The 286,439-nt window shown below is 39.7% G+C and overlaps 19 protein-coding genes across 30 annotated transcripts; 13 read left to right on the top strand and 6 right to left on the bottom strand.

The window, feature by feature from the left end:
• Positions 1-24,645: 24,645 nt before the first annotated feature.
• Positions 24,646-31,729, bottom strand: si:dkey-24p1.6 (protein sel-1 homolog 3). 3 transcript variants are annotated; one of them, XM_029517600.1, is made up of 23 exons: positions 31,599-31,729; positions 31,008-31,482; positions 30,711-30,837; positions 30,512-30,633; positions 30,314-30,429; positions 30,161-30,222; positions 29,936-30,068; positions 29,724-29,859; positions 29,498-29,635; positions 28,795-29,000; positions 28,535-28,714; positions 27,988-28,107; positions 27,012-27,152; positions 26,872-26,934; positions 26,619-26,792; positions 26,397-26,524; positions 26,230-26,313; positions 26,037-26,132; positions 25,873-25,952; positions 25,681-25,790; positions 25,460-25,587; positions 25,262-25,364; positions 24,646-24,954 (listed from the first exon to the last, which is right to left on the bottom strand). In XM_029517600.1, the coding sequence occupies exons 1-23, from the start codon at positions 31,653-31,655 to the stop codon at positions 24,865-24,867; spliced, it is 3,069 nt and encodes a 1,022-aa protein (XP_029373460.1). In that variant the 5' UTR covers positions 31,656-31,729; the 3' UTR covers positions 24,646-24,864. The 3 variants fall into 3 exon arrangements, with proteins under 3 accessions (XP_029373460.1, XP_029373461.1, XP_029373459.1); XM_029517601.1 differs by having other exon boundaries at positions 24,647-24,954; positions 25,873-25,960; positions 26,042-26,132; positions 30,314-30,455; positions 30,583-30,633; XM_029517599.1 differs by having other exon boundaries at positions 24,649-24,954; positions 25,873-25,960; positions 26,042-26,132.
• Positions 31,730-34,347: 2,618 nt separating this feature from the next.
• Positions 34,348-55,726, bottom strand: stim1a (stromal interaction molecule 1a). Of its 2 annotated transcripts, none has more exons than XM_029517232.1 (13): positions 55,570-55,726; positions 54,763-54,907; positions 51,731-51,861; positions 49,680-49,794; positions 48,247-48,358; positions 47,743-47,858; positions 45,020-45,197; positions 39,473-39,650; positions 38,656-38,823; positions 37,524-37,624; positions 37,155-37,384; positions 35,271-35,685; positions 34,348-34,858 (listed from the first exon to the last, which is right to left on the bottom strand). In XM_029517232.1, the coding sequence occupies exons 2-13, from the start codon at positions 54,881-54,883 to the stop codon at positions 34,348-34,350; spliced, it is 2,376 nt and encodes a 791-aa protein (XP_029373092.1). In that variant the 5' UTR covers positions 54,884-54,907; positions 55,570-55,726. The 2 variants fall into 2 exon arrangements, with proteins under 2 accessions (XP_029373092.1, XP_029373093.1); XM_029517233.1 differs by having other exon boundaries at positions 35,622-35,685.
• A 345-nt stretch (positions 55,727-56,071) lies between these two features.
• On the bottom strand, positions 56,072-59,336 carry LOC115053200 (post-GPI attachment to proteins factor 2-like). Of its 4 annotated transcripts, none has more exons than XM_029517769.1 (6): positions 59,209-59,336; positions 58,418-58,631; positions 57,900-58,149; positions 57,708-57,814; positions 57,509-57,617; positions 56,072-57,376 (listed from the first exon to the last, which is right to left on the bottom strand). In XM_029517769.1, exons 2-6 carry the CDS (start codon positions 58,583-58,585, stop codon positions 57,246-57,248), a joined length of 765 nt encoding a protein of 254 aa, XP_029373629.1. In that variant the 5' UTR covers positions 58,586-58,631; positions 59,209-59,336; the 3' UTR covers positions 56,072-57,245. The 4 variants fall into 4 exon arrangements, with proteins under 4 accessions (XP_029373629.1, XP_029373626.1, XP_029373627.1 ...); XM_029517766.1 differs by lacking the exon at positions 59,209-59,336 and adding an exon at positions 58,948-59,069; XM_029517767.1 differs by lacking the exon at positions 59,209-59,336 and adding an exon at positions 58,959-59,026.
• Positions 59,337-59,613: 277 nt separating this feature from the next.
• On the top strand, positions 59,614-63,364 carry chrna10a (cholinergic receptor, nicotinic, alpha 10a). The gene is made up of 5 exons (XM_029517644.1): positions 59,614-59,674; positions 60,612-60,757; positions 61,233-61,387; positions 62,046-62,578; positions 62,673-63,364. The coding sequence occupies exons 1-5, from the start codon at positions 59,614-59,616 to the stop codon at positions 63,362-63,364; spliced, it is 1,587 nt and encodes a 528-aa protein (XP_029373504.1).
• A 2,023-nt stretch (positions 63,365-65,387) lies between these two features.
• LOC115052817 (olfactory receptor 52N4-like) lies at positions 65,388-66,323 on the bottom strand. The gene has a single exon (XM_029517174.1). The coding sequence runs from the start codon at positions 66,321-66,323 to the stop codon at positions 65,388-65,390; it is 936 nt and encodes a 311-aa protein (XP_029373034.1).
• A 2,615-nt stretch (positions 66,324-68,938) lies between these two features.
• LOC115053078 (olfactory receptor 146-like) lies at positions 68,939-69,874 on the top strand. Its single transcript, XM_029517643.1, has one exon. The coding sequence runs from the start codon at positions 68,939-68,941 to the stop codon at positions 69,872-69,874; it is 936 nt and encodes a 311-aa protein (XP_029373503.1).
• A 2,860-nt stretch (positions 69,875-72,734) lies between these two features.
• Positions 72,735-73,676, top strand: LOC115053269 (olfactory receptor 24-like). The gene has a single exon (XM_029517854.1). The coding sequence runs from the start codon at positions 72,735-72,737 to the stop codon at positions 73,674-73,676; it is 942 nt and encodes a 313-aa protein (XP_029373714.1).
• Positions 73,677-76,666: 2,990 nt separating this feature from the next.
• Positions 76,667-89,056, top strand: LOC115053076 (uncharacterized). The gene is made up of 3 exons (XM_029517642.1): positions 76,667-77,593; positions 86,468-86,711; positions 88,065-89,056. Exons 1-3 carry the CDS (start codon positions 76,667-76,669, stop codon positions 89,054-89,056), a joined length of 2,163 nt encoding a protein of 720 aa, XP_029373502.1.
• On the bottom strand, positions 84,693-85,619 carry LOC115052585 (olfactory receptor 10G4-like). The gene has a single exon (XM_029516781.1). The coding sequence runs from the start codon at positions 85,617-85,619 to the stop codon at positions 84,693-84,695; it is 927 nt and encodes a 308-aa protein (XP_029372641.1).
• A 2,223-nt stretch (positions 89,057-91,279) lies between the features above and the next one.
• Positions 91,280-92,248, top strand: LOC115053449 (olfactory receptor 52N5-like). Its single transcript, XM_029518165.1, has one exon. The coding sequence runs from the start codon at positions 91,280-91,282 to the stop codon at positions 92,246-92,248; it is 969 nt and encodes a 322-aa protein (XP_029374025.1).
• Positions 92,249-95,131: 2,883 nt separating this feature from the next.
• LOC115053362 (olfactory receptor 2AT4-like) lies at positions 95,132-96,424 on the top strand. Its single transcript, XM_029517998.1, has 2 exons — positions 95,132-96,042; positions 96,394-96,424. The coding sequence occupies exons 1-2, from the start codon at positions 95,132-95,134 to the stop codon at positions 96,422-96,424; spliced, it is 942 nt and encodes a 313-aa protein (XP_029373858.1).
• Positions 96,425-97,466: 1,042 nt separating this feature from the next.
• LOC115053324 (olfactory receptor 51E2-like) lies at positions 97,467-98,718 on the top strand (the record flags this gene model as incomplete). The annotated part of the gene is made up of 2 exons (XM_029517938.1): positions 97,467-97,508; positions 97,867-98,718. Coding segments are annotated over 2 exons (894 nt in total), but the record flags the coding sequence as incomplete, so codon positions are not given.
• A 2,281-nt stretch (positions 98,719-100,999) lies between these two features.
• On the top strand, positions 101,000-101,974 carry LOC115053075 (olfactory receptor 2AT4-like). The gene has a single exon (XM_029517641.1). The coding sequence runs from the start codon at positions 101,000-101,002 to the stop codon at positions 101,972-101,974; it is 975 nt and encodes a 324-aa protein (XP_029373501.1).
• A 1,245-nt stretch (positions 101,975-103,219) lies between these two features.
• On the top strand, positions 103,220-105,479 carry LOC115053074 (olfactory receptor 2AT4-like). Its single transcript, XM_029517640.1, has 2 exons — positions 103,220-103,264; positions 104,502-105,479. The coding sequence occupies exons 1-2, from the start codon at positions 103,220-103,222 to the stop codon at positions 105,477-105,479; spliced, it is 1,023 nt and encodes a 340-aa protein (XP_029373500.1).
• A 17,680-nt stretch (positions 105,480-123,159) lies between these two features.
• LOC115052669 (high mobility group protein B1-like) lies at positions 123,160-126,660 on the bottom strand. Its single transcript, XM_029516928.1, has 5 exons — positions 126,483-126,660; positions 125,223-125,378; positions 124,926-125,071; positions 124,656-124,830; positions 123,160-124,570 (listed from the first exon to the last, which is right to left on the bottom strand). Exons 2-5 carry the CDS (start codon positions 125,367-125,369, stop codon positions 124,436-124,438), a joined length of 603 nt encoding a protein of 200 aa, XP_029372788.1. The 5' UTR covers positions 125,370-125,378; positions 126,483-126,660; the 3' UTR covers positions 123,160-124,435.
• A 2,463-nt stretch (positions 126,661-129,123) lies between these two features.
• Positions 129,124-146,191, top strand: LOC115053073 (WD repeat-containing protein on Y chromosome-like). Its single transcript, XM_029517639.1, has 27 exons — positions 129,124-129,235; positions 131,395-131,633; positions 133,715-133,945; positions 134,511-134,596; positions 134,736-134,828; positions 134,909-134,954; positions 135,043-135,089; positions 136,021-136,138; positions 136,306-136,375; positions 136,825-137,044; positions 137,140-137,245; positions 137,500-137,651; positions 137,893-137,995; positions 138,157-138,263; positions 138,338-138,417; positions 138,522-138,576; positions 138,662-138,707; positions 139,080-139,139; positions 143,321-143,483; positions 143,574-143,669; positions 143,769-143,827; positions 144,600-144,741; positions 144,890-144,929; positions 145,295-145,383; positions 145,532-145,654; positions 145,822-146,006; positions 146,132-146,191. The coding sequence occupies exons 1-27, from the start codon at positions 129,124-129,126 to the stop codon at positions 146,189-146,191; spliced, it is 2,928 nt and encodes a 975-aa protein (XP_029373499.1).
• A 4,961-nt stretch (positions 146,192-151,152) lies between these two features.
• Positions 151,153-207,023, top strand: LOC115053566 (beta-1,3-glucosyltransferase-like). Its single transcript, XM_029518384.1, has 15 exons — positions 151,153-151,351; positions 160,804-160,847; positions 170,952-170,991; positions 180,003-180,112; positions 185,939-186,015; positions 186,759-186,870; positions 188,522-188,658; positions 188,804-188,867; positions 190,050-190,181; positions 193,122-193,191; positions 195,475-195,588; positions 202,316-202,415; positions 203,014-203,133; positions 203,932-204,076; positions 205,794-207,023. The coding sequence occupies exons 1-15, from the start codon at positions 151,288-151,290 to the stop codon at positions 205,959-205,961; spliced, it is 1,497 nt and encodes a 498-aa protein (XP_029374244.1). The 5' UTR covers positions 151,153-151,287; the 3' UTR covers positions 205,962-207,023.
• Positions 207,024-222,040: 15,017 nt separating this feature from the next.
• Positions 222,041-269,002, top strand: LOC115052648 (protein furry homolog). Of its 6 annotated transcripts, none has more exons than XM_029516897.1 (62): positions 222,041-222,146; positions 235,860-236,059; positions 239,354-239,407; positions 240,151-240,290; positions 240,414-240,504; positions 240,687-240,766; positions 240,862-240,942; positions 241,900-242,068; positions 242,389-242,481; positions 242,587-242,685; positions 243,335-243,436; positions 243,709-243,812; positions 244,244-244,352; positions 244,501-244,587; positions 245,010-245,181; positions 245,271-245,403; positions 245,530-245,637; positions 246,061-246,316; positions 246,553-246,735; positions 246,833-246,919; positions 247,460-247,719; positions 247,913-248,102; positions 248,368-248,492; positions 248,951-249,008; positions 249,170-249,261; positions 249,426-249,598; positions 250,012-250,172; positions 250,747-250,857; positions 251,372-251,526; positions 251,902-252,004; positions 252,097-252,268; positions 252,608-252,864; positions 252,963-253,109; positions 253,212-253,380; positions 253,610-253,700; positions 253,791-253,873; positions 254,354-254,504; positions 254,789-254,892; positions 255,231-255,416; positions 256,238-256,436; positions 256,838-256,959; positions 257,066-257,253; positions 257,821-257,915; positions 257,997-258,577; positions 258,786-258,883; positions 258,970-259,140; positions 259,269-259,409; positions 259,955-260,134; positions 260,878-261,042; positions 261,232-261,306; positions 261,407-261,577; positions 261,797-261,805; positions 263,156-263,356; positions 263,795-263,938; positions 264,798-264,952; positions 265,034-265,241; positions 265,578-265,727; positions 265,821-265,919; positions 266,019-266,102; positions 267,068-267,178; positions 267,282-267,487; positions 267,571-269,002. In XM_029516897.1, exons 2-62 carry the CDS (start codon positions 235,940-235,942, stop codon positions 267,827-267,829), a joined length of 8,868 nt encoding a protein of 2,955 aa, XP_029372757.1. In that variant the 5' UTR covers positions 222,041-222,146; positions 235,860-235,939; the 3' UTR covers positions 267,830-269,002. The 6 variants fall into 6 exon arrangements, with proteins under 6 accessions (XP_029372757.1, XP_029372753.1, XP_029372751.1 ...); XM_029516893.1 differs by lacking the exon at positions 222,041-222,146 and adding an exon at positions 226,676-227,116 and having other exon boundaries at positions 251,905-252,004; XM_029516891.1 differs by lacking the exon at positions 222,041-222,146 and adding an exon at positions 226,676-227,116.
• Positions 269,003-269,198: 196 nt separating this feature from the next.
• Positions 269,199-285,988, top strand: n4bp2l2 (NEDD4 binding protein 2-like 2). The gene is made up of 32 exons (XM_029517638.1): positions 269,199-269,325; positions 269,626-269,724; positions 269,924-270,157; positions 270,366-270,429; positions 270,654-270,706; positions 270,801-270,829; positions 270,962-271,073; positions 271,152-271,207; positions 271,377-271,467; positions 271,610-272,275; positions 272,366-276,535; positions 276,773-276,871; positions 276,956-277,025; positions 277,103-277,590; positions 277,680-277,861; positions 277,968-278,155; positions 278,238-278,408; positions 278,719-279,091; positions 279,170-279,325; positions 279,410-279,557; positions 279,626-279,738; positions 279,832-280,027; positions 280,120-280,286; positions 280,411-280,549; positions 280,640-280,896; positions 281,140-281,277; positions 281,384-281,737; positions 282,991-284,030; positions 284,154-284,278; positions 285,279-285,367; positions 285,463-285,539; positions 285,633-285,988. The coding sequence occupies exons 2-32, from the start codon at positions 269,670-269,672 to the stop codon at positions 285,799-285,801; spliced, it is 10,269 nt and encodes a 3,422-aa protein (XP_029373498.1). The 5' UTR covers positions 269,199-269,325; positions 269,626-269,669; the 3' UTR covers positions 285,802-285,988.
• The last annotated feature ends 451 nt before the right edge of the window (positions 285,989-286,439 follow it).

Raw genomic sequence — 286,439 nt, 5'->3', positions numbered from 1 at the left:
TGACAGTTTTTGAGGCATATATACCAAGATTAACCCAGTTCCCTTTCCAGTGGATCAGTTCTGGACATCTGTGTTTTCTACTCTTTCTTTCAGATTGTGCTATCACCTAATAGGTTGGACGAAAAAGAAAATCTGAGTTACTATGCTGCTGAGTTACTGGACTGCTCCTGCTCTCAATGCTACAAGATTATATAGTGGGTTTGGGAGCAATGAGGGAAAGGTGTCATATGGGAAATAAGCTGCAAAAGTGAGCTTTGCCTGAAGTCAACTTCACAAGGAGCTGTTTTTTCTCAACAAATTTATGAGCACGACAGACGGGATCTTGTATTACTACCCAGAATCTGACCTCTCAAACAGAAGTGTTTTAAGTGAAGTCCGTGACAGATTTGGAGGAATCACCTGCTTAGACAGCTTTAATAATTTTTTTGAAATATGATAAAACAACCCTTACATCCATAATAATATATAATTATTAGGGCAGCCTTGTTATTGTTGTTGTCTTCTGTGCCTTGTACTGCACTGGAGGACACAGACTAAACATGCATTTTTAACCCTGTCACTAACTGGAAGGCTGTTCAGGATAAGCAATTTCCCAGTGGAATATCCTTGTCCTTTATGAACCACAGTGGCTCCTGCAGGCCAAAATCATCATTTAGTGACACAGATAGACAGCCAGTATTTACAGTGTCATTGCATATGTTAACATACATAAACTCACAGAACTATAGTTACAAAAAAATTTTTTTATGTTTGACCAGGCAGCTCAACAAAGATTAATGATGTGCCAATGTGCCATCATAACAAAAGCAAAGTAAATGTTACAAACAAAAAGCACACAACAGCAAACACCCTTTCAAATTCCTGCTTTCACTCCGTGAAGAACCAACAGGCATACATGGTTGGAGAGGCTCTCAGGGCATCGAAACTGCAGCCCCAGAAATGGCACTATAATCAATAGCTTCCCAGGCCACTTGTTAAAAATGCCATTTCCATCCCCAAGTCGCTGAGAGGGCCCTTTACCAGGCAAGAGTCACATATCATTCTCTCCAGACAACTAGCTGGATGAAAAATAGGGGACCACTGTCACTGACCAATATTGATTATGAGTGAAAATGTGATCATTTGGTATTAACTCGCCCCTAGGAGCCCTGTTCTGGCAGGTTTGCTGGAGAAAATTAATGATCTCATATCAGGCTTAACAAAAATATGGGTCCCTGTTCATTTCAGCCTCCAGACAAAGAGCTATATGCCAAACAGGAAATTTAATAGCCTCCACAAGAGAACATTATGATGTGAGTTAGATTCAAGCCATTTAACATATTTGTTCATACTTTAAATATATTTATTATTGCCCCTGACACCACTTTAATGAAGGTACAGAGTTGGCATTTAAAATATCAATTTTGGTAAATTAGAGTTGTCATTGTTAAAAAGAGGAAGTGTAGATGGGGTTTTGCTGTCCAACTGAATTTCTTTCCCTATAAGGTTTCAATGAGTATAATGATGCATTTCTGAAATAACCTGCAAATTCAAGCTCGGCAATCACTTTAAAGCAACGGCACAGAGACTTTCTGGTTCAGAACTAGCAAAATATCAGACTACAATTATTTTACCAGTTACTTTGACTGCAAAGTTTGTGCATTTCAATCAGACTGGTTCCATTCTTTTAGGGTTGTGTGAACACTGTCATTTGTCTGCATGTCTGGACTAAACCACCTGTGGAACAGACAAGGCACAGGATCTTACAAAATCTACTATTTACTACTATTTGTACTCATATAAACTACTATTATAAATATTGGTTTGTGATATCATATAATTAAGATATGAATTAAACATGACAAGTTTTCCATGACATAAGCATGTCACCTGTTGTGATGACACAGGTCCAAGATGAATTGAGATGATTTATTAAAATAGCCCCAGTCAATGAGTTGGTTCGCTTGTCTTGAGCTTTTGTGAAGGGACTGTGTTTTTTTCTTGACTAAATCGTGACCAAATGAACCGAAGCACTGGCATGAAAGCAAATTTAAACTAAGTCAAATTTTTAAAGACAATCAATGACATTTACATTCTGTGCATGCTCATAAGCACTGCCACTGCTGCAGATGAAGCACAACACATATACACCAAAGGAACTTCATTCCTTTGTTTCATTTCATTGTTTTCTTTCTAAAGTGCAGCACAAGAAAATAAGACTGCAATAAAGGAAAGCAAATTAAAAGACAGACAGAATATAACTGTGTCAGCATGACAGGAGAATAAAGGCAGCTCCAAAGTCATTTTGGATGCAGTGTGACTGGCTCTCTCAGCCCCTTTTTACCAGGGTGGTAGGGGTTCATAATTACAACATAGCCTACAGACAAAAGCACAAACCTGTGCCACTCTTATTATTGTTCTTATTGAGAGCACATTTCCACAAAAGGAAAAAAAAAAAGACATAAATATTTCCCTATAGGAAAATAGCCCATGGTGTTTTTATTAGTTTGTGTTTTTTTTTTTTTTTCTCAATTTCCTATTGAAAATTCAATATATCTGTATAAAAATGACTCACACCATCGCACTCAAACTGCTTCATGCAGCTTATCCTTGCAGGCATTTGTCCCAATCTTAGCACTGGCAAGTCATGCCAGTGATATTACACTCTGATTATCACCGACCTTATCAGGCCTCATAAGCACTTGTATTCAATAAGTAATGCATTATATATGGAAGAAAAAAAACTACATAAAAGTAATATATTTTGTTTGTTTCTTTAAAGAAACCCATATGAGAAATTGAATTTGAAGCCTGTCTTGAGAACAGAAATACTGTGTATCAGAATCAACAAATGCACAAATCAATGAAAATAAAAGCTGAGGTTTAATTTCCTTAAATTCTTTTTTCCAGTATGCACATTTGCTGACTTCATAGAGAAGTAGTGTGAAATGATGGACAATTGTAATAGATGATGAAGGCTGAAGTAAGGAAGAACATGAGAAGGCCTTTATCATTGAGAGTTTAAGCATTCTTCAGCCTAGTATGGCTTGGTGAAATTGTGTTAACGTGTGCGTAGGTGGATGTGCCCGCTCTGACAATAGTCAGGTACATCAACGATGCAGTCCTAATCCCTCTCAGGCTGCTGGGACCCACTGCAGTTATGAAGGTGCTGCTCTATACAAATAGACAAGATTACCCAGAGTGCCCAGCAACAACAAACAGATGTCACAGAACACAATACTGTCACTTTCTCCCGACAGCTGGGAATCGCTCATCAATCAGAGGTACTGTAAACCAGGCTTACTCATGGATTAGAGTACACTGAGACAATACAGTGGGGAATATCTACCATCTTTTCGTGCAGTAATGTTTGGTACAGGGATGGGAGTCATGTCTGGCCAGAGTCAGATTGAAATACATGAATTGGTTCAAAAGTTCAAGTCTGCGCATCAAAAAGTCCAACTTGCTTCAGTGCATGTACAGTTCCAAACCATATGGCACAACAACATCTACGAACCTACCTTTAACCTTACTGTAGAGGGTTTAGTTGGACAGGTCCCTGTGCTCTTCCAGAAGGGGGAAAAAATAAATACACATTGCGAGTCTATACACCTCTTCTTCTTCATTGCAGAAAGATAAGAACTACAGCAACTGACATCAGCAAAACATTCAGCCAATAGTGAAGCATATTTTTGAGACATCTCCCAGAATTATCGTAGTAGCCATGAGCTCACTGACTTCTCTAAATGATAACAAGCTTAAATGTTCTCTAGATAATCTTCTTGAGCATAGAAAACAATGGACTTTTCTTTATTAAAGGAAAGGAGAAAATGCCAACCCACAATTTTTAACAAAATTTGAAGCAATGTAGGTCACGGGTAGGTTTGCTGTGGCTTATTAATGGCAACAATGCCAAAGTAGGACCTTACAACTGAAACCTTAGTTTTCACTCTTCACTTTCTAATTGGTCAAGTCAATCAATATCATACATATATCACTGAACTATGTACATTATTTCTCAGGTTGGTCACCTTGGTCCATGTCTGAAAGATGTTCAAGCTTTTTTTTTTTTTTACTTTGACATCTTTCAGATCCAGTCAGAGCTTCCAGTCAGGCCTCAAGCTTTATTGGTCTGATAGTTTAAATTGAGCAGAGTCTAGTTCACAGGGTCTAACTCTCTCCAGCTGGTGTAATATGAGCAGCATCCATTGATGAACTGAGATGAACTTATAAAGCAAAGAATTTGCTGTATAACTGTATAACATAACTGGAAGAGAAGCATAATAAAATACAGCCTTTGAAACATTCAATGTCACATTGCTACACTCTGCTAGAAGGTTTAAAATAAATAACAATAAAGTTAAATTGAAAATTTGTCATTTGTGTGCATAGTCTTGGCTTTGAACAAAAGTGCAAACTCCACAATGACAACACTATCAGCAACTCACCAGAATCTCAAGAGTCCATCACAATGTGTGACAGGGAGTTTTGGCCAAGAATGTGGGTCCCCCCCCCCCCCAAACCCTTTTTCCTCTTTTTTTCATTTGGCTTGGCATGCCATGAAGTAAAGTCTAATTAAACAATCAAGTCCATGCAGTCTCATTCCCGCCTCTGTCCTATTGACTTTGTCACAGCACTCATCCTCTCCCCAGTATAAAGTCCCATGTCTAATGCCAGCCAGGGAGAAGGGCTGTTGTCACACACTGTTTGTTCCCCTATCTCTCTTCGTCTCTATGAGCACAGAGTCAGCATCAAAGCAGCAGTCGTTAAGCTTCGAGAGAGCAAACTAAAGCTTTGAGTGTTGAGTTTAAGCTAAACTGCTGAGCACAAATATGACTGAAGTTATAATGCACACTTGAATCTCTAGAAGTGCCTTTTAATGACTTTCTCTTTCTGGGGATGATGCCATAAATTAACCATTTGACAGTGCTCAATCTAAACAAGGTACAGGGATGCACAAGCAATTCCATAGAAATAACTTAAGTATTAAACTAAGTTATATAATATTAACAAAAAATTATCTGAGTTCATTATATGAGATTTCAATTGATCACAATCGACATTTATAAAGGGAAACTTGGGGGTGTTCAGACCTTGAACTTATCCAATCAGAAACTATAGTGCTTATACTCATCATGTACATTCCCAGTCAGACTGTTTTCTTCCTCACAAAAAGAGGAGCCACATTTGAAACTAGCTGAAAAAGTTTTTACCAAAAGTGATTTTATTTATTTATTTTAGGTTAAAAAAAAAGAAATATGTACTTTTCTATCAGATGTACACTACTAGTCAAAAGTTTGGACACACTTTCTCATTGAAATCAATAGGAATGTGTGTCCAAACTTTTGATTGGTAGTGTATTTTCGGATACTGTCCTGATATCAAATGTCTAGAAACCCAAACAAGTATTACACAGTCCCTGTGCTGTAGGCTAAAAATATAAAAGAAGGTGTCAAGCTGGCAGTGAGGCTAGTTTTCATGAGGTGAAAACACAACTGGTCACACTGGGAAAGTTATCAGGCCTTGTTAAAACCAACTAGTCGATGACTTTCATTCTAATTCTTTCTCTTTCACTCTAAAAACATAGATCATTAACATCAACAGAAACCAGTAATTCTTTCTGTTGTATCGCTGGCTCACCAAATATCACACCATAGCTTTAAGAGCTAATCTTTTACTCTACCAAATGCTTGACATCTTCATAGGAGGATTTTTCTAACTTTGGTGCACAATAATTCTGTCACATCAAACAAGAGAGGCAGTAACTGAGATAAATGCTGATAAATTCTCGCTGTCAGCTCTTATTCATTATTATTAAAAAAAAGAATAAGGGCAATGTTAGATAAATAAAACTAATTAAAATGTGCTGATGTATAAGGCCTTCATCAACTACATTAAATGTGAAGTTAATGATGGTCAGTTGCATGCCAATGTCAGTGGAAACATGTTTTTAAAGCATGCAAAATATCCGAAAAAGGAAGAAAAAGTGACGATTCCCACTTCCTTTGCTGGAGAGAGCTTTGGATTTAACAAAACATATGGCAATATTCACAATAATGTCAATGATAAACTTTTTTAAAGTCAGAACATTTGATTAATTATGTGTATTTTAGACATGTCACAACCATCTCTGGCATGTGTTGCAGCTGGGACAGTTTTGGAATCAATTTTGCAACCTGTACATATTTCATAAAAACCACTGAAATACATTGTTTCAGTAGCTGACATATTGAAGTTTCTAACGCAGCAAATTCGCTGTTTCAAAACAACATTGTTACAACTGTCCCCATCTTCCCCTATTATTTAAAATCCACTTCTACCCTTTAAAGCACTTTTTTTTTTCCTTTTAAAATGTTTTTCATTGAATTGACATCTATTTTTAACTGAACCTAAAGTCTAATGGATTTGTGATGTAGTTAGAAAAGTTTGAAGGTGTAAAAGTTACAAAGAGTATGTTAGTTATCTCACGTACAGGAAATTCATTGTTACAGCAGCAACTATAAGTATAGAAAAAAATGCAATAGAAACAAAATGTAAACAAAAATATAAAGTGGCAGTGATAAAGATAAGGTGACAGAGAGGAGGGGAAAAAAACAAAAAAAAACTTTCCAGCAGTGCAAAAAAATGTGATGTAAATGTAATTAGTCCAGAGTGTAGATTTTATTGCAGCAACAGAGAGGTGTTATATAGTCTGATAGCTGCTGGGATGAATGACCTGCAGCAGCACTCCTTCTTGCACCGTGGGTGCAACAGTCTGCTGCTGAAGGAGCTGCTTAGTTCTCCCACAGTGTCATGAAGGGGGTGGGAGGGGTTGTACGAGATGGATGTCAGTTTGGCCAACATCCTTCTCTCAACCACCTCCTCAATGCAGTCCAGAGAGCAGTCCAGTTCAGGTGACTTGCCTCACCACATGTCACATGAGCATCCAGCTCAGGCTGCACCCAAGCCGTAATGATGTCCTCTGTCCTCACCTTGTAGCATTTTCATGGAGCTCACCACCATTACACCCATTTTTAACTTAATCCTAACCACATTTAACCTGCTCATATTGGTGGAAAACCTTTACTTTGTAATGTATGCACAAAGCTCCATGCTGCAATAAGACATTACATATTGGACTGTTCTGAAGTACAACAAGCATTAACAGAGTTTAATCCATAAAGTCTGACAGTACATTTCCCACCTGAATTTTAAGTTTCTTTTGAAAAATAGAAATTGCGAAAAGGAGAAATTGAGAAAAGTGGCACTGAAGTGATTTGAGTTAAAATATTAGAATGCATTTGAATGTTTCATATGTATCCATTGACTCTGCTGAGAAGTATCAAGAATATCGGTGTTATCACATTTGAAGGTGTCCAAGATCATTATCCCATTGAGAACTCAAACCAGTCAGTCATGTAACTAGTCATGGCATGTACTTCCCATGGGAAAGCATCACGCAACCTGAGTCAACAGAGGACAGAAAGAGGTGCTCCTCTCTAGGTTGATAATTTTGTCAAGCTCTAAACACATTTACTGACAAGTCACCTGCCCCAGGTAATCAGTCCAATGGTATTTTGGAAAAATATAGAGTTGGTGTCTATTGTAAATTCAGCAGTTGTAAAATAGTGTCCCTGGTGGCAGTGTACAAAGAGTAGATAAGCTGATGAGCATGTAACTTTGTAATGCATTTTCACTGCAATTGAACAAACATCAAAGGTTTATAGCTTGGTTTAAAAATGTTGTTTTATGTCTTTTATACAAAGATTTAAAAGCAGATGGAAAGATAATCATGATCATTTTGCTGCGCTTTGTGGTGACTGTGTTAGAAACTCATGCGGTGAATGCACCACTGTCTCTGTGTCACTGTGTGTAAAGATATGTTCTTTCAGGGGAAATTTTGGTAAAATTGACAGGAAGCTGATTGAAACAGCTAATGTTGAAGTTGTAAAGTAGGCATTGCGAAAACATGCTGAAGAAAATCTAAGTCGTCATAGAGTTATTGTTCAGATTTATCATGTTATTTGACAGTTGATATCTTTTCTGATCTGAGGGTTAATTTAAATATTTTATCTTTTATCTACTGCAATTTACACTTGTTTGTGTCGACAAATCATTGGACATTGAAGCACAGATGAAAAGTGCTAACTGCTCAGATCACTACATCTGATGTGTTACAGTTGACAAATAACAAGCCGGTTCAAGTCCATTGAACACAACACAATTTTTTTTTTCTTTAAGTGATATTCATAATATCTTGGTCTATTTCAAATCTTCCAAGCTTACATTTAAATTTAAAATCACTACTGATGTCTATGTTATTTGTGTTGTCTATGTAACACTGTCGGCGAATACTTTGTTTCCCTGTGAGCTGTCTCAGTTCCTGCTACAGTGCGCAGCGGCTGCAGACCACACCCTGTCTCTCTCAGCAGTGGCATTGAGTACACGTGCCAGCCCTGGGCATCAGCAGAGAGATAGGGTAGAAGGTTGAGAACACTCAGTCGTACTACACAGGATGGATGTTTCCCATCATGCAGCTCAATCAGCCGCCCAATGATTCATTTCACAGACACTTGGGTAATTATAGGAGTCGGCTCTTCACCTCTAGGGATGAAACTGCATGAGCGCAGCCAGGGTGGGGGTGGGTGGTGGTTGGCGGAAGAAGCAAAGAGAGCGTGAGAAGAGAGCGATTGAAAACAAAGAAACAGGAATGATGATAGTGAAGATGGGGTGGGAGATTATTAATTAATTTAAATAATGTCAGTGGTCTTGCTTGGGAAAAACAATATTTTCATCAACTCCACATCAAAGCAAACTAATCACTTCTGAGTCAGCCCTCAAACCATTTACAACTAGTGTGACAGAACAAACAAAAGCAATGAAAACATACAGCACATGACCTTTTAATGTGGGAAGTAAAACAAAGCCTGTAAAAGGGCTGTATGGCAGGGCATGAATAAAGATGTATGACAACAGACTAAAGGAGCTTATGAACACAGGTGATGGCAAGTGTGCAAGCTCCCCCTATTGATGAAACTGAGAAAACATTTTTACCCAACATACACAGAGTACACATTTTAGCATTTTTAGTTTAAAATTAGGGTGGTGTTTCTGAATCAAGTAGTGACTCAGAGTAAGACTTTCCTCAACTCAATAGTCTTTAGTAAGTTCAATGGAGTGTACATAATATTGATTTCAATGACAATAATTGCAAAGAAAAGGTGCAGGGAGAATTGTTTAAAAAAAATAATAAATAAAAAAATAAGGTTGCCGGAGCTTTTTCAATCATTACACAGTGCTAAGGATGCAAGGGAGTCCATTGATTCTTTTGTGTTTGTTTCCAAATGTGAGATATTTACAATGAATGTGTATTTAAGCTTATCAGATTGACTTGGCTGGCTAATTCTGCTCAGTGGACTGCTGATAGCTGTTAATGGACCAGTATGCTACAACCAAAGTGAATGATTTGAGGCAACTGGAGTCGCAAAGCCTGTTGTATTTTTAAAAAGTGTAACAATTGATATATATATATATATATATATATATATATATATATATATATATATATATATATATATATATATACACACATATATATACAAAATGTATTTTTAATTCTTCTTTGAGGGGCATGAGTTTGCATGATGTGTGTCATAAATTTAAAGCAACAACTCTTCCAGTCTTCCTGCCTGTACCGCCGTGCCCATCTTCCTCAAGCATTTTCTATCCATGTTGTGACTATTTTTTTTATAGCCTCGAGTGCTATTTTCAGAAATGTGATGCTTTGTTGAAATTCCAAGGCTATGGAGAGCAGGTGCAGGGCCATTGTGACAAGCACAATTTATCGGCTGCTCCCAAGCAAGGGAACACATTCAATAATGTGCTGGGAAGATTAATCCATCCCCCACACAGGGCTGGGCTCACAGGGTGCAGCAACAGAGGTAATTTACACATGCAGGTAAGCCCAACTCAGCAGTTGAGGCCTTTAGAGTTGTAAAATACCTGTATATTAGGAGTTCCAATCAATTTAATTACACCTTAAACTTTCCATTCTGACACATCATAACACTGACATCATAAATTAAAACTATAAGGCTATCACATTCTGTATACATTATTACCTCTTCCACATGGTTAAGTATATTGTTTGTTCTAGAAAATTCTGTATATGTCTATAGTCTGCCAATTCTGCAGTGTCTCAGTGTAGTTGACTAACATTAGATATATTTATTAACAAAGGCCAGGAAGGAGAAAAAATGGCTTTACAAGTAACTATACTAATCTGGATAAAGTACAAGTTTGGATAAACATCCCCACTATCCTCAGAAAAATGGCAAACTACTCATCCACATCATATTTCCTAAGTCTGCCTTTCCTAAGTCCACAGGAGTCCTCCTTGCTGAAGGCAACAGTGCCAGTTTCTGCTTTCTTCAGGTAAAGGAGGGTAGATCATTGACAGGCAGGGAGAGCAGCAGGCATTTAGACAGACATGATGTACAGCTCTGCATAATCAGCTCTCAGCCCCATTAATCTGGGCAGACTGCAACACTTGATGAGACTGTGATACATTTGGTGAAAGGTCCCTCCCTCAGATGTCATTTTGAAGAACAGTGTCACTGCTACCACCAAAGCAAGAGCCCAGTGGAGCGGCCACACCCCTTACAACAACACCATCACATTCAGAGGACAAATGCTCCAACACTCCAAGGAAATCTGGAGCAGCACAGCAAAATGTATAATCACATTGGTGAAAAAAGAGACTTATATGCATTGTCAGCACAAGCACAGGGTCTCATTTCAGAAATCAAATAGATCTCCTAATGATTGTCTCTCCAAGGGCATGCAGTGATCTACCTAAATCCTGAGTAAACAGCTCTTATAGCCAACGGATCACAATATGACAATGCAGTTTGGGCTCCTCTCAGTGGAAAAAATTGCATTACACAAATGTACACAACACAGGACTCACAGTACATAATGGCAAGGTTAAGTGGACATTTTCCTCTGTAGCTTAAGGCAAGTTGGCCCACATTAACATGTCCCATTGAAGGTGTTAAAGTGTTAATTTCTGTTAATCAAATGAAATCTTGAAAGCTGCAGAGCATTCATCTAATTATCTTTACCAAGGGGTGGACGGCTGACCTTAATTTGTACTTTGGCATTTTACTGGTCAAAAACATATAAAATATTAAAGAATTTGGTCAAAAGAATAAACTTATTTGCTGAGGAAGATCAAGTTAATAGTAGTTATTTAATGGGCTTTTTAGTGAGAGCTATTTGTGAAAATAAGAAAAAAAAAAACGTGAGGAATGAGGGGAAGAAAAAAAAAAACGTACATCTTTCATACTTCTCATACTGCAACGCAATTTATTTTGTGGTCTTTCCTTGTAGTAATTGCCTCATTTCTCATCTTGCAATGTTAGTAACAGAGGCTTTCTTTTCTTTTCTTTGAAAAGTCCCCCTGTGCTATAGAAGCAATGTATATCGGTGATGTGCCAAATAGGCCAAGTTAAATTTAATCTACTGTCTGTTTAATTTTTTTATTGACTGGAGGAACTCCATCTTGAAATTGGTCATTACACTCAAAAAGTTCAGAGGAGCGACTGGAAGGACCTCATGGTGAGAAAGTTTTGTCAATTAACTTGTGCTTTTGGCAGATGGAGCCATTAAAATTTAAACCTAAGCTTACACTGCTGTGTCCAGTTTCAATAGAATATCAATTTACTTGGTATTGAACACCAGACAACTATTTGCTAGAGAATGCAATGAGCGTGTAACTTGAAGCTTTTTGTCTATTAATCTCTGGAAAACATCAGCCAATTTTGCCCGTAAACTGACAGAAATGAATTTAAATGTAATTTCTTTGACACTTTCCAGGAAAGACAATGCAAAGGGCACAAGCTTGCAATACAAAGGAGCAGCGCCTCACATTTATGTCATTTTCCTGATGTAAAATGGAATAAAAATTATTATGACAGCAATTTTAGCTGGAAAAGAGGTGCCGCTAAAGGGAAACATAAAGCCAGACAGTTAGACTTAATGGGCCTTGGTGTGCGTAGGGAGTCACAGGCGGTGACTATGACTTACTCCATTGGGACTTCCTTCCCCTTGTTCTGTGCTGGGCAATAGATGTGCCATGACTATTATGGCTATAATATTTCTCTGTAATATTTCACAGCCCTATACATTGGTAAATGCAAGCTAAGATGATGAAAAACACACAGCTTCAGTCCTCCAAAAGAAACATTGCAACAAAAACCCCTCCAGCATGATGTCTTTTGGCTCAGTGACATTAAGGTCATCAAAATAAGCAAGTGCAACCAGCCATCCTTAATGAACTCCCTAAATGGTGGTTTTCAAAAGATGGCTTTTGAAGTCATTTGTGTTGTAATGGAGAAAACACCCTGCTGTGTTGTGGGCTTTCTTCATTGACTACAACAACCATGTTTAGACTAACGAATCTTTGAAAAAAGGAGATGCGGAGGCCCACAGGCCTAGAGAATACAAAAATCAGCCCACTGTGAACCATTATGATGTTTCAACTTAATATAAATTTTCTGTAAAAATTAAATAAATAAAAAAATCAGGGCAGCACGGCGGCATAGTAGTTAGCACTGTCACCCACAATAAGAAGGTCAGGGGTTCGGTTCCTGGCCTTGAGGCCTTTCTGTTTGCATGCTCTCTGTGGGTTTCCTCCCACTGTCCAAAGACATCATGTTTCTGTTAATTGGTGACTGTCCGTAGGTGTGAGTGTGAGTGGTTGTTTGTCTCTGTCTGTCTCTCTGTGTTGGCCCTGTCAAGGGTGAGCTGGGATTGGCTCCAGCATCCCGCGACCCGAACAGATAAAGCAGTTGAAGATAGATGAATTAATGAAATAAATAAATAACTTTCCTTAAATTTAAGTGTAAAACAAAGTCCCCTATGACTCAGATATAAATTATAACTAAAAGAACAAACAAAAACAAAAAAATATGAGATGACTAAGACAGATCTAATCAGTGAAAGAATATTGTAGAATGCATCACGTCATTGTAGTCAAATAATAATAATTAAAGCCTTTGCCCTTCTTAGTGGTTCCAATTGGTGGAATGAATTATTGCCTCCAAACAAAACAATACTGCCATCTAGTGTACAAAGATATAATGGACATATCCTTATTGGCACAGCAAGTACCCAGGAAAATACTTTGTAAAGCAGAGCCATACTTTTGTAAGACAGAAAGGGCTATAATATTAAATAATAAAATGTTTAATATCAAGTTTCCTTAAACTAAATAATTTCAATACTATGTTGTGCAACAGTCCCAAAAAGACTATTAGAAAGAAGACTGAAAAGAAACAAAATACTAGCTAATCAGTACAAGTTTGTCTGAAAGCAATGCAACTGAAACATTCTAAAAGTTTCAAAAACAAAAACTAACCCTAACCCTAACCTCAATGCCTGTAGCTTGTACTAAATAAACAAGGACTCCTACTCTGATATTCTTTCAGCAAATACGCAGTTGTGCTTTCTCTGTGCCACCGAACATCCACTTTGAATGCCTACTACGCTCCATAAGTTTTGAACATCAGCTCAGGTGTCAGAATCAACTAAATGCCTTCGGTGACAAATGGCACGACAGTCATATCCTGCCTCGGTCTGCGCCCCACAGCATGTTTGCTGAATATCAGCATAGCATTACTTGAAGTGAGCTGTCAGGAGTCTGTTATCACAAGCCATCACCATATTCTTTATCTGTTATATTTACAGAAAGTACCATGATAGCTAGAATACTTGTAATACAAAATGGTTACTGTCATTGTCAGTAAGAACTTACAGATTGTATAACAACCTAATAAATTAAAATAAGATCTTATGATGCTTTATGGCAATAAAGCTTGTGGGTTTCATACATCGTGATACAGTTTAGTAGTATGTGATATCTAACTTAAAAATATAGAATTTAAAATAAAGTACTTAAAGGGTTGAAGAAATAATCTTTGCCAGCATAATGAGTCTCTCAGTGCCACAGGTTTGGGCACTTATTGTGTCAATGTAAAAAAAACACCCCTGATCAAACTGTACTCTCCCCACACTAGGCTTAAACACATTAGTGTCTTCATTGCGAGGTCACTCTGGTACTCACAGACTCAATATCCATTTATTCTTGGAAATTAAAAAAAAAAAAAATCAATCTGGCAGGTGGTTGGCAGACTTCCACAGCTGCTGATAAGGCAGAGTTGGCTTTTGGCACATTACAAGCAGCCAAAGTGCCTTCAGTCATGTACCCAGCATTGTCCAGTGAATCTGAGAAATCACTTGTATATCATTCACATTGATTGTTTAATCAGAGATCGTGTGTTGACAGGATTACCATAAACAGATGCATTAGAGCTGTGTGACAGCTTGATGGCCCAAAAACAGCATCAACAGCACACTTTCTATATTAGGTATTTAGATGATGCTCTTGACCACACCAATTACGAATAAGTGCAGCAATATGATGCACTCAGATTCCCAGCTCATATCAAACAAATTTATATCTACCCAAAGTATGAAGGGCAAAGCAAGGGGTTTCAATATGCAGGTAATAGATTCTCAATCCACAGAAATATACTTGAACTAGAAACCTAGCAGTTCAAACTGACTTCTAAGTAAACATTATTTATAAGGTCTATTGATATCAACTTAAGTTGCATCTCCTCATAATATGAGACCACAACTGTATACTATAGCTAAAATGCCCAATCATGGACATCCTCCCTTTAGGTCACCAGTGTTGCGCCAACCCCCTTTTCAAGCAACAGCTTTGTTGAACTCATACACTCGGCATAAATTGCATCTTTACTCACTTTGCTTTAACCAGGCAAGGATTTTCACACAAATGTCAGGTCAAGCACCACACAGTCTTGCATATCTAAACATATCAGGGTCTCCCTGTTAGATAAATGCTTTATCTTATGGTAGCCAGCTTAATAATTCTGAAAATAAAATAAAATAAATGAATGGATGAATAGCTGATATCACTGGGACAGGATCTACAAAAGACTGCAGATTTTCAAGATACCTACACACCCTACTATAACCCTATTTTAGCCAGATCAAATAATACTGTACTGTAGTACAGCAAAATACAGATTAAAAATGAATTAGAGTCTCTGTATGTTATGGAGGAATTTCTGATGTCAGCAGTGTTTGATCAAAGATATCATTAATAAAGTCAGAGCTGCTAAAACAGTAAATAGTGTGATGAATCGCCTCATATGTTTTCCCCACAGTTAACAAAATAGGAACTCAGTGTTTATTCACTTAAAAGAAAGAATGTTGTGTTGTCCCTGCCAGACAAACCCTTTGAAAAATGTCCAACATTAATCTCTCAAAAGCCTCTTAATGTGTTTTGGATGACGGTGTTGCGTTTTCACCGGTGTTTACTCAGCAGTTTAACTCAGTAATTTTATCTTGAGGAGAAGGAGAGTGTCTAATGGCCATACCTGTGCAATTTTCTTGATGAATACTGTTACAGCTTGGACAGATGCACAACAAAAAGAACAAAATATCAGTTTGACTGCTTGTATGAACCCATTATTTAGTTTTGCAAAACCAAATAAATATAAAATAAGGTTCATAAAAATTTTCTTCTTAAGCTACTTTTGGCATGATGTCCTTTTAGAGTTATCTCTGCCACTAATTTGATTAATCATTGTTCACATCTGGTATAGCAAACTAAACTTACATGAGAAGCTAACTCTCCTGACTGCACCACTGCAATTTCTCAATTTCTCAGCAGAAAGCACAGGAGCATGGGAGGCAGAAAAGATAAAAGCTAGATGTAAACCACAAGGAAAACTGTGTTAAAAGTTCAACCTTACCATTTATTTTTTTATTTTTTTATTTTTTTTACAGATTTGTAGTATGTAACAAGGTCACTTGTTGTTCAGCGTTTTTCTTTTTTTTTGGCGGGGGGGGGGTCACATCAGAATCACCAAAAAATATTTATGTATAAAGAAACAGCTGCAGGTTGAAGTAAGATGCATGACAATCAAAATTTTGATCGGCCACATTGATCTTTAACAAGCAAAATAGATACACTAAATAATGAAATGATTGGCAGTCCACTGTCATCCATCGGAAAATAGAAGCCGGCCGACAGATTCACACTCACTAAGCACTTCATTGGAAACATCTATACACCTGCACACCCAACTACTCATAAACATACAATAAACCAATCTATAATTGCAGATTTCCTGGAAACTTCACACACAAAAACATTAAGTAAGCAGCAAGACAACCACTTTTTACTACAGTGGTGAGAGAAAAAATGATCTCAGATCAAACAGCACATTCAACTTTAAAACCTGCGTCCTATAACAGTACAAAAACCACATGAGGTCCCAAAACAGAAATCTGTGGCTGCAGTGGCTCACCAAAACTGAACATCTGAAGGCTGGAAAAGCATAGCCTGGTCTGATTAATCTCCCAGATGGTAAAGTCAGAATTTGGCATCAACAGCATAAAACCATGGACCCAACCTGCCTTGTGTCAATCGTCCAGGCTGGTGGCTTTGGCAGTGTAATGGCGAGGGGAATGTTTTCTTGGCACACTAATACCGGTAAATTATTATTTAAATGTTAGCATCTATCTGAGACATTGTTGCTGACCATATATGCCACTTTATAGCCACAATCTACCATATTTTACTGGGTACTTCCAAAATGAAACTAGACTATGTCACAAAGAAAAGGTCTACTGCAACTATGATCAAGAACATGATTGGGTGTAGAAAAACAGGATCTTAGCAGCATCTAATATAATGCATCATGTCATGGACTAGAAGAAACGCTATAAATAAAATAACAGAAATTTTTTAACTATAAAGATTGTCCCACAGGCATGCATAGTTTGTGGAAGTAAAAATAACTCCACCCACTTCTTAATTCCTCATAGAAATTTCCTGTCAAATAAGTTCAGAAACCAACTCTTCAATTAATCTCATGCTGGTATTTGCAACATTGCAACAGTCTTTAAAAATTTCATGTTAAGCTTGTCGTTTGCAGTGTGAGACAATTAAACCAAACAAATATCTGAATGTAAAAGCTTTTTTCGACCTGAAGTAAATAACTTCATACAATTGAGAGTGGTTCACAATTCTAATACATAAAGAATAGTTTTGTATTCGAAAATGGTGACTCATTATTGTAAGTGTCAGGTAAATGTTTGATATTTGCAAATTTGGATAGCTCTAATCTTCTGCCTTGGCACTATCCCCTCCTCCTACTCCATTCACCCTGGCATATGCCAGTGCTGAGGCCCATTAATCAGAGCCCATTTCATACAGGCTAAAGACACAACTCCCTGTTCTCATGCATTAACCTTGTTGCTGCCCCTTACCACCCCTGAAAGCTGGCACTAGTGTGCTGCACGTGTGTCCTTGTGTGTGTGTGTGTGTGTGTGTGTGTGTGTGTGTGTGTGTGTGTGTGTTGAGCCCTTGTCACTTGTTAGTGCAGTTCCTGCCATGCTATAAATAACACTAGTCACAGGGAGGGACAGAAGCCAGTGGAGTGCTTTGACAGCAGAGGGCATATTGGCCTTGTCTCCCCAGGATGTGAGGATTAAATCTGGTCTTAAAACTGATAGCTTACTGCATGTTTGATATACTGCACTTAACTCGTGTGATCACACAAGCATTATACTCGTGAATTTCTTTATATGTATGAAATACTTATTTCATTCAGTTGCATTTCCCTCCTCTCTGGTTGTCACGTATTCACATTCTGGATTTTAGGATGTTCATGGTGTGTGCCATTAATTAATGTAGTCAATTCCAAAAACAACAGTTTCAAAAATTAAGTATGGAATGCATTGGATTTTTCCAGCAACTGAGCCTGCTCTGTGACTATAAAATGTTTGAAAATAGCACAAAGTTGCCCATCACCATTCTAAGTGCTCAAAGGGATCAAACTGTATTTTTTTTTTTTTGTTGGACTAATTGAATGCAGTTGACAACCTAAATTTACAAAGATAAAACAAACAAAAGCTGTAAATGTCACAGCCCTGGAACTAGCAAACAGTTGGTATTTGAACGTCATAGGTCAATCAGGTTACCAGAACAAGTCAAATAACACACTGTGACTCACCAGTACCACAAGAAGAGCAAAATCAGTGCCAAACTATGAAATGAGAGGTATGTGCCACTGTGGCCACTAGCTCTGAGAAAAAAATCTAACAATGGCCATACCCATGCTTTCATTTCTACAAGCAGGACTAAAGAGAGGAGAAAACCTTACCTTGACCCTGGGCATTCAGTAAGAAACCACAGAGAATCAGAAGGCGCCTGAACGTGGAGGAGAAGACACCCACCGGAGGCACACTGCACCCTACACTACTCTGGATCCTTATACCCATGGCACCATGGGATACTGTGGGGAATGAGATATATAGTGGAAAAACAAGCTATTAAGATGTTGGCAAGCATTTTCATTTTACTGGCACACTTCTTAATATAGTTAAGAGTCAAAGGCCTATTAAGCACATGATTTGAAAATTGTGCAAGACAAGTTCGTTAGGCTGCGTGGGTTTAATCTGGGTACTCCTGTTTGTGTGTGTGTGTGTTACTTTTAATAATCTGGAATTAGAAACGCTTCAATATAATTCAAAATAAATAATCAGTTGTCTTTTAACTGACGAACACAAAATTTTGACCAAAATGAGCACAAGTATAGTTCCCAGAAGAAACAAAATCATATTATTCTTTTCTTTGGAACTGGCTGTGTAACTTTGAATGTCAAGAATGTACAGCCACAACACAAGCCTCTGCCCAGCTACACCTTGTAATTTTATTAACTGGCAGGGATAAAGGAGTTTGTCACTGTGCTCTCAAATGAAACAAATTCCAAATGTTACAAACTGGAAATGAGCCATCTTCTTGCAGGTTCCCGAAACTGCCCAAACACCTTGATTTTCCAATTTTTTTGTGATGAAAACAGGTTGGCAGGACAGATGCTGAACCGTTAAGAGCTTCCAGCTTGTCACTACTGCTGAATTAATAAAATAAAAAAATCATGACCAATACGAAATGTAGGCAAAGCTCAATCTTGTCAATCTAATAACTGTAATAACTCTAATAACCTACACTTTTTACACTTATCTATAATTTCAGTTTGACTCAGGAGATAAATTATTTGCACGTATAATAAAACTTATTTGCTGTGCTCCCAAATACTAAGCCACACTATGAAAACAACAGGCATTAGGTTCAATCACCAGCCATTACATCTCATCCACAGCAAAAGCAGCAAGAAGCTTTTCCACCGCTCAATAACTGCAAACAAATGACTATTAAATGGCTTTAAATTCTATCTGTACCCGTGATTTTGTCTGGGTAAGTAAAAGTTCTTCCATTGCACTTAATTTTAAGACCATGGAGTAAATCAAGAAAGCAGTACACAAATACACAAATGCCCAAGTAGCCATCCTTAAAATTTTAGCTTCCTAAAACATAAAAATTTTAAATTTGAGCAGTAACATCTCAAATTTGCCTGAGGACATATTCATTCAGAGGTATCACAGGTAACTTGACTGGCTCGACTTTCTAGCCATGCTGTCAAACCAAGATGTAGATGATGTTTGCAATAAGTAGTCACCTAACTCCGCAGCTCCAATTGCTAGCAATTACGTGTATGATGCATGAAATGCCGCCTGTCTACTTGAAGCCTAGGAACAGAGATGCACAATAATTATTACTCCCTGTGACAACAAAAGTTCAAGACTGATTTCTTGAGTACAAGGAGCTAGTATTACTGGACGTGCACATAATTTTGAGTTAAATGTCTCTGGCTGGAATGGAAGTAGCATTGTTGCTCTTCCCTTTGCATGAAAAATGGAAGCGAGGCGGAAGAGTTATTGGAATAGGACCAGTAGCATCGGTGTATACCAGCTCATTTTATAGGGGTGGTATTCACTCTCAAATAGAGAAGTTTCTCTAAGCTTTAGTGAAAACTTCAAGGTTTTAAATCTCACTCTGTCACAACCCTGGTGAGGAAGATAGGGACACTAACTTCACTGTGGTCCTTACAGAACAGTTCATACCATGAAGACAGCTGATGAGCAGTTTGTTTACATACATTCATATAGAGTCTGGAAGTTACTTTTGAAATAGGTGGTTAAAATGTTAAGATGTCAATATATTTTCATAGTCTTTAGTGGAGGACTGAGAGACAAAATCATAAATCAGTGATACAAATGACTGCATTGCCACCCCATCCCAAAAACCCACACACACACAAATTACCTGAAGTGTCTCTGCACCTCTGTGTTGTTCCTGATGTATATTCCACAAATGAGTCCAGTTCCCTCTGATGCTTGAGTGAGTTTCTTCTCTTTCCCTCCGCTGTACACTCACCACTGGCACAGCTCTCTTCCTGCTCACTGGCCAAATAGCCCATCTGCGAAGACAGAGGGAGGGAAAAGATGGAAGGAGAAAATAAAAGAACGGGATACCCAATAGATGAAAATGGGAAGAAAAGAAAAGAGAGACAGATTGCTTTGATAACATAAATTGTCAGGAGCTGCATCCTTGGTAAACCAATGTGCACAAAGTGAAATTCACAGAGTTAAAGTAATTTGATTTTACATTCCCTCAGTGCTGCAGTTTCCTTTTCTATTCATTTGTGTGCATTTCAGCTTCTGAGCTCCAAATAACAAGCCTGGCTGCTGTGCACTTAAATCAAAAACTATGCAGGATCTTACTGAAGCACAAGAAAGCGTAAAATTTGAAATTCAGGAAATATATTGTGGGGGAAAAAATTCATCTTTATATCACTGGATGAGAGCTCCATTGTTGATACATGATGCTGCCTTAAAAAATTAATAAAAAACAAGAAACAAAAAGAAACTAACAAACCAAAAAAGTGGTAATAAGATGGTACCTATATATATATATATATATATATATATATATATATATATATACATATATAGATAGTAGCCAATAGACAACAACATACAGCTGCACAGAAATTTGAACATGGTTAAGATAGACATTTTCTAATCCTCTGAATTTTCAAACAGTCAAATTGTTGCTTTTTGAACTATTGGTTGGATGATATAAAAAAACCTGTTGCTTAAAATACCTATAGCAGTAATAATAATAATAAATGTGTTGAATGCTGAAGTATAAAGCATTTGCACTGACAGATAAGAAGACATTGGGAGTCAAACTGTTTCAGCTAAGTCTATACCCTGCTCCTCTGAAAGTGCAGTAGTCATATTCATTGGTGCTTTTGAATTCACAAATCCTCCCATTACAATAGAAAACCCAGTGTAGGAAGTTAGTTGATGAAATAGTCACATGATCATATGTAAAACAATATTGCTGAGTGACATAGCGCAGCCCATATTTTGAATAAATATCTCATAGAAAACTGCTGCTGTGCCCGGTACAAAGTCATTATCCATATGAATGAACCCTTAAATAGATTTATCAAAAAATCTATATAAAATTTTTTTATATAGGGCCGAATCATTTACATGTAGAGCAGGTCTAGGCCAAACTCTTTATGGAGTTGTTACAGAGATCCAAGTACAAGCACTTGGCCACAGTGGCAAGGAAAAACTCCCTCTAAGGGGCAGAAACGTCAGACAGAACCAGACTGTGGGGGCAGCAACTGCCTCGACAGGTTGGACTGAGAGAGAGAGAGAGAGATGGAGGGGGGGGGAGTGATAGAGAGAAAACAAGAGCAGGACGACAAAAGATGCAGCAAAACGTAAGAAGTGAGCGAAGCCTGGTGAACGTTTACCAGCAGTGGCTAACACTGACCAACATACTGTACCTGGCTAAGGTTTGGGGCTTAGTAGATTACTTTCAATGTGTTTGGCTGCTCACCAACTCCTGTACCACATAGCAATATATTATAGGAGTTAGTTTTATACAAGGAAAAATGTCAATTTCATAAACATTCTAACTGTTTCTGTTCCGGCACGAAATGATACACCAACATATTAACTTGAAACATGAAAACTTAAAGTTGACTCACTTTACTGTGTGTTCGGTGTCTTTCCTTCACTTTTCCAGCCGGTCCAATATTATTAGTTTATCAACACGTGACCGACACCTGCGCAGCTCCTCTGCGTTGATGGCCTACGTCATAGCACGGACGTAAACTGTCGGCGGATGTCGTGAATCAACCCCCCCCCCCCACGAAAATTTTGACCTGACGCCAAAATGTCCGAAAATAATGTTTTTTACATGATTAACAGCTGTCGACTTATGATGGTTAAAGAGATAAACCTGATTTGTTTCTTCACATTCACAATTAATGTTGGAACTGGGCGATCTTCAAATTGTTAGAAAACTAAAAAAGGAGGACGCTCCCATGGAGTCAACTTAATAAATTAGCGTATGATGTGACTATAGAGTGCCTTGTCCTGGAGGTCATCCTTTTTCTCTTCTATCTGTGGCCAGTTTTCTTCATTTGGGAAGGTTGGCCACCATCCCATGGACTTTAAGTTTCTTAATAACGTTGGCAACTTCATTCACAGTAAATCAAGTTGAATGGAGGTGTTGTAGCCTTTACCTTGGCTTTAGCTAACTATTATTTCATTCCTTATCTCCTCGGACAGCTTTTTCCATCCTTCTTTCTTTGTTCCATGTTCAGTGCAGAGCTGATACCTAATAATTACCTTTTGCCATTTACTGAGGTACCTGTGGGCAAGGCTCTAATTTGTATGCAGTGTTGTAATTCTGTGAGCAGGTATGCATCATTTCAAAGGCTAGTCATTATATTTTGATGTGTCAGTGCAAGCTTCCAATTTACCCAAATATCCAAACATTCAAAATTGTATCCTCACATTAGGTTTGATATTGAAAGTAGGTTATACTTTGATCAGAAATATATTGCACATTAACCGGAAAGAGAAAGATAAAAACTTTTTTGTTACTCTTCATAACACAGAAATTTGCATAATTAAAGAGATATAAAAATCTGGGACACACTGATCTACCTGGACATCCTGTTAATTACCTAATACGAAGGAGTGACATTCAATGGTCAAACCAGAAAAAAAAACAGGGCAAAGATAAAGATATAGTTTAAAAAGACTCCTACATTTAGAATATATAAAAATAGAAAGGAAACATGATTTGAACTAACATCATGAAACTGATAGCCATTATGGCCACAGGGATGAGGACAGTGTGTACTTCACTGACAAGCTTTCTTGGAGAGTACCTAACAGAACACAGAGGTATTGAGTATCACAAAGGAGATGCACAAAAGCATTTCTTCGATAGACACTCTGGATACAGACAGAATATAAACGGGCTCCGCTCCCTCGCTTTATCACCAGGTCTTACTTTCAGCACCAGTGAGCAAAACATTGCAAACTGTGCAGACTTTGTCATCTAGAGGAACAAAGGAGCTCAGCACTCACACGAAAGAGTGCTTCCCCTTTTTTCGATGGCTCAACATGCTAGTCTTCTTCTGCCTGGTGTTAGAAAATCATTCTTCTTCTTGATGGAAGCCATTATTAGCAACTGCTGGTTTAAAAAAAAAAAACAATTACAGTCCCTCATTACTGCATTTAAGATGATTATGAATGCAAAGTCAGGAAGGGTAAGCAATTGAATTTAAATATACCCTATATAAAACTGCCAAAATTTTTATATAGCTATATTTCTGGCTCATACAGGAGAAATATATCTCAAGAGCAAGACAACATGTGCAATTATTATTATTTACAGTGAAAAAAAAAAACACTGGCCTGATTTTCTGTGCACTGCTCTGTGCATTTCCGTAGATCTGTTTCATGTCGAATGTCAAATCTAAGTATTTAATGTCCAATACTTGAGTTAATTAATTAAGAAGTTTATGTTGACCTTGAAAGCACAAACCTGATAGCAGGCCTTAATGTGCCTACTGGAAAAAAACTGAAGTAGTTACTTACAGCAGTCAATTACATTTAAAAGTGTGACAATCCAAATATGACTAGAAGACTAAAGAGACAGTAACATGCATGTTTTTCAAAGTGTTGGATCAAAGAATTACAAAAATGCTGAAAAATTACTGTGACTTAATTCTCGCCGTCAAAGTCAGATTTCGTAACACCGACAGAAATCCTAATACTCTTTTGTAGACCTCAATTTACTAAAGTCAACTATGCATACTACAGCGTTTTCACAGGTAACTGCAGTCACTGCATGTCAGGGAGCACATCTGCGATCTGTCACAAATCAGGACCATAAGTATGGTCAGGACTGACAGGGTGAAAATATGGAACTGCATTACTATGGAATATTATATTTAAATCGGTCACATTTATGCATGAAGCCATTTTGAAAATATCAGTGGCAGTTCAATGGCAGTAAAACCATGTCTATGTTTTCTAAAAGCTTTTCTACCTCATCATGAGCACTATTCAGCCCAAACTAATTCAGAATCGTTCCTACAAACAGAGGCAAAGTAATTAAACTTGTCTGCTGGTGATAATGAGATGTTGAATATTGGATGGATTTGGTCTCAAGGGAAGTGTCTGCGATTGTTTGGTCGATTAGAGGAATATGAGTTGCTGGAAATTCTTTAGCATACTTTTTTTTTATTTGTGCATAGCAGTATTTTATGTGGAGCTAATGTGCAACATAAAACTGAATTTAGTTTTGATACATCTGCAACCCTTATATTCAAAGAATAACATCTCTGATGCACCAACGGTATCTTCAAACTGACAGCAGGTTTCATTCAGACGCTGTATTATTTAGTTAAGTTTATTGTAAACTCAATACAAAACTTATAAAACAGAAACATTTCACATTTATTCATTTATAGTAGACATACAGTATGTAAACTGACTGAATACTGCTGAGCTCAAGGCCAACTTTTCTGTGCAGTCGTTCAGATTGTGCTGCTCCTGATCCTGATGAAGATCTTGGCTCTAGCTGAGAGACGGGACACGTCTCCTCCTGACACCATGGAGGATTAAGAATATTGTTGGAGCTGAAACCAAGGCAACAGCAGCAAAAATCTGTGGGAAATAGTGCAAGCAAAATGTCAAACTACCAGTAAAAAGTCTTCATTGTTGTATCTGCTGACTGGCTGCTTTATTTCCAGTGTTGAAGAAAAATAACTGAGCACATTATTGTTGTGCATACTTCTGTAGTTTTCTTGACTAAAGTTTTGAATGAGGGATCTTTTGTTGCATTTTTCACATTATACTTATCTGACAGGTTTTACTTTAATGAATAGTTTTTGTCCCTTGCTCCTCCATATTGTTTTCAGTAAAACTTTATTTAGACATGTACTAGGATTATAGATGTGCATTTCCCACCGACCTTCAAAGCAGCGCTGTAGTCTTTTTGGAACGACTGAAAATACACACTGAAGAGGGCAAGGCTGCAAGGCAAGTAGGATTCTGTGTCTCCTGAGTCTCTGCATCTTTTGGAAGAAAATATAGAATAATTATTCACTATGCTGTTGTGTTTTATAGTTTCACACACAATGGGTGCATGCACACGTACGATTCCACACACCTTTTGTACAAAGCACTCAGTAGCGCACTCTTGTTGGCCTGGTAGAGCTCTGACAGGCCCAGTTCAGTCAGTATTGACAGCGGCAGCCTGAAGCCTTCTTCAGCCAGGAGGCCAAGGTTGTACCATCCCTGGAGAATAACATTACAGTATGACTGATACTGATACACATATGACTAAAGATCTATACACACTGCAAGAAAATTCCTTTAAATTAAGCAGACCTGTGGTTGGTTCCTTCGTGCTGCCAGTTTGTACATCTCTGCTGCAGAAAATGAGTTCTTTTGGCCGTCAACCTGCCCATCGTACAACAGGTCACCCATCCTAATAAAGGCTGGAGAGAGCGTAGAGTTAAACGTCAAATAAAGTGCAGCACGTTTGAGTCGGCACATACTTGGGTTTCACCTGAGTTTTACCATAAGTGTTAGGATTTTGACTTTGGATCGTCAGGTTGTAATATCTCAACATGCAGTGTGACGCAAAAACAGGGTCCAGAAAACGTCCCTATTGACATAAAGAAATAGAACAAGTTCTTACAGTGACGGTAGAGTGAGAGAAATTAAAATGTGCATTTCAAGGACTTACCATGTTCTGCTCACAGAGATATGCCACATTGAACTGTGCAGCTGCGTAGCCCGACTCAGCCGCCATCATGTAATATAAGAGAGAGCTGAACCTGTTGAAATGATTGGACACATTTCACAGTAACTGCAGTTAGCTGGCCTGATAGCAACAGGGCTTGTGGTGTGCGTGAATAAAGAGAGAAAGATTACATGTCATTCTTCAGATATGAATCCAGGCCTTTTCGTAAGACACTGCCCAGGTATCCGTTGTGTTCAGCTGCCCACTTTGCCCACCTGCACATGAAGGACATATCAGTTATGACATAAGTAAAGAGCTTAAATGTGAAGTGACATAAATAAAAGGATAAGTAACTAACAAGACAGCATCTGATGGATGTCTGTTGACGTGGCCCGGTAACCCAGTGGACCAAGTTTCTGCGATGTGAGTCGCCCCTCTGATGCTCCCTCTTTCTGCTGACTTCAGATAATACTTATAGGCCATATACTGCGGGTGAGACCATTTTTTTGCATCTTCATTAAATAATTCAACACTAACTAATGTTAGTGTAATAGTACATTTATTTTATAGCTGAATTCACCTTGTCCGCAGCTTTTCCGGGATACAGACCCTCTGAGTACATGACACCAAGATTCAAAGCAGCCTCTGGACTCTCAAGGAGATCAGCTTGCTCCCACAGCTGGACTGCCTGCCTGTAATCCTGTTCAAAGCGCTCATAGTACCATGCCAGGGCACTGATTGCAGGAACAAATCCCTGTGGGATGGAATATTCTTGAGAACTGATGCCAGGAGTGCAGACACAGAAACCGGGATGATTTTTATTCAAACACAACCTTGTCCATTGCTTTCTTGAGGAAAGCGACTGCTTTGGGAACGTCCTTTTTAACCCCGTGCCCCTAAAGAGACACATTTGGATGAGAAATTGTGAAAAAAGGAGGATGAAATGTCGCTTTATAAGACTTGTAACTCTGACCTGCAGTAAGACTATGCCATAGTCATACATTGACACTGGGTCCTCCCGCTCCACAGCTCCTCTTTCATAGTGTCTCACAGCCTTCTGGAGGTTTCGAGACACTCCCTGCTGACCCCAGAACAGCATGCGAGCAATGGTTTGCTGCAAGACAGTAACAAGATAGTTTTTAAAAGAGCTGCATGATAAAACAGCCCAACCTTGTTCATATGTCGTTTTCTTTTTCAAATTAAGATGTATTGCCAAGTAAGTTTTATATACAAGGAATTCTACTCTTTGGCCTTGTTGATGAGGGCAACTGCATTCAAGAAAAGAGACTTTGCATGTGAGGTGGGAGGGGTCGGCCGCAATTGTTCATGCTCGCCTCAGGGCCCTGCAAGTGCACAGATCCTGGAGAGAAGGCAGATTGCAAACAGTCACCTTCTTAGCAGAGCAAATGATTTGCTGCACGCTCTCGTCCTTGACAGTGGCAGAGCGGTGCACCAGGCGGTGATGGAGGAGGTGAGGATGGACTCAGTGATGAGGACGTAGTGCATTATTTTTTGCAGGGTGAACTTCAGGAAATACAGCCTCTGCTGGGCTTATGCTCAGCTTCCACTTAAGGTCATGTGTGCTGATGATGCCCAGGAAGGGGAAGTACTCCACACGATCCACAGGGGAGTCACAAAAGAAGCGTGGTGGCGGGTGGGCCCAGGCTCTTTTACAATCAAGTCCACAATCATCTCCCCCTGTCCTCAGAGTGTTGGGATTGGAGTTTTTCTGCCTGTACCAGGTCACAAGGTGGTCAGTCTCTCAGCCGTTAGTGTACAGATAGAGGAGCATCCGACACCTGATTCCCCAGGTTCACATGTTGAAGGAATTTCTATTCCACTATTTTTCCTCCCTAATATGACAGATTTCTTAAAATCTCTCATATATATTTTTTTTTTTTATTGTCACACCTTCCTGTTCTTTAGCACATTCAGAGATGACAGGGTACCTCAGCGTCAGCTGCTCCCCTGCGTGCCTGCAGCTTCAGCCACTGGAAGATGTGATGGTCTTCGTTGGTCTGGCGATTTAACTCCTCATCATTGTTCAGATAAATTGCCTCAACATATGTCTGAAAAAGGACAGAAAACATGAATGAATGTCAATGAATTTCATTTTCTTTTGTCTCAGAAATGCTGCTCTGTGTATTGAATGAAACATGGGACATCTTTTGAGCAGCGTAATAACACCATGTTTATCACACTGTTATCTTTTATTTGTATGAAAAGCAAAAGTAAACTTATTGATGATAGGAATCTGCCCGCAATAAGAATAGCAGGAAATATATTACCATATCACATATTAGTTCATATATTGTAAAATGAAATAGTACCATAATCACAAAAATAATATGAAAACAATATGTGTGGATCAGATATGAGGTTTTTTTCAGTGTTTGCAGAACAGAACTACTGTGTGTCTGTCAATGGGTATATATAACATTACCTAACATAGTGTAAAAGCATTTCATAGATTCCACTTATAAATGCATAGGTTACCTGCTCTGGAGAGGGATGAAGGCGATCTAAAGTTGTCTGTTTAGCAATGTTTGAGTAATATGCATAAGACAGGTCCAGGTCTGTGGGGAGACCGTGAAGCCCCTGGTGGTGCAGGTGCCCCAGACGCAGAAGTGCTAATCGGTCATCCTTCTGAGCTGCCAGCAGGGCAAGCAGCCACGCCTGCACAAGACAGTGGTCGCAAATGGGTTACATTTACCCTGGGTGTAATCTTTATATGATCCTAATGCTGAGACGCACACCTTTTTTGGCTGTTTCTGGACTCCCAGGCCGGTGCTGTAGAGCACTGATGACATGTGCAGGGCTCTGCTATCAGCCAGGCACCCAGCTTGGAGCAGCAGTGGTAACACTCTGCTGAGCGCTCCAGTGCTGCTCCCTCTGTCCAGCTTAAGAAGTGATAAGGAGTGCAGTGCTCTGCCCACAGCTGGCAGGCTAACCCTTCTTCCTCCTGCAAGTCAGTGGTTACACACATCAGTGATAAATGAAGAGAGTGGCACATCACAAACAAGTGAGTCTGTGACGACAAACTTTTGCTGTACCGACCTTTTTCATTTCAGAGGAGATCTCTGAATAAGGTATGTGAACTGGATAAAAACATCTACTGAATGATGTTTCCATTTGATGGAATCTGGTGGATTTGACTATTTAATATTGTATAAACATTGCTCACGTTGCTTGAGGGAAAATGAAGGTAATAAACCTGGATCTTCTGAAGTGTAGAAAGTATTAAACATTTGTGAGTATAACTATGGAAAGGGATCAACATTTTTCTGTAGTCTGCTTTTGCGCGGTGCAGATGGTGCATGTATCTCATATACTGAGATCAAGGGCACTGAACTTCCCGATCTATGTAGGGGGTTTAAATATTTTTCTCCTCAAGCTCAGTACTAGTTATAGGTGGTTATATCGCACTCATCTAATTTTTCTGCGCATTTGATCTATTACCATGTTTGGAGGTGAATAATTTGGTGAGTTTAGCAGCTTGTCTTCTGTGCGGTGCAACAGCCTCCCACTGCTCACACTGTGGATATGAAGGGACTCTGTCCTTTATCAACCACTCATGGAAAGCATCAAAACAGATCTCTGGGGGAAAAAAAGCACAGCAGTTACTTTTTTAGTTTATTTCAGACAGTAATGTCAGCACCACCTAGTGGATGTATGATCCCACTACCAGAGTCTCTCCTCTGTTTGGCCTTGAGAGCGTAACCTCTGAGTTTCATGTCCAGCTCAAGATGAAACAGTTGACAGTTGTGTAGCCATCCGGTGAGGTTCACACCCTTAACAACATCTGGAACTACAGCTTCTGACTGGGGAAGAAAGAAATTATCACTCGAATGCGGCAAAGAGCTGGCAAACTAAGCGTGAGCAGCTGTAGTGTGTTACCATGCTGTTAGGGGATATTCTGTTGCGGTAGTAAACCACCGGTCCAAAATAGCCCTCCACCCCTCGAATGTATTTTCCTCCTCCGATCACAAAGTATCCCTCTGTGTCATCCAGGATGACAGAGTGCCCCACCCTACAAGACATGGTGGAAACAGACATGAACAAATGCAGCTTGGTTTATCCCATTGATACAGTTCCATCACTTTGTCGTGTTGAGACACTCACTCATATTGTGAAGATTGAACCATTTTCTGCTCCTTATTAACACACACCATGAAGAGACTCACCTGAGACACAGTGACAATGACAACTTCATTTTTACTGTACTATTATTTACACACTGCAATGACATCCCACATCAGCCGTCAGAGTACTCACTGTTCTACCCTGCAGCGTCAGGCTGAGCTGGCACCACTCACTCAAAGGCACCTTGAATGGAGAGAGGAACGCAGAGGACTCCTTGGACTCTCCATTCAACTGGATGTGCAGCTTGCCTGCACACAAGACGCCAGTGTGAGTGCTGGGTAGTAACACAAAGAGAGAATATCTAAGCAGAGAGAAAAATCCTAACTATACCTGAATTTTTGAGAAGCAAAGTTGGTGTGGCGTAGTTATTTTGAGAGTCTATATGATGAAACACTCCGCACAAGTTTTCCTGGCAGTGCCTGGTCACAAATATCCAGATGGAGAACAGACACCTGGCAACAATAGCAGTACACTTCGTTAACAGAAGTCTCTTCCCAATAGGCCAAACATGCTGTGGCTCTCGTCTTACCATGGGAAAGATACGGCTTTGATACGCAGATACTCCAGAACGTCACTGCTGTAAGGATTCAGGGTCTTTGTGATCCCAAAGTTTTCTCCATTTGAGGCATAAATTGATGACAGCAGATGAACTGTTTCTGCATGAAAAACAGCTTTTAGTTGAGATTACAGGCGAAGATTTTTCTGGTGTCACTATCTGATAACAGTACAAAAGCACGGTTGTGTTGTTCTTAAAAAAAAAAAAAGAAGCCTTTAAAGGTTTTCAGTCTTGTTTTGATTTTATCAACTCCACTCGATTCAACCTCACCTTGCTCCAAAGGGCATTCTTTCGTTAAAAACTGCTGAGTTAATCGTAGCATTTGTTTGCTCCAGTCAAAGCAGAGTTGGTGCTGTTTGACAGGTCGACTGAAGAAGGGCTTAGGCTGCAGACTTGCCACATCCTGAGCAGCAACAGACCCCTCGGTGTCATCAAATCCACTGTACCTGAGCGAAGCTCGAAGGATACAGCTCAGCACCCACTGAGAGTCTGGAACAATCCCATCAGCTTGATAAACCAGCCAGTCTGGGAGGTTGAGCTCCACAGTCCTTACTCGAGGGTCCCCAGGTATACAGCTCCACCGTCGGAGTGGGAGGCTGGAAATGGTGCCAGTGTCAAAAGAAACAATACAGTCCAGCTGTACAGCAGCAGGTGCATCACATGAGTACAGTATTTCCAGATGATGATCTGGCAGAGGCTCCTCTGGAGGATTCAGGAGCGTGACCTCGTCTAAACACCAGACTACCTGTTTATGGCAGAACACCAATAAGGATAGTTTCACATTCTCATACACAGCTTATGATCTATTAAAGGTAGAGGGGACCGATGTGCCAGAGACCAGGAGGTGAAACATACTCCTACCTGCATGCTGAGACAAAACAGATGACAGAGGTTTTTGAACAGTGAATGGAAATCCATGGTTCGCACACAGTTGGCATTTAAAGATGAAAGATTTTCAGCCTGAAAGGAACAAGAAGCCTCAAGATCCGGACCTCATCCTGCTCCGCCTCAGTAACGTTGAAGCTTAGGTAAATATTTAACAGCACATTGCTCCACCCAATCACTATACACACAGTGCAGTCAGGGTGGAGCTTTGAGAATCAGGCTACAATGCTTAACATAAAGCTAAATGTCAAGTGTGTTCATTAGGTGGATATCTCAATTTGTAGCACACTTATCACAGTCCTGTGACTGAAGGGAAACAGTGTGGTGCAGCATCTATGAAAAATCAGCTCAATTTTCATTCAAAATAGTTTATTGCTATCATGCAAGAGTGCCATAAAAGTCTAGTCCATCACAGAAGATGCAAAATTATTTTCTCTGTACAAATATACCATCATATGTATTCATAAATAGAAGCTCAAAGTAAAGAGGAAGGAAACAAACAAAAACAAAACAAAAAACAGGAAGGGCAGGGAGTCAAGAGCTCAAGCTGATCCCCTCTAACCCAGTACAGGTTTTGATACTAGTTGACATGCATCAACATTACAGTCCATTATACTGCAAGCAGACACTCACTCACACACTCAGACACACACACTCAGATGGCATAATCCATGTGTAGCTCCGTCGTGCAAAAAGTTACAAATGACACTTAAAAAAAAAAAAAAAAAATTACCAGTAGGAATTATATATATATATATTTTAGCTGGTTTCTACAATAACATATTTCAGCACATCTTAAATGTTTGAGCCACCTGTTACATTATGAGGCTGGGGGAGTCTGACTGTCTTTAGCGGCACTTTTTGGTTGTTCTTCGATCAGGAGCACCTTCACTCTACTGTGTCCATACTAGTTCAGTTTGGATCATCTAAAACTACTGATGCATAGTTCTGTGCTCAGACAAAGCTGTCAGTATGAAAACTGGCACAATGCTCTTGATCTGAGGATGGGAATTGTCTGCAGCAACTGTAAACATATCGCACTGCTGATACTGTTACAGAAAGAATACCCTTAGACATTCAGAGGTTGAAGTCAGAATTAACAGTATACATCATGGTGTTTTGGGTTCAGTGTAAAAGGGGCTCAATGGGCCTAACACACTACAGACAAAAAGGCCACCAACGAAAACAGGGATTTGGCACTTTTGACACTTTTGATTGATCTTCTGCCTCCGTAACTTGTTGAACTTCCATAAAAAGTACATTACAACTTGAAAATTTCTATTTCACACACAGCAAAAGTAGTTTAGCCCTTACCAGCGCCCACCCCTCACAAGTAAACTGCTGTGAAGTTTGTTTTATTGTCCACCTGAATAATCTTTAAAAGAGAACCAATATGACAGAGACGACCAGGAGCAAATCAAAGTTACACTCCAACTATCTTCAAATTAACATTCTGATGAAAATACTGGATGCCATTTATCTTTCTGGGGAGTCTGAAAAATTAAGACGTTACTTTTTAAAACAGGCCTAAAATGCACTTGAAGCATTTGCTTGATGAATATCTTGTTTTTCATGGTATGTACTGTAGTTATACAAAGATAGCACTTCACTGACTTTCTCAAAGTGTTTTAATTTTCAAATTCAATAATAGAAAATATAATAATAATAATAATAATATATTCTATAATAGTATTTTATTTTGTTTCTTATTTTGGTGGATTCAGTTTTTGGTGAGATTTTTGCCAAAGGATGAAAGGAGACCTACACCCTCCACTCCTGGTCCAGTGAGGTGACATTTTAGCCCAAAGCTTTATCAGTGCTGAAACTTGGCATAATTTAAAGCTCAACATGTCTACCTCTCTCATGCACTACCTAAATATCAAAACTTTTAAACAGAAGGCTGCAATCGGATGGTCCATTTGCAGCTTTGTAGGGATATTCACCTCTTGTCCAACTGCTCTTTGTAGACAAGTTAATGTCACTCAGATGCTCTTGGTAAGATCCCAGGCTGCAAATTATTTTTATGGTGCCATTTTTAATCCAAACAGCACCCAATTTATTTTTTGACAGTCAAAAGTGAAATCTGAATCGCTAATACACCAGCCCAAGCTTTCTATTAATACACTTCTGTTTGAGGATCTTGCTAATGTGTTATTTGCTCTGCCAAGAAGAAAACAAAGCACAGAAAAAGTACCATCGATAAAAACAAGAGTACTTGGTGAAAATAAAGGAGTGTCCTTTCACTTTGGATTTGTAGGCTAGGAGTTTAGGTAGCAATAAAAGAAACATCAAGTGTTTTCTAAGCAGGTTAACGACAAGAACCAAGCAAACACTAATAGCATTCGAGTACCAGTCAAACAAAAGTGAAGACATGCAAAATGTTATAGATCGTAGAACAAGAAAGAAAAACCACCAGGGAGACACGTTTCCCTTTGAGACTGGCACAATTTCCTGCAGAATAAATACTTTACATTCCAATATACAAACCTACCCATTCCCCCGCATATTCAACATTGACCAAATAAGCAGATAAAATTGCAGAGCTGGTTGCTGACACAGACCAGTTTCTCTCAGTAGGTGTCGTACCTACAGAAAGATGCAGTAGCAAACAAATTGTGCCATCATTTCACCTTTAATGAACCCCCCGAAATTGGACACTTTTTCCCCAAAACAGACCACAGGAACACAGTCAGACAGCTTCGAAAGCCTGTAGTTCATATAGCCCTTACTTCTTCTGTTTCTTGAAGATCTTGAAGGTGTGTTTCTTGCGGCTGGCAGTGGAATCTGTATCTTCTCCCGTTGAACCACTGTCCTCCTCCAGAGGACTCTTCTTGGAGGAGAGCTGTGGGATACGAGTGCTGCCCTTTGGCCCCACAAGCCCTAGCTGCCCGCCTGTAGGTGACGGGGTGTCAGTTTCAGTGGAGTTGGGGCTGAGGGAGCGGGATGACTCTGACAGACTGTTGATCTCTCCCAGGCTGGGGGACTTCTCCATGCCGTACAGCCTCTTCATCACTATAGGGCTGTCAGGGACATGCTCGGCAGGACCGCCCTCATGAATGCGGTTCCCTCCGTTGTGGGTGTGAGCGTGCAGTGAGAAGGCATCCTCTGTGCGGCTGGACAAGCCGTGCATGAGTGAGGTGGGCTTGATTAAGTGGCCTTTGGAGCTGTAGGCAGATAGTCGATCACCAACTTGAGAAAGGGACAAGGAGGAGTCAGAATCAGACCGATTTAGGTCTCTGTGGGGAAAAAACACATAGGTTAGAGGAAATGGGAAAAAAAAAAAAACAAAAAACAAAGCCATACAGTTCAAAGTTCAAGCCTTGCATGCTGGCGTTTATCTACACTATGCCTGCAAAGCAAAGGACACACTGGGCACAGCCTGGACACTGGAACTCCATACTTGTTAGCTGTGCAGGCAAAGAACACCTGGGGGGAGCACTTGGAGAGGTTGAAAAACAGTGAAGGTACAGATTCTGAAATTCTTCATCAGGTGCAAAGTAAACAAAGAAAGCGTGACAAAATGGTCTTACAAAGGATCAAGAGCTTGCCCAGGTTACCACACGTGTTAAAAAAACGACAGCAGGTGGTGACAAAGGAAAGAGAAACCACGCACATGCTGTGTGTGGAGAATTAGAAAGAGGCGGGTACCCAAAGCTGTCGCTGCAAGAAGAGGGCATTTTGGAGACGCCTGAGAAGGTGAAATCAGGAATGGGGTCCGTGGGCTGGAAAGAACTGTGATGTAAATGGGAGGAAGGATGGGCAACACTGCAACCCACAGAGCTGGGTAAGCAAGACGAAGAGGTGGACAGGGGCTGAGCGTTTGGGCTGGAGGTACAGATGATAGAGGGATGAGACACAGCTGAGGAAAGGGGGGGCAGAGGGAGACAGTCAAGCTGCCCAAACGACTGGCTGCGCGACTGTCTGAAAGTAGGCCTAGCTCTGGATGGGTATGGGGTTCCCTCTCCTTGCGGGCCTGCCACCAGGCAACTCTCTACCAACCTCTGGGAGCCCATGGCCAGCTGGGGGTCAATGTGGCGTTGACGTAGGGACATCATACTGGGAGCTGTGGGCACAAAACAACAACATTATCAACAACAACAAACTGAAATACTAAAACACGGTCTGACGGACAAGGGGGGCTGAGAGAGGAATCAGTTGAAAGGGCCACTTCCTTTTTTTGAAAGAGAAAATTATTGTTATTATTATTATTTTTTTAATTTAATGAAGTTATATTAGCTAGTGACACAAAAACAATTACTAGATTTTTCATAGAGAGAAAGTGTCCGTCTACAATTGAGGTAAGTGAGAAATCTGCAAAGGGGAAAAGGTAGGTGCACTGGGTGGTGATAAGGGCAGGGAGTAAATGTGACTTGCAAGCAACTGAGGCAAGGTCAGGGGTATTTACAGACACACAGCAGAGAGAAGAAGATTTTCTCTTTCAGCTGCATCTATCTGCCAGTTATCAAGTATTTTAGCTTATTGTAGCTTTAGGTTATGGGGAAAGAGGGATGTCTGACTGAGAACTGAACTGGGACACAAATAAACGGCCAACCGGGATATTTCCACAGGGGCTGACAGTCTGAACTGATGGACCACAGGTCACTGGCTCTCCTTTCCGACAGTCTGGTGACATCTGTAGTTAGGCCAATGACAAACAGTGGGAGCCAAATGGCAGAAAGGTGTTGGAGGAGAAGAAGGTGAGACAGGGAGTGCAATTAATGGTAAAAGACTTACTCACTATTGCAGCCGCAAAGGGACATTGCAGTACAACTTTCACCTGTAGTTAGTAAAATCAAACCTAATACATGGTAAGTCTAACATTAAAAAATAATAAATATTAATAATGATAAGTCAAATACGCAAAGAAAGCTACAATTCATGATGGTAATCAGAAATTTGTTGGGTTCCCTGATTTGATAATGATATGAGATGTGCATTTTGTGCAATAAAAGATTTTTGTACATAAGAATTTGATGAGCAGATTCAGTGTATTTTTTTGTCTTCCAGTTAACCCTAATAAGGATTCAAATTGGGAACTGGCTGATACATATTCCCTTTAACCAAAAGCAGACTTAAATAGTTTGCAGCACATTTTATGGGAAACATCCACTACATATGGGTCAGCATGGAAACTCATTAAGAATATATTTTTCTTAACAGTTCGATTTCCAGATGAAAGTCACAGGAGTTTTCAGTCTCCGTAAGTGACAGTCAAGTTAACATATTTATCCAAAACATTCAACAGAAGGAGTTCAACTGGAATGGTGGGTACAAGAAAAAGACAATTAAGTGAATTTACATGGTACACATCATACAAACATAAAACAACACTCATTGAATCATAGACATGTGTGGCCCTCACTACCTCCGTCACCAGGGAGGCCACAAGGACAAATTTGTGTAATTGAAGCATAATAGGTCCAAATTTTCATATGGGCTGATTTTTGGATTTTCCCAGCAAGGTCTTGGATTGCTTAGGGGTTCGTTTGCAACTTCCCACCGAATGGCCAACAGATTCAGGTGAACTCTTACATTGGAGAGTTCCGGGAATGATGTCCTCATCCAAGTCATCCATGTCATCTGACATGATGAAGTGCTGAGGTGTAGCTCTGCCCCCCATGAAGCTGGGGTCGAGGTTGAGGGCTGAGGCCAGCGAAGGAAGGCCTGGGTTGTTGACAATAGAAAAACCTGTCAGGATCTCTATCTGCTGCCAGCGGTGAAGCCTCTCACGCAAAGCAGCAGTCACCTCGCCCAGGGCTTGTCTAAGAAACATGAGAAGGGATTGGATACAGATATAACTGAAGAGAAAAAACACCAACTAATTACCACAGTACTATTTGCTCTTTTTTTCTTTTTAAACAAATGAAGATGCAGTTTTGAACAGCTTTGAGGCCGACTTACTTTGCTGCCAGTATCTTGTGGTCCACATCATCAAGGGAGGAGCTGTGGGCTACATGGAAAGTCCCAAAGAGAGTGTTCCTCTTTTTCTTTATCTTCTCTGCCTGTGAAAATATGTGAAACACTTATCTGAACATGATACGCACTACATTAAAGGAGAATCTTGGTCCCACATAAAACCCTGTAGTGAGTAACCAAGAACATCACAACAGACTCACAGTTGCCATTAGAGCACGCTGAAGTTTTCTGCCAGAGGGCCAGTGAATCATTGTAGCAAACACAACATCAGAGAGGGATAGTGGAAAACAGTGGCAGAAAGATGGACAGGGTTGCATTGTGGCGATCAATCACTGCGACGCCAGTTGGATTGGCCCAATTGAGCTGTCATCTCCCTCCACAGCCAACTAGGTTTGGATTTGTCAAGCAACTAATGAATATGTGCGTGTTCTTATCATTATTGTTCAATAAGATAGCCAGCGGTGGACTGTTGGTGTATCGCAACAACAACAATGAAAAAAAGTTGTGGAATGAAAGCCTCAGAGAAAAGAAGTTGTCCAAAATAACAGGAAACTCTTGTGAGTTTTTCAGGCCTAATGATGTTAAAGATCTGTTTTATTCCCTCTAATTCACTAATTAAAATCCTGAAAGTCTGTGTGATCAGCTCCGGTCCAAAGAATGTTATTACAGAGAATCAAGCCAAGGCACTGATATTAAAATGTGTTCGGTAATACATTTACGTCTGTTCTATCTAAGGAAAGTTGAAAATATTATTTTATATAATGCAAACGCTACCTAAACCTACCTCCTAATGTTCAGTTTGACGCATTAGGTTTTCTTTAAACAGTAATAAAGAGACATCTATGACAGAGAGTGATTGGATTGTGTAAGAAATTGTGACATCATGCACCCAAATAAATAAATTTCATGATGTTTCTATTTCATGTGTGCAACAAATCACCCCAGTTCATTATTATTATAATTATTTTTGCAGAATTGAACAAAGAATTGAAATATACAACGAAATTCTTCCAGTCAGCTCAGTCTCAACTCTTGGGTCTCCTGAGAGTTTGTGGAGTAGCTGCAACATATTTTTAATAGAAAGCCTTGTGTTTAAGACAATAGTTTTATGGCTTACCCCTTCTTTGGCTACCAGGAGCTGCCGTTCAGCATTTTGCTTCTTGATGTTGTAGTACTGCACTTCCACCTCATGGGTGAGCTGCAGCCATTTCTGGAGGGTCTCTGGGGGTGACCAGCTACTGTGGGACTCCAACTCTTTCTCAGCTTTCTTTAACGCCATGCGAACCTGCAACAAATGATGAATATTAGTAGACATATTAACCTATAAAAATAAAATAACCATAGACTTATTATTAGTGACCAAAGCATTATTGGCAATGATAATTATTCTATTTTTGGCCTTTTTTGATTTTGACTTAATTTTTTATTAAAATTGACAGCTATGACACGGTGAATAAAAAGGAAGAAAAAAAACAAAAAAAAACAAAAGGTTTAAGTCAACGGAGAATGAGTCTTGCCACAGAAACACAAACATTAAAATCGAAGTGTTGCATAACAACTCTCAATCTGAAAGCCTTGCACTTTTCCAATTTATCACCGTGAGAAAAAACACAAACCTGTGACACAGGTGTCAGAACTGGATCACCATGATAGTCCTTCAAGTAAATACTTGTGTTTTGCCTACTTGTGTGGGCTGTGCTGTTCTGTTCCTGCCAAATTCCTAATGGACAAAGGCTTCAGTGGGTGTATTTATTTTATAGCCAGTGTGAATTTGATAGACCTAAACATACTGTGCAGTTGCCACCTTTCAAGTTTATAAAACATCATTACTCACTTTCACCGCTTCTCCTTTGTGCTGAAATTAAAACAGATTTCTCTAAAATTAAAAACTACAACCTCCACGTTTCAATTTAAATATATCACTTTGCAAGTACCTGTTCGAGCTCTTCTTCTGCATACTTCTGGCGACTTAGTTCATTCTCTGTGCCCTCACGCAGCTCTCGCAGTCGCTGGGCCTCCTGCTTTGCTGCATTGATCTCATCCCTCAGCTTCTGCTCCAGATTCACCTTCTCCACCTCCACAGTACTCCGCTCCTCCTGGGCAATCTGTAGCCTGAAGACACCAAGAAGAAGAATGATTTCTGACTTGAGTATTTTCTTTTCCTTTTCTTAATGCAAGAAATGCAGTATCTGCTTTCTAAGATCAAACAAAGAAACATTTAGTAGGAGGAGCCGGTGTCTCTCTGGAGACATCTGGGCATGTGAGTGCCACGCGTAGAATTCAAGACTTGCATCAGTCATGCATCACCGGAAACAATAGCTAACACGTAGAAAGCATGGCCAGTCACGGTCAGCTGCTGGTCAGCTCACAATGAACTGGCATCAGGGTGAGCAGAGCCTCGAATGGGAACAGCTGTCGTTGTGTAACTATAGAACAGTCCAGTTCTCCTGTAGTGTCCAGATATGTATTGGTTTGTGTGTAGGACAATTTTAGACCGGCCCCTTAAAATAGTCGATTTTTCTAAGGAGCTTGTCACATATGACATAATGTGCTTAGAAACACATCATTTAAATTTAATGTGCTAGAAAGACTATTTCTTTTGATCTTTAACTCTGTGATAACGCAGAAGACGGAAATCAGGGCTTTTACCCAAACAGTCTCTGATCTGGTTAATATATCAAAGAAGATCATAAGTCTTGTAATAACACTGGGTGTAAATCCCAAGTCTCAGAATTACAATATAGCACAGTGAAACCAAATTCCATTTACAGAGTCTAATGTTACAGGGCAGAAGGTAATGCCAATTTCAGTCAGAGAGCAGCAGTCTCCTCCTGTCAGATCAAACAACAGCAGAGGGAGCACAGAAGGGTAGAGAAATGAAAGTTGATCCAGACAGCTAGCTATGGAAAATGTAGCAGAGGGCAGCTCTGCTAATGTTTTCGACCCCGACTTCTGCCATTCTGTAGCTTCAAAAGCACTGGCAGAGCTAAAAGGTCCAAAAAGAAGACACCAAAAGCTTTTTCGTCTGCCTGCATTTCAGGGCTAAATGAACCCAGACAAACTGTCTCTGAAGATTATTGAGTAGCTCTTCAAAAGAGCAGATACATTTTTATATTCATTAATATAAATTCACTTGTTTGTCTTATTTTATTTTCTATTATTTTTGTGTAGAAAGTGAGCTAACCTATTAATACCTATAATATGCAATGCTTTCGTCCTTGTCACTAGTCCCTTTTCGAGATGTCTTTCTGCACGCCACACCCCACTCCAAATGGGGGTGAATTAGCACTTAAGCAGTCATGCTCTCTATCTCCACCAGTGTGGCAAGAGGAGGGTCAAACAGTGTTTTAAAAGGCACCCAGGAAATCCAGCTCTAGTCAAAGCCTCCACCCACTGTGTCCCAAAAGGGAAGCCATGATTCGGTCAGGCTACTTGATACCACAACAGGAATTGCTTGAAGGTATGGAAAGAGAGCAGCTGGCAACAGGGATCAGGAAGAAAGGCAGGACAACAGACAGAGGACATACCTCTCTCGCTCCTAAAACACGAACTGTAAGAGAAGCAAGTCTCTTCTTGCTTGTCACACTGACCTACAATACAGCATAACATAATATACCTCCCACTGCCACAATACTTGAGTGTCTAGGCAGCACCAAATACAGAGGAATCTGATTTAGAAAAGTTAAATGCACAACACCAAATGCCTGACAACCACCATCTGCTTTTGGCAGCAGATAAAAGGGCTGGCTCGAAGGTTTCTGCACAGCCCTACCTTCTTATGACTACAACACCTATTGCAATTCCATTATTATGAATATGCATTTCAAATCATCATGCTTTATGAGACAAGACATTTGGTTAGTTTGTTCTTTCTGAGTTCAGACTGATGTACTACTATTGCTGTATTGAATTTCTGCAGCTGAATTATGCTGTAAAGTTGAGCTGATAGCCCTTTCACATTGTAATATGGAATATTGGTAGTGTATGCAATAGAATAGCACTAGCCAATACAACTAATAATGATTTCGGTATTATTGGCAAAATTGGTATATTTCTATGGGAGAAGAGCATGATGAACAATGTCAAGACTTGTATTTACTATTTATTAAAGGTTGTGTGGTTGGCAACAGCAGGTGTATTTTCAGAACTGATCAAAGTATGAAGCCAGAAAGGTAACACACAGGCTGGTTTGGCTTCATATCAGAGGGACAGAGTTTGACCTCACTGGAGCAGTCAATGGCTCTTTTGGAAAGTATTCCACCAGCAAATCCCACGAAAGCACTTTCCACTCTCTTATTTGACTGCTACAACAAATAGATGTACCTTATTTATGAAATAAAATGCACCCATAGATACCAGTATGTAGATACTACAATGGAGTGAGGGGTTACTGTCCTTGACTGACACAACAACTTCTTCAAAGCAGTCTTTTCACTCTTCTCTTTTCATTCAGTCTAATGTTTCGAAAATCTGTTTGCTAAACAGTCAAATGACACAAGGCGCAATTGATGTGGGTAATAGGTGGAGTACATAGTGGAGTTTTGATGCCTACAGTTTCTTTATCCCTATTTAGGTTTCCCCAGGTCTTGAGCCAGGAATGCTGACAAGTGGCAAAGCCTGCCTCTGCTTAGTTTGAGAGAATGGGACTGAGCCACCACCTGATATTGTATTTAAAATGCCAAAAACTAAGGGAAAGATAATTCTTTCAATTACCAACAAGTTCCCACAAAGAGGTCAGATTTACCACAGAGGATCATTTTGCAAACTATATCTGCAACTGAACATTTCAAAATGCATGTTGTGTCCAAGCATTTGCAGCTTCAGACAATGCAGCTAAAGTGAATGCAGGTGACTCCTGAACAGTACATTTCAATGTTATATTCCAAAACCAGTTTTAGTGAGAAATAACCCAAACAAAAAACATCACCAGCTACAAAACAAAATCTCATTTCATCCTCACGCTCTCCTTTGAATAGCTTAAAAGACTATCCTGAATGTGTAGTGAAGCTGTGTCAGAGTATCCTTTTAAAGGAGTAAGAGGAGAGGGTGCATGCCTAAAAGCCTGTTCTCAGCATTCCTTAAGGTATGAAAAGTACCAAAATAATTCTTTATTGTGCAGACAAAGACTTTTATGCATTTGGTTCTATTTTGGGGACTTATTTCAAACAATTCATTTTTAACATTCAATCATTATAGCAGCCTGGCCAGATGCCAGAAAACACCAGGTGTAAGTATGCAGTGCTGCATGTCAGAGCAGAATGGCTGCTGCACTGCAGACACACACATTTTAAGAGTTTTATCAAAAGATTATCCCAAAGCTTTGGTTAATAATGCTTCAAGGTTAAGGGAGGACAAAACATTCAGCCATTTTTTGGACATCATTTACAGAGCAGAGGATTCAGTTGTCAGTTTGAAGTTCAGCAAACACACAAGTGGAGAAGGCCAAACACTTTTTAACAAGGAGGCTGCTTCACTACTACTACACAAACTACTCACCAAATGTTCTCAGATGTTATCCCTCAGAGCCACCCTAGTCAAAGGAAACACCTTCAATCCCAGATAAGAAAGAACCTAATCTTTACTTGTTTTTAATAATTTCCAAGAGCCTACTCAGTGAGGGCTGAGAGGACAACTGGCAGCTAATCTTAGATCCAAGATTTCATCCAAGTAGTTTGCAATACTAGAGCCAGTGCAACCAATGTTGGATGCCACTGTATACAATTGATTTAAGACGACCAAGTCCATCTAGTGATCATACGTGTGTGCAGCCTCACAGCAAAAGCAATAGCCACCCTGTCATGTGATTTTGTGGTCATATCTGCGAGGCAGTCAGCCCAGTCTCTCTACTCAATTAAACTGTCACATGCAGCAGCATTTGTTAGAGCCTCTCTACTATTGTTCAGTTAATAATTGTCTGATGAATGGAAAAGCTCTTGTGATCAAAGCCATTGATATGGATATGATGTGACTGCTCAAAGAGAAGCTTGCTGCATTTATTCCAACAGTTTAGAAACTGTAACAGATTATTCATTTACTAAAACTGCATTTGTCCTTTTGTGTTGTTAAGCTTTTAAGCAGTCTATATGGAAATGCAGTTTAAAATGCAAAATGTCTGTAGTAAACAGTAAAAACATGTTTGGATAAAGCTTGCTGTGTTGTTGTCACCTCTTGGGTTGGGTATGTACGAGTTGTCACACTGCATGTCTTTTCCTTGAGGATATCAATGTGACAAGGGTTGTCCACTACTGTAATCATGAAATGCAGTTAACTGTGACAAATAAGTCAGTTAGTCTGATCTTCCTCAAGTTCTTTGAAATTACTCAATGTATATTCTTTTAGTCATTACTCAACCATCTTTTGCCAAGCATTCTAGACCAGGACTTTTAATTGTTAAATCTAGTGAAATTTCCGACTGATGTATGACTTTGGAAATATATATCAGATTGAGAACCACTATAGACAAATTCTAAATTATTAAGCAAAACCTTTTTTGCATAATGAAATCACTGAGGCTGGCAGAGGCTGCAGAAAAAGATTAGGGCATGATTTCACACTAAAAAATGTGTTAATTACGTTGACAGTGATTAATTTGATTTTAAATGTTTTTAGAGGTTCACTTGATCAGCAACATGCTGCAGTATCTGAAAACAATGTTTTAAATATTAGTTAAAATAACTTAATAATAAGTCAATTGAGCTAGAGATAGTGAAATGTAATCCTCTGCACATGCACATGCACATGGACATGTAAGCAGTGCTACCAACACCTGCTGATGTTATTATAAGTTGAACAGTGAATAATAATCAAAATAATCAAGGTAGTGCAACAAAATGAGGGTATATTTGGGTACAAATATACAGGGTGTCCATAAAGTCTCTTTACAATGGGATATATATATGCAATTGATGAGCTATCTTAATCAGATTTGTTGTATGTACCTTTTAGGTACTGGTACATGCCCTAACCCTAAACCTGGGAAGGGATGGCCCAATTCCCTGGCCACCTCATTCACCAGATATCATTCCCCTGGACTTCTTTCTGTGGATAAGATAAAAGATACAGGATATCACTGACCTAAAGCAAAACATCACTGATGCCATGGCAACCATTGATGAGGCGATGCTACAGTGAACATGGCAAGAAATCGAGTGCTGTCTTGATGTGCTTCGTGCAACTAATGGCGCCCATGTAGGTTGTCGGTGCATTAAATGAGGCAAAAAAACTTCAATATCTACTCTTCATTTTGGAATAATTTCCACATATTTGTCTGTTCATTTGCTTTTGTAATACATTTTTTAAGTTGTAAAGAGACTTTATGGACACCCTGTACTTTGCTTCATGTTCAGAAGTCTTAATGTGACAACAACAAATGCTTTGCCATATTCAATAAAATTCATGTGGAAATGGAAAACTTGTGAAAACGTGTATGCGTATGTGTGAATGTAACAGTTTATTGTGTGGGCAGTGGGAAAAACCCTCACTTCTGTTGTAGGTCATGCAGACTCTGCTCAGCTCTCTGCAGGCCCTCCAGGTCTTTCATCATCTTCTTCATGTGGTCCTTAGAGTAGCGATTCTGGATGTAGGCAAACCAGCAGCCACCCATTCCAATGACTATTGACACGACAAGCATGAAGTCCTTCAAATGGTTATGTCTGTTCACTGTGAAAAAAGAAGGAAAAAAGAAGGAAAAAAAGACAAAGCACAAAAAAGTAATAAACACCAAAATGAAAAGTATATCCATAGAAGCGGAAGAGAGGGTTGTATGGCGGACATGAGATAACACTGCCAAACAATGAGCAAGCTTACTAAGGATGTGGTTTGAACGCAGCCCAGGTTGCATTGAGAGCAACATAGAGCAAAAGCCCATAATAAAGACAGCTTTACTCTTTCCAGTAGTATATGGTAATAAAGAGCACAAACAGAAAAACCAAACAATGGTAACTTGAAGCTTTGAACCAACCCTGCAGTTGTTATTCCTCTGAACAGCAAGGAATGAGGTGCATGTCCATCATTTCAATGTGAAGAATTTACAGAAATTGAAACTCAGAGTCTATTGATAGGTCAGTAGAACATTGCAATGCAGCATATGGCAGAAAAACTACACTAGTTCTGCAAACTACACAATGATGCAAGTTTTTCTTGCAAAACCTGCCAAGGGGTGTGTGGGAAATAGACAAAAAAACATGTACTTCCTTTAGTGAGATAAAAGGAAGACAAATTCAGTTGAAGGCAATATGATATACTGTCTAACAACATTTCTTCAGAGATATCACCCTGCACCACTGGCTGTTGCTGACAAAGAGCAATGTGAAATAACACGATACATTAATCTAAATGTCTTCCCAAAACCACCATCTTTCTTTATATGAACCCTCTGTATTATGGGGGGGAAGCACATGGGTAACTATCAAACTGGTGCTTCATGATCTCTCAGGAGGGTTGTGTACATTTCCACAGACCTGCCAACAACGTCCAGAATAAACACAGGTTCATCAGAGTCAAGGATCTTAGAGCGTGTTTTGCCTGCTGTTGGGTTCAACTAACAAACCAGAACTATGAAACATAAAACCACTGCCTCTGTCTCTTCTTTACTGTACAGAATAAGTAAAATTAGCACAATAATTGCACTTAATTTACATCTGGTTAGCCAGTATAAGCAGATGACAACATCTTAACCACCAAAAGCATAACCCCCCAAAATGAGGTCACAATATTTTGCTGAAATTAATGTGTTCTATATTTGTCTCGGCTCAGGATTGTAGTTGAGCATAGTTGCTAAAGAGAAGTAATGAGCATCCTTGTGTTGAACTGTTCTCATGGCTCGATTTACCATGTTTAAAAATCTTGCCTAATGTAAATGTCACAAACACACAGGAAAGACTACATTCACTTCCTTTTAGGAAAAACTCTAAGACACCATAAAGTGACAGTTAATTAACAAAAGAACTGAAATTAACTGCACACAAATGTGCTTGTCTTGATTATTACAAAACTGTCCGGCACATGAAGATCAACCTTTTGTGAGACGTGTCTTAAAATTCTGCTGCTCCATACAGTCAGTCATGCTAACCAGTAGTGGGACCCACTTATGTTGGGAGGATGTCAAAGCCAGACAGCCCTCACTAATACCATCCCCTTCAGGTTTGACTCCAACAAAAACATCCACAACAACACATGTCAAGCGCAGACTACTACATACTGTCCCCCTGTGCAGTTTCTTTACAATGTAAATGTCTGCTTTCTGTGAAGGTTCAATCAAATTGCTCTCCCTGCTTCTTTAATGATTATATAAATCAGCTATAACCAGCCTCCTCTTCCAAATATGCACCCTTTTACTGTAATGTATATCTCGCTCACAAACAAACAAACAAACAAAAAACAAAGCTAGGCTTCAAGGGTGGGGATGTCTCTGCCTACTGTTAATATCCTGTAGAGTTTATTAATTCATTTAATGGTTATTTTCACACTTCATGTCAGGACACATGCATAAGAGAGGGAAGAAAACAGGAAAAAATATTAAGAGGGAAGACAGATGAGACGCATTCTTTGTCACAAGTGACATGAGAGGAGAGTCAGACGACTCAAGTGGTAAAGTTTGTCTATGCCAACAAAGAGAGGTGTGTCTGTAATACACAAGTGTGTAATTCAACCCTCAACTCAATCTCTCAAACTTTTAAAGATGATCTAGGTTTTAACAATAATTTATTCAACAGAAAAATGCAGACTGAAGTCAGCCTGCAAATAACATAAATACAGCAAACAAAAGATGACCACAATATATCACAGGGACCCTGGTGTGAAAAGAAAAGAGTAGCAAACAAGAATAGTCAGGATGTTGGTGAGGTTGATGGTTTAAGCTGACCTAAATGTACTTCCTGCAGTTATTTCTAAATAACCAGTCATTTCAAAGATATGCTATGCCTCTCTCCAATGAGAAGTAACAATTTCTGATTGAAACTACCAAGCATTTTGGGTGCACACAAGTGCCAAAGCTAAAAAATTCTTCCAAATTAGTTTAAATCAACTGAAAAGATAATTGTATCACCTGCATTTATACATGGACTTTTAGAATTGTCCTGGAAGTGAAACTGCATTAACTTTCTCAGCCCTGCTCAGGGATTTTAAGTATTTGGAACAAATATTTCACATTGTATGAGTGATTATTAAACAGAGCTACAACTGGAATTAAAAGTGTGTCACATACTTAAGGGTGCTCCAAACAGTACAGTGTCCAAAGATTTGAGCTGTAACTTTTGCACATGGCTGCGATCCAATATCTTCAGAATGGAGACTGTCAGAGTGGTGTTCTTCACAGCAAGCCTGAGAGAAAACAGACAATTATTTTGTGTGTAAAAGAAGGCAAAGAGAAACAAAGCATGGAATTCATTTTCAATAATGTGTAACAAACTACCACAACCACAAATAATTCAGAAATTGAACTTAGAGTCAAGACACTATTAGATATGTTAAAAGTCAAGCAAATATAATTTGACAAATTTACACATTGCATTCTTTAAGAAAAACTGAGCAGAAAAAGGGAATGCCACAATGTATAAAGAGGGTAATATAATCGGTTTTTAAAGGAATGGAGCTTTCATTGTGTGCTTTGATGACTGGCATGAACAGAAAAGCTCTATATAAGGGCCGCCCATTTGCCAATTAAAAGAAAAACAACAACAACAAACAACTGATACAAATAATTTCTCACCTTGGCATGACACTTCCATTAAAATTCATTTTGCGAAATCCATCCACATATTGTGGCAGCTCCACATAGGTGATAAGCCACTCCACCACCTCATCTACCGTCCAGTTGTACACTAGGGAAAAGGGGAAAAACAAAATCTACAGTTAAAATTGCATTGATTCCCTAAACCTTACAGAACTCTGAGCTGATAAGTTCACATGGAAATAAAGCATTAATAATAATTTATTCATCATGTTGCTCTCTTCCCATAAATTAATTTCAAAATGATGAGGCTGTGGTTAGAGAGCTAGCTTTCAGCGTTATTAATGGTTGAAGTTGCACATGTTTATTTTAAGTGAGCAGTCTTGTGAACATGTAACCTTTTGTTAGCACACCAAAATAAAGTTTTTCGAGGGGCCAGGCAGTCTATCATATGGCCTTTAGTCTAGGGCCATATGATAGACTTTATCTGTCACTTTATTAAAAACTGACAGATAAAATTAAGAAATTGGCCAAAATCAACAAGGGCCGTCAGTTTCGAAATACTAGTGATGTCTGCATTATAACTGTTCAGCAGTAAGTGATTATAAAAAAAAAAAGAAATAAATAAAAACGTCAAATGTCCTATTTCTACATAGACCTTTGAGATGAGAACACATTTGTATTAAAGCTGAATCAGTTCTAACCCCACAGTGACTTAATGTACAAGGACAAAAAAAAAAAAAAAAAAAAAAAAAGCGATATTATATGGCATGATATATAGATCAGTGGTTTTCAAATTGGGGTACATGTACCCCTGAGGGCACTCCAGAGGGTCTGTGAGAGTTTCACAAAATATATGTTAAAAATAGAAATCAATTCAAAGGCCCTTAAAAATTGTTTAGGGTTTTTAAGCTGAGTAACCCCTAACCGTTAGGGGGTACTCAGCTGAAAAATTTATTTACACGGAGGAAATCCACTCCTCAGCCACTGACTCAGAAGCCTTGAGATGGGTAGGTCAGTACTAAAGGCAAAAAGGGGGAAAAGCAGACAATCCCCCCAAAAAAAACAAAGCGTGACAAACCTAGGCACCAGAACAGCTCATGAAAAGTGCTCTCAAGGCATACACAATAGCCCAGGCAAACAGTAAAAAGGAGGTGACAGTATGCATGCAAATATTGTGCTGACAGATTCGATGATGTCTACTTTGCCACTGGTTCTAGCTGATAAGAAGGCAGCACTTTGTTTGACAAGGTGTCTGATCAGCTGCCTTGCTCCTTTGTTTGTTCGAGTGAGAGGATAAAGCAGGCATTTTATCTCACCAAACTGATTTTCAGGCTATTTGAAATGCTGAAGATGGATTCACAATCCACAATCAGAAGCAAATGCAGAGAAGCTTTCAACAAAAGGCCTGTTTGTTTGTCTGATTACTGCAGGCCCTCAGACTCAAACAAAATAAGCCTTTAAAACAGTACCTTCAGATCCCTTCCATGCATTCCACAAGTCCTCAACGCTGATGAACTGGTCATCCCCATGGAAGCTGTTATGCTTGGCCTTAGGGTCATGGTAGTTTAGATCTTCTCTCAGGAACTGCAGGATGACAAGGACGAATGTAGTGGTTACAAAAACAGTCTTGTTCATGTGTAGCAATAGAAGAGTTCAAATCTCTAAAATATTTATTTAATTTTAAAGACACCTACATGTTTGCTTAGTATATAGAACTTTATTTAGCTTAGTCCAGCCTATGTACCAATGAAATGTTTTTTTTGGTAATGCAGGGATTTAATGTTTTCATTTGACAAATGCTTAAATGTTAAATCACATATAAAATATAAAAACTTCTGAATTGGTTGTGAACAGAGTTATGGAAATCTGCTGTTCAGGGGTTTGCATTAATTGTGAGCATTGTGACCAGTTTCACTACTGTAGGCTTGATGACTGCCATAAAATAAGAAAACACATCTCTTGAGGTTTATGAGTGTATTTGTTTAACTCAGTGTGAGAGAAGCATAAAACACAGTAAATATTACGACCACACATGACCTGAAAAATTACCAAGACTTATCTAATGGACTGGAATTGAAGTTCCTCCTCACTTGCATTCATAGTTATTATACATTGCAATATGTTTATCGGCCACACTGCGACATTATTAAGGTTTTGTGATCCCTAAGCACTTAGTTTTTATGTAAGACCCCCCCCCCCCTTCCCACCAAAAAAAAAAAAAAGAATCCCATCAATCTCAACTTCAGAGTGTATTGTGATGCGCTGCTTATACAAATCCAACCACCCAATACCACCTTAAATCAAATCTTTGTTGAATCATATGGTGAAACAACAATATTAATGAAATTTCCAAATAAGGATATTAATAGCTTTCTCAATTGTTCAGTGTACTCAATATAAAAACCTCTGGAGTACATTTGGTATCTTCATTTGAAAATGAGAGCTGCACACGGCACATAAGAGACCATTACACATAGTAAATGGCAGAGTGTAGCAAAATTTATGGCTCTCTGGATTCCATTCTCGCCCCCATTGAAGTGGTAGTAGTCAACTACTTGCCGAAGGAGTCACAAACCTTGTTGCCCACTACATCGTAGGCCAAGTCAGTCAGTGTTTTTAAAAACCAACCCTACACAAAATCTTGCACTCCCACAAAAACCATTTCATGGGTGGAAGACAGTATACGTCATGATGCCTTTCTTTCTTGATAGATTTGTGTGGGAGGATTTCACGACAGGGTAGAGAGATGGTCTGTACTGCAGGTTAAATATCACATTCCTGAAAAAATTAGCAAGGCCTGCAGCAGAGATTACTGTTAGATGGCAGGTGCAGACTTAGATTTTGATTATAAAGACATGAACCATTGTCTTTATTTAAATCACTATATAATAACAGAAAACAGGGCTACTGTGCCTTGAAGTGGTTTTAATACTTTTGAAATTTATATTTCTTGGCTAAAAACCACTAAAGCTATAGGTGCTGACTGTGCTGCACTTGACTCTTTGCCTTAGGGGTATTTGCATGTCAAGTGCCTCTTCTAAAAGCAGAAATGGTTGCAGTGACGACAGCGCTTGCTTGGGTCTGGCGTAAACTACATGCCACAGACAAATTGAAATGAGTCTCCAGAGGAGGCCTACTGAAGGCCACAAACTGTAGCTTACACTATAGTATAAACTCAGTGTACTAGAGGCAGTGTTTTTCAGGCACCACTGATGTGTGAGAAGCAACAGACCAGGCCTCTGATGACCATTATAGAAGTATGAATGAACACTGAAAGTAGATTTTTATGCCATGCTTTCATTCTAGTTCACTGCATTCAAAAAGAAAAATACAATCCCCACAGTCTGAGTAATCCATGAGTAAGTCAGATGACAGAGTATTACATTAATGACAATTGTAAGCCTCTTAAGACTGAATGAAAACTATCTCTGTTATTGTGTAATTCAAAATATCCCTCTTTAATAGGGTCCGTTGACAACATCAGCTCTTGTCAATGCTGAATTTTTAGACTGCTACTTACGCCGTCTGTCTCCACCACATCTACATTGCCATTTGCGTCATCATCCATCTGCTTGTGGATACTACGGATAGCCTCGAAACTGAGAAGGGCATTCTCATCCTTGCACAGTGGCTCATCGATGCGACAAAAATCTGGTGAGGAAACAGTCATATCAAAAAGGTGTTAAGGCTCTGAAACTCACGGGCAAACAGAATTCTCAGCATAACTCACATTTATTTAGCTCCATAGTCCTTTTATACACAAGTCTTATTTTGCTCATCTAATCACAAAATGCTGTTACTACATCAACTAATGCTTCTTATCTTATGTGAAGTATGACTGATACAACTACATTACTTCTTAAGAGATAACTAAACTGTAAGCCTCTATAAGTGAGAAATATGTACAATTATCTGCACCTAAATATGAGTTTACCATATAACTTTTCTGAATGTATTTCTTTTTTTCTTACTGCCTGAAAGAATTAATTGTGGCTAAATCAGACACAAAAATCTTTGTTTTTACAATATATGATATAATTAAGCTGTCTGTAATTTGCAGAGTGCAACATGTCTGCCCTCTGTGCTGCATCTCCTTCCTGAGGGATTAGAAGATCTCAGCCATAGATCAGAGATAATTTCCCTCTCCCACCGAGAGGAAACCTTGTTTGGCATGTAGTACAGAAACTGTCAGGAGCTGTGGGAAAGGGCATGATAAGGCTACCTGTTACTACGGTTAACATTTTAAATCAAAGCAGTGCAACTGAAGTGAGCTCATTATGGTGAATAACGCCACTGAATCCTTCAGAAGAAAAATTAAATACATTGCAAGTGTTACATAACCTCTATCTTTCATGTGCTGCTACTATCTAGGCCAAGACACCGGCACGACGCTTCCCTAATGAAATAGTTATATAAGAAGCATGTCAAACATGGTATGCTTTATTGTGTATTTCATTACATTATAACCACAAAAGGAGAAGGTGAGGGTGTTGGTTAAGGGGGAGGTCTGGCTTCGCACTTCAACATGAGAAAATGGTTGGCACTTCTTAACCGGATGCAAGTTTATTTTACAAACAATGACATGCTACAAAAAATATTGGCCAAAACTTTGATAGACACAACAAAGTTTCATTGCATCTCATTTTTTGTTTCATTTTGCTAATAGATGAACATTTTGTGGTTTGACACAGCAGACTGCAATCAAATTGCATCAAATGCAACACATTGCAGCAGCAGCAGGAAAAATGCAAACTTACTCTCCCGTTAATAAATGGCTGAACTTCATCATTAATTACTGTTAACCACATGATATCTTATAATCCAATTCAAGCATAAGACCCCACCCCCACTAATTTTAATCCTTGTTTTTTTTCCCCTTCCCAGAACTACATGTTATGACAGGTAGGTTTAGTCATGAGAGAGACAAAGCAGAAATCGAAACATGCCTCATGTTAAGCTCTGTAACATTAACTCTGTATCTACGAATGGCTTTGTCAGTATGTCTAAATGAAACCATTAAACCAGAACTAGGAAGGATGGATGCACAATCTGAACTTCCGCACTGTTAAAAGTTAATTTTTGAGCCACACTGTGTAAGCATTTCAGCTTCAGAGAACCTGCATGGCTGCATACCAAGCACACAATTCTCTCAAACACTCACTTGTTCACAATCACCATGTTAAACAAAGAATGACAGTTATCTAAGGAAAGTCTACCACCTGCAACACTCTCATACTCTCAACCTGGCCCTCTCGCTCATTTGCCTTGCAAACCTCCGGAGACACAAGATAAGATATTTACATACCAGTCACCCTTCCTTATTTAAGAGCGAAAGTTATGCAAGTCATTCTGTGTCCCAGCATGTAGATGCAGAACACGCTCCTAAACTTTACCACTTCGTAACTGTAGTAGTAAAAATGTACTATTGCCGTTCAAAATACCTGTGAAGCTTTGAAAATCACTGCTAATACCTTCTGTACCACACTGGGGCCTCATGATAGTCTTGTAAAACGCCTTAGTAAAACTGCTTAAAGTACAAAGTGTGTATGAGCAACTTGGACAACATCGCAGCAGTTCCTGTTTAACCACACTGCTCAGCAATACTAACAACTGATCACAATGGAGCCAGTTCAAATTACTGGGGCTTTGCCCAGTGGCAGCAGAAGAGTGTCGAGTCAATAAAGCGAAGTGAAATTATTTAAACATTTGAACTAAACCGAATTATCTTGTAAATACACATTTTACTCATTCTTATTAGTATAGAAATTTACAAAATTGTGTGTGCCATGTCTTAGCTGGGACAACATAGGATTATACAATTAAGGTTTGTAGACAATTCAGTGCCTCTAGACATACTGGACCGATACAACTACTGTCATTATTTCATTTTGAAATCAAGGCAAGCGATTATCACAATGGCAATATCTTTATACTATTAAATTCACTCAAAATGGTTCTATTTTAAAGTAAGCCTTTATTTAAAAGACACAACAATGGTGTGTATTGTAGTGGAGATGTGGAGGGGAAACTCTGTTAGGAGAGGCTGGCTTTAACAAGACATTATTAGGCCGCAAAATTTTGATGATACATGCATGATAAGTGCAAATCCAAGATGTCGGCGTCTACACAACTTTTATCACAATATATATTTTATCTGTAACACTACTGTGCATTCTTCAGAGATTTGGGCCTCCTTCATTAGCTCTCCCTCCACAAACAAAACCAATGAAGAATAACGTTGCGCCCAGCCAGATCGGAACATCTTGACCATTAACTCTGATTCAGAAACTATTTACGTCCCTGCTCACGAGCCTCACAAACCATTTGCTCAATTATCTTCCATTTGAGTGGGTGACTTGATCCAAGTTGGGGGACAGGGCATAATGTTGAATGCCAGCCGTACTATTCTCAGCCTGGCTACATATCGTGTCTGCACAAGCACAAAGATGTGGCACCAACAGTCACACTCCAACTGCAAATCTACAGCCAGTCAGTTTGACAGGTGGGTAAAAACACATTTTAAATGCAAAGACAAAAACTGATTTTACTCACCTGACACCCCGTTTTCAACAGCCTGGCCGTCCGATGTGAGTGAACTGGTTTTGTCAGTCCAGCTTTCTCCCACAAGGCACAAGCAAAATATCCACAAGGTCAGAGATTTGCTGAACTCCATGACTGTTGTTGTTGTTGTTGTTTGCTGGAGAGATGAGAGCAGAGTACCATGACATTCTCGCCATTTTTACCAGAACTAAAGGATAATTGATTAAACAAAACAAAACACGACAACTGTGTAAAATGGGGCGTGTTATGATGGAGAGGATCACATCCAGAAAGGCGGCTGGTTACATAAAGACGCCCTGCAGCAGCCGCAGACTTGGCTGTCACTTCTCAATGAATCAACGTTAGCCTGCTAACCTGGGTCTGGGTCGGGGAGCAGAACCGGGCTTTGGGGGGGGGGGGGGGGGTTTGGGGGGGAATATCATGAGACGATGAAAAGTAACAGGAGCCGGGTTCATCTGCGGCTGCTGGTCTGACGAGCACCGGCTAAGCTAGCTAAGCATGTCGGCTAACCGAGGAAGGAAGTAAAATATCCAAACAAAGAAAGAGATAGAGGGGGAGGGCATTAAAGAGCCCCCTCTTAGAAAACATCCACATTAACACTTTGGCGTATTTTTCTTTCTTACTGATGATCGCTGCCGACTTGTATTTCCAGCAGAGGCGCCTTAGCCGCCGTTGACGTTTAGCTAAAGGCGGGCGGGACGTTAATAAAACAGCGAGTGTAGTTTCAGCTCGGATGCGACACGATGTCGGCAAATAACTCCGGATAAAAGCACCGAATGAGGGGAAAATAAAGTTTACCTGTCATGTATCAAAGGCAGCAGGTGTGTAGCCTCAGCTCAGCGTTAACATCGCCGGAGTTGAAGCGCAGCGGACTCCGCCTCCTGACGAAGAGGATGTGTCCGTCTCTTTCCCGGAGACCGACACACTGAGCCGCAGAGCCGCAGAACGTGGACAGACACTGGGCCCGTCTTCTTCGGCGGGCCCGGTCTCTGCCGGCAGTCAGCCAGTACCGCTCCCTACCGCCCGGACTGACCACGGGGACGATCCGGGCCACTCCGTGCCGCCATCTGCTGGACGATTCCCGGTCTCACAGCAGAACATTTGCACCGTTTCAGAGACTCCGACCACCCTGCAGCTCATAAAGAATGAAATTATAAAGAGAAAGTCTAAACATGTTCTTTTTGAAAACATAACGCAAAACAACTTCTTTTGTGATGTGACACAAAAATAAAATTTGCCATGAAATCTTGTTGTTTCCATTTTTTATTCAGTCTCAACATATAATTAATTTAATGCACAGATGAGATGGCTTTTGTTGCAAATTAGTACAATTTATCATGCTTTTCAAATTAGACTTATTGCTTGAATTTGCATCATCAGGATTAGATGGGGGGGCAGTGAAGCGTGTTATGGTCTCTGAATGGGATTACTACACAGTGATGTTTAAATATAACAGTAATGTAATAATATATCATAAGATGAAGACATGAACATGACACAGTGTTTGTTCATTCGGTGGGGTGACGTGGGGGGAAACTGGAATACCTGGAGGAAACCCACGCAGGCGCGTCGAGAACATGCAAACTCCCCTCAGAAAGGCCCCAGGCCCGGGAATCAAACTTGCGACCTTCTTATTGTAGGGCATAACAATTATGCTGCAGTGCTGCCTGATTTGTGTTTGTTCCACTTAGTAGTGCGACATATGTGATTTCACTAAAGAGATGTCTGTGCGAGCCTGGACGAGCGTATGTGCGTGTGTGTGATCACACCTACTCAGTTGAATTTTGTGGTATTTTATCTTTCACTGAAATGGAAAGGGATGTCAGTATTCAGCATCCCTGGAAAAGCATTTATCTGGATGCGTGGGTTTTCATCCTGTAGCATTAGCATTTGGGTCACAGTTAAGTAAGCAGCGTGTGATCATAATATCTACTGCAGATTAACAACAAGGCCTTGAGGTCGCATGTAGTACAGAATATTCACATTTGGATTAGAATTTTAGGCAAATCTGAAATACGGATGAAAATTTAATTCCAAGAATGACCAAGGTCTGGTCTCAGAAGTGGTCCTAATCAATCCATTTGAGGTATTATGGGATTTGTGGACACAAAGACACAACTGTCAAAGTTCAGAAAGCTTGAAGCAAGCAAAGCACAATTTTCAGAATGTTGATTTTACTTCAGCACATCTACAGTATAACCAAGTATGCTGTACATTATACAAAAGTTAAAAGAGCACATTAAATAACAGAATATTGGTGAAGGCATCTATGAATGAGACACATACACCAAAAGGTATACGTGCAAATCCTGCTCATACTTGTCTGACACCTTCACATTCAAAGGGCTTGAGTGCCATTATCATTGAAAGATATGGAAAAGACCTTCATCCAACTCTTCCTCTTGAGCGAGATTAAGGTTGTTGTCAGGTGGGTGAGGAGTTGTATATTCAGTTCTTTGTCGGCCAGTTTCTAGTCAGAAGTTTTTATCTTCAGAGGATGATATCACCATGACTTCCTGGCTCTTGAAGTCCCATGCAGCTGTGAGATGGAAGGCCATGTTGGCGAAGACGACGAGATACTCAAATAGAGCAAAAAGTGTATAACCTAAGGGATGAAGAAAGAGTGAGATATGGCATGTATTTGTATATATTTGTATGTAGCTGGATTTCACATTCTTGAAAAAAATCATCAATGTTTACAATTCCACAGCCTTTTCCAAACAAATTCAATACTTACTCCCTGATTGACAGTACACGTTGTGTTTCCAATAAAAGAATCCAGCAAAAGCAAGAAAAGCAATTTCAAAAAGTAAAATTCGCACTTTCCAGTGATGAGACTTGGCGATCTAAAAACCAACATTACAGAGTTAGATTGTTATACCGCAAATGAAGCAGACGGTTGTTGCATCTGTCCATTTCAGTTTCAGTTACTTCACCTCAGGGCTCAGTGAATATTTCTTAATGGACTTCCACAAACGGCAGGTTATCAGCATGTAGATGACGGAGCTGATGATGAACAGGGCAAAGCCTTCCTTGTGGACAACTAGGAGCAAAAAAAAAAAAAAAATTATGAATCACCTAAAAATGACCAGTAAAATGTAACTGAAATTGTCTCACAGTTTACTCACAATATGTTTCACTGGATGAAACGTAGGTGAGGAGCAATAGGCCAAGATTTTCAAAAACTGAAAAGGCCAGGTTCAAGCAGCTGAGCGGATTCTCAGGAAACTTTGAAGAAAAACGCGCCTTGTAAAACTTGAAATAGGTGAATGCAACCAGGAACCTCGGGGCTGAGTGCAGTCCAATGCAGAACCGCCATATGTGGCATTCAGGACTTAGGCTTATTGAGGCACTGATGGACGGCAGGTAATTAGGAACCTGGATATACGCAAATGATGATAGTTTTGGTACCATAAAAGAGGCAAACCAAGACCGTGTGGAACGCAAGAAGAAAAAAGAGACAAACAAAAACGACTAAAAGCCAACGGACAAAAAAAAGAAAAAGAAAAAGAAAAAAAACCCAAAACAAACATAAAACAATGCTATTACAGCACTAACGACACTACATGTACAGGATTTGTACTATGTTGTTAACATTGAGGTGAGAAAAACATGGTTGGCTACATTTTCCAAACAAAAGCATTACCTGGCAATGTGTACCAGTAGAGTCCTCAAAATGAAAAACGGAGGATATGAGGACACAAGTTATCAGGCCAAGCAGCGGGAGGCACACAGTAGACAGAACACAGGCTGGGAATGATATCCTGATGACCGGGGGCCTGTCATGACCCAGGATGCTTGAGCCTTGCAGCATCTCTGTCTGAAACGGTGACGATAGCCTGATCTAAAACATCTGCGTCCTGCGTGGAGAGATAAAAACGATAGGTTACTGGAGATAGAATTGCTCATCAGTGAACATGTCATGAATCACACAGCTAGCATGTGAACTATTTGTCTGTCATACATTTGCATTGATACATCTATAGCGGCTGCTGGACATCTGAGGTCTGAAAAATGAACAAAGTAAAACAGCTGCCGAAACTACACGCATCAGGCTCTGTAGGTTCTAAAGCTAACATCCACTTTATCAGGCTGCAGGATGGATCTCATTATTCCAGAAACCATCGACAGGGAGGGCTCATTTAAAGCGAGCTGGGGATCACCGCGGAACCTCACATTTCTCTGACATTTCTCTGTCCGCTAGCGCTCAGATCTCCGCAGTAGGTGTTGCCGGGCCTGCAGACGTGACTTCACCATATGCAACAGAAAGTGGAAGGAAACGCAGTGCAGAGCGGCAGCATCCGGAAGAGATGGAGAGAGGATGACGACTGCAAGCGACGTCTGTGCGTCGCACTGACGTTGACCTGATGACGTTGGGGCAAAACGCAAAATGAAAATGTGTGTTTTAACGTAAAAAGCTCAAACAGCTGAGTTTACCGTCGGACGAGGCTGAGAGCTCTCCGTGGTGCTGAAGCAGAGAAACAAATAAGGAGCCGTTTCATTTTTCACGTTTTTCTTTTCCATAAAATGACAAACGACTGCATTTTACAGCTGTTTGTGAGCACGGTGTGTGCTTGGGGTTAAAATGTCGTGGTTGTATCAGGTCATGTTCATTCTGTCAATCCGCTGCCCCGCCTCTCTCTTTCCTCTTCCAGATTCATCTGTGTATTCGCGCAGGACGAGATCACTGACGCATGACTGATTCTTGCCATCGGCCAACTTTCTGTATTTTTTTTTTTACTTTTATGTTCTTGATTACATTTTTTTGTGAATTAAATTTGTTTGGCACAGAGCAGCTCAAATGGTCTTTCGATAATAACTTGGAAATTTTGTTTCAGCAGGATGAAACGACGGAGAATCCAAACTTTATTTTGGTTGCTTCTGTTTGTCGGTATTTTGACACGTAAGTTTCTTTTTAGTTTATCTTGAGTTAAAATGTCTGTTTGAAATAGGGTATTTTCTGTGCCGGCAAAGACGACTAGACGATTTAGAAAATACTTGCGTAAACATTTTCTTGCATTTTATTAAATGCAAAAGATTTTCATAGGGTCATCTATAATTTCTTTTTCTTTTCGTTTCCCTGTCATGTTATCCAGAATCTGCAGGGTTAGGGTCAATCTGCAGCCAGTTGATTTTACCATCATCATAATCCCATAGACCTTCTTTGTATCCAGCTCAGGGTTAACATCTGGCTAGCCCAAATCCAATGCTGACAAAGGAAGAAAGCCCCAGTAAAAAAACAAAAAAAACAAACAAAACAACACTTTTTCTATTTTTAAAAATAATTCTCACATTTTATCCAAAGTTTCCTGTTAATTTGAACTTGGATACAGAATTTAACTGCATTATTTAAAAAAATGTAACGCTCTGCTAAAATTCAATTTATTGTGTCCTTTTAAAAAAAATAAAAAAATAAAAAAATAACTTCTCACTTTACTGTTCTCACAGTACACCAATGTTTAATATCCCTATATAGGCTCATTTTGATTCACATGCTCTGTGTCCAGTGGATTAAGAGTTCAGTCGACACGTGCTGCACTTCATATACAAAGGCTGAACAGAACCAATTGTTGGTGGTATATCACATCAGATTTGCTTGATCTCTTTCTCGCGCTTTTGAGAAGGGCAATCTAACCTGGCATCAACCTTTGCCCCTTTCCACCATCTGTCATACAACAGATGTTCTCCCTTTCTTCCCACCTCTGCACTGAATTTGCTTTGAAAGTTACTAAGATCAGCCTAAAAACATTTAAATAAAGAAATGATAATGACTAGATTGAGAAAAAGATTTATGTCGGGTGAAATGTGTAGTGACAAGGCTGTTTCTCTCCCCATCTTAGCCTGTCGGTGTGCTCATGGGAAATATGCACAGAAGCTCCTGAATGATTTATTTACGAACTACACCAGTGCGCTGAGGCCAGTGGAGGACACAAACACCATCCTGAATGTGACCCTGCAAGTTACACTGTCACAAATTATCGACATGGTAAAATACCACAGTGTGCACAAGATTTTAAATTAAGATTAACTGGTTGGTTAGGAACTGAAACAACTGGTCAATTTATTGATTAATCACTCTGCCAAGCTGCCATTGGTTATAATGCATGATAGTGAAAATCAAAAAATGTGAAAACATTTATCCCCTAACTTGCCAAGTCAGATAGATAGTCAGCTAAGGTCAGCTTGTCTTCTGGTTCAACAAAACAAGGTATTCAAAGCTGTCACTTAGAAGACTTTATCTGTAGTGTTTCGCTTCACAAATTTGGACATATCATGGACTGAACAATAAATTCTTAGCTCAAAAAAATTCTGAACAGATTTACCAATGATATTAGTTTCAGTCCTCGTGCTGACACCCGCAGAAGAGCGTTGGTTAAGGGATGCTATTTTGATGTTTCACATTTCTGCCGTCCCCTTACACGTGTTTCTGTTTACTTTGTATACATTTAAATGTTTTACAGGATGAGCGAAACCAAATTTTGACCGCGTATTTATGGATACGGCAAGTGTGGGTTGACGCACACCTCAAATGGAATAAGGATGATTATGATGGACTCGATACCATCCGTATACCTAGTAGTTATGTATGGAGACCCGATATAGTCCTATATAACAAGTAGGTCGGACTGGTGTTGGGTTAATCATTCAATTGTTATCCTACTGTGGCTGTGGTTGACCAGTGTACAAGGCACAGGCTGAACAGTCTTTGAAGTCATTATTCATGGGAGTGTCCAGGCCTCTGTCTGCTTTTTAAACACCTGTGATATGACTAAAGCCTTAGTCCAGCACACAACAAAACAATATTCATAAATGCACACATAGGAAACCATAAGTACATATATCAAAGTGCAGCATCACAGGAGGCTGGCAGTGCTGCCTGATTAGGTGAATATAATTGGGGGGTAAGAAGTCCCAGAGAGGCCTTTGATGACATTAGAGGGGTTAGAAAAACCATAAAAACAATTAACATGTTGGCTCAGCACACACTGACACACAGTCAGATTGAATTTTCATATCTGAAAGGTGTAAAATGCAGACACAACACTGAGGATTGAGTACAACTCTCCAACATGTGTTGACTCTCCCCTCAGTTGGTGTACTTGTGCCTTAGTACACTGATCAAGTTTCCCACTAAAATCATCCGCTCATTCCAAACTTCTCCAGGAAACAGCTGCAGTTGTTATAAGTATCAATATCCTAATCACCTTTTGGCATGAACGTGAATAAATCTCTGCTAATTTTTTTTGTCTAGACGAGTTTTCTTTGTGTTTCAGTGCAGACGATCATTTCACTGGCCCAATGGACACCAATGTGGTGATTCGACAGGATGGCCAGATAATGTGGGATTCCCCAGCAATCACCAAGAGCTCTTGCAAAGTGGATGTGTCGTACTTCCCCTTTGATGCTCAGCAATGCAGGTTCACCTATGGCTCCTGGACCTACAATGGAAACCAGCTGGATATCCTGAATGCCATGGAAAGCGCTGACCTTGCTGACCTGGTGGAAAATGTGGAGTGGGAAGTGTTGGGCATGCCGGCTAAGAGGAACATTATTCTGTACGGTTGCTGTGCTGACCCTTACCCAGATGTGACCTACACACTGAAACTCAAGAGAAGAGCTTCCTTTTATGTCTTTAACTTGCTCATACCATGTGTGATGATCTCTTTTCTGGCTCCACTGGGCTTCTACCTGCCTGCCGACTCTGGAGAGAAGGTGTCTTTGGGAGTCACTGTGATGTTGGCCCTCACTGTGTTTCAGTTGTTGGTTGCAGAGATAATGCCACCGTCTGAGAACGTTCCCCTTATTGGTAGGAACAATATATAAGGGTCAAAGCTTCAACTGTGTCATAACTTTAAGTTACAATTCAATGTTGATTTTTTTTACCTTATTATCTTCCACAGGAAAATATTACATTGCAACCATGACAATGATCACAGCCTCCACTGCCTTGACCATCTTCATCATGAACATACACCACTGTGGTCCGGACGCTAAGCCTGTTCCCAAGTGGGCCAAGATAGTCATTTTGCAGTACATGGCCAGAATGTGCTTTGTTTATGAAGTTGGGGAAAACTGCATGTCGCCGCAGCTGGACAAACAGGAGCCTAAACTTGTAAAGGACGCCAACTGCACCATGAATGGTCAAGCAGGACCGGGCCGAGAGGACTGTGTCTTCAAAATGGACAGAGGACAGGAGACGATGACAGCAGAGGAGAGGGAGGACATGGATCAGATGATGAGTCCAATAGGCTCAATGGGGAAGAATCCTACTAACAACTACGCCACTTGGAAAAATGGCATTTTCCTGAGCATGGACTGCGGCGATTCGGGGGGTCAGGGGCGATGCAGGAAGGGAGGTGTGAGCGATGGAGAAAGAAAAGACAGAGAGGTGTCCTGCATCAGTCCAAGCAGTGAGTGGCAGCTGCTGCGTAACATTGAGTATATAGCCAACTGTTACAGAGATCAGAGGGCAACACAAAAAAGGACTGGGGAGTGGAAGAAGGTAGCCAAAGTTTTAGATCGCTTCTTCATGTGGATATTTTTCATCATGGTGTTTTTCATGAGTCTGCTCATAATGGGCAAAGCCATCTAACTTCACAACTGTTGGAAAGGTCGACAGTGTTAATTGGTGAAAGACAAAGTTCGTTACAGGGTAGTGTTGATTCATTAACCACTGTATCTTACCAGTGAAGATTTAGATTTCCAAACCTCGTAGGAGTAGTTGAATCTGAAGACTGCGTCATCATCCACCCTACCATAGTAGAATTGCATATTTCATTGTTTATTTGTTTATAGGTTTTGTCGCTGGCAATTTGCATTCCCCTACTTTTGTTCTGATGTTATGTGAAAATGATTTATCTCAGAAAAGAAATAGCAAATCTGTTGTCAAATCAACACAAACACTTTGGCAGAGTTAAAAGCGAATGTCCACCATTTACGAATGAATTATTTTAAAAGGTGTAGTACAAAAAGACGGTAATGAAACAAATAACGCCAAGCATACACTTTTGTTATCGATGATGTCCTGAAGAGTGAAACTGAGGTCTCTCAGGGGGACAATATTTTTTTCAAATGTTCTGCTATAAAGAGCAATTTTTCACCTACTGTATCGCAACACACGCAAATGCATCTGGGTATCTGAAGGTATATATTTATAACATATATCAACTATACAATAAAGTTTGTATATGTACAGCATATTAAAAATGTCTCCGGTGATTTCTTTAACACTAACAAGTTGGAGGTTTGCATGTTAACAAAAACACATGTATATATAAAAGTTTATTACATGTATAACAATTACATTTGAAATTCTATATGCTTACTGTACATAAGGTTTTTAAAATTTGAACCGTGCCTGTCTCTCTGTTGTGTAATTATTCCAGGTTTTGTACAGGTTTCGTATTAAATTTAGTATTTAATCATATGCCTTTTCAACATATGTGCTTGGATATATGATGTTCATATACATATATGAAATTCAGCAGGTACATATATTAGTATGAGTGTGAGGTAATAATTGTAACTGTAAAATGTAATTTTACTATTAAAACAAAAAGTAAAAGTGACAATGATGCAAATTTTCCCAATACTTAATACAAAATACAAGCAGGAAAGGTTCTGCGTGTGAGCTCAGATTATGAGAAAACCAGTGTCAGTGTAACTCACAAGGATTATCTGTTAAATCCCCTGGATTACAACCATTTGCTTCTCTCTTAATGTGTATTATCCTTGGTCTTCATGATGCAAAATGGGCCGCACCTCTTTAATCTGAAACAGATTGAATGCTTAATCAGCAGAACTGGGTTTTCAATCACTGTTGAATTGAAAATAAAAGACATGAATAGAACCTCTTTTCAGATGGACATGATGCCAGGGACTTAATCTGGGATCTGCAGACTATCTAATAGAAAAGTTTCCTCACTGCAGCAACCACAAGTATAATTTAATTTCAGTACATTCATTTAACTGTCATTTAGGCCCATTAGTAAAAATGGAGTCACTACAATAAAGGAGAACTGAGCTAACAATTCTGTGATTAATTATATAACTTGAGTCAGAGCTAATAGTAAATGATGCTCCACTATTAAGTGAACTGTTACTGGTGACCTTTTTTTTTTTTTTTTTTTTTTTTATTGAAGTCACAGATCTTATAAATATTCAGACAGGAACACAATGACAAACTTAAATCTCTATGTCTTTAACAATAAAGGCTACTAGTCAAAGGCTACTAGTTTGGGGTATTTTAAAACAGTGTACAATATAACTGAATGCATTGTATTATAGTAACAGCAAATACAGTTATACATATACATAATGAAACAGCATTGACAGCTTCATCCAAATACACCAATGCTGGTGTGATTTTAGCTCAGAAATAAAGATGGATTCTGTAATAATTAAAAGTATTAAAAGAATCCATAGCATCACTGATGCTGCTCTGGCATTGAGACAGAAGAAGTTAGTGGACAGCCTGTAGTGGACTTCTAGCATCGGACAATGAAGAAACAAGCTTTGACACTCACTACTCTCTGTCACTCTCCTGTGCTTATTTTAGAAATTTGACTTGCAAGTCAGAAAACAGCGTCATTTAATTTATCTATAAACAAGAGGCATTAAGTTGGAGTCACTTTTCTTTGCAATATCTGGATAATTTTATCCCTTAATGATCTTGTTTGCATTCCGTAAATGATTGGATTTAAATTAGCAGGGATAACATGAAATAAAATATATGCAATCTTCCTTAAATCTGGGTAACTTGGGAAACGATGCAATATGATGGTTAAAAACCCTGACCAAAGCATGATGAGATAAAGCACAAGGTGGCTGGCACAGGTCTGCAGTGCTCTGTTATTCAGCTCTTTGCTTTTTTTGATCCAGCAGATTAGAGCTATTCTCAGGTAGGTGACCGTCATGCCTCCAACTGAGCAACTAAACAGAAGCACGGTGAAAAAGAGTCCGTAGATGTTGTTGATGGACACATCTTCACAAGAAAGTTTGAACAGAGATGCATTGTCACAATAAGCATTTTGTACAACTGATCTACAACGAGACAATCTCACTGTAAGACCGATCAAAACAGACACAAGCACTATTGACACTCCCCATGCAGATGCTGACAGCCCAATCACAGCTTTAGTAGTCATAATGGAGCTGTATCGTAAAGGGTGACATATGGCCACATATCTGTCAATGGCCATAATGATGAGAATCATGTGCGAAGCCGAGCCGAACGTGTGGCTGTGAAAGGCTTGAATTACACACTGATTGTAGGTGATGAAACGTTCAGTTGAAATGATGTGAGTCATCAGCTGAGGCAGCAGGACTGTATTCCCTATCAGATCATTGACAGACAGGTTACAAAAGAGGATGTACATTGGCTGGTGCAAGCTCTTCTCAGTGATGATCAGCAGGAGAACAGCGATGTTAGAAAACAGCAGGGAAACGTAAACAAACAGCAATAAGAAAAACAGCGGGTACGTGGACTCTGGAGATAAGTCAAAACCCTGGATCTCCAACATATCACTTGAAATTGTTACGTTTCTTTCCATCGTGTTTAACGTGATGGACAACCTGAAAGAGAAAATATTATAAGATGCTTCACTGGTCATACTGGTGGGGGAAAAAAAAATCTAGTGAATTAATATTATGTGTATGTGTAAAGACAATGCTTACTTTGAAACGATTAATTCAAGCCTTTTACCCCTTTAGCGATACAACTAAACATCAGAGCAGCAACGTATTCTGCTGCAGGATAGATGATTACATGATAAACATAAAATGCACCATAAACATGCAGAGTACTGGGGATATGCACATTAAAGAGACGTTAAAAGGGATTAACCTGTAAATACACAATATCCAGCAATGTTCACAAAACTCAAAAAGTCAGTGTTGTATGCTGGAACTACTGAACAAAGAATTTGCTCCAACAGGAGATACTCCATTGCCTGTGGAGGAGGAAATCTGGACCTTCTGCACCCTGATCTCTTTTATCTCCTGCCTGAATAACATGACATCAGCTCGCTCGCACTCTCATTGGAGCAAAAGTGTTTTATTAAACAAAGGTTAAGCTTCTGGACTCGTATTTTGTTATGTCACCTTCAGACACGCGTTTCACAGACAAGAGCTTTAGCTTTTAGCTCCACTGTAAAAATTGGAGTTCCTGTAGCTTGTTTTTCTCTGACTTCTCTCATCAACAGGACAATTCTATCTGGATGACTTAACTGTATGAATAAACAAGAGTGCAGGTATTCAGAACAAAATGCTTGTGAGTGCAAACATGCCAGTCAAACGAGGTTAGAATGAAACTCAAATAATTACCTCAGAGGCAAAGCATTCAAATACAATTTAACCTTTTTATTTTAGTTTCTATTAAATTGCAAGACTAAAATCACTAAAACGCAAAAATTCTTAAGTGTTATACAGTAATGTTGAACAGTTTTATGTACAGAAATATATGTACATAAAATGTCAGCGGCTCATCCAATGCCCGTGACTGCAAACTGTATGTTATCTGGTGTGATGGAATGGGCACTAATAACTGAATCACTGAATCAGATTATTTGAATTGAGATTGCTGTTGTGAGGTGTTTCACAGAGAGACCACAGAAAACAATTAGAAGAACAAATCAATTAACAAACCACTCAAGGGTCCGGCATGTCCATTTCTCAAGGGTGAGGTGATGAACTGCCCTTTTGTGTTTGTTCATAATTTAATGGCCTTGATCCCAAAGGCCTGACGTGACCACTTTGGTTAAACAATTAGTATTTTTCTTCTCTCTCTCTCTTTACATATATACATATATAGACGGACACACGTGTGCGTATGTGCTGGACATATACACAGATAATGTATGTATAAAGTTACACTTACTGTGGAAAACAGCAGAACAAACAACAATACAATATTATAACAATGATTAGTTAAAAGGTATCTCTCAATTTGGATAGTTTTTTTTTTTTTTTAAATAATGCAGATGACTGAAGGACAAAGATGTAGTACTGTAAAATGAAGTGTGAACGTAAGCTGGCTAAACATTTTAAAGAGTAATGTGCTTGATTAAAGTGAAGGAATCAAATGCTTACAAGTTGTTATGTCAAACACAAGCACACTGGCCACAGTGGTGGCCCACTCCCATGGGTGTTATTTATGTCACATTCTCATTAGCAAGTCACAAATATTCTCATCTTTATCTGGAGGTTCACTAATTGTCCGGGGATTAATTGCATTGTGAGACAGTTAATAACACATCATTCAGTAAGTCTCAGCGGGGCTCATTAATAATTTAGCTTTGGCAAAATAAAGCTGATGTAATTCTGCCAACTTGAAGTCTGTCCCGTGATATAATATTATCATCGTGGCCCTTTATTCAGAAAGTTCCAGGAAAAGATTACTTTTTGTATTCCTGCTGTTATGCAATATCACTGGAGGCTTAATGCAATAGAGTGGAAATGCATGAAAGGAAAATCTGATTTTTCTAAATGAAGTCTGATCTCAGAAGCCAGGATGAGGTTGAGGATTTTAAATTAGTTTTAAAGCCCTTCCACCATCATAAAAGTCCTGGTATTATAAAACAGAAAGGAAAAGCTTTACGAAAAGCTCAGCCTCTTTTCATTGATCGATTGTTTGATTGCCTCAGTGAGACCATGATACGTGTCAGAAAGTTGCTGATGCAGAAAATCCTTCTACCTAAAACATTACAGCATAGTTGTAATCTGAATCTGGTTGGTATGAAATTATCTTCTGTATAATACAAAAGTGATCATCATTAGCTCATTCAATAAAAAAAAAAGAAAAACAAAAGTGAAAGATGTGTCGTTTTAATGGTTGATATCATTGAATAGGATCTCAATATGTGAATAAACATTGTGTGACTCCAATTCCAGCAGGGCACTATAATTTAGTTTTTTTAATAAAAGGTGAGGGCAAGGAACTCAAATATTTCTTTTACTTTAAGTCCTCCCGATGTCATTCATCTTTGCTAAGGTATTGACAATCCCAGGGGCAAAAAGTGACGCAAACAGGTTATAGTGACATTAAATAAAGCAGGGTGGCCGAGGCAGATGTCAATCCTTCAGCGTGCTCTGCTGTAGTGAATGACATGTGACTGTCTGCCTGAGAAACTAATTATGACTCTTTCTCTGCTTACTGATCAAAGTGAAAATGGAAAACACATCTTTTGGGTTCCTCTCTGAGTTGACCCTGGATCCATTTATTATTCCACCAGGAGGAAAGTATCTGATATTTTTTCTTGGTGTCACAGTTTATTTTTTTGCCATCTTTTGCAACCTGACTTTGCTCCTGCTGATTGTTCTGAAGGAGAACCTTCACAAACCAGTGTATTTCATCCTCCTCAGTCTTCCACTCAATGATCTGGTTGGTATCACTGCAATGTTACCAAAAGTACTTTTAGACATCATTACAGAGACGAATAAGGTCTATTATCCTCTCTGTGTTTTACAAGCCTTCTTGCTCCACATGTATGGTGGTGGGATTCTGTTTATTCTTGCAGCCATGTCTTTTGATCGTTATGTTGCCATCTGCATGCCTCTACGCTATAACTCTGTTATGACTCCCAAGTTTGTTATTTCTGTTATTGCTCTAGTTTGGGGTCTTGACTTTGTCTTGATTGCATCACTGTTCTCTTTGCAGACAAGGCTCCCAAGGTGCAAATCTGTTATTATGAATGTGTTTTGTGATAACCCCTCTCTACTGAAGCTCACATGTGCAAACACAATGGTCAACAATGTAATAGGACTGTTTAACACTGCAGTTATGCAAACTCTGAGTGTGTCTGTTCAGGCATTTTCCTATGTGAAGATTATTATCGCGTGTGTGGCTACAAGGGGATATCATGCAAAGACAAAAGCTGTCAACACATGCGTCGCACAGCTGCTGATATTAATCATATTTGAGATTGCTGGAACTTTCACCATTTTATCTCACAGATTCAAAAATGTTTCAGTCGACTTGCAAAAGATAATGGGCATGCTAATATTCCTTTTACCGCCACTTCTAAATCCAATTGTATACGGGCTGTATACAAGAGAAGTAAGACACACACTGCTGAGAGTCCTAAAAAATAGTGGATCTATTTAGGACCTTCATCTCTTTGATTTACACTGGCAAGAATAAGCATGATCTTTTTCAGGAGTACTGTGACAGTGTAATCATTATTTTGGAAATAACATTCACAGTGTTTGGAATCATAATAACGGCCTGAACTTAAACATGAACTGAAATAACTTCATACTGTTTTGTTTATTGCAGAAAATCGAACTTTGAAAATCTAAAAAAAAAAAGAGAAAAGACCCAGGCTGTTTAGCTTCAGTTCCCGGCCTGGGTCTTTTCTGTGTGGAGTTTGCATGTTCTCCCCGTGTCTACGTAGGTTTCCTCCCACCATCCAAAGACATCATGTTTGGGTTAACTGGTGACTCTAAATTGACAGTAGGTGTGAATGCGAGTGTGAGTGGTTGTGTGTTGGCCCTGTGATGGACTGGTGACGTGTCCAGGGTGTACCCCACCCCTCGCCAGTGTGAGCTGGGATTGGCTCCAGCAGCCCAGCCACCCGGAAATGGAAAAGCGGTAGAAGTTAGTTAGATGAAAGTAGTTGCATCTCACCAGAGTCATAAAATCTGTTATTTGATTATTTATGCTTGTGCCTACTCTGTGTTTCTCTTCCTGTCTCTTTGTGTTTACACTGTCGATAATTGTTTAAATATAATATTCGAATAACATTTAAACGTTTTTGGAAACTGTTTGAATTCTTGCCTTTGTTTCTCCACACATGACTGCAGAAATATTGTTTGCAGTGAGGTTCACTAATAAAATCTGAAATCTAAAGATACAGACTGTTCAATCATTTAATGAAAGTAAATGAAAAAAGCCTAGTCACAAAATTCATTGTATCATGAATGAAATTCTGTCATCTGAAAACTAAATATTTTTTACAATGCCTGGTTTAATTTTTATATGGATTATGAAGCTAGAAGAAAACGACAAAGACATTTCTTTTTCAACATGAAGCAGTCAAATGCAGTTTGATACTTGTATATTAAAATGTGCTTTCATCAGGACATAAACAGCCATTACTCAACATACTGGCAAGCTTCCTAATGAGGCCTTCCCGATTAGCTCTCAAACAGCAGCAAAACAAATGACCATCTAATAACTCATTCATTAAAAATAATTACTTTTTTGGACTCCCTTGAGTAAAGTCGCACAAGAAATGCAGTAGTATCTCATTACCATGTGATTTCTTTAACATTATGCCCCCTCTTTTGTTTACTTCAACTTACAAACTGATATGTCCCAACTGACATTTCATTGTCTGATTAAATAAATAAATACAACTACCACAGCCTATATGAAAAACCCATCCCATTCACAACAAATGAGTGACAAATAAGTGAATTGAGTATTTATATCTTTACTAAACTTAATCAACATTTAATTGAATAAAGTAAAAATATGGCCACTCTGATGACAGTCTATGACTATGTTTTCATGGTCTCCAGTAAATGAAATCTAGTCTACAGAAATGAACACTTGTTTCACTTGTGTTTGACGCCACTAATGTGAGACTCTTGGAGATTTTCCATACATTTCATTGCAAAATATCATGATGCACATCATCATAATACTTTGCTTTACACTGGTGTAGAATAAACATCAAGAACCGGTTTGATTTCTTCTCTTTTGGTAACAGAGAGGCATCCATCCTATGCCTGACTGTATTGTGTGGTGGATAAGCAGTGAAGAATTGGTTGAGAACCTGTTTAAACATTTCACTCTGTCTCTGAATGTTAAAACAAGATGTACGTATTTAAAAAAAAAAAATGTCATTATTATTATCATTTCACTTCACGTCATGCCATTTTCAACTGTCTTTTTTTTTTACACCACAGTTTAACTGCTGTAGAGATTGTAAGCAGGTGATTGCCCACCCAGCATGTGTGCTGATTCATTTTAATGATACAGGAAACTTGCTGTGCCTTGGCTTATGACAAATGCATTGCTATATACTATCCTTCAATCATTTAATTTGAACTGTTGTTTCAATATGGCTTTTATTTAGCTGGCTGTGCTTTTTGAAAGAATAAGCTCTTCATCTTAATATATTAAACCAAGGTTTACTTGATCTAAATCAGTCCTGCTTCAGATTGGCAATGAATAAGATGAAAAGTATTTTCCAGTGGACTTCAATACAATTAGTGGAGTTGCCCCTGATGGTTCTTTTTTGAGACCGAGTCCACGTTCACTTTCACAGGTTTTGGTGCTGTGTGACTGAATATATGGTGCAACCGACTTTTTTAAAATCACTTCTTATCTTTGACTGCTGAGTTTTCTTTAAAAAACTCGGGTTTAAAATGCTCTGATCGTTCAGAGTCAACAATAACACGATAAATCTAGAGCTGTAGCACAAGAGTCTTGTGTTAACTTCAAATAAGAGCACAAGGAATGGCTCAAGATCATTTTTTTTTACAGCAGAAGCCAAAAGTAGACACAGTTTGACTGCTATTTCATATGTTTGTATATAAATCCAGGGGCTAGGCAGCTATAATACAGGCAAATAAATTATAAATATTTTAAAAAAGCTGTTACTACCATTCTCTTTTTTTAAATTCTCCACGTTGGAAATGTGCCTCATGCATTGGGCTAAGGTTAGGGTCTCGTTACTGCAGCTTTGTTTGCCATCATGTAATCTGCTCTGTTGTCACATGGGCTCTGTTTTTGTTCAGGCCCAACGCCCATAAAAGGGTAACGTTTGGCTCTTCCACACTGTACAGATGAGGATTAACTAACATACTGCGACAGGTAAGGAACTGGAGGCACATTTGAATCAATGCACAGCACTTTATCTGAAATTGGGAACAATAACATCTCTTTCAGGTGACGCTACACCAGTTTCAGTAACTTTTTTCCAATATTAGCGGGAAAGATATAAGACTGCATAATTATGAATACAAATGCATCATCGGAAATCCTACTATCTCTGACAACATTGGACTTAAGCTCCTCACAAGTTTATCCTGCCTTTGTACTTGGAACCCTTGCCTACATCATTATTGCATTTTGTAATTTGCTTTTATTAACAGTGATTGTTACGGTTAAAAAGCTTCGTAAACCCATGCATTTCCTGCTGCTCAACTTGCCCATCAGTGACACGATTGGGGCTACAGCTTTTTATCCTCAGCTTTTATCCTTCATTGTGACAGGGAACAAAATGATTTCCTACCCTGCATGTGTAACCCAAGCTTTTTTTATTCATTTTTATGGCACAGGAAACTTGCTGATCCTGAGTGCCATGTCTTACGACAGATACATTGCTATATGTTGTCCTTTGAGATACAATGCTATCATGAATCCAAATAATGTAATCATCATAATTACTTTGATCTGGCTCATAAATGTGTCATTGATTCTCATCCTGATTTTGTTGTTGGTACGATTTAAAATGTGCAGGACAAATATTGTGGATCTGTACTGTAACAATCCATCGCTATTGAAACTGGTGTGTGAGGACACTGCCGTGAACAACTATTATGGAGTAGCTGCTATAATCTTTTGTCAAGGTGGTTCACTGTTAATAATAATGTACACATACGCACAGATTTTGCGTACATGTGTTATGACAAATCAGACAGACGGCCGGAAAAAGGCCATTCAGACCTGTGGCACACATCTGGTTGTTTACTTAATCTTACAGATCAGTACTGCGGTTACACTTACTGCTCATCGGATTGAGAGTATATCCTCAACCACGAGAAAAGCTCTTGGTGTGTTAATTTTAGTATTTCCTCCTTTTTTGGATCCGATTATATATGGACTGAAAACTGCAGAAGTCAAGCACAGCATAATGATGCTCCTAAAAAGAAAGCTCTCTTTAACAGAGCAGTAATTTTGTTCACAATTTGTTCACAATAAACTGTCTATATGTGGATGTGATTTAAATCTTTGGGTACTTTACCCAATCAGAGTTCAGACCTTAACCCAGTACAGATGCTGTGGAATATCTCACACAGCCAAAGTTCTGACTGATCACTGAGCAGACCAGGAGCTACTGAAGGAGTTTAAGGTTAATAATACTACTTATTTGTGTTGTTATAGAGTGGATGAGTTTTATCTTTTCACTGTACATTGTAATAATAATAATAATAATAATTCAGATTTCAGTTTTCTGTGTCACTGAAAGCTCAGAGAAGAATACAGGAGCTATTACACATCTCAGTGTTTGTCGGTTACAGTGTATGTCCTGTGAACAAGCTGCATATCTTTAGCTAATGTTCATTTGTGTTTATCCTCACATGATCACTGGAAGTCTTTTTAATGAAGGAACGGGACTATAAACATCTTCTAGGTGCAGCTGGATGGAGTGAATGACTGTATTGCTCAGTAGTAATTCAGCATGAACTGTATTCTTTATGTGAATGTTTAAACACTAATTTGATCATTTCAAATGTGTGGACTGTAAAATAAACTACAAAACATAAAGCAAACCCTTTCTTTGATTTCCTTGAGACAACAGCATTAATGAAATCGAGATTTCCATAACTGTATGTGAGATGCTGCCAAGGGAAATCAGACTGAATTATTTTCTTGTGGCCAAACCACAGTTATTCAGACCATGGAGAAGGGATTGCAATGCTGTGGTGTTTCAAAGAGTGCCTCTGATTTCATGTTAACTTTCAAAGATCTGTCTAGCTTTCAAAACTTCTTGTGTCTGGCCTTTTATATACTATTTCCATTGAGTCATTCTAGATGCTAAACTATCTGTCGCATCAGGTTAGCTGTGAGCCACAACATAAAAATCACAAATGAATGACTACACAACTCTTTCTAAAATTATACAGTGATTCTTTTGGTTCATTGCACTTTCCACGGACACCATGCACACCTGGCTCTGCAGTCAAAAAAAAAAAAACAAAACAAAACCAAAAACCAAAAACAGTACACTTAAAAAATCATTATCATATAAAATCAAATCATAGAAAGAGTGTGGTTTGTGTAGAAATTCAGAAATATACTGTGAAGCCTGACAGAAGTGAGCACTAAACCTTTAACATGGATTTCAAAATCTACATTATATGTGACAGTCTGTCAGATAATGCTAAAAGCCCAGCAGCAGCATTTGGAGTTTGATGGGTTATTGGGATACATTGCTGCCCTCTGATGCTGGCACTAGAGACGGATAAAAATGGCATTGCTTCATTGTGGAAAATCAGCGGGATAGTGTGTCAATCACTGTGTGTGCACTGTGGACCAAGGTCACTTTGTCCAAGAAGAGAACACAAACAGAGTCAAAATATTCAAATAATTAACATAACAAATGTTAAAACCTTTCTAAAAACATTATTTGGGAAATCAAATTTTTTTTTTTTTTTTTTACAGTGGATCAGTGCAATGTTTATACGTTAGTAATAAATAGTGGGACCAACACCCAACCCAGCTATCACGTTTATGAGGAACAACATTTATCTACCTCACCCCAGGCTTCAGGGTGCAGATAGATGACTTACAAAGTTCTGGACTTCCACTTGTGAAACTGGTGAGCCCATCCTTGGTCCCCAGTATTTAGTTTGTATACATGTGCGGACGTCTTTACAGGATTTAGCTACAAGCTAATTTCTAAACAAATTCTTTCATTTGACATTGTTAGGTTTAGGCAACAACAGTGTTTTGGTTCAGCAAAGCTTTTGGTTTTGAGTACACATCAATATTTGCATCTTAATTATATATTTAGTAATACAAGTAAGTTTGAACTCTTTTTGCATTAAACTGGACCATCATCTCTTAACAGAGTGGCTGAACACAATGATAAAAGGTGAATAATGCTTTAGTAAGTAGCAGACGATAGAAGTTTTAAAAAAACACATTTTCATAAAAAACAAATAAAACAAACTGATACTATCGTGATTTTACAGTTTTCCAGATGTTAAATAACAGCTTTTCCTCACTGCGTTAATAGATAATATAGTTCACATGAAACATAACTGATGATGCAAATTAGTTTTGAATAGATGTCATTTCCTGCAGAAAGTAAAGTGGGAAGTAATACCATTCTTATGTAGTCTCTTCGTATGATGTGCTTTAGAGGTGTTCCTATATATTTTCAAAACTACTGCACAATGTTAGGTTAGAAACATGGAGGGCGGGGGGCCAAAAAATAAACTAAAACCTCTGTGTGTGTGTGTGTGTGTGTGTGTGTGTGTGTGTGTGTGTGTGTGCCATCAGATAACATACAAGAAATGATCCGCTTGAATTACTTATTTTAACAATAAAAATACTTATAAATACTCCACGTATTATAAATAAATACTAATAATTAGTTTCAAATAAAAATTCTGTGTCAAAGTTAACATCTTGGCTTAGTTTATGTAAGAATTAGGATAGTGGTGAAACAAGCGTAAAATGTATTTTTCCAAAGCTGCTTGTGAGTCACTGCCATGACAATCAAAAGATAAACTTTAGGATAGCTAGGCGGCTCCAGGGAGCTGCCAACAGAAATCATGTCTATATAACTGGTAATCCACCTGAAGCTCTTACCGTACCAGTTGGCCATTTCCGGCATCACAAGTGCAAGGTAGTAATGACATAGTGAGTTTGCAAGTGGCTGGATCGTGAAATCTGTAAATTCAGTGTATCTTACTATTGCATGCTATTTATGTAGATTTGATATAATGTATGAAATGTATCTTTGAATGCACACCACATCCTAACATTGTTGATTTGTTTACTTCTTGCTTTAGTAGTAACACTATATGCTCATTTAAACTCTAATCCAATGGTACTTCTTCGCTAATAATCACTCACCTCATTCTGTGAAATGACGCTTTCAATTTAATAATGAAATGACAAATAATTTTTTATATTCTAGGGAGGAGCAGAAATATGGACAACCTCTACAACACATCATCTACTTTACTGCTCAGTGGCTTTAATCTCCCTCCTGAAAGCGTTGCTCCTGCATTTCTTTTTGCAACTCTGAGCTACATGATCATAGTTTTTTGCAACATTATTTTAATACTCACCATTGTACTGAACAAATCTTTGCATCAACCCATGTATTTAATTTTGCTCAACCTCCCGATTAATGATCTTATGGGCTCCACAGCCCTTTTCCCACAGGTCATCAAAGAAATACTGACCAACAGCAGGACAATGCAATACTCAGCATGTGTTGTCCAAGCCTTTTTTATCCACATCTATGCAGGAGGTACAGTGTTTATTCTAACTGTGATGGCATATGATAGATACATTGCCATATGCTGCCCTTTGAAATACAACACTGTTATGACGAATGCTCGAATAATGAAAATGATCACAGCTGTGTGGATGTGTTCTTTTGTTTTAATATCTGTGCTTTTTACTCTGCTTTTACGTTTGCCCCGCTGTAGATCAGAAATAAGTCATCCCTACTGCGACAATCCAACTTTGCTGACACTGGTCTGTGCCAATACAACCATCAATAACATTTATGGACTTTTTATGGTTGCTCTTTCACAAATCATAGCGAATGGAATGATTCTATATACATATCTCCAGATTCTTGTCGAATGCTTCAGATCCAGACGATCAGATACAAAAACCAAGGCTTTGCAGACATGCGCTACACACCTAATAGTTTTCCTCCTGTTGGAGTGCCTGGGCCTTTTCACCATCATATCATACAGAATTACTAACATGTCACCACATTTGAGAAGATTCTTTGGAGTGTCGACATTAATATTCCCCCCAACACTGAATCCAATCATCTATGGACTGAAAACAAAAGAAATTAAAGAAAAAGTAGTGCACTTCTTCAGGAATAAAATCCTTGCTTCTTGACGACCCAGCAGTGATTATTGTGGAGTGATCTAAAACTTGCACAAGTGATATTACGATTACATTAAATTCATCTTGCAAAACATTTGCAACAAAATCCCTTTAAGTGACAAAGCTTAAGAATGTTTATGATATACATTAATGTTGAAATCATTAATTTGAAAACTACAGTACAAAATAAAAACAGAAATTGTCTTTTTTATTCTAAATGTAGTATGTAGTAGGTTGTGCTAAATAATTACAGCATTATCTTCAGGACTTAACTCATATTTGCTTTACCAGTGTTTTACTATGCTTGCAAAGCAAATGCAAGTTAGTGCAATGGCGACTGTACAGAAGTTGCATCCAATTTAAATATTTTTGTGGATAAAAGAAAAATTTTTGAATGTTTGCAGTTAGTTAATCTGTACTTAAATTTGAGTTTTGTTTTGTATAACTTGAGAAAAGTTATGTTTTTTCTTATAACTGTTCGGTTATTTAGTTTCTTGTAGTCACAATATAAATGCAGCAGAGGGTGCCATTGGTCCACACTGAACACGATCTTATGGCTGTTGGGATGAGTTGCTTTTAGTTTGATTTACCGCCCTATCATGTCTTTTCAGGGCACTAGAGGATACAGGAGGCTGGCTTTCAGCTTTAAGGGTTTAAGGTGCCAGATGTATATTCATTGTTAAGTCAGAGATACACTGAACTCAGAGCAGTAATAAAGAGTAATATTTTATGGAAATTCAAAGAAAATGCTACTAAATAAATGAATAACTGAAATCCTTCATTCATTCATTCATCTTCTACCACTTACCACGCTTTGCCTTGTTTGTATCACTGTGTTTGTTCCTGTAGGATACATTGATAATGTGCATGATTATTACAGGAAATTGAATTCTAACTTTAAACAAACTTGGACAGTAAAAACTACCCAGTTTGCTATTGGGGAAAAAAAAGAAATAAAAAGTATAAAAGAAAAGTGACTGTTGTAGTTACTGTTGTCGAAATAAAAGCTGACCCCCCCCCCGAAAAAAAAATAAAAAATACCACTGCTTAAAATAAATAATAATAATAGTGATTATGATAATAATAATAATAGCTGACAATGTTGATAGTTCCACATTAACTCACATTAAGTAATCTGTAACAACACAGTGAAAAGATATGTTTAGGTTTTCTTTAGCAAATGTATTATCCTTCAGATGAGATAAACAGTGTTGTTATTGGTGCAATACGGGTTACTGGGTGCGGATTGAGCGACAAACTCTTAATCTTATCCATTTGAAATTAACAATACAATGCAGTAAATGTGAAAAAATTTACTCTAGAAACATTTTGCTTTTATCATTATTATATGATTACACTTCTGGAATGATATTTTTTATTTTATTTAGTTGGTTTGAAGACAAGTCAATGATTAGACACAATAAAATGTGAAATGTGGTCCTCAGTGTTGCCTTGGGGTGTTGGATGGAGCGACAGAGGCAGATGTTGTTGTCAGGGAGTCTTCACAAAGCAGAGATGTCTGTGTTGTGGCATGAAGTGGAGGTATCAAAAGTGAACTATGGGTCCTGCAATATTTTTGTGAAGGTTAAGGGAAAATAACTTGCATTTTTTGATGAATCACATTAAACATTCACAGCCTGTGAAAAAGTCCTCATGTAGCAGTTCTGCTTCTGTTCATGTCAATGAAATACATGGTTGGAAATATGAAATCTTTGAAGTTTGCTACTACTTATTTACTACTTGAAAAATTGACCATCACCTTTTCAAGAAGCTTTGAGAGAAAAGTCTTCATTCTATGGTTAAACCAATTATTACAGCACAAATTTTGTGATCTCACAAATGACTGACACAGTATCAATGTGTCCAAGTTAAAGAACATTTAACAGTCTCTATGAGGCTTTACTGATACAACATTGAAATTTAATGCCTGGACTACATTGACATCTTCTGCAACATTTTTTGTTATTTTCAAAAATCTCTTATCTGGTGTGATGGTTGTGTTTTACTTTCAGTTTTTATGTTTTTCTGTGCCACTTGAATAATTAGCCCTCAGTATAGCTGTTTCCCTGTCTTCAATTTTGGGTGATGAGTGAGTGATGGCCAAACTAACTTTTCTGCAGCAGTGAGGTTCATTACTGAAAACTTCAATGAGCAGCATCTTCTTCTATTACCACTGTGGTTTTAATTGTGTATTTTGGTTCTTAATTTTTCTTGAAAATTTGCAATCTTTTCATGTCACAGAAATGCTTAGATAACACTGGTGTGTTGGGAATCAGTACAATGATACTGCAGTGCACTATGTCAAGAAAGTATTTTCAGTTCAGATGGACACATGATATAATTTCAATAATTAGAGCAAATATAATGTTTAAGTTACTTTGGGTAGTCTGTGGGGGGTCTGTTGACTAGCGCTGCATTCTCCTGTATGCTAAGCAATGACATGATGTTATTGCTGTACACAGGCTCTATCTGTCAGGAGGAACTCATGTTACAATATTTTTGTTATTATAAAAATGGCAAGAAGAAAATATTCCTCTCAGTCACACACACACAAACTTTCCTGGTAGAAGACAACTAAAGGGTTTCCTCTTTACAAGCTCCATTCCTCACCCTCGACCTATCATTACCTGTACTCCTATTACAGTTTCTGCCTTTAGTACAGATGAAATGCTAATGCAAGACCTTGCTTGTTAAAGGTCACTAACCATTGTCCATGGTTCGTGCTAACAAACTAATGGATTACTGAGGATGACCAGCTGGTCTGCCTGAGATTCTCTGCTCCCCTGCTCTGCAGGCAGGTCATCTGGTCCAATTCCTCTGCTTGGTCCTGTTTGCCGTCGACCTTTAGCCGTCAGCCTGGGAATAATAAACTAAACACTTGCCACTGTAATCATCATAGCTGACTTGACTGGCTTGAAAATGGCCATCTGCAGTGTTTTAACTTGTACAATTGCAATTTTGATTCATATAATCATAAAATGTCAAAGATGAAAGAATTAATCATGTTGTGTTAATTTACTCTTTCCTTCTCTGTTCTCCAACTAAGTCTGTTAATTGGTGAGGCACAGCTAGCCACTGCGTCATACCAACATGCAGTTACTGTTTCTTCTTTTGTCTTTGCTCATTAGGTTAATGACTATTTTGTTTATGAACTGTCCGGAAAGATGTGTCACACTCAGCCCTCTGGAGTTTGGTATCCTCCTGATAATGACACTCAGAGGGTTTGGTGACAAACTGCAGTAAACAGCTACTGTTTTGTTTTCTGTGTTGTAACTAAGAGACACACACCACTGTAGAAGTTAAAGAGTGATTTTACTTTACAATGTCTTTTAGAAACAAATATTGTTAAAAGAATGCTAAATAAGATAAACTAGCTTTCAGGAAGGGCTGGTGATGGTCACACACATACACTGAAATAATAAAATATTTAGGTCCAAGACTAAAAGTGCATTAATATCTCATCAATCTAAAAAGTTTACACACCCTGTGGTTATAAACTATGAGGACAAATTGCAGACCAAAAAAAAAAAAAAAGAGAGCGAGAGAGAGAGAGAGAGAGAAACTTCCTATAGTACCTATAGTACTCACTTCCTATTTACAATGTGAACTGTTTGAATTTGGGGATAAATGAATAAAAGTGAAATACCCTATTAAATGTCAAAGTCTTCTGTCTATGAACACCTTAGACCATTTGAAGTAAATCTTTTGGTTGAGTAGAGGGTACCCCTAAAATTCACTATAATCTATCGATATGGATAAAAAAGCATCAATAAGACCATTTGTGTGGGCTAATGGCCAGATGATAATTGAATGGTTTTCCCTCAGGGTTAGGGGCTATATATTAAGTTATAATCATTAATATTAAAACTAGTAATGGTGTTTGATTCATATTTCATTTTACCTTTCAATTTCCTGCATATAACCAGTTCTTATAAACATATTGGGGGAATAATGCAGGTTACCGACCCTGTTGAATCAATGTTTAGAAAAATAATATAGAAACTATTTTTTCTTCAAAATATATTGGTAAATACATTAATTAGGCTTCTGGAGTCGTTTTTGTGAGAAAATTTTACTTCCGCATCCAACAAAGCAAAGGCGGAAGTGACGTAGGCAGAACTTGAACAATAGGATAACAATGGATCCCAATCTCAGTTTTGACACAAGAGAAAGGTTAAATGTGTACCATTACAACTCAGCCCGATAATCTTGAGCCTGTTATACGCCACAGAGAGCAGGGAGAGACCAGGAGGAGAGCAGGGGCAGATTAGATGGTCAGAGGAGAGAGATAGAGCTGTTAGTGGAGAGCTGGGCAGGTGGTGTTAGCTTATGTAATATTGCGTTCACCTGCGATGGACTGCCTGTACCTCGCCGCCCCCCCCCCTCGCCCAATGTGAGCTGGGATTGGCTCCAGCAGCCCTGCGACCCGGATATGGATAAAGCGAATGAAGATGAGTGAGTGAGTGAGTGAGTGAATATTGTGTTCACGTCAGAATATTGCACAGATTACCATCATATGTCAGGCCAGAACAAAATTATTAATGGTCATCTATTACAGGCAGGAGTATTGACACTCACAAATAATCAAAATTAATGATCTTGATGAAGTGTCTCATACTCGTAATAGCTCTCAACACTACGAGGTATTGTGCTGTGCTACTGCAGAGGGAGAGAAACTCTTTGGTGATCCACCTTTTGTGTGGGAAATGCAATTCCATGACCACAGCCGAGGAGAGCATGTGCTGCAGGGAGGTAGATGCCTCCTGGGCCTTAGAGAAGAATGTCTGCCCCAGGCTCCAAGTGCAGGGCTTCACACAGCATCTGAGATTTGATGCTTGCTGTCTGAATCCCTCTGTGCTTCAGATAGCCTACATGCACTGCAGGCTGGAGCATGGACCTCGCCAGGCCAGCAGACGCAATCATGTTATATTTAGGGCAAAAATAATAATAATAATTAACTCCTCTATTTAGTTATTTTACTCTCTTTATTACTTACATGCTTTATTTTCCATATTTGAACTAGGATAATAAAGTACATAATAATGCTGAATGTTCAGCAGATTTGTAAAACACTACATTTCTCCGGCACAACAGCAGCCTGCTTTGGACAAGCTGAGGAGGCTGCCTGCACCAAACGCACTGCACCCGGAGTCAGTCGCACCTGGGTTCTGCTTCGTCATCCCATACTGAACTCCATCAAAGTGCTGGAGTATTAACCCTCCGATCTAAAGGGTTGTTTGTCGTAGCTGATGCAGCCGTTATTAGCCATTGTTATGAAAATATATATTTCTATATCGTACCCTGAACTGATGTACTGTATTTGAGTTTCATATTCAGGGTAGCGGTTGGCTTCTGCACGTCACCTGAGGAAAGAACTAAGGCACATGACTGAAAGTGGCATTTTCTGTTTGCCCTTATTAACATTATATTATGTTATGATTTTACAATCAATCAAAAAGGCCTGCATTAGTTGAAAAAGTATAATTGCCAGTGTCTTTTGTTTCTTTCAGAATTCAAAATAATTTGATGTTTGCTGTTAATAAATGGAAAATAAAAAAATCTGTCATTTTCTGTTCATACTTTATTTCATAAAGGAAACACTCTCTCGTAAAGTATAAGTAAAAGAAATTACATGCAATACTTTGAATTTAGTGGTCAAATAGGTTTTGTGGCTCCAAGCGGGTTTTAATTTGGTGGGAATGGGCCCAAATGGCTATTTTAGTGCTAAAGGTTGCAGACCCCTGACCTGGTAGAAGAACACATAAGCTCATCACCTCAACAATTTTTGGGTTTATGTTAAACACTCTCAATGCAAGCCTAACTGACGCAGTGGTTTGGACGATTTATGATAATATAAATCAAAACAGCAGTCTATTTTTGCAACAGTTTTTAGTTAATTTAAATGAGTAGATTAGAACTTCAAAAACAATACGTTACATATAACTTTTCAAATGCAATTTCTATATTACTTTGGGTCTTAACAGAAGGGAAAAACAATTGTTTTATTTTGATGTAAAACAAGTGCTTTCTAATGAACATAATTATATTATTATTATTTTGATTATTATTAAAACAATTGTAATAACTTATTTACGTTGATTTTGTGCTACTTCGATGATCTACATAGAAATTATTATAGACAATTACTTCACCAGCAGCTGGCAGTAGTGACAGCTTTTAATATGAAATGCACAAAATAATATAGTGACTAATCTACACTTCATGTGAGTCTAAAACATGCCCAATTAAAAAACTGCATCCATAAATGTATTGATTAATAATGTTTCAAATAGTCTTCAATAGTTCTTCAGTTATGGCTTACTAAAACTAAATTAGCTGTTTAAATACTGAACACGTTTTCTGAACTATGAATTACAATCCTTAAGTTGAAAATGAGAAACCTTTGTTAAACAGCTCTCATAAAAATGATGACGATGACACTGAGTTGTTTGGTTTGCTCTTTTGCTTTCTCTTCCTTTAATAGTTTTTTTACTGATCATCATTTGGTTTGTCCAACTGCAACAAGTGCTGATTTTCAGAATACCACAGACATTTTAAACCATCACATTTGAGAGGTCACGTGTGCTTCTTTGTCTGTAATTCCTGTGAAGTTGTGTGGGTTTTTCCCTTAAAAAAATGCAGTGGCATTCCACTTTTGGGTCAGTTCTGTGTGCTCTTTGGGGATGAGTAAAGACCAAATAGGAAGCTGCATTCTACAGAGTATGCAAAAGGCCTCAAATAGTGACTGGTCTCTACACACTCCTTAGCGACAGCTATAAACCCCTGGTTTAGTTATGCATTCAATATACACAACAAATCACTAGAAAGCAACATCAATTTCATTCAGGAAGATATCAGGTTGATTCAGCACTTGAGCAAAAATGGGGTTTCATCAGAACAATAAAATAAATGTTCTTCTTTACATTGTTGGAGTATCTATCCATCATTTAACAATCAGTAATTTAAAGCGCTGAGGTCCTGTCATGAGCAGAAATCTGTTTCAAAATATATTCCACCATTTTAGCCTCATACATTGACCAAGAGAGAATGCAGCTCTCTATAGAAAGCAAGTTCACAGGCCACCTTAATTTACTGAGATATGTCAAATTTTCTGGAATATTTTTAATATCCTACATTTAATTTCTTTTGTTCTGAGACAATATACAAAAGGATTTACAAGAGATGGGCCGAGGATGGTCCCGATCATTAAGGCATGGCGTTCCTCAAGAGTTAACACCACACCTATCCTTGTCAAGACAGACGTAACAAATATTGGTAAGTAGTAACATGAAACCACAATTAGATGACTCAAACAAGTGCTGCCTATTTTCTTTCTCTCATTGTTTGATGATAATTTTAAAAAATATATGATGCCAAGGTAGGACAGACATATAAAAGTGAAAGTGAAAAATAAGAGAAAAAATAATATGATGGTAACCATACCAAAATAGTAACTGGGGTCAACACAAGTAGTTCGCATGATGGCAGGGTAGTCACAAAACGTATACTTTAGTATTAAGTGGCAGTGAGGGAGAGGAATAACAGTTGCAGGTAAAATCGCCACAAAACAACAGGCAAGAATCCAAAGAGCACATGCAAGGACAAGAGTACGAGCGTTTGTCAAATAACTGTGGTACTGAAATGGAAAACTTATAGCAACAAGCCGATCAAATGCCATGACGGATAAAGCAAACATCTCCATCACCCCTCCCAGATGGAAAGCAAACATTTGAATATAGCATGGTACATAGGATATGGTCTTAATACCAGAAACTAGAGTCCCAATCATTGTTGGACTGGCACTGGATGTGTACAGTATATCAACTACAGCAAGGTTGCAAATCAGAAGATACATTGGTTTGCGTAATCTATTGTCATAAATAATGAAGACGATGTTTGCCATGTTGGCTACAAGAGCTAGAACATAGATAACCAATATAACCACACCAACTAACACAGGCCTTTTGGTTTCATCAAAACCACCAATAATAAATTCTGTCACTGTAATTGAAGCATTCTGAAGAAGCATTTTATGCAAAGATCAAAACTTAAAAATGCAAAAAATTATCTAACGATTCTTCAACATGTTGCAGCTTATGTATACATGCAAAAATAAGAACAATCTTACAGAAATGTCTCTGACTTAGCTTCCACAAAGAACTTTCTCAATAATGAAGTTTATCAGACAATTTCAGGTTTTTAAGGGTGAGCACAATACTAACCACTCATTGGACAGGACTTTCATCCAATTACCATGGACGCTGATTCAACCATGCCAACCATGCCATGATTATGTGTTTGTGTAACATAAATATTGACTTTTTTAGAAACAATTGATGATTTAATGGTGTGATAATTTTAGAAGGATTGTGTGTGTGTGCCAGTGTCAGAAAAGTCTACTCTAAGGTACTGGAAAGGAGAGCCTGTCCAATTGTTGAACCCCAGATTGAAGAGGAACATTGTGAATTTCGTCTTGGTCGTGAAACAACGGACCAGCCCTTTACTCTAAGCAGGGATCCTGGTGGGGCCTGGGAATACAATTTTCCAGTCCAAATGTGCTTTGTGGATCTGGAGAAGGCGTATGACCGGTGCTGTGACAGTGTGGGGTGAGGGGGTCACTTTTGAGGACCATCTAGTCCGAATATGCCCAAAGCTAGAACTGTGTGTAGATCTTCGGCAGTAAGTTGGGTTCGTTTCTAGTGGATGTTGGTCTCCACTACGGCTGTGCCTTTTCTCTGATTCTGTTTGTGATATTCATGGACAGGATTTTGGGGTACAGCCGTGGTGAGGAGGGGTTGCAGGTCGGTAGCCGGAGAATTGCATCGTTGCTTTTTGCGTATCATGTGGTTCTTGGCACCATCGGCCTTGGATCTACAGCGCTCACTGGATCGCTTCGCAGCTGAGTATGAAGCAGCAGGGATGAGGATCAGTACGTCTAAATCTCAGGGCATGGTTCTTAGGACACTGATGGATTGCCCACTCCAACTGAGGAATGAGTCTTTCTCCCAAGTGGAAGAGAACGTGATTCTCGTGGTCTTGTTCATGAATGAGGGAACTTTGGAGTGTGAGATTGACCGGAGAATTTGGGCAGCTGGTGTGGTGCTGCATTCGCTGCACCGCGGTGGGCCATGACTGAAAGAGCAAGATCGCAGACCAAAGCAGCCGAAGGGTTTTGTCTGCAGGGTGGCTGGGGTGTCACGTTCAACGCAACTTACCATCAAAAACGTTTTGTTTCAGAAGTTGAGTGATGTGGGTTTTTTCTTGTTGTTTTATTGTCATGTTTTTAGGTTGATGATAGTCAACAGACAACAACACAAGTAGGCTCTAACAGTGTGTTTGTGAGTGTCTCATGAACAGTCTCCTGTGCATGATTAAAGTGTGCATGCAAGTGTTGCCCTAAGTGTCTTCATACCTCAGTGAATACTCATCTCAGTAGACCTCTCTATTTTTCTGGGCATCAACTTGTTGGTTAACGCACAATCTGACATCTTAGTGAAGTTCCATAGAGTTGGAAAAGTTTGAATGCTGTAAAGAAGGCATTGTACAATAGAATGCAAGAAGTGACAAATGATTACATAAGCTTCAAGATTGATTTAGTGGATTTTTTTCCCATGAAATGAAACCCTAACCCTACTCAGGTTTGGAAGCGTACAATAATCTATAAAATGATCTTAAATTATTAGTTCTATACTTTTACTGCAGTGTGTATTTGTTCTTTCTGAAAACCAAAAGGCAGCGACTCACCCACTCAGATTACAATTTATACCATATTTATACCATATGCTGCAAGACCACAATTAAACACTTGGGATATTAATCATCCTTCAGTGCCAATTTAGGTATACACAGGGGTTTTATCAGAGATGCTATTTACCCTTGTGGACTTATAATCCACTTTTATTAAGAAATCACTATTTGCTCCAGTTAGCCAACATGAGTCTTCCTTTCAAAGGAATATAACGTTTCTCCCATGTGGCTAATTTAATAATAACTATAATAACCTTTAAAGTGGGACATTAATGCCCATTGACAAATAATAAAATTATAGTATTCATTAGAATGATACACAAACAGTGATTCTAGTGGTTTAACCTTCTCTTCAATGATCTAAAAATTCACAAATGTACATTTTTCTACTTCAAATAAAACTTCTATTACTGATAGCAGTGAAAGAGGTTAGTTGGAAGATTGTTAACAAGTCAAGGGAATAAAAGAACAGGGTGGATGCTCTTGGTTTGATCACGTGGTAGGCAGCAGAACTTTTTCTAAAGAGGTGAACCAGCAGCTGAGTACGTGGAGCATAAACCCGACTGTTTGAAAAAGGTATGTGTACTCAGACTGCTGCTACACGTCATTCAGGATTCAAGAATTCAAAGGTTTATTTTGGCAAGCACACGAAGAACAGATTTTATGAAATGCAATGTGTTGTATACAAATTCCTTGTGCTTCTATCTTCCCTTTTCACTGTATTTAGGAAAGTTCAGCTCCATCATGCTAAACGGAAATCACAGCAATGTGACAGAATTCATCCTGACAGGATTCCCTGGACTTCATCAAGAGTACCAAGGTCTTGCCTCAGCTGTATTGTTCTTGGTTTATTTCTTAACTTTGATAGGCAATGGAACGGTTTTCTGTTTATTTGCAACTGACCGTAATCTTCACAAGCCGATGTATTATATAATTCTGAATCTCAGTACTTGTGATATTCTCTTTAGCACAACCACTTTACCCAAAATCATTAGTAAATATTGGTTTCAATCAGGGACCATCTCATTCACGGCTTGCTTTGTCCAAATGTACTTTGTTCACTATCTTGGTTCAGTGAACTCCTTTATTCTCTTCCTCATGGCTTTAGATAGGTATTTGGCAATCTGCTATCCTCTCAGATATACGCTTATTCTTAAAAATTCCACTATCTACATTCTCAGTATTACTTTCTGGGTTGTGGCCAATGGAGCCCCTTTAATGATAGTTATTAGGGCATACCCTCTGCCCTACTGTGCCTCAAACATAATCAATCACTGTTACTGTGATCATATTGGTATAACAATGCTGGCTTGTACTGACAGAGCCCCTTATGGCTTTCCTGCTTTTGTGTTTGCAATGATTACACTACTAGGGCCTCTAGCATTTATAATTTTTTCTTATTGCAGCATAATTATAGCAGTACTTAAGATAGCAGATTCACAGGGTCGCCGCAAGTCTCTATCCACCTGCAGTACTCAACTAATTGTAATTGCACTGTATTACTTACCCAGATGTTTTGTATATTTAGCCAGCAATGTTGGAATTAAGTTTAGTACTGATATACGAGTTGTAATTGTCATGTTGTATAGTCTTAGCCCCCCAATGATAAATCCCCTTATATATTGCTTAAGAGCTAAAGACATGAAAGACAGCTTTTGCAAGCGATTCACAAGGATAGCTCGACAAAAAACACAAAAAGTGTCAGCTGTTACTGTCTAAAAAGCAAATAACTTTTTTTCTCTCAATTATCATCTAAAAGACTAAAACTTTTCCTTAAAATCTAATTGATCAAATTAGTAGTGTGTATTCAAACAGGAAATTGTCTACTGTGACTTCTGTGGAGTTTGGGAAATATTCATATGTTATGTGATCATTTCAGAAAATAAATAAGATGAATGAATCAAGAAAGGTTGTTGTATATGTCGTGATATATGAACACAGAAGCAGGGTGAGTATAGATGTTTGGATCTTTTATAGGGAGGCCTCCAAAGCTATTTTTTCTCTTCCTAACACTGATTCTGACAGCTGCACTTGTACATGGGCAGATTCCGAGTCGCTATTCAATACCATTTTAACCCTTACCCAATAATAATGTTTATGGATTTAATTGCTATCATTGTTAAAGGTGTGATGCCATACATGGTTGTGAAATCAATTAAACCACTGGAGAACAAGGAAGTGTATAATACAGCTCTTAGCACATTCTACAGTAAAGGTCAGCAGTAAACCAGTTGGGTAAGAATCATTATTCTACAAATGTAGTTTTTGGTTATCACAATCATGGTCCACTCACAATCTACATTATGTATATCTATATTTTGAAGTGACTTTCTGATGGAAAATAATGTGCAATTAAGACATAGCTTCCCCTTAATATGAAAAATTTAATATTTTAATTCCACTTTAGACAAGTTGCTAATTACTTTGACTTGTCTAATGAGCTCTTTTCCAGTCCATTTTTTTCTTTTGAAATAAAAATGAACATCAGAAACTAATCATCATTCACCTCCATGACATATGCAGCGTCAGGAAACAGGAAGATGCTGAGGGCATTAACTGCAGCCTTTTAATCGATTGCAATTACATGTTCACACAGACATCGATCCATCTTGTCTGTGCACATTCTCATTCATCCAGGTCATAGTCTTATCCAGCCAACAATTGAATCGAATGCAAATGAATTTAGGTTTGTCAAAGACGTTTCGCCTGCTTATCTCAGGGGCTTCATCAGTTTACTTGCGTTCAATTCAATTGTTGGACAGATATCCATCCATCTTCTACCGCTTTTCCGTTTCCAAGTAGCAGGGGTGCTGGAACTAATCCCAGCCAACATTCCGGACGAGGGGCACGATACACCCTGGACAGGTCGCCAGTCCATCACAGGGCCAACACAGAAGACACACAACCACTCACACTCACATTCAGACCTACGGACAATTTAAAGACACCAGTTAACCCAAAACATGTTGTCTTTGGATGGTGGGAGGATACCAGAATTCCCAGAGGAAACCCACACGGACACAGGCAGAACATGCACACCCACAAAGAAAGGACCCAGGCCGGGAACTGAACCCGGAACCTTCTTATTGTGGAGCGACAGCGCTAGACACTATGTAGCCGTGCTGCCCACTTTCACACAAACAACCATAGAAAAAACATAAACCAGTGATAGTACAACACAGAAAAATATGAAACAATATTTGGAGAATTCAATGATTTTGAATATAATGAGGATGGTGGTACCCCCCCCCCCCAACCTTATGAAAAAAGATTTCTTTAAATGATTAATTGCTAAAAGAAAAAACTGATTTGGTATGCTTTTTTGTGTGATTTAGTTTATTTTCATAATATTTTCATGAATTGGTCCATTTGTTTTCATCTGTTTCCTTCTTCAGTACTGATTTGAAAATCTATTCTTTTTAAATATAAAGTGTTGTGATGTCTAGATTCTTTTCATGCTGTTTAGAAAAGTATTTCTGCCTCAAGTTAAACCCATTGCTGCAAACAACAACTAGCAAAAACAAAAATTACTCTATGATTAATGTTAAGCTCCTGTGAGGATATATCAAGCCGTATCAGGTCAAACTTGATAAAGGGTTGGTAATGCCTGCCATCCAGACATTGTGTTTGGTTTTAAATACTGATACTGAGCTCCACTCAGCAATAGCCTTCTTCAGACTTTTGAAGAGTAATTTTGCATGAGTGGATTTTAGATAGCACAACATTTTGGGCTTTTGGTATCTCACTTCAATTATATGCTATGTTAGTTGTGCATTTTCCTTGTAAAACCTTACAAAATCTGGGAATACTTTTCACAGGTCTGCACAAGTCGTGGTTGTGAGAAATTTGTATTGGAAACGAATTGGAAATATGATGCATTGAAATTTGACTTTTACATAAGATTTGTTTTCTTTGTCTTTGTGCTGTATGAAATAGGTGATTATGATTTACACAAATTTTACAGGGATGAGAAGCTTTTTCATCCTTGGTTTTCCTGGCCTTTCACCACAGTATTATGGACCTGTTTCAGCTCTGCTTTTTGTCATTTATCTAGCTATTGCAACAGGCAACATTTTCATTTTAGCATTTGTTGTCTCTGTGAAGTCTTTGCAAAAACCAACATATTTGGTGTTTTGTCACCTGGCAATAAATGACTTAACATTTGGCACTGTGACTCTGCCAAAGGTCATATCAAAATACTGGTTTGGAGATGCCACCATTTCATTTTATGCCTGTTTTACACAAATGTTCTTTGTTCACTATTTAGGATCAGTAACTTCTTTCATTTTGTTGGTAATGGCTCTAGATCGTTTTATTGCTATATGTATTCCATTGCGTTATGCTGTCCTAATCACAAACAACATCATATCTGTGCTCTGTGGGTTTGCTTGGCTCATACCTCTGCCTTTAATGGTAGCTGTTGTGCTCTATGTCCTTACTTTGCCATTCTGTAAATCAAATATCATTGCTCAGTGTTATTGTGACCACATTTCTATAACAAGTCAGGCATGTGGTGATGATGTTCAAGTAGTTGCAGTCACTTCTCTTTGCATAGCTATGTTCTGTCTTCTGCTTCCTCTTGCATTCATCTTATTTTCCTACAGTTCCATCATAGTGGTCATTTTGAAAATGTCTAATGCTGCCGGCCGCAAAAAGACCTTATCAACTTGCACCCCACAAATATTTATCACATGTCTTTTCTATCTGCCCAGATGTTTTGTTTATGTAGCAAACACTGTTGGATTTTCTTTCAGTATAGATGTTCGCATTTTCCTGATATTGTTGTACAGTCTTATTCCTGCTACTGTAAATCCAATCATATATTGTTTCAAAACCAAGGATATCAAGCAGACTTTGATTAAGAAGGTGAAAACTGCTAAAATTGGAATAGAGATAAAACTCTCACATTAATGTGAATGTGAGGATAGGCAAAAAGCATATTATAACTAAAAGCATGATTTATTTTACCTCAACAGGTTTGTGACATTAAAGACAACTCCAACTTTACAATTTACGAATAACTTTGATTGTAGCTTAGCTCAAGTCATAGTGTTTAATTGTTGAAATTAGTTTTAGTAAATGTCTGCATTTTCCCTGAACCATGAACAGCTATGCCTATCAAATGTCAAATTAAATACCTAACATCTTATGAAGGCATGACAGACAAAATGTGTGTTGTATAAATAATCTTTAATAATCTAAATATTTGGTCCATAGCCACTGTTGACTGAGGAATTTCCATGTGTGTACTGATCACATTTTACATTTAAACATGGTCGTGTGTGTGTGTGTGTGGTTTTTTTTTTTATTACTATAAATTTTTGTATTTTAATTTCCATCTAGAAAGCCTCCATGTGTTTTTGTATTTGTATGCTGTAACACAAGAAAAGGGAGAAACACTCTGGGCAAATACTGTTTGTCATGGAAACTTAAAACACTCAACACGGCATTAATTCTGCATTTGGAAATTTTACAGCAATCAAGCATAAGGCTCATCTTTTTTCAGGTGTCTTATAAGTCTTGAAGTAAGAAAAAACAATAGCTTGTGTTTTAGCTAGATGTTCCCAATAAATTATGAACCCGGTGTATTTTAGTAATCCACAGTTGGACGCACAGATTGCAGAGGGACAGGAGGCTACAATATATGTTTCTTTTTAGCTATACAAGTTATTTTATTGGTTGTCAGTTTAAAAGACAATCACTTCTGATAATCAAAGAAATTTTGAGAATTGCATTGAGTAATTGGAAAGCTAAACAGTTGATTCCCAATCTTTTCACTTAATATCTTTATGCGACTTGTACTTTCCCAGCTTGTTCAACGATCAAACATCAAAGACAGTTTATAAATCTCTGGAAAAAGAATAGTGTTACAGATGCAATGTAATATTTGATTGATTGATAATAATAATTGATTAATCATTTTTAAAATGAGGCCGACTATTTGGCTGACTAGGCTGGCTTTACATTTCAATCTAAGGGCTTCACGGCGTGTGATAATCAGGATGTAATAATCACTCGATTCCATAGATTTATATACCGTCTTTGTACAGATTAACATGATGAAAGAAGGGGTTACACCAGACGAGTTGACAAGCTGACTTTGCTACTTGACTTTACAAATCCTAGATAACGTTGGCTAGTCTGTTGCTACTCACTGATCATGTGATTTTTTATGCAGGAAATGCGATTCTAGTCCAAATGTAAACATACTGATTAAAAAATATCAATATCTAATAAAGAGCTATCTCACAATGCTATTGTACAATGTGCTGTGAAGGTATAATAGTTACCATTAAATAATAATGGTATACTCCAGCCCCACTGCAGAATTGTGAATTTCTGTTGTTCAGTCTGGACTGATACAGTTTTTGGATACGGAGAAATTCAGGTCTTGAGGGGTTGCAGAATTTACTGAATTGGATAAACATACCTTGTGTACTTCCCATCCCTGAGTCTAAATGAATGTTGCATGCTCAATGTAAAGAAATTTGCTTAAGGTGTTTCAGACACACATAGAGTTGAGAAGCTGGTGGCCTGGGAGCACCTCAGGATCCTCAAGTCAGAGTTAGCCGAGGCAAATTAAGTCTGGGGCTCTTTTCTAAAGCTGTTACCCCCACAGCAACACAAATAGGCTCTAACAGTGTGCTAGTGAGTGTCTCATGAACAGTCTCCTGATTAAAGTGTGCATGTAAGTGTTGCCCTAAGTGTCTTCATACCTCAGTGAATACTCATCTCAGTAGACCTCTCTATTTTTCTGAGCATCAACTTGTTGGTTAACGCACAATCTGACATCTTTGTGAAGTTCCATAGAGTTGGAAAAGTTTGAATGCTGTAAAGAAGGCATTGTACAATAGAATGCAAGAAGTGACAAATGATTACATAAGCTTCAAGATTGATTTAGTGGATTTTTTCCCATGAAATGAAACCCTAACCCTACTCAGGTTTGGAAGCGTACAATAATCTATAAAATTATCTTTAATTATTAGTTCTATACTTTTACTGCAGTGTGTATTTGTTCTTTCTGAAAACCAAAAGGCAGCGACTCACCCACTCAGATTACAATTTATACCATATTTATACCATATGCTGCAAGACCACAATTAAACACTTGGGATATTAATCATCCTTCAGTGCCAATTTAGGTATACACAGGGGTTTTATCAGAGATGCTATTTACCCTTGTGGACTTATAATCCACTTTTATTAAGAAATCACTATTTGCTCCAGTTAGCCAACATGAGTCTTCCTTTCAAAGGAATATAATGTTTCTCCCATGTGGCTAATTTAATAATAACTATAATAACCTTTAAAGTGGGACATTAATGCCCATTGACAAATAATAAAATTATAGTATTCGTTAGAATGATACACAAACAGTGATTCTAGTGGTTTAACCTTCTCTTCAATGATCTAAAAATTCACAAATGTACATTTTTCTACTTCAAATAAAACTTCTATTACTGATAGCAGTGAAAGAGGTTAGTTGGAAGATTGTTAACAAGTCAAGGGAATAAAAGAACAGGGTGGATGCTCTTGGTTTGATCACGTGGTAGGCAGCAGAACTTTTTCTAAAGAGGTGAACCAGCAGCTGAGTACGTGGAGCATAAACCCGACTGTTTGAAAAAGGTATGTGTACTCAGACTGCTGCTACACGTCATTCAGGATTCAAGAATTCAAAGGTTTATTTTGGCAAGCACACGAAGAACAGATTTTATGAAATGCAATGTGTTGTATACAAATTCCTTGTGCTTCTATCTTCCCTTTTCACTGTATTTAGGAAAGTTCAGCTCCATCATGCTAAACGGAAATCACAGCAATGTGACAGAATTCATCCTGACAGGATTCCCTGGACTTCATCAAGAGTACCAAGGTCTTGCCTCAGCTGTATTGTTCTTGGTTTATTTCTTAACTTTGATAGGCAATGGAACAGTTTTCTGTTTATTTGCAACTGACCGTAATCTTCACAAGCCGATGTATTATATAATTCTGAATCTCAGTACTTGTGATATTCTCTTTAGCACAACCACTTTACCTAAAATCATTAGTAAATATTGGTTTCAATCAGGGACCATCTCATTCACGGCTTGCTTTGTCCAAATGTACTTTGTTCACTATCTTGGTTCAGTGAACTCCTTTATTCTCTTCCTCATGGCTTTAGATAGGTATTTGGCAATCTGCTATCCTCTCAGATATACGCTTATTCTTAAAAATTCCACTATCTACATTCTCAGTATTACTTTCTGGGTTGTGGCCAATGGAGCCCCTTTAATGATAGTTATTAGGGCATACCCTCTGCCCTACTGTGCCTCAAACATAATCAATCACTGTTACTGTGATCATATTGGTATAACAATGCTGGCTTGTACTGACAGAGCCCCTTATGGCTTTCCTGCTTTTGTGTTTGCAATGATTACACTACTAGGGCCTCTAGCATTTATAATTTTTTCTTATTGCAGCATAATTATAGCAGTACTTAAGATAGCAGATTCACAGGGTCGCCGCAAGTCTCTATCCACCTGCAGTACTCAACTAATTGTAATTGCACTGTATTACTTACCCAGATGTTTTGTATATTTAGCCAGCATTGTTGGAATTAAGTTTAGTACTGATATACGAGTTGTAATTGTCATGTTGTATAGTCTTAGCCCCCCAATGATAAATCCCCTTATATATTGCTTAAGAGCTAAAGACATGAAAGACAGCTTGTGCAAGCGATTCACAAGGATAGCTCGACAAAAAACACAAAAAGTGTCATCTGTTACTGCCTAAAAAGCAAATAACGTTTTTTCTCTCAATTATCATCTAAAAGACTAAAACTTTTCCTTAAAATCTAATTGATCAAATTAGTAGTGTGTATTCAAACAGGAAATTGTCTACTGTGACTTCTGTGGAGTTTGGGAAATATTCATATGTTATGTGATCATTTCAGAAAATAAATAAGATGAATGAATCAAGAAAGGTTGTTGTATATGTAGTAATATATGAACACAGAAGCAGGGCTGAGTAGAGATGTAACTTTTTTTCTGATTACAAACTGATATGTTGAGTAAAAATAGGCAAAAGGTCAGCAGTAAACCAGTTGGGTAAGAATCATTCGTCTACAAATGTAGTTTTTGGTTATCACAATCATGGTCTGCTTACAATCTACATAATGTATATATATATTTTGAAGTTGTCTTTTACATTTGTTTCACATCAATAAAAGTGTAATATGCCTGATGGAACATAATGTCTAAGACATATAGCTTCCCCTTAATACGAAATTCCACTTCAGACAAGTTGCTAATTACTATGACTTCTCTAATGAGCTCTTTTGGAGGGATTTTCTTTCAGTCTTTTTTTTTCCAAGCAAAAATGAACATCGGAAACTATGTCACCTCCATGACATGTGCAGCGTCAGGAAACAGGAAGATGCTGAGGGCATTAACAGCAGCCTTTTAATTAATTGTGATTAACACATTCACACAGACAATCCCAGAAAAAACATAAACCAGTGATAGTATAACAGAAAAATATGAAACAATATTTGGAGTATTCATTGATTTTGAATATAACGAGGATGGTTTTCATAAGGCTTTCATCATTTTCATAAGGTTGGGGGTTAGGTTTCCGCGCTGTTCATGGAGTATTTGTCTGTATTATCTGTATATATCTGGTCTCTGGGGGGGGGGTTGTCAGGTGTCTGGTCTGATCTGGTCTAGTCTCTACTTTCTGCAGGGGCCCAGTCTCTGGTCTGGTCTAGTCTCTGGGGAGGTCCTGTCTCTGGTCTAGTCTGGTTTACCAATTAACCTAGACATGTTCAGGTGCCCCCATCAGGAATCGAACCACGCCACAACGCTCAAGCCGCCTCATTCATACATTCATGGGTATGGGGGCGTGCATTATCAGTGACCCCTGCGGAGGAAAAAAATGTATGTAAAATGTCAGCCAGTTTTGTAATTCCGTGTTCCTCATGAATTCTGTTTTTAATGTCTAATTCCGTGATTGCAGATTTTATAGTGCCCTATTTACCGAATGCCTGGGAAGACCGAGCTTCACATGAGCTTCACAGTGTGCAAGGTTTGCAAAATGAGGAACCCATGTTTAACTGCGTTATTTTTTTTTTTTTTTATATAAAAAGATGCTTTTATTTTTGTTACTTAAGCAATATGTGAGATTGCTTTTAGGCAACAATTCCATCTAAGCTGGGATAAATGTTAAAAAAAACCTAAAAAACCTAATAAATGTGAAAAAGACACTTTCATGTCTCCATTTGTCATTCTGTCTTGCAAAGCAGACTGGAGTAGACCATTAGGATCTTTTGCACACCTATAGATTGAAGTAGAAATCATTATGAATCAAATTGTTTTGAATCGAATCAAATCATGAGTAGATCAAGATAGTAAAAGATTCCCACACCGAATTTTTATGCTCAATGTGAAGAAATTTGCTTAAAGTATTTCAGACACGCTACATCCATGGTAATGGGATTAATAAACAAATAGACAGCTAAATTTACACCCCCCCGGCTTTTGCAGAGGGGGGAAAAAATTTTTTGTATGTCTGTATTTTGTATGTTTGTTGTCTCTGTGAAGTCTTTGCAAAAACCAACATATTTGGTGTTTTGTCACCTGGCAATAAATGACTTAACATTTGGCACTGTGACTCTGCCAAAGGTCATATCAAAATACTGGTTTGGAGATGCCACCATTTCATTTTATGCCTGTTTTACACAAATGTTCTTTTTTCACGATTTAGGATCAGTAACTTCTTTCATTTTGTTGGTAATGGCTCTAGATCGTTTTATTGCTATATGTATTCCATTGCGTTATGCTGTCCTAATCACAAACAACATCATATCTGTGCTCTGTGGGTTTGCTTGGCTCATACCTCTGCCTTTAATGGTAGCTGTTGTGCTCTATGTCCTTACTTTGCCATTCTGTAAATCAAATATCATTGCTCAGTGTTATTGTGACCACATTTCTATAACAAGTCAGGCATGTGGTGATGATGTTCAAGTAGTTGCAGTCACTTCTCTTTGCATAGCTATGTTCTGTCTTCTGCTTCCTCTTGCATTCATCTTATTTTCCTACAGTTCCATCATAGTGGTCATTTTGAAAATGTGTAATGCTGCCGGCCGCAGAAAGACCTTATCAACTTGCACCCCACAAATATTTATCACATGTCTTTTCTATCTGCCCAGATGTTTTGTTTATGTAGCAAACACTGTTGGATTTTCTTTCAGTATAGATGTTCGCATTTTCCTGATATTGTTGTACAGTCTTATTCCTGCTACTGTAAATCCAATCATATATTGTTTCAAAACCAAGGATATCAAGCAGACTTTGATTAAGAAGGTGAAAACTGCTAAAATTGGAATAGAGATAAAACTCTCACATTAATGTGAATGTGAGGATAGGCAAAAAGCATATTATAACTAAAAGCATGATTTATTTTACCTCAACAGGTTTGTGACATTAAAGACAACTCCAACTTTACAATTTACGAATAACTTTGATTGTAGCTTAGCTCAAGTCATAGTGTTTAATTGTTGAAATTAGTTTTAGTAAATGTCTGCATTTTCCCTGAACCATGAACAGCTATGCCTATCAAATGTCAAATTAAATACCAAACATCTTATGAAGGCATGACAGACAAAATGTGTGTTGTATAAATAATCTTTAATAATCTAAATATTTGGTCCATAGCGACTGTTGACTGAGGACTTTCCATGTGTGTACTGATCACATTTTACATTTAAACATGGTCGTGTGTGTTTTTTTTTTTTTTTTTTTATTACTATAAATTTTATAGCTAAATGAATGTTGCATGCTCAATGTAAAGAAATTTGCTTAAGGTGTTTCAGACACACATAGAGTTGAGAAGCTGGATGTAATAATCACTCGATTCCATAGATTTATATACCGTCTTTGTACAGATTAACATGATGAAAGAAGGGGTTACACCAGACGAGTTGACAAGCTGACTTTGCTACTTGACTTTACAAATCCTAGATAACGTTGGCTAGTCTGTTGCTACTCACTGATCATGTGATTTTTTTATGCAGGAAATGCGATTCTAGTCCAAATGTAAACATACTGATTAAAAAATATCAATATCTAATAAAGAGCTATCTCACAATGCTATTGTACAATGTGCTGTGAAGGTATAATAGTTACCATTAAATAATAATGGTATACTCCAGCCCCACTGCAGAATTGTGAATTTCTGTTGTTCAGTCTGGACTGATACAGTTTTTGGATATGGACAAATTCAGGTCTTGAGGGGTTGCAGAATTTACTGAATTGGATAAACATACCTTGTGTACTTCCCATCCCTGAGTCTAAATGAATGTTGTATGCTCAATGTAAAGAAATTTGCTTAAGGTGTTTCAGACATACATAGAGTTGAGAAGCTGGTGGCCTGGGAGCACCTCAGGATCCTCAAGTCAGAGTTAGCCGAGGCAAATTAAGTCTGGGGCTCTTTTCTAAAGCTGTTACCCCCACAGCAACACAAATAGGCTCTAACAGTGTGCTAGTGAGTGTCTCATGAACAGTCTCCTGATTAAAGTGTGCATGTAAGTGTTGCCCTAAGTGTCTTCATACCTCAGTGAATACTCATCTCAGTAGACCTCTCTATTTTTCTGAGCATCAACTTGTTGGTTAACGCACAATCTGACATCTTTGTGAAGTTCCATAGAGTTGGAAAAGTTTGAATGCTGTAAAGAAGGCATTGTACAATAGAATGCAAGAAGTGACAAATGATTACATAAGCTTCAAGATTGATTTAGTGGATTTTTTCCCATGAAATGAAACCCTAACCCTACTCAGGTTTGGAAGCGTACAATAATCTATAAAATGATCTTAAATTATTAGTTCTATACTTTTACTGCAGTGTGTATTTGTTCTTTCTGAAAACCAAAAGGCAGCGACTCACCCACTCAGATTACAATTTATACCATATTTATACCATATGCTGCAAGACCACAATTAAACACTTGGGATATTAATCATCCTTCAGTGCCAATTTAGGTATACACAGGGGTTTTATCAGAGATGCTATTTACCCTTGTGGACTTATAATCCACTTTTATTAAGAAATCACTATTTGCTCCAGTTAGCCAACATGAGTCTTCCTTTCAAAGGAATATAACGTTTCTCCCATGTGGCTAATTTAATAATAACTATAATAACCTTTAAAGTGGGACATTAATGCCCATTGACAAATAATACAATTATAGTATTCATTAGAATGATACACAAACAGTGATTCTAGTGGTTTAACCTTCTCTTCAATGATCTAAAAATTCACAAATGTACATTTTTCTACTTCAAATAAAACTTCTATTACTGATAGCAGTGAAAGAGGTTAGTTGGAAGATTGTTAACAAGTCAAGGGAATAAAAGAACAGGGTGGATGCTCTTGGTTTGATCACGTGGTAGGCAGCAGAACTTTTTCTAAAGAGGTGAACCAGCAGCTGAGTACGTGGAGCATAAACCCGACTGTTTGAAAAAGGTATGTGTACTCAGACTGCTGCTACACGTCATTCAGGATTCAAGAATTCAAAGGTTTATTTTGGCAAGCACACGAAGAACAGATTTTATGAAATGCAATGTGTTGTATACAAATTCCTTGTGCTTCTATCTTCCCTTTTCACTGTATTTAGGAAAGTTCAGCTCCATCATGCTAAACGGAAATCACAGCAATGTGACCGAATTCATCCTGACAGGATTCCCTGGACTTCATCAAGAGTACCAAGGTCTTGCCTCAGCTGTATTGTTCTTGGTTTATTTCTTAACTTTGATAGGCAATGGAACAGTTTTCTATTTATTTGCAACTGACCGTAATCTTCACAAGCCGATGTATTATATAATTCTGAATCTCAGTACTTGTGATATTCTCTTTAGCACAACCACTTTACCTAAAATCATTAGTAAATATTGGTTTCAATCAGGGACCATCTCATTCACGGCTTGCTTTGTCCAAATGTACTTTGTTCACTATCTTGGTTCAGTGAACTCCTTTATTCTCTTCCTCATGGCTTTAGATAGGTATTTGGCAATCTGCTATCCTCTCAGATATACGCTTATTCTTAAAAATTCCACTATCTACATTCTCAGTATTACTTTCTGGGTTGTGGCCAATGGAGCCCCTTTAATGATGGTTATTAGGGCATACCCTCTGCCCTACTGTGCCTCAAACATAATCAATCACTGTTACTGTGATCATATTGGTATAACAATGCTGGCTTGTACTGACAGAGCCCCTTATGGTTTTCCTGCCTTTATGTCTGCAATGATTACACTACTAGGGCCTCTAGCATTTATAATTTTTTCTTATTGCAGCATAATTATAGCAGTACTTAAGATAGCAGATTCACAGGGTCGCCGCAAGTCTCTATCCACTTGCAGTACTCAACTAATTGTAATTGCACTGTATTACTTACCCAGATGTTTTGTATATTTAGCCAGCAATGTTGGAATTAAGTTTAGTACTGATATACGAGTTGTAATTGTCATGTTGTATAGTCTTAGCCCCCCAATGATAAATCCCCTTATATATTGCTTAAGAGCTAAAGACATGAAAGACAGCTTTTGCAAGCGATTCACAAGGATAGCTCGACAAAAAACACAAAAAGTGTCAGCTGTTACTGTCTAAAAAGCAAATAACGTTTTTTCTCTCAATTATCATCTAAAAGACTAAAACTTTTCCTTAAAATCTAATTGATCAAATTAGTAGTGTGTATTCAAACAGGAAATTGTCTACTGTGACTTCTGTGGAGTTTGGGAAATATTCATATGTTATGTGATCATTTCAGAAAATAAATAAGATGAATGAATCAAGAAAGGTTGTTGTATATGTAGTAATATATGAACACAGAAGCAGGGCTGAGTAGAGATGTAACTTTTTTTCTGATTACAAACTGATATGTTGAGTAAAAATAGGCAAAAGGTCAGCAGTAAACCAGTTGGGTAAGAATCATTCGTCTACAAATGTAGTTTTTGGTTATCACAATCATGGTCTGCTTACAATCTACATAATGTATATATATATTTTGAAGTTGTCTTTTACATTTGTTTCACATCAATAAAAGTGTAATATGCCTGATGGAACATAATGTCTAAGACATATAGCTTCCCCTTAATACGAAATTCCACTTCAGACAAGTTGCTAATTACTATGACTTCTCTAATGAGCTCTTTTGGAGGGATTTTCTTTCAGTCTTTTTTTTTTCAAGCAAAAATGAACATCGGAAACTATGTCACCTCCATGACATGTGCAGCGTCAGGAAACAGGAAGATGCTGAGGGCATTAACAGCAGCCTTTTAATTAATTGTGATTAACACATTCACACAGACAATCCCAGAAAAAACATAAACCAGTGATAGTATAACAGAAAAATATGAAACAATATTTGGAGTATTCATTGATTTTGAATATAACGAGGATGGTTTTCATAAGGCTTTCATCATTTTCATAAGGTTGGGGGTTAGGTTTCCGCGCTGTTCATGGAGTATTTGTCTGTATTATCTGTATATATCTGGTCTCTGGGGGGGGGGTTGTCAGGTGTCTGGTCTGATCTGGTCTAGTCTCTACTTTCTGCAGGGGCCCAGTCTCTGGTCTGGTCTAGTCTCTGGGGAGGTCCTGTCTCTGGTCTAGTCTGGTTTACCAATTAACCTAGACATGTTCAGGTGCCCCCATCAGGAATCGAACCACGCCACAACGCTCAAGCCGCCTCATTCATACATTCATGGGTATGGGGGCGTGCATTATCAGTGACCCCTGCGGAGGAAAAAAATGTATGTAAAATGTCAGCCAGTTTTGTAATTCCGTGTTCCTCATGAATTCTGTTTTTAATGTCTAATTCCGTGATTGCAGATTTTATAGTGCCCTGTTTACCGAATGCCTGGGAAGACCGAGCTTCACATGAGCTTCACAGTGTGCAAGGTTTGCAAAATGAGGAACCCATGTTTAACTGCGTTATTTTTTTTTTTTTTTTTATATAAAAAGATGCTTTTATTTTTGTTACTTAAGCAATATGTGAGATTGCTTTTAGGCAACAATTCCATCTAAGCTGGGATAAATGTTAAAAAAACCTAAAAAACCTAATAAATGTGAAAAAGACACTTTCATGTCTCCATTTGTCATTCTGTCTTGCAAAGCAGACTGGAGTACACCATGAGGATCTTTTGCACACCTATAGATTGAAGTAGAAATCATTATGAATCAAATTGTTTTGAATTGAATCAAATCATGAGTAGATCAAGATAGTAAAAGACGCTACATCCATGGTAATGGGATTAATAAACAAATAGACAGCTAAATTTACACCCCCCCGGCTTTTGCAGAGGGGGGAAAATTTTTTTAGTATGTATGCATGTTTTCAGCTAATTCTTACATGAATGAAAATATGGTGATGCTTCTCAGACGTCATTTGAGAGTAAGATCCTGTGAGGATTACGCATGGTCAAATGTTGAGGAGTAGATATTAGCTGTCCCCACAACGCGGCTCCATGGTTTAGTTGTTAGCCTACAATCTGAAAGGTAAGACTCTTACATAGATTCTAAATAGAGAACACTGAAAGTGCAATGAATTTGTATATTTTGGTTTCTTACTCCTGTTCATATATTATATTCTTCTTAGATTGTTCAAATTAAAGAAATATTTGTATGCATTTGTCAAAATTGGTGGGAAAAGTTGTCTGCGACTTTATCAGTTCATGACAAATGCTTTTTCTGGCCAGTCTTCTTTCTAATAGATTCTAATCAAGTAGAAAAAGGAGTGAAAATGTGTCATATTTCATGACCTATTGGGCTGTAAGTAATGCCTTAATAGCATTTATAATCAACATTTATATATATTATATATAAGTAAGCATTTTTTTTTCCCAACAAATGACAAAAATTAAGGAAAACTGTCACAAATTACAAGAGGCCAACGATATGTCAAAAGTCCTGATTATGTCAGATAAAAAAAAAAAAAAAGAGACATATACGAAATTATAATCCTATGAAAGACAGTGCAAATTAGAGACGCTACAACTGGCAAATGTTTTGTGTTTAGTAAAATGAATAATAATTATGGATGCATTTTTTGATAAGTTTAAACATCTCTTCTTTGTTGCACTGAAATTTGACATTTACATAACATTTGTTTTCTTTGTCTTTGTGCTGTATGAAATAGGTGATTATGATTTACACCAATGTGACAAGGATGAGAAGCTTTTTCATCCTTGGTTTTCCTGGCCTTTCACCACAGTATTATGGACCTGTTTCAGCTCTGCTTTTTGTCATTTATCTAGCTATTGCAACAGGCAACATTTTCATTTTAGCATTTGTTGTCTCTGTGAAGTCTTTGCAAAAACCAACATATTTGGTGTTTTGTCACCTGGCAATAAATGACTTAACATTTGGCACTGTGACTCTGCCAAAGGTCATATCAAAATACTGGTTTGGAGATGCCACCATTTCATTTTATGCCTGTTTTACACAAATGTTCTTTGTTCACTATTTAGGATCAGTAACTTCTTTCATTTTGTTGGTAATGGCTCTAGATCGTTTTATTGCTATATGTATTCCATTGCGTTATCCTGTCCTAATCACAAACAACATCATATCTGTGCTCTGTGGGTTTGCTTGGCTCATACCTATGTCTTTGATGCTGACTATTGTTCTGCAAGCTCTCACTTTACATTACTGTAAATCAAATATCATTGCTCAGTGTTATTGTGACCACATTTCTATAACAAGTCAGGCATGTGGTGATGATGTTCAAGTAGTACAGGTCACAACTCTCTGCATGGCCATGTTTGCTCTTTTGCTTCCTCTTGCATTCATCTTATTTTCCTACAGTTCCATCATAGTGGTCATTTTGAAAATGTCTAATGCTGCCGGCCGCAAAAAGACCTTATCAACTTGCACCCCACAAATATTTATCACATGTCTTTTCTATCTGCCCAGATGTTTTGTTTATGTAGCAAACACTGTTGGATTTTCTTTCAGTATAGATGTTCGCATTTTCCTGATATTGTTGTACAGTCTTATTCCTGCTACTGTAAATCCAATCATATATTGTTTCAAAACCAAGGATATCAAGCAGACTTTGATTAAGAAGGTGAAAACAGCTAAAATTGGAGTAGAAGTAAAACTCTCAGTGCAATAACATTGAAGACAGCCAAAAAGGTTGCCTTACATTGCAGAAAAGTGACCACAGAGCACAGACTTTAAAAAAGTCTAATTTTAGAAGTAAATGTCTGCAATTCAGATGATAGTAATATGTCGTTAGTCCTGACTGGTAATGACAGAAATAGTTTGACAATAACAGGGACTTTGTATCATACAATGGAAGCAGTAAACACTTATTGTTGTACACTAGGCACCAGAATTGTGACTTGACTGAAGTAATTAAGCCTTTTTTTCCTTGCATATGATGTATTTTATATACACTTACTTGGCAGTTACACTTAGAAGAAATTATAATTTTACAAGGCAATTTTTGTTGTTTTTCACATGTCACTATAGTCCTCCCCAAATGCAGCTTGTTTTATGAGACAGCATTCATGGGGCTTACTAGAACAAGAAATTCCAATAATGTAAAAAAGGGAAAAGAAACTGTAATAGATTATGAACCAAATTACCAGGCATGTGTTGTATTTTGTCATTGTTAACAGGATGAGTAATAAGACCCAAGTCCTGTTCCTGTGTCAGTATAGGAACAGGCTGATTTACTGTGCACACACAGGGTACATTAGATGAAGCTCCACCTCTAATGCTAAGTAGCTAATCATCACTTCTCAGAAATGTCAGTGTTGTCAAAATGAGTGTGGGCACATTCTGGCACAATCAATAAACACGTCATATAAAATTAAGGCATAATTTGCCAACTTGACATCAATGCAGTTTAGTCACTTGTACATCTGTTTCATACTGTGCCTGATTTTTGCTCAAAACGCATTGTCATTGAATTTGAACACATCGCTGTGAGAAGTAACCTCTTACTAGAAGAGCTGTAATTTTACCTATTTCCTTTGGTGAACTTGATTCACAGAATCCCCTGGTACCCCAACTCCATGGCCTCAGTTGTGCATCTTGGTAAAACCTGCCTGAACAAAACACAACGAAGCACACAAAATAAATAAATAAATAAAATAAAGGGCGATAATTGACAGATTAAAGTCTTGGTACTGCCAACTCTAAAGTGGTAACTCCTTCATTTCCCTCCGGATAAATAAATGACCTATCTAACATTCACACTCAACTGCGCTAGCTAGCAGTGATAATATGTTGCTAACGTTAGCACAAATTTTAACCACTGCAATTCAAAGATAAACAAACTCAGCTATTTTCCTACAGTTCCTCTTCCTGCTAACGTGTTGTACGTGGCTTTAATCAGGGACATTAAACTCTAACCAAACCTTACCTGTACTTCCTCAGCCCGGCTTCCAGCCGCTCTCACTCATCATCGTCTCCGCCATATTGAAAACCGCCATCATAAAAGGTACGTAACTAAGCCCCGCCCCCTTACGTCCAGCGCGAAATATGAAAGATGAAATTTAATATCATCTGCATCTTAACTAGCAATGATGATATGAAAAGTATGATTCAGGCTATAGCCCTACACTTAATCAGTGTTGAGTTCTTTTATTGGTAACACAGAACAATTTCCAGACATCATTATCATCATCATCATTGAATTTTTGGTGGTCATTGGTGATCATTGAAGGTCACCTGAGAGACTGAAACTCACCTGTTTGTGGATGTTGATCATCATCTGTTTTTTTACAGTAGAGTTGCTCCAGGAAGAGCTACCTAGGCTTATGGTATTTGTTCCAATCAAGAAGTGTACTGCCGTACTGGAGCTAATTTCAGCTGGCATTGGGCCATGACTGGACACACCCCAGACGGGTCAGAAGTCCATCATAATGACCATTCACACCCTTTAACCTGTGGGTAATTTAGAGTCACCGGAGTAGAGTAACCTTAACATCCATGTTTTTGGACTGTGGGAGGAAGCCAAGTAATACTAAAGAACCTAGGCAGGTTCAGAGAGAACATCCACATTGAATCGAGACCAGAAACCTTCTTACTGGGAGGCAGCAATGCTGGTCACCACTCCAGCATGCTGCCCAATATTGCATATTAATATGTACTAGTGTGGTAGGGAGAAGTGATAATACACATTAGTCCAGCTCAGAGGGCTATATGCCATGGTGCTTTGTTTACCTGGCCAATAATGTAGGATTTACCTTCAGTCCAGTCTGCATTGTTCTTGTAATGTTGTACAGTCTTTTAACTGCTGCTCTCAACCCAATAATCTACTGTTTCCAAACCAAGGACATTAAAGAATGCTTGAAAAAAAAGTTCATATTAACATGACAACATTATAAAATAGAAGACAGCAATGTTAAAATATATAGAATGGAAAAACAATGAGATGAAGTAACTTATGTTGAATTTTTGTGTCAAATGTGCACACATTATCCATTAACCGAATTGTTCACTAGAGTTAGTGAGATTTTTTTTATGTATAAAAAAAAATATCAACACAAACTGTGGAATTCAGTAAATTAGTGAATGGGATCATGTCAGGGAAGAGATAAAAATTTGAGCAGATGTGATGTCCTACATTTCAGACAAGCCATAGTCTTTTTGTGGCAAACACGGGGAAACCCAGGAGTAAGCACAAATACACATGCTTGAATGAATAAATGAAGGCTTTATTTTGAATATATATATACAAGACAATAAAAGGCAGAAATAATTAAATCCAACAAATACTCAGTAGTCAACAATCCTTCCCCTTCTCTCTCGTAGAGGTGGTTTCCAGCTTCAAACATCTGGGAGTCCACATCACCAACTGTCTCACCTGGAGCAAAAACACTTGCTGCCTGGTGAAGAAGGCCCACCAATGCCTCTGATTCATTTAGAGGCGGATGCAGGCAGGTGTAAATAAGTCAGTAATGGCACCCTTCCAAAGGTCTATGAGTGTTTACAATTTGTGCAATATTGCTTATGGTGCAAAAATCAATCCCCGTAGTATGGCAATTTTGGATCTATATTCCTTACTTTTTAAACTTTTGTACTGTAACTTTAATTTTGTTAACTTTGTTTATCTATAATGTATCATTATTTTCACTTTACATTTTTATTCTATTTTTTCTTCCTAATCTCCCCCTCAACATACTTTTTTTTTTTGACGAAATTGAAAATGATTTTTAATTTTGTAAAAACCTGTGAGAATAATCAGAATAAGTTACAGGGCTTGCCCTGATGTTTAAATTTTAATTGTTAACTCAAAAATAGAAACAAACAAACAAACAAACAAACAACAACAACAACAATAGCAAAAACCCATAACAAAACAAAACACCTGACTGTAACCTTGAATTTGTCCACTAGATGGAGCCAAAGAGCCATGAACCGAAGCCTATGACAGCAGGTTCACCCGGAATTAATATTACTCACATATACCTTTAAATTTAAATCCTGCGGTGACAGGTTTGGATTTTATTATATACGTTGTATTTCAGGTTGAAATTTATTTCCAGAACACCAGAAACCCCTTGGCAGATATCTTTGCACAATGCTCTTTGACAAGTCTCATCAGACCACTAATTCACAAATTTGACATTTTGTACTATTATAATAGTTTTCTCCCCTCTTTATGGTCTTACAACAAGGTATTTCATCGCCTACTGTTTTATGTACAGCTGGAGACCACGCAGTATAAGCATTTAAGCACCATCCTAAGGTCTTTCACAGAAAGCCAGCATAAAGTCAGCAGGTAAAGCAGTGTTTGTCAGTGCGTGCTCAGAATTTGGTTGGAATCCAGGCTAAAATGTTATCCATGGGTTTTGCTATATTACAGCAACACCTATGCAATAGTCATTAGATAATTTGTTCTGTGTCACTTTGCACATCATAGCTATGACTAGGTTCCATCAGTAGACATGCAATATCTTCAAACACAGGCAGATAGCTGGTAAAAGGTAAATGCACATTCAGAATGTTATCCCATTGCTCAAAAACACAGGAAGAAGCAGTGTCATGGTTTTGGGGCAGAGCGGTGGAAGTTAGGATGTTTTGTCTGAAGTTGTACACGTTGCGTCTTAACTGGTCATGTCCATGTTTTGTGGTGCTGATGGCAGAATTCTGGTCACACTCAGACTCAGAGCATGTGAATGTGTCGTTTGTTTCACTGTGTGATGAGCCATCTCTAATTGTGGGAGACTTGGTGGGTTTGGTGTCCAGATGCGACATTGCTTGCTCCAGTGGAGCATTGAGTTTCCTAATTTCCTCAAAAGTGAGGCGTTGCACAGGTTCCAGGAACTCCCACTGTGGGATCTTCTTTATGTAACATGGCGGTGTATTCTGAGACTGCTCCACATTGATCATAGCCAACAACTGATTATTAGTGACAGACACATTTTGTGGTTTTGCTGAAGACTTTCCTGTCTCTGTGCTGGAGCATTGCTTTGTAAATCCTGCAAACAACGTCTTGAAATCTCCCCAACGTTTGGGATCAGCTTCTGTACACTTTGTGCTGTAGAAATGCTTTTGACAGCTAAGCTTGAGGGATGGAGTGTCCGTAGTAAATGTGCTGCAGAGGCTGCCAATTTCATAATACTCCAGCTCACTGTTGGGGTCCAGCTGAATGCCTGAAAGACTGGCATCACAGTAAAACTGCACGCTGGACCTCTGCTGATCGGTTGTCATTGGCTGATGAGTTTCTTCTTGTTCTGCAGATGCAGCATCACTGAGCATTTTGCTGTGATCACAATAGAAACTTAGATTATCTGCCCCTCGCTCTGTTTTCTGTGGCAAACTATTTGCCTGACAAACTGCGTTCTGCCGCCTCACTCTGTAAAGGCCAGCAAACATTCCTATAATAACCATGATGGAGATTAGAGGAAGAATCACAGCGATGAGCCACAGAGGCTCGCTGGCCTGTGCCTCAGAGCACGTCTCTGTCATAGAGCTGCAGATATCACAGCTGTGACCAGAGACATTATGAACACAGATGCAGGTCCTGTTCTGCACAGCCAGTGCACACTTCCTCCAGTTTGGACACTGCCCAGAGAGACATGACCTCCTGACAGTGTCCTCTTTGGAACAAGGTGAGGGCAGACAGACACCTGGAGAGATGCAGCTGGGCCGAAGAAGAGTTGAGCTTGGCCGGATGTCCACCATGACACTGTGTCCACTGATGGGCATCGTGTATCCAGTTACATTGAAATACTGCAAACATCCAGTGAACCCTGTCAGAGAGAGCAAGAGGATAGTGAGATAGTGTTCGTGCTGAAAATGCAAAGTAGTCACATAATGTAGAAAAGTCATCTGCTTAAACAGTAAGGAACTTGTTCCTCATTTCAATAATTCTACTAGTTTATTACAGCAAAAAGACAATGATGATCTTTTCCAGTACCAAACAATTAGACAACCTAAGCTGTAATAAAACAATACTCTGCCATGTTAGATTGTTGATAAAAACATTTGCCCATTCACAACACAGATTCTCTTTTCTTTTAGATTTCTTAATCTGTAAAATGATGATTAGCAGAGCGTCTAAAGATCTTATGTGTCCAAATTCAATTCATTGCTGGTCAAAAAAAGTATTTAACTATGAGCATTATGACTTTGTAAATGTAAAAAAAAACTAAACAAAACAAAGAACAACAACTCCAGAAAAGCGATAATTGGATGGCAATAATTCTTGTAAATCTCACCAGAATGTGGGAGCTTTGTGTCACCTGTCAGAGCTGCACCAATAATAATCTTATCCACACTAACGGGGGTGAGATCTATAATTCTGACAGTGATATTCAAGACTCCTTTTCCATCTAGAGCCAGAAAAGAGATGTGTCCACTGCTGAACAAGGACAGGACATGCCACATCCCATCAGCCACTGTTGAGTCCACTGGGAACTCTGACAGGCGTCCTGACAGCGTGTCTTTAGACAGGAACACTGGCTTTCTGTCTTTTATCTGGATGACATAGAAAAAAACATTTTACACTACAAATATGATTACAAGATGAGAAAATATTGAAAAGATAGTCATACCTACATTCAGCAAAACATATCCTGTCTGCCCGGCAACAAACATTAAAACTCCATCTTTTTTTGTCTTAAACTTGATATGAAGCACTGTTTGACCATTGTTGTTTCCCCCTTTTCCATCATCCAGCAAGTCTTTCAGCAGATAGTCTCTCTTGAATCCCTCCTTGATGATATACTCAATGTAGCCATTCCCATTCAATCTCAATACAACTTCTTCTGATGTTTCTGTTCAGAAAGGGGAAACTCTAATAAGAACCAAATGATTTAAAATACTTCTATATTTACAGTCTGTTTTTGTTGTAACTCTCATCGATGGCACAAGACTGTCACCCTAAACAAACAGCCCCGTTGATACAGAGCCATGTACAAGAAGAGCAAGGAGTCATACTGATGTTACAGTGATCACAAAGCCCTGCTCTCAGCCAGAGTCAGGGATCACATGAAGAGACAGAGGACAAAGCTACCGAGAATCAGTGTTTAAAATGATCCTCCCTTTTTTTTCTTACATATACATAAACCTTCTGTTTTACATACTGTATACTTTGTTTTGCTTCTTACCTTTTGCACAGTTGCCTCCAATAAAAGGGCTCTTACACTCACATAGATGGTCAGACCAGAGGTCATGGCACACGCCACCATTCTTACAGGGCTGGCTTTGACATGGGGACACTGTTCCTCTAGGGCACCTTCAATCATGAAATATAAGATAGAGGACATAGCGCTGAAAATTTACGCACAGAAAATCAAAAGAGATATTAATATTTTCCATGTTTATACGCATAATTGAGCTGCTTGTATAGCCGGAGCATCTACATATTTAAGGCTTGTGAGCTTACTTGTCAAGAATGTTATATGCTGCATAGGCCATTGAGGGTCTCAGATGGATGCCATTAATGTGTATGTTTCTAATACATCCAACAAAGTCATGGGTTTTTATCTGACCAGGATGTAGTTGAATAAATTCAACATTCCTCAATCCTCCAAATGTCACGTTACTGTTGCCAACATCTAATGTCCTGAATACATGAAAATACATGCAGAGTTCATGAAGAAATGCTTAACAGGAGCTAAAAGCAGAAATTGTGAATTATAGGTAAATAATAATAATATTCTCCTTGCTACCTCTCCAAGCTATGGCCATCACTCTGTGAAAAACAAAATTCATTGTTCTCAACATCTGTGCAGTTGTCCACATGTAAAGACCCCATCTGTTAAAGGCAAGTAGTATTACATCAGTCTTCAGATTCACTTTTCTTTTTACCAGTTTAAAAATAAGTTGTCATTAGTGTTTGTGCAGACACATGAAGAACTCACATTGCCAATCCTCCTAGCAGTTACAGTGTGAAAATATCCATCAGCCACATGTTTGTTTGTCTGCAGCCTCACAGGTCCTGAGCCCAGGTCATAGGAGAGCTGTATGGACCCATTCAGAATCTCCACTGCAAAAAACTCCCTGCCAGATGATCCTCCAGGGTTGTAGAGGAGCAAGGCATTTCTCTGCACTGTGGCAAACTCTAGAGAGATTAAATTGGTTCTGCGATCCAGAGGGGGAAACTCCATGAAGGAAAGCTCCTCAAAGCCGTAACTGTGCTCTTCACAGTGGACTCCACTGACTCCTAACATAGAGACAACGCTGTCAATACAATGAAGTTATTTTAAGTTGCATGAATGGGATAAATAGATTAATTTGCTTTCTCACGATCTAGATCAATTAAATATTCTGTAAATTAAATAGAGTTGTTAAGCAGTTGTGGATAAGGCTAGTTATAGGCCCCTTTTTACATTGATTAACAAACTATTGTAGTTTTTTATTAATGAGCCTTTGAAGGAGTCATAGGAATACATTTTTCATTGCCAGTGGCAAGTATTTATGCTAAGCTAAGCTATCCAAATGCTTGTTCTTGCTTTGTTTTTAATGGATAAATATCTTTGTCTGTACTTTTTGCAAGAAAGAAAATTAATGAATTCCCCAAAAATGAAAAACTGAAATTTTAATGCAACATCCTCACCAAATGGACAAAGACAAGAGAATCCAGTCTGTGAATTGATACAGCTGCCTTGGACACAGGGCATCGATCTACAGTGGTCTATGAACCGTTCACACGTTTCCCCTGGACAAAAGTAAAGTTCAGACTTTAAAGAGAGCCTTGCCCTTAATTAAACTGAAATGACTGCAAAAATTCACCAATCTACCTTCAAATCCAGGCACACAGTGGCAGTAATGTCCAGCCTGTGTGGGAAGGCATATTCCCCCATTTTGGCACCTGACCTCCAGGCATCCGTCTATATCAGTAGAGCAGATAGAGCCAGAAAGGCTGCTCTGACAGAGACAGTAGAAACTTCCTGCAGTATTGAAACATGTGCTGTTCTTCTCGCAGGGATTCCCCTGACATTCATTAATGTCATCTTCACACAGTGTCCCGGTAAAGCCAGATGGACAGCTACAATTAAAAACCTGTTTCTGTGGTGACACAAAGATGACAAGCAAGCTTTCCAGAACACTCACATCCTGGCTGATGTAGATGTTTTTGTTGCACATTGCCCCGTTCTGACATGGGCTGGGGAGACATGGATCGCTGGTGATGTGAGATATTGTTATATTGCTCTGAGACTCCAATAATTTCTTATGTCCGACAGAAATGCCACTTGCGACCTCTCTGCTAAGATATTCACCGTTGTAATTTTTGACTGCGGCCAGCAGAACCAGTTTACTGCTTATATGTTTGATTCCAAATACATGAGTCTTAGAGGCCTGTAGGTTAAACAGACTGTCCAGAGCTTTCACAAACCTCAGATACTTATTAGTCAAGAACTCTTCCATCGAGGATGATGACACATAGAATAATATGCAACTGTCTATAGAAGCGTTAGTAAAACCTTTGTAGTTCACATAGATGCTGTTGTTGACAGGGAAGTGAAGCTGGTCTGTAGCTTCGATGGTAATGTTTAATGTAGCCTCGCCTTGGAAAGGAGATGACCAAAGCTCACATGTGCCATTAGGTATTGTAAACATGCTCAGTGGCCCGCTTTTGATACCACAGATAAATGTATCAGACTCATCCTGATCATCAGGATGGACTTTACCAATCATGCCGCCTTGGAAAGAACTGCCAAAATATTTTACCTCAATGACAATGTTTCTGGACAGAGAAGGGTTATCGTTTTCATCCACAATCCTGATGTGGAACATTGTTGTTGATGTCAAGGCAGGAGCCCCTGCATCACTGACAGCCAACAGAAGCTGATACACAGAGATTTGTTCCCGATCTGTGGGTCTTGTGGTGAATAAAATACCATCAGGGGTCACTGAAAAAGCACAATCTGTCGAAGCATTTTCCAGCCAGTAATTAAAAGGACCCTGGTTTGGTGGCAAATCAGAATCAGATGCATTAAGCCTGGCTACTATGGTGCCTTCAGGCTGATTTTCCTTCACCTCAGCCTCAGTTAATGTGAGTTTAGGGGCGTTGTCATTCACATCGCCAATAGTCACAATGACATAGGTCGTCCCAGTAGCTGGTGGAAGGCCATTATCAGTAGCTGTAACAGTCAGGTTATAAACAGCCCACAGCTCTCTGTCAAGTGGAGAATTTACTGAAATAACACCACTGGATGGATCAACAGCAAAAGAGAAGTTTGTGTTTCCACTTTCAATGCTGAAAGAGAAATGATCCCAGTCCAAGAGGGAATCTTGATCGAAGGCTGTCACTGTCATTAAGGATGTCCCAGTCAAACTGTCCTCTGTGACATTTGCCAGATAAAGTGCAGAGGTGAACATGGGTGCATCGTTTGTGTCGATGATTCTTATGTGAACCAAGGTTTCATCTTCGTCCCTTCCCGTAAGGACACCAGAGTTCTTTGCAAGGACATTTATAACTATGTGACTGTTTCCATGTTTCCTCAAACTGCCAGTTGTGTATATTTCTCCAGAAATTTGGTTGATTTCAAAACCCACATGTTTATTTTGGCCAAACAGTAGGTAAAACACCTGACCTTCAGAGCCTTGGTCATAATCTATGGCTGTTACCTTGCCAACGAAAGTTCCAACAGGTGCATTTTTATAGACTGAAAAGTTAAACTGTATTTTCTCAAAAGAGGGTGCAAACTCGTTGACATCAAAGATTTGGATAACAACATGAGCCAGAGAAAATAAATTATAAGCGTTGTTTGAAGCTTTGATTGTTACATCAAAGATCTGCTCTCGCTCATAATCAAATACTTTCAAAGTGGTTATAGTGCCATTTCTTGAGTTAATAGCAAATTTGTCGACATGACCAGCAACAATAGAGTAGGATATTTGCGCATTTGGACCTGAATCAGCATCAGCAGCTGTCACTTCTAAGATATTTGTTCCAATTTCAGAGTTTTCATTGACTGAAGTGTGATATTCTGAGGATGAAAGGACTGGAGGATTGTCATTCACGTCCATAACCAACACTGTAATATTTAACAGGCCTGTTTTAGGGACCCAGCCACCATCCGTGGCTTTGATTTGAAACTGATGATTGACGTCTTCTTCAAAGTCAAGCTCTCTGATTAGGGTCAGCAGCCCAGAGGCTCCTCCTACAGAAAATGGTAAGTTTGGATTTTCTGGGATAATGCAGTACAGGATGACACCATTGGGACCATAATCCCCATCTTCTGCTTGAATTCTCCCAATTATGGATCCTACAGGCAAATCCTCTGAGACAGAGAAAGTGACATCTGGCTCTCCAAAGCTTGGTGAAAATTGATTCCTTCCAGTAATTTCAAAAGTGATTTCAATCTGTGACGCTAAAGGTGGAGTACCCCGATCTTCTGCCTCAACTATTAAAGTGAGAAAGAAATCTTCCCTTTCTGTTAAACTTATATTTAACCTAACTTTTCCATTGTCAGCTTGAATGAAGAAAAAGTCTGATCCATTACCTCCGTTTAAACTATACTCAATATTTGCGCTGCTATTATTGACATCCAGATCTATTGCTGTGAATTGGACCACCTCAGTTCCCACAGCCATGTGGTGTGGGATCGCAATCAGAGGCTGTGAAGGCAGAAACATTGGTGGGTAGTGGTTATAAGGATCCAATCTCACTGTGACAGTGACATTACTGCGCAGTGAAATGCTGCCACAATCAAAAGCAATGACGGTGAATTGGTAGATTTCAAACACAGGACTATGCAATGTCAATGACTGCTTTGTATAGATTTCACCAGTGGTAGCATTCACCCAAAATTCCTCATTTGGGGGTTCAATAACATACAATATCTCACTGTTCTGCCCACTGTCTAGATCTTCAGCCTGCACCTGCACTACAAAAACATCTTTGTCTTTTGTTTCAGGGAGGACAATATTGTAGAAATTATCAGAAAAGACCGGCCTATTGTCATTAACATCTGTAATAAGTAGAGCGACGTCCGTGGCTATGCTCCATGCTGAATCATTTGCAATGACTTTTAGTACATAATTATCCTGCATCTCCCTGTCCAGAGGTCTTTTTACTGTGATGTAGCCTGTAGTAAAGTCTATGTTAAATGGCAAATTGTCACTTTGGTCAAATTTGGAGTAATTAATGAATGAATTGGGACTAGCATCATCATCAGTTGCAGTGACATGTATAACTGTATATCCAACAGGGGCATCCTCAGCTACTTCAGTGAAAAAAATTTGTGAAAAACGAGGTACGTTGTCATTCCTGTCTAAAACAACAATGGTAACAGTTTTTCCATCCTTATGAAGAGGATTGAGAAGCTCCACAGCTTCAACAAACAAAATGAATTCAGGGCTATTTTCTCTGTCTAAACTTGTAGTGGTGCTCAAAACACCATTTTCAGGGTCAATGGTGAAGAAATGATCAGCATTTCCTCCTGTTATGTTGTACTGCACTGTGCCATAGCTGGCAGAGTCAGCATCAATGGCAAGAACATCACAAACCCAGGATGGCGGGGAGTTCTCAAAAATCTCACACCTGTACTCAACTTGAGTGAACCGCGGGATGTTATCGTTAACGTCACTGATATTTATGTGAATTTCTGCAAATGATGAAAAAGGAGGCAAGCCGGAATCTCTGGCTTCTACCAGCAAAGTAAATTCCTTTTTGCTCTCATAATCCAGAGTGTTCTCCACCGTCAGTGCTCCAGTTAATTGCTCCACATGAAACATTTCTTCAAAGTTTCCCGAAGCGAGATAAAAAGAGACGGGCTCAGCTCTGACACTCACAGAAGAAACCACAGCCACTAATGTTCCAACTAGCTCATCCTCAGGGAGAGAATAACTTAGAACATCCACATTCATCTCTGGAAAGTTAGAGACATTCTGAAACCTGATACTCATGGTAGTGATGTCAAATTTAGGATTTTCTCCAGCATCTTCCACACGTATATTGATGATGATGTCTTCTGTTCTCCAGAGCGCTCCTGACGTGATCACAGTGCCACTGTATGGATTTATGGAAAATAGGTCTGAATTTTGTCCATATAGTAAATAATGTAGCTCTGCGTTCATCTCGCTGTCTTCATCTGTTGCTCTCACTGCACAAACAACTGAACCTGAAGTTGATAAAAAGGAAAGACATCTTCTCTCACTCTTATCAAGACAATGTTACAAAATATAATACTGCCAAATGACTGTAAAATCTCTCACCTGGATCCATTTTTGTGGGCACATAGGCCACATAAGGGCTATTCATAAACTGAGGCCAATGGTCGTTAACATCTCCAATGAGCACAGTGACAAGCACCGAGCTTGACAGAGGCTCAATCGGATGCTTATCGCTGCCAATCACTGTCAACCTGTACATGGCTGTTGTTTCCCTGTCCAGGACATCAGTTGTAAACAGCTCTCCAGATGTTTCATCAATGGCAAAGGGGATATCGGGGTTTTCCATGAAATACCTAAAGGGACAAAAAAATGGATTCCCCATTAAATATAAGTAAACATACTGCATACAACATCCTGGAGGCTTCTGTCCCCGAGACATATAGAACAATAGGGAGTGAAATCAAAGACCAACAAGGTTTAGCTTAAGCAAGACGAGAGGTACTTAATTCCCAAGGCACAAATTTCAAATTTTGAGTGCTTCTTACCTTATTTCTCCACTCACACCCTCATCAATATCAGATGCTGTTATCACCGCAAATGCGGTGCCTGTGGGACTGTCCTCCGAGACCATGGTGTTGTAGTCTTCCTGAGTAAAAGCTGGTGGGTTATCGTTAATGTCATCCACCACGACATGTACAGTCAAAGTACCTGTTAAAGGTGGCAGGCCTTCAAATGACAAAGTGAGCTTCGTTATTAAACTGACCGTTTTACATAAATGATCTGCGCTGTTAACTTTCAGTATTTAAAAAGGATCCTGAAATTTAATTTACCTGAATCTATAGCAATAATGTTGACTACATATAGGGATTCCCTCTCCCTGTCCAGGGTGTGTAAAATCTGAAAAGTGCCATTGTGAGTGATGGAGAACAAACCATCACTATTTCCGTGTTGTATGAAATAAGTAAGTTGACTGTTGATCCCTAAATCTTCATCCAAAGCTGAGAACTGGTTAAAAAAGACACAAACAATCAATAAATGAATATCAAGACCTTCTGTAATCAATATTCAGTCAACTGTACCGGAAGTGAGACTCAGGAGCACCTGATGTGTTAGGGGGTTCTGCTCGTTCTCCACAACATGTACGATCAGTGTTTCTGGAGAAAACCGGGGTGCAAAGTCATTTATATCCAACACCGTGACGATAATTGCTGCAGTGGCAGATCTGGGTGTGTTCCCCTGATCTAATACAATTATCTTTAAGTTGTGCATTGATTGCCTCTCTCTGTCCAGTTTATCCATGACAGTAATGACCCCTCGAACTGAGTCCATCGTAAATGGACTCGCCTGGGTTAGGAAGTACCGCACTTGTCCATTTGGCCCGATGTCTTGATCATGAGCCTGGACCAGAAGCAAGCTGGTTCCTCTTGGGATATCCTCTCTTACTGTGAGACTGTAGGTGCTTTGTGAAAACTCGGGGTCATGGTCATTTGCATCTTCAACATGCACTGTGAGATTCATAGTGGTTTCCATCCTGGGTGAGCCTTTATCAGTGGCTGTAATAGAGATAGTCAGAGTATCTACCTCCTCTCTGTTTAATGTCTTCTCCAGGTAGATTATTCCACTTCTGGGATTGATGCTGAATGTGCCACCAGATGTGCTTTTTAAATCATACAACACTTCCCCATTGGAGCCAGTGTCTCCATCCTCAGCATGTACAGTCATTACAGCAGAATGAAGCACAGTGTCCTCTGGTATACTGACACTTCTGGCTGATACAAACAGTGGGGCGTTGTCATTGGCATCGATAAGTATCACATTAACATGTGCTGTGCTGGTGAGCTGGGAAGAAGCGGGCTGGACACAGTCATTGGCTGTGACAGTCAGACTGTAGGAGGACTGTCTCTCTCTGTCTAACTCTTTATTCAGGCATAAACTGCCAACCGAGTTTATGAAGAACTCTGTCCCTTCATCTCCAGCCACCACTTGCAGCTCTGCATTGTCCCCTGGCAGAGAGAAAAAGATGAATGCCCCTATTATGTTCAGAAAAAGTGATACATGCTTGATTTTAAATTACTATTGCCAAAACATACTTTAATCCAAGAATTCATTTGCAGTTCAGAAAAGAAGCCAAAAACAGAACTTCACTGGCCGTAAAATTACACATGCACGCTCACTAAAGCCTCTCTACAAACTCTTTGAGCAACATTTTCAGCCAGCCTCAATCAAATAAATAACTAGCAAGCACAAATAAAAATAAGATTCACATATTAGTTTGCCAAATGTTACATGAGTGACCAATAAAACGTGAGAATAATATTTCTGCCTTTTCGAAAAGGCTGGACGTGCAGAATGAAGTTGCCATGTACGGATCTATCCAATTATTGCGGCCAACACTTTTCATTGCAAACATTTCTATTGCAGTGATAAAGTTGAAGCTGTGGGTGAAGCTGATAGTGTGTGTATATAAATATGTATATAGTTATGTATGGCATGCGGATGTAGCATCTTATTCGCTGAATGAACTGTTGAACTGTGAAATGTTGACCTCCATTAATTGGATAGACCCATAAATCCTTTTATGGAGGAGCAGGACAAAGGGGAAAAAAAGAATAAATCCAATATTGGTAGGTGTGAAAAAAGTATATGAATATGGTATGAATAGACTTCTTCAAGCCATTTGTGCTAGGTAAAAAATAATAGGTTTATTTACAGCTTCTACTTGGTGAGCTCAGAAAACAATACCCAGTGTTTCACCATCAAATGCAACAAAACAGTGAAAACTAAACAGTTTTATGTCTTACCCTCATCTTTATCTGACACATTCAAGAACAGGAAGCAGGTGCCCACCCGTGCGTCTTCCAGCAGCGATACAGAAAAGGTATCCTGACTGAAAACTGGGGGGTTGTCATTCACATTCAACACACTAAAGTACATCCTGACACTAGATAGCAGCAAATCCCCCTGTTGCACCGCCACTGTGAGAATGTAGAATCTTTGTTCTTCAAAATCCAGGCTGCGGGATAATAGGAACTCCCCTGATAGGGGGCTGAGGAGGAACAGGTTCTCTCCATCATCCTCCTGCACTGAATATGTGATAGGCGTGAGACTCTCAAACACTGTTTCCACTTTTCCCACTATTGTTCCTGTCAACAAATTGGATTATTAACATCATCAGGATGATGCGCTGACTGGACAGACAGAAAAGCATTTGGCAGCTTGAACCAGCAGGGAAAGACTTTCACCATCATAGAAATAGCAGAAACAAAGATGCTAATGCTGAATTACAAGCAATATCTCAAAATCTATCATGCAATACTCAGTTTAACTCTTGTCAGCAAATATGGCTTATTTACATGACGAGGGCCTGTGAGTGCAGATGACTAACCCGGTGCTGTGTTTTCTTTCACTTCAAACGAATAAACAGTTTTGGAGGAAGCCATCTGTGTTTGCCATCTGTTGAGAGACTGTGAGCTGACTGTGCCATCCTTGTGCACAGCATCAACAGATGTATAGTACCAGGAGGGAAGCGTATGCTGCCCTGAGACAATATCTGCAAACTGCCGCTCACTGCTCACAGGCACAGCATTTCCAGATGAGGATTCATGACAGGATGCAATATTAAACACCTGAGGAAACACGTCCATCAGAAAGGCATGACTTTAAGTTTCTTTTCTGGCTAAAATGTGCACAAAGAGGCCACTTCTGAAGCATCTTAATAACTTAAGCAGCCTTAACAATGCCATTAAATTACACAGGAATATATCTGAGCATCAATTGTAATTCACTTGCTGCTGCAACACATGAGCTACTGGGCCAACTTACCAAAAAATTAAACATAGAAAGTTTATATATCCTCCTTTGTCCAGTGGAGTCCATCTTAAATTTACTTCCACAGTGCTACAGATATGATTTAGACATTCAGACATTCATATAAAACAACCAACATCCAATGCAAAAAAAAATTAGGCGGCAAAAAAGCAAAAAAACAAAAAACAAACAAAAAACCAAAACCAGAAGTGCTGGAAACGGTGCAGCATTACCTCCACACAAGACCAACAAATGGAAAACTATAAAAGCTGTATCCATAGTGATTACTCGACCTCCTCAGCTTGTAATCCTGACTGGAACGCCTCTTTGACATCACTCCATGCAAATTTCAGGGGGAGAAAAAAGTGCTTTTCAGGCTCCAAAATCCAGCAGATTGAAATTTATATGTCAAAATAAAAGAGGTTAAGAAACCTTTAAGTATTATTCCACATATCCTTGTTCTCTTTTAAAAATTGGTCCTATTTTTAGGAGGTAAAAAAAAGCAAAAATAATAACACACCTTTTTATGTATTGGATAATTAGTCTGTTTTATATTCCCTTCATGGATATTTGCTATCGAGGTTCCTCAACGTCAGGATGAAATGGTCTCTTTGAACAGTTGCCTGCAATTTGGTAGCCTGGAGGGAGACTTTCAATGACTGAAAGGGGAAACCAAAACACTGGTGCTCTGTGTTACAGGACAACAGAAAGCCGAACTGTAACATGCAGCACGTTAAAACTGAATTTCATGAACAGATTGTATGTACATAACTAGCACTATCTAAATATAGTAGAGAGTATATTTCAATGTATTAATTTGAATGCTGGTGGTTGCTTGCCTGAACATACTGAAAACCCAGCAGACCGTTGCAACTTCTTATTTGCTAATGCTTTTGAGAGCAGGACAGTCCTTTGTGTGGAAAGGGCAGCACTGTAGAGAGCAGTCTGATAAAGACACATGAACCCCCATTTAAGGGATTGTGAGGCAGTCTCCAATTACAGGGAAAGTGAAATCTATCCCAGCAAAAGATCACAAAGGGTTTCTACCCGGACTTACTGGGGAAGTACAAACGCATCCAAAAAAGCCTTTGCTTGGGACACTGGTGGGATAGAAATAGATGCAAGGCACTCTTTGTTCTTTTGAATGTGGACAGAATAACATTTGGGATTAATTTGGTTTGTTTAGTGGTACTAAAAGCAAGCCCAGCGCTGATAAACGGTGTCAATGGAATGAACTGAGTTAAATCCTTCAATAAAATAAGGTGACATTTAGTGACTGCTGTGTGGTCTGTTTGACACATAGCTGGATTATGAGCACTGATGAAATAACACAAAATTTAGACCAACATCAACCAGGTAAATTTCCATCAGCAGCCCACTAGACTCTAAAAGATACTCTGTGCTGACTTTCCGATTACTGTTTATCCATGAATGATCAAAAACTTCATTTGTTTCACAGTAGAAACCTTTGTGTGACTGATTTTATTTGACGAGTACAATTAAATTTACAGTTAATTGTCTGCAAAGTTCTGTTCATGTCTAAAAAAAATTCTCCTCACTGCTACAATGGCTTGCTTTTTTGGTTTCTTGTAGGTCTATGCGGACGGAAAAGATTGATATTTATGTTAACCACAGTTTAACCTTTTAATTTAACATCAAATACTTTCAGAACTTGACTAAACTTCATCATGGCGCCACCTTCTGGTTTTAGGTTGAACAAACCATACTACAGGAATCAACATTTTGCAGTTTTGAGAAAAACAAAAAGAACAGAAAAAACAAAAACAAAAAAAAAAAAAAACATTTGGAAGCTTTGCACAGGATGGGACACTGACCATACATTTAGATGACACGCAAACATACTAATTTGAGAGCATATGCAATAATCATACAGGGAAAGAAATTCTGTCAGGTAAAGATCAGTGCAATTGGGCTGCTTTTGAAAATTTGAAAGACTTAAAGAGAAACTTAACTGTGATCATAGTTTCCTGATCAGAACTTTTGTCTGCTGGTCAAACACTTCCCTTACACAAATACATTGCTTATCAAGAGGCAACACATAGACATTCACAATGCATTAGAGTCTTTACTGAAAACTAAACTTTAAAATAATCACTCCGTTAAATACTAATTTTGCTTTTAAATGAAAATGCCTAAGCCCAGAATGTGCAAATTATTTTCATGTGCACTTCTTAAACTACTTGCTCTCCAAGTGAGACCTTCAATAACTAGTTGGCGACTTAGGAAGCTTCAAATAACTAAAATAAAGGGCAAAAAAACTAAACAAAACAAAAAAAACAAAACTTTTAAAAAAAACAACCTTTATTGAAGACATTCTTGAATGTCGACAGCTGCATTTGATATTAGAGTGGTATTCAAAGAACAATAAAAAGACATTGGGACATCACATAAAAAAATATTTTTCAAATTAAAGAAAAATACACTACCAACTCAAATCTCATTTTTGAGTTGTAACACCTATCGACTAGTTACTTTCATACGGATCTGTAGTCCTAAATTGTTGCAGAATATGGCAGGGATAAAGAACTACCACTAGAAAATCTCAACTTAAAGATATGTAGTGTTGACTTTACAAAAAAGGAGAATAACACTGTACATCTTAAAAACATTAAATATACACATGTTCTTGTTCAATCTGACTTCTGTTTCAAGATGGTGAATTGAGTATATTAGGGTTATATGGCATAAACAAAACTTCAGGTCCCATCCCGATGCAATCTACTCATCATCGTCATCCTCATCGTCTTCCTCCTCCTCTTCTCCTTCATCTTCTTCCTCTTCGTCATCATCATCATCTGCTGCAGCTGCTGATCCAGAATCCACTTTTCCCTTTGTGCGGTAAGCAACAATATCCTGTGGAAGACATCATTCATGTTTTAACACAGACTGTGTGAATGAAGCTGGACGAGTTAATCAATAATCTGACATCTCCATTCACCTTGTCGTATTTCTCCTTCAACTTGGCAGCCTTCTTCTCATATGGCTGCTTGTCCTCTGCAGATGAACTGTTCCACATCTCTCCCAATTTCTTTGCTGTGTCCCCGATGGAGAGTCCAGGATTCTCACCTTTTACCTTGGGGCGAAAGTCTGCACAGAATAGGAAGAATGCAGACCTGGGGTGGGGGGGGTGGGGGGTTCTGTTTTAAACTTAATCCACTTAGCACAAAACAAAAAAAAAAAAAAACCTTAAATTGATTCAGGTACATACGGTGGTCTCTTGGGGGCATTGGGGTCCTTGAATCGCTTCTTCTTCTGGCCCTTTGGGGGAACGTAATTCTTCATTTCCCTCTCATAGCGCACCTTGTCTTGTTTGGCCATATCTTCAAATTTGCCTTTCTCTTTTGGTGACATTGTCTAAGGAAAAAGACAAACAGCTTGAACCACTCTAGATGACAGACACTGCTACAAGAAAAATCATGAATTCAGAGATTTTAAAACAAAAATAACAAACAAATAAACCTCCAGCAGCACCAGCGATTCAGCTATTGAGAATGATTTATTTTACCTTCCACCGCTCAGAGCATTTCTTGGAGAACTCTGCAAAGTTGACACTGGCATCAGGATGTTTCTTCTTATGCTCCTCTCGGCATGTTTGCACAAAGTAGGCATATGAGGACATTTTGCCCCTCGGCTTCTTTGGATCTTTCACCATCTTGGCTTACTAAGTAAAGATAAAATACATGCACATATTCATTTTAGCAAAATGTACCCAAATCCACTCATGTACTGGCAGTGGGAAGAGCTACATATCTCTCTGGTAAAGTGTCTGCCTCTTGCTTTGTCAGTCCTAGCTATTGTTTAAACTGGGTGGGGGTTTGGGGGGTGTGACAGATGATCCATTGTATGTAGAGGCCAACATGATGCTTCTTTTATCATTAACCTCTGCTACACATTCATTTAGTCCTGCTTTCCTTCCCGCATCCGCCCCCCCCCCCCCACCAACCCCAACACACACACTACACTACACAAACCTAAAGAGGATCACTACAGAGCCTTTAATGGCTCGCAGCGTCTCATGCAACTAACCGGTTTGAGGTTGCAGATGAATACGTTAGCATTAGCGTTAGCTCCCTCCGCCTTTGATTGTTCGCTAGCTGCTAGCCATGGTGGCCCCCTCTGGCTTTGTGTCCCTGCCCTGAGCTGCTGTGCCGGAGCTCATTTCGGTGAGACGATTATTAAAATGGCTGATTACACCGCTAACAATGGCTGCCGGGGCTGTTTCCAAACACTCTCCGTCCTTGCCGGTCCATTGAACGGCCTCTCGGTGGCCTGCGGCGCAGACTGCCGGGCTGAAAGTTTTGGGAGAAAGTGGCGCCGGTCTCAGAGGGAGACTGCCTGTACGATCGGACCCGGGCAGCCACAGCTCCAACCTACTTCCTCACCTTCCAGCTAGCGTTAGCTTTGCACGGCTAGCATCGCCACCTTTGTCGGGGCTAACGGAGCGGGCTAAAGCGGGTTAGCGCTCCAGCCGGTGCCGGGCTAGCCCGAGCAGAGAGCAGGTGAGAGGGGGACTTAGGTCAGTTTTCGGTCTTTATTCGTGGCTGCAGCTAATGTCAGCGTTCAGTTAACTACGTAGCCCGAGTTAGCAGGACTGTGAAACACCAGCTGGGAGCTTGTTCCTATCTTAGCATCCCGTCCGGCTCAGTCACGCAACTAAACACGCACAGCACCGAGCTACGCGGTGCCAAACCCGCAGCGGGCCCCTGTTTCATTCATCCAGAGGGAAACGGGCCGCCGAGTGAAGGGCTGAGTGGTTGTTTCTTACCCTGCAGCGCTACAGAGGCCAGCTGTGCGTCCGTACGACTCAAACAATGGGGCGAAGGGCTCCGGCACAGCGCGGTCTGTGAGCGGACAGGATCTCTGTGTTTATCCCGAGTGTCGGGCCCGGCTGGCGGACATTGGCTGCCGCCAAGTCCTCGGAGGATCCGATTGGCCGCCGTGTGTCTCGGCCCTGCTTGGCGAGCAGTTGGCTGGCGGAGACGCGGCGGGGAGATGGCGCTAAACTCGAATGACAGACGGCTCGGTGAGTCGGTCTGACTGAGAGGAAACTGTAGCCCTATCCTGCAGGAGAAAAGTGTTATTTGTTGTTTTTTTCCCCCTGTATGAAATCATAATACCCGGCTATTTTTATTTGCCTATCAACTCGGAGGAAACTTTAAATGCTGTAGTTGAACAAGCTGGAGCTGATTTTCCTTGTTTCCTTGTTCTAGTTTTAATAATTATCATCGCCAGTTCAAATAAACCCACCGATTACACAAGAAACTATGCCACAAATGAATTATATATATTAATTAACGAATTCATATATAATGCAGGATTTAAAAGATGATAGATATGATGATCCTATATTTCCATAGAAAATCTTAATCTGCACAGTTACCATAGCTTTCAGATAAATGCAGAAGAGAAAGAGCAATATTTCTGCCGCCTTTTAGTTGTAGGTTATCGAAATGAAATCACTCAAGATATCTCACAGTAGTACCGAGGTGAGTCAATATCTTTTGATACTTCGCAGCACTGCACATAACAGACATAAATAAGGCAACAGTTAAATTCCTGTGCTCGCAGCAGCCAAACAAAAGCAGTATGTCTCCACAAACATGGCACAGAGACATCTTGCTGTGATCAGATCTGCCTCCAGATAAAGCCATCACCATCCAGTTAAACCTTCTAACATTACATTCTGCAGCCAGAAATCCATAAAGTCAACTGAATATGATACTGAAATGGATATAGGAAGGATTTCACACCACTGAAAATATAGCAGAGAACAGTGTTCACCATAGGCAAATGTAAAGCTAAGCCAAGGGTGTCTTAAAAGGTTTGATACTTAACAAGAAAGTTAATGCTGTGAATTGCGTTACCTTGAGTATTACATATTTCTATTTCTTTGGCTTTTGTTAACAGGCTGTGCGTTTCCAGCCTGACAGACTGTGATTTATTACACTACATTTTAGTTCCACTGGTCTTCCAACTTTAATTTCAGGCTGTGTTGTTCAAAATGCATCGTCCTGTTTTATTATTACTTAAAAAAAAAAAAAGATGTCACCACTTAGCAATCAAAAATATTACAAATATGGGTAGAACTATCAGAAAGTGTCAGACAGCTTTGGAGGACACAACAGTTTGCTGCCTTTTGAGTTGACTTGTGCCAAAAAATCAATTCATATCAGAATCGTGATTCTCATTTACTATGATTCAGAATCGATTTCAACTCATTTTGTTTTTTACCTAGAGCCTGATAAAATCTGTTTTATTTTTTCCCCACATTCATTTTTTGTTTTTTTCTGTTTTCGGTTTTTAATTTTTGAGAATTCCGTCTTTAGCATTTTACACAAATTTAACCCAGAGACAGTGTTGTAATAAAATGTAGACAATTAACCCTAACCCTAACTGAAAACTTTAATCCTTCCACATGTTTAAACAAGACAACAACAATAAAAAAAAATGAAACGTACTGCTCAGTGAGTGAATTCTCGTTTGATTTAGCACTCAGCACTCAGATGGCCACCTCAGTGGTGGGGGGGGCGTGCATTATTAGTGACCCCTACTGACAATTTTCCCAAGAGGTATATTCCTTTTTATTCTGAAAAAAAAAAAAACAAAACAAAAAAAGGCCGGGGTCCACTCTCTCATCTCATCTCGTCTGGTCTAGTCTCTACTCTTTGCAGGGGTCTGGTCTCTGATCTAGTCTGCTCTGGTCCAGTTTACTCTCTGGAGGGGTCCGGTCTCAGGTCTGTTCCACTCGTATCCAATTAACCAATTAACATGTTCAGGTGCCCCCTCCGTTCCCACTATGCTCAAGTCACCACATTTATTTATTTATTTATTCATTCATGGGTAGGGGGGTGTGCATTATTAGTGATCCCCCTCAATTTTGAATCGAATCGTAGCCCCAAAAATTGGAATCGAAGCAAATCATGAGATAGTAAAAGATTCCCACCCCTACTATTGACGTTTAATCATCATATAAAGGACAAACTGCTGGGATTCATCTGAAATATGTCACAGAAGACAACTTGTCTATCTGATAGATTTGTCTGCAGAGATTCATCTGTAAGTTTGTGCACTTCTGGACTTCGGGTAAAAGTCTGAAGGGGCATGTTGAGTTTGTGTGTGTAATAGTATGTTTGTGTTGATGCATGTGTAAGTCCCAACATCCTCTATCACGGTCTGGACTTTGTGGTTCAGCTGTGTACTGTGAGAACTTTTGATGGAGCCCAGTTTGTAAACCTGTATGCATTCAGACAACAACAGTCTTGAAGAGGAGACACGACCTACATCCGAGTCAGGATGGTGTTTAGACTGTTAAAGCCTCAATTTTACATTTCAGTTGATTTCCACGCTAGACCTCTGGCAGTGTAACGCAACCTTTAAATCAAGCTGTATTCCCCAAGACTGTCATGATGTGGACGACGCCTCAGGAGGCTGAGTACGGCAGATTCCCTTGGAAGTTTTCCCCATCAGAGGTAGAGCTCTGTAAAGCCTTCACGGCACCGTATGGCTCCACCTACACATGTGAGTTCATTGGCATGCCTTCAGGCAGGACAAGGCTGTTGTTTGAGCCTAACCAAAAAGCACATTAGGAGAGTGAAAAAGAAAAACATCCAAGCACTCAGGCACATCCAAATCAAACCAGCACTGTAATTATAATATGTCTATGGTTTATTTTCCATTTGTGTTGGAGTCAGTTTGACAGGACATGATCACATTAATAAAGCAGAAAGAACGCTTTGCTTCTGCACAGTAAGCATGTGCAGCTCTCTGCTGATGCTTGGATGAAGGACAGTTATCGACAGCCAAAGCAAAAACCCTGACCTGAGGGGCGAGCAGTCTCACCACAGCTGTGCCACACATCTTAATGTGGTGGCCTGCTGTGGTAAAGGCTCTACCTGAGCAAAAATTAATGAGCTTCAGTGGAAACACAGCTGAAATCTTTTCTATTGACTGCTACTCTATGTGCTGTAGTTGAAACTGTTGTGTCGAGGCATGCCCACACAAAGCAGAAAGGATCAGCTCTGACAACATAAAGAGATGTTTTGTTGAAATAGAGTCGTTGATGTCACACCTGTAATAATGCCTCTCTCACTGCACGAGCTGCAGCAGCTAAACAAAGGTTTAACTCAAGAGGGTTGTCATCATCTTCAGCCTTTGAATGTTTGAGAATTTTTAACCAATTGCTCGCTGATTCTCACAGAGAGAAGACTCAAAATGTTTTATTTTTTACCTTGTAAAAAAAAAAAAAGAAGTTGCGAAAGCAGTTTCACTAACAATACTCATCCAAACCAGTGGGGCAAATTAAACAGGATAACAGCTGTTCTGCTTAATTTCTGTTCACCAGAGCCACAATACTTCAGTTAATGTTTTGTGTCTCTATGTTTGCAATTTTTATGGAAGGTGTAAAATAAAAAAGAAGAAGAAAATAAAATGATAAATCAAAAGCGTGCCATGGAATTAATGTGCTTATTTCTCTGTGCAACTTGTGGTTTTTGGTAATTAAACATCTCCCTGAGATGAGAAGATATTTGTCAGCCTTCATGTCTCATCAACCCCTTATTCTGTCTCTGACATTATGCAGTCTGCCTGCAGCTCGATAACAAGGCAGAATAAAAGTTGTTGCATCAATTTAATGGATTCTGTCTGCAAAGAGCGTCACCATCAGTAACACTTTTTGATTGATCATGCCTGTTTTGCACTGTGAAATTCTGTTTTCCGACTCTGTTCTTTGAAAATTGTTCAATGTATCAATTTCCCTAGTTTCAAAATCTAGAATAAAAAATTGCACCAACGCTAATGATAAGAATTAAATTAATTTGAAATCTGAAATTTGCTAAATAGTTATATGCTTGATGCCCAGGATTTAAGATGCAGTATGTTGTTAGTTTCAAACAAGATTGATGAAGGTGCTGTTTGCCTCTTTGTAAGCACGGGTCCTTTGTAGATTTGTAGTGTCAGTTGTCACTCTTGGTTTCTTAGTTACCGTGGGGCCACCTGCTCTGCTCAGGTGTAATGCTAGAGTGAGTGTCAGGTAGACTAATGCTAGATCTGTCTGATTAACGTCTGTTTGGATGTCTGACTAAGAAAGTGTGGTGCTCTTAAGTCTGTTTTTTCAACAACATTTGACAAACACCATCCAACAGAGATGCTGCCGGGGAGAAAGGCTCGCTGTTCTTCAGCTTCTGGAAGATTAGAAACCCAAAAATTGACCAGGTAATCTCCCTCATTGTTTTGGTCCTTAGTAAATCTCATTGTTGTCGAATGCCAGTCCAGTATAATGTCAGCATGTTTCCATTGCATGTTTTTATTCATAGTGATAGCTGTAAGATGTGAACAGGATAACGTTGGCTGTAGTCTTTTTTTCTTTTGTTGTCAAGCACTCTTCTCTGTCTTCTTCAGAAAGTGTGTACTGTTGTCAAGGTGCTTGGGTTGCTATCTGTGGCAGGGCTGAGTAGTTGCCATGTAATGTGGGAAGCCTTTCACATGGGACATAATCACAGTCCTAAGATAACATTGATTTGTGTGTAGTTTTCTCAAAATGCAGGCCATCTTGAGCTACACACAGACACAATAAAGGCTAATCAAACATTTCCTTCAACCAGCAGTGAACTGTAACACCACTGGATGCATTTAATAAAAAATATCACTTAACTCCCCCAGCATCCTCTCTGAACTCAAAGATACAACAAGGATGATGAAAAACACCTCTGGGCCCAGATGTCAGGGTGTGATAGTTGCAGATGACTTGTCAGCTTCGATGAGAGCAAGTGAGGACACTAAAGCGCAGCCTGAATGGTTGATGCGAGAGCGACTGAAACAGAGCAGGCGAAGACACTCTTTCACACATGGAGATAAGGTTCCAATCACGAGACAGCAGCAGCACAGTATTGATTCAACTCACAAACTCTGCAGCCTTGAGGTACAGTTTTCATTTCATCTATCTGACAATGAATGTAGAGAGTCAGATTTGGCCTCACATCTGCTTCAGCAATTTTAAGTGTAACTTCTGCTGGCGTGGGCCACCTTTAGTGGCTGCTTTTTGCCTCAAGGTGTCACTAGAGTTTTACATTGCTACACTTGCCAGACTCTTTCCTTGGTGCTTCACTTCATCTCATATCTCACCAGTAGCGGAATGAATGTGACGTAATGCCAAAAATGCCATTTTAAATCAAGTTGATGATCAATTTATCTGCAGCCTTACAGTGCATCTGCCAGGACAATCAACATCAGAGCCCAGGGATGGCCGTGTTTCAGGCCAAAGTAAAACAAACACAGTGGCTGAGCCAACCACTTAAACAGAGCACAGCAGATTCAGATTCATGCTTTCAAGCTGACAGGAATGATAGAGAGATTTAGGCGCCTGGTGGAAATGCAGCGCCTGAAGTTGGGGGTTTCCAGCTGCAGATGTCAGTCACACTCTCCTGCTTAATGTAATGAATAATGTGCCATGGCAGATTAAGCGGAACAGGCTCGGGAGTTCAAAGTTATGTAGCTCTAATAAAAGCATTTGGAGAGCAGTCAAGGTTGCATGAACACTTTCAGTTCTTCCGTCTCTCTGACTGATTAAGTAATTATCTCAGAAATTCCAGAGATACCGGCGGGAAACCTCGACTCTAGTTACATCCACGAGGAACTGGCCTGTTTATCCCTGTTATTTATTAATGATAGATCAAGGAATGTCATGGATCAGGGGACCAATGCCAGGAAACTGAGGCACATCGAACAAAGGCCATTAACACAGAGAGCATGGACTGTCAACTGGCCTTGTGCAAACATCTCGGGGACATGTCATTGCCTGTGGTGGCTTATTGTGGCCAGAACATACAGTCATTCATTCTCTGAGGTGGAGAACTAATTGAATGGGTTGATAATTATAGTTTCCAGTGTACGCATGCATTGTTAGTGTCTCCGCTCTAACTTTCATTTGTATTTTTTAGCACTCAGACTTTATCAACTGCCTGGTGAGTGGATTTAATTGGACGGGGGGAAAAGAATGGAAGTTTAACATCATATTTTTTTTCATTGTCAATTGTAACCTTCATAATAAGCCTGAACAGTACTATCTGGCTAATTTGATACTGTCATGTCCTCTGTCCACTGAGATTGATGAGACGATATCACTTGACAGCCTCCAGAGACTGAAAGCAGCTTTTGAGGTACTGTATAAACTTTTTTTTAAATTGTTTTTAGTGCACTCTGAGAGTCTGGTTGTTCGTTCCTGACTGTATTTTCCCTCATAAAGGATTTTGAAACGGATTGCTTGAGATGCATTGATGCAAAGATTTTTGGACAAATAGTGAAGAAGTCTTTGGATTTGCCTAACATAGTAAGACAGTGTGACATTTCTCTTCATATCATGCTCTGTTTCTCATCTCACTGTGTGCCTGCTGTTTTGCGCCTTTGTGATTAAACAGAGATGTTTCCAATTAGCTGATACATTCAGAATAAGTGTTACTGTCCTTTATTCTTTTGGTCTTTGAATCCCACAGAGCAATGCGCAGATTCAAGGGTTATTTAAGAAGATTGATTACGCAGGTCGAGGAAGAATTTCATGGGTGAGATGGCATTCATATTTGTTTCCTGTGGAGCATACACCCCTTTTATTCAATGTGAAGGGAACTATCTTTATTTTTACATGAATGTTAACAGCAGGGTTTTGTAATAAGGATAAAAAACTAGGCCACTATGAAAGAGCAACTGTTATTTAATTAAGGATTTGTGGAGCATGTGAGTAGATTCAAAACCAGTAATTGCACTTATATGGATTTTTAAAATCTTCTCGTAGTTGAATGTATTACTTGAGTTAAAAAGCTAAAAATTTATCCCCTGCTTTGTTGACTTGTAAAACAAGAGATTAAAATCAATCTCTAAAGGTATCTGGTGAAATAGGAGTTGCAGAAGTTAAATAATACATGTACATGTTAACTCATTAATCATCATGGACATGCACGTTTGAAAACCCTAACATTACCAGGTCTAACACAGAGTCATATGCTGCAGGGTCAGTTCTGCACATACATGCTGCAGGAGCACAAAGAGAAGGAGGAAAGTACCAGACGTAGTAAGCAGGTGGCTTTTATTCTGCCGGCCACCATCAAATCGTTGGGTCATGGCCTTCCCATTGTCAACATCCACTCCACCCATGATGGCGCCATCATAACAGTCCGGGAAGACGGTGCTGTTTGCATCTGGAGCCATGAACTTAAACCCGACAAGACCAAACACATTTTTGTATGTGAATTTCACTCTGTACTGTTCCCCAGGTCAGCACATCCTGTCAGAACACCAAATCCAACAAGCTGTCAGTCAGTCTCTTAATACTTCTAAATACTAATTTCCTCAACTTTCTGCTGGAGCGTCTGCACAGAACTTACATTTTTCGCCTATTATCAGTTTTCCTTCAAAGACTTCAGCTACTCAAACAGGAGTAAATGGTGAACTTGCCAGGGACTATTTTTAGAAGTTGACATTTACTTGTTGGGCATTTATTTAAAGCAGCAGTACATTGTGTCACACTGACTCAAAATAGCAGTGGTATGGATCAGCAAAGGGAGATGTATTAGGCAATAGGCTTCTTCTTTTTTTTTTTTTTTTTTAAATGTTAATTAATTTGATACATTTAATCTTTTTTTTAATATTTCCATGTGATTTAATAGTAACACAAACTAGAGCGGGGCTTAGATATTACAGTTCTCTTCGATTTGATAAGATTATCTGTTCATGTGTCAAGGGTTTTGACTTTTCAACACCCTGTTATTGTTATTGTTATTATTATTATTGTTACTTTTTCTGACAGAGTGGAGGACCTGCCAACAGCAAGTCAAAATGGATCACTGACTTCACTCTGATGCCGGAGTACAACAAGCTGATGGTCGGAACAGGGTAATAGGAAATATGTAAATGCATGTAAAAATAATTTAATAAAACAGCAAAAGGAATACTTGTGAGAGTAAATTCATTGTTTTTGTCACCTCCAGGTCCCAGATTCTGTTAAATTTGCTTATTGTGCAATACTTTGCAGGGACAGAGAGATCCAGCTCTATGAACTCTCCACTCTGGAGCCATACTGCCAGATCAGTGCACTAGACACAATGCCTCTGACATTAGACTATGGGTCAGCATCACAGCTACACTTTAACATACTATCAGAATGTTAAACATGTCTAACATTACGTTCTGTGTTTTTCGTCCTAGCTACATCGGACAGGATAAATGTTGTATCCTTTACGGAGACACTGAGGTAGGTCATTTATTTAAACCTGATGTACATATCAGACTGATGGCATTTATTATATCCTGTTTGATTAATTTTTGTCTTTATCTTTCAGGGATGTGTGACTATCATTTTAATATCCTGTGCTGGCGATACCCTCAGGTAAACGTGCTTTTCTAAAGACCTATGAGGGCCAAAGCACACAAGAGAATCACCACAACACAGACAAACTCACAAAGCTGGGCAATCAGACAGGCAAAGCAAAACAGGGTAGCAGGAGCAGAAACCTGGAACAAAAAGATTTTCCAGTCAAAAGGAACACATACATGCACACACACGTACCCGAAACACAGTGGGGACAAACAAACAGAAGAGCAGAGGGAGAAACAGGAGCACATTTTTGATTTCTTTCTCTCCCAGACCTGTTCCTGCCATATCAAATCAAATAGAATTTGTTAGTGGAAAAGTAAAGAAAGATATTTTTATGCGTGAGATACATATTTCTTTTTCTTTCTTTCTTTTGTCTGTAATTCACAGGAAGTTTAATATTCTGGTCCGCCAATATGCAATTTTCACCTTTTCTTCTGGTACAAAAATGTGAAATATTGAGCTGAGATTGGCAGATGTTTCCAACAATGTGTAATGCGTTTAGTTTTTATTCACAAATATTAAAATGTATGCTATCTAATTCATTCTTTTGTAAAGTTATTAAAGTCATCACACGGAGAAGGCGTTGGTGTACCTCATCCTCTTTGCAATGATCACAACAGCTTCAGATAGTGTTTGTTATACAGCGTTGAGTAGCTGTCCCAGTGAGTCAGTTCATTGGTGATTTACTTAAATTGCATCCAGCACCATTTAAATTGTTCCAAGTTAAATGTGGCACCATTTAATGTATTCACCTTGAGAACACTTAACATGTATAAATCATGATGTGTCTGTCACAGTGTAATCGGGCAGTCAATTTGCTCAGATTATCCTGGAACAGCACATGGAGTCTGAATTAGAGTGGACACTTAAATTGATATGTAGTGTACGTACGAATGTGAGGCTCATAAAACGTGACTGTAAATCTCAACTTCTCTTTTGATAGATTATGGAATAAATTACCAAAGGTTGAAAACATACCAAACATAGCAATTGACAATGCAGTCGTCGCTCCAAATGTGACATTTATCAGATGGAAGGTTCATCGCGACTGGGTGACAGAGGTGACATTTTATACATCCACCCACACCTTATGTACACATTTATTATAATATTTGCAGAGACTTTGTGACACACTACATTGTTGGTTGTTTTGCGACATTTTATTTGTATAGTGCTCAGATAATCCCAGTAGTGACTGAGCGACTAACCCCCATCTCTCTGAATTTAGGCAAAATATTTTCCAGGTTCCCAAGCTGTTGTCTCCGCATCAAATGACGAACTGTCATCTCTTGTTATAGGTAATTTATGTTTAGCTCATTTCTTTGGCTTTCTCTCTGTTTTGGTACATGTTGTTACAGGGACGTAAAATATGTATCTATTTGTTCTTCCATTTCTCAGCACCGGAAAATGAATAAATAATATGATATGTATGATAAAAATGACCAAATTCTTTCATTCAACAATATGAGTAATTATATTCATGTTGAAAATGTGGCAGCTTGGTGGGAGCTGTGAGGGATTACTCATAATGACTCATCTATCAATAATTCACGAATCAATGCCATGGGGTGTGTGTGTGTGTGTGTGTGTGTGTGTGTGCGTGTGTGTTTGATGTACGTGGGCATGTCACTTGCCAGCTTCAGCTTCCTCATTTATTCACATAATGACTTACCCTTAGCGTGCTTTGATTGATGATTTTTTTCTCGTTTGTTTTCTCCTTCTTGAGGCTGTGTGCTGCCTTTAACAGATGCTGAACAACAGTTGAGTGAGATCAGAGAAGCCTGCTATGAGGGAAAAACCAAGAAAGCCCAGCTGAGCTGGACTCCACAGGTCAGAGCGTCATGTGACCAGACAATTTTCAGCATTTACAAAGGTGTCAAGACCTTTGACCTCAGTCAGAAGCACAGCTTGTTGGTCACTGGAGGGATGGACAGAGTCATACGACTCTGGAATCCACATTTCTCTGGGTGAGAAATAATGATTCAGCTGAGTTTTTTTTAGAACAACCAACATGAGCTAAACCACCACCCCCCGACTCTCTTTTTGTTGTTTCTCTTTTTAGGAAACCGACTGGTATTTTGAAAGGCCACTCTGCCCCCATTGTCTTTCTCTGCGTTTCTTCAGCGGACAGTCAGATCTTCTCTGTCTCCATTGACAACACTGTGAAAGTGATAAATTACTCATTAATTTATGTTACACTTGTGATTTTATATGTTCCAAGCATTCAAAGTGCATAAAGCATCTGTGTCACTGTAAATACATAAGCCGCAGTTCACCAACTGTAGTAGAAAGTAACTAATTATATGTGTGCATGTATATACGATTAACTTTACAAATTTGATCCAAATTTGAATGTTTGGTAACGGTGTGATATTGTTAATTCAATACTTCTTCCATTGATGTTCATCTATTCCTGTGTCAGATTTGGGATATTCAAGACCAGTGCTGCCTGTTTACAGCCGACCCCAAAGCAAGCCAGATTCACGGTGACATCTCTGCGTGCTTCTATTCGTCTGCTATGAAATCCCTTTTCACTGCAGCAGATTGTCTGGCAGTGCTCTCCCTGAAGCTCAGGTTGGTTGTCATGCCAATGTACTTTATTCAAATATGCTCTGAAGATATTTTGAAGATATTCCTCAAGTGTGCTCCATTAAGGTTAATAATGTGTGAAAGTGTGAAAGCTGATGATTTTGATAGTCTGTGGATCTGAGGAGCAAACCTCCCACTTTTACCCAAGAGATTTGAAAGTTCTATTCTCCCAGAGACTTGACTGTTCATTTCACTTTTTCAGTTTAGTGTCTTTTTCTTCTTTAAGGCCGCAATTTTGCCGCCACCTCACAGAGTCACATGATGAGCCTGTAACGTGCTGCGGATACAGTGAGGAGTTTCGTCGAGTTGTCAGCTGCACTGAAGGATCTGTGAGTTAAAATAGAACTTGACAGCATCACTGACACAGATGACCAGCAACACATTTCCACTGAAAAATGAACCCAATTTCTCTTGGAACAGGATCATGAGAGTTATATTTAATGTGACATATGCCAAATGTAAGACTGAATCAAAATCCCAATGATTGCAGGTGGTGAAAGTCTGGGACTTTGACACTGGCCGTCAGGTTTTTGAGTTTGGTGGTGTGCCTGATCGGTCTGCCATCACGTGCATGACGTTTGACCTCAGTGGGAGAAGGTGAAACACTCTGTGAAATGTTTCACTGTTCAGAAAACATGTTTACCTCCATCACTGTCTTATTGTGTTTACAGACTCATCACAGGGGGAAGAGATGGATGTTTAAAGATCTGGAACTTCAACAGTGGTCAGTGCCTGAAGACACTGAAGAAAGGTCTGTAAAGGTTTTTTTTTTTTTTTTAACCCTTTGAGGGCAAAAAGTTGGAAACACAAGATTATCCAGTAACTGAGGAAAATATTTGTTTCACTTTCTTATAGATGGTGGATGTCATGAGGTTTGCGACTGCATCTTTCTGAAAGCTCACAGAAATTGGTGAGTTCTGATATAGCTGTTAGCAAATCTTCTTGTTCATTATGAATTCAAATCCATTGCTAACTTGGGCCATTTATTTTTGAAGCTATGTGATGTCTGTTGGCCGTGACAGGAAGATTGACATTTACCCAGTGAGTATATAAGAAAACACACAGTTTCAGGTGCTATATGTCAGTTCTATTTCACAAATCCCATTTCTCCAATTCTTTCATCTGTCTATTATATTGCAGCCTACTTGCATTTATTTATAGTGTCATTACCAGTTGATCTCCATTCTGAAAAAGGCAAAAAAAAGGTTGTTTTGAATTTTATTAGAGAATCTAACAACTGAGAGAAAAATAGGCATTTTCATTGCATGGTGAATGACTCTTCTAATCATTTTGAGGTTACTAAGAATTTGAATGTGCCAAAAGGACTTTATGCAAGCTGCTCTTTTTTGTCCTGATGCAAACAAAACAAAAACGTTATGCTGAAGTGTGAACTGTCTCCTGCTGTGTTGCCAGGACATACCTGAGGACTTCCATCGAGTTCAGAGGCCACAGCCTTCATGGCAGGATGATCTGGTGACTAATGAACAGAAAACTTTCTTAACTTTGGGAAATGACAGGACAAAATAATAAGCAGTTCATCATGTTCCAAACGAGAGCTTGTAGTCGCCTTGTGACATTGATTTCAGGCAGACTGGAAGACAGTGGGGCAAAGATTCATTTTTTATTTTTCCATTTCTACAAAGAAACAGCTTTTTGTGTTGAGTGCAACAAGAGTGCAAAATGTGTTTCTGTTTGTTTTTGGACAGAATGCGTGATCAAAAATCCATCAGGCAAAAGTGCAGACCATTGTAGCTCTGTAGTTATACACTTACTGCCTAATAGGCATATTTAAAATGATTGTGGCAAAAATAGATGTTGTTTTTACAAAATTATTACAACCTACCCTTTCCACTTCAGAGGCAAATACTGTATTTTTACCCCTAAAATCAGTTGTAAAAGTTATGTTTCAGATCAAAACTCTCTGGGGAGCATGGTGGCATAGTGGTTAGTGTTGTTGTCCCACAACAAGAATGTTGCAGGTTCGGTTCCCGGCCTGGGGCCTTTCTGTGTGAAGTTAGCATGTTCTCCCTGTGCCTGTCTAGGTTTCCTTTGAGTACTCCGGTTTCCTCCCACCGTCCAAAGACACCATGTTTGGGTTAAGTGGTGACTCTGAATCGTCTGTAGGTCTGAGTGGTTGTGGGTCTCTGTGTGTTGGACTGGTGAGCTGTCCAGGGTGACCTCACCCAGAGTGAGCTGGGACTGGCTCCAGCTTCCCCTGCGACCCAGAAACCCAGAAATGTTCATCCATATCCTTATGTCTCTGTATGTACTGTGTCTTACATATAAAGGGACTTTTTCTCATAGCTGTCACAAAGTCATCCACATACGTTATACTGTGGGACTGCTCGGCCATTTCTATGATTTATCTCTCACTTTCACACCTTTAGAGCAGTAAAGATGAAGTTTGCCTGCAGGGTTGTGTTCATTTGACACAGACTGACAGCACACTCTGCAGTCTTTCGTCCTAAGGAGCATTTTTGCTAACTGCATGGAAAGCTCAGGGAGAGATGGGTAACAAAGCCTCCCTGATCTCTGCCCTACTGTGCAGCATCGCCTGCAGAAAAATGTTTAACTCAAGCAGTGAGTTACCACATCTACCCATTTCTTTTCATCTTTCCTCTTTCCTTGTTCAATTTCTCTCAGTTTTGAGAGTTTCTATGACACACTGAATCTGGAAATGTTTAGTTTCTTTTGGTAAATGTTTCATCTTCCCATACCTATATTTCTTGACTTGCATATAATATCCGTATCACCTTTGTCTTCCTATTGATGTCTCCACATCACATCCTTTCCCAGGGCTCTACGGCTCTCACTTGTCAGTACACCTGTAGCTTGTGACAGTCTCTGCTCCAGAGAGTCTGAGCTCTCACTGAAAGGTAAAGATGGTTATATGATTGACTCTGAGCGCGAGGTTTGCATTAAATTCCCTTTGTGCATCTGTCACCGTGTCTCCCAGTGTTAGCTCTGTATTTATTTCCTGTATTCTTTTTTGTTTGCTCCTGAAATAATATCAGTAATCAATTTGGAGCAGAATTATGGACACTTGTATATTCAAAAAGCAAAACTGCTTCAGAATTTCAAGAAATAATGTAGCTATAAGAACCATCGATTGTTTCCTCTGAAATGTCAGATTTATAATCCAAGACGTGTCACTGAGCTGCTAATCCCATTTATGATCAGTGAGGGGTGTCCTTTCTCCTCATTAATCATTTGAGTCAAAGCCTGTGGCAGTCAACTACTATGCTCTCATTTTCAATGCAAACCTACCGATGTTCATAAATATCATTTTGCGTATACTCGTTAGCACTAACCAAAATCTGCAGATGAGGCGGGTGGGCATGTCAAATGTTTCGCGGATGATTGTTGGAGGATCACTGGAAATCATTATTGTCATCATCAGTTTATCATCTGAGCCCCACAGCATTTACACACTTATACTATTTCTCTCAAGATTTAATTCCTTTTCCAAAGACATCTGTGATAGACTACAATGAATCACACATACTGCACTGTGTGTAACATTTAACCCAATCCAACTTCACACCAAGTAAAAATCAATGCATTCCAATAATAACGTCCAAAAGACTACATTTTCTTCACGTTGTTTTACCGGACTAATCTGATCTGGTTTCCTTTAAAAGTTAAATAAAAGGAGTAAAATTTGACACTCACTAATGCTGAATGATCCATTGAAGGATATGATGCTTCAAATCCTGCCAGTTCTTTTATTATGGCTGGTGGTTTCACTCACCTCATAAAAGGCCCATTAACAGAGCAGAAAGATTGCCTTACAGTGGCCACTAAGAAACTAGACCCCTTCCATTATCTACAGAGTCCTCTTGAAATTGTTTTTCGTGAATCTAATCCAATCCAATCCAACTTTATTTATAGAACACATTTAAAAATCAAACTAGTTGACCAAAGTGCTTCACACAGACATAAAAATAAATAAAAGCAACAATAAGTAAAATATAAGAACATGCCAGATAAAAGCAATCAAAAAGAGTAAAAAGCAATAAGAACACAAAAGCTGATATGTTGGGGTCTCAAACTGTGTCCAAGTATAGAACCTTGGGGCATCCCACAAGAAAGTTGTGTAGAGGATGAAGTAGAGCCCCCAAAGCTAACCTGAAATCCCCTGTCATGCAGATATGGCCTGAACCAATCCAAGGCCATTCCTTTGACTCCCACACAGTGCTCAAGGCGGGAGATGAGTATGTCATGGTCTGCTGTCAGATCTAAAAGCATGAGGAGAGCACACTCACCTTAGTCAGTAAAAATCAAAAGATCACTAAAACCTCTTTGGTGAAATAAGTTAAAACCAGACAGGAACACCTCAAGAATGTTGTGCTCATGTTGAAACGACTGTAATTGTAAGAAGACTACCTTTTTATGGTAGTTAGAGAGTACGGATGGGTCCAGGTTTGATTTTTTAACTAGCAGCTGAAGGTGAACTACAGCAGGAAAATCAATGAGTTGTTCCACATATACCCGTGGCCTTCTCTTATCCACTGGGCCTCGGGTGAATGTTTCTGGTCCTCCAGATGGCCAGTCTTGTGTTGACGCTCATTAAAATTTTAAAACATGGCCCCGTTCTGCTAAATATTTTGATTTGGCGTGGGGTATAATATAGGCTCAAAAGTGCCATCTGCTTTTACTGATTTGGTTCATGGTGTGTCATTTCTTGCTGGCAGCATCACTACAAGCAAATATTCCTGTTGGGCTCAGTGTTCAGTGAGAAATAAGCGCATAAAGTACAAGATGAATCACTTTGTATCAGTGTGAAGTGCAGTTGCAGGAGGAATGTTTGGCTTGTCAGCTCACTCAGAGGTTTGACATCAAGTCAGTAGCTGATCCAGAGCGTGTGCCACCCTTGGCCACAGTACTGTAGACTGAAACCAAGGCGTCAGTTCAAGCTCTTTGATATTCATGTATTCCTTGAAATAAGCCATCTTGAAACATTTTCCCTGACAGCTGTTTAATAAGACTGTGGCTCTTCAGAAAAAAAAACATTTGCTTGAAGTTATTCATCAGCAGCTTTGTGACCTTTGAGATGTGCACTTATCCTGAGATCGAGTGAAATTAATGCCACAACATTTTTATTAACTATGTCATGATTTGTTTTGTTTGCTGAGAGACAATTAAAGAGATTGACTCCATGCTAGATGCAGAGAAAATGCTGACTGGTTGGCTCAGTTTGAAAGTACATACAGAGGAAAGTACACACACACACACACACATAAATTTGAGAGTTTCAGAGGTCTTACTGAGCATAATTTGTGACTGTTGACCGGCGCTGTGGTAGCTTTCAGTTTTTTCCACTCTTGTGTTAAACCGAAGCAGCCACAGATGCAGTACTATTAGCGCCACATCATTGCTTTTTGAGACTTATTATTTATTCTTAGAAAAAGGAGATTGCAGATATTTTTCTATTTGCCAGTTAACACATAAACTTAAACACACAACAAAAGTGGAAAAAGGAACACACTTGATAGGTTTCTGTACAAACCAAGGTGGGAATCACTTACAATAACTCAGTTGTGAGTGCAGTGAAAACACCAAGACCCGTTGAACTGCACATTATTTTGGCTTGGCGGAAATAAACTTTTCGTGTTCCTAGTTGTTAGGGAGACTTACGGTTTATTTTTCTTCAGAACAATGGCCATAGTGAGGACATCCTTTGTATGGCTCAGAGTCCCCCGACTCTCCTGGCTACCGGCAGCTATGACGGGGAAATAATCTTGTGGAACATGGTTTCTGGAAGCATACAATGCCGATTTGTCAGTCCTCGTTCTGCTGAACACCAGAATGCTGAAGGTGATTTTAAATTGTCAGAGCGTATGATGAATGCGCTGGAATCCTTTGGTAGCAGAAGATGTGCCATACATCTCTCTCTCTGTTATGTAGGGCTGGACACAAGTGTTCAAAGCATCATTTTCCTAAAGAACCTCAAGTTGCAGCAGCTCTGGCTGGCTTCGGCTCTGCTGTCCTCCGGCACCATGGGTCAGTGTTATAAACTGTGCTGATTTCAATGCACTTTACATCCTTCCACTAAGACTTTAAATTTTGTGTAAATTATGTTTTTTTTTTTTTCGTTTAAAGGTTGTATAAATATCTGGAATGTGTCCAGTGGAGGAAAGTGTGTGGGCAGCTTCAAGGCGGTAAGATAGAAGATAAAAGATTACTCATCTTCTTTCCCCCACTTTGATTTTGGGATTTTAAAAAGCTCCAGTTTTTCTTTTCTTTCTTTTGCCTCCAAAAGTGCTGAGCAAAGTAGATAGAGTACAGTTTCTCTGCTTAGCTATAGTTTTTAAACAAATAGAACAGCTTCACACTTTTCTTGCAGCTACATGATGCAAAGCAGGCACCCTTTGATGAGGATGAGTATAGAACATGTGAATATAGGGCACCCTCCTGATAGCTGAAGTAAAAAAAAAAAAAGAAGGGGTGGTTTTTTTTAGCCTATTTAAGACTGTTAATATTTTCCACAAATGGAACAAAACTTCTGATAATTATTTAAAATTTTTTGTTTATTTTTTTATTTTTGGCTATCCCACCCCAGTTGTGTTCTGTTGCCTAGCAACAAGGGCTCTTCACAATTTTAAAGTGCTCTTATTTTCATGTACTTTCTTCATGGCTAATTTCAACAATTTGTTGGCTGCCTGGCACATTTTGTATAATATTATACATCTCATTATTTTAAGAGGACCATTATCTAGGGGATTTTATTAAATCTGACTGCAGGGAGCATTTAGTCACCACAGGGGGGAAAGTGTTTGGTATTAGTGTTTGATTTTGTCCCTTAATCTGTCTCTTTGAGTGGGAGAGAGCCATCCCCAAACCATGAAAATTACTGGATCTTCATACCATTCGGCTGTGAAATGAAAGAAAGGTGCTCACATTATAATGTTTTTTTTATTTTCCATTTTGCAGTCTCGATTCAAACAAAAGATTACCAAAATGGCTCAAACCAACAAGGGCACACTGCTGTATGCTGCTGACCAAATTGGTTACATCTACGTTTACCAAAGGACAAAAATCCCCAAGAGGTTAGTTTCATTCCTTTCCTGCCTTTGCATGTGATTCGTGATGATGTGGGCCAGTGTTATAAAATGCGTTATTTCAATGCACCTTACTGACGATGTGAAAATATGAACAGGCAGTGTCGGTCAGAGCATGCTAATTCACACTTTTCATATTCATTTTTTTTTTTTTTTATTCAGCTGAAAACTTCTGGCGTGCCCACACAAGCAGAGTTTCTGGGTATGTAAAAAGTTCAGGCACAAGGAATGTTCATGGACAGAAGCTTTACATTTTGTCCTGATGGAGGTAGCCAAAGAGAAACCCAATTCTGGATTGTGCCTTAAATTAGTACCTTGTTGTATATATCCTGAGATGGAAGAATTTGTGGAAGCAATCTGTGTGCTGGTAGCAACAGAAACAGTATAACTTCCTCCTGCTGCTGCAGACAAACAAAATGAGAGAAGGTCTGAAACAGATGATCAGGTTAGGTGGGGTGCATCCTGGAGTGTATGTGCCGGTAAATGCACCAACACAGTGGATGATGTAGAGCATTCTTCTGTTTTGCCCTCCCCCATTTTGTCTCAACCTTCTTTATTCTTGTCCAGCCTGCAAATTGTTGACAATGATCAAGTGGTGCTTACCTCATCCCCAGACTACACTGTACGCCTCTGGAGCACACGTGGAGAATTCATAGGTGGGTGTCAGTTTTTCATCCATCAATCCTCTCAATCTTGACATTATTAATGCTCATGCAAACGGCATTAATCTTGAGCAGTGTGTTGCTGAGGGTAGAACTGTTATTTATGGGCATGTTCATTTCAGTGTGGCGCTACATGTGACAGGATTAACCCATAAGGTAGTGCTGGCTAAAAATAACATGTTGGACCCTGGTGTGTCCCCACACCTTCCTCCCACTCCCTGTACTATAGTGTGGATGCACACTGCCACCTTTAAGTACTCGTCAGGTACAAAGTACAGTACCAAGAGCTGGTAAACAACCAGCACTGCAACACTAGAGTATTAAAGTAATCTATCTGTCTGCCTGTAAGTCTGTCTGCCTGTCAGCCTGCCTGTCTGTCGCACCTCTGCCATCTGAGAGATGACAGTGTAGAACGTTGGACTTTATCCACAGGGACCTTTGGGCAATCTGAGTGCTGGAGCATCCACATTTCATCTACCTGGATGCATCCTGCTGTGCCCTATGAGCTTCTGATTCATCCAGCGAGCTTGCCGGAGTATGAAAGTTTGAATGTAGAAACTCATCTCTCTGATGTAGTCAGTGCTGACAAGACTGCGGCTGACTGTGGGGAGCTAAAGGTGAGCTGGATTATTTTACAAATGATTATCTGAGCTATGTGAAGTATGCGCAATCTCTCTGTGTCCTCACCGTTAATGTTGGATAGACCTGAACTTTGCCTGCTCCTTTTGTGGCATAATTGCAGTCAGAGACTGACAGCAAGCTGAGACTTGCTACAACATCCATCAGTGACACAGACATCTAGGAAGATTAAAAACATGTTTTACCCAAAGGAAGCCAAGACTGGGTGAGTTCTAGCCATTCCAACGGCGCAAATTAGTGTACATATACAATGCAGTCATACACCAGACAAAACTAAAATGCAAGTGAGAGCATCTTCTTTTCCATTTCAGACTCTGCCATGAGATTGTCAGGCATACTAACACACCATCAAGCCACTGCGCTCTGCAAGGCTTTGATACTGTGGAGCCACCAAACGTCAGTGTGAGACCTGACCTCTCCCTCGCTCCCATGTATTGATCTTCTCATAAGCAGCTCTGAGGAACTGGACTGAGCCGTATGAGATGAAGCTGCATTGATCACGCTCTGAAAACTGGGTCATTGCAGGAGCCAGTGGTTGAAAGAAAGAGCAAGGCCAAGTAAAATATAGTAATATTATGACTGCACTACTGGCTTCCTCAAAAACAAACCAAAATGTAAAAAAATAAAAATAAAAGTGTGTGCAAGTGAGTTTCAACATAAAGATGCTTTTAATAAATGGATGAAGACTTTTACTTAGACTACAGGCCATGAAACACATAACTGTCCACATCTTAGTGTTAACTTGAAATAAAGCGGAAAGAGGTCTGCAACTTGTTACCATTAGACGTGCACTGCAGTGATGGCTTTGACATTTATGACTTCGGGCTGTGAAGCACATTTATCTCACGGTTCCTGTGGCTTAAGTGATTCAATTTGGTGGTTTTCTACAGAAATGCACTAGTGTGTAGAGCAATAGAAAGAAATAGCGAATAAATGTTCTTTATTATAACTATTGTAAATTTGCAAAATATCCAACTAAGCCTGTATTTCCTTTATTTATTTTTTTTCACAGATATTTTTATTTTAGACCAGTTTAGCCACCTTAACGTTCCGTTTTGGTTCACTCTTGCTGCTCTCATATCGCTTTTTTGTCCACAGAAGGCAGATCTTTTGACCTAAAAAGCTGTAAAAGTCAACATTTCCTTGTTGGCACTAAACAGAAGACATATGATGGAAAAAGATGGGCTGGTGAGCATAGCAGGAAAAGAAGCAGATATTTCCCTCATGTGTTGGTGGAGAGTAAAAGTGAATTAAGGAGAGACTAAATATTGGACTTATCAGCTGGAGCCAGCAAAGCATCAGTTTGGAGAATTACTGGCTAGGACACAGAAAATTAAATGTTTCTGAGCCAGCTGTCCAAACCTGACTGGACTGAAAATATCTTTCAAATGAAAGGAAGTATAAAACACTTCACACAGTTTTAGTGATAATCACCACACTTTACATTATAAATTTCTATATCTGCAAGAGTTGATGTATTCATCATGTAATTTGAGCACGATCTTGTCACGGTGCGCTGACTTAAATCATGTTATTAATAAAAGCTTATGTATTCCAAATTCAAATTTGTTAGACTTCAGTTTAATGACTGAATCATGTTAGACACTAAAGCTCAAATGAATTCTCTATCTGTTTTCTGCTTGCTCAATAACATTCAAGGTCCTGTACATCATTTTGCCTGTTTACCCATCAGCAAAGTAGCTTTTACTGATATGAGAGAGTGAAGAATGGAGGTATAGCAGGTAGGAGGGTTAAATTGTTAATTTAGTGGAGGCCAAATAAGATGTGACATTAAAAGAACACAATGAGGAAATGAGATGTATTGTACAGGACAAACATGCAACTGCATTTTGCAGTGCATTAACTGAATGTTCACAACGGTATTTATAATGTGCAGAGGCACAGTTCATAGAAATCATATCCACCGAGAGCTTGAAAACATGCAATTTATCATCTTTTGTCCACACAAACACTAACGCGGGCGCACACACACACACACTATAGCCCCATATCTCCGACTGGGGAAATTTGAGGGTGAGCAATTTAATATTAACAAATGACAGTTACAATAGGTTATGAATACATTTATTCATCTCCACTTGATGATCTAATTATATATAGTGACTGGGAGCTGTGAGGTATTCAGGAATGCCCTGTGACTATAGGTCACTTTATAGAGAGGTATCATTTTGAATTAAAATGATTCTTATTATACGTCTCAGTGATCACATATCCTTATGTTTAAGTTACATCCAGTCTAAGCTGTTGGAGTTAAAACCATCATGCCATTCTATGGAGATTATTCATTAAAGACACGCTAAACTCTCCAAAAGCTACGGAGCCGAAGCTTTCATCACTGAGAACATGCCACTACTTCAGTGACAGTGAACTACTGATGCTTTGCTTCTTTTTCTGGCTGTCATGAACTAGAAAATGTGGCTGTTTCTCTGTAAAGTCACGTAAACGTCACAGTCCAAAAATGTGCGCTTTCATTTACTGTCACCAGGGAAAAAAATACGGGTGACGCTGTCTGGGAGACATCATCATCACAAATCATCACAAATCTGCACTAATAAGCCATAGTTCATCTGAGTGAGTGTTGTCCTGACAAGACTTCAGAAATACTCTTTCTTCAACTAGTGATGGGAAGTTCGGATCTTTGAATCTCGTTCAGTAAAATGAACAAATCTTTTTTCAAGTCATTCGTTCGTTTTGTTTGTTGGAACCAGTGTGGTGCTGTAGCTGTCATTTGGCTCTCTCGGCTGCCCGAGGAGCTGCTTTAGGCCGGCTAGCTAAAGTGCGGAGCCACGACTGGCCTCCATTTCTGCCATCATTCTGCATCTATTACAAGAAGTACTATCATGAAAGGAGGCAGAGGAGGAAGTAGACATGTAGCACACAGAACAGGAGAGGACAGGGAGAAGGAGGAAGAGAGAGCTACAGGACATTGCTAATCTTTAGTTAGATTACCGGAGCAACAGAATCGTCTGAACAGTTTAGGGAAAGAGTTGAATTCTCCACTAAGTATAAGTTTGAAAACAGTTTACTGTCTGTTATTTAACACCAGGTAACACAGCACAACCACCAAAGACCTCCTGATCCCCTAAAGTGGAGCTGTGTGGATATTAACCAGGTTTTAGCACAATATCTAATTTCAATATAGTTCCCCATTGCTGAGCCTATTGTGCGTTTTTAAACCTACAAAAACGAGCTGTTTGTGTGTCACTTTGGGAAGTAAAGCACATTGCAGTGTAAAGGTGAGGCAGCATGCCTCTGTATGTTATTGTGTGAATGATGCATGTCAGCGATTTTTCCCTCAGGAGAAATACAGTATGTCTATCATATTTATAATAACGAAATGATGGAGGAGGTTGCTGATCTCCCAGTTGTGTGCTGTGTGCTTTGAGCAGCGCGGTGGCGTAGTGGTATAGACAAGACCTGAGCACAGACTAGACCAGATCAGAACAGACTAGAGAGAGTGGACCCCCCCACACCAGATTAGGCCCCCCGACTATGACTAGATAATGAAGGTAAATGTTGTCCTAAACTAAACTGAAAGGGAAGTGAAACCGATGTCACCGAACCATTCTGGGAAAACTCTGACAGAGCCGTGTGACTTTGTGTGGGAGGTTTGTAAGGAGTTTGAAGAAATAGAGCAAAGAGAAAAACACTGAGAAATTGTTCCTGTTGCTTCTCCAAACACAACTGACAGATCATGCAATATATCTATGTGGATGAGACTGAGATCGAGTCATTAAAGCTCAACACGGCCAGTCGACACATTGCACCACATCATGACTGGTCTTTTTCTCAATTTCACCTGATGTGGCACAAAAAAACACGAGTTGTTTGTATCACATTAATGATGACTGTGCATCATCGATGTGTTCCAGATCCGCTAGGGAAACCACAAAGGAACGGAGCCATGACTAATAACACCTGCGCTTTCGCTGCTCTTACAAGACAAAGCATCTGCTGTGAAACACGTTTATTAAGGCTCAAGGCTCTGAGGACGTCACAGTCATGCTCCTGCTGCTGTTCCAGAGGGATGTCAAGCTGCCAGAGGATGACTTTGTATCCCATGGCAGGAAAACGTAAAGCTACACATGGTGTTCGAGTTAGATTCTGGTTTCGATAAACTACACAGTACATATATGTGGGGAATTTTAAAATGAAATGTGCAAAAGCCGAACAAACACATGCCTGACAAGGCTCAACAATGTGATGTCACAGCTTTGAGGAGTGGTTACACTGAAGTGGTTCATTTGATTAGAAATTGATTTGAAAGACAGGGAGAGTTTTTGGGGGGACTAATTTAGACCATTTACTAAACAATTAATTAATTCTAAGAAAAAAAAATTGTGGCCTCATAATTAATATTTAGAAAATCTCTAAGTAACTCTTTATCTATGTGTGCAGATCTGAACACACTACTAGTGATTTTGCGTTATTGTGCTCCTGGTTTGTCCTAACCCTTGTCCCATTTTCCTGAAGCTATACATCAGGGGCGTGCAAAGGGACTTTTATTAAATCTGGCTCAGATTCATTTGGACTCAAGGACAAAGTGATAAGAGTTAGGTAGTGAAGGGTTAAAGATCAAACACGTGTTCGGCCTTGTGAATGTGACGTGAATGGGCAGGCCTGGAGGAAATTTTGGCACAAATGCTGAGTGCTGAACTCAGGCATGGACTGAGTGGATATATGAGGTGGAATAGGTCAAAGTGAATGTGATGTTGATGTTTTTGGCCCACAGTTGGGCCACAGACACAGACTGTCTGTGTGACTGCTTGGCTTCGCTCCCTGGCTGCTGTCCTCTCCATCATCATTCCTCCCATAAGTGGCAGCTATATAGGATCATTTTTGTGCCCAAAAGTTTCCCAGGATCACTTGAGCGCAGCGACAGCGGGCTTGTCTCTCTCTCTCTCTCTCTCTCTCTCTCTCTCTCTCTCTCTCTCTCACACACACACACACACACACACCATCTGCTCTCTGTGCCTCTCAGCTGAGCTCAGTGAACTCATCCCGCCAGCAGAGCGCGTCCCTGCGCCTCGTTCAGAAAGCGGAGATGTCTCCTGGCAGAGCACAAACCCACTCCCCGTTTTCCTCCTAACTGTGAGAAGGGAAAGCCCTGTTGTGTGTGCGCCTTTGTGTCTCTGTGTGTGTGTTGTTCTTTTCTCTCCTCTAACACTGTCAGAAAGCTCATGCACCGAGAGGCTCCTCCAGCAGCTCCCCGGCCCACAGGACTGTCTCTCCCCCAGGATGCCGTCGTTCAGCCCGCACGGCCGCTCCAAAGTGGCCGGCTGTGTGATCTTCCTCTGCTTCTGTAAGTCCGCACTTTACTTCGCTAAGCGGAGGGCAGGAGGCAGTCCCGGGCTGCTCCGGGGAGAGGGGAAACTTAGGTTAGCTCCGAGCCGAGCCGCGATCCGCCTGAACTTCCTGAGGAGTTGGGTTCATGTAGATCAGCCGCTGTTAAGTTTACAGCGAGAGAAGACGAATAAAAAAGACTTTCAGAAGCTGAAGTCTTTGGCATGTCGACATTTCACTTGAAGCGGTCTCCCACTCGAGACCAGCCGCCTTCTGACACATCGGCGGGGGGAAGGAGGGCAGCCCGGGGACGGAAGCTCCCTGCCCGGGCTCCACTCACCGGAGGCTCCCAGTCGGATTTAGCAGTTAAAGTCTTACTGATCTGATCCACAAGTGATTTCCTTCTCTGTTTTGCTGCCAAACTGGTGAATAGAAATCCATCTCCACAGCCTTAGAGTTATTCTATTGGAAAGTGCACACAGATTTGTTGCAGAAATATATAAAAAATATAGATAGATTACATCCTATCTACACTTTATCTCACGGAGCTGTTAAATTAGAAACAAGCTATTGCTTTAATGTCAAACACACCAAATGCCTCCACATGCAGTGAGCACGGAGGGAGCCTGCCCTCACCGTGAAGCAAGCAGAGCTCCACATGCTGTACAACCATGCATATATTTAGCAAACACGGGGTGATGTATGATGTCCTTTGGGTGGGTTGCAACACACTGTGCATGTCTGCAGCTGTGGAGGGAATTGCAGTGTGGAACCAATCTTGTACTGGCCCAGTGTGCCGCATGTGGATGTCCACCTGAAAGGAATGAGATAAATGTTGAGCAGGAGAGTCAGCTGGCCTTGCTGGGACAGAAAATTGGGACAATGTGATAGATTAAAAAAAAAAAAAAAAAAAAAAAAAAAAAATGCCAGCGTACGCAAGGATCTGCCAGGAAAAAGAGTACATTGTAAACAATAGGAATAAGTAAAGGATTATAAATATGCAAAAATTGTTGGTATTCACAGAGGTTTATTATTAATTGGTCTGGATGCGTGATAGTCTGCTATCAACAACACTTTGTGTTCAACATCTGTATTCTGTCTGTGTTTTTTTTTTTCTTTTTCCCAGCATTTTTTCAGTTCTCTGGAAATACATGAAAGGTTTATTGCAGGTCAGAAAATAGTGGCCTGGCTTGGTTTAATCCATGTTTAATTCTGAGATAAGAGCTTACCTGAAATTCACCCCACCTGATACAGTCTACACATTATGGGGATCCAGGATCCCTGCTGCAGTTCCCTCTGCACAAGCTAAAGCCATGCGGGTGTGTTTGGCACCCAGTCAGGCACATTTAGCTGGGCATCAAGCTTGGACAATGCTGCTTGTTTGCTCCCCCCGTGTATGTAATATTCATGCAAGTAACTTCAAGGCACAGCAGAGATTTGGAGCGTGTCCAGTTTGGTGACATTAGTGCGCCACCTCTGCTGTTTTTCAATGGTGTTGTCCACAAGTTTTCAACTGACTGTCATTTCTAATGTGCACTGGAGCGGCATGGGGCTGAGTAAGACACAGCACCATCTCAAAGTTTGAGACGGCGGCAATTTTGTCCACATGGGCTGCATTTCAATTGGGCCACATGCGGTAGCTTGTCTATTTTTGAAGGTGGATGTTTGGATGATGTACTGCCCTGGGTTAAATGAGTTCAGTTAGAACAAGTCTGGTTGGTTCTTTAAAGCAGAAATCTGGAAAGATAAATGTTAATTTGTTTATTTATTTTTTTTTTATTATTATTATTATTATTATTATTATTATTATATGGAAATGCAGTGAAACACTCCGATTTTATTGCGATTGTAGCTGTTGGCCTCACAGTACTGGCAACATCCAAGCGAAGATTAATGACACTTTGCTTGGTCAGTGCACATTCTGGATTGCATTTCGAACTCCAAAGGAAAAAAAAAAGCGAGTTGTTTTCATCCACATGCCTTAGTTCAGGTGTCTTGGTGTGCTGTCCAGCAGTGACAGTAAAAGGGATTGTAGGGTTGATGCGGGAGATGAAGTGAGAGCTGAACCCCCGAGAGGAGCTCTCAAACAGCTGGCTTTGTGCTGACTGTCACCTGCGGTCACAACGTTTGTGGAATGAATGAAAGAATGAGTTGGTGAACAAGAGTCACCCATTCACTTTTCCCTGCAGGCTGGATGGCCTTAGTGTAGCTGACTGTGAGGCAGTATGGGAATCAATAGGACCACAGGGTGCGGCTTTTGTGCCAGCGGCTCTCCAGCAATGAAAGAAACCAACTGAAAGTAGTTCAAGCACCTGGTAAAGACCCCCTCCAAAAGAGGCTATCAGATATGCTGGAAAGATTATTGTGTATCTCTGAGTTGTCTGTTAGGGCTTGAGGAATGGTGCAGAAAAAGCTGCATTTGTAACATTGTAAGGAACTTTTGACTAAGGGGTGAATGGACAGATGGTCTTAGTTGCTGAAATGATTAATTTGAAAACATTAATTTCGTTTCAGTCCCTAAAAAATTTAGTAGCATCTCATAAACTGATGCCATTTTTTTCTGCTGTGAGATTAAGTCCCTTTTACAAACTTGTCATGCTCACCCAGTGAGGCTAGCATTGCAAATCAATGAGCTACAGCTGCATAAAACAATTATTTTCATTATCAGCTAAAGTGGCACTCAACAGAGCTCATACCTCTGCCAAGGCCACACAGTTTCATCCACCAGATACAGATAATTGCCTGGATCTGCATCAAATTATTGAAATTGATACATCTCTCACCACAAATATTGATGATTTTTGTTCATTTTTTGCAACAACATCCAAACATTATTTCCTGAGACATTGACAAACATTCTGAAAAATGATCTCTCTCGCTCTCTCTCGTTATTTATAAAAGTGCAAGGACAATGTCTTGGACATGCCCCATTTACTGAACCTGCAGCGTTATGTCAGATGTTCTTCTCTGACCCCCATCCCCTCACTGTGTTTGCTGAAAATCAGCTCAGTACATTTTGCATAATCCTGCTGACAAACAAACAGATGGATAAAGATATTAATCAGCCATTTTTTTTCCCCCACTTGGAGCAGCATGCTGGAATATTGGTGAGCGCTGTCAAAGCAAGCAGGTTCTTCTTTCAAACCCAGGCCTGGGGGATTTCTGTGTGGAGTCTGCATGTTCTCCCTGCGCCTGCATGGTTTCCCTCTGGGTGCTTCTGCTTCTTCCCACAGGCCAAAGACATGCATGTTTCAGATACTTGGTGGATCTAAGCTGTCTGTAGCCAGGGTGTACCCCACCTTTGGCCAGTGTCGGCTGAAACTGGGTCCCCCCCTGATGGATAATTGCTATAGATAATAGATGGATGGATGGATATTCTTTTTCGTGATAAATGAATTCAGGAAATAGTAAAAAAAATGTGTAACCCCAGCGTGAAATCCTCAGATGTGTCAGAAAAAAAATGCTGCTTAGTTGGATGTCTGCAGTGGATTTCTCTGTAATTTGTGCATCAATGTGATTGGTCAGGTGTATAATTTTCTCTGTCGGCGATAAACAGTCAAGAGTGTCTGGTTATTTTATCCAACAACAGTTTCCTGACTCTTTCCGTAAAAAATGTTCACACCGTACGTCAGATTGAATGAAATCATCAAGTCAAACTCATAAAGTGAGTATAAAATGACATGTATTAGATTTTATCCATAATGCTTGCCAAATGGAAAACTAAAAAGAAAGTCACGTCTGACGTGTCACTGTAAACACCTTTTTTTTCCCCAAGCAGCTACAAGCTGTCAAAATTACAAACTTAGTCACTTGTCACAGATGGCAACATTTGGAAGTTGTTGCTTGAAGTGTGGTCACAGTTTTGAATGTTGTTATAATAGAGAGGAAGCCAATTTGTATGAATTGTTCATCAGTTAATTATGGCATTTCAGACTCAAAACAGTACCGTTATTTTCTCCTAAATGATGACCCTATTAATGAGTACTAACAGTGCAAATTAGCATTTTTATGTAAAAGTCCCTTTTAATATTCTACTAAAGGCTGTTAACTGTTTTGAAATAAAAACTTGCTGTTGAGAGAGAGCTCCAGTCAGAAAGTCTTCGAAGTTGCCAGTGTGGGTTCTTGGCTGCCTGTGTGGGAATAAAAAGTTTAGATTTAATATGACACGGTGCCAGATGCAGCCTGTGCTTCCTGCATGCCTAACAGTTTGCAGAGCAGTTTTCAAAGCGCAAATCAGGTACATTATTACAACTGCATGTGAAGCACAAACTGAGTAGCATCTGGGCCAGTCCTTTGAGGAGCTACTTTTATCATCATAGAGTTTGCTGGCTGCATTCCCACAAAGTGTTTTTTTTTTTTTCTCCACGAAAGAAATGCTGGCATCATGTAATTAACTGTACACATTTTCCATCGACAGTGACAAATATGCTCATGATGCATGAAGTCATTTTCAATTACATCGAAGTAGAATCTGAACCTTGATCAACTTGTACTGTTTGATTGATTGATTGATCGATTTATTTATTTATTTATTTATTTATTTATTTATTTGTGTACTGGTTACTTAATTTGAAAGGGTAATGATCAGACACAATTAAAAGAATCAGTTTCTTGTCAACAGGGTTTTTTTTTTTTTGGGTCGTGTTGTCTTCACCTCTACATAAGATCAGACTGTTTCTCTGAGCTTCTTGACATCCCTCTTTGAATACACAAGGACAAGAATAAATCTGAGCTGGGTCATAGCTGGAAGAACTGAAGCTTCATACGTTTTTGAGATCAGTCTGAGATGTCACATTGTCACAGGCACGAATCCCATCGCCAGACAAGATCATCCATAGGCCAATTCTGCAAAGCCCCAGAATGAGTTCAGTGACATTGTTTCCCTTCATCTAATGCCGACATTTAGAGGATGTGGGTAGCTTGGTTAAAGCAAGGCAGAAACCATGGGCGTGATGAGAAAAAAGGTAAAAGTAAATAGAATATTTCTGCAGGGAAATCCTACTTACCTCATGCACACATACCATCCTGAACTCGCCACTGTTTATATAGAGGAATGGAGAATTGCCATGTGGTAGCTGTCAGTGTTTAGTGAGGCAGGCAGAATGGCATTTGTTTGACTGTATGCTTAAGGAATGAATGAGTTAATATAATTTCCTCTGAAGGTGGAGTACTTTAAATGTAGTTTTTTCCACCCTGTAATTTCTGCATGCTGCTTTGTCCACGACTGAGTGTTGCCTCTAGAAGTTAATCGATAGGTGCAGAAAAAAAAAACTGTATGAATCTAATTCCAAAGGTCAGCGTTTACTTTTCCAGTGAGCTGAACTTGTGACAGTGCTGTGAACAGTGCAGACGGCAGTCAAATTTGCATGGGTAAAATGAAATGCAAAATGAACTTCGTACACAGCATCCTGGGAGGCAACAGTAAGGGTCCCTGTGAATCACTAGCTGCTCCCATGATTTTACCTCGTCTTGCTGAATGCCACGCGAGCCGCTCTGCGTTGTTGTTGTTGTTGTTGCTGCTGCTGCTGCCATGCAGGTTTGTGATTTGGAGCTGGCTCCTGTCAGTGGTTGTAGAAGGGAGTTGCATCCAGGTTGAAGGGCCCTCAGCTTGAGGATGTTTGTGCAAGTTTTTTTCTGTATGGCAGACCTCCCACAACCATCATCAAGCATTGTGATGTTAACAAATTTTCAACTTTCATTGCCTTCTCCAAATGAAATTATTGTTTCCAGGCCAGTGCAGATGTTGTCTGGCCTCTTTGGAAGCCTGCAGTCTCATTTCTCCTTTTCATATTGTGCTCACACATGGTGATTGTCAATGTTCCACTAAAGCTCACAATGCCTGCTAATTGTTACGTTGCTAATTGTTATCTTAGAGGGAGGAACGATTGCGTTTTAGAGAAACTAGGTAGATACATCTTTGTTGTTATCATGCTCTGTAAATCTTGATAAGATGCACCCACACTCAGCAGATTCCCTCCCACTGCTACATGCACAGTTCTCGGCTAATTGCATCGGGCATCTAGTTTTATTACAGTGACAATGCGAGTTGAGTGGCTTGTAGAAAAGCGTTCTGTTAAACAACTCAGAGCTTTCATCATGTAAAGTCATTTCTAGGCTTCCCATAATCAAAGCAAGCAAGTTTCCCCTTGGTGCGGCTCAATTGAAAACATGGTCGGAAACAATAGATGTGATTATGCAGGTTGAGGAGCTAATGCGATGGAGGTGCTCCCATCAGCACTACTGACATTATGTAGACCCCCCACCCCCACCCTCTGCCCCCTCACTCTCCTTCTCCCAGTGTCTTTGCCTTTCCAGGGTGAGCCATGGAAAAATGGGAGGTTTGAGCAGATGTAGCAGAATGTACTGTGAACTTGGGTGTATTTCTATAGGAAGCCTTGTTTTGTGCCAAATGCTGCATTTTTAATACGGACAGAAAACCGAGGATGCCAGACAACGTGATTTACTGGATCACATTAAAGTGTGAACTTTGCATGGCAATTAGGATCCATACACTGTGACAAATTGCTGTGTGTTCATGGTGGATTTAAAACAGCATGATGCTGTATTCAACAATAATTGTAAAATACTGTTGAATATTCATCACATGTAAAATAACAGTTAAACCAGCCTTTTAACTTTAATCAGAATCAGAATCAGCTTTATTCGCCAAACGTGTGAGCCCATTCAAGGAATTCTGTGCTGGCAGTTATTGTCTTTCTAGTATAAAGAATATAAGAAAAAAAAAAAAGTTGAAAACTAACAAAATAGGTGGTAATAATAATAATAATAATAAACTCCTATGTACAAATATATCTATTAGGGGTGTGCCAAAAAATGATTCATATAAGAATTGCGATTCTCATTTACTATGATTCAGAATCGGTATAAAAATAAATAAATAAATAAATAAAACAAAACCGCAGACTGTCTGCCTCTATTTTGTATGCAGGACATCCTGACGTCACTGCGGAGCTGGTTCTGGAACATATGCATGCCCGGTAAGCACCAAAACAAGGAGGGAACTACAACAATGGAGGAAAGGGAGATTAAACTGGCCCCGTCCTCGTTGAAGGCAAAGATTTGGTTTTTACCCAGAGCCTTATAAAATCTGTTTTATTTTTTCCCAAATCCTGTTAAAATTTTTCCCATACTTGTTTTTTTTCCACCCCAGTCTTGCCAATTCTGTTTTTAGCATTTTACGCGAATTTAACCCAGAGCCATTGTTTTAAGTAATGAAATATGATTCTTCCACACATTTAAGCAAAAACAAAACAATGAAACATACGTTCCACAACTTCGGTGGAAATATCAAATCCACTGTAAACTTTTTAATTTCTTCTACCCCCATGCTCTTACTGACATCTCCATTGAAGTATATTATAGTCAGCCTCTTTGTGTTGAGCTCAGTGAGTAACTTAGCACTTAGCACTCATACGGCCGCTTCACTGGTGGGGGGCGTGCATTATTAGTGACCCCCTCTGAGAATTTCCTTTTTATTCCAAAATAAAAAAGGCCGGGGTCCGGTCTCTATGGAGGGGTCTGCTCTGGTCTAGGAGCTGGCAGGGTTGCCATTCTTTGCTGTAGCCCAATCCATTACTTGTCACCAATTAACCAGTTAACCTAGACATCTTCAGGTGTCCCTACCGGGAATAGAACCATATGTTGTGTCTCACGTTTGTAAAGTTAGTTTGATTATTAAGTTGGTCTTTTTTTTATCATTTTATGGACTTCAGAGAGGATTTCAGAGAACACAATCAGACATTCTCAACCTACCTGATGCAGTAGGCGGCGTAATGGAAGTGCATTCATCAGTTGATTTATATTTTTGTGTGTGGGCATTTTCAACCTTGGGGACACAGTTATTGACAAAACTATCTCCCCTCAATGTTCCCTTCCATTTTCTGGAGCTTCCCACTATAAATAAATCTTGCTCAGCTGTCATAGAACTACAGATATTCTGAGCTGTAAAAGAATTTGGCTGTAAATAATATTAAAAAGATAATTTTTACTTTTACTATTAGATTTGATGTTGTCCTAAACTGTTTAAAATAGTTTGAAAAAAAAAACCCAAAACAAAACGAGAACGTTTTTGGCTGAAAACGAATTGTTGGTTAACTCTGCTTGCGATAGACATGCTGTCTCTGTTTATATTATTTCAGAGGCCTCGATTTCATTCTGAATGACCAGCTGTAGCTCTTTGGTGCCGCTGTCACATTTCAATCATTACTATATCTTATTTGAGGCGTATTCTGAGCAACCCTCATCATAAAAACACTCTAAATGTAAGCTGCAGTGAACTGTGAGCAAATAAACTGAAAAATAAAAGATCTTTTTGATGCCAGGAGACATCAAAATTGTGTGGAAGACCTTCCCCCTTTGAAAAATCCTCCGTCATTCAATGGAAATAGGTGAGGACCTGAGGTCTAATACAGTATCTACCTTTTTCATGCATCTCTTCTCTGATGTTCTTCCCTCTGTTCCCCTTTTTCTGAGGAATGCAGGGAAAGTAATCCATCGTCACCTCTGGTGGTAAATTTGGATAATTTGAAAACTGCCTCGTATCCATTCCTGTTTTCCGCTACTTTCATGACTAAAATAATTAGGTTCATTACATTGTTCATTGGTATTACACTGGTGGCTTTACTCTAGGCTTTATACACACACACACACACACACACACACACACACACACATACGTGCATGCGTTTTGAAGTTAGCTATGCTCATTGAATAATTTAAGAAGAGGGTTCCCTCGAAATTAATATCTGATCAAATTACTGCAGATTGAAATAAGAGAGCAAAAGCACAAACGTGATATCTATCTCATGAACATTTATATTGGAATTTTCACACAATGTATATTTGTTTGAGGTTCAGCTTGTTCCTAGAAAACATATCTGCAGCTTTTGCGTTTTAATCAAGACTCTAGTTGCCCTCTAATGGCTGCTGCAGCAAGTCAGGAGAGGAAATTTAACTCTCTCCCACCACTATCAGCTAATTAAGGACAGATTTAAAGCTGAGTGATGTTGGAGGGCAGGCAGCCTGATTTAATATAAAATGGTGTATAAATGAATTCTCAGTGACACTGCTGTTTTGGGAGGATTGATTTGAAATCTTTTTGCAAAGATTTTCATGTCTCAAAATCAATGCCAATATAATTGGAGAGAAGTGCTCTAATTATAAGCCCAGATGGATGAATGGTGTACCATCCTCTCACATCCATCAGTGACCTGAACACAATGAAATTAAGCTCTGAGTTACCTGTTCAAATATTTTCATCAATTACAGGCTGCGCTCGTGTGTGTGTGTGTGTGTGTGTGTGTGTGTGTGTGTGTGTGTGTGTGTGTGTGTGTGTGTGTGCGTGTGCGTGTGCGTGTGCGTGTGCGTGTGCGTGTGTGCGTGCGCAGCAGCTCTTCATTTCACAGGCTGACGTAGCCTAAAGTTTTTCTCTTCTTCTTTCAATTGTTACAGTTCTCGTGGCCTCAGTGGCTGGCAGCTCAGGAAAAGGCTCACAGGTAAGAAAAACAGTAGATGTGTAATTCTGTGAAATTCTTTATTTCCTCTTTGCAAATCAGACTGACCTGCAGTTTCTCATCTCGGGGTAATTAGTGTTAATTATTCATTTCCTGCTTCCGCTTTTAAAGCCTTAATTACCTGACCAAGTGAAGTAAACAACCTTGCGCTTTGGTTTTTTGTTTTTTTACATAGAGGAATTATCAACTGCCAGATCGAAAGTTCAGTTTGCTCTGCCAAACAACTCCATTTGCTCTTTTCTAAAGTGCAAGATAATTTTCTTGCCATTACAATTTCTAAGTCTGCAGTTGTAGTTGCTCGATAAATAATTAACAGTTCAGTTGCTCTACTTCTCATTGGTGTGAAAAGATGTTGACAGTAAGCCTCCTGGAAGAGGTGCTTAGCATCACAGAAATGGGAAATTACTGTCTTGGTTTTTACTGGTGTCAGCTGCTTCTTTCCCTTCTAAGGAACTTTTGCCCTTTTTGCTTTTTTACTTTTTAATTTAACTCACATTGCTGTGAACAATGTTAAGCAGAATCTCACAGAAACTAAATTCTCAAGTGTGATATGGGTTGGAGAGGAAAAAAGGCACTTCTATAATTGCATTTATGAGAAATACATAAAGATAATGACCTCTGATTTGAACAAAACTGGGATTTTAAACAGCATAAAACCGTTTTCTTCAAATTATTGTGCTGATCTGTGTACCTTCAAAAAGGGATACACAGTCAAAGCATAAAGCATCAGCAAAGTTTTTTTTTTTCTTCTAAAAGAACGATTAGACACAGCTGCTTGCCAGAAAGATAAAGAAAAGATTTAAATGGCATCCTGGAGAAGGAAACCAGTAAGGGAACAAAAAGAGCAACAGAAACATAATCATGAATACAAGTCAAGTTTAATGTGCAGAAAAAATGCCATGAAAACCATATTTATGTAGTTCCCTTTTGTGTAGACTGTTAGAATACATGATGATGTGAAAATCTTCAAAAAGTATCGGAGAAACATCCTGAGGTTTATTTCTGCCTTCTCTCCTCTTCTTGACCCCGACATGTGGCTGCCAGTCCACATCAAAGCTGGATTGTGGGGAGTATGATGGGGGGGGCGCTTGTCTCCTTTTGCTCATCCCCTGATTTCTTGCATTCAGATTCAAGGCCCCCCACTGCACTTGAATCTTTTCCAGTGTTGCTATTTTTGACAGGTGTTTCCCAGACAGAGCGTGGGCAGTTTTACACTCTGCGTCAGACATCTGTTGTTTTTAGTTTGTTGTGTGATTTCTCTGTGCAACCAAGCCCAACTGCACATTGGAAGCCAGGTTGTTGCGACTTCCCTTTTAGATCTCTTGAGCTGAATAGCAACTTCATCAAAATTAAGAATGAATACAAGGTTCTGGGTCATGGAAGTGCTCCAGTTTTGCTCAGGAAAGTCATGGAATTTATATCAAGGCCACTGCAGGAGCCCTGGCAGTCATTTACATACACACACCTTGGCAACACATGCTTATGAATTAGTGGGCTCTAATTAAAGTAGAAACACTTAAAAATAAAGCAGCTGCTGAATAAAAACAATGAATTTCTGCTCTACAGAGGATTACTGACTTTTGAAAGAATTGGAATATTGTTTATATGGGGCCATTGTTTGTCAGTGTATCTATAAATTGTGAAAAATAAATTGCATGGTTGCAAATAATTAATTATACGCTTAAATACAATGCATTGCATTTGGACAATCCAAACTTTGATTCATTCCTCAGTGCACAACAGTCTCAACACGCTGAACACACCAAACATAAATTCTATTTTTTTTAACAATTACAAAGTTTTTCCAGTATAAAGGTAGCTGTAAGTAAAAGTTGATGTAGTTTGAAGACATCATAAAGACCATTTTGGTCCTAATTTGATGATTTAATTTGACACAAATATTTGAAGTTATTACATTTTGGTAAAGTGTTTCTTATTTAACAGGAGCAACTTTTCTAGCCTGAATGGCAGTGGTCATGTGACACCACTCTTGGTCAGTGAGTGAGATGATGTGGGAGAGTCGGTTATAAGAGAAAGAGGAAAGGAGGTGTTAAAGCTGTTGTGTTGAGGTCAGGAGTGTTGGGATGTGAGTTGGAGCTGACAAAAAAAAAAGAGAAAGTTGGAAGATCAAATTACACTTTTTGGGATTTAGTTTTTACATAACAAATTGAAAAAAAAATCAAGCTTTTTGGATTTATGTTAAGCTTGAAGACCATGCAGTGCTTCGGAGGTGTTTTGACAATGTAAATTGAATTGTATAGGAATTAAGCCTAAGCACCAGTATAAACCTTTAAACCACAGTTTTGTTTATAAATGGTCAGCAGACAAGATCTGGAACTATCCCTATCTGACTTCAAACAGCTGGGCACGATTTAAAATCTGCTTTATTCTGCAGGGGCTCCTGCAGTGTGATACGACTGACACTGATATGAAAATGCAAAGCAGCAACAGCCAAGTAGCACATTTACAGTTTACAACACATTTCACTGTGCTTATTGTTTGCTCTTGCCCAGTGGAGGAAAATGCTGCATGCTCTGCTTTAATCGATATTGTCGCCTATAACTTTGCTACAGGAGGCTTATGATATGTAAAGTGGAACGTGGTAGCAGCTGTAAACATCAGTCTCATTCTTAGTAGTCATCTTTGAACACACTATGTGGCTTGCATATGGATCACAGCTTTACCTCCCTCCTTTGAAGACTGCCTGAAGCCACTCATGACTGGCATCAGTTTGAACTTAGGCTGACTTGGTGAAGTTGCCAAAGGCAAGCTCAAGTACTGTGTGTGTGTGTGCTGCTACTGGGCTTTATAGGCAGGCTAAACAAGTGTAGAACAAGTTTGCGAATTTAAGTAGAAGTTGCCTTGATCTCATGCACCATGAGGACTGAACAGTGAAGGGATGGATGCAAAGGACTCCACTGGGTGAGAAATTATTTGCACACTTCCTGCAGAGGGTCCTGTAAAGTCAACATGCAACTTGGACTTTTTAACTTTTTAATGATGATGTACTTCTAAAAGTACCCAACAGGAAGCTTTTTTTTTTTTTTTTTCTGAAATGGTACGCTTCACCTTCAAGGCATGTTCCTTGATTTAGGCAAGAGAACATGTGCAGCTGAACTGCTCTTCAGGTCTTTGTGATTCATTAAGTTATTTCTTGTGTCTTTGAAGCTTGTGGCACAGTCTAAACTGGTTTGCGGATTTATCTTCTGGTTGTGCAGAAGATGCAACGGTGTGCTTGACAGACTCCCAGGTATCCAATAATTGTTTCAACCCACATCTCTGTAAAGCTGTAACCATAGACTAAATACAGAAGTGAACGCAGAGCCTGGGACTGAAAAATTGAAGCGGAGGCTGAAGAACTGTAAACCTGTATTCTACATAATTACCATCAGGGGTAACTGCATTGGCTACAAAGAGAAGTCCAATTGTATTGAAGTCCATGTGAACATGATGCATCTTTTCGTGTGATTTTTCATATTTATAAAAATGTTTCTAAGACGTTTATGGTCTCGGTCTTGAGTCCCAAGTCTTACTCAGCTCAACATGTTCATGTTTAGATAGATTTAGATAGTTTCATTGAGCGGAGGGTTAGGGGATAGACCTTAATGCAGATTGTAAGACATACATTACAGTATAGAGCAGCTTCTACTCCAAATGTGGTTTCTTGTGGTTTCAAAAGACTAAGATAGCAACAACCAAGTGACCAACTTCAGGTTTCACAACAGTAGTTCACAAACCAATGGATGATGCTATAGTCGCCAGTTGGCTATAACCCCAGTCCCAGACACAAACACTTATTTTCCAGTCAACAGCTATTGAAGTGTTGTCTTTAATGGGGAATAGATTTTCCCCGTATAGACTGCACTCCGCTTTAAGTGTTGTTCAGTTGTTGACATAATGATCAGTCTTCAAAGAGCTCTTCCCTTCCTCAACAGCCCAGTCATTTCAACTCATCACGTCTGATCGGACAACATCATCTTTCTAGGTTGCCATGTAAACATGGCAAACATGACTTTCCAAAGATTTGTGTTTAAACATTTACTATTTTGTAGCCAAAATAGTTGTCACTATACACACAAAAAGCTTTTCTTATTCTATGGCAACCCCAGTCTCCTTCTACGTTTGTTGGAGAATCAAACTCCAAACAAAAAAGATGATGTGTTGATATGATTTCTGAATCATTGCTTAAGCTCTTCTGCTATAACCTTATCGCAGCGGAGGTAACAGATTCTCAGAACCATTACAAGCCTTTATGAATGCTGCCAGTGTTGACTGGATGAGCTCTTTGCAACTGGTTCGCCTCCATATCAGGAAATAAAACTATATATTTCCTGCAGCACAGCAATAAAAAGCAGTTTAGAAGTATAGAGGATCTGTCCATTGAAATTTAGATAGCTTTTATTTGATGGAGTTTGGGAGTTTGTTTTAATACAGTTCTCTGTGTGTGTGCCATTTTCTGCTGCCTCCAATGTTTTCTCAGAGTGATGATTTTGTGGGTTTGAGGTTGCTCTTATAGAATTAGGATTTGTAGTAGCAGTACCGTACCTTTGCACAAATGGCTTGGAAGTTAACGTGTTGTCTTAAAAGACAGTCATTTCTTTAAACTTGTCCAATGGTCTGAGAATTAGAAGAGAAAAACATGTTTTGTGAGGACAGCTTTATTAGGAATCTCCCTGTCATAAGACACGCTGCATGTGAGCACAGAGTACAGCAGATCGAAGGCTGAAACTGACTGAAGTTAAGCGAAATACTAATTTAACATATCATCACTCATTAACAGCTGCTGCACAGAAGGTTTTTTTTTTTTTTTTTGGGCGCCATCCAGTAAGATGCAACGTTTTGACCTAGTAAAAAGACAAAGGCCCTAAATTGCTTGTTCACCCCAAATTTTAATGATGAGTGGGAATTATGTCTCACTGTTGGAAGCACAAGAAGGATTGCACATAGATGGGTTCCGCGACACATCAGCTAATTCTCAATACGAATCCTCCATTAACCACTTCAAGGAGCACAAGATGAAGCTATTGGAGCGGTCCTGTCTGACGCAAACATCACTGAACTTCTGAGTGTGGATCTTAAGTATGCTGTGTGTGCAGTCTAAATGTATCTCAGAAGTACTGTCACAACAGGAAAAGTGGGGTTGGTCCTGGATCCTATTTGCCTATTGTATTATTTATTCTTAAAAAAAAAATATATATATATAAATAAAATAAAATATGAAAAGTAATCTTTTGTTGAACCAATTTCTTCCTCGTGTAAACCATATTGATGCTATTGGACAGTATCTAACTCATGAAAAGTCCACAACTCTGAGATAGGATGCGGAAAATGAAGACATGGTCCAGAATAATGTTTTCTTCTGTGACCCTCTTCTTTGTGGCTAAAATCTGGTCAAAAACATCTATCAGGCATCTCCTGTAGAGGACAGGGAACATACTGTGACCCTAAATAACTTCCACAGCAGGGCCTAACAGCAACGTTTGCCCCGTTGCCCCAGGCAACCAGATTTGGATCGCTGTCAACAATTCCTTGCAGTCTGGTGGCAATGGTTTTTTTCCTTTGCATAGAAAAACAAAGCTGAATCCCCCTGTGAACAGCCTAACTAAGTGAGAATGTCCCCCGTTGAACTATTTTACTGCGTGAGAAAGTGTAAAAATGATCAGCTTCATAAAACGCAGGATAACACACGAGAGGAGTATTAAAACTAGATGAATTGTACCTGAGGAGGAAGAGAAGTATAAAATTCACTAAAGCAATAAAGAGGCACTAAATATTTGTATTTGTTTAAGAACAAGAAAAACATCACAAACTCAATGTACGTTTTCATTTTATCAATGAAAATCTAAATAAACAAACATTTGGATTTACCGGGTCAGATAGGGATCTCTTAGGGGAGGAAGAAAACAATACTAAAGGTGTACCTATAGACAATCCAGACCATAATATAATCTCAGGAAATCAGGCACCAGACAATATTGCTCGAAAACTTGTGGACAACAGAGAACATATCCCAGACTTACCCGGAGTCTCTAGACAAAAATGAATTTAAATACCTAATTACATTACATTGCAAATGTGAAATTTAAATGCAATGACATTCGTCTTTTATTCTCTCCTTTATTCTGGGTCATTAATGAAGCCGAGCCTCTCGGCCTTATCAAGTCGTGTGTGTGTGTGTGTGTGTGTGTGTGTGTGTGTGTGTGTGTGTGTGTGTGTGTGTGTTTGAGAGAGAGAGAGAGAAAGTTTTCCATTTAAAATAATGTACATAGGTCATAGTGCATTTCTCTAGCATTCACAGCTACTTAGTAAGGAATGGAGGATGCTTGTTGCTATGGATACCAGCCAGTACTATAGCCACTGCATTTTACTATGTAATTATGTTAAAGTCACCTTGACAGGAAGCATATAATTACTCTGTCATTTATCCTGGTCAGCTGTGTAGTTCAAAGGGCAGTGTGTAGAGGAGCATTTGTTTCTTCACATTGCCGAGATGAAACGGTGAATCCAGAAAATAACTTGATAACTATCAAATTCTCTTTTGAGATGAGATTGATGATTAATTAACAGATACTGAATAACACTAATCCTGCCCTTCAAACTAAACCCAAAGGATAATGCTGGCTCATCAGATTGACCGCATCAATTTGTATCGATAAAAGCAAGTTAATAGTTACCTTGTAGTTTATTTCTGTATGCCTTTGCTACAAGCTGCAATCAGCAGGTTTTTGACTCCAGTTTCAAAAAGCAAGCAAGCAAACAACAAAAAAAAAAAAAAACAAACAAACATAAGAGGCCTATGGTGTTCATAGGTGGCATACATTTCAGTCATTATGTCATTAAGTGTATAACCACTCAGCAACATAAGGTGCTCATTCGTTCCTTGACAGCCACATCACACATTTCCCCCCCTGATATGTCAAAATTCAGAAGATCCTGCAACCCTGAATCATTCAACCTTGAATCATCAGTGAAGAGAAAGCTAATGTGACCTGACGGGTCACTCACATCAGTGGAGTGTCTCTGCCCTCTGGGACCTAAAGCAGTGGCAGGGGTCTGTGTATGTATGTGGAGAGCTTCCAAATCAAAGAGTTGTCTTTGCAGGTGTCCTTGACTGCACAACAGTTACATTAAGCAGGCTGAGTACCATTCCTGAGCAGTTTACACGTGTACATATCAACCGGGAAAGCCTTCACTGCGGTGCTGCTGTTCTGAAGTTACGCTACACAAGGCAGAATTTTTGTCTGTCTGCATCACTGCTGTGCTGCCGCAGATCAAAAGTGCTCAAGGGATGATGAAGCTAACTCCTTCTGATGGACAGTGTAGACTCATAGCAATTCCTTTGTAACACCTATGGGTGTCTGATTCCAGCTGGAAATGCCTGACAGCCTGCTGTCAGGTGGGATGAAGGCGAGCGTTACCTGTGCACAGAACCAGAGAGGGCCAAAAAAGAGCTGTGCGCCGTGAGCTGAGAATAATTCGTCTTTCAGTAATGGTGAAAATGATGTTCGACCTGATCGGAGCTCACTCTGCTGGAGAATATTAGATCATTTACCAAAGAGAGATTTGAAGTCTTCTCGTCATTTGACTGTGAGGGATTTTATGAAGTGCAACGGACGAACAGGAATTGCAATGAGGTTATCGTTAAAAGTCCATTAAGTGAGGTTTTGGTTGTACGAATTTTACATTTTTACATTTGATTTATAATTTGTGCCTCAAAAGGAAAAAAATCCTCTTCTAAAATGCCAATATATTATAAAGCAATAATTGACATATATTTTTCTGCATTATAGATTTTCTGCAAACACAAAAATAAATCCAGAACTTTATTTGTTTTACCTAAACAAAGAATGACCATTTTTATAATACTATTTATAATATTTATAATACTAATACTATCTCTGGATAATTAAATCATACCTGTACATTGGAGATTAATGCCAGATTTTGTATAACTTTGATAAATGTGGGTCCCTTTATAGTGTAAACAGGTGTTCAAACCGAAACCAGCACTGCGTCAATGAGCACAAAGGGCTGTAAGGTGAGAGGAGAGTGAAATAAGACCCAAAAGTTTAGGAAAGCAAATATTTTTGAAGAATAACACTTGTTGTTTTGTCGGATTTTACAGCTTGCCAGGTTCACAGTGTCAGTACCAGTAAAAAGTAAAGGAAGGAAGAAAGAAAGTTCAAAGAACGGGCACGTACATGTAATTGATTGGCCAAATCAATGTCTCGCTGTGTGATACCGTGCAAAAGCTTGATCCAAGTGCACCTTTTTTTTTTTTTTTTTTTTTCCCTGAGACGACCTGTGGTTTCTGGCAGAGGACATTGTGTTGGGTTTTTCTTGTCCTCCTACTCTACAACAGCTCATTAAAAAATAACTTCTCAAATACACAAAACATGATGAATTGTCCTACCAACAATGTTGGAGTTTCTATATTTGAGGTAGATTTTGAGATTTTTTTCATGAAGGCCTTGTTTAAATCTGCCATTAGACGTCAGGTCTTTTTTAGTGTTATAGATAACCATGTTGCAGACACACACAATGTACACAAACGCACGGTCAATGTGATGGTAACGTCTTGCCAATCAGTTAATTCATCACGCCGGGGATGTCTTAATCTATTTCCTTTGGCAGTGAATTACTGTTTCTTCTGGAGGAGACAAGGCGAAGGGCAGTTTTGCGTCTGCCACTCTTCAAACCAACGACCACGTCCATCCAGACAAACTCCTACATGCCTTTATTTGTATATAGAATTACTTCCTTTCTCCTTTTGTGTACTTTTCCTTCTCAGTAAACCAGTTGTTACATAACATATGTTTTTAAGATTGAAGAAAATTTCTACGAGTAATTATCTCATAATGAGTTTGATTCTCTTGGGTTACGGAAGATGCATTTTTCACTTGAGGTGCCTTCTATCCTCAGAGGAAATGATTTCAGAGGCATAGTCTGTGATAAAATGAGACAAACCTTGTGGGCATGACTAATGCCACTGAGTCCAATTAAACTGATGTCTTGTACCCAGTGAATTAAATCTCACTGATATGATCTTTTCTGCCCGCGCATACATCTGCCTCTATCTTCCTAATCACCTGGAAAAATAGAGGACGAACTGTGACATATGCACATGATCTCCTCGTATGTCTATCTATATTTGGAAAATTATGCTTGCTTGATGCCTGTCAAAACACTCGATCCTTGATTTGATGAATATAAGGAGACGGATAGGAAGGACAGGAAACATGGAAGGAAGCCATGTGTCGTCACGATAAACGCAGGAAACTGCTTGTGGGCAGGAAAATGGCAAAATTAATCGGTTGCTCTATTATTAAAATTGGTCGTCGTCTTCATACGCTGATGTGGGTCACAAATAAGATGCTTCCCCCGACTGCCACCAAACTACTGTGATTCCCTGTAACCACTGTACCACTCCCGCTGTGAGTGAATTTATGACTTAGTTAAGCTCTCTGAAGGCTGCAACGGCTTGCCAGTGAAATGATTGTTAGTCTAGAGGAAGTCATATATCAAAACAGGCCTCAGTTTGTCATTATCTATTAATACTCCGCTGCTCTCACTCTAGAGCTCTGGAAACAGCCAGAACTCGCACGCTCTCGCCTTTTCCCAAGACTGAAAGATTTCCTCTGAAAGATGGAAGTGAAAGACGGCTCTTCAAAGTTTGCTCAGCTTGTGATTGATTTACTTATCCCTCCATGGTCTGCTGTATGTGCTTGACAGCTCTGGAGATGGAACAGTGTTCAAAGACTTAATTGAGCTGAATGCTCACAGCTTAAGTGCTGTAGGCAAAAAATCCACACAATTAAGAGGGACTAATGACGTGAAGTATCGCACATTATTTCTCCAAATAACCCTTAGGGGCTTCCATATTCAGTGTCATTAAGTCTTAATTAGTGATTAGGAAGAGGAAATAAAGTATTTAGCTGGAACTTGGCGTCTTCACACTAAACCATTTTCGACGTCTTTTGATAAAACAAAAGAAGGATGTATGTAGGTCATTCTTTGAAGACATATTTCAATTCTTTTTTTTTTGATGCTGTAATTATTAAAAATTCTGTCTCGCTGTCTTTTCAGAGCCAAGATGATATGCATAACATCCACAACAATCGACTTGGTAAGTCTTCTTTCTTTATGGCCAATGTGTTGTCAAAGTAAAAAAGACAATTAGCACAGAAGCGAAACCGAGGAAAAAGGTTTTGATCACAACCTGCAAACTCCAGTGTAATTCTTTCTTAGTGTTCTTGTATTATTATTATTGTATGTGCCTGAAATGAGTCCTTTATTTATCATTTAATCAGTTAATAAAAACATGTCGTTCTTTAATTAATAACTACAAATCTTGATATTACATACAACCTTATGGATTTATAATGGACTTCTGAAATAGTTCTTATAATATTAGGAGCAAGAAAGGTGGCGCAGGGAACCGGACTGTAACAATGAGCATTTAGGAGCGATCTTCATCGAAAATTACCTTTTAATTATGTGACACATAAATAATAATGGCAAGGAGAGAGGACCAACAAAGTGATTGATCATGCCATAAACACCCTATTAATAGTAACAACAAAAAGCTTTTTACAATGTCGTTTTTATTTATTAGTATGCCAGAATTTATGTCAGTGTGACATCAGTAACGATATTTCCTGTCTCATTACCCAGTAGCAATATTATTGTGCTTTATATTCATTTACTAGAAGTAAATACTTTTGGGGTAATTTATTTCTCAATTTCTCAATCTCTTTTACGTTCATAATATCATCTACCATGGATACATACATGTGTATGTGCATATATATATATACGTGTTTGTGTGTGCATGCATGATATTTACTTAACTTTGAATTTTTTTTTTATTATTTATAATTAATTAATTATTATTTCTTGGGGCTTTTACGTCTTTATTATCGTCCCAGAAGTGGTAGAGTCGAACACGGCATGCACGCTAAGTACTTGACCACCTGCACGGCCAGAACTTGTCATATTTTAGTATTCGTCATTGTTCTGATGGATACACAAGTGGAACTAATTTGCAATGCTGAGTGACATACAAAAGAATGCACTATTACTGAATATTTTTCAGTTTGGAGAAAACTACATGCTCCAAAGAATGAAATCATCCGTCAATATAATCATAAATACTACATGAGAATGAAATGTTGGCCAGCGTGAAATTTTGATGGTGAAAGGAGCTTTTGTCTGATGCGTACCTTGAAAAATTAAACTCCAAAGTTCTTCAGACTTTTTCATAAATATAGCCCTGTTTCTTCATCGATTTGACAGCAACCAAGAGTTTCATAAGTAGAGCAAATAAAAAGATCTCATGCATGCCTTTCATGCTTCAGGGGGCTCATGCAATCACCATCTGAATGTGATTTTTGGGAGCCTGCAGAGGAGTTCAGAGCAAGTTTTTTGGACTTCTGCCTCTTTTTCATTCAATTGGGTCACTACAGACGCAAATCCACACAAAAGCAACTTCATAATGCTCTCATTTGGCATGTCAGCACAGAGAAGAAACACAAACAGACAGCTATCTGGAAAATGGAGCTGCCCTATCTGGCACCGCCATATTAATTCCCTTTGTTACACCAGAAAAGCTCCTCTTGCCTGCAGAGAAAATGTTTTGATGATTAAGGGAAAATCTGAATTCAAGCTGTTTTAATAGTACAGTAAACATCAAAAGGTGTAAAGGAAAAAAATGAAAAAACCTGTGTTTCCTCACAGGGAATCAAGAGGACAAATCTGATTAGACTGATGCTCTTCATAAGTTTGAATGGAATGAGAAATTATATATATATACGTATATATACACATTATGTACACACTGCAGTCAGTGTGTCTACATTACTATGTATAGAACAAACAAAAACTACTCTCATTCCTCTGACAACATTGTGCTGCATCAACATGCCACATCTCAACAACTGAGATAGTGTAAAACCCTGGAGAACTTCACCTACCTATAAATGCCCGAGGAAGAGAAAAAGCTCAACATTGCTGAACATTGTTGCTTCACTATTGCAAAGTGAAAGAAATTTAGACTGCAAAAACTGCTTGTTTTTCATCAGTGCTGAAAGTGTCAAGTCCCTGTTGAATCTGGAATGACCTAAAATGCCATCCACACGTAGAACCAGATATACACATTGACTGGGCTTTGATTGTAGCTTCACAGCGCTAAAAATGTTAGCCAACAGAACTAGACCTCTTCAGATGATCAATAAAATTAGTTTATGAATGTAGAAATATTACTCTGACATGGCCTCCCTCGCCACCATTTTTCCTTAGTAAATCAATTTATATTACAGAATACTATAACATTACAAGAATCCAAATGTTTAAGGCCTTTGGCTGTGTAGCCCTATAAATTCAGTCAGTTCTCCTAATTCTCACATCCATAGTCCAAAGAAGCAAATATAAAATGGATAGAATTATGTGTAATGTGCACATCACAGTAGATGAGTCAGAATAATGAATAATGAACCATGAGAAGAACTATTTCAGTTCGAGCTAGTTTTTAATGGAAAGTGGTTTATGATTGTGTCCTGGTTCAGGGGACACACATACATCCACAGTGTATACAAGGTAATGCATTTAGACAACAGGAACTGTTGACTGGAGAAAGGTTTCAAAACTGAGTCTGGAATTTTGATGTCTTCTATGCCAACCACAGCTTTTTAAGTAAGCAGATTCAGTTCATTAATGTTCTTATATCTTATGTAATGTCTAAATGAGGCAGTTTTGACTAAAATCCAAGTGGCTTTTAACCAAGGCCACTGAAGTGTATTACTTAGTTAACAATTAGGCCAATTTATATTCAGGACACCTTATAATGTAGGATTTAATGCATTTCATTTTAAGAGTCAGAGTAGATACACGCTTGTGTATTTATTTATAATGGAAGCGTGTTTCAAAAGGATTTTACAAATAAAATTTCACTATTGAAATTCTTATTTTTCGGTTATAGTGTGTCTGGATGCACTAATGGAGAGACAATTTGCATTCCTTGAAAAAAAACACAGAACGTTAACATGAATCATATTCGGATGGATATGAACTTGCATGTTCGTGATAAAAGCCTCAGTACATAGATTGCTGGTGAATTATGATTTGATCTCCTACTGAAAAGAAACATGTCTTGGCTGCATGACATTATGGTACAGTGGAATTCAATTACAATCTGTGTTTCTTCCAATTTCCTTTTCTTAAAGTTTACTTGTTCATGACCAGGATCTGTGTTTTTAGTGCAATTGTTGAACTTTTTAACAAAAAATGCAAATGTGGAAGTAGAATCATTGCTCTCTGACTTTAAGGAAATAACACCAAACCACATGTGTATTGTTGATGTAGAAAAATAAATTAGCTATAGGCTCAGTTCTTTATCTGGGGGAAAAAGAAAAAAATGTTCTAGCCAATAGCATGTGTAAGCTACACTGCCAAAAGTGTTTTATTAAAGGCGGATTTATCATTTTGATGTGTACTGTTTGAGAGTTGAGGGTATAGGACAACACTGCAGCACAAACAGCGGGGACAGTGGAAATATGCCGGAATTTCAATCAGATTATCACTTAAACAGAAAAACTAAGAAAAGGAAAGTCTTATTATAGCCCTGCCATAGTCCACTTCAGACTTGGGGGATATGCATTGTATCTTCAAGAAGCTACTGTGTTTGTAAGATGTTAACTCAACTCCTTCCCGCATGCTTTCGTACATTCCCTGTGTATTTACTTGTCCTTATTTCCCTCTTTTCCCCTCAATTGTCCTTACAGTGCCTGGCTGCTTGCCTGTAACAAACTTCTTTTGTTTCTGCTTTGCTTTTCTTTTCTTTGTTATTCTGAACACAGCTGACAACTTTATTCTGCAAATTAAACTATCACTACACATCCATCCTCAAATGTCACAAACGGTGCATGAGTATGTGTGTCATTTTACTCTAAAAAGCCATGCATATTAAATGAAAAAAGAAAATCTGCACAAATGAGGAGAAAACAAGCTTGTTTTTTAAGTGGCATCTCATCCATTTTCAAAATAGCCTAATAGGTGTTGAATGCATTTCCTAAGTAGAACGTGGAATATGTTATGGCATTAATTAGCTCGGCTTCCTGAATTATTGTTGCTAAGTGAGGTTTAAGGGTTGAGTTCAGCACTCATTAGTCTTCAGCAGAGTCGTCCATGGAGCCGTGAACTCTCCAGAACCTCTAATGAGTGTGATTATCACAGGTTGAAGACCCTTCACAGCAGCCTGCATGTGTTGAAATCTACTGTGTGATAGTTCTGTATGTGCATCTTGTTACCACCTGGAGAAAATTATAATGAGTGACTATTTACAGGAGAGTGACTTTTCCTTCCCACAGCTTCTGTCATGTACTTCTTTATCGCATACACAGTGACACACATTATTTCTCTCTGCATCTCCCAGCTCTCTATTGGTTTGCGTCCTCATTTCCCACCCCCCACCCCCTTTCAGTTTGCTGTCTCCGTCTCTCTGTTTTAACAAAATATTTATGACACTGACCTTTTCAGTACTAAGCTGAAAGTTAAATACACTATGCTCTGTATTGATTGTTTGCAGGGCAATTATAAGTCTATATTAATAGGGGAAGATGGCTGATAGAAAATCGTTTCACTTGCTGTATGACACATGGGCCCGTGCCACCCGAGATGATTGCCCACAGGGAAAGTAAATTAATTTTATGTGGCTAAATCAAACCCTCAACAGCCTAAAAGTTGCCTGTATTGAATTTGGGCTTCCAGATTGAATATCACTGTGTGTCTGTGGATTGGCTATTAAATCCTGGGGCTGTCTGGTGTGACGGTCATGGTTAGTTTGGTCAGGAAACTGCAACCTCATTCTCCTCAGTGCACTTTGTCTTTCAAATGCACCATTTTGGACGTGAGGGAGGGAGAGATAGATGGGGGATTTTTTGCAAAAAGGCAGATTCTGAGCCATCTTGTCTTGGGGAGTCCAATGATGTGAGTCACTGGAGTGTAGCAGGTTTTACACCAGCACAATCAACCACTGGATGGGGGGGTCAAGCCAGCTGCCTATGAAAATGAGCTGCAGACATCTGTCATTACTAAATATGTCCTGGCATTGAAGAGGTCTGCATTTGTCATGACCATTTCATTGTTCTCACAGCAGCCTAATGATCCCACTCGCAGCATCTTATCCTTCAGATTTTGTTCAATGGTTTGTCATCGAAATTGTGCTATTGATCTCCTTTTGGTCTGTTTCTTGCTCTCTGAATTTTCAACTGGATCTCACATGCTGCACTCCAAACTCAAGCATGCACTTCATTCCTCGACAATGGTAATAATGTGAATTTAACTGCGTGGATGAAGTGAAACTGTCCCTGTGACAGTTCTGGCGACTCCCCACACCTGCTCTGTGACACTCGCGGACATGACAGCGCTATAGGACAGGCTAGATGTCAGTGTGCTCTCAGCCTCTCTGCCACTTGGCAACGTTTGCCATCCTGCTCGAAGGAAGTGTCACTATTGATTTGTGTCAGTGAGGTAACAACACTGCAGGGCCATGCATCCACAACGGCACACAATCTACACTCAAGTGCAGATCTTTACTGCACTTTCCTGTGTGCATCCACAGACAAACACCTAGGAGTAGAAACACATTTTAGTTTGCCAGCCCTGATTCTTTAATCAGTCTGATCTTCTACCATCTTATATGCAGAGACAGCGAGGAGGTGAGTATACATACTACTCAAAGCCCTTGCACCGAGTTTGCCATAGACCAGATGGTGATGGGCTTTAAACAGTGGCTCCATGCACTGAGAGAAGCATCAGATCAGAGCGAGAAGGAGGCAGAATCCTCCTGTGTCTCATTTCAACCAATATATTTCAAGGCTGATACAGTCTCTTTTTTTTAGTGGAGTGGCCTCCATGGAATACAGAAGAAGTGAGGTGAGATAAGCGAAAGCTAGAGTCATGCTTTTTAGTTCCATTGGGCTGGCAAAAATAAAATCATCTGTACCAAGTTGATTGGTGCTTTGGCTTCATCTCCTCAGGAACCTTCAATCTCTCTCAGGCAATATGTAGCCATAAACCACAGAACACTGGGAACCTTGTTTTTTTTCCCCCCCAAGGAATCATGAGAATCATTGCAATTCAAGCTGAAGGGAACCATTTAAGCTTTATAGCAATCCATCCAATTGGTGACATTGATATTTCACTAAAAAGAAAAATAAAGAAAGTGGACCTTGTGATAGTGGAAGAGGAAACTTCAAGGTATCACCAAAGTAAGACCTTGTCAATGTGGGACCATGCTAACCACCTGCTGGCAAGAGAATGTGCAGAGAATAAAAGATTTACCCTCTTCTCTCACTCATAATGCCCTCTAACATCATTGTCAGTGTCAGCTATCCAATCAACCATCCACCAACACGACCAACCTCAGCTTTTCTACCAGCCTCACAAAACTAGCAGGGCCTCACAGATTTAGCATAAAATAAGAATGTGGATTTTTTTGCTGTGCTCACTGGATAATCTCATCTAACCCCAAAGAATCTGCTCTGTGGTATTATTGGCATTTAAGACACTTTTAAATCTTTGTTGTTTAATTAAATACGAGTAGACGTATCGATTGCACACTCTTTGCTGTGAGTGCCCTGGGAGTCCACAGAGGTGATTTCTACCTATAAGGAGAAGGACACAGGAATGATGGAGGTGAAGGAAGAACAGTGCTGTAAGAGGATCTTTCCTTTTCCCTATTTCCTCCTGTTGTTTGATGATTAATCGAAACCCATTAGTGTGGAGCCAAGGCCAGTGAATTCACTCTTAATTAGTTTCTTTTTTTACCTCTCATTCTCCTTTGCCTTGACATGGGGTACGCATTATCTACACAATGAGAGATTGCAAACTCCTTATCTGATTTTGCTGTTAGTCTCATGCAGCTGGTATTATTGCTGCGCTGTGCAGTATAGGAGTCTCACCCAGGGCTGTAAAATGCACTTCTTTATGTACACACACGTACACAAATGCACATAATTGTTCATTTAGCAAAGTCAGCAGAAGGGCATTTAGAGGTGGTTGTGGTATTCGCTGTCTGAGCTCAGCTCTAGGCGGAGGTTAGATCTGTCGGGAGATGGACTCGCTGAGATTTAGCAAGTAAAGCCACCCCCTCACCAGGGCTCCAGGATCAATGGGATCTTTGTTATGAGTGGAGCAAAGGCCCGACACACCCACCAACACTTAATTAAAAAGATCCAACTGAGATACTGTACTCTGGCATAGTGTCTACTCCTGACCCCAGTGCTAATATCTGAACCTAGAAAGGAATGAGGTTCAAGCAGTGTAATTGGGAAGGAAGCAATTCATCTAATACTGCCGTTGTCAGCATTCGCCCTTTCCCTCTTCCTTTTGCTGTGCCTCCATGCCGGCAACAGCCAGAGCAAAAGAATAGTTTCTTTTAGGGTAGTCTGTCCGATCATATGTCTGTTTGTCTGTTTGTTAATAAAAATTTCTATCCTTTCCTTTCCCCATCAACATGATAAGTGCTTTATTTCTTTAAACTTGACAGGAACCTTCACTGAGAGTCAGAGATGCATTGATTTAATTATTAATGGTCATAGTTCAAGGTTACAGTTACATCCCGTTTATGGGAGGGCGACATATCAGCAATGAAACGCCCAGAGGGCATTTCGTTACATCTGACATTCAGTTGAACGCCGGAAGCTAAAGCTCAGTGTGACCTCACAGAATATTTTTTGTCCATAGCTCAAAAACTCAAATATGACTTATGACGCAAAGCAACACACATGTCCAATTGAATAAAATTCAGATTGTTTTGAACATAACAGAAATGTCAAAGGTCAACTTGTGGCACCACACTGTACAACAGAAAAATATGTATTCAGCTGCAACTCAGCAGATGACATTGTGTCACATTTCCACATATATATGACACGTATTTCCTGCAACGTGGCCCTGAGGTGATAATTCCTGTATTGCTAATGCACCTGCCAGCACTGACTTATTTACTTATTTATGTTTTAAAGCATGAACATGCTCTTAGTCAGCTCATTTTGCCAAACTTCTGGTAATCTTAATTTATGTCATGGTATGCCCTTTATGACACTATTCTGTACAAACATTTTGATGGCTAATTAAAATGTCTAAAGCTGGTAAGAATTATCTTTTAACTTTTTTTTTTTTTTTTTTTTTTTGAGCTCAAATTAAGAATAAAGTGTCCATGGAAAGGCATGCACATCTCATTACTGGGACGATTTTGAGCTGCCTGTCACTACGTTAAACCGACTTCTGTTCTGCTTCTCTTCTTACTTCACACCTGGATATTGGTTCCCACCACTCAGCTCTAAATCCATGAAATCCTTTGTTGTCACAGACATTCCAGCCAGGTACTGCAGACTTTATTTTGATGTGAGGGACAGCTTACAGGATTTAGGAGTTGTCAAATGTAATTGCACAGAGCCAAAGAAAAAATTACAGTTTATTTTTTTTTTATTTTTTACTGTCCTTCGCCACAGGTCCTGTGGTCCAGCTTTGATAGTACTGGTTGTGAGAGCCACAGGGTTTATGTGGGCTTGTTTGGGCAGCCAAAGTCATTATTCACTGAGCTGTGTCACTATTACTGCCCTGTAAATGAATTTCACATGAAGAGGGACTGAGGCTAGCTCAGTCAATGACAAAGATGGTATCTAAACGTGTCGTCAGCTTTGAGACAGCCTGTATTAGCAGTTCTTTAACAGACATTGTTGAGCTTGTGGCTCCTAGTTAACATTGGCCTCCACATACAGCAGCAATAACAAGCTTTTAGTGTTAATGCAGCTGTGTTGTTCACCCTGAAGTAGACAGCTGGGCTTTATCAACCCTTTGAGTGTTACAGGACCTCAGAGAAAGACTTCTCTGTCTGCTAATCTTTTAAGTCGCACAGTCTGGGCTGTGACATTTACATAAACTCTCCTCAAGCCAATTAGGCTCTTGATGTGCTGGGTATTACAATCAGACCAATAACGGAGATTAGCAAAAGTCACCTTAGTTATTCAGACCGCAAATCTTATCTTGTCTTGCTCTCAGAAGGTCATCGATTGGCAAGATCCTTTTTCACAGCATGCGGGGAGTCTCTCATCTCTATCTTTTGTATTCCCTCAGACCTGCGGGAGATAGTATTCATCATCCAGAGTCAAAGAAACTACTTCCATGTGAGGCAGGCAGAAAGACTGAGAGCAGATTTGCTCAAGCAAGCACACAGTCTGACAAAGGTAAGATTCAAGGCACCTTTCAGTAAAACACACTTGCATCGTCTTATTTTGACATTTAAGAGCACATTTTCCTTTTGTTGAGAAATATTTCTTTGCTAGTGATCGGGACGAGCAGCAAATGTCACATCTGAATATAAATTGATGTACATTATGCCACAGGGCGTCAGCGCAGATTTTATTGAAACGTAAATATTTTTGAATGTTTTAACCAGATATCCACTCGAGGAAAATATACATTGCATGACTTGACTGCATAGAAATGGAGCATTGCCAGGTGTTTGTTTTTGTTGTTTTGTTCATTTGTTACACTTTTCCACAGTACTTATTGTTTTTAATATTGAATTATGGTGTGAAGAATTATTCATGGTACCCTCCAGATTAAAATTGCCCCATTCCTGTCCAAAATATGAAAGTGTCGTTTTAAATATGCAACATTGGCTGCTCCTTGTGACATCAAATTGTGCGCTTACTAATTTTATGGATTTAGGAAATCCAGGACATTTGTGCAGCTGTGATGTTCAGATACGTATTTCTCTATTCAACAAATCAACCTTCCATTTCTGGCCAGTTGCAGTTAAATTTTTAATGAGAAGTGATGATCATCCAAAGGCGTATGTTCCTCCTAATGAATATTGCAATTCCTTTTTTTTATTCAGATTTTCAACAAAAAAAAGGGTAAAGGCTCAAGGAAAAGAAAATATATACTTTCTTCAGGGAAATAAACTCCAAATTCCATATGCTTATGAAAATTTAATAAATTACATCAGGATCATGACTTAGGAACACAGGGAGCACATTTGCTGGTCACAAGGCCTTTTGCTTCTCTTCATTAAATCTCCTCAGGACAGATGAAATGTGGTGTAATACATTAGTAATGACAATATGACAGTAAATTAGATGAAGAAACCACTTGCTGTGCTTCTGCTACCAAGAGACCAATTTAGGCCTTCTAGTTGGGTTCATACATTATTGTTATTGTTTCTGTCTCCTCTACTGCTGGATGGCATATGCCTTTAGTCTACATTATTTTCTATGAGTCCAAAGTGACAAAGATTAAGACCTAAACAATCAAAATGAGATGTTATATCTGTTTATCGCCCGTCTCAAAATTATGTGGTGGCAATTTAGATGTCATGTTCTTGGAGAATTACTAAATACTGATGTTATTTTTTCCAGTTTTTGCCTTGAAATTCCACACTCCACCTGAAGCAGTATGATTCCCAAAGTCAGATTAAATATGACAGTTGACTTCCCAGTTTTATTGTTATTGGAATCTAATCAGTCAACGTTCAGGACTCTGACTTTGACTTTCTGGATGTGCACAGCTTGGCAAGGTTTTTCATGTTTCCTGTAATGAATAGTGGCATCGGTTTGTGCCAGTAGATCGAATTTGTCATGAAAAAATTAGCAACGCTCATTGATGTCACATTTTATAAGACAGTCTTAATGAATACCATCATGTTGGATTTGCATTTATAACCTCAGAGATGTCAGGTGTTTTAGTATCATTTGCATACAATCAGGCAAACTACGTGAAGGGAGAAGTTTAATTAACAACATCTCAAAGAGGTGGCAGTAAAGGCTTGACAACTTTTCTAAGAGATATAAGATCAGCCTTGAAGATTATCCTAACAGACTGAAAATATCTTTAGCCTCATCTGTAACTAACCTATTCAAAATACCAGCCCCAACTTCTTAAACAAAACATGAGTTACAGCTGCCCATCCCTCACCTCAGCCCCCCATGAAACATGCGCAAAGTAAAAATTCTGCTATTTAACAGTCTTGGAGGGTTTTCCTGGGATACTGATAGAAAAAGATCAAAGCTAAATATAAAAGAGAGTTGCTCAGATTGTTGAAACATGTTTGATGTTTGACAAAAAGTTATGGCACATTACCATGGAAAACTTGAATAGCTTGAAAAAATAATGAAATCCAGTGTTGAGTATTTCGTAGACCATTTAATCAATTTTGGTGATCAGAAATGATTAATAATTACCTGAAGTAATTGGATTTACTTTACTCTGAATCCAGGTATCTGCCAAGTGAAAGTGAAAAGCAAATCCAAGCACTGTAGGTTTATGTCCAAGGAAGAAAGCTGGGAAGACACAGTTAAGTTTAGGAGTTTTTTCGGGTCAGAGAAGTCATGACCTCGGTCAACGTATAATTTTTTTAGTTTTATGTTATTATTTTTTAAGTATTGTCATTAAAACAGAATGATGTTTTCTACCTGCCATCCCAAATGTAAAAAAATGTGAAATGTTTCAGAGCAACATTACGTTAAAGTGACAGAACAGTGTTTCCAGGTTTTACCAAGCAGTATTTTTGAATAGAAAAACCACACGTCATGTGCACATGCAACCAGATGAGCCACTGTTGTAAGCTCATCAATGCTACAGGAAGTAGAACTTATCTAGTTTTCTGTACTCCACCTGAAGTCAAAGACGCAAGGAGAAGAAAAATGGACTACATGACTGAAAATGAACACGTGGTCAAAGCAAGCGAATCTGCAGGCAAGACTGTGGAATTCTAGATGGCAGCAGGGACCCCCTCCCATGTGGAGCAACGCAAGTTTGATTCATGAAGGATAAACATCTCAATAACCGAGCTTGGTAAATTCATTATCCCAAATCAGTATATCACACTGACAAATAAAGCCTGTGCCTCACTGGGCTCAGGCTAGGCCATGTTCAAATTTCCTCGTGAGATGCGTTTGTGGTTGCCTTCTGGAGTGTAGGCTGGTTTGGAAATGTGTCGAATCACTTAGGGCCTGTTGCTTGTAAATATCAGCCAGGAGAGTTTGAGCCATAGCTCCTGCCACTTGTTTAGTCTTGATTAATCTCATGTAGATTCTCACGTTTGCCATTGAGACAGAATGCAGAGCGGCAGCCTCCTCCGAGTGGGCCTGCAGAGACGTGAGCTGTGAAGAGAGAAGCTGTTGTTGCGGCTGCTGTGGGAGCGGTGAAGAGAAGGGGAGCTGTTGCTCCTCCTGCAGCTGGAGTGAGGAAGAGGGGAGAGCAAGGGAGACTGAGGTTTTGTTGACTGGGTGACATTGTGGGTCTTGTGCCACACAGTGATCAGTGGTGGTTGGTTGTTCGGTCTGTGGATGAATATTATACGACGTGGGAAACGTTTTAAATCGGCTGAGGCCCTAATACAGGTTTAAGCAGAAAAATAGTAGACACATTAGAGAAGTTTTTCTTTTTTCTTTTTTCTTTTTTTTTAAAGGAAGGTTACAGATTTTTCATAAAATGTTGTCAAGTTGTCTTTTGGATTTTCATCTACATATATATCATAGTAAGGAAAATTCTGATTAAAACTACTACTACTTAAAATTTATCAGATTAGATCAGATTAAGAGAATTGTAAAGAAAAAACACCTTCAGTGTCACAAAAAATTCTATCCAACATCACTGATAATATAAAGCTTTAAGGCCTGCTCACTGTGCTTCCAAGACACATGAAATGCATGAATGATTAGTTTTACTGGTGCAGAGCCTTTTTTCCCCCATGAGGGATAATTCTGTTGAGTCCTCATCAGACTGTAGAAGGTTTTGTGAGATCCACATATTTATACAGACAGGGACTTGTGTATTCTATGTGGCACCTCACAGCCCATGTTCCTGCCATTTGATATTCTGCCATCTGCGAAGGATTCATGTTACATTTATATAGTATCTGTCATTTAGCCGATGCTCATATGCACAGAGATACTCAAGGCCAGGAGAATGAGATTAAAATCAGCGGGGGAACATGCTGTGATTTTTAAGTGCTTTCTCGTGTTGAAGGCTGTGATGAGTTTTGATGTGTTTTTCAGTTCCAGATCAGTCTTCATAGGTTTGCCTTAGCTAGCTGTCATAAAGGGTCTTTGTGACTGCAGCTCATTACTGAAGTGGTTTTGACAGATGGCAGCTCAATCAATCGCCACGCTCCCCTACGGCCCCTCCTTTGGTTAAAAGTATAGTTTCCTGTTCCTCCATCACAACCAGGTCTGAGTGACCTCCATCATCTCCCAAGTCACCAAGCAATCAGTGTCTTATTTGTTGCAGACATGTCCACACAATGACCAGCTCTTATCCGTGGATGAGGAATATAGCTTGCGCACAACTCCCATGAAAAGATCAGCCTCTTTTTCTTCTTGAAAGACTCCTTTTTTTCTCAAAATGTCAATTACTCTCAGAACCAAGAGCTCTGCTCTTGAGATTGTGTCATTATATGAATACAAACCTTGTTTGATATGGAACTTTTCTCAAAGTTATTCTTTTTGTGCAACAGCGATGGCTTGGATGTCAAGTACAGAGCAGTTTAATCAAATATGGAAGTTGTCACTTATGACATTAGCTTGAAGATTAAATGCGTATTAGAAGAGCGCTAACAATCCTCCACAGATCAAATGGGTTTAATAAGTGTAAACGGTGTCAGGCTCATCACCTAAATCAAACAGGCGGCTCAGAGCAGACAGTTCCCTTTGACTTCCTGCTTGACGAGTGGACCGTGCCGTGATGAAGCACAGGGTCTTCTGCTCTGCTGCTTTGTTTTCCTCGCAGTGTGAAGCATTGGCTCTCTCATGCATCCAATACAATCACAATGGGAAATTTCACTGAAAGATTCTCCTGAAATGTCCTGCTCATGTTTCTGGTGATTTTTCTGTTTTACCAGTTTTGGATTTAAAGGACCCTATTGGTCTATTTACAAATATAATCTCTGGCATTATTGTATAATTTTCCGATTATAGTGGGAAGACTAAAGGTACAGGTCCGACAGCGTGATATGGACACGATAGTCACCTGCCCTGAGACCTGCCCCCTTAACCTCAAACAAAAATACTAGCCTTCTTATGCCAAGTTAGAGAGCATCTTTGTAGCTGCGCAATTTCCCTCTTCCTACTGACTGACCGTGGCAAGTGAATGATTCCAGGTTTTCATTTATAGCAGCATGTTTAATGTGTAAGCATTCATTTTTAGGGAAGTCCATTCCCAGCACCTGAACACAAGGCAAGATGGCAAGCCACCGTAAGATTGGGTTTGGGTTGTTTTGTTTTTTTTTTTCCACAGCCAAAATACACTAAAACTAAAAACACTACGCTGCTGGCAAACCAGCCAGTTATACCTCTCTCACCAATTTTTGTTTTTTTAATGTTGATGATAATAAAAATTATGATGAACAATGCAAACTGTCATGAAACAGCAAGGTCCTGTTAATTGTTCATTTATTTGGGAGCATTTTTTACTGCAAGCTCATAAATGTTTTGTGTTTTGTGATTATTGCAATATAGAACAGTGGAATTGTTGAGCACATCGGTCTTTAGCAACACAGATAGCATTTGTTGGATAAATTCACTCTTGGTTCTGGTCTTTCTGTGAGATTTCTCTGACACTTCAAAGAATAGAGGCGCTCTCCAGTGTTATCATTCTTTTTTGACAGTCCCGTCTCGGCCCATGTTTGTCAAAGCTACACAATACTGCCGAGAGGGCAGGCAGTGCATATCTTTCAATCCAATGATAATGTAACTAACAAAAATAAATGCAGAGTCCGCTATGACAAATGATAAACAACTCAGGCGAGTTTAGACAGCTTGACAATGGATTTTCATTGCTTACAGGCATGAATAGAAAACTATTTTGCTTGACAAGGAATTGTAACATGCCAGGCTGCATTGTAAAAATATATATGTTGAATTAACACTATAGGCAATTTGTGATAAATGGACTAAGTCAACCTAAACCTTTGGACAGGGTGAGGGTTTAATTGTCTTTTGCTTTGTGCAGCTAGATAGACTTGCACCTACTGGGAATATGATGTCTGGTTTGTGTGACATTTCTTTCAGAATCCACCAGTGGTTGTGCTTCTTCACAGTTTATCAGATAATGAGGGAGATTGGAGTATCCTTCCTCTGCTGCCTTAGTGAGTATCCCTGAACTGATGAATAATATGCCCGACGGGGTGAAAAGTGGGCACAATGTCAGAAATGTGTCCTCCTACAAGCTGAAATTTGAGACATTTTGGCTTTTGAGAATATTCTGTGCATCATGCTTGGAAGGTATATATCGATGGCTCTCTCATACAAGCCTCACACACCTTTGTCTCTCCAGCTATTACTAACACAATAACTAAGAGTGATTGCTTCGCATAATGATAAGCTCTTCCTAATGTTCCCAGGACTGTGATAACAAACCTATTACCGCAGTTATTCAGCAGTCTTAACAGCATCATAATGACAAGAGCTACAGTTGTCTTCATGCTTGGGCCTTCACAAAAAGCTGAGTTACTGTTCAACTCAGTAATTGTTTTGGGGAAATGAGTTATTTGGAATAACACATGCATTTGTTTTCTACCATCATAGAGATTTAGGAACTAGATCAACAAAAGCACCCAAAACAATTACACACCCCACCCCCCTGCCCCCGGGCTGGAAAGAGTCTGTGTCTGTGATGTTTTCTTGTCTCCGTGTCCTCCAGGGAAAGTTCTGCAGCTTCCTTGACTGTATCTGAGTGGGCCAGGAGCCGCAGTTAGATAGTTCATCAGACGGGACTCAAATGAAAAGATGGATTTTTGTAGTGTTGTGTATTCGTGGCAAAGCTGCATTTGTTTTTGTTTTATTATTCAGCGATGGTTTTGACAACAGTTTATTTATCTTGTGTTCTCAGTTTATCATATTCTTTCGGGAAAAACTCATCCTGGATTGTATTTCTTGAGGAGGAAACAAATGTGAGGATGGCTACGCTCGTTCAAGTCCTCGCAAAATTCGCCAAGAATAAAGTGAGTGAACCAAAATCTCCTCAAATCTCTCTCTCTCTCTCTCTCACTCTGCCACTCTGTCACTCTGTCTCTGTCTGTATTTCACTCTTGTTGCCAGATTCCTCACTGAGGCCAAAGCTTCCTGTTATAAGCTCCAGCTTAGCTGATGATCAGTTCAATTAACAGATACAGTATCAGGCTGGCTCCAGCTCCTCTGAAGCTGCCCAGCTGTCAGACATGTCACTCCTTACTCTGTACTCTGCTGGAGACTGAAATTAAATGCTGCCTCTCCACTCATGAAATCATTTTTCTACTATATGGTTTGGTAGGTTGGAAAAAAAAAACAATTAAAATGCTGCAGTCAGGAAATCATACATAGGGGATATAATAAAAAGATTATTTTAATCCATCACAGCAACTTTATCTATCCATGAGGGAAATTAAAAATGGCCATTATGGCAGCAGACAAAAACGTAGCTATTATTAATAAGAGCAAAATTCATGCTACAGATAAAAATAAAGAAATAGAGAAATGGTCCATATGACAATAAGTATTTCAATATTTCATGTGCCACTCTCTCGATTATTAATCAAGCTTAACAAAATGGCTTTTTTCTTGCTAATTGCAGTTATTATCAAGGCTTCACAATAAACATTTTAGCTGTCTTTTGAGTGAAACGGAGCAAAAAATTATGTTAATTACACTTTCAGTGCAATTTCAAAGCAACAGAGACAGCAAGACAGAGAAAGGGAGAGAACAAGGCAAGGAGAGGCTGAGAAAATCAATGCACTGTATTCAGCTACAATGAAATAAGATTTTACCCATTTGAAATAATAATAATAAAAAAATTGTAGAAAATCAATATGAGCCGTCAATGTTGATATTGTGCCATTCTGCCACAAATAAATCAATGTTCGGGAGCAACTGATAAAACCTGCAGGAAAAAGAAACTTTTTTTCAGCAAATGCTGGCATTTGCTGAAAAACACTGCAAAGCAATTAATGGAATCCAATTGTAGAACTATTTATAACCTAAATGATATTTCAAGGATTGAAGTGAGTCCTGGGTGAGCAAGCACAACTTTATCTTGAGGAAGAAGTGGCTTTGGAAGCGACACCTTTTGATTGCATTCATTACAAAACTTAGCCGAAAGCAAAAGTGTTTATCTCAGTGTGGGCAGATGAGCAATTAAACACCAAAGTGTAGATGTAATTAGATAATGTTTGACTCGTGACACATTTCTGTTCATTCATGAGCACATGTAACTCTCAAAAGTCACGACTGAGCATTTGTCTTCATGACCAGTAAACAAACAGTAAATTCATTCTTGAGTCCCTTATTTTTTTCCCCCGGTACATCCAGCTAACATTCAGCTAAATTAAGTAACTACTCGGCATCCCTTCACATAAAGCCTGCCAAAGCAGTGTCGATTGTTTTAACACTCCAGTTAAATTATTGAGCCTTAGCTGCCGTTTCCCATATTTCCCAAAGGTTGAACCGTTCCTTTTAAACTCTGACCCATTTCAAGCAGCAGGAGGAGTTTGAAAATTTCCAAATTAGACCTGAAGCCCAAACGCTTCTCGTATGACAGTTCACAGCGATATGTTAACTGGTGAAAAAGACATTTTTTACCTGTAAGATATTGAAATGTCTCTGTAAATTCATTTTCAGGAATGGTTTCTTGGTAAGCCCCTGCATGATGAGGAGTCAACCATTATCCATCACTATGCCTTTGCAGAGAATCCATCAGTTTTCAAATATCCAGACTTTGCTGCCGCCTGGGCTTTAAGCATCCCCCTTGTTGTTCGGTGAGTATGTAAACTAAATCCAATTGTGTTAAAAAAAAAAAATTAAAAATAAATTAAAAAAATCACCACTTTTTAGTCACTAATTTTTATAAAATTTTTTCCTTTTTTTTTTTTTTTAATTTGTAATTTTTTATTTTTTTTTTAGACTTGCAAACAAAGTGAGAGACGAGCCACTGAAATCTGACTTTACCATTGACCTGAAGCATGAGGTAAGGGGGCAAACAAGCTACACAAAAACAAACCCAGATCTGTTTTGTCTCGATAATGACAAAGAAGCTCTTCTTTTTTCTTAACCATTCCCTTGAGTCTCACAATCAAGTTGATGTCAAACTGCTATAATTTATTTCCACAAAAAGAATGAGGCATGAAATCCATCTAACCTTGAAGTCAAATCTCATTACTATTGAGAATTTTCAAGGCACAGGTTCTTCTTTTTACCACTGAAATTCAGTCAGAGAGGCACCCAAGGATTTTATTGAGTAAATGCGGTATCAGGCCCGGTCTGAAAAAGCTTCTATTAGGGGTGGTATGAGTTCAGCCCAGGAGAGTCAATTAAAACACTGTTCACTCTTTCTGTTTCTAAAAAGAGGATGTAATGTCATTTTGAATTACGGGATTTCTGAGGAATGACAGTTTTAAAAGTTGATAGGATGTTTTAATGTTGATTGCTTTCATTTACACATCACCATTCATAATAATAATAATAATAATAATAATAATAAACACATGTTGTGAATTGTCAGTGTCAGTCCAGGTCACTGTCAGTGGAATAGATCCAGACTGTAAGTTTACAGCTTCTGTAGTTTTTGAGGCTTTGAGGTATTTGCCAGTAGGCAGATGGTGCTGTCCTCATTACAGATTCTTTTGCTGTAATGTCTTTCTTTCCCCTGTAGAATATTTCAAGTAGATCCTAGATTTTATTTGGCTCTCCTCCAGAAAGATGTACAATAACACAGCTCTCCATCCTTCCCTTGCTTTCATTCCCTTTATCTCTCATTTTTTTCTGATATATTAATACTTAAAATGCTTCTTGAATATTTTGGGTGAGAGAAAAAATGATATATTTATTAGTAAAGTAAATCAAGTGGGCATTGGCGTAATGGGTAGAGCATACACCTCACGAACTCACAAAGACGCTGCAAGGTCCTCATCGCTGACGCTTGTTCAATTCCAACTGGTGTCATTTTTTTCATGTCATTCCTCACACACACAACCTTCTCTCACATTTCCTGTCACTCGTCAAACTACCAGATCAACAAAAGGCCAGAAAACTATATTTAAAAAGAAAAGAAAGCAGTTTCAGTTGAGTTTTTAATTGAGCATTAATGTCCCTAATACAGTATCTTGTTGTCAAGCACATGCACTAAAAAAAGATTGCTCTGTCACAACAGGTTGCCTTGTATATTTGGGATAACGGGAAGGGTCCACATCTCACTGCTGTTCCTGAGCTGTGCACTGATCCGGTGGTCTCTCCTCAGGCCCAGCGCTGCGCCACCACCCTGAGCAGAGAGCTTCAACTGTGTGTGAGTGTCTTCTGCGTTTCCAGATCTGTTTGAATGCTTTCAATTTCCAGTAAATGGGCAGGATACAAAATTGAACAACAAAATAAAAGAGCTGTTGCTGCAGGGTCAGATAATGGCTATTTGGGGGCCATCTACAACATTAAGCCTCCAGCCTTTGTGCCCACAGCACCAGTATTTCATAGATCAGTACAGCTTTGAATGTTATTCACTGAATTTCCCATTCAGTAAAACACATTGTATTAACCTAAAAAGACAAAGTCTTGGCTTTTTTTTAAATTAGATTTCGCAATGCACCAAAAAACAAATGCTCGTCTGTTGCCTAGCAACATTCATTTGCGTCCTCTCAGCATCAACTTTTATACAGTGTATGTATGTTGACCGTTTCCCACAGTCATCAAAAGTTGTTAGAGGTCATCCATTACCAGCACTGATCGATTGTGAGCTAATACAAACATTGTGCTTTACAGGCTCATACATTCCTTTTACTCTGGCTCCTTTGGCTCCTGTTGCTCCTGCTACATTTGTCCTTTCATCGCGTCCGAACGAAACGACAGCGACAACGAAATTGAAACTTGCGTGCAAAATTTCATGTCGTTCTGGTTCTCTTTCTTCTTCATCCCCTTCGTCACTTATGTTTACAATTTTGCACACATGCTTGTCCAACAAACAAACAAAAAAAAACAACAACATATCTACCCTCATATTTTGTAGGAGATTTAAATATCTAAATGTGCACAGGCCAATGCTAGGCAAGACCACGTGTTAAAAATCAATTAATTAATTAATGAAGTTGAACTATGAGGAAAGGTGCAGTAACACCAGTGACAAACTGGCAGGAGGTAGTTTTCCACTGCAACTACAGCAATCTATAGTAACTCATTTTGTTGCAGAGGATTAATCACAAAAATTTATTTTATTCGCTATCTGTTAAATAATTGATCTCCTTTCAAACCTAGTGTTTACCAGATAATACAATTAAATATTTTACTGCTTTTTTGTAAGAAGTAGAAGAGGCAGGAAACTTTATCTGGATAAGCCCTCAGTGAACAATTGATTTCCAGTCAGATTTTGTGTGTTGTCTGAGTGAGAGGAGATAAGTGGGTGTGGTTGAAGAAAACGGGTCATGAAGTACGGTCAGTATTTCCAACATCGACAAACAAACAATCATTTTGGTGAAGTTTACTCCTGTTGGTGCATGTGCATTAATGTGTAGATTGTAACGTTGTGCTGCCTGCAGTTTTTGACTCTAGCTGGTAAAAAGGAAAAAAGAGAAAGAAAAGATCAATAATGTTGAAGGGAGGTAACAGTGAGTGAGTGAGATGAGTTGAATTTGGGATGCAGCTGAACGTGGTCCAATTCTTACACACCCCCTTTCCCCGCTCTTTTTGACTTAAAATTTTTCTTCTGATCTTTTTATTTGTGATTCAGATCTCATACTGCATGTGCATATGTGGTCAGAGGTCTGATACATGTTCGCTGCAGCCTGCGCTGTCACATTTATATTCATGTGGGTTTTTTTTAGCTTCCTCTCAGCGGAAATCACTATCCTCACAGAACTGCATTCATTTGACCAGAAAAACAGGGCAACGACTCAAGCAGCCAGCGAAGAAGCATGGCGGTCACAGGTTTAATAAGTATTCAGGGAGAACTTTCCATTTACACAGAACAAGAGGGGACATATCGTAATCGGTCTGCGTTTGTTGCAAGTTGCAAGACAAATTGCCAAGTGCGGCCCGAGCCTAACAAAGAATCAAGTGCCTCAGAAGGCAAATTCAAGGAGGCAAAGGACAGCAATCCATAAAGTGCCTGCTGGAACAAAACGCGTCCATTTTTTTGGAACAATAACACTTATTCTGCTGTTATTCTGACGCAAATGTTACATATTTCAGCGCAAGGGTGTTTGAATTAAAAAAACGAGTCATGTTGAATGAGTAAAGCAAGCCAAAAAAGTCACCGTGAAGTCTGAGGAAGAAAGTGGGAGTGAGTATCTGAGGACCAAAATAAGAATGTTTTGAGTTTTCTTGAGTCTTATTTGGGGTCCTGGATCAACAACACATCTGTGCTCACACACCCAGCTGCTCATCTCTGTGGCATTGCTGTAGAAAATAGTATGGGCCTTTTGCGTTGCCATCATATATGGAGATGTAAATACTGAGTGGAAAATTGAAGTTTTGAAGAAATTAAAAAGGTCAAAATTTTAAATTGTAAAATCTTTTAGAATTTTTTTCCAGATATGTTTATATATTTCTATGTTAATAATTTCTCTAGCTCCTGTTTTGTTTGTGGTGCTCAGGTTTGACATTATTACTGTTCAGCACATCCTTTTCTATAAAACATAAGATGTGGTCGTTACTGTCGCACCTGATGGCATTTTCAAATTATCTTTAATTTTTTTAATACATTCTGTCTGTTGCTGACTTAGTGAGTTGTTTTGTGTGACTGTTTGTTCCCACACACAATCCAAAATGAAAGATGCTGAGATGTTTTCTGTTTTTCTTTGTTGTGCTCAAAGAACACCGAGGTGTAGAGAGATGTTAGTTTCATTCAGTTTCCTTTAATGGCTCGCGTTTCTCATCCTTCTCTTTTTCATGAGCTTTTATGTGTCAAAGCAGTTCACTGTATCCAGCATAAACCCTTAAAATTTAACTTATTTTACATCGTTATCAGTCTCCGTGTTTCTCTGAGTTCAGAGAGGAAACAACCAGAGGGCCAAATGACCTCAGACCATTTACAAAAATATCAGTTTTTAATTTCAATCTGAAGCTAATAACTTCCACTGATCACTTGGACATTTAATACAGCCTGAAAAAAAAAAAAAAAAAAAACTTGAATTGAACAAATTGGCTGCACGTACTTTAGCTTCTGTTTGAATCACTTGCGATTTATGTAGTTTGATCATGCAAGCATTTCTTTGATACATATCTTTTACTGTCATCAAAGGGGGAACCTGTAAACAGAGAAGATATATTTGTTGCTGTGAAAACATGTAGGAAGTTTCACAGTGAAAGAGGTGAGTCACACTCCTACACAGAACATGCAAAAGACCAAAAATATTGCTTTAAATAGCACATCCTCTTGATGTAATGGATTTGTTGTACCAACAATGGCTTGGTTGTACATGTGTTACCGTGCAAGAGCTCTTCCTCCTCATCATGACTAAATAATTTTTTAATGATTCCACCTTTGTGACTGAAACATTTAATTATTAGTGTTGAGGCTGGAAAAAAAAACCCTGCCATACTCAACCTCATGTTTCCCTTAATAATACTGCAGGTGTAAAAAAAAAAAAATCACCTTCTGAGTTCAGCAATTATTTAACAAGTAAAGGAGCTTGCAAGAGTAAATCTGTTTCTTTTGTCACCTAATGAAAAAGTACCAGTTTCAGTCAATAGATCAAATTGCAGATTCATCACACTCACGAAGGAACACACAAATGGTTCACCACATTTAGAAGCTGCCCTTCAGAAGTAATTGTGCTGATTACTTTCATTACCATTTCCTCTGCCAAGCTGCCATTATCAGTTTCAAGTGCACACTATATGAAATTTATATAGCAAAGGTGAGCTGAGATCAATACCCACAAGACATGAAAGCGGGTCACGTTTAATTTGCTGTCAGTAAGTTTCAAGGCTCTTTAATCTCCATTACCTGTAATAATTGTACTGTACAAAGTACAAAAACAAAGATATCAGCATTCATGCTGTTCCAATCCCGCAGACTAGAGAGTATACTGTAGTTTACTGTCACATAGTGCTCAGTGGCAGAGTATTTAAAAGCAGTACAGACTGCTGAGGAAGCTGATGTAAACAAAGGCTCACTAGATCACCAATGTGGGATGTGGCAGCAATGTAAGAAATGTCTTTTGTCTAAACACTGTTGTGAGCTGACTGGCTGTAATTATGAACTTTACATCCAACATAACACATCAGAAACACAAAGCATCTGCAACAAGAGGCGTACTGTAACCCCGTATATACAGTTCACACCTATTCACTGTCAATCTCACATCATTCTGATATTTATCAACCAATCAGAGCCCATATTTGCATAATTGAGCTAAAATGCATGCCAAAAAGCCAAGAAAAAATTGTGCTTACGGAAAAAAAAATGCAAAAGTGGTGAGGTAAAACTGCAATTATAAATGAAAAACTTTAGCGATAAGTAATAAATACATTAATATAAAACAAATAAAATAATTTTTCATCATTTATTTATTGGTAATTTTAGATTCTAAACTACTTACCCTTGAGTTTCTGTTTGTTCCTGTTTTAATAGTATATATTTGGTGAAATTCCATTTCATGTATTTGGAAGAAGCCATCTCTTTCACAGAGATGCGTTAATAACTTGTCTGCTTTAGTATCTGTCTTTTCAAACAGCTCCTTATAATCGGCTGGTTGTGCACCACAGGAAGGTGCCTGTGTTTTATACAACCGCATGTGGAAATATGAAATAGCATTGTTAAATTTAGCATATGTTTCAGTTTCCAAGTTCTAACAGCTACAAAAGCAAGTGATGGTCAGCATCTTTAGTCTTTCATTTTTAAATGTGCCTCTGAATCGCTTTTGTTTCGTTGTTAGCGTTGAACAGAGCCCTGAGCAGCCACTGCTGCAGATCCCTTTTTCTGCCTTTCTCAGTACTGAGGCCTTAACAACTCAGAAACTCTTCCCACCATCCTCACATCTAGTCAGTCAGATCCCAGTCGGCAGAAAAAATGTGATGCCAGGCAATAGGTCAGTGCTGTGTGTAGTAATAGCTCATCTGGTTACTGTATATGCATGTACTTTTTCCTTCTATTTATCCCCGCAGACTCTGCTCCTCTGCTTTTTCGAACAGGACAACGAGTCATATGGCTGCAGGTCTCGACATGTTTGCATAAAAAAGACAAGTTAAAAAAATGTGTTTCATGAAGAGGACAGGTTTGCTAACTCTGAAAGCGTTAACTGCTGAAATGAAAGTTAATGCTCTTTCTTCTAACCATCAGTTGGATGAGAAAACATGAAACGTGAAGTTCCAGTGAATGGAATAACGAATGGTGACGCATCTGTACATGTTTTCAACTGATCCTGACATTGAACAGAGGGGAAGGATTAAAGGGAGCACGATCGCCATCCTCTTTAAATATAATCTGTTTTCCCTATTTTGTATTCTGGTGATTTGTTGCTTAATACATTCTGTGGTGTTAGAATATTTTACTAAAAATAGAATTGAAATAGATAAGTATTCGTGTGGTTTCAGAGGTCCACTTGTTGCGAAGGATTGCAAACACTGATATTCCCTTTTCTTCGCTCCAGTTCCAGTGATAAAGAAGACATGGGAAAAGGATGCCTTGTATTTGGAGTACTACAGTGACCATGCTGATCCTTCAATACCAACCATTAATCTGGGAGTACCCAATACTGAAAGAGGTAAGAGCTCCTCTGCCCATGGTGACACCAAAGGACTTCAGTGAGACCTCTTTAATGGGGCAGAGTCAGCTGCATATATGGAGGGACATGAAAAATGAAATGGCAAAATAGAGTTGAAATTTCTATAACTTGATGCCTTGTGAAGAGGGTGGTGCCGGTGATTCAAGCTGACATTGCAGCAGGATTGCAGCGAATGCAAGTCAGCCGTGAAACTCCGCTCTTGGTCCCTGCAAGTGTGCTTTCCTCACGCACGAGATGTTTGTTTCTCAGTCGTCTGTGTAAAGGGAGATTTTACTACATCCTGCTGAGGTTTTTAACACAACTGAATGCTCTCTTTTATAAATGTATTTTTTCTGAGTAATCTGAGGTGATAAACGGGTCTGCGTCTTTTGTTTGTTCTCAGACTGAAAGTTAGATCCTGCACATTTACTAACCGCATGCTTAGCCACTCTCCCCAGCTGATCTCCACAGATCATTAGACTGTCAGCAGCTAATGACCAAGATGTTTGCTGCTGATATTTGTTTGTGTGTGAGAATTCCGTGCTTTGCACCCCTTGTAGTGGTTTGTTTTTAACCACAGGGAAGTTTATCAGTTTGAACTTTGTCAAACATACTGCACTATTGGGTCGATATTTATTTAACCCTAACTCATAATGCAGGGCCATGTCTTTTTGCCATCTTGTTAATATGCTTACATGCTGTCTTGGTGAGAATTGGAAAAGAAGATCAAAAACGATCAGACAGTCAGCAGCTAAAACTGAAAGAAGGTAGCCTGGTTGGCCCAAAGAAAAATACATTCACCTCCTGAGACTGCAAAGCTCACTGGTTTATATCAAGGTTATGTGGCCTGGAGCAGTCTTTCTTAAGTTTCATCCTAAGCAAGCACAGCTACCAGACAGTTATCAAAGACTCCAGAAAGTCGTTATCAGTAGGTGGATGACATTCCCTCTGCACTGGTCAGACTAACTCTGTCTTTGAGAAAGCCTATGCATTTCACAAGATCTTAATATTATCAAAGATGTTTGAGTTACAGGTTGAGGAAATATGCATGAAACATCTTTAATATTTTTGATTTCATGTAATAGTGTAGACAATACAACAGAGATCAAAGTGTCAGAAAGTGCGATGGGCTTTATACAAATGCACATACTTACATATAAGGAAATGTAAAGAGCAAATCAAGAATTCAGAGTTCACAGTCAGTGCTCCTCTACATTAAGAGGCTGCGCATGGTAATATAGCTGAAAGGTGGCTTTCAGCCCCCCCGAGTGGGCTGAGTGTTTGCTGGTTCCTCAGGAGAAGCTTTTACTCATCAATATCATCCTGCAGCATGTCCTCGGGGAGGCACTGGAGGATGATGATGGGTAAACCAATCCAGGATTATTTCCAGCGACTCTCTGAACCAGATGAGAAACAGATGGATGGATGAATGAAATTTACTGCATCCAGAAGTGCTTCATGCTCTGATCATTTTATTCATTCCAATATGCATAGTCACTTATTTATCACAAAGATATTTTCACATGTCAGTTTTTATCCTCAGGCTAGTGTGAGTGCATGTCTGGAAGATCCACGTTTGTGATTGCCTCCAAAATTGTCTGACAAGGCATTGTGGCCATTTTCTGAACAGTGAACGCTTCACAAATTTTGGCTTCAACTGCAAAGTTGGCCAATTCACTCAAAGTTTGAGGGAATGCAGAGTGAATAATAATCAGGAGCGGGTAAAAGAACATGCACATTGAGCGCAGAAATGCTCAAAGCAATCCATGGCTGTCTGTGAGGGCAGCTTAAGCTCTCTGCATCATCTTTCTCCTGGTCGCCTGATGCAGGGGCCATTTGAGCGCGAATTATTTTACAGTCTGATGGCTGTCGGCACAAAACGGCACCTACGACCTCTCATGTTGGGCCTTAATGGGATGATGCATCGGCCGTAGCCACTTTTCAGCCCACTACTGTCGGGAGGATTGTTTAAACGATTGTGGTTTAGTCTTCAGTTTCCCTTCAGTTACTGTCTCCAGGCAGCTCTTTAACAAGGATGTGTTTTGCAAACTATTTGCATGGAGGCAGGGAAGGATGGAAGGATACAAACTGCCAACGGCTACGTGCTGGAACAAGTGAACTAGTCTGCTTTCAGCGCTGATCCTCAACAAGCATAAGCTTGTAGGCTTACTCTGTATTCTGTCCAGTTTGTTGTTGATAAGCAACTATAGTACTCGAGGGCCTGGTTGTGGATAATGACAGCTTCTTGCTTTCCAACAGAACCACTATACACCTCTTTGCCTTCCTAACTCTGCACCGCAGATCCACTTGAACTTTGGAGGTGTCAGTGCTCTCGGGTTTCTGGCTAATTTCATCCTCATTTACGATCACATTTTAAATCCACATTGAAACAGAAAGTTTGATCAGATCTCTGAGGATAAGTTTCACCCCAGCTAAACAAATCCCATTCCAAACTGATGTCCAAACTTTCACATTACCTCGAACAGCAAACAAGTGGTGTGAAGAGTTTCTGAGTTGTTCAAGCCTTGGTATATAAGAACTGGGTGGAATGATTTTATGAGCAGCAGTAATCAGCAGCGATGGGAAAGTTTCACGCTGTGCCTTGATATTGTTGGTTTGGGAGAAGTGATAGGATACGTCTGTTTTCCCAGCCAGCCTGCTGCTTCTCATTTTCCCTGTGTACTGTTAAATATACCACCAGTAGCCATGTAAATATGCCTGCAACTTTTATCATTCCGGCAGCCAGTATATTCAGCGCTGGCTGATGCGTCACCTGAGATGGTGTAACTAGTGTAAAGCTGGAGATCTGATGTGCGCAGAGTAAACAGGCTCTCCCCTGAGCTACTACAGTGTCAGCCCACAGCTTATGATGCATCACTCAAACTTGTTTTTTTATGTTTCTTTCAAAAATATCTATTTTAGAAACTTTAAAATCCTATAGAAATATTTTAAATATGTTGCTGATATCACATTGAGTTATTGCAGTGGGGCAGCTTTAAAAACCTTGTTGACTTTGCAGCTAATAGAGCCTATTGGTTAAAAAAACAAACGAAAAACAAAACTGAAGAATAAGAAAATCTTTTCACTATTATATCTTTATAATATAATACTGCCCTTATTTGTAAAGCACTTCAATACCAGTAACACGGGTGCTTCACAATGTGTCAATATAAATATAAATGAAACAAAAGCTTTTTTTATGTGAAGTGAGTTCAAATGGCTGACTTGGCAATCCTGGTCTCCTCTGGCAAGTTGTTCCAAAGTCAAGGGACTCTGACAGCAAAGGCCCCGTCCCCTTTGGATGGAAAAGATCCGTGAAGGATCAGAGGGGCACTTCCACAGCTACATCATATTGATTTGTTGATTGCATTATAGACTGACTGATACTGAAAGGTTTTTATAATGTAATAACTCCAGATACTACATATGCAACTATGGGCAAACGTTATCGATTAATCATTTAATCATTTCGTCTGTGACATGTCAGTTCATTCCAAGAAATGCCATGCAGAAGTCCTATCATAATCATTCATTTTACTCAACCATTAAATCCTCACATTTGAGGAAGTGGAATAAACAACTCTCTGGCATTTTTGTTCAGAAAATCAATGGATTCATCTTCTAATTGTTGGAGATCTAGCAGGCAGGTTAAAAAGATCCGGAGGCATCTAATTGCAGTGGCAATGTGCTGTAGTGAAGAGGAGCTTTTCAAATTTAAATTCATTTATTTGTCCCAGAGTGGGTCAATTTGCCAAATATCTGACTAAAAGATAAGTGTGATCTGTTCAGCCATTGCCATCAAGCAGAGTGGCAATAATGAAGCCCATTTGTACAGAACTTAATGTTCCTACTTCTCATTTGATTTATAGCCTCTAAAAGTTTTCCTAATAAATGTATATCTTAGTATCTAATTTCATTTTTCAAAAAAAAAAAAAGAAGAGAGAGAAAATACACAAAGGTATGCTTTCATGCATGGCATCCCTGTGAGTGTAGCCCACACAGGGACCTGCCTGTCAATCAGGATAGACTACAGAGCAGCTTCTCCTCTGAATGCCATTTGTTCTGGTTTCAAAAGAACAATGAAAGGCCAAATTACAAACTTGAGGCTTCAAAATGGCAGCTCACAAACAATTGGGTGACATCACGGGTGGGCTGCCACTTGTTTTGTCATGTTCTTCTTTCTCTGCGGGGCAGAAAGTGTCCTGGAATCAGGGGCAAAAGATGATGTGTGCTCACTTCGCAATTTGCAGATGGTCACAAGGTGCCTGGGTGCTGATTTGCATAACTTGACATGTCACCTAATGCAGGGAAGAGGTGATATGGCTTTACCTCTGAGTTTGACATCTTACTCTGGAAAAAGCCACAGCTCTGCTCCTGTCAAACAACATTTATGGTCGATTTTTTTTTTGCAGCTGTTTTTGGCTAAGTCTTTCTCATTCCAGGACAAAGTATCCTCTCTCGTCTGAATTTCTTTCTTTATTTTTGGGAGACAACAGTCGAGTGTTGAAACTTTGGCAGCTGTCCACAGTCCATCATCAAGCCAGTAGGACTGTCTCTTCTTTGGTAAGCGGCCAAATACTGAAGCTACTGTTAGTTTAATAACTGCACTGTGTCACTCAAACTGAACCCATTACACCATTTACATCTTGGAGTCGGTACAGTGCAGCAGATTGGATTTAAAGTGGGCTGAGTCTGAGAAAAGGATGACTTTATACAGTAAGTGGTAGCCTGAAATGCCATGACAACCAGAAACAAAAGGAGTATTATACTGGATTCAAAAGAGAAATGCTCAGTGGAGTCCATCAGGAGTTAAAGCCACTAAGCATAGCATTAATCAGATAAGCCTTCAATAAAATGATGGATGAGTTCAAATTTTAAAAAAGACAGTTCTTTATCAGTCTTAATATCCACTTAATTGACTATCAGTTATCAGACTAAAAGTGTAGTTAAAGTTAGTACATATGGAATTCCTTCTACTTCTTTTGTTTAAGCCTTTCTGTTTGTTTCCCAAGGCCTTGAGGCTTATGCTAATGACTGTCGAGAGCCGCCGTGACTTCATCGACAGTCAACAAACATCAATCGGTCAGGCATCTGTAGTCCCCACCATTATTCTTTCTTCCTCACCTTCAGTTGACTTCACTGATTACTTTGAGTCATCTCAGTTTTTAAAGCCAACTCCCAGTTGCGTATTCTTTTATTTGAAGAGAAAGTTTTTATTCTTTAGTCACAAATGTGTCTGACGGAAAGAAAAACACCATATACACATTTGAAAATTCACTTAACAGTCTGGGGTTAAAATTTTTAGACCATCTCAGCGGGTAAGGGAAGGTTGATGCAAGACCTTGAAATAGGAACATGGCATGATTTTTATCAAATAAATAAATCATCTGTGGTCAAGAGTGTCCTGGTGACACTGTGGTTGTGCTATGATCATGCTCATGTGAATGCACAAGCCGCACAATTTTTTTTTCTCACATTTATTAGATAGATATTTCTGGACACATAACCAGCGAAAGTACTGCAACTCGTTGAGCTTGAATGCCACTCACTAACCTCCTTCAACCAAAAATAATTTTTGGGGTTTTTTCTTGGAGACCTATCTGTAAAAGTGTGTTTTGGGGATTTTACTCCTGTCAGCAGTTCAATGTGTCCTTGCCTTTTCTATATTCAGATTCAAGGAGAAAACACACCTTGGGTTCCCTATAAATAAAACAGTAGGCCCTCAGTATTCTTTGTTATGTTTGCCACCAGGGATTTCCATGTCTCAGCTCTCAGCCATGATGGTGTGCAGATATTTGGATTCTGATGGGTATGTTTCTTTGGGTAACTTATTTGTTGTGTACTTCCACATCACTCTTTTTCTTTACTGAACTTGGCAGAACATTTTTGTTCCAGCTGGTGTCCATATCAAACATGCCAGAGTAAAAGTCTGATTTTCCAAGTATACCTTATCATGTCTTTGAGACCCAGATTGTAGACAGCAGCTTTCATTTGGCTCACAAGGCTCAAGAAGACACATCTCTGGACTTTAAAAGCAATACATGACTTTCTGTATGACTATACAATCCAAATCTTACAAAAGTGGGAAAAGCATCGAAAGCTTCAGCCACTTAAGCATAAGGTCACTGGTTTGATGTTGAAGTAGCTGACGTGCCCGCCCAGAGCCACATGTGCACTTAAGGTGTTCTTGAGCAGAAAACTACACAGGCTACACACATTATCACACACAGGGCTGTCAAACACAGGAATTTACAGAAACATTGCAATTTCAAAGCACAGCAGTCCTACTTTTTACATTGGTTGCGTTTAGCATGATATCAACGTTGCCCTCGCTCGATCACTGCAGGTGCCGTTTCTTCACCCATTGAGCTGAATGGAGCTGTTGCATCCCCAGATACTGCATCAAAACTGAAATCGGTCAACCTACGTGCACTTCAGTGAAAAGTTTTCTGTTTGTTAGTTTTTTTACCTACACTTTGTAACTGCAGGTTTGTCATTTCTTAAAATCCTACAGAGGTTTCTTCATTCATAACTGTAATTTTGTTTGTGTGCATTTAAGCGTACAACAGTGTGTGTGTGTGTGTGCGTGTAGATGCAAGCTTATGCCAAGTTGTGTTTTTCTCTCTGCAACAGGGTCATTTATCTTTGTAAAGCCAAATACAGCACGCGGTCAATATGTGATTAAATCGCAGTGGCCAGTCTATTGACAGCATGTCTCTATTTGCAGGCCACTGCGGGAAAACATTTGCGATCCTTCAAAGATTTCTCAGCAGCACTGTCCCAAACACCAGGTGGCTCCTTGTTGTGGATGATGACACACTTATCAGGTATTTTTTTATAATTTCTTATCTGGGACAGAATGCTTTGGTCTTTAAATGCCACATTTTTATTGATCTTGTGGTTTGATGACATTTATTCATAAGATTCTGTCTCAGAGGCAAAAAAGAGTTTGTACAGTGAAAGACAGGAAGACACTTCAGAAGTACATTTTTGTAATAATAATAATAAAAATACAGCAACATAAAATCAGTATAAAAGTCCAGCTGGCTTCATTTTTTCAGGCAGGATGTCCCACCATGAGGAGCAACAGTCCTTGGGGGGGACCAGCTATTTCACCCTGGGAGTGGATATCTTGTACATGCGCAGGCCTGGGCATATATCAAATCTAATTTATTTATATCAATTCATTTCAGAGTTACATCACGGCACTTTACATATAGAGCAGGTCTCGACCAAGGTCTTTATGGAATTATTTAGAGAGACCCAACAAATCCCTCCCTGATCAACATCATCAAGCACTTGGTGACAGTGGCAGGAAAAACCTCCTTTAAGAGGCAGGAAGCTCAAACAGAGCTAGACTGGGGGGAGGGGTTGAGAGGGAATACAATAATATCTGTGATGAATGTGATCTTGACCTTTCTGCAGCCTCCCTAGACTGCGAGTCCTGCTGAGCTGTTACAACCCCTCTGAACCAGTGTGTCTCGGGGAGAGGTACGGCTACGGCCTGAGTCAAGGAGGCTACAGCTACATCACAGGAGGTGGAGGGTGAGTTTCGCGGCTCAGATGCTCCGGGTATATTGATGAAAGACACAGATGCTGCAGAGGGACTATAAAATCTATAATGAAAAACCTGTAGCCTCTAATTTAGAGATAAATCTTTTCGGTAAAGCTTAAAAGTGAGTTGCTCCCTTGGGGGAATTTTGGTTTGCAAACTACATTACAGTAAATATGATAAAAACAAATTCTGAAAAATTCAGTGCAAGGTCATCAGTTGAGAAGACTAGACACAGAGAAAACTGTTTTATCTGTGTTTAGTCTTCTCAAGAAAGCATACAGCAGAAAAATGATTGCAATTCCAAAACATCCATATTTGGAACCCTCTTTATTGCATGCTAGTTATGTGTCAGCTGTCAGCTGTAGTGAAGATAAATCTTGAGCCATGAGTGAGCTGTGTGAGGAACTCTATTTAGGGACACTTCAGTTGCAGTGTCACTTCACAACACTGCAACTGCCAGTTTTCCCAAAGTGATATCTCAAAAAACTGTTTTGAGTGGCAATGAGAGATTTTCCTGACAGCCTAAGATTTGTTTTTTTCATGTGTAATTGCTTCTCTTTTCAAAGAGTTGTCACATCATTGTTATGAAGCACCAACAATGATGATGGCTCGACACATCCCTACTCAGCCGTCTTCTCACCAGATGAATAAAATACCATGATGACTTTCGGGACGAAAGACATGCACACAAAAATTGTCCTTTTTAGCACAGATTTCTAAACTCATCATTTGCAGTGAAGTTAAATCGACTATGTTCTGTGTTTACTTCCACATCTGTGGTGCTGCAGGATGGTGTTCAGCAGGGAGGCTGTCGTCCAACTCCTTGACAGCGGCTGCAAGTGCTACAGCAATGATGCGCCAGATGACATGGTGCTGGGAATGTGCCTCAATGCTCTCGGACTTCCTGTCACCCACAGTCCACTCTTCCATCAGGTAGTATCCTCACTCTTTACAAAACAACCAGTCTCTCTCCCCCCTCTTTCTCTCTCTGTTTTTGTATCTGGGGAAGACAATTCAATTCTTTGGCTTGTTCGTGAATGAACACTCATCATTTGAAATTTTCCCAGCACCTGTTCAGTCATAGGGAACATTTTTCAGCAAGATACATGGCACCTTTTAACAATTACACGGTGCAAGGAAAGTAAAATGCCTTCTCAGGTTTTACAGACTCATTACCAGGAGACAGGAAGACACCTCTGTCTTGTTAATAGCTGGCAACCTGCATCTTCACACAGGTGCTTTCATTTCCTCTGGCTCATTAAGCCATTAAGCATTGCCTAAATATACGTATACATACTGTATCTTAGACTCTCCGAGTACAAGTAGCTGTCTGTAGTTGCCATTCTGGGTTTGAGATACATCAAATTGATGAAAGCAACAAGATCCTACCCACAAAGCCACGGCAGCAAAAGTCCCATTTAGAGCTTATAAAATCCCATATTAACAAGTGCAGGCTGTTCAATTGTATTTTAACTGCGGAACGCCACATTGTAATGTGTTATTCAAGGCATTTCGCAGGTTGAGCTCAAGAGCTAGGGACAGTGGGGAGAAGAACTGGGTTTGATAAGTGAATGGCAGGGAGTGGTGGGAGGGGACACAGAGAGACACAGAGACAATGTATATACTGTTGACTGTCAATTCTAGCCGTGACTATGTTAGTAAAAGTCATAAGAAATGTCGTAAGTTTGTAATTTGTATAGTGAAAATAAAAATGATAAATCACTGTAGAAGAGATTCTTCATTATTAATTGATAATAAATCATTTAAAACTCAAATTTAAAAAAATTAAATTCCTTTAAAGTTGCAGTAGGCCGTGTATAATTTATTTGTATGTGGTTTCACTTGTAAAGTATACTTCTGTTATCTGGCTGGTGTCATGGTGTGTGGCACATTTGTAGCATCATGTTCATGTTTTGGGATATTTGTACGTCTCAAGGTTGTTTCAGAATTGGTTGTTCAGGGATTCAAAGAAACACTCAAAACAATGTAGCAATTTATTGTAACGCATTCTAGTGTAGCCATTAATTTTGGGGCTTAACTAATTTGAACAAGCTGTTACTAGGCATCCATACTGATTAAATCCAGCAAATGATTGAATACAGTGTAGCTTTCAAAGCAATCGGAATATCCTTTTCTTCATATCACCTCAGGAGCGGGTATTTGTACTGTAGTAATTACAGCTCGCACAACTGCAACATCCTTAAAAAGAGGCAGCTAAAATGGAATTCGGCCAGCCTTTTAATTTCAGTGCTTGCTTTCATAACTGCGCCATGTCAAACCGTACCAGTGTAATTAGTCCCTCCCAAAGAGAAACCACAGAGGAGAGGGTGAGATGCCAGTCAAATGCAGCCATGAAGAAAGAGATGATTACTGCAGAGAAAGGTGAAATCTGTTGTGTTTGTGCAGGGCCTTTTTACTAAAGCACTGATTTTATTTCTATTCAAGCCAAATCATAGGTTACTGTGTCAAAGAACCAGCCACTAAAATAAACACACAAGTTCAGGGGTGGCTCACAATTTTAGTATGCAGTGTGTTTGAAAATAAACTTGCACTTTCACGTCTTCACTCACTTGGCTCTCTGCAGCATTAATACGCAGCCTCTTGTGACTGCGTCCAAATATAAATTACTGTACTTAATCTTACCTTTCAGGCGCGCCCAGAGGACTATGCCAGAGACTTCTTAGCTCACCAGGTGCCCATCTCGTTCCATAAACATTGGAACATCGACCCCGTTGCAGTTTTCAACAAATGGCTTAAGGATGACTTGAAGGAAAAACCTTCAGGTGGACTTAATAAGAGCACTAAGACAGAGTTATAAGAATTTTAAGCACATGGCTGGCCTCTGTGAATATGTGTGTGTGAGTACGGTGTGCGTGTGTGTGTGTCATAGGGTGTGTGTATTATGGAGTCATGGAGTTGAAACATTGTCCTTCCTAGTTGTAAATGTTTTTGTATTGTTAACCTTGAGCTGTTGTTAAGAGGGACCATGCAAGTGTGTGCCCATGACTTAATATGAGGTTCTTTTCATGACTGGGTTGCATGTTGAGGTTGCTGTTATTTTGGAAATACGAATATAATGTGTGTTTATTTCTATCATAAGTAATCTAAACATTACAGAGGAGCATCTCCTCGTCTCTTGGAGATACTGTATCTTTCAAGAAGTATTACCAATGCTGTACTATGTGCTCTATTTTGACATAAAAGTATGAATATTTGAGAATGTTTTCCTTTTCTCTTTCACTTGGGGCCTATTATAGGATTTAGTTTAAACCAGTAATGTATAAATTATGCAGTTGTTTAAGGTTAATTGGGGCCAAGACTGAAATGCTGAAAATATAGTCCTTCCACAGTGTTTGGTACAGCTGAAAGGCAGATTTAGCCCTCTCCAACATAAAGGCTTTTAATTACCCCCAAAATGTAGTTTTTTAAAGGATCCAACTGGTGCTCAGGCAGATGAACACCGTGCCTTTAATTTAAACTTAGCTAAACACCCTCATCACATCTTTGGCCAAAGCCATCTGCTTCTCAAAGTGCTCTCTGACCTCGGAGTCTCCGGAGCAATTTTGACATTGTTTCACAGACAAGTAAAACATGAGCTGATATCCTGAGGTATAAGATGAAAATTGGATTTATCAATATAAGTAGCCTCTCAGTTTTTCACCCCCCACTTTTTTTGTCCTCACAAAATGAAATGTCTCAGATAATTAATAGGCAGATTCAATGATTGCGGACCATTATTAAAGGTCTTTCAAAGACCTTGAGCCTCATTTGAAGAATGAAACCTTTCTTCAGGCTGTTTGCCCGGTTGAGAAGTTCATTTGCAATTGTAATGCTTGATTTCTGGATTTTTTTTTTACTTTTTTTTTTTTTTTAGAAAAGGTAACAGCTGACTCATAATGGCTTCAAAAGCTTTAGAAACATTACGCTTCTGAAAGAGCCAATATTAAAATAATGAAAACCTAAAGCGTTAATATGGTCAGACTCATTACTGTCAGTCAGTAAAATGCACAATGTAATGCAGAAGCTTCTGCTCCTCTCACAGATTCTGTATTCCATCAGTATTTTTGCTGCTAAATTTACACTGTCCTGTTAACACAATCGGCCAGCTTGAGTTCATGAAAAGTCTATTAGCCTCAGGCTTTTGAAGCAGTGCAATAAGTCAAACAGACATCTCTTAACACACCCATGAATTGTAACCTATTTGCAAGAAACAAGTTAAATTCCTTTCTGGATTCAACCACACATGGAGTGATGAGTGGTGGTAAGACTTTGCATTCAGGGAAATCCTCTGCATAATTCAATGAAGGTCCACACAACATGCTTGCACCACCAGTATTTCTAGCATGTCAGCAACATCGTTGCAGGCAGGTTATAGTTTTGTCTGTGGTAGAATTCTTTAATCCTGATCCAGCATAGTGAAAGAGGCTGAATGCTACTGCATTTTCTTTCAAAACATCCTCTGTCCTCAGAGCCCGGGTTGTTTCCTGGATTTTAGAAATACTCAGGTTGTGCATTGCACCTCCTCAGAAGAAAATTGACTAGACATTCAAAGAAAGAAAAAAGAAAAAGAAAAATTGCCTATTTCCTGCATTGCTGGAGATTCTGGAGATCTTATACCCCACATGATGGTCTAAATGCTGTTTCACAGCCTCTGGAAAGCTGAAGGGTAAATAAATTATTTATCTTTCATTTTGTTGACGTAAATATATGGAATTATACTGAAAACCCACCACATGTAACTTCTACTGCAGAGAAATTCCCTTTTTTCATATGGAAAAGTATACCTCGATGGCTCTGGTTGTGAGAATACTACAGTCTCAGGAGTGATTTCCCAACATGATGTAAAACATCAGCTGTGCAACTATGAATTTGCCTTTGAAGCTCATTTAAGTCACAAATGGGATTATGCATCATGGGCTTCAGAAAACATCACAGCTTTGTAGGTTGCCGAATTTCAGTTATTTATTCTGCGATATTGTTTTGTGAACTGTTTAAATGTTCATAAATATGTTCTTTGGCTTTTTACCTGAATCAAAATTCCCACATTTCATCCAGTTTGTGATTTATTTATTGATGCTGTTGAAAAGATGTAGAATGCTCCTCCTCTGTTTTGCATTTTGTGTCATTTTTCGAGGGCTGATTGACTCAAATTACTGAAAACGTTTTGAAGATTTAGATGAGGTTAGGGTCAGTTAGGGTTGTGCACTTGTACTACATTGAGGAAAAAAAACCAAAACAAAACAAAATCTTTCTATTATCTCCCGATTTTCATTGACAGCTGGGCAGTTTGCACATTTTCCAGTTTTGTTCAAGCAGCCCTTTAAAACTGCAGTAGGCTAAATTGTGAGCAGCTGTGAGGAGGTGACACTGCCTTTGAAAGCTGCTCGCTAGGTTACAAATGAACTCTGCAAAACGTCCAGGTTCACATCACATGCTTCAGCGTCTTTTTTAAGTGCAGATTTGGGGTCACATGGTCAGATGAATATTCATTCAGCTGTATTTGAATAAAAGCGTATGTGAGCTGTGGCTGGAGAGCCATCGGAGGGTTGTATTTCTCATTTGGGTGTGAACATGAATGCAGGTCCTGCTGAGGATTTGCTGTGACCAACAGGGCCTCCCAAACCACGTTAGAGTAAGAGGAACTGCAGCAGTCAGCACCAATCTCTGTCACCACTTGCTCTGCTGAGACTTTCATCATCACTCTGTTTTTTCTCACTTTTTGCCAATCTGTTTCCCATCCCTTCAAGGCAACAGCAACCACTGCAAAGATCACTTTAGCAAAACAATTACCAGATTTGAGCTGCAGAAACTCCCCCAGCTAGAGTGATCTCATTAGGGCGAAGTGTATACTGGTGAATCCTGCTCATAGTTCTGCAGGAGTGCTTTTCCTTACTATGTGAATGTCAGTTGTTTAGTTGACTTCCTAAAATATCTAGAAAAGTACTGGATGGATTCTGTGACTTTCTTGCCCTCAGAGAATGAATCTAAAATTACTTTGGTCCCATTAGCTTCAGATTGATTTTGTATGTGGATGTCAATGTATGTTCCATGTATTTAAATAATGTAGGTATTTCCATTAAAAACTGTAGTTTATCTTTTCTATTCATGCTCACAGGTCATTAAAAGAGTCATGTGTACAGTATTGCATAAATGTATCATTTTCTTTCTAATTGAATCTTTCAGTCATAAACACGTTTTAAGAATTTTCATAATGTCAGGGCAGGGTTCAAATTGAGAGTGCAAACAGATTCGTTCATCACTCTCTGCATTTTAATGTTTTTCCATTAGTGCTACTGACAGTTCCACTTCCAGTATCTTCCTCTCAAACACACAAATATTTTCCAGGGTACCTCAGTCAGATGTGCACGTTTACAGATAGTGCAGATGAGATGGAAGCTGCAGTGTAAAATCTTGCTTTGTCCTTTGGCATTTTAACTGAAGGTGTCCAATAAAAATATATCGGACTGATGAACACTATGCATTCAAAAGGTGTACCTCAGCAGGAGACATCTCTCTGGTTGTCAGTCTTGAGTAAGAAAATCATGTAATCACTGCTGCCAAGGCTGGCGAATTAATAATTTTGTGTGGGCACATGTATCTCAGGGATGCAGTGAGAAAATATGATCATGGCTGTTTCACTTAGCCGTACGCACATTTTCCAACTAACACTGAGCTTGAGTTGCATCTCTCGAAAAGGCAGTTTGGATAATACTGATGGGTCTGAATCAGTGCAGACTTCCCTGGAAAAGGGCTGATTGCTGTTAAACACAAGCCAAGGGCAAGTGTTGAAAGTCAAAATACAGCAACTTCTCAGCCATCTGCAACGCCAGACTGGTTTTAGAGCCAGTTAAATAGTAAAATAAATAGTATGCACTCATAGTGTCCGTCTACTGATTGCAATTAAAGCATTTCTGAATACTTCACCAGCTGCTTATTCCAAGAAGATTAGATTTGTTCAAATAAACTTTATTGCCCTTGCAGGGAAAAGTGACATGGATGTTACAGCAGGAAGAACAAGAAACAGTCAAAAAAGCATGCGATCCATGCAATGCAATTAATAATACACAGCATAGGAAATAAATGTCAATGTCTGCACCAAACCATAAATAAATTACAGCAATTTAGGAAAACAAGCACAGGAAACGAATATGAGATACTGTAGTGGAGACCCAGACTATAATTCTGAGTTAATTACTTTTATTGGCAGGGGAGGAACCGACTCCCTGTATCTGTACTGGCTGCAGCGTGGGACATTGTATCCACTGTATCATCCACCTGCCAGGGAAGAAACAATACTAGCTGGCAGCAATGTAATATCTAATATATGTATATATATATATATATATATATATATATATATACATATATTAGATATTAAAGAAAACACACATTAATATGTATTAATTGTGATCTCAACATCAATACCATGGCAGTAACGACGAAACAGCGAGCCAGGAAAAGAGGTAAACATCCAAAAAAACAAAAACAAATCTCAGTTTAAATCAGCAAAATACAGCACATAGGCAACAGTTTAAAAAAAAAAAAAAATTCCTGAGGGGAGCTTTCAGATACTGTCAACGTGATCTTAAATTGTTGGACTATGTGACCTCAATTTAAGAGTTGTTTTTACAAAGTTTTACAACTGTCCCCATGGCCTAATGCACTAAAGCAGTATTTGCTGGCTGACTTAAACGGCAGTACATTTATGGCAGTGCAGGCTTACCAGGAATGACAACATGTTCTCCGGCTGCAAAACATTGCAGCTTGTTTGTTTTTTTGTGGTCTGAGGAGCACATATGGAGTACAATTTAGTACTGCACTTCAAAACAACATGTCAGAATCAAAGCTGTAGGTTGAGAAATCTTGATTTTTGCTCCCTTTTATAAGTGAAAAAAATTATAGTTCCAATGTTTCATATAATGCACAGACTTTCCTTGTCTCCTACCAAAATCACCAAATTAATACACAGTGAGAGAGGACTGTTTGTAAATAAAAAAAAAAGAAGATATTTTTGTGTAACATTGGTGAAAAGATCAATCAACAGTGTGTCAGTAATTATCATCACACTCCTGAGCAGTGAGTCAGACATACATAACCCAAGGCTTTGATGGCATCCATTTTTTGGGGCTAAGTTATTTATTCATTTATTTATTTCACATTAGACATTAGTGCAAAGAGTGACAAGGCTGGAGACAGGCTGACGGCAGCTATCCTGACGGCCAGGGGCTGAGGGAAAGTGCTACCTTTAACAATTTAGTTTGTTAAGTGAAGAAAGAGTGGGAGGACTTTGCCATGTGAGGTAACGCCTCCACTTCTGGAAGCTGTATGAGCAGCTGAATGCAGCTGCAGCTGAATGGGGGAGTGGCCGTGCTGTTCATCGAGGGAAATGCACAGTCTGGTTGTGTCCTATCAATATAACCCTGCACGGAGCACTCACAGTTTATCTCTGCATGCTCTTCGGTACTTTGAAGACGCCTGTGGGTAATTTTGTCTTTGAACTTGACCCATCCCAAATTTTCGGAGCAGCGGCCGGCCATGCTGTTGCACCTGGGGAGCTAATCCAATTCTAAGGTCACTGTCTTTGACCGAGTCAGATAATATTCAGCTAGTTTGTCGGAATAATTCCGAAGGTACACCAGCGTTGGTGTACTTTCAAACGGTGGAAGTGAGGATGCCACTGTTATGATTTCACTGAGCCTACTTATTCAGGAAGCAAGATGCAAAGATGGCAAAGCAGCTCCGTGTGCATGTGTAACTGTGTAATGAAACAACATAGTTCGATGAAACTAGTCAGGATTCCTCCCACACATGTTAACCCTCATTTATCTTTGAGACACTCAAAGCAGAGAAAAATGGCCACCTGCTTTCTTCTCCACATGAAATGTAATTATTTTGAGAAGTGTGGGTAAGTAGGAGAAGAACAAGCACCAAAGGTTGAGAAGAGAAGTCTGTAAAATCTGCTCCATAACCCTGAATGTAAGAGGGTGTAATCTGAAAAAACATTCTTTTTTGGGAGGCGGTAGCGGTGATAAAAAAAAAAAAAAAAAAACAAGTTCTCTCACGGTGTGCCGTGAATCCAGCTTTCACAGTACAGAGAGCTCATTTCATGTTGAGAAATAGATGTGTTGTATTTCTCTTGTACCATCACATTCCCCACTTCCTGTGTATTCAGGGGACCCCACCTATGAAGTTGGGCATTGTCAGGCCCCTGCATGACCATTCGTTTGTGCAAATCACCCAGCAGTTTTGCACATGGACACGATATCATACAAGGAGCTGCACCATAAAAAAGATAGGAGTCTATCCGTTTACACAGAACCATGATGTGTCTCTTAGGTATCAAAACATGGATGTCATTTAGTTTCTAGTTATCCGCAAAAACTATGAGCCACTAACAACCATTTTCCCGTTTGCTACAACAATACTTCGTGTGATAAGTAAAATATAATAATCCCAGTTCTTTTTTGTTTTATTTTTCCCCACTTCATGCTGAACATCAAAGTTTCTTGTAATAATTTCAAAAAAGCTTTTAGTGTTGGTTTTTTTGTTAATTTGCTGGTAATCGATTTGGTTTTATTTATATGATTTGTTATTTGCATTGGTCAATCAACTACCAGGTAAATTTGAGGGTATCAAAATACTGCGACTTTATATGATTTATCTGCTCACATGGTGCAGCCTGCATTTTAATGAAGTGGTGAATTAATTAAGAGAAGCAAGAGTATGAAGGAGGAATTCACTGCAAATTGTGTTTGGCCGGAACCAACAACTCATTATGGGGTTTGTTTCTGGTGTTGCTTAATTTTCTGTCTTGTGTTTGTTGGACAGTCACAAAGCATGCTGGGCCTCACTCTTTAAGCGGTCGAGTTGTGAATCGGCACTGTGTTGGTGGCGCCATGCAGAGAAAGTAAATAAGGGATAAGTGAAAAATGTTCTCACTCCTGCTTTGTATCTTAACAACCGCCAACAATTCAATCAAGCAGTATCGAAATCCCACACATAATGGTATTTTCTCTGATGTGTCCTTAATCAAAACTTGCCTGCTGCTTGGTATGGTCCTTCTTAAATCATTGTGCTGATGTCATTTTCTGTGATTGCATACTTGTTTAAAGATGATTTTATGTTCATCTTGCAATTTTTGGTAAAATTTATTGGAAAGGTGCAGTTAAAGGTGGTGAAGAACAGTTGCATTCTGACATCTAGACAAATGTGGGTTTTTAATAAATGCATTTTATGGGCTAGTCAAAGAGCTCACGGATGCATTCTTTTAACACAGATAGCAGCAGTGGGAAATTAAACCACTAAATCTTTTTACTACCAGTACTGTGCTCAGTCCACAAAGCTGCTATTTAACACCAATTTTGGAGAGGACCTACCCTAAGGATGCTGGTTTTTAAAATAAAATCAGCAAAACAAACATCACAATCAGTCATAATAAAGGAAAAACATTAATTGTTGAATTCGATAGGGTCCACTTAGGCAAACGAAAATGGGAGAGCAGATAGAAAAGCAAAGATAGAAATAGAAATTTACACATGGGATCGTGTTGGGAGGTCAGGAGGACATTATAAAAAAAATTACCTACTAAAATAAGCAACTGTTTTGGAAATGCTGCTATCGATAAAAAAAGCTGTGCTTCTACTGCATGAGGGAAATGAGTGCAAGCATATCTTCCCTCCAGCAGCTGTGCCTGTTGTAGATTTTTTTTTTTTTTGTTTGTTTGCTTTTAACTTCTTTAGTTTTATCTGATCACAGATAACGTCTTTTCTACATAAGATGAAAATAAATTATTAATTACAGTGAATCTGTTCAAAATTTTTAACTTTGTGTTAAGCTGCTGTGAATTTGACCGCGGTATAATTCTTCAATAGGCACAATGCCAAAATCATGTTAGCAGAAAAACAAACACACACAGGACACACTCAGACTTTATGTCCCTTGCCAGGGTTATGATGACTCGGGACGCTTTGGGGTAAATTTAGTCTGTCATTTTCTTACTTACTTCCCAGTGGTCATTAATATCACTTAAGTTGCTGTCAGGATTGCATTATCTTTATTGACCCTATTATTATTTCTACAGCTTCATGAAAGTCAGACCTCATCCAAATTTATGTAGAGGCAATGAAATTGGAATAGGTAAAAAAAAATAAAAATAAACAAAATGAACCAAAAAAAAAAAAAAAAAAAAAGGCGTAAAGATTTAATCACGAGTGACATTTAAGCACAATTAAGCTCTGTTATTTCATCAGTCGCAGCAGGGACGTGAAGACAGCTGGATTGTATCCACCTTCTTATTATTTGATAATGTCATTATGATCATAATCAGTCTACTTGTCTGTTTAAGGTCAAAACTATGTTAGTGTATAAAGATGGATGTAGCCATTGTGACATCACCCTCTGTTTTCTGAAGAGCAGCCTTAAGAGCGAGCTCCTTTGTGGTGCTTGATCCTTCGAATAATTATCCATGCACAGGCAAAGACATGCATTGTATGTGCAGCACTGCTGGTTTACTAACTATGACAATATGCCCCCATTAGGATTGGTAGCCCAGCTGGGCATCCTGCTGAAATGTTAACCCAAGGCCAGCTCATTCACGGTCTAATTAGACATCTAACAAGCTAAACTAACAACTGACACAGAGTGAAGACAGACACTGATTACTGCTAATTAGAGCTAAAAGTATTTCTAAAATAATAAGAGTCTCACTCACCTAAACATACAGCTGCACAAACCTTATCACATTGGTCAATTACCAGCACAACAAGCACTATGATCAGTCTTATATTTGATAAAATATAAATGGGAGAGTTGAATTTACTTGCTGTGCAATTATCATGAAGGTGCTCTTTGAGCCTTAAGGGCTCATTTACAGAACAGAACTATAGATTTTAGCCGTTAGCCGCTACTTAATTGCTATGCTCTCAATGATAATGCTAACATTTTAAGTAAGTAAGCTGTGTTGTCTATCTTAGTTTAAAATGTTTGCATGTCTTATGAAAAACCATTTCTGAGGTTGATGGAAGTGTCATTACATTACAAAGCAAAGTATCGATCCATTAAAAGATTGTCTTGATGGTGGTGCGAGATGAAAAGCAAGGAAATATTTTAAACATGGGGTTATTTTAATTTATAATGACGGGGACATTAAGGTCTGAACTAATTTTTATGATAATCCAGCCAAATAGTTCATTCACAAGATTGAATCAGCAGCAGTGCTCTGAAACTCTGGGAGACTGTACACTGGCACAGTATTCCTCTGAGATGCAAAATGCTAATGTCATTACCCTGCCAAGGTCAAAATGACATGCTGCTGTTTAGAAGGAGCTATGTTTACCATGTTCCCCTTTTTTCTTTTTTAACATGTTAATGTTTTCTTATTAGCACAAAATAAAAGTAAGGCCTGGAATATCATTAGTTTTCCAAGTCATTAGTCAAAGACAAATATTTTAAAAATTCTTACCTGATGATGGTGCTCTATGAAAATTTAAGGCATCGCTGATAATATTACAATAAATCCTAGGTACCAAATTTGTTCCACTTCATAATGTAGGTTGATGTCTAAGAAGATAAATGAAAATGGTGACCTGCTAATAGTATAAAGCAAAGCTTATGGGATCAATGTCCTCCTCTTACAACTGCCGTATTGTAATCAGGGCAATGTGTATATCAGCACATAATTTGGAGGAGCAACAAAAAATCCCTCAGATATTTCAGTCTTGACCAGAGTAGCAAACAGACCAGATTCATAGTAACATTCAAAGAGTCACCCCACTAGTGTGGCAAAAATTTTACACTATTCTCAACCAAAACTGATTAAACCTACACAAACAGCAGTGGAAGACAAACACAGCTCAGATGTAGGATAAAGAACTGCTTTGCCAAACGTCCAATGGAATTTCATTTCATTGCAGGCATCTATGGACTGACAGCCTGTGTTTCCTTATTTAAACCCTTATTTTGAAAAATCACAGAGGTAATTAACAATGCATGCACTGCTGTTGCATGCATTGGAGTTTGTGCTGTTAGAAAAATGAGACAACTAATTCCACATGAAAATAAATAAACATTGGAAATATTGTTCAGCTCTGTTCGCCTTACTGCATTACACAATGTGCTCATGACTAATAGCAGCATTATATGCGCTGTAAGAATATTAAGAATATATTGTATGGGGGTTGTTATAATTTGTCTGTATTTGCTTCCCTGTAAGTGTACTTAAACTGACTGAATGTCTCTCTTGATAAAATTAGTGTGCACTCATCTTGGCATCTGGCATCAGATTTACAGTCACTGATAGACGCCCTGATTGAAGTTGTCCAATCCGATTATGTGAGGCAAATTTGTGCTGAACACAAAGAATGATACAGCTTCCTGCATTTAATGATCTGATATCACTGCCCTTCATCTTTTGTGTCTGTACTCAGAAATTAAATTAGGAAATGACATGAAGGGAGAGGCTCACTTGCAGCAAAACATACAGATACCGAAACAGATGTTAGTGTGTTTTTCAGTAGCCTTTCAATCAACGAGCAGACAAGTAGGATTAGAAATTCATCTTAAAATAATCAGAGTGATGTATGAAGACTGTTGGTGTTGTCTTTTGGCACATTGATTGAAGTCTGCAGCACTTTTTGATGAAATTTCTGATGCCTGCTAAGTCCTTTATAATTTTTAGACTTAGAAACGTGCATCCAGGCAAATGTAATCACTTTTTTGCATCTTCAATTTATGAGGAATCATCTCAGTTTTTGTAAGTAATGCCATAGCCAAGAATAATCTCCCTTAGAAATTGATTTGATAAGCCCATCGTCATTTGTTTTGCTGTGATTTTACATCAGCCTCATAACTTGAAGTTATGTCTTGTGGTGTGTTATATTTCCAGGGAAGCAGATTGTTGATAAAATCAAAGATAAACAAGCGGCCTTGCTGCGTCCTTTTGTGCTTGGCCCAGGCTTTGTATCCCTCCTGGGGGAGATTAGCAGGTAGAGGACAGATTGAAACAGGACAGCGAGTGGATGACGAATTGAAGCATCCGTTACCGCAAAATGGCCCACAACACTTTCCCGTGGAGTCCTAACAATAAGACTGATGCTGTTGGTACGCTCTGCAGATGTTCCAGCTGCCGATGTTGCTCCCTTCACATGTGGAGCAGTCAGCAAGTATTACAGAGACCTCATAACAACACGAAAAACATCAAGGTCAGACACAATTATTGCAGATTGCAAATGAGTCCAGAACTGGAGACAGAGATGTTAAGGTCATTACGTTGTTTGGAATAATGGTATGAGTTCAAAAGCAGTGAAGCAGCAACCTTTAATCAGTTTTAATTTTGCAGTACAGTGATGCTTAATGTGCGGTGATACAGACCAGATAAGGCTGATTTCTTTTTACAGTATGTGTAAAAACACTCAAATAAAAAACTCCATTAACATTTTTATCAGCCTGTCTGATATATATTTTTAATAAGGACAAATGACAATGTAACCACCAATGGAAAATGTGCAAATACAACAAATCTATCATACTTTTACAGATTGGAAAATAATGTATTCATCCCTAGAGGACAGCTCAGTACAGCTGCCTCCTTCCAAAATAAATGGATACTGGCACCACGCAGACCATTATTATTAACAGTCCTGTTATCGGTGCACTTAAATTGAACTCAACTGAACTTTGAAAGACCCAACTTCAAATGTCTCTGGCAAGCAGCAAAATATAGACTGACGAAACACCCACACATCACGCAATCAGACCCGCTTGAAAGTTAGCAACCATGGTGCAAAGTTACAAGGTCCCTAAAAATCACCTCAAGGCTACACTGTTGTGTGTGAAATGCTGACAACGCAAAAGGCACTCAAACAAGACAGGTGTTCCGCCACTGACGTCCTGGCCAGCGAGTTGCAGTAAGGTTTGTTGCTAAACCTAAAGTGGAAAGGAAAACCCATTAAAGCCCTCTTAGCTGTGCACAGCATCGGATCTGCAGTGTGCCGTGCACAGTGTGCCAAGTGGCTAGTTGTGCATAAGAGGAAATCAGTGCTGTGGTAGAGGCCGACAGCTCTTGATTTGCACTTAAGTCAATTGTGACTGATTTATCTGAATAATATGATATATATTACCTACCATCCATGGTCTCTCTTTGACCTTTCAATTTAAATTTCAGGCCATTCACTGAGTGGGCTCCTTTCTCACATTAATGCGTTCTTACGCACGTTTATTCATTTACAGAAGACATATCCTTTATTATTTTTGGACTGGATATCGCTGCTCATGTAACAAATACTCTCGATGTGCACATTGCACATGCCTATGCAGTGGTGGCATTAGAGCCCGTAATTAGGGTGACAGAGTGTCATTAATACCACACTGAGCAAGATCGTAATGGAAAAATCCACGTGCTTCAGCAACACAGATTAAAACACTAAGCTGCAGCGTAGGAGCACAACTCACCCCTGCTAAGTAAGGCACTGAACGCTTGTCAGCTCGCACAAAATATAGACAAGTTTTCACAAATACGAGCAGCAAGTGTGCGGCTGCTAAACTCAGTAAGGCTGGTAAAGGCTGGTCTCATTATATCTTTTGTTTCTCTCGCACCTTTGGTGTCCTTTGGTATGAGCAATCATAGCCTGGTTTAGCGCGCATGATCATGCTGTGTGCAGTTAACTGATGATATGTGATTTCTGGGGAGAAACAGTTGCCTCTTGCCAGAATTAGGAGCTGTCAGCTTGCCAAGAGAGACTTTGGAGATGGCTCAAAAAGCAACAGCTGAAAGGATTGCTTCAGTATTTAGCCTTTATGATGTTGCTATGAAAGCATCACTTTTGTAAGGTGACGTCTTTACACCTCCCCAGGTTCTGTATGCAAATCATATCGGATCTCATACACTTTCCACCTGCCTGAAAACCATTAGTCGCATCGTCCAGGTGTTTGCTATCTTTAAGGTCAAACATAAATCTCTGCCTCTCCCACAGCTTTAAAGCTATGTGCGTCATCTTTAAACATATCCACTCTCATCTCATTTCCCCTTTTCCTCTCCCGTTAAAAACAACAACGCCTGCTGCTTTCAAACTTCTCCACGAGAAACCGTTAATCATGCCAAACTTCGCTTTGGTAAGAATGACAAATAACTCAGTCGAATTCAATTATCTGAACATTGTTGGTGGCTTTTTTTTGTTTGTTTGTTTGTTTTTTGTGTTCCCTTCAGTCCTTGAATTCAAAATGACTAAGCTGTGGGCAGCTTTTTGATGCAGGAGGATTAAAGACCATTTTTCCAAAATAAAGACAATCCTGACACATCATCCATCCATTCTAATATCATATATCCAATACAGGGCTTTATAGATTATAGACTTTGCTTAGAGTTCACTGGAACTGCACAGTTCATGCCGCTCTCATCACCATGAACTTGATGGTGGTCTCATCAACATTGTTTGCTGAATTGTACAGCACGGCCCAAACCGTACAGTCATGGCATTCCCCTAAGACGTACGAGCTTTGATACATATCCCCGCCCTGCACTTCAATGCCTTCTCCCTCTGCAGCCGCCCTGTGTGGGGGGCTGATCTCTTGTGCTGTAACTCAAAGGTTTCCAAGGCAGAGTCATGTTCTCCATTAAGAGTCAGAGCATGAATCAAGGTTCATCATACTTCAGGCTGTCAGCTGGTAAGCTGAAAACTTCCACAGCATAACAAGAAATCCCTCCAGTATGGATTTGCTTCAGGAGTGTCAGTAGCCACAGAATGCCCAGAGAAATATCAGGATGGCACTGAACCTACTTCCCACAAGCACAAAGTGAAACATAACTTACTTTGAAGAAGATGTGGCTAATGTGATTTTACACATGCCTGTGTGGGTCATTGCTTTCACAATGGCTTTATGGAATCTCTTTTTAATTGGTTTGCAGGCTTTCATCTGACCTAAAAACTACCTGCATGTGTATCAATGTGCTGTGCTGTGCTGTGACAATAATCCACATCCTCCTCCATCCTGCATTTGCTCTATTCCCTGAACAAACTCGAATGAAGCGTCAGATCAGGCCAGAGCTGCACTGCTGACTTATGCAGCTGCTTTGGAATCTGCCTTTCATATGTACTGTGGCACTGCATTGTTTCACTGATGGGCAGCCTAACAGAATTATCTCTGCAGCCAATATGTTACAAGCCAAGAACACCTGGCTCACTCCGGCACAAAAAGCCCCCACTAAACAAACAAACAACAACAAAAAACAAAGCAAAACAAACAACAAAAACAAAAAACAAAAACAGAGGGACACAGGGAAGCATTTCCCACAGCTTAATTATAAAAGTGAGTGCAGTGTAGCAGTACCACTCCTCATTTAAGTTCAATGCATGCTGTTTTTATCAAAACAAACCAATGGTTTTCATGCACAAATGAGTTTTTTTCGAGCAGTGTACCAGGTGCTCTATAGCCCTGCTGTCACCGTGACAAGCTCTGGTGTGTGCATACAGTTGACAAAGCAATTTTCTTGTTCTCTTCTGGACAGAGCTCTTGGGCATGCTATCATCTGGAATCAGTAACATTTTTTCTCCTGAGTGCTGAAAAAGTGATGTCTGAGAGGGTGACGGCCAGCCACTGAACTGCGTCCAACCCTGTCAGATTTTTTGCTTTCATGTACCGCTGAGGCCTCTCTGTGGCTTAAGGTTCACACTTTACAAAGATCTTTTTCAAAACACAACTCAGAGCCTAAACTTTAACTTCCAACGCATCCTTTACAGCCAAGAGAGATATATGTGAGTGCTGTTCTCTCAGGACATGTGGGCGTATGTAGTGGCAGTGTAAATTAAAGTAAAAAAGAAAAAAAAAAATCTCTTTTCAATGTGTAATATGCACACTAGAGCTTTCATCACAGTGAAAATGATTCTCTCCTGCTGTCTCAAGCCTGATCATTAACAATTACTCACATCAGTGATATTGTTCTTGCCCACCTCCCTTTTTTCCATTTTATCAGGATCTTTAGCGCCATCTGCTGGTTTCCTTTTGTACTTTACTGAACCTTCAACTCAGCAGTGCCACTCATTAAACATATCATTTCAATATGGATCTTTCTTTTTTTTTTTTTTTTATTCCTGTGGCATTTGCAGGTAATTGTCCGCTCTTTTATGTTGCATTTGTCTGAGGCAGAGTTCTAAAGGAGCAAAGTCCCTCAATTATATGACAGACTATTAGAATTCATGCCATTCTTTTTGAATTGATGTTGAAACATTAAGCAAATGTGCATAAGAAAAAACAACAGCAACAACAAAAAGTAATGAATATAAGTGAAATGGCAGACAGCTCCACTGGCAAGAAGCTTGTTGAATCTATGATAGTCAAACTCTCCTGTTTAGACTGCTTTTTTAAATGGCTCTTCTCAAGGATCAGGTATATAGTTCACTTTTTCAGCTTTTGCTAGTTTTTCTGTTTCGATTTTTGGATTTTAATATTCTGTTAAAAGTTGTTTCCATAAATACCCATCTAGGAAAGTGGGTAGGCCTAAAGTAAACTAAAAACAAAAAACTGTGGTATGGAGCATTGATCCATGCTCTGTAGGGTTTCCCCTAAAAATATACATTACATAAATAAAACATATATTCAAATTTAGTTTTCATATACATATTATATACAACTATGGGTGAATAAATGCTGGTCTATTTATTTCAATTAGATTTCATTCTAGTTTTCCACTTTTATTCATAGTTGCTCACTTAATGAAAACAGCATATTTCATTTGTGTTTTGATTGACTGCCACCTTCACTGTCCTCTGTAAGTACTCCACCGTGGGACTGGGGGCGGTGCTGTGTGAGGCCACAGGGCAGCATGGCTCTGATCCAGGTCAGCAGGCAGACCGAGGGAAGCCGGCTCTTTGCGTGTCTTCCATTATTCAGGGGCCTGCTGCTGAAGGGGCGGGGCCTGTCTCTGCGGAGCCAGCTGACGGAGCCGACACTCAGGACTTCACGGGTGGAGAGATGGAGTGAAGGGGAAGGAACGCACCTGCTGTGGTCCAAGGTATTTATCGTCTTTTCTGCTTTTCAGTGCAGTGAGCCCGCCTCCAAGCAGGTGGAAGAGTGTTTGCTGAACCTCTGTCTGGATTTCATGTCAGCAGCATGAGGCCTGTCAGAGCTTTGGCTTCTGGAAGGGCTAAAACTGTGCCTGGGTCAGTTGATTTGGCGCCTGGACAGCTTAGAAATAAAATCAGTGAAGATGAACTGGGCTGGTTTCTCGTTTCAAATTCAGTTTTGACATTTGATGTCTCACAAGAAAAAGTTCAACATCCCTTCATCTTTAAGTGCTTATTTCCCTTCTCCTTCAGTCCCTTTGTGTATAAGCTGCTGTGGAGTTGCAGTTCAAGCATCACTGAGTGAAAGCGTCTTCCTGCTGCTAATGTTTGCTGAACTGCATGAGACTTCCTTCTTTAAGCTCAGACTGTGGATGCCTTAAACTGTGGACGTCACCAGCTGTATGGGGCCATCTAGGACATTGATTTGACAACACTTTTTTTTTTGTCTCTGTGTCCTGTAGGTGTTCTAATTTTAAACCATTTGTCCACATGAATGCCCCCCCCCCTCCCCATCATACACTGTGTGTGTCTGCTCACTTCATGCATAGGTCAATTACCCTGAGACACATGATGCGTTGATGTTGCCCTTGTGTCTGTTGTCGCAATGTTCTTTTTTGTGTTGTGTGCACATGAGTGTTGTCAATCTTTGGTAATATTTCACATATTGCAATATTGAATTACTGCAGCAGGAGGAAAGTAGTTGTTGATGATTCAAAACATTTCCAGTGTCGCCTCCGCCATTAGAATATCCTCGCCTCAAACCACTTACACCGTGCTCTGCCTTGCATGTATTAAATTACCGCCAGCCAGGTTGAAAAACTACGTCTGTGTGGACATATCTACTGATTCCTCCTGATAAGTGTCCTCGTGTCACATGTGCGGGAAGATTTCTCAAATTCAGAATGAGCATTTTTCTAACTTGATTCTGTTCAGAACTTGTTGTTTGATGCTGTTCCTGCAAAACAAACAGAGCAGACTTGCTTGTGCAGGAGCGCTCCATAAATAATGTACACCTGAACTGACTTGACATTATTGTTACCAAAGCTGAAGTCAAACTCAGCAATTTTTCTACTTCTTAATTTGACTCAAAGATGTCTCTTGCATAAAAGCGTCAAACTTTTCTCCAGGACTATCACTATATTCAGCGCTGCCGTCGATAATACTGGGATATTTTAATGTAAAAATCTGCGGCAGTGCTTCCTTCTCAGTCAGATGGAATCAAAGATTTTCATATGTAAGAAGGCAAGTAGTATAATAAAATAAAAGTGCAGCGCTGCGCCTCTGAGAGAGGCTGGCTTTAGGAAAATTGAGACGTCTTTAGCAAAGAAGTGTGGTAGTTAGATTATATAGATTTTAAACCCTTGCTCAGCAGAGAGAGACTGCATGGCTAGAGGCAATGAATGAATGAAGGCTTTAACACCTCAACTTTGCATGTCTCTCCTTTTTTATATTTATAGTCCCTTCCAAGTCTCTCAGATAAGGCTATCCATCCGGCAAAAAGATACTGAACATACACATACAATTTGACATATACTCTGTGACCTTTGGTAAATGCTCAAATATTCATCAGGAGTGATCAGTGAAGCTTTTGATGCATTAGCAAACACTCCCTTCACTGTAACTGGATATGTGAGGTGTTTACTTCATCCTTTTTTTTTTGTTGTTGTTGAAGGCCACAGTGGCTACATGTGTTCACTCCCTCTTCAGGTGGATAATAGGCAGGCAGGGCTGGGAACAGGTGCAGTTTGTGGACTTGTTTGCAGCCCCTTGAATGGTCCTTTTGTGCATTGACCCAGCCCAGATCCAGAGCAGTGTGGAGAGTAGGTGACCTGCTGAATAATTAGTCTCGGTGGATCTTTTTCGATATGTGTGATGTGGAGCTGGGTTACCCAAAAAATGGGTGGGATCAGGAGACTGTGACTGACCAGTAAATTTTTAAAAAGGTTTTAACAGCTGTAAGGGATTGGCTGCCTTGGTCCCATGTGGTATTAGTTATCATTATGCAAAGTTCTCCCACTGACTACTCAAAGCATTTGTAAATGTTTAAACTGCCCCTGCACCCCCAGTGTTGTTTTTTCTATGAGCATCAAGAGAAGACAGTAAGGTGAAATGCTCTCCAGTTTTACAGTCATAGACACTGACATTTTTCACCAGAAGCTGTTTAGTGTGTTATGTAACAGTCATCTGTACTGAGACCAGCATCCGCTCCCACAGTGCATTGTGTGTTTGTCTACTTGTTGCATGAGTGCACTATTCAAGAATCCATGCATAGCTGGAATTAACCTTCAGCTACTTTGTGCTAACATTAGGGTCTGATATCTATCAATTATTCATTGTGTTCTCTGCCTGTGCAAATCTAAATGTGTCTCACCATGGAAACAGCCTTCTTTCTCTGTCGGGGGGGTGTTGGTTTCAGTGGCTGTGCCGACTAAAGCCTCACTGCTCGTCCCAGGCTGTCCTGTTCAGCTTTTATATATATGCAGTGGCACAAACAGTTTTCCTGATTCTGGTCTGTTGCACTCAACTCAGCATCTGATTAATTCAGATGGTTCCCAGACACAAGACAAAAGCCTATATACAGAAGCAATCATAACTAATAAAGATTTATTTATCAGTAGAGTTTTCTGTCTACATCGTTCTCCCACACTATTGATCAGTGCTTTTTGTGTTACTTCAGCACTCTATGAAGCAAAATGCACAGTTGTGGTTTCATTGTCACTCTAACTTACAGGTCTAGAGGATGATAAAGTGAAAAAGAAACAACTAAAGACCCAGCTGTGGCTATTAATGAATGACTGACTATCATGGTGACAGCCTGCAATGTTTCTTGAGACACTTTTAGTTAGATTCGGGTTTTTCAGTGAGTCAGCAGTGAGTAAGTGCACTTTTTATGTGTGTAAACTGCAGAGCTGTTCTCAGTGATGGATGTTGAGCAGGCATTCATAGCCGTCACAGCCTCTTTGTCAGATAAAGTAGTACTTGATGAAAATTTCACTGAAATTGTAGTTCAACTTCTCAGTGTATTTTCGTTTCACACTAGGGGGCGCACTGTCACTATATCACCCTTTGGTTGTTCACGTCAGTGACTGTAGCAATTCAGTGTATTACAGCAGCACTTTAGTTTCATCTGTCCAGTGTGAAAGATATTTATTTCTGAATATGGCACAACATTCAGCATCAAACACAACTCTCAATGCCAATATACAATAAATATGTAACTGTAAATCTTAAAATATCTGGATCGAACACAGCAAAGCAGGACTAAGATGATGGCAGGTGTGGCTGAAGACTTTAATGTTTTAGTCACCTCTGACATGGGATCAACCCCTGACACATAGCAAGCTCGGCTGTATTGACGACAAGTCTCTGATTTACTTATTACTTACTGTGACAACATGATCATTTCTTGTCCTGAAGGACTTTTTAATTAGGCTGGGAGGCTCATAGGTAATCATAATTCATCATTCTGCAGGAGAGAAGGAAACATGATGAATGTACTTTGTTTTATTTGGCAGTTTTCTGAAGTGCGCTGCTGAGGCACTCCTCTGAAACTGTTTTCTTTAGGCTATACCTTCTTCTCTGAGAGGTGGCTGAAAAGTGAAACTGCTGCCGGACTCGTTAGACGAGGGAAAACAAAAAACTTGTTGCCGGGAGCTCTGTGATGTGCAGCTTTTCTTTTTGGCAGTTAAGCCCTTTATGCTCAGTCAGTTGTGAAGTTAGGTGTGTTCAGCTACGATGTTTGATTGTTTTGCGAAGGCCTTTAAGAAAAGCTAATCATATAGGCTGGTTTGTTCCATGTTCTATCTGAGGTTTCTTCCTAAAACAGAAAACGCCTCCACTTCACACACTCACGTCGTGTGTTTGTATTGCTGATGTAGGTCAGCCTAGGAAAAACTGGTTCATGGGGTAGGTGTGTCCAGTTTGTGTTCACTTCAGTGACTGGGAAACAGTGAATTGACCTTTAGCTGCGAGCTGTGTGAATGTTCCTTTTGGATTTACACCTCACTCATTCCTTCATGGTGTCACATTTTTCCCTCATTTCCTCAATGACGCCAGACATAAACAGCAGGAAATTATCCAGAGGGAAGACAAGATGGGCCTCAGCACTGAGGTCTGGATGTGGAGGAAAATGCTGATGTTGTTTACTGGACCAGTGGAACCAGAAGGAGGTTTATTGCAGCATGTGCATGATCTGTTTCTTTGTCAAACATCCCAAAATCTGAAGAACTTTGAAATGTTGTCATTAACACTGCTGTGGTGCAAACACATTGATGCGTAGACTCCAAGACAAATACAGGATATTTATTGAGGAATGCCTCGTGGGCACACAGTAGGTGGGGATGTTGTAGCTGTCAGAACAGCCTCTCCTTCCCTGTCCCTCCCTTTTCACTTATGACTGCCCCTCTCTTCTCTGCCTCTTGCCTTTTTGCTGAAAAGGGGAGGCTCTGAGTAATCCAACACCTGACCAATTCATGAATGTTACTGTAACTTGCTGAACTGCACCAACAAGTGCAGGGGTTAAAACACATTAGCAGACTGCAGCTGACAGGTCTGGCTGTATCTCTGCACAGGAGAAATTTCTCTGCCTGACCGAGAGAAAGGCGTTAGTAAGGAAGCGAAAAGGAGGAGACAATTTAAACACTACTCTGAGAAAGAAAGAGTGAGAAGTCTGGCACAGCTTCAAATGAATTCTTCAGAAGAATGATAGAAGTAGCTGTGGGCTCCCCTCCATCCAGCATGTCTTTAGAGGAGAGTCCTGTGAGAGACAAGGCTGAGAGTGAGATGGATTGCTCTGAGGGACTGGATGAGGTTGTCCTGGGGCGCATTGCCAGCTTACCTCTGGAATCATTCCCACCCAGGGACTTCAGAGGGAAGTTTAAAAAGATGCGCCATAAGAAGCGGCCCACCATCCTTGAAAGTAGGTACAAGTTTGACTCTCTGAAGTTCTTAGACCAGGACAAATGTGATTTTTCTTTTCCTTCTCTTCTTTTTTTAAACATGCACTGTAGAGGCAATACCAGCAGTTCAGCTACTACTACCATCACTTTGTGAAATACCCCACCTCCTCATTGCATTTGCCATAGTTCCATAGAAATCTGACGACTTGCTAATAATGGACTCCAACATCAGACAGTTCCAGATATTATGTAGTTGAGCTCACTGTCATAAGCAACAAGGAAACAGGAGTGGTTTGAAATAAACTGACAGCAAAGACCAAAATGAGTTAGGAAAAAGGAGATGCAGATGAAGAAACGCAGGGCGCCATGGACAGAGTGGGAGAGTAGGAGGGAGTCAAAGGTTCGAGCTTGATAATCAAGAGGATGGCTGCACTGGACAGACATACCTCACATTCCTCACCTTCATCGGAGCTTGATAATGCTTTTAATAAGTGCTCAATGTGTCAGGGCCGTCAGCCACGAAAAGCCTAATTAGAAATAAACCACTCACATTTGGTTTTGTCATGAACATCACGCCTCTGATTTATTTGCTCTTTTTTACACATGTTACTTTGACACTGAACATGGCTGATGTTGAAGCTGTCAATAAACAAACCTGCCAACTTCAGTCTTTCCCTCTTCAGAAGTGACACAGATCCTTTCCAGTCTTCCTGCGAACTGTCGGTGTTTTGTTTCCATACGTTTGCCAGCAGCGGCACTGACAAGTTTGGACATATACAGATAAAATCCAGTACCATAAATATTATTCAAGTTTCCTCAGCATGGCATTTTTATGCTGTCTACTCCTGGCTGTTTTGAAGTGATGTGAGACAAACTCCTCTGGCATCTTTATTAAATATTTTCTGCTGATCTGCTGTGACAGTTAAGATAACTCTAGTACAGTGTAAAGTCTGTCTTTCTACCAGACTCCCTCCAGATCTGACGGACAGCTCCCTTAGACCAGTCAAATTAAAAGGAAATCTGTCCTATCATGACAAAAGGGAACTGTAAAACTACTTTTACAGTCGCTGTTTTGCATTTAGCCTAATTTTTATAACAGAGGAGTGCCTGCCTCATATTAACAATCTGATTGAATACATAAAATAAAAAAAAAAAGAAAAAGAAATGTATTCAATTTCTGACACAAAATGTATTTTTTCATGGTTTCACTGATGTGTCGATATGATTTTTCAACTCACAACGTTGTTTTTCATACTTAACTATGATAAAAATAATCTAAGGACGTAAAGATTTTTTTTTCCAATCAAAATTTAAGTTGAGTTTTACTGAACAAACCCTAAAATTATTCTACCAGGGAATTGCATAACAGTTTGCCCCTCTGAGGGCCTCTTACTGTACAAGTCAGGCTGTCCAGATTATAACGGATGGATAAATCAGGGAAGTGAACTGTGTTTGTTCAGTGTTTAGAGAATCAATTTGGATTGATCTCTGTTTTCAATAAGTCTTGTGTGTTGTGCTTGGACCATAACAGTCTAAGCAATTGTCCATAATTAGTCAGATTTGTCCTTTCGCTGCTTGTGTTCATTGACGTAAAGCACATTTTGTCTGTAAAACAAAGTAATGGGTCAAAGATTTCTTTCTAAATAGTTCAGATCAACAAGTTGCTCGACAGAGTCCTCTAGTTTTTATGTTGTCAGTGAGTTTCAGAATATTATGCAATCAGTCATTAAAATGCTGACAATGAGTTTTTGCTTTGTGTTTAGTTTTATTAAGCAACAACAGAGGAGCCTGTGGGGTTCAGCAGGTTCAGCAGGTTACCGTGTCGCTATTTATACTTTTTATTTTGTCGGGGTTTTTTTTATATTGTGTCACTGACCATTGTGAGGTCCTTTCTGATGAAATATGAAGATGATAAGTTGCTACTGGAAAGCTTGGCCAGATAGTGATTTCTCACCGTCCAGCCGGAGATGTTTGTTCTTCACCACACTGTAGCTGTTCTGTTGACATGATATAACTCTTAATCAGCAGAGCTGCTCTGCAAAGAGTGCATGTTGTCACTTCACAAGTTCTTCACTTATATCACACAGACAGCTCCCTGACTCCAGTCCTTAGTGTTCATTTGTTATGTTGCAACAAAACGAACAAGATTGGCATAACAAGCATAACAAATTGGAAACACAACCCTCATAAGAGCAGCATAAGTCACAACTGCACTGTTGTTCGCGTGGGTCATTCATTTTTCCTAAAATAAAAACAAAGTGACTGCAGTGGGACGGAGGTAAAGAGGTTACTGTGTTTTGCGCGCACACAAAAACCTCCACAGACAACAAACCACCAGTGACAGCCAGGCAGGGCTGTGTTTGTGACAGTCAAGACACCAAAACCTCTAAAGTGTGTGTTTACAAAACACTGTGACCAGCAGTGGCTGTTCCATCACAGGATGCATTATGCAATGAAGGTCAAGTTGCTGTCGCTTGATGGACAGACAGAGTTCTGATAGGATTATACTAAGAGCGCTGAGGGGTAGCAGAGGAAGGGGGGGGGTTAAACATGGCATGGTTAAAGTCATCCATCTGCTTTTTACAGTGTACAATCTTTTCAATCCTGGATTGAGTTAGGGCAAGCAACACTGCAGAAAATAAAAAAACCAAAAAAGAAAATCCTACTATGCATACGACGAAGCTACAGTAAGTGCTGCCGTACAGCACACAGTTTTATTTCAGACATACAAACTGAAAATGCAGATCTGGGTGTGTTTGACTGACAGGTTTTTTTGCCCATCGTTGATAAATGTGTCCATATATTGCAAGTAGCAGGAAGGAATACTTGTCTCTTGCATGAATACAGAGAAATTTTAAAATAGAAATAAGGCTAAAAACATTTTAACAGTGTAAACAGTGTATTAAGTAACTATTTTGGCATTCATTCTAGCATGCAAAAACCTAAACTAAGGTAGCATGAAGCTGTGTTTCTTTTTTTTCTTTTTTTTTAAACAGTACTTGAAAACAAAATGAGCAAGATGTCAAGAGGGGCTTGGTGCGAATACACAATGTCTGTCTAGCTTTTGATTCAACAACAGTTTAAAGTTGGCGCAAGTAAAGGGTTAAAAGCCAACGGTCAGTCCCCTGTTCCCATGCAGATCCCCTGTCTGCAGTTAATCCCATCTGATTGCTGCTCATTTTAGTGTCTTCTTCTTTCCACTTCTCTCCCAGATGTTCCCTGTAATGTGTCACACTTCCCACAGTCTTTGTCATTGGTGGCGACCCATCAGATGCTTCCAGTCCAGCTGAAAGACGCACAAGCCCAGCGCTGTCATCATTATCAGGCCGCGCATGCAGACGAACAGTAGTTATTATTAACTGCGCTCGACTAAGAGGATTGCTTCCTGCACTCTCAGCCTCCACGCAGTTATTTAAAGGGAGCTTGCATTGCCGCCCACTGCCTGCCACAGCTTTAGAGGGAGAGAGAGAGATGTTGAGAGAGAGTGGAGGGAGAGAAAGAGAAAAGGGCTGATAGCCAAGGACAGGGCATCAGAGGAGGGGTAAAGCGGCGCTAGTGTATTTTGCTCAGGAACTTGTCAGCACAGCATTGTGTGCGTCACAGAGAGGTGACAGCAGGCGCTACCTGCTGGTCCCAGCTCAGCTGCCGCTGCTGCTGCTACTGCTGCTACTGAAGGGAAACCACAGCTGGAGGGGGGACACTCAACAGGAAGCTGCAGCCATGGCCAGCCAGCAGGACTCAGGCTTCTTTGAAATCAGCATAAAATCCCTGCTGAAATCGTGGAGCGGCAGTGAGTAGCGGTTTGTCTTTTGTTGTTGTTGTGCTCAGCTGACAGAGCTGCCTGACTCACTGAGGCTGCAGCTCTACAGGGAATCTGACTTTGTAGTCTCTTCCTCTTGTTGTAGCCCATGACGGGGACATGCTGTTGCTTGATGCATTCTGAACTGTACGCAGGTCTATTTTTCATCCTGCAAGTTGTTTTAAACTTGGAGATTCCTTATTTTTACAGGGAAAATGTCAATTTTAAAAAAAGAAAAGAAAAGATTTTTTCCTGTGTCATAGCAACAGCCAGATATGTAACTCGCAGTACCTTGCTGGAGTTGCTGATAAGAAGTTGCTCATTAAACAGGCACACTGTGAGCTCAAACTGTGCATTAAAGATTCTGGTGATGATGATTCAGCATTTCACTTCTGCTACTTCTTTCCAGATGCCACGCTTATTTTTTACTTTTGTCTATGAGTCTATGACAGAGTCTAAACAGCTTTTATTAAGTGCAAGGACACAGTAATAGGATTAGTGAAGGCTCAGCTTGGTGCCATGTTCTGTTCAGGGTGAATGGCTCCTCTGCCATCAGCTGGGCCCATGAGGCTGGGACGGGATGCTTTCCTGCTTTGGATCATCAAAATATTCAGAATATAGCAGGCAAATGTAGCACTTGTAGTTAAGATTCCCAAATATAGGAAATAAAACACATCCAATGTGAAGGCTTTAATGCTACCTGCGATTATAGTAGCAAATCAGCTGTGCTTCGGTCACAGTGGGATAGCTTTTGTATAGCTGCTAGATCACAATGTAAAGGGATACCTTTGAACACACTGTCCCTGTCTACACACTAAACATTGAGCCATCTCCTGATGATGTTGCATAACCCTCATACTGGGTCACTTTACTGATAAAGGCACAGGCAGCGATTGTACTGAATCAGTGGTGATCTACAGCTATGCATGTAACCTTCCCATTTAATATGTGATCCCCTGACCTCTCCTCTTATTTCCATTTGCTATTATGTAATGAATCACAGGTCCACACCAGAGACCGGGTAGCTATCAGAAACTGATCATAAAATGCACAAACATGGCTGCCGAAATGATGGCTTGAACCAGCAGTATATATTTTCCATGCCATCTATTGGCTCTGTTTCCGCTGTTACCACAAAGTAAACAAATTCAAGGCCCCTCAGATGCTGCTTCCTTATAAGTTCGACTGTTCAGCTTGAATAAAGCAGTGACAGCCGCAAACACAGTTGGCATTGTGCAGCAGCAACAGCCTGCTGTTCAATTTGCCCGAGGGCCGGTCCACCATCAGCCAATCAGAGGCAAGCATCAGTGAGCTGTCATGAAAATGCAAATAAGTTCATTTTCTTTTATTCTTTATTTTGAAATGCTCATTTTAATAACAGTTCTTTTTTCTCTCCATTTGACCAAGTGTTTAGACCAAACCACGTCCGTGTTTCAGCTAGTTGCATGCAGCCCGACACAAGGCATTTACTGCTGTGGAGCTGAAAATAGTATTTCAGCAGCAAAAGTGCAGAAGTTAAACATACAGTAGACAAATTCCTCCCTTTTAGCTGGAAGAGACAGATGTGGGCGTTTTAACAGGGACTTATATAAATGACCTGAAAGCCCCCCCCCCCTCCACAGCACAGCAGGCAGCAGTTTCCCTGCATGATGTCAGCTTGCTAAAACAGGGCTGATGGTCAATAGTTTGAGGCTGACATTTTAATCTGCTTTACACAGTGGTTTGTAATCACTATCTCACTCTTCCTACTCGTCCCAATTTTTTTTTTTGTCAAGAAACTCAGACTGCGAACTTGTGATATTGTATTGGCGTGAGGACATTGTTGCTCTTTTGGCTCCAGCTGCTGTGTCCTCTTTGTAAATATATCAATAAAAATGACCATTCCTTATCTCCAGATAGCATCCCAATAGATTTTTGTTTTCTCTTTGCTTTTTTTTTTTTTTTTTTTTTTTTTTTTTTTACATATACAACACCAGTCCTATTCATTTGAATGAGAAAGTGTGTCCAGGCTTTTGACTGGTGGATGAGGTCATATATTCAACATGGACATATTCAAATTTATTTTACTATGGCAATGCGTAGTAACCAGTGTGCCACTTTTGCTTGTTTACTTTTAATTCGAACTTTGTAACACAAACCAGCCGATTTTCACACATGATGCAAACTATTTTATTTTTTTTAGTTTAGTGAAGCACCAAAGAACAGTGCCCCTTTGTGCCATTATTAGCAGCCTGGAAGACGATGCATAAAAAACAACCGCCCAGCTTTAAATAGCAATGTTTTTGGCATTACCAAGCACATATTGCCCACTACTCTCTCACAGAAATGCACTGTCAGTGTTTCTCTCAGCAGCAGCTGGACAGAGTGCTCCCAAACGTCCATGTTGACATTGGAATTTCTCGTTGAGTTAAGGAGGTCAGTGGTATCTAAATATCCACCCACTCTGTTCACAGATGGCTGCTAAAGTGGTTGTTTAATCAGTGGGACTGTCTCTGTGGACTGCATATGGGAGCTGACTTCTTTGTATGCATGTGTACATATGTGTGCGCAAGAGGGACACTTGTTGGCCTGTTTGTATTGTCCTCCAGGGAGCACCCCCATGCTCAGGGTCTTTCCAGCATGGCGATGATGTAATGCACACTGTGCCCAAGCTCCTTGTTTGCAGAGTCACATGTTGTGTCTGAATCTCCGTACAGCGCCTGGAGCAAACTGCACACTGGCTGCTTTCTTCACCTCCCATCTCCACTCAGAGTCACTAACATTGGGGGGTTTTGTTAAAAATGAGATGTTGATTTAATTTAATCCAACATGTTGTGCCCTGTGAATATCACCCTAAGACTTGGTGGAACTTGGGATCCATTTAAAAGCCGTACAGATATGACTTGGAAATGTTGCCACTGACTTTAAAGGAGGTGCGCTGAAGTAGAGCCTGATCAAGAATGGTGTTTACACTGTGGTGGACTGTGCCTCGTGCTTTAGGATCACAGAGGTGGAGGAAAGGGGAGGGCTGCTCTGCCAGTATAGTGTGTACCACCAGGATAAATATAGTCACACAACTATGCCACCATAGCGCATTGGACCTCATCACTGTGCTGTGGCTCAGCTAAAAATTCCTGCCTGACCTTCACTCTTGGAAGGCACTGGTTGGTCACAAGGCAAGAGCAAGCCATAGCAGAAGCGGCTCAGAGAGAGTGACAGAGACTGAGATCAAGAGATTGCGCGGTCTCTCGCACCAAACTTTACTCCCACTTTTTAAAACACATCTGCCGTTGGCTATGTCCGCCATGGAAACTATGCCCAGCAGGAGAGAACCAGCTGACACGCAAGACATGGACGCTGGTGGATTTTACTAGTGAGCGATTTGTCTCAATTCAGGAAAACCCTGGATACCATATCGTCCTTCCCCACCATGGACGGGACGGCTGTGTGCTGGAGTAAGGCCAGTGTCATCAGCTTCATCAAGGGCCTGGGTAGGTGCTGAGTTGCCACGGGTGGAGGCATGTTCTGAAAGCCAAACACGATCATCACGCATGCTGGGAATTCCTTGAAAGATGTCCAGATGCTCCGTGCCCCAAAAAGAGTTGGAGTGTTTACCCACCCCACAACATTTCTCAAACTTCTCTTGTGCAACACTGGCAGAGCTACTTATTATTACAGCCTCGGAAAACAAAAATGTTTGTTTGCTCAACTTTTTTCTTGTGTGCACATAATGGGCTGAGCCAGTTGTAAATAAGTAAGACTGAAGCAGTTGGTCATTTGTTGGAGCTGTTTATCCTTTCAGTCTCTGATCTGCACGAGCATGTTAAATGAACAGCTCATTCTAATACATGTCTAATACATTCTCTAGTTTTCTATCTAAGTGAAACACACTATACCTAAATGTGTGCATAGATATGATGCATAGGACTTCTTGTCCATACGTCCACAGAGCTAAAAGCTCTTGTATCTAGGCTTAAATCAGTCATTTTATTCTTCAACTCCCAATAGTTTAGCCTTTCAGAAATGACTCCTGTGCGTGAGTCTCAGAGAGATTTTTCATTATTATGCTGTGATTTTTGCAGATAGATGCAGCACTCGTATTCTCTTTACAGTCTGTAATCTCTTTTTTTACGTGTGATTAAACAGCAAAGAAGACAAAATGACACTGAACACAGAGTCTGATTTTCAGCATGCAACTTTGACACAGTGCCGTCTCTAATATGCTGTTGTGGCTGTGATTTCTGTTCTGTCCCATTTATTTACTACATGACCTCACACACATCCACACGTGCGTTTGCACAATCAGAATTCAGTAGCTGGAAAATGAAAATGTGTTTCTTATTGTGAGGCGGCAAGTCTGTTGATGTCATCTCAAAATCAGAACTGAATTCTTTAAACATCAAAGTTATGCCGGTTACTGTGTTGGTGAGGAGCTGTTAAGTTTCAGGCTAAATTGAAAATTCACAGTTTTAATGAGATGTTTGTATGCAGTTCTTCACTATATTAGCACATTTGTGTGTGTACACTGAGGTAAAGTTTAACGACAGTTGAGGGGACATTATGGCCTCAGATAAGCCATCCACAATTAAACGTGAGCCACATCATAACACTGGCTGAAGAATGGTCACATGCGCAAGATTTTTGCTTCCCTCAAAGGGCAATGACATCTTAAGTACAAAATGAAAACACCAGCTGCAAGCCGTGGTGTTTTATTTTCCATATGCGCTGTGCTGACTGTAGCAATAGGAAAGAAGGAGCACGCTCAGGGCAAGCTGGTGCCCTTTGGGCAGTCTCCCTGCGGAATGTTCAACATGTTAGGAACTTTAAGTCCATGTTTGGAAACTTCTTACTGATACCATGTTCGGGGATCTCTCTTTGTAAACAGACGTGTGGCTTATCCTGTCCCCCTCATTTGTGTTTGAATTGGCAATGCTTGTTTTCACAAAACCATTTCCCATCCCCTGCTTTTTGTGTCGTTTCCGCAGCATCACCCGTTGGGAACGGATACAATAAGCCCCCCATCCCTCCAATCTGCTGTCCTCAGGGAGAGAAAGGTCCCCCAACCATGATGCCCATCAGCATTGACCCGGAGAGCAAGCCGGGCGAATACATCCTCAAGAGCTTGTTCGCCAACTTCACCACTGTGTCCGAGCGCAAGATCCGCATCATCATGGCTGAGCCGCTGGTGAGTTGGCAGAGTCACACCAGAGGGTTTCTGCCTTTTGTCAAAGTTTCTTTTAAAAGGCTTTTGTTGTTACCAGGGAGCAGTGAGACATTGCTGCTCTGTAACAAAAACCTTCTCAGAGTAAGTTTGATGTTCATATAGTTCAGCCGAAAAATGAGTGCAGTTGTAGCAGATAATAATTCATTGATCTTTGTAAAATTGGATTATGTGTGAAGAAACCGGTAAAGGAAAACTTTGGAACTTTGGATGTAGTGAGCACTGGATGTAGTCTTCTCTGTCCTGTCGCTCATCTTGTGACTCTTCCGGGTGTCTTGACCCGCAGGTTGTGACCACTATCACAGGGTCAGACGGAAGGTCAGGTGCACAAAAGCTGGTTTGACAGCAATGAATTACAAACACTGTTCGAAGAATTCCGAAAATTCTCCAACCATTCTGCAACTGTTTGATAACACCCCAGTACTTCTGTGATTTGATTTATGACCCATCATAATTTGCTCATCTGACAGTAGGCCGCCTGACTCCTGCTAATGAAGCTCATAACAGCTGAAATGTTACAGTAATATATTCCTGTCCACGCTTTGGACTGGCAATTCTTGGGCACAGAACCAGAGATGCTAACTAGCTTGTCATATTTAATTGCTGTCTGGTGATGACTGGCAGTTCTGTGTCAAGCAGCGGCTCCAGCAGCTAGGGGACAAACCGTGGGATTTTTAGCCCTAGTCCTCATAGCATAAGTAACACTGTTTGCAAACATCAGGTGAGCCCTGGGTAAAGTTGTGGTCATGTAAGCTTAATATTTGATCATGTTTCATTATTAAAAAATCGTTTCGCAACTTGTCTAAACATTTTACAGCCATGTAGTGTAGAGCAGTGGGTCGAGGTTAGTTGTCTGACGTGATGGTATGAACCAGAGGGATTATAAAATCAGTCTACAAAAAGAAAATTCGTAATAAAAAAAAAAGTAATGATGACTAAAGAAAGTCACAGAAGTCATTGAAACGTTTAATCAAATATCAAAATAATTAGGGAATGTGTTTGTCAAATGGTATATTGATTATCCTTTCAACTGTATTTTACAGTTTTTTCTGTTAAAAGCTAAAATATGCCTTATGCCCTTGTCTTCGAATTACAGCCATTTCTCACATTCTGATGTTGCAATTTAAAAAACTGGGATTATGAGAAGTAGGGTTTACAGAACGGCAACAGAAACATTAATTAGTAATAATAATCAGTGAAGTGTTTCTCATAGCAAAAAACCAAGTAGCTTTTCTCTGTTTTATAGCTTTGCAAATTTCTTTGATTTCTTTGGTACAACAAACCAAGACATTTTAAGATATCTGTTTTGACTGTTTAATGGGCATTTTTCACTGTTGGCTGATGTTTTAAAGACCGGTCAAATGATTACAGTATGTGATTATTTATATTTAGAAACGATCAGTAACCCTCTCATTGTGGTCTTTTGCTCTCTGTTTTAACATTATGACTGATGAGCACATGCTGGAAAATTGGCTGAAGGTAAATGCTGCCACTAAATTGTTGGAGAGAATATTTGTCCAGTCTGGGTCTGAGCTTATCGATCGGGCCAGCAACAGCTGCCATGAATAATTCTGTTGACGGACAGTCAGGCAGACAGGGAAGAGTCAGTGTGTTAATATGGGCACCACTCACCACCTGAAAGTCAACTAAAAATGACCTGCAACTATCTCTCAGACTGCAAGTAAAGTACATTTGCGCGCGCGCACACACACACACACACACACACACACACTGTCGTGCAGCTTTACAGGTCTGACAGCAGGACAGTTAACCAAGGACTGTTGTGGACAGATGGGCTCCAGTTTTAGGGAGTGTGATTTATAGGAAGCAGTTAGTCACTGGCCTTGACTGCAGGGAAGTCTTAATTACCACAGGGAAAGTGTGCAGCCCCTGGTTACAGTGTAACTCTGGAGAATGGCAGAGAGGATGCATCTCTCTGTGGAGAACTGGCAAAGTGATTTGTTTTAGAGCAGCCTTGTGGTTCAATGAGTTTATACATCAAATAAAGAAGACCATTTAAATAGTCTCCACTCAAAGGGAGAACATAAGTTATATCTAAGTTGGAGAAAAAGAAAAAGAAAAATGTGGGAATGTGAAAGGTTGTTTGAATGCAATCAGTGCTGCTGTATCGGCCGTATACAGATTTGTGACTGTAAAAGCCAAACAGTGCAAGAGGCATGTATTTTTTCTGTCATCCCAGCACAGATGGGCTCCTCAGATGCAAGCATTTATCCAAAAACTAAAAGGTTCATCAGTGCAAGGAGCTTAGCTGGCGTTCCAGCTGTGAGGGAGTGACATTACCATCAGCCCACGCAATGTCAATGTCAGAGGAATCAGACAGTTCACTATTTTGGATTAATCATCAAATAAGTGATGTGCAGTGATTTGCTGTCTGGCCACTGAAGCAGCAGTGGGCCAGATCTGGACGAGCAGAGTAGCAGATATCTTGATTTGTGTGAGGATGGATCAGGTGCTTTGTGGTTCATGTTCATAATCGTGGGACTAAATATGCTTCTGAAATACTACTGTTGTGTATTTTTGATCCATTTGCTAATAAATGATTCTGTTGTGCAGCATCCTCTGTTAAAGCTGCATTGCACTTATTTTCAAAATTACATTGACTCTCTTTGAGCAATTTTCTTTTTTAGACTTCAACTTAATTTGTCAACATTTCCCTGGAGATTTCAAATTATGTGTTTCAGGTAGTTCATTTGTACAAAATAAACCAGGTAGCATTTTTGAAGCTTGAATGACTTTCACTGAAACTATTCAGCCTTTCAAACTATTTGTAGTACAGTGGCTTGATTTGTTTTCATATGTCAGGGTACTGTGGCATTAGCGGCAGAATTCCTGACCATCTCTTACACGAACCAAACAAAGAATTGCCTCGTTAAACCTATTACTAACATCTTAAAGCAGCTAATAAATGAGAAAAAAAAATCAAATATTTCAATGTTTAAGGAGGTGGATAGGTTCATGTTTAATTCAGCAACAAAGGCCTTTATCTTGGATGATAGAGGAGTTTAATAATGGGAGCTGTCATGAATGTCTCATCTCTAATATCAGACCCTGCCTGCTCATGCTGGGTAACAGACTGATTGATGGCTCTCCCATTAGCTGGACTGTAATGAGTCCCTGTTCAAAAATACTCCACACACTCTTGGAACTGGGTGGATAGAGTTATGAATTTCAGACCAAACTTCAGAGAACTGGGACATCTATCAAGAATACCAATTTTTTTTTTTTTGTTGTTTTCAGGAAAAACCATTAACCAAATCTCTACAGAGGGGTGAAGATCCTCAGTTTGACCAAGTAAGTGTTGTGGATTATGAGCTTTTACTGCATTACTCACATAAAAGTATTATGTTTAACTGTTTCGTCTCCCTCTATGAGAATGTAGGCAAGTCAGTTTTCACATTTGACTGCTCCAAGATTAGATGTACTGCACTGTAACATGAAAGAGCTAATGGGTGAAAGCCCTGCTCACATCCCAGAAGGTCTTTGAGATCCAGTCAAGGACAGGAGTGTTTACTCTGAGAGCTGGCACTGGCCCTGCACTAGGTGTGTGGAGCAGGTCTATGGCTCTGCAGAGAGGGCCATTTCACAGTGACAGGGGTGTGTTTGTGCTGCTGCGTGAGGCCATTCAGCAGCCACACAGAGCCATGATTCTTCTCCAGCCTTGTGCTGAATGAAGGGCTTGCTGTGTTCCCTGGCCCAACCAGACTCTCCTCCCTTCCTGTGTGCCCAGCCCGTTCCTTCCTTTCCCTCTCCCTCCCCCAAGACTGAGGGAGGACGCCCCATGGGCACCTCGGTGGACCAGCTCACCCTACGTTCTTATTTCTCTCCCTTTATGTAGCCTTGGGCCATGGCTCATCTGTTAAACAGACATGAAAACATAAATATAAATGCAAATGAATTCTTCCCTTCTGTTGTAGTTTATGTTCTATTTTGCTGCATAAATAAACAAAGGGAACACTGATTGGTATCTTCCCCTTTGGTATGTTAACTGCTAAACACAAACATCCACTTTCACCATGTATGTCTCGTTCCTCCAGTTGATAAGCGCCATGAGCTCGTTGGCAGAGTACTGTCTCCCCTCCATCCTGCGCACTTTGTTCGACTGGTACAAAAGACAAAATGGACTAGAGGAGGAGTTGCACGAGTACCGACCAAGAGCCAACACCAAGTCTAAAAAGTGAGACTTGCTCAGTTCATTTCAACATGTAGCAAAGTGTCATTAGAAAACGTGAAGAAATAACAATGACGCTCACATGCACTGTACAGACCCATTGCTCTTGTTTTTTCCCCTCTCTCTCAGCGATGAGCAGCAGAGAGATTATCTACTTGAACGGAGGGATTTGGCCATTGACTTCATCTTCTCTCTTGTACTTATAGAAGTTTTGAAACAGGTGACTTGACTTAAGTCTGTACTACACAAACGCTGCTTCATCCCATTTTCCTGTTTTATGACATGAGACCCACTCAGCTTAGCAGTGCTGTCACGAGTTACTGTCTTATCATGGCTGACAGTCTGTGGATGTGTTATTGAACGTTTAACCAACAGTAATTGTGTCTCCTAACTCTGAACCAGATGCCGCTCCACCCGGCCCTCGACAGCTTGGTCAATGAAGTCATTAACTTAGCCTTTAAGCACTTTAGATACAAAGAGGGGTAAGGCCTTGTCTATTTCTGTCAAAGTTGGTTCCTTCATAATCTGAAATTTCTCTGAGGGTTTGTTTTTCTTTGCCTTGTTGTGTTTCTCACAGGTATCATGGTCCTAACACTGGCAACATGCACACTGTAGCAGACCTCTATGCTGAAGTCATAGGAGTATTAGCCCAGTCAAAGTGAGTAAAAAAAAAAAAAAAAACAAAAACACAAGTGCAATTATGTAATTAACCAGAGTTGGGTTTTTTTTGTTCTCTTTTCCATCTTATTCTCTGCTCCATTGGAATTTGGTGCTATGCCACATAATGATGGTGTGTTATCATTGCTGGGGCTTTTGTGCAAAACATTCCCAGGTTCAGGAGACTGGAACATACTGAAGGGACAGCACCCTTTTGGACAGGACCCCTTCACACCAAACTAGGACTGGAAATTGATGTCTGTTTATTTGAAGTTTTCAGATCATCACAGCAAGGAACAAACCCTTAAAATAGAGATATGGTTTGTGAACACATGGCATACCTCCCATCCAAAGTGTGCTCTGCTTACTGTCCTGCAGGCGATACTTCACTGAGAGGCGTTTGTCAAGATCTTGTCTTTGTTTTGAGGTCAAGAAAGGAGGAAAGTTGGTCAGGAGTTCCACAATGAACTTAATTAATTCAGCTGGGATTTGCAGTTGAGAGATTGATGGTGGTTTCTTAGTCACAGTTTGTTTCTGTAGAAATAATGCAGAACAAATACACAGAAACAGCTGGAAACCTTTTCTTACAAGTACAGTACTAGCCAGAAGGGACAAGGTTAAGAGATGCTCACATGAGCTCTCATGATGAATTATTTTCTAAATTTAGACCCACTGAAGAATCCCTTTGCTGGTTCAATTTGGGCGAGGGATCAGGTGCTGGATGAGGAGTTCATTTTGGGGCACAGACTTCCAGTCTGCCTGTAGAGGGTGAGGGGTGGGGGGGTGATATTTTTGGAAGCAGTGCACCCGAAATATGTTGTCACTGTATTCTCTCCACGTCACGACCCTGAGCTGAGGAACTTTTTTTGTGGAAGTGCTGATTTGGGATTTGTCTGGCTGAGATCTGCAGACACAACTTTAAATAGAATATATTTTTCTCGCTCGCTCTCTCTCTCAGGTTTCCTGCTGTGAAGAAGAAGTTTATGACTGAGCTGAAGGAGCTGCGGCAGAAAGAGCAGAGTCCATATGTAGTCCAGAGTACCATCAGCCTCATCATGGGGGTCAAGTTCTTCCGAATTAAGATGTATCCTGTGGAGGATTTTGAAGCATCTTTTCAGTTCATGCAGGTATAACAGACGTAATACTTCCGTCAGGACCCGGCTTTTCTGGTAGTGCAAAAAGATCAGATGTTACGATATGTTTCCCCTCATTTATCAGCTTTCCTATTTAGTTGTGTGTATTCAAACCTGACTTCAAATTTGGCTTACATCAAAATTATGTAGAAAATGTACTTTCCCTTTGACATTGACAATGTCTTTTAACCAGCATTGGCATACACCTACAGCTTTAAGGCTGTTTTTCAGTCAGGCAATTGAGGGCCTTATAAACCCTCAAGTAGATTTGAAGTTTTTGCTGTGTTAAACCCATTTACAACTCTTCTCTGCAGGAGTGTGCGCAGTATTTCCTGGAAGTCAAGGACAAAGACATTAAGCATGCTTTGGCTGGTCTTTTTGTTGAAATCTTGGTTCCTGTTGCAGCTGTAAGTTTTTTCCTGCATGTTACGTGTATTACATAATATTTGATTTAAATGGGGAAAGAGGACCCGTCTGACGAAGATTGTGTCTTGTGTGTGATGTTGTCCCAGGCCGTGAAGAATGAGGTAAATGTGCCCTGCCTGAGAAACTTTGTGGACAGTCTGTACGACACCACCTTGGACTTGTCCTCCAGAAAGAAGCACTCATTGGTTAGTCATCCTCCTAGACAGCACACTGTCCTTGATCATTGGTCCTGTTGGTTTTCCTACAGCCTCGGCTGCATGGTTACATTGTCTAGATGCCTGTGATCTCTGTGAATCCTCAAGCATTTCAAGTTCTTGTGTAAAGTTCTGTTGCAACGCCGGCAGCCGCAGTAGAAATAATTCATAAGGAAAGACAGGCTGCCATTTAAAAGCATAAAACTGAGCATGAAACTGGTGCATTATATATAAGCGTATGTTGTGTCCCTTCCTTCTAAAATATCTTCAGTAAAGCATTTCACCACAGTGGTTCACAGTAAAATACAAAGACAATAGCAGCCTGCTCTTATAGACTACATTCCCCTGAGGCAGCGATTTTGGTTAAAAGGCACATTTTACAAGTGATGCATTGTTAGGAAAAGAAAAAAAAAAACAACAAAAAGACAACATATCATTAAATCCTCAAAAGAAAACTGGTTTGAATCTTAAACTCCACTTATACAGATATGGTTCAGAGAAAATCCCGTATTCCTGAAGGACAAAGCATTTTATATGTCAAAGTTGAAAGCGTTCAACGTATTTTTTTGTCACTGTGACACTATTTTAACAGTGCTGCATGTGATAAAAGACATCTAAACACCTTCTGCTCTCTGCACAGGCTTTTTACCCGCTGGTGACGTGCCTGCTGTGTGTCAGCCAGAAACAGTTCTTCCTCAACAGATGGCATGTCTTCCTCAACACCTGCCTCTCAAATCTGAAGGTAGTTTCTCCTAAGCCACCTTCACTTCCGAATACAGTTGGATTTGTTCTGCGTGTTCCCTGTCCCTGTCGCACAAAAATATTCACCAATATCTGAGATGTCAAAAAGAATCTCTCGTCATCATGCATCATTGTTTGTATGTGTATGTGCACCTGACATGGTTATATTGACCTGACCTAACTTTTCTCATCGGCGTTGAATGCTGGAATCTCTGCCAGGTTTTGCAACATGGCTCTGCTATTGATTCCTCTCTAACCATGATTTTATTACAGAGTCGAGACCCTAAAATGGCTCGTGTTGCACTGGAGTCTTTGTATCGACTACTGTGGGTCTACATGATTAGAATTAAGTGTGAGAGCAACACTGCAACACAAGGGTAAATATCTCAGTGCTGGTGAACTCAGCCAAAGTCATCATAATATACTATTTCGTTAGATTTTTTTTTTATTTTTATTTTTATTTTTTTTACTTCAGGTTTTAATTTCATCATTCGCACAGTTAAAATAGTGGCTTTCACTGTGTTTTTATACATCAGTTCATACCTGTGAGATGTGGATGAAGGTTCTAAGCTGAATAGTTCAACTTCTGCTGAAAATACCTATGAAAATGTTTTTGGTCTCCGTCTTAGAGACTTTATTAGCATTTGGAGAAAGAGGTATTGTCCTAGTGCAGTCCCTGGGTCAGGTCGCACCACACTGTTAGTGTTGGTGGCCAACAGGTTTATCAGCAGTATACAGACTTTATTGTCAGCACACAAGGTCAACCCAAGGTCAAGCTTTTAATGTATTCTTTCCCCTGTGTCCACAGTCGCCTCAACACCATTGTAACAACACTTTTCCCCAAGGGCTCTCGGAGTGTGGTACCAAGAGACATGCCTCTCAACATCTTTGTTAAGATCATCCAGTTCATTGCTCAGGTAAACTCAAGTCCTGCACTGCATTATGGAGAAGTCTCAGTCATATTTTGTTTAATCTAAATCTTTGGAACGGGCCTTCAGTGAGTTTCAGGACATTATCTCATAAAAAAACAAAAAGTAATTTACATTTTATCTCATGTCATTGCAGGAAAGACTTGATTTTGCCATGAAAGAAATTATTTATGACCTTCTCTGTGTTGGAAAACCTGCAAAAGCTTTTGGTCTAAATCCAGAGGTATGCATTCATTGTATGTATTCATGTATGTGTTTATAAGAAAATGTAATGTTGCCTCTCCTCCTTTGATAATGTCTCCTGAGAATATTAGTTAGAGGAAAGAGCAGAAAATCAAGGTTATAGTTGCTACTTATAGACCTGTGCTTGTGATATAATTTCTCATCAATTTGATTGATTATTTGGCGTTTCAAGGGGAGTAGTAGTCATATACAGTTACAAATGGTCAACTGTATGTTTACTTACTCAATGCTTACAACATTTCACTCCGTTTTTATAGCAGCAAACTGCTAAATGCCTGTAGTTACCTACTGTTGCTTAGTAACTTTCTGTATATGGAGGAACTAATGATGGAGCTGGTAGTTTTTTTTTCTGCTGAGGTGTTTATTTTAATTTAACTAACTAAAAGTTTCTTCTCTGTTCAGAGGATGAATATTGGTCTAAGAGCATTCCTGGTCATAGCCGATAAACTGCAGCAGAAAGACGGCGAGCCGCCCATGCCCAATACCGGCTGCACATTGCCATCTGGGAACACACTCCGAGTAAAGAAGACATACCTGAGCAAAACGCTGACAGATGAGGAGGCCAAAGTCATAGGTATGTTACTCTTTTGCAGACTCATATCACACAGACTCTCTTCAGCATAACACAGCAAATTTGATTTAAACTCTTGTCACCTTCTCCAGGAATGTCACAGTATTATTTTAATGTGCGGAAGGCTATTGACAACATCCTCAGACACCTGGACAAGGAAGTGGGACGCTGTATGATGTTGACTAATGCTCAGATGCTGAACAAGGAACCTGAAGACATGATTACGTATGTCATTGTTTCTGTCATCAGCCTCTGTCTCTGCATGTTAAGCTTGGGCAGAGACATGCCAAATCATCTTCAACTTAACTCTGTGTCACAGTAAAATTTAAATTTAAACTTCCAACTTCTCAGGGGTGAAAGGAAGCCCAAGATTGATTTGTTCAGAACCTGTGTTGCTGCCATTCCTCGTATCTTGCCCGATGGGATGTCCAAGCCGGAGCTCATAGACCTGCTTTCCCGGTAAGTCACCTGATGGAGACACCAACATAATTAGATCTGACAATATGGCTGCATGACAAGACAAATAGCTGAGTGTGTAATCAAGTTTTATTCATGTTTTGTTTTTAAAAACATCAACAGGATTTTACTTATCCAGTTTGACCTGTGTTTCCAGCTTACCCAGTTCGTGCCCACACCACAGAGTTTTGTTTAGTCACTCTTCATGGCTTGTATTATCAAAAGAAGATTTAGAATTGTGGGACATTGGAAGTGACATTTGAACAAGCAATTAAAGTAATAAACGCATACTTGCAGTTATTGGGCTTGTTTCTGCATGACCACAGATGGATGTAGAAGAAATAGTCAGGATCCATATGTAATGAAAGCCACTCACTTGTGGTAAATAATTAACTTGATTTCAAATGTATTTGTCTTGTTTTATAGATTAACAATCCACATGGATGATGAGCTTCGACTCATAGCCCAGAATTCCTTGCAAAGCTTGCTGGTGGATTTCTCAGACTGGCGTGATGACGTCCTGTTTGGATTCACTAACTTCCTGTTACGTGAAGTCCAAGACACTCACCAGGGGTTGTTAGACACATCTCTCAAACTACTGCTGCAACTACTCACTCAGTGGAAACTCACCCAGGCTGCCCCAGGGAAGAGCTACGACACTGCTAAGATACACACTGCCGAGGTACACACCTTTGTGTCAACTATGACACATGTATACATCTTTCACAGGCAGGAATGAGTCATTGCTGTATATGTATATGTTTTATTGATTCATCCTAATGCTAACACCTTTCCTAAACCATGTTACAAATTTCCGATGCATAAATGACAGTGAAATTGGAACTGTAATTGAAGGCATAATTTTAATTATCCAAACTTTAAATCAGCTTTTGTTTTATTTTGATCTTTACATGGCAGCTGCTGCAGACCAGCTCAGGTCTGAAGATACCCCCAGAGCGAGGCCCTCACTCCACCGTGCTGCACGCTGTGGAGGGACTGGCACTGGTGCTGCTCTGCTCCTGCCAGCTGAGCACCCGCAGACTTGCCATCGCCATACTGAAAGAGATTCGAAGTCTCTTTATGGCCATTGGACAGACTGAGGTAAAGGGAGAGAGAGCACAAAAACTCGGCAACAGAAAAAAGCTGAAATTTGCTGTTTGAGGTTTGCAGATGGTGATTTTATTTTGGCTGACCGCAGGACGATGATAAACCAATGATAGAGATTATGGATCAGCTCAGCCCTGTAATCCTCGAAAGTTTCGTCAACGTTGCCGTCTCCGACACAGTAAGTTGCTTGTGTGGCTCGACTCTCCGACAGAAAGCCACAGTCTCTATCGACATGTGTTTGCAGTTTATTTGCCCGTGTTTTACTTTCCCTTACATTTTTCTTGGAGTGTATCCAAATTTCATGTAGCTTCACTTACAGATGGTTCTCAGATTCTCATGAGTTGTGCGAACTCAAACTGGGTTATTGAATAATTTAACCACAAGTGGAATCTCATTTAGAAAACAGTAAATGTTTTTTTTAGTTATCCAACATGTAAAAAGCAAATAAACAGCTGGAACTGAGCAGCTGTTGGCTTTCTGACTTATATAATCGTTACTCTGTCAGCATGGCCTTTAATTATGATGGGGATAATACTGTAAATGTCTTTGTATGCTTTATCGAAATGTTTTTCTAAATATATCTAACTTGGGTTTTCCCTAAATGGTACATTATCCTCAAACATGAGGTTGAATAGACAGATGAAGGTCTTTAGTTAGATACCTAATTCAGGCACGACCTCTGACCTTTGCCCTTGCCGTGCTGCTTACTTTTTTGCAGGCCACGCTGCCAGCTGGCCATCCTGTGGACCTTCAGTGGCTAGTGGAGTGGAACGCCCTCCTTGTCAACAGTCATTATGACATCAGGAGCCCCTCACACGTGTGGATCTTTGCCCAGTCTGTGAAGGACCCCTGGGTTCTGTGTGTCTACAGCCTCCTCCGACAGGACAACCTGCCCAAGCACTGCCCCACAGCTCTCAGTTACGCCTGGCCCTATGCCTTTACACGGATGCAGATGCTTGTGCCCCTGGTAGACCCAACGTAAGTTTCCTCACCACTGCTTTGAATTCAGGAGCGACCACAGGACACCTCATTCATCTTTTTTGTGTGTTCCTGTTTTCAGCATAGTCACCTGATACCACTTCCTTTGAAAAATTCCACTGTGAGATTTCCTGTAAAAAAAAAACAAACAGAAAAACATCTATTCATATCTCCCTTTTGAATGATTCACCAGTAATCCAGTGTATGCAAAGAAGACCAGCAGCTCAGGCAGTGGGGACAGTTACGTAACCCTGTGGCGAAATTACCTGATCCTTTGCTTTGGGGTGGCCAAGCCCAGTATCATGAGCCCTGGTCACCTGAGAGCATCAACACCTGAAATTGTGTCCGCCGCTCCTGACAATGGTGTCAGCTACGATAACAAGGTAGCTGCCTACCTGGCTTCTGCCCTCATTAATATTGAGTGGTCTTTCTCTCCAGGATCAGGTATTTATGCAGAGCTTGTTGATGGTCAAACGCAAAGACTTGAAATTGCACACAAGCAATTTTTACATGAATGCAACAGCAAGCTGATACATTAATAACTGTGAGGACTTTTAATATCAGTGCATCCTCGTGTAAGTACTAATGTTCAAGCAGAGCGAGAGATTCATTTGGCTGACTGAACCATCATGTGTTTGCTTTTTTCAGGTTATCGGGAGCCCATCTGTGGCTTGGCTTCTGAAACAGTTGGTTCCGCTGATGAGAGCAGAGAGCATTGAGCTGACAGAATCATTAGTTCTGGGCTTTGGTCGCACCAATTCCCTTGTGTTCAGGTATATCAGAGATGGTGTCTCAGATGTCACACTGCAAAGCACCTTTTTTGCCTAACAGACTGGTTTCAATTCAATTTGTTCCCTTACAAATAAAGAGGTTTTTAAGATGAGGTTTTGAACTACTGATTGAAGGTGCAGTTTCATATTTCTCTGTTTAAATGAGACAAAATCAGGAAACAGACGTTATAATATAATCTGTTCTATAGACTGCCTTGAACTGTGTGGCTATATAATGGAGATGAAGACAGGCTTACAGTTGAGTGGTGCGCTGTTTCCATTAACAGCTGCAGCTTGGTTCTTTGAAAGTAGTTTTTTTTTTTTTTTTTTCAGTTGAAATCTCTTTTTCCCAGAAAATATATTAATTCAGCTGGAGCTTCATTTTGGCAGCTGAACTAAATGTTTGCTCTAGTTGTCTATATTTAACATTTTGCTGTTTATCTTTCTCTGTCTGTACAAAGGGAACTTGTGGAGGAGTTACATCCTTTAATGAAGGAGGCATTGGAAAGACGGCCTGAGGTTGGTTGGCCATATTTGCATAATTTGCATTAGTGTTTGTTCCTTCAAATGCTACTGATGCAGTCACACACTGGTGAGCTGGCATAATTCAGGAAATCTGAAGTGAAGATTTTTGATGGTATTATTGCCGGCACCATAAACAACTGATCTGACTTTTGTAGAATAAGAAGCGCCGGGAGAGGCGAGACTTGCTGAGACTGCAGCTGTTGCGTATCTTTGAATTGCTGGCGGATGCAGGTGTCATCAGTGACAGGTTAGTGTGCCACAGGACACATTACAGCTTAACGCAGCCCAGAATTATGTTGGCACCAGGTTTCACAACACTGACATTTTGCTAAATGTTGATATAAGATGTTTTATAATTACATATTGCACTATGTGTTTGGTGTCTCCCTGTTTATTTTTGTGATGCCTCAGTACAAATGGAGCCCTGGAACGTGACTCCCTTGCGCTGGGCGCTCTGTTCCTGGAGTATGTTGATCTAACCCGGATGGTGCTGGAGGCTGAGAATGATAAAGACTCTGAGATCTTGAAGGACATCCGAGCTCACTTCAGTGCCATGGTGGCAAACCTCATCCAGTGTGTACCAGGTACTTAGAAAAAAATCCTTTACCCAGCTGAAATGTAAGTGAAATGAAAAATATTTTTTTATATCAAAGATTCAGCCAACCTGTCCTTGTCATCCATTTGTGGACTGTGAATCATATAATAGGCTTTCCGTCTCTTGAGATTGATCTTGAGTTAGACAAACCGTAAGGGATGTAGCTCGAAAAATAGTCTCGCTCAGTGACACAAGCACACAAGAGCAGGTGACTCATGAGCTGCCAAGCAATCATGAGTCTCCAGTGAATAACTAATGATCTGTCAATGTGTATCAACATCTTATTAGCATGTTGGAAAACACGTCTTTAATAGATGAGGTTAATATACTTGAATATTTTAGCTGACTCTTCATTCCCTCACTGAGCGCACCAATAACAGCTTTCCTCATCTCCCTGCCTAGTGCACCACAGGCGCTTCCTGTTTCCACAGCAGAGCCTGCGGCATCACCTCTTCATCCTCTTCAGTCAGTGGGCTGGCCCTTTCAGCATCATGTTCACTCCTCTGGACCGCTATAGTGACAGGAATCACCAGATCACAAGATATCAATACTGTGCCCTAAAGGTAGACATACCAAAAGAAATCTACTGATCTGCATGCACTCTTTATTGAAATTGTATTAGTACACCTATAACTTACCTGCCTAAGTCTAATGTTCTCCACTGTCAAAGACACTGAAATGAAAATTGATGCACATTTTGCGATTGTGCTTTGATATATTTTCTTAGTCTGTATCAAATCTGATTGTTCTGTGTAAAAGTTCAAATTAAATGCTCGTGATGCGGACAGTAATCAAAAGAGCGAGGGTGATCAATCTTTTTATCTGTCTGGGTTTGGATTAGTGGTATTGGGTAAAAAGTCACATGGGTGTTAAAAACTTAAAGGTCCCAGTGTTTTTCTTTTTTGTGATGGCTAAAAGTGTCTACTTTGCGCTGATGTCAAAAAGTTGCAGATGCCACGAGGGTTCGTATTAAGGCTCCGTTTCTGAATACATCCCATATTTTTCTATGTCCTGAGCATCCTGATATTTTCACTTCACAGATATTTGATAGGCCTGTTTTATCATCAAAGAAGACATGGACATCTCTCTTTATACAATATGGCACCTTGAACATTTTATTATATTTTGTTCTTCCAGGCCATGTCTGCTGTGCTGTGCTGCGGGCCTGTGTTTGATAACGTTGGCCTCTCGCCAGATGGATACCTTTATAAGTGGCTGGATAATATACTTGCTTGCCAGGATCAGCGGGTATGCAGCCAAAATTTTATTACCATGATGCATTTAAACAAAGAGCTGACCCAGAAACCCCCGTCTGATTGCTTACTGAAGCCTGCTTTGTAAAAGCACAACTGTGGGCCTCACCAAGCGCTCGCCTTTATCTTCTGGGAGTGCCGGCAATAAATAAAATAATAATATTAATTTCAGTTTATAGTGGTGCTGGATATATTATCTGTATTTTTATTCTATACATTTTTCCCCCAAAACACTGACTTTAAGTTGCAATGTTTTCATTATATTTCTCAAGGAGTAGCATTAACTGAGCAGGCAGCCAAGAAAATGTAATGATCATATTTTTTACATGAAAGAAGCAGAGCTGCCAGAATCGTTTTACACACTATCCATGAATTGTTCTAAATAGATTTTGCCTCAGATAATCAATAATGCTAAACTAAAGAAAATACAGAAAATCTAAAAATAATAATAATAATTAAAGACGTGTTAGACTCAAGAGAGTCTGTGCTGATAACTGGCTCTGGCTCAGGTACACCAACTTGGCTGTGAAGTCGTCATCCTGCTCCTGGAGCTCAATGCCGACCAGGTCAACCTATTCAACTGGGCTGTGGACCGCTGCTACACAGGCTCCTACCAGCTCACCTCAGGTTGCTTCAAAGCCATCGCTACAGTCTGTGGCACTAGGTACAACAATCTGACAATCTTTTTGTCATCTCTCTAAGCATAAAGACTTGGCATCCTGTCTTTGTTTGTAGTTTGAGCCACATGTTTGAGGCGCAGTTAAACAATGATTTGCCTAATTGGGTGAGAAAATGTATTTTCTGGATCATCCACATTTCTTATAAATGTGAGGAAACCACTGATAAATTAGCTTCGACTTCACAGTATCACCTCGGCTAATCCTCTTAGAGAGCTCCCTGTTTGTCTGTATTTTTGGCCTTTCCCTCTTGCTTAATTTAAGGACCATTAACCAGAGTGTTATGTGGAACACAGATAATTGATTTCTTAATGCTTGAACATAATTCAATAGTCATTATTGTTGCTTTCTTGCTTTATTAGCAGAAACAACCAGAGTGATATAGTAACGCTGCTGAATCTGGTGCTCTTCAAGGCATCAGACACCAACAGAGAAATCTATGAGATTTCAATGCAGCTCATGCAGGTCAGAAACATTTCCACATTGTATTGTGCTCCTGTGTAGATTTTAATGTGGTTACACTGTCAGTGACACATTTCCCCTCTGTCTTTCAACAGATTCTTGAAGCTAAGTTGTTTGTGTACTCTAAGAGGATTGCAGAGCAGAAGCCAAGCAGTATCCTCTACGGCACCCATGGTCCACTGCCACCTCTGTACAGTGTCTCCCTGCCTCAGCTGTCCAGCCAACTGGCAAGGATGTACCCTGAACTCACGCTTCCTCTATTTTCAGGTTGCTAATCATTATATACATGGTGTGTGTGTGTGTGTGTGTGTGTGTGTGTGGCTAGGGAAGGGTTAGCCATGGTATTTAAGCCGGCTGTAATACTCTCACATGCCTGTCATCTTCTCGTGGTTTCCCACTAATTATTGCCTCCTGCCCCTCCGAAGCAGCATTCCTCTGACAGAATTATGTATCTATTGACACCCCTGCTGACCACAGAAACACTGAGAGTGAATTACACGAGTCAGGACTGAATTTATGGTGAAACTGAGTAGACATTGTATGCTGAATTTCCCTGTAGAATATAAACACCACAGTGCACGCTGATGTTATTCTCTCTCGTTCCAGAGGTTAGCCAGAGGTTCCCCACCACTCATCCCAATGGGAGACAGATCATGCTGACCTACCTCCTGCCTTGGCTCAGTAACATCGAGCTGGTGGATAGCGGCCTGCTGCTCCCGGTCTTCACACCGTGTACCTCAGATTATGAAGCTCCTAGCCGTGTGACCAGCACAGGCTCATCACACCAGCTGAGGGGCACTGGCTGGGGCTCCCTGCAGGCCACGTCTATGGTTCTGAATAACCTAATGTTCATGACTGCTAAGGTAAAGGCTTGTTGGGGCCATGCACTGAAACAGGGCATTGGGTATGCAAGGTCAATGCAGATAACATGAAGCGTTATCTTATATTAACCTCTGGTCAGTATGGAGACGACCTGCCTGGACCAGAGATGGAAAACGCCTGGAATGCTTTAGTCAGCAGTGAGAAGTGGAGCAACAACTTGAGGACTACACTACAGTTTCTTATCAGCTTATGTGGAGTCAGCAGCGACACCACTCTCCTGCCATATGTAAGATACACTTTATCATTTTGGCTAACTGGAAAATGTAATGCAGTTACAGTTTTTTACTTTTTTATTTTTTTGCCATTTGTTGATGTGTTTATATGATAGATCAAGAAGGTGGTGATCTACCTGTGCCGGAACAACACCATCCAAACCATGGAGGAGTTGATATTTGAGTTACAACAAACAGATCCAGTCAACCCTGTGGTGCAGCACTGTGACAGCCCCCCTTTCTATCGCTTCACTGCCACAAGCAAGGCCACCACAGCAGCTTCAGGTAAATCTTTTAACCACAGTGTGTGTTACTGAATAATTTTTTTTCCCCTGAATTTGATGATCACCAAACCAGGAAGTCCCAGTTCCTCTACCTGTTTGGTCTGCACAGCTCACAGTGGTGAATGTGAAGCATTGTTGGCGATAAAGCTAATGCTCTGTAGACTTTGCACAAACATACTGTAAAATATAAGTGTTTTTGTTTTAGCCTTTTTTTTTTTTTTAATTCTTAGGCACCACATCGAGCAGCAACACAGTTGTTCCATGTCAGGAGAGCTTTTCTGACGCAGATGATACCAAGATTGTAAAGGAGAACGAGGAGAGGTACAAAAGGCAATGTGATTTTAAAGGTTGTCATCTGATTAATTACAGCATTAGAAAGACCTGTCATGATTATGTATTTTCTGACCTCAGGCTCAGTCACATAATGCGAGCACACAACCGCCTGGAATCACGCTACAGCAACAGCTCTGGAGGATCCTATGATGATGAAAAGAGTGAGTGGGTTTGTCTTTCCCAGACATGATACCAGACATAAAAAATGGCTTTTCATGGTCTGGTGGGTGGCTGGGTTGGAGGGGACGGTGGTGACTAGCATGATGTCATTGATAATGCATGAGCAATGCAGAGCAGCCCGGGGCTTTTAAAAGGCTTCTGTGAGAACTGGCACTGAAATAAAAATAGTTGAGCCCAAGGCCTCTGCACTGTTGCCAGTGACCCAAAAAGATGTTTGTTACACCCTCTTGGGCTAAATGTTTCATTCAGCCTAATATGCGTAAGAATAATTTAACAATAAAAGCACTGTGAAATACTATTTCTTCAAAGAGGCTTCAGAATTGTGTAAAGTATTTAAATCAGTCTTGTGTGTTATTGCCCAAATGCTGTCAGTGTGCAGCTATTGAAAGTCTACTCTCCGACGGTTTGGTATATTTCTCAGTGTGAGGGAATTAAACATTTTATTGTTCTGTCACCTTTAGGTGAACCACTGCCGCCCTATGCTGATTGGCTGATGGCTGTTATTGAGGCCAACCAGCCCCATCCTCTGCCCATGCCTCCAAATGGAGGATGTTGGGCTCCGCTGGTGGACTTTTTGCCAGAGACCATCACTCCCAGAGGACCACTGCACAGGTTAGACTACTGCATGCCAAATGTGCTCATTCCCATTCTGACTCTGACTCCACCTTAAAAGGTCAAGTCAAAACTCCTGCAAGTCACAATTAAAGCCTTTCAAGGGACATTTGAGGGCAGCGTTGATCTTTAATAACCCCACACCTAAAGGCACATTCTTAATTTTAAAGCTCTGCACTACTACAATAAGTTCCTAATTTTGTGGACTGAACTGTCAATAGGTCTCGTGTGTTACATTTGCTCTTAGAGGCTTTACAAAATGTTTTCTTTTTTGTCTGTAATAGGTGTAATATAGCAGTCATCTTCATGACGGAGATGGTGGTTGATCACAGTGTCAGAGAGGACTGGGCCATGCACCTGCCTTTACTGCTACATGCCTTGTTTTTAGGTAAGTTCACACTGTCACTGGCCAACTCTGTAAAATTTGTGCAATTAAATGATATACATGTTTGATGTGATGCAATCTCAAGGCTGTTCTGAGGTCTGTGAGTCCAATTTGATAGAAAACATAATGTATTTAAAGTAGGAACTGGAGGAGTCAGCTGAAGTTTCTCTTCTGGTAGAAATCTGTCACTCAGTTTCCGCTGTCTGATATCAGAGTTTTATATTTCACAGCCTCTGAGATCAATGTTGTGAAACCAAGACAGGGGAACTTGAACAGACACTCTTGCCTTAACAAACAACATCTTGTCTTAAAAGTAACGACTGGCCTATTCCTTTCTCCAGGAATGGATCACTACCGTCCAGAGGTGTTTGAGCACAGCAAGCGTCTCCTCCTCCACCTGCTCATCACTTTGTCCTGTAACCACAACTTCCAGGCCATTGCCTCCGTCTTACTGCAGACACGCGAGATCAATTGTGCCAAGACCCTCACCCACAAACCAAGCCCTCAGCCCAATTATTTACCCTCAGGTAAAGACAAAAGCAAATAATACTCCCTTTTTCAACAGTAAATGTTTTCATGCGTTGTCACAATGGTGAGTTTAGACCTAGGCACACTTCTCAGAAGAGCGTGGCATTTGACACATTGCTCTTCTTTCAGGCAAAGATAAGCTTCAAAATCAGGCAAAATGGCTCTTTTTTTTTCTCCAACAATAGATAAGTTTCTTATCTGGGTATAAAAAATGTTGACGCTGTGCCAAAAACAATTTTGAGAAAGGAATACATCAAAGGTCTTGATTAAAGCATTCCACTCTGCTATATTTATCTTTTTGCCCAAATTGGGGCCATCTGCTCAAGCTCAGACAGGGTAGTTTGACTCCCCTCTTCCCCCAACGATAATTTGTTTAGCAATTGTCTAGACATTGTGAAATGTCCAGAGTTTTCTTTGTCCATTTGTCCATTTGAATACAACTTTTATGCTAAAAATAGTGATTGTTTTACAGTGATACCGCACAGTGATAATGCTGCTCCAAAGCAAACAGCACATTCCCTCCTCAACTGATGGAACACTTTTACTCCCATGTTTATTATAGTTATTTGAATTTTTAAGTGAACAAAAAGAAGATAGGTGCTCAGCTGCTTGGTAGTTAGACATTATATCTCCACCACATTAAATAAATACTGTCAGCAGATAAGGGTAATTGGAATCAAATTCCAGACAAAGAAACAACTCAGTGCATCAGTTAACTTCCATCTTCCAGCTTCATGTTGCAATTAGGGTGCAATCAAATATCCAAAATGAAGTGGTGTGACTTCTTTCTGATCGCACACCTTTCCTCTGTTCTGTCCAGGAGGTGTCGACTTTCTGCGGGACTGTCAAGCTTCTCCTGTACCAGACTCTGGTCTGAATTCTTCCTCTACATCATCCAGTCTGAGCCTTGGGGGCAGCAGCAACAACTTGCCTGAGATCTCACAGGAGGTGGAGGAACTTGTGACCCCAAATAAAATGGATGAGAAGACTAACAAGCTCATTGAGTTTTTATCCACGAGGTACCGATGTTAACATCTAGATCAACATCCAGCCAGAATCTTTTCTGGGATGTACAGTACAGAATGTGATGTTTGTTGGTTTGTTTATAAATTAAATGTCATACAGACAAAACATAAAATGAGTTAGAGTTAGAAATCCCTTTCTGATACGCTCATCCTCCTCCTATTTCTTTATGTAGATCACCACCTAGTTGTGCTGGATGCTTACTGCAATAGATTTTTGTAAACAATTTGATTTTAAGTCATAATGCGGCTGGTATTCACCATGACTAATTCTGCAAATTGGAAATTAAAGTCAAATTTTGTCATCTTACAAAGATAATTTTCTGACTTTACTATTGCAGACTTCTCCATAGAATCTATAAGGTGTTGTCAGTTACTTTGAAACTGTTGTTTTCTAGAGCACATGGGCCACTGTGGTGCCACGAAGACATTTCACCAAAGAATCAAATTTCAAAAAGCACTGGGCAGCTGACAAACTTTCTCCGTCATGTGATCTCTGTCTTCAAAGAGACCAAGTCAGGTAACAGTACAGAGTAATCAGTTATTAGGGAGTTATCAATTTAAAACAAAATTTTTCTGAAATGATTCTAATTTCATATGCATACTTCTCTCCCTGTCTTCGTTAGATTTCCACCTGGAGCAGCAGCTCAGTGACGTGGCACTGCAGACAGCCTTGTGCAGTTCATCACGTCACTATGCTGGCCGCTCCTTCCAAGTGTTTCGAGCCCTTCGTCAGCCCATCTCAGCCCACGCTGTGTCTGACCTGCTCTCAAGGCTGGTGGAAGTCGTCGGTGAACATGGAGAAGAAGTCCAGGTCAGTGTATGTCTGCATCGTGTGTGAGCATGTGAGCATATGAAAGCATTACTGTTGTGGGGATTTCTTCATTGCATCCTTATCACCAAGGACTTCCCATGAGAAGTGCAATTTACAGAAGTGTTTGGCAAAACAAAAACTGAGGGAATCTGCAACTGAAAAAGAGCCTAAGAAATAAAATACAAAAACATAAATTCTCTGGTTCTTTTCTTTTTCTTTTTTTTTAACAGATTACTCTGATGCCCAAAATGCCTGACCTTCTTATGAGGACATGAACACAGTATTAAAACTAATGATCACGATGGCAGAATTCCTAGTTCATCATTGAAGTCCCTGATCCCTGATTCATGGGCCATGTCCATCTGTTACTTGATTTTTTTAGAAGAAATTTTGAAGGCAGAGAGCTTATAAGTTGTAGACAACTAAAGCAGGCTGGGAACACAACCTCTTTCTTAGGAAGGACGTGGCTCCAATTGTAATGTTTTTTCCCAGCAGTTAAATGTTTGGTGTTTATTTAAAATGATTCAAGAAGAACAATAAAACTGCAGCTGTGTCTTCCTCTCCCAGGGCTATGTGATGGAGGTCTTACTCACACTGGAATCTGTGGTGGATAACTTGGCTGAATGTCTGAAAAACAGTGACCTCATGGCTATTTTGACAAGGTGTGTGTCTCCTACCTGTATGTAAAAAGAAGGAATTTTGACTGTGAAAACACTAAGTTTTATTGCTTCGTTTAATTCCAGAGCCTCATCTCCAGATTTCCTCACTAGTTTCAAGCTGCTGTCCAACAGGAAGAGCACAGGGCAGCTCAATCTCAGAAGAGAAGAGAGGAGCAGACATCAAAGGAGCTCATCTGTCCCCAAGAAGTTTGGAGAAGCAGACAGGTGGTCCGATCCACCACGCAGTGCGACGCTGGATCGTATTCAAGCCTGTGAACAGCAGGTTTTGTTAGCCAAGACGCGCAGCTTGTCCTCATCCAAAGACAACATCACAGACCCGACCAGTATTAACCACCCCAGCAACCTGTTGGCCACCATCTTCTGGGTGGCTGTGTCCCTGATGGAGTCGGACTTTGAGTTTGAGTATCAGATGTCTTTGAGGCTGTTGAATAAACTGCTGGGCCACATGTCCCTTGACAAACAGGAGAACAGGGAGAAGCTGGAGAAACTGCAGAGCCAGCTCAAATGGAGCAGCTTCAGCGGGCTCCAGCAGCAGCTGCTGAAAGGCTTCACCTCAGCCTCCACCACTGACCTCACACTTCAGCTCTTCTGCCAGCTCACACCTGTGTCGAGAGTGCCTGTTGTAGACACATCACAAGCAATAGGTAAACTCTGGATTTGTAAGGACCAGAGAGGTCGACATTTTTGGATTTTAGAGCCTGTCTGCTCCTATTTTGTGCCAGTGCTTTAAAATCATGCACAAAAACAACAATTGTCCATATAAATTTAACAAATACCTTAAGTTTTTTTTTTTTTTTTTTTTTTGGTTTTGCATGTGAAATATTGAAAGAATTTCTCTTTGACATGCTCCAGGCTTCCCCTTGAATGTCCTCTGCCTACTGCCTCATCTTGTGCAGAACTTTGACAATCCTACACAGTTCTGTCAAGATGTTGCTGAGAAAATAGCCCAGGTATGCCCCGAGTCCTGTTTCTGTCCTCACTTTCTCCCAAAGACATTTATGCATATGCTTAAGGCTAACTCACTCTCTGCGTGTAGGTATGCCTTGAGGAGAAGAATGCCAAGCTCTCCAACCTCGCTCATGTCATGACTCTGTATAAGACGCGCTCCTACACACGGGACTGCTTCTCATGGGTCAATGTGGTGTGTCGATATCTTCACGAGGCCTTCTCAGATATCGCCCTCAGCCTGGTCACCTACATGGCAGAGGTTTGTGCAGCCACATCAGCCAGCATGTTTCCTGAATGGCAGTATATGGGTTGAAAGTTAAACTCTTAACATCACAACTACTGAATAGGCGTTAAGTTAATGAAAAGCATTTTGTTCTTTTGTAATAGCTGTTGGAGAAGGGCCTCCCCGGTATGCAGCAGACCCTTTTACAGATCATCTACAGCCTCCTGAGTCACATGGACCTGAGTGGAATTCAAGCCAAACCATTCAACATGGAAGTGCTCAAGACAATTGAGAAATTTGTCCAGGTGAATAAATAAACATTAACCCCTTCACACTGTCAAGCTTCAGGTTGTTAGTTTATATATTATGTGACAGTATTCCTTTCCGGATATACATTTTTAGTTTGTATTTTTAGGATATTTCTATGGTAACTTTCACAGAGCTTGTAAGGGAAGATGGAAAGTGATTTGGACATTAGATGTGATGTGATCAGTGGAAATCTTTAGGCATCATGGTCTGAGTAAGTCTAGTGTTCCCTGCTCCTGTTCATGGGAGAAAAAGAGGGAAAAAAAAACTGTAGTGTGTGCACTAACTTTGTAGACACACCCAAACTATAAACAGTCTGCCTCTCTGCTGTAGGCTGGCCCTCTGCTTACTCTCATACTGAATTTCTTTTCCTTCAGCTTCCTACTGTCAGGTATCTGCCAGAACACCTCTGTCTCCAAATATAGAAGTACATTTAACCCCACAAAGAGGCATATGTGTCTGTTTCTTTAAGAAACATGAAGTTGTGTTGTTTTTGTTCCCTAATGGTATGGCTGAACTGCTGTGTGTTTTTCTGTGAGTGTAGACCGTCCATTGGAGAGAAGCACTGAATATTCTGAAGCTGGTGGTTTCTCGGTCGGCAAGTTTGGTGCAGCCTTCAGCCCCACAAAGTGACCTCTCCTACGAGGACATCAGCCGAGTCTGGGATCGCTCCTCCAAGGCCTTGCCTGGGAAAACCCTGGATTTTCACTTTGATATATCTGAGGTTAGAGACGTTCTTTTTTACTCTGTGTAAAGGCTCTTAGTGTGAAAGTCCCTGCAGCTTGCTTGTATGTTTGGCAGTATATTTTTTCCTGTATTTTCCAGGGTGTGGTGCCCGTTGAGCCTTCGTGGAATCTTTTAAAGCTTTTTGGAAAGGAAACATTTCTTCCCCTTCCTTAATGCTGATATTTCTTCTTGACCAAATCTCTTGAGATTAGCTTGGAAGCTGGAAAGGTAAACATAATTAGCCATGCAGTACAGAGCTTGAAAAGTGATGTCAAAGATAGAGTGGTGCATTAGTGGGAACTGAACAGGGAGCTATTTGTGTTGCTCATGAATGGCCGGAAATGATGTCAGCGCTCTGCTGCCGTCCTTTGTGTGGGACTCTGTGAGTTCAAGTGGACAGCCAGCAGTATGGTTATTTAAACTTGAGACACACTGGACAAGCCACTGATACATCTTAAAATATCCAAATATTTTTAGACTGGGGGATAAAGGAAAGGAAATGGAAGTTTATTTTTCCTCAACTACTTTGAGCATTCATAAAGCCAAGTGGCATAAAAACTCTGAACACTGATGAAGCTTCAAATCTTTGCCCTCGTCTTGGACCTGCCAAAGTCTAGATGCAGCAGGAGCTGCAAGAGTCATGGAGTGGCAAAGCAGAGACGGATCTTATCTTCCTCGCACTTTCACATTGACTCATCACAGTCTCAGTCTGCACACACATTTCTTTGTGTCTGTTGTTAGACACCAGTGATTGGCCGGCGTTATGATGACCTTCAGCGCTCTCCAGGCCAAGATGTGAAGAGCAGGACTACAGCAGTGACCCGTAGCACCTCCTCTACCTCCTCTGGATCCACGTCCAACAACGTCCTGGTGCCGGTCAGTTGGAAGAGGCCTCAGTCTTCACAGGTGAACACCTCTGTTTACTCCTTCTCAGAATTATGTTTATAAGGTTATGAGCAATTGTTATTGTTACCCCATGTACAGCTGGAAAAGGTGCGCTGTGTCTGGATTTACCATTTGAAAATGGGACTGTAATGCAGTTCAAGTGAAACTGAATCGTGATGCTTAAAATTTGCTCAAAATATTTCTCTACAGAAAAGAACTCGGGAAAAACTGGTGCGCGTATTGTCTTTGTGTGGGCAAGAAGTGGGACTCACAAAAAATCCTTCAGTAAGATATTACACAACACGGCAACATGTTATTCAACAATAACCTGTCAGTCCTTTTTCACATTTTTTTTTTTTTTTTTCATCTTTGTATCTTTCTGTAGGTGATCTTTTCCAGCTGTGGGGAGCTGGACCTAATGGAGCACCAGCCCAGTCTGGTGTCATCTGACGATGGGACCCGGGAACCAGACAACATGGATGATACCACATCAGAGCAGCAATTTAGAGTCTTTAGAGACTTTGACTTCCTGGATGTTGAGCTTGAAGATGGAGAGGTGAGTCTCAGGACAGGAGGAGTTTGAAAACAATGAAGAATATTGTCTATCTTACTTCTTATCGCCCCCCTATCTTGGATGAGTGTAAGGTCAAACCTGTAAAGCTGAAGCAACAGCAGATGCCTGAGTATTTTCTCTTTAAACCTGTATTTGGATCAGTTCTGCCTGCTCTGTGTAATGAGCTTCCTTTTGTGTTTTTTTTCTGTCCTTGCTATCTAGGAGTTACAGGTAAGTTTAGTCATGTCACACTTCTACTTGCTATGTGTTTGCTTTAGTTTTTTTTTTTTTTTTTTAGCAAATGTGTATGCATGCCACGAAGTTTACAAAACTGATTCTGCTGTGTTATTGGACTTAAAGAAAGAAATACAGTACTACCAGAGTGAAATAGTTAAATGCATGATTTGATATTAGATATGTATTTGTAGACTTTAAATTGTTTTATCTGGTTACTGAGAGAAAAAATATCAGTTACAATACTTTACTATGATATTCAATATGACATAGTACAAATGTACCATAATTTCCGGATTATAAACCGCTGCTTTTTTCACATGCTTTGAACCCTGCAGCTTAAACAACAATGTGGCTATTTTATGGATTTTTACGGGTAACAAGCTTCATGCCGCCAATACATTTAGCGTCACATCAGACCAATGAAATTACTAAGCAGGTCACAGTGGACCAATGAAATTTTTCGAATTAAATTCAATGCACCCACACAAAATTATTCAGATCAGTCATTTATTTTGCGCTTCATGCAAACACCCTTATCATGGAAAACGCACAAAGCAATGCATATAATGCAGCTTTCAAGTTAAAGTCGATCGATTTGGGGGGAAAAAGTGAATTCTTTCGGTGTAACATAATTCCTGCCATATGCTCTCATATTCCTATATTCAGGTGCGCTCTATAGTCCAGAAATTACGGTATATGCTTTGAGATTTTATTCTTGTGTGCTGTACTTAACCCATGAAATGAGTGGCTTGTTTTTGTTAGAGACACAGAAGAAGAAACAGTGTTCATTTCCTGTTTTTGGTATTCCTATCACACTAATCCCAAAAATAAATGCAAAAGTGCATACACTGATTTTCCTGTTTACCTTTGAAATTTGAACAGAAAACCAAAAGCTCTACTTTGGTCAAGTGCCACTCAGACAGTTTTGTAAATTAAGATGGACTAAACTGGACTAAAGTTAGGGCATTTCTTGCCATCAACAGAAGGTACCAAGCCAATCCCGGCATGAAGTCTCCTTTGTTTTGCTGATATCTTTGGCTCATGTCTAGTTCAAAAGTCAAACTTCATTTTAAAGTAGAAAAAGGCAGACTCAGGGGTTAAATGGTTTTCTCTGATACTTTCCCTCCACTTTCATGGGTGTTTTGGTCGTAGCTTTAGTAATGTCTGTGTGAGGAAACACTGATGGACTCAGAACACAGTAGTCCTTCCACTCATAGGTTTAAGTGGAAAAACTGCCAGTGACTACCTTCTGAACCTGCACTGCATGGTTGTGTGAATGTTTCTTAAGCAGAAAGTGTATTTGGGTTAGGCAGGAACTGCCACTTAAGGCCTTCCCTGTTACAGGGAGAGACTATGGACAACTTCAACTGGGGGGTGCGAAGACGCTCCATGGACAGTCTGGACCGAATCGACCTTCAGCCCCTTGAGGAGAGCCAGCTGTCCAGCAGCATGCCCAGCCTCAGCAAGATCGCCCATGATGACTCAGACGAATCATCTGAGGAAGAGTCCCTCACCACCAGCCAGATTCTCTCCAACTCTCAGCTTGTAAGTCCATTTGTGTTTCTATGCCGACAATTTCAAGTCATAATACAGGGAAAACTTAGCTGCTTGAGCCAAGTACCATTTTCCAAGCATCATTTTCAAAAATCATTCAAATCTATCAAAGAAATTATATCTGAACACATTTACATTTTGCATCCATTATTTGCCCCATAGCTTTTCTTCAAGTGTCCTCCTCCCAGCCAAACTTACAAAACCCTAAAAATAGCAAACCAGTCTGGTTGCAGTTTGGTCAACCCATCACTGTCAATCAGTGGTGCAATGAGAAATGTCCACGCAGCTGTCATCTCACTCCTCTTGTCCCTTATTTGTCAGCCGCTCGGCCACTGTCAATACTTGCAAACAATCCAGAAATGTTGAACATTTAGCCATTTTTAATCCAGTGTTCTCTTTTACCAAAAATTTTATCTTGTCTCTTTCCAGATTGTCAACCTTTCTCCAACAGCTGAAATCAGTAACATGGAATCTTCCTCTGCCTTTTTTGATTCAACTTCAGCCGGTTCAACTCCTCTGAACACCAAACATCCCAGTTTCGAGGTCCAGCTTCCAGAGGACTCGAAGCAGCGGGTGAATAAGGGCTTCAGAGTGTCTGAGATTCTGGGAACTACTAATGCCTATCGCAGCTCCATACTAGAGTTCTTTACTAACTTTGCTAAATAGAGGCTGTCCCTTGCATCACTTTCATTAAAAGTCTTAGGTGTCATATGTGCTTTGGGTTCAATCCATGTTAAATGTTGTTTTGTTGCACTGCGACCTGTCCATATTTCTTCTCTTCAGAATAGAGCATGATGGTGTTTTCTTTATATTTCAGTAGTTGCATGCTAATGGAGAATGACCTAAAACCTGCAAGCAGGCAGTCCATCATGCTTTGGGCTGTGGGCTAGTTTGTACCTTATTGTTGCGAGGGGTCATCTGGAGATGTTAGTGGGGTTTTAGCCAGTCATAGAAAACAAAAGTCTCCCTTTCTCCGTCTGTTTTTTTTTTTTTAATTTATTTATTTTTAAGGCAATGTGTATACCTAATGCTTCTGTCTGGGTGGCTCTATGCAACAGCTAAAAACTCTTGGCATGTGAGAGGACAATAAAGGTTTACACATTGCCTGTCCCAAAACCTGAATGTACAGTGCCACAGTGCTGGTTCAGTTAAAAGCTTTCCAATCAATTCAAATAATCTGGCATAATTTATGCACACCAAATTGACCAAATTAAAGAAAGCACAGCAAGGAGTGTCCATAGGGTCCCATGACAAGGTTAGTGTGTCCATTTTACCCACATTATGTTTGATGTTTGATAATGAAGTGTAACACAGGGAACACATTACAGTAAATAATAACCTTTTAATGCACGCTGCTTCATTTTTAGTTCTAGAATATAGTCATTTTTAGGCAAACATTAAAAAAGTGTGCATACTTCTTGCTTTCTTTCAGCATGAGGTGTCACAAGAAGATGAAGACACCAATGTCCACGAGGATGACGTCTCTCTGTCAATCAGTGAACTACACCCTGAATTTCACTGTGGTGACAGTTTGACCATGGACATGCTTCACAGTGATTACAGAGAACTGGACAGCTGCTTACCCAGGTACATGCTCACAGTTTTTTCAATAATTATATAGTCATACAAAAATATCATCGCTCTTAACACAACTTTATGTCTGCTCAGTCTCACAGACGAGGAGAGAGATGAATTGCTGGAGTCCCGTTCTTCCCCACCTCCGTCACCCTTCTTCTCTGCCATTCTAGCAGCTTTCCAGCCAGCAGCATGCGATGATGCAGAGGAGGCCTGGCGAAGCCACATCAACCAATTTGTGTCTGACTCAGATGGATCTTGTGCCGTCTACACTTTTCATGTGTTTTCCACACTATTTCAGGTAATACAGCTTGGCCTTGGAGCCACTATCCATAAATGATATTGACAATGGGGCTGGTCAGACTGATTAATTAAACTGAAAGGGTAACAGGATTAGATATCTGGCTGATTAACCTTTCTCAAGAGCTCTGATTAATAACAAGCAGAGAGCAGATTCTTTCAGCTTGAAAACCTTTTGAGAGCCATTAATTAGACGTTAATCAGTTCACTGACCAAAGCTGACAGGACAGCCTTCCACCAAAAAGCTAAATAATGACAGAATGTTGCACTTTAAATGATGGAGGAGTGATTTTGACAGTATCATACACTGCCTGTTTTTTTGTGCCTTGCTTTGCAGAGTATCCAGACCAAATTCTGTTCCCTGACCTGTGATGCTGTGAGTTACCTCGGTGATGGACTGAGGGGATTAGGATCAAAGTTTCTGAGGTCTTCTCAGATGCTGACATCCTGCTCTGAGTGTCCAACGCTGTTTATTGATGCAAGCACGGTGAGTAGCATTACCTTTTATTGTTTCGAACAGTGTTTAAATATCTTTTAAATGGTACTTGAACAAATTCGAACTAAGTTTTAATTTTTACAGATTATGTCTTATGGACTCCTGGAAAAAATGAAATTCAGCGTGTTGGAAATTCAAGAGTACCTTGACACCTACAACAACAAAAAGGATGCTGCTGTCACCGTAAGGAGATTAAATGTTGTGCTTTCCATATTGAATATCACCTGGATATTGTAACTAAGTTTTTTGACATTGCATTTCTCCTGTCTTTGTTACTCACAGTGGTTGAGCAACTGTAAGGCCACTTTTCCAAGGAGTGCTGGGGGCACTATGATAACATGTCAACCAGTGGAACATGAGGAAAAGGTAAAGCCTTAATTTTAAGGAATATCTCTGATATGTAATATTCATTGACAAAGATTTAAAAAAGAAATTCAAAATACTAAGGATGCTATTTCAACTGACCTTTCATACTGTACTTTCTGCGCTACGATTACTGTGTGATTCTGTAGATCTGTGAGTGTTACCTCTAATTTTCTCACACTATGTAAATGTCAAGTTTCGAACAATCTTCAGCTGCTGCACGTCACATTGATTATCTCATGTCCAGTGTGCATTGTGATCATTTTCAACTCGGCTGGGCATGGGAGCAAGTTTTCCTAAGTTGCATTTAATCTAAACGTAAACAATACACTCACTTTATAAGTGAGGAAAAGAAATAGCAAAACATTGGCTGTTTTGCTGTTCAAACCTGATCCTTTATAGCTAAGAACTTCCCACCAAAGTGAGTGCATTTGTGCTAATTAACAGGAGAAACTGTTAATTTGCTTGGCTAGTTTCACTTACCTTTTGTGATTAATTCATGGCAACTACTGGTTCTCTTTTAAGTTGAAATTTACATATACATCAATCCTTACTTTCCCTCCTCTGTGCGTGCAGATAAAACTAGCTATGCTAATACGTCTTATCCACTTTCAAGTAAACATAATGAGGAATTGCATGTTCTTTTGATTCTCTGTTTTCCTCACTTTCTGTCCTTTAACACGCTTGCTTTGTAGCAAATGGAATTTCTGGCTGTAAGTTGGATACAGCTTGTTTCTCTTTTTAGTGTTTGAGTTGACCTTTCTATTTTAAAAACTAAACTTTACTGTACTTTGCACAACTTTACATAATCCTATTTGAGCACTTGTTCAGTCCTCTATTTAACTGTAAGTCGTTCCACCGCAGTTAGATTTGTGTATTATCCACTAACAGCAGAACTCTGTAAGAATAGAGCAATAAATATTAAAAGGCCTTTTCCCAACAACTATCCTTTTTCCCCCTATTCCCAGCAACTGGAGCTCTGTCAAAGACTCTACAAACTCCACTTTCAGCTGTTGCTGCTTTTTCAGTCCTACTGTAAGCTGATTGAACAAGTCCATGAAATAAGCTCTATTCCCAAGGTAGGCACATCATGCATTTTCTTATTTTCTGTTTTCAGAATGATGGCACCCATCATTTAATCCATGTCCCTCCATAAAAATACTAATCCCTCTCAACCTTTAGCTGACAAACAGGTCCAGAGAGCTAAATGAGTTGAAGAGCAACTTGAGGGTAGCAGCAGCCTCAGTGACAAATGATGAGATTGCTGCCCGTGACAGTTCCTGCTTGGAACCCACCTTTAATTCCTCTGAGGCTGCTGTGCAAGCCATCCTGGAGTGTCTGAATGACAAGGAGTTTCCAGCAGCCATCCGCTACATTCGTGAGTGCAGGTGAGTGTCCCTAAAAAAAATTGCAATTTTTTGTGCCAATGATTCGCTCCAGTAAAAGAAATAACCTTCTTTTTTCACTGCAGAACAATTTGGCCTAATGACATCTTTGGCAGCCACTCAGAGGATGAGACCCAGACCTTACTGAATATCATCTTTAGACATCAAACATTGGGTCAAACGGGAACTTTTGCCATGGTGGGCTCCAAGCAGGACCTGACAGAAATTTCGGTCAAGCTGATGGAACTGAATGGAGAAATTCGGGACATGATCAGACGAGCCCGGGGCTACCGAGCCATCACAGCTTTCCTCCCAGACTCCAGGGTTTCAGGCTCAACTCTTTGATGGTGGTCTGGCTGCGTTTGACACCCATTCCTGCACAGTACCATGCGCTATGCCTAGATTCTGGTCCCATGTAGGGTTTCTGCTATCATCTCAGAGGGTAACAAGCATTCTGCTCTCTCTTGGGAAAGACCAAACACCTCCTACTCTTCTTGCTCAGAGTCCATCAGAATGTCATGAAGTCAGATCCTCAGACGTGCAGCAATACTGTTGTTTCTTTGCTGATCTAAAGGAAGTTAGGCTTTTATTGCACTAATAATAGAAATGTTCACAAAGCGACCACTCGCTACTGAGGTCACAATTTTCACATTTAACAAATGACATACCAAAGCTAAGTGATTCTCTTTCAGTTATGTTGTTTTAATTGTCAAGGGAAAATGTGCAATCCTTCATGGAAGTGGAAGACCTTTACTGTATCCCGAAAGAATGTATTTGAATATCACAGCATTGGAATACATGAATGTTGTAAGTAAAGAAAAAGGGAGGCTTCATTACTTGGTTCAAGTAGTGGGTCTTTTGTGTGGGTGTGCGTTTGTGTGAGTTGTGTGTAGGTGCTCGAGTGTGTGAATTTAAACCTGGCTACCATCATAGATGGTAATATGGATGCTGAGTTATATAAGTTGTTCACAGAAACTACTTTCACCTGCTGCAAATCTACTGTAATGTCTCCCAAACCTACATTCTTCTATGTGGGTTATCTGTTACTTAAAATATCTTACTGTACCTTTTAACTGTGCAGCTTTTAGCAATTAGGTAAATTATTTATATTATTTGCAAGAGAAAGACATACTTTTATCAGATCAGACTAGATTTATAGAAAAAATAAATATTTTGTTCCATCTGTTAAACCTGCCAAGCTTGCAAAGTCCATGTACTATAACATGTAATAGCAATGTTTATGAATAAATACAGAAAACTATTTTAACGGATTAATTGTACATAGTGCAATGGGGGCTTTGCTCAAACTCATAAGATGGTATTTTTATGAACTTACAATTTGAGTTGCATGTAGATTAAAAAAAGGAAAAAAATTGCAAAGCTTCCACAGGAACTGTTAATGTAGCCTCTTGCCTTGTAAATACTACTGCCTTTGCAATGTACTGTACTTTTGGTGTTCTGTACACTTATGTAACAATAAAAATAAAACTTTTTAAAATAAAACATTTCTTAACTGTGCTTTCGTGTTGTGATTTGTGTTATTACTCTCATTATTAGTGTTATTATCATTAGTGTATTAATCGTAATAGGTATGAATAGTTACTGTACCTCAATTTAAAACGCAAGACTCGACTATACTCGCTGGGACTCTTATTTTGAAGGCGTGCTGAGTTCCGGTGAGCCGCGCGCGAGGTTTGTTTTCGCAGCAGAGACAGACAAGCTAACACTTTGACGTGTAACAAAAACTTGTGTCACTTTCTCATCGCTTTTGGTCTGGTTTTAACATCTTGTCAGAAAATTTCATCGTGACATGAAAGTCGGGACTGTTGTAGGTCGACATGGTGAGTTAGAGTAACTTCAAGGCCTAATCACGTTTTCGCCTTGTTTCCTTTTTGTGAATGAGCATCGTTAGCGGTAGGTTAACCAGCATTTAGTGGTTTCTTAACATTGTCACAAACAGCTACAACATCCTCAGCGTCCCTAGTTCACAGTTTTTGTTTTCAGGTAATTCAACGTGAATGACGGTGAGTCTGAAACGACCATATCCGCAGAGCCAGGTGTAGCGTCAGTGAGCTCCATGCTAACTTGCTGTAGTTTCTACCTGAGCGTGTCATCATGATAAAATCACTTCCTCTCCTCAGTGGCGCCGCAGAATAAACCTTAGAGTCTATAAAAGTCACCTGGAATGGCTTTAACATCTACAAACATGTACGACAACTTTAAAGATGAGATCTTGAAAGGTAAGACATTTTTTTTTTCTGATGGTAAAATGTAAAGAAATATATGAATATGTTAATATATTAATATCAGAATTCATGGTGGCTCGTCCTCCTCTTGCAGCTGCGTAATCGCCAAACAAATCTTCATTCATGGAAGTTGGGTTGATAGACTTATTACTGAGCCTTTTTTTTTTTCTTTTCTTCTCATTTTAAAATCCAGAGCTGGGACCCCTGGACCCTGACTGGTTTAACATCCTGACAGCTCAAACATTGACTGATGAGGGATGTGTCTCTGATCAAGATGACCTCTGTGGAAACCAAGAAGGACATTTTAAAACACCCTTGAGCAAATCTTCATTAGACAGTCAACTGTTTTCAACCCCTAAGGTGTTCAGACACGATCGACTTGTATCGCCTGAAACTGAGGATGAGCGGTCCTTCACTGCTGATCAAGGTGATATTTGAATTGTTTTCACTGATGAATTTACATTGTCATTCAAGTTCAGCATTTCCAGCACATGAAATAAATGTATGTCCATGTTTGCATGGGATAGCTTAAATGCATTATTGTAAATTGCAGCACCCTACTTTTGTCTACACTGATAACCTCACCTCTTGTGAGGTTTCATGTAAAATTAGTGTTTCTTTTTGTTGTATTGCAGAAACAGAAAGACTACCATGGTTGACAATAGAAAGTCCGTGTTTGTTTCAGATGTCAAAAGAGCGGTGAGTGCAATAACTCATAAGTAGGAACAACGCATTCATCTTGATCAATCTGATTTTAGACACAAGTCTTGATGTTGAAAAAATGCAATCTTAGAAAAGTTCAAGGTAAGAACCTGTGCTAAGACCATACAGTCGTCAAACAGTACCCCGGGAGCTATTTTTAAACAAATGCAGCAGAAGTAACAGCTTATAGCTGTTTTTAATGTCTGTGTTGTTGCTTTCAGGTTTTCCGAGCCAAAATATGGGGGAGTCCAGCTTCAGAGCCAGGACAGTTTTGGTGAGATGCAAATTAATCTGTATTTCGCCAGTTTAAATAATTTTTCAAATAAAAATTTAATTATCACTTGTTTTTGCTTTTGTTGTCTGTACAGATTTGTTTCATACCACCCCAAAAACCCCAGTGAGTTTATTAAATCAAACAGTATTGATATTTATTTAGTTATTTATTAATTTTTCAGGAAATCCCGGTAATTGAAAGGGGAAGTCGTGCATAGAAATCTTTGTCTTCTTTCTTATGTTTTATGAATGCCAGGTCAGTCATGCCAAGCAGATACCAGAAAGTCTTGGTGCGCAGATTCATCCTGATATATCGTGGACCAGTTCACTGAATACTCCACCTGCTGTGCCATCCACACTGATTTTATGTAAGTAAATGATTCAGCGGGTTGTTCAATAATGGCTGTCAGAATTGTGAAATAATGTCTCTCTCCTCAATGTTCCAGCTAAAACTGAGGAGATTACCAGCCCAGTGAGTGTTTCTGCAGAGAAGAATGTAATTGTGAGTAATCTTCCCAACCTGAATAAACAAGACTTATATATTTTTAATTTATGTAATTTTACTGAATGTCAATCAAGAGGGACTGTTGCTCTGAAGTGAAAGGACAAGCAAAAACACAGGGTTAATCAGGTGTTTGAAACTCATCTTTGTCTTTCTTATCTATTTGTAGTTTGTACGAAGGCTCTTTCCTTCTCTTTCAAATACATCGAGAGTTGGGGCAGCATCACCCAATTGCAATGACACACCTCATGTTCAACAAGGTACCAAGTTTTTCCTTTTGAATATTTCCAATTTTCAGGAGCTCTAAATATGAATGAAATTATTATGCATTGAAACAGATTGAGTTATTTAACAAAGATGCAGTATGCATAATGGTACTGATTGCTGGACTGTAATCAACAGGTGTTGTTTCCCCAGAGGCTGTTCAGAATCCAAAGGTCCACGACTCCCCCCAGAGTTTACTGAATGAGAGCGACAGTGTTTGGAGACAGAAGCTACCAGATGCTATCGAGGATGGAGAAATACGCAGCACAGTAGCGAGTGTTCTTGAAGGAGCTGAAAATGTTCTCTCGATATTTTTTACCAACAGTAACTCAACGCTGAGAAAAGTAAAAACTGATCGAATCAAGAGGAAGCAAATAATTCCAACTAAAGAACATGACTGCAGCTCGAACAACATCACAGCCACAAACAATGCTGTGTCCAGCAGAAAGAGAGAAGATAACTGGAAGCCTGTCAAGCTTTCCTCTTCACCACCAATGAAAACTGGAGATATTGAAATCACCCAATGGTCCCCATTGAATTTATCTGAAATTCCTTCTTGTACTGTAGATTTTTGCCATGATAACAGCTGTGCAGCACAAGCGGAAAAAAAGACTTTAACAGAACAACAGACGAATGACTCTGGTCCCATCCAACTGCTCAAGCCACCTTTGAAAATCACAGACTCTGTATTTGCAAAGAAAAAAAGAAAATTTATTTACACTATTGAGACATCAAAAAAACTAACTCATGGAAAAGAAACAAAATCTCCGAAGACAAACTCAATAACAGGGATTCCAGACTCTGGTAAGACCTTCAAGAAAATCATATTTGAAACGATACATTTTTTTACAATGTCTGAATTTACCCTTTTTTCATATTTATACTTCTTTTTAGGATACAACGTCATGCCATTGGGTGAATTCTCAGGTGAAGCAGACAGTTGCAGTCTCAGGGAAGATAAGACAGAAAAAGAGGAGAATGAAGAAAATTTACCTCTTCCCTTACCGGCCAAAGTTCCGGATCTTGACATGTCACAGCTCTGCAGAGATTTTTCACAAGACTTCAGTCAAATGTTAGACCCCGGTCAGCTGAATGAAGTAGCAGAGGAATATGCTTCTCAAAATGGCTTCTCCCCTTCAGTCTGTCTGCCGGCCATGAAGAGATCAAAACAGAAAGCAAGGCAAGCAAATCTTCAGCAGGATTGTAATGTTTCTGTAAATAATCGAAAATACTCTATCAATGAGGGGCCAGTAACTGACAGTGGATTCCAGTCTGCTTTTGCAGATACCACTCACCTGACTATCACATCGTCTATTCCCAGCTCAAAGAACATCTCTCAAACTCGGCCCAGCACTGGATGCGAGACTGATATCCACATGATGGCTTCATTTTTATCTACAAACACAGGAAATGCGAAATCTCATTTGGATATTTTGCAGAAGGCTGAAAGTGATGCCAAGCAGCACAGTGCAGTCAATGGCAGAGAGAGTAAGTTGCAGAAAGAGAGCAACTTAACGTTAACACAATTACCAAGTTCTGCAAAACGAACCTCAACAGACAGTCTCTTTCCACGCCAAAGTCAAGTTACTGGCAGTTTCCCAGAGAAAACAATAGTTTTGCTTCCTGACATTCATGCATCAGGGTTTAAAACTGCCTCAAATAAGGGTATACAGATTTCCTCAGACAACCTGGAGAGAGCCAAGCGTCTACTTGAAGACAATGAAGCTGATCGCCACATCAACACGAAAGAGAAAATGAACATGAAAGATCCACTTGTGAAAAATACAGTCCCTAACTCAAACCAGTCACTTTCTTCATGTGGAAATTTTGGGGATAGCAGTTGCCAGTTAACAGCTTCTCAAAAAGCTGATGTGACAGAACTGTGCACCCTCCTGGAAGAAGCTGATAGTCAGTTTGAATTTACACAGTACAAATCTGCCAAACTACAGCAGTATTGTCTGGACAATGGCTCCTCTTCCCACAAAGTTGACAAAGAGCTTGACCCTGATTTCCTTACAGGTATAGATTTTGATGACAGCTTTAGTTCAGGTGTTGAAAAGAATCAGGCCGTTACTGTGATGCTTGATAAAATGGCTTCAGTCTCAGCTGATAAAGAAAACCGTGAGACATCAAAGATAACAAGTCAATCCACAGTTATTTCAATGTCAAGTGTGATGAAAGAAAGGTCCGCTTCTAAAAATGTGTCCTACTCTTTAGAGCACACCTCTGAAGGCAGTAGCAGTATTAAGTCAGGTGAACCCAAAAACCTTGACAGAGCTGGGCTCACTGAAACAAGCAAACAGGAGAATGAAAATCCTATGATGCCTGGTGTACGATTTAAAACTCCAGCAGGAAATGTTTTACAAGTTTCAAAATGTCTCAGCAAAGCTAAAGCTTTGTTTGCAGATTTAGAGGAGAAACTAACAGATCAGAAATCACCAGACAAGCCAAGTAGTAAAGTTGATGCTAAAACCAGACAGATACATGTCACAAATGTTAAAGTTGAGGATATTGCCAATGATTTTGAAACCAAAATAGCCAAAGCCACTTGTCAAAGTGGGTTCCAGATGGCCAGTGGGAAAGGGATTAATATTTCAGAACAAGCTATGCAAGCCGCAGACGCTTTCTTCAAAGACTGCAACACTGGTGACAGCAGCACGGGCTTGTCAATAACCTGTAAAAAGACCCAAGAGCTCTCGACTGTAAGTGTCAGTGATAAAAGAAATCATTCAAAATTTAAAAATGGCCAAGGAATCAGACATAATGTGTCTGAAGATCCTATCGGTAAATTGGAAAAAGGCAATGCTCAAACAGTGTGGAATACAGAGATTACACAGCCTGATACAGAGATGAAAGATTTTAGGTGTAAGAATACACTGGCTTTAATCAATGCCAGTAGTAATCTGTGTCCAATAACAAAGACACCTCCCTCTGCTACAAGCATGATCTTGGAGGGTACTGGCTCATCTGTCATTCATCAATTTAGCAATGGAAGTGGATTCTCAACAGCCAGTGGAAAAAATCTATCTGTTTCAGTGGATGCAATGAAAAAAGCACAGTGTCTTTTTGATGAAGTTCATACCTTCGAGGATACAACCAAACTGAAACCAAAAGGAGATGATTGTCTCACCCATCAGAATCAAGTCGCACTACCCAAAAGTGGTGGATTTCAGACTGCAAGTGGCAAAGGAGTTGTCATATCATCTGCAGCTCTCGAGAAAGCCAAATCATTGCTCAGTGATTATGAAGCTGTTGAAAAATCGTCTAATTCAAAGATGTTCATTCCTGGTCTTTCATCCAGCAGTAATGGATTTCTTGCAGCCAGTGGTAAATCTATGTCAGTTTCAGCTAAGTCTCTTCAGAAGGCAAAAGCTCTTTTCAGTGACATCACCTGTGCTGCAGATATCCTCCCTGTTTCAGACATAAGAGATAGTGAAAAAAAACTCGACAATGCTGAAAAAATCAAATGTGCTTTAACAACTGCAGGGGGAACACCACATTTTGTGCCTGAGAAGAACTTGCTGAAAGAAACAAATCATTTGAGACAATTTGATGATGGTTTTTCTGCAAAAGCAGACACTTTCTGTGACAATATTGACAATAGCAGCAGAATGTCAGTAAAATATGAGCGAGGTGGAGAACCTGTGAGAAGCAGTGACATCAATGAGAAACACTTTTCAACAGTTAGACAAGAGCATGGGCACAGAGGCACAGAGTTTGAAAATTTGAACATGGGACCGATTGCGACCCCTGAAAACTTGCTACATCATGATAATGCGGATATACACAAAGCTGTTTTGAAGACCAAACCAAAATCTACAGATGGAAACCCACATTTGATTGCAAACTCTCTTTCTTCTCCATTGCATACCACAACAAAGAACACTGGTTGCTCTGTATTTGGTGGATTTAGCTGTGGTGGTGGGTTCCGTACGGCCAGTGGGAAAAAAGTAAATGTGTCAGATGATGCAATTATCAAAGCAAAGTCACTACTGGATGAAAGTGCTGCTTATGAGGACACTGACAATCATTGCAAAGTCAGTTTTCCATCACAAAGCAGTGCCAAAGGATCTGTTGCTTCACTTGCAGCTCTCAAAAAAGTGAAATCATTGAGTGGATGTGAAGCAGTTGAGGATAAAATTTGTGTAAAATCAACACATTCCAAGATGTCAATTCCTGGTCTTTCATGCAGGAATGCTGGATTTCTTGCAGCCAGTGGCAAGACAGTGGCATTTTCATCTGAGGCTCTTAATAAGGCAAAAGCTCTTTTCAGTGACATCAGTTTGATTGGAGAGATCCCCACTATTTCAGCTACAGAGAAGAATGAGAAAATCGAGGACGCTAAGTTAAAAACAGAAAAAATTCATTGTGGTTTCAAAACTGCAGGGGGAGCCAAAGTACATGTGTCCGAGAAGAACCTTTTAAAAGCAAAGAACCTTTTCAGTGAATTTGCAGAGCAGGAAAGTTCAAATATATATTCAACAAGGCCACATGACAACCATCCAACAGATCAGTCAACAGTAAAAGATGTGGAAAGAACAAGAGGTGAGGACACAGCTCCTCAGGATAGTGCAACTCAGTCTCTTCAGTCATTGCAAGAAACTGACCGAGAAACTCAAATGCCAGAAAATTCAAGTGCAAATTGTTGCATTTCCATCAAAGAAAGGCCCCTTACAAATGCATCAAAGCTTAAAGAAGGCAGAATGACCACATCTGTGGTACACAGTCTCAGTAACACTCCTGAAGCACAAGCAGCTAATGTGTTAGGCTATGAAGAAAATCACACAAGTAGCAGCAAAGAACCTAAGCTCAAATGGACTACGTCATCTGTTATAACATTACAGTCACTTAACCTCAGTGGCTGCACTGAGACCCAGCAGAGGTTTCTTGCCCAGGAAGCTCTCGACTGCACTAGAGCTTTGTTAGAGGACGAAAGTCTTGCGGGCCAAAATCTCTCAGTTACAAGTGACGATGTGCCACGAGATAACTCAAAATACGACAGTAGACCAGGAGAAGAACAAACCAGAAGAGGGAAAAGATCAGTCACACATGCAGATATGACTGGTAAGTGGCAGCTTCTGTGTTTCCATGTCTTTTTGAATCTGCACTGTCTGAGGAACAAACAAATTTCAATGCAGTTCATTGTGCTTTAGCTCTTAAGATATTTAGAACATTTTGATCTTTAGACCATTATTTTCAAATTAATTTCCACAACATTCAGTATTTTTGTTGTGCCTCTGTGTGACAGCCTAACCCTAACCCTAACCCTAACCCTAACCACCTTGTTCTGATCTTTTCTAGGTCAGCCTCCCCTGAAAAGACGATTGTTGGATGAATTTGATAGGACGGTTGATGGCACAAGAGGTTTAACACTTGATCCGCAAAAAAACGGTCCTAGTAGTAAGTCATTAGCACTGGAAAAAAATTATTTAAAAAAAACACACATGCATCTATTGGAGTAACTCGTGCTTTCCTTTAATTAAGGTCTAATGAAAGACAGGCAGGCTTTCAAGTACAGTGCCTCTTTGCGTCCAAACGTTACAAGACCAGACAAGTAAGTAGCTGTTTGATTGTTATTGAAGCAGCTAGTTAAAGAAATCAGCCCTCTGTGATGTACTTTTTTTCTGACAGGAATGGAAAAAACTTATTGGAAACAAGCCTGCCAAAGACAGCACCAACACAATATTCAACATCAGGAGACGACAGATCAGCATGTTCCAAGATGCCAGTGTTTGTTCCTCCATTCATCAAGAATCCAAAGACAGAGACACTTCTCAAGGACAACAGAAGAACACTGCCTGCCTTTGTTCCCCCATTCAAGAAACAGAAGACTTTTGTCCAAGAGAGCTCATTTAAACCACAGCAGGAGGAAGAGAAGGAAGATAAACACCATCATCTCATTGTAACACCTTCTAAAAAAAGCACTTTTGTACCGCCCACTAAAAAGACAGAAAGCAGTATACATGAACATAAAAACAAAGAACTTATTCAGAGAGGAACCTTGGCTGATGCTGCAAATGATTATCTGCAGAATAATCAAAATATTCCTGTTGCCGGCGGATCAGAGGACTTTGTTGCAGAGGTGTCACATGTGGAGGACTTGTCTCCCAGAAGCCAAGGTGTGGTAACCTTTTCAGGTGATGTCAATATGATATACTCTAAATGCTGCATAACATAGGTGAAATAATGACATGTTTACAATTTACAGACATGCTTCCAAATGTGGAATTGGCACGGGATATGCAAGACATGAGAATCAGGAAAAAGAAGCGCCAGAAGATTCGACCATTTCCCGGCAGTTTGTTCTTTACTAAAACCTCAGGGGTTGCAAGGATTCCATTAAGAGCTGCAGTTAATGGAAAACCTCCCGCAGGATATACCCAAAAACAGGCAAGACTAGGAGTGTCACTGGACTTCAGAGCATATGTTGTCACAGGTGATATTGTGGTATTTCATTGTTTTAAAATGACTTCTTTTTGATGCTGCTGTTTTTCAGCTGTATGGATATGGAGTGCATCAACATGTGTCTGAAATCACCAGTGAGACTGCGGAAACCTTTCGCTTCAATTTGAAACACTTCCTCAAATTGGAAGCATTTACAGACAGAGGCGGTGTTCAGCTTGCGGATGGGGGGTGGCTGATCCCAAGCAATGATGGGACTGCAGGGAAAGAGGAGTTTTATAGGTAATATTATTTATGTTATAACACCTTAGTGTCTAAATGCAGTATAAGAACTGATGGAATGATAATCTTGTTCTTCACACAGAGCATTATGTGACACCCCAGGTGTGGATCCCAGGCTGATAAGTGAGGAGTGGGTGTACAATCACTACAGATGGATTGTGTGGAAACGGGCCTCCATGGAAAGATCCTTTCCAGAAACAATGGGAAGCCTCTGTCTCACACCAGAGCAGTTACTCCTACAGCTTAAATACAGGTATGTAAGAATACAGCATACATATTAGTCCTAAGAATGTGTCAAGAGCAGATATATTCCTGAACAAATTATAGATTATGTGGAGCCTAATGCCATTTTGTGTGGTTATTATAGATTGAACTCTCAATTAGTTCCTTCATTGTTTGGTCTGCAAAACCTATATAGTTAAAAAAAAAAAAAAAAGTCCCTGTTCCCTCTAGGTAATGGAGTGAAAAAAACAAAGAGACAGAGTTGCACATCATGAGAAAAATTGTGTGTACACACACTGAATGTTTTTTCTCTAAAGTATTTACTTTATTTTGTGTCTCAGATATGACATAGAGATTGACCACAGCCATCGGTCAGCTCTAAGGAAGATCATGGAAAAGGACGACACAGCCGCCAAAACACTGGTACTCTGTGTTTGTGGGATCGTCTCCAGCGGTTCGTCTCCAAATGGACGGCGGCATGATGACACAAAGACTCCACGAGGTGTCAATGCCAAGACTGAATCCCCATCTGCAGTTGTTTGGCTGACCGACGGATGGTACGCCATTAAAGCTCAGTTGGATGAGCCTTTGACTGCCATGCTTCAAAGAGGTCGAGTGGCTGTCGGTATGAAGTTGATCATCTATGGGGCACAGCTGGTGGGATCACAAGATGCTTGTTCCCCTCTTGAGGCTCCTGAATCTATCATGTTAAAGGTAGTTTACCAGTTTCACTGTTTTTTTTCCTTTGATAAGTTGAACCTAGGTTACATATGGATGTTTCTCTTTTTTTAGATTTTTACCAATAGCAGCAGACCTGCACGGTGGGACACTAAACTGGGATTCCACAAAGATCCCCGGCCATTCCTGCTTCCTATGTCTTCTTTGTACAGCAACGGAGGGCCAGTAGGATGTGTGGACATGACCATCCTGAGAAGTTACCCTCTACAGGTGAGTTTTAAATCTTGGATTAATTTACTGTGACTCCTGATGGGCCACGATCCCTTTTGATTTTATACATGTTACATTTTCCAGTGGATGGAGAGGAAACCTGATGGGACTATAGTGTTCCGGTCTGTTCGTGCAGAAGAGAAGGAGGCAAGGCGATACAGCGGCCAGAGACAGAAAGCTATGGAACTCCTTCTTGCCAAGATTCAGGCTGAATTTGAAAAGGAGGAGAAAGGTAGGAATACTTTTTGGTAGCTTAAGTACAGTTTGAAAGGGGAAAATTTAAAATGTTGTCATTTTCAGATAAGGACAAACCTCAATGCAGAAGACGAACAATGAGTCGTCAGGATATGGTAAACATGCAAGATGGAGAGGAACTGTACGAAGCAGTAAGGGATGACCCATCTTACCTCGAGGTGATAGGAAATTTATTGACAGATTTTGGATTTGCTCGTTCTCTCTCCTGAATAGAGTTAAAGTTGCATACTTTTCTAACCTCGATGCCCTAGGCTCATTTGAGCGAACAACAGTTAGAGAACCTATGGAGCTACCGTCGCTCTCTAATGGAAAGGAAGCAGGCTGAGCTACAGGATCGATACCGCCGTGCTCTGGACGCAGAGAGCAATGAGGGAAGCTGTCCCAAACGAGACATCACACCTGTGTGGAGGCTCGGCTTTGCCGATTCCATGAAACAATCTGACAGAGGTGTGTCTGCAATGTTTCTTATTTTTAACTTCATTTTTACTTCATTTTTATATGTACAATAACTGTTGTGAATCTATTTTTCTTGGTTTTAGTGTATCAGTTGAATCTGTGGCGACCTCCCTCCGATCTTCAGTCTTTGCTAAAAGAAGGCTGTCGTTACAAAGTCTATAACCTCACTGCTTCAGATGGAAAGAAACGCTGCGGAGTTGAAACTGTTCAACTAACTGGGACAAAGAAAACACAGTTTCAGGAACTTCAGGTATCCTATGAATCTACTGTATATAGTGCACATGGTTTACCTGTGCAGTCATCAATGCAGCATGTGTGCATGTTATTAAATAATATAATATTATGTAATGTGTGCGATTCGTTTTATCATGTAGGCTCCCCAGCAATGGTTATCAGCAAATTTCCAACCAAGGATTTCTACTAATTTTGTGAATCTTCAAAGCCCTGACTTCCAGGCTCTGTGTGGAGAAGTTGATCTCACAGGATACGTCATCAGTGTCATAGATGAACATGGTGGGTGATTTATTTCTTTGCTTTTCTTCCTAACTCATTGTTCAATAATAATATGTTTTACTAACTACTTGCTTGTGTTTTTGAATACAGCCTCCTCTCCTGCGTTTTATTTGGCTGATGGAAGACTAAACTTTGTTAAAGTGCGCTGTTTCAGCAGCTTTTCTCAGTCTGGCCTGGATGATATTGTAAAGCCACATGTGCTGTTGGCTCTGAGTAACCTGCAGCTTAGGGGTCAGTCCACACGTCCCACTCCTGTTGTGTATGCTGGAGATCTGACTGTCTTCTCTACAAACCCCAAGGAGGCTCATCTACAGGAATCTTTCAGCCAACTCAGAAACCTGGTCCAGGTACAATGTTAAAATCCTAAACTTGTAAAAACAGTTCATCTGTCATCATAGACAGTTATTCTTGTGATCGAAGTACTTAATATTGTGCAGAAATCAGAATGAGACATACTGACGAATTGAATGTTTATGCATAAGTGTATCATAGGTGCATAGCTTTCATATTTCACCTTTTCATGGAAGCTTCTTTGGTTTGGATGCAAAAAAATGCCATAACTATCATTTCAATTTCATTTGTCTTTTCAGAGTCAGGAGAACTTTTTTATCATGTGTGAGGAGAAGCTGTCACATTTAGTCAAGCCTGATGGTCCAAGCTCCATCTGTTCTCCAGCTGGACAACCACAAACCCCAGTTTGTACATCCAACAGAAGACAAGACACCAGTGTGAGTTTATACACTTTAAGTATTTTCTCAGGCTGTTCAATACATTTGCTGTTGCTACCACACAGAATTGATCTAAAAGCTGAAACTTTGTCCTTTTAATATGCAGCTGATGTGTCAGCAGCCCATCAGAAGCCTCGGATCCTTCACGCCTGTCAGCAGTAACCCTCCTGCAGCATCCTCTTCAACAGAGAAAGACCCCAGAAGCCTGAAGAGGAGAAGAGCTCTGGACTATCTGTCTCGTATCCCATCTCCACCAGCTCTCACCACTCAATTATCAGTGCCTTCTCCACGTGTAAATAAGACATTCAACCCCCCTCGGAGGTCTGTGACACCAAGCACTTTAAAAACTGTACAGACTCCAGTTCACCAACAAGTTGTTCCACAGATGGGAGAAGAATGGGTGAATGACGAGGAGCTGGCAATGATTGATACTCAGACATTGTGTGCTGGGAATTTACTGTAGGTACATAAAACTGGAAGATAAGACACTGTAATTTTGAGTGAATGTAAAGGGTAAAAACAATGTGGGACATTTCTGTGGTTTTTCTAGTCTCACTGAAATAATTAAAGTGGAAAAGTCTACTTGCTGGAGTAAAATCATGTCGTGACTTGGTAATAATACTCCCTTTTCTCTACTTTTTTGTTAAACACAAATCTTGTTTCAGGAAACCTCTCAGTTGCTTTGTTAACCCCTAAGATGATCAGGAACTCTGACTATAGACACACTTAATCTTTGTAAATACACTACTCATAAAAAGCTGGGGTATTTAATTTTTCGGGGGAAATTTCAGAATGAACCTAAAATGTGCTATAACCTTTACAAGTGAACTAAATATGACCTCTAAACTTTTGAATGCACATGTTCAGCTGTTCAGTGTTTCAGTACTTTTTGCACAACTTGCTGTTCTCGACCAAGGAGCTTAGCAGCAAAATTCACAACAGGTGTTTGATCCATGAATTGGTCAAAAAAATTTCCTGGTTTGACAGAATTGGTATTTAAACAGTCCTCCTCATTTTGTTGTTCGCATTTTGACATCATGAGCGACAACACCTAACAATTGATCAACAGTACTTCGCCATTGTGAGGCTTCAAACAGGATGTTCTCAGGTGTAAGTGGCCACTGAGCGTAGCATGTCACAGAGTGGACATCCTTTGGCCACATCCCACACTGATGGCAGCTTCATTGTGAACAGTGCCCTGCAGAACCGGATGATGATGATAAATGTAGAATATAATAGTTGACAAACTGATACTGTCATGATGGTTAATTCGAGAGAGTCTTAAGTGGGCATTAATGCCAACTTAAATCAAATAAATGTCTTTCCTTTCCCATATTCATTTTGACAGAAAAGATCCAAGTGGAAGAACAGTATGAAAAGTATTTCATTGCCAGCTGGAGGCGCTCACGCGCTCGCTGCGAAGAAGAGAAGAGAAGAAGAAGAAGAATGCCGTCACTTCCGTAAACAAAATCCAATGTGTCCGTCTGTCAAGGACTGTCTTCTCCCGTGATCTCTTCTCGGTGATTGTAAACGGTAAGTATTTACTAATAAGTTTCCTGTGTTGCGTTATTTAGTTATTTTTTTTCTTACGTAGAAAACGTTAGCTAACCGTTAAATTGTTAGATTTGGTGGAGAATGGCGGCCATGATTTTTGTAGGTGAGCAAACAGAAAACGTGGTGAGTTACCTATTTTAACTTGTTGTTTTGATGCAGATGTCTCACACGGAATCCTCCTGTGCGACCCCTCCTGACACACAAAGCCCTTGTGTGGGTGAACCCACTCATGAGCGTCCTGACACAAACATCAGATGTGCGAGTCCAGACAGCAGCGTGCGGGATCGTGTGTTAAAGGAAGTTGGATTTACCAGCAACACATTCATTGGTCCGGCCTTTCCTCCAGAAATGGCTTCACAGAAGTCTGACATCGAAGACACGCTGAGTGAGTTTTACAAAGAGCTGGAGAAGGTCGATACACCTGATGGTGCTAGAGAAAACCCAGGAAAACAAGGAGCAGGTTTGTGTCACCCACCCTCACCGCCAGAGACATCAGCCAATGAACAGGGTAGGGACACATGCAAGGAGGAAATGGCTAATGCAGCCAAATCGGAAGAAATGGACAACTCGCACAAAAGCAGCGGACAGAAAGAGCCATCTTGGCCACACTGGTATCATAACAAGCCTTATTACACCAGAAGGCTGAGGCCACCCATGGACCCGAGCTCTACGAGAGCTGTTCCCTGTCACAATCAATGGCATCATCCTCAGCCACCCATCAGATGGCCAAACCCAAGATTGCACACCCGCCCGCTTCATCACCTGCCTTTCCCATCTGAAGGCCCGTATCCACTAAACCAATCACCACGCATGGCTCCCAGCTGGAGTGCTTCAGGCCCAGCCAACCAGTATGAGTCAGGGTTTCCAACATTTTCTAGGTTATCAACTCAGAGTACATATAGTCCCGACACTCAGGGTTCTCATGAAGATTATCCACATCACTTACACAGGGATGAATGGGGCTGTAGCTACAACATATCCTCGGACAGTGTAGGTAGAGGATGGTCTAGAGACGGAGAAGAACAGTGGTCTCAGTTTGATGCAGATTATGACAGGCACCAAAGCCGTGTTTCAGAAAATGAACTCTGGGAGCGACAGCATCACTGCCGACCTCCTGACAACACTCATGCATCCTCCTCTTCCTTGGTGCTGATCTTGATGAGAGGACTGCCAGGATCTGGGAAATCAACACTGGCCAGGTATGTCTGCTTTTTCCTTGATATTATTGGGTCAAAGATCTGATCTGGTGACTTTATTGAGTGTATTGTTTAAAGTCTATATTTGGGAAGCCTAAAAGTGAATTTTCTTCATGTTTTTTGCAGAAAGCTGCTCTCTACTGGTCCCAATGGCTTGGTACTGAGCACCGATGACTACTTTGCTCACAATAATGGCTACCGCTATGATCCAGACCTTCTTGGAGTGGCACATGAGTGGAATCAGAGCAGAGGTACTGTCTTACACAGACTCAGTGGTTTGTCAAAGTCATTTTTTCATTGAAAAAGGTTTTCAATTCAAAATCGTTTTTTGATTGAAAATGATTTGATCCATAATGATTTCTGCTTCAATCTATAGGTGTGCAAAGTATCCTCATGATCTACTCCAGTCTGCTTTGCAAGACAAATGGAGACATTAAAGTGTCTTTTTCAGATTTATTAAGTTTTAAAGGTTTATCCATGCTTAAATGGAAAAAACAATATTGCATATTGCTTAAGTAACAAAAATAAAAGTTTCTCTTTATAAAAAAAAAAAAAAAAAAAATAGTGCAGTTAAACATGGGCTCCTCATTATGCAAATATTTATTTGCACACTGTGAAGCTCGTGTGAAGCTTGGTCTTCCCAGGCATTCGGTAAATAGGGCCCTAACAATGTACTAATAATGTGCTGGACTAATGGACTGGGCTACAACAAGGCACACCCCTATTGGTCAGCACTGTTGCCTTCACAGCAAAAGGCTCTGGTTTTCTGCCAGGCTTGGGACTTCTCTGTGCCAAGTTTGTCTGTCCTTCCTGTCCTGTGCGTGGGTTTCCATGGGTACTCTGTTTTTTTCCCCAAGTTCCAAAGACATGCAGATGTTACTTTAATTAATTGCTCTAAAATTGAATTAGCGTGCATGGTTGTGTGTCTCTGTATATAAATATCAACAAATGACAGCTGAGGCTGACTCTAGACCCAGAACAACCCTGCAGGCATAGGGAGTATAGATAAGTAAACCATGTTTGCTTTAAAAAAAATATTGACATGATTTTACTTAACTTCATGTAAAGTGCACTAGCCAGAAAAAGCTGAAATGAAATCAATATTTCAATCTGTTGCTCTACTCTTCTTTCTTTCTTTCTTCATGTCAACAGCTCCTTTTGATCTTGCTGTGTTTGAGGTTGTTAGTTTTCATTCTGCAGATTTTTTTTATTTATTTATTTTTTGATTTTATTTGTTTAATCCTTTTGTAGCTAAAGACGCTATGCATGATTGCCGGTCTCCAATTATCATTGACAATACAAATCTTCAAGCGTGGGAAATGAAGCCATATGTCAAAATGGTAAGTGCTTAAATCACAAATTAATAATTCAAATGAAATAGTAAGTTTTATGCCTCTTTCATGGATCCTGATTCAAATTTCCAACTTTGGAACAGGCCTTGGAGAGAGGCTACAAAGTGGACTTCTGTGAACCCAACACCAGCTGGAAGTTTGATCCTTATGAGCTTGAAAAGTGAGATATATACTAATTATTATAAAATTATTATATGCATGTGCAGAATTTTATAATCCTGACACAAACACAATGCATTTGTTTGCCTTGAAGGAGGAACAAGCATGGCGTTCAAAAGGAGAAGATTGCACACATGCTGGATCGCTTCTCCTTCCCCATATCCATAGATATCATCATGAGCTCACAAGAGCCACCTCATGTGAACCTGAGACGTTGTCCATGGCCCGCACAAAAGATGACAAGAAACAGAGACTTCCATTAGTTACAAAAAGGATACAATGAACAAATAATTTGCCTTGAAGAACAACTTTTTTTATTGTTGTTTACACAGTGCTTTTCCTACATATTTTTAATATAAATCTTTGTAATTTGTAATGAACAGGATGAACATATTTTCTCTAAAGAGGCTTTCACTATTATATTTTCATGGGAATTAAAAAGGTCTTTTGAAAAAATTTAATATGTTAATATGTTTAATATGTTAGCCACATGCCTCTGTCCAGTCCTTTCTCATAGATATCAGTGATGCCTTTACAACTTCTTTAAACACACAACCATGAAGTAGTAATTCTACTCTTTTTTTTCTTTTTTTTTTGGACTGAGCTGTCCATGAGGGAATACAGTTGAGTTGGTAGGCACACGCCCATGAGAGCAGCTGGCCAAAGCAGAATAACCTGACACAAAACGAGGCCTTATGGCAGCCGCAACGCTGATGTTCAACAGACTGATATGAGTGTGGAGACGGCTGTGTCTGATAGCATCTATTACAGGGTCTCACAGGAAATCACAGTTCACTTTCGTATTCCCTTTGGTGTTCATTAAAGCAGCACAAAACAGGTTATTGACCTCAGCCTGGACTTGTGAGAGCCAGAGCACTAAAGATTGCCAGAGCCTTCTTGC

The sequence above is a fragment of the Echeneis naucrates genome, chromosome 13 (genome assembly GCF_900963305.1).
Source record: "Echeneis naucrates chromosome 13, fEcheNa1.1, whole genome shotgun sequence".
NCBI lineage: Eukaryota > Metazoa > Chordata > Actinopteri > Carangiformes > Echeneidae > Echeneis > Echeneis naucrates.
This window is presented reverse-complemented; position numbering and strand designations above follow the sequence as displayed.

What these genes read in the sequence shown, in the direction of transcription:
- chrna10a (XM_029517644.1), top strand. Translation starts at nt 59,614, where the DNA reads ATGAAACGACGGAGAATCCAAACTTTATTTTGGTTGCTTCTGTTTGTC. An exon ending in GTTTGTCGGTATTTTGACAC is followed by an intron (nt 59,675 to 60,611) that starts GTAAGTTTCTTT and finishes TCCCCATCTTAG; the next exon opens with CCTGTCGGTGTGCTCATGGG. An exon ending in TGAGAACGTTCCCCTTATTG is followed by an intron (nt 62,579 to 62,672) that starts GTAGGAACAATA and finishes TATCTTCCACAG; the next exon opens with GAAAATATTACATTGCAACC.
- LOC115053075 (XM_029517641.1), top strand. Translation starts at nt 101,000, where the DNA reads ATGCTAAACGGAAATCACAGCAATGTGACCGAATTCATCCTGACAGGA.
- LOC115053076 (XM_029517642.1), top strand. Translation starts at nt 76,667, where the DNA reads ATGGACAACCTCTACAACACATCATCTACTTTACTGCTCAGTGGCTTT. An exon ending in TCTTCAGGAATAAAATCCTT is followed by an intron (nt 77,594 to 86,467) that starts GCTTCTTGACGA and finishes TTGGATCTACAG; the next exon opens with CGCTCACTGGATCGCTTCGC. An exon ending in GCTGCATTCGCTGCACCGCG is followed by an intron (nt 86,712 to 88,064) that starts GTGGGCCATGAC and finishes CACTGTATTTAG; the next exon opens with GAAAGTTCAGCTCCATCATG.
- LOC115053269 (XM_029517854.1), top strand. Translation starts at nt 72,735, where the DNA reads ATGAATACAAATGCATCATCGGAAATCCTACTATCTCTGACAACATTG.
- n4bp2l2 (XM_029517638.1), top strand. Translation starts at nt 269,670, where the DNA reads ATGGCTTTAACATCTACAAACATGTACGACAACTTTAAAGATGAGATC. An exon ending in TAAAGATGAGATCTTGAAAG is followed by an intron (nt 269,725 to 269,923) that starts GTAAGACATTTT and finishes TTTAAAATCCAG; the next exon opens with AGCTGGGACCCCTGGACCCT. An exon ending in CAGTGTCATAGATGAACATG is followed by an intron (nt 280,550 to 280,639) that starts GTGGGTGATTTA and finishes TTTTGAATACAG; the next exon opens with CCTCCTCTCCTGCGTTTTAT.
- LOC115052585 (XM_029516781.1), bottom strand. Translation starts at nt 85,619, where the DNA reads ATGCTTCTTCAGAATGCTTCAATTACAGTGACAGAATTTATTATTGGT.
- LOC115053074 (XM_029517640.1), top strand. Translation starts at nt 103,220, where the DNA reads ATGCCTGGGAAGACCGAGCTTCACATGAGCTTCACAGTGTGCAAG. An exon ending in TGAGCTTCACAGTGTGCAAG is followed by an intron (nt 103,265 to 104,501) that starts GTTTGCAAAATG and finishes TGTATGAAATAG; the next exon opens with GTGATTATGATTTACACCAA.
- LOC115053566 (XM_029518384.1), top strand. Translation starts at nt 151,288, where the DNA reads ATGCCGTCGTTCAGCCCGCACGGCCGCTCCAAAGTGGCCGGCTGTGTG. An exon ending in TGTGATCTTCCTCTGCTTCT is followed by an intron (nt 151,352 to 160,803) that starts GTAAGTCCGCAC and finishes CAATTGTTACAG; the next exon opens with TTCTCGTGGCCTCAGTGGCT. An exon ending in CATCCACAACAATCGACTTG is followed by an intron (nt 170,992 to 180,002) that starts GTAAGTCTTCTT and finishes GTATTCCCTCAG; the next exon opens with ACCTGCGGGAGATAGTATTC.
- LOC115053200 (XM_029517769.1), bottom strand. Translation starts at nt 58,585, where the DNA reads ATGCTGCAAGGCTCAAGCATCCTGGGTCATGACAGGCCCCCGGTCATC. An exon ending in AATATTCACTGAGCCCTGAG is followed by an intron (nt 57,618 to 57,707) that starts GTGAAGTAACTG and finishes GTTGGTTTTTAG; the next exon opens with ATCGCCAAGTCTCATCACTG. An exon ending in CGTGTACTGTCAATCAGGGA is followed by an intron (nt 57,377 to 57,508) that starts GTAAGTATTGAA and finishes TTCATCCCTTAG; the next exon opens with GTTATACACTTTTTGCTCTA.
- LOC115052817 (XM_029517174.1), bottom strand. Translation starts at nt 66,323, where the DNA reads ATGGAAAGAAACGTAACAATTTCAAGTGATATGTTGGAGATCCAGGGT.
- LOC115053078 (XM_029517643.1), top strand. Translation starts at nt 68,939, where the DNA reads ATGGAAAACACATCTTTTGGGTTCCTCTCTGAGTTGACCCTGGATCCA.
- LOC115052648 (XM_029516891.1), top strand. Translation starts at nt 226,900, where the DNA reads ATGATAGAAGTAGCTGTGGGCTCCCCTCCATCCAGCATGTCTTTAGAG. An exon ending in AAGATCCTCAGTTTGACCAA is followed by an intron (nt 239,408 to 240,150) that starts GTAAGTGTTGTG and finishes TCGTTCCTCCAG; the next exon opens with TTGATAAGCGCCATGAGCTC. An exon ending in CCAGAAAGAAGCACTCATTG is followed by an intron (nt 242,686 to 243,334) that starts GTTAGTCATCCT and finishes CTCTCTGCACAG; the next exon opens with GCTTTTTACCCGCTGGTGAC.
- LOC115053073 (XM_029517639.1), top strand. Translation starts at nt 129,124, where the DNA reads ATGTGGACGACGCCTCAGGAGGCTGAGTACGGCAGATTCCCTTGGAAG. An exon ending in CTGAAAGCTCACAGAAATTG is followed by an intron (nt 138,577 to 138,661) that starts GTGAGTTCTGAT and finishes TTATTTTTGAAG; the next exon opens with CTATGTGATGTCTGTTGGCC. An exon ending in GTGTGGGCAGCTTCAAGGCG is followed by an intron (nt 143,828 to 144,599) that starts GTAAGATAGAAG and finishes TCCATTTTGCAG; the next exon opens with TCTCGATTCAAACAAAAGAT.
- stim1a (XM_029517232.1), bottom strand. Translation starts at nt 54,883, where the DNA reads ATGGAGTTCAGCAAATCTCTGACCTTGTGGATATTTTGCTTGTGCCTT. An exon ending in TGTTGAAAACGGGGTGTCAG is followed by an intron (nt 51,862 to 54,762) that starts GTGAGTAAAATC and finishes TTTCCTCACCAG; the next exon opens with ATTTTTGTCGCATCGATGAG. An exon ending in CTGCATGACCTACAACAGAA is followed by an intron (nt 39,651 to 45,019) that starts GTGAGGGTTTTT and finishes TGGTGTCTTCAG; the next exon opens with GCTACAGATTGCCCAGGAGG.
- LOC115053362 (XM_029517998.1), top strand. Translation starts at nt 95,132, where the DNA reads ATGCTAAACGGAAATCACAGCAATGTGACAGAATTCATCCTGACAGGA. An exon ending in AAAGACATGAAAGACAGCTT is followed by an intron (nt 96,043 to 96,393) that starts GTGCAAGCGATT and finishes GAGTAAAAATAG; the next exon opens with GCAAAAGGTCAGCAGTAAAC.
- LOC115052669 (XM_029516928.1), bottom strand. Translation starts at nt 125,369, where the DNA reads ATGGTGAAAGATCCAAAGAAGCCGAGGGGCAAAATGTCCTCATATGCC. An exon ending in AATGCTCTGAGCGGTGGAAG is followed by an intron (nt 125,072 to 125,222) that starts GTAAAATAAATC and finishes CTTTTTCCTTAG; the next exon opens with ACAATGTCACCAAAAGAGAA. An exon ending in TGAAGGAGAAATACGACAAG is followed by an intron (nt 124,571 to 124,655) that starts GTGAATGGAGAT and finishes TGTCTTCCACAG; the next exon opens with GATATTGTTGCTTACCGCAC.
- si:dkey-24p1.6 (XM_029517599.1), bottom strand. Translation starts at nt 31,655, where the DNA reads ATGGATTTCCATTCACTGTTCAAAAACCTCTGTCATCTGTTTTGTCTC. An exon ending in TGACGCTGCAGGGTAGAACA is followed by an intron (nt 30,223 to 30,313) that starts GTGAGTACTCTG and finishes ACTGTGTCTCAG; the next exon opens with GTGAGTCTCTTCATGGTGTG. An exon ending in CACGAAGGAACCAACCACAG is followed by an intron (nt 25,588 to 25,680) that starts GTCTGCTTAATT and finishes GTTATTCTCCAG; the next exon opens with GGATGGTACAACCTTGGCCT.
- LOC115053449 (XM_029518165.1), top strand. Translation starts at nt 91,280, where the DNA reads ATGATTTACACAAATTTTACAGGGATGAGAAGCTTTTTCATCCTTGGT.